The following is a 287,485-nucleotide window of genomic DNA, read 5'->3' as shown; positions in this document are numbered from 1 at the left end:
TGGTCTCATTCCTTTAATGTAGCTACCCAGAGTGCACCGCTCCGGAAATCAATGGTAGCCTAGGACCATGGACGCACACCACCGAATTAATGTGCCCTAGTGTGGACGCATAAAATCGATTTTATAATATCGGTTTTATAAAACCGGTTTTAGTAATTTCGATTTTATGCTGTAGTGTAGACGTAGCCTCACACTACACCGGTCAGGTAGGTTGCCAGGGCATTGAACATCTGTGTCTCTCTTCTCCATCCTAGCTCCCACCCAGGGATCTTACAGGCTGAATACCAATTGTAGGGTTGCTGAGAGCACAGGGCAAGCCTGCTCCCTGACCGTCACTTACACAGCACTCACCTCCTCTGCCCCACTGCCAAGAGGAATATATATGCTACCTAGGCATTTAGTTCAATGAGAGTTCTCCATACCTGTATCCAGATGCTCAGTTTGTACCTTAGTTCTTACATACTGCTTCTAACATCTTCCAAGTGCTAAGTAAGCTAATTCTTACATCCTTCATGATGAGCTCTGTGTGGCTTGGAAGCTTGTCTCTCTCTCACCAACAGAAGCTGGTCCACTAAACCAAGGGTTCTCAACCTTTTTCTTGCTGAGGCCTCCTCCTAACATGCTATAAAAACTCCAGGGCCCAGCAGGGGTGGGGAGTGGGGACTCGGAGCTTTGGGCCAGGAGGGGACCCTGGGGCACAGGCATAGTTTGACTTCTATTTTGGTGTTGGGTGGGGGCAAAGGCTGATGGGGCTTGGGCCAGCTCCGTACAGCGGGCTCCAGGGAGTGAGTGCCACCTCCACCCCCCAACTCACCTCAGTAGGCCACCCAGCTGGTCTGGGTTGTGCAGGGCCATAACCAAAAAATATAACTCAAAGAGGGAACTCGGCTCAAAAAGTTTGAAAACCGTTCAGGGTGCAGGCAGGAAATACCCAGGGGCTGTGTGACGGCAGGGACATAGCTCAGGATGCAGGGAGGGGGAAGCTAGGGGCTGTGTGCAGGCAGGGGAGTAGCTCAGGGTGCAGGGAGGGAGTAGCTAGGGGCTATGTGCCAGGAAGGCACCCCCTGCAGTGGCTGCTCCTGGAATGGCTCTGCTGGACCAAGCCGGGTCCCTTGTCTGGGAAGCTCTTACCGGCTGCGTGAGCAGTTAGAGTGCTGGGAGCTGAGGAGCAGCTGCAACCCTGAGCACCAGCAGCAGATGAGGGAGTGCCACAGCTGCCCACTCCATGACACCATCAGCCAGAGGAGCAGCTGACCTGCACTGCCTGGCTCTGGCTTCCCACCCACAACCTGTCCAGAGAACTGGGCCTGAGGGGGGCTGGGGGAGAGGTGGAGGTGTGGGAGAGTGGAACTGCCCCTGGATTGCCCCACTCTGGGTAAGGGACTGCAGTTTGGGGGGCCCACACCCTTGTGCCTCCCCAAATCTGCCCATGGGCTGAGGGCTTCTGCCCACAGGGAGTGCTGGGGCTCCTGGCTTCAGCCCTGCTCCTCTCCTGTCTTCGGGGGGAAGAGCAGGCTTCAGCACTGCGCCGCTCCCAGCTTCAGCCCCACGGGGGAGAGGAGGTGCCAGGGCTCAGGGCACCTGGTTTCAACTGCAGGGCCCCATGGCCCTGCTGAAAGGGTTTGGGGTTCTGCGGACCCCCAGTTGAGAACTGCACTAAATAATATCATCTCACCCTCTTTGTCTCTAATCCCCCATGAGGGTGAGGGAATCATTACCCCCATTGTACAGATGGGGAAGCTGAGACAGAGAAAGTAAGAGAATTGAGAGGTGGGGGATTATTCACTAACCTTGTGTACCTTGTATCAAGTTCTAGGTCTTAGTCTTTATTTTCAAAGCACTCCATGACCTGTGTCCACAACATCTAAAAGATCATCTAAAATTCTGGGATGAAGACTGTGGTTGATATGCTTGTCTGGCACAGCGGACCTCTCTACAATAAGAGTAGAGCTCTTCTGTGCAGGAGACAGAATTCTCTCCTGGGCCAGTCCAGAACTGTGGCATGAACTCCCCAGGAGCTAAGGACCATCACAAACCTCATCACCTTTCACTCCAAGTGCAAGTTCTTTTCTGTGATCTTGCCTTCTCTCATATAAACACATAGCAACAGATGTGTGTGTATATATCTATAGCTATATATCTAAGAAGAAGACAACACACTCCTACAAGAAACTTCTCTACAGATTCCTCTCCCTCTGGGGAAAGGATGAGAGACTAAACAATGTGTGACAGATGTGTATTCAGGTGGCTTAATGCACTACTGGAAGGTGCTCAGATGCTACAGTGATGAGCATGGTATTAAAACCTATGCAGAATAGAAGAGTTTTCAGTTGCTCCGTTTCAGGCACATTGGGCCTACTGTTCACAAGTGTGGACTGTTACCAGCGAGCTCTGTCAGTGTGTACATGGAGAATAGATAAGGTGCCAGGAGATGGCACTCAAGAATATGTCACACAGCTCTTGTAAAAGCAATAAAACGTTGTGCACTGTAAATGGTTTCCTTTGTGCAGCTCTTTGTCAGCTCCTAACAGTGGGTACTCACAGTTCTCAGTGCTGACAACTCTCACAGGGTGATTGTTAATCTAGCAATTTCGGTGATGGTGGTTTGGTTTTTTCACCTGTCCCATGAAAACCTACTGAAGGGCCACCAACGCTCGAATTTTCCCTTATTAAAAATGGCCACCATCTCCTATTACTGCTAATGGGGCTGAAGCAAGTAAGATGGCTGCCATTTCCCTACAGTCTATCTGCATCGGGAGCGAGGCTGCCCATAATAAAGTTGGCTGCTACCTTCCGCTGTTTTTAGAGGTTGAAGCCATGTCCTCAGGCACTGTAGCTGTGCCACATCATGGTCCGGGGGCTAGACGGGACATGCCAGGAACTGTGAGGCGCAACAGCGACACTGTGAAAGGTGAGTGGGGAGCAGGGGATTGTGGAGGTAGGTGTGGGGGCTGCAAAGGATAGTGACGGGGCAGGAGATGGAGAGGGTAGAATGGCTGCTTCCCCAGCCTGGGGGTACTGGGAGAGGAGAGTGCCCTCCAAGCAGCCCCCGCACTGTTGCCAGCTCTCACGAATTGATCGTGCATCACGGATTTTGCCGCCTGCAGGAGGAGCTGTTGCAATGACACAAGAAGCAACTCTGGTCTCACCATTTGCAGGGCTGGGAATGAAGGCAGAGCTCTGTGCAAGAGCCTCTGGGCTAAGGACATGACAGCAACTCTGCCACTAAGCCCTCCCCTCAGATATGGTCCTAGAGCACAATGGAGGCCCTGGGGCAGTGGAGGAAGGAGTTGGGGAAAAGCTGTTGCTGGGCGCCAGGCGGAGAAGACCCACGGTAGTGGGGAGTCAAACAAGTGGTGCCATTTAGTCCCAGATAAAGAAGTGCCAGGGCAGCAGGAGGCAAAGAAATGTTGCTGAGGGGTCAATAAAACAATGCTAGGAAATACATGGCCTCCCTTACCTCAGGGATGAGGAGAGGTAAGTGAAGTCTCCATCTGGGCTCTCAAGGAGTGGTGTGCATTTCTGTGTGCATTAAAGGTTGACTTTTCAACCTGAAATTATAAAACACGCATTGGCAGAGGAATAGAGGGGAGTTAAAAAGTCTAAAGACAGACTAAAACCATTATTTTATTTTAAAAAAACCTGCATGATGGGGTGGGGGAGGTCTGATTCATTAATTTATCTCTTGAGGTTAGCAATATTGAGTTATTTTTGAAGTCAGTGGGAGCTGGGATCCTCAGCAAGTCTAAAAATTGGTCCCTTTGTGTTTGAGATTGGGCACACAAAAACAGACAAAATTTTTAGCCATTTTTGAAAAATTTTCTACATATGATTTGTTCAAGTCTATACAAGAACCCAGTGGCAGAGCCAGAATTAGAATTCAGAAGTTTACAGCACTCATTCCTGTGATCAGTACACTGTATGACGCAGCGATTATGCCTATGAATCCAAAATTGGTCTCTCTACTCCTGATCAAATCTTCTCTTTTTGTAGTTGATGATCTCTAGTACCTCACCTGGGATGATCCACCACTACCTTCAGTGTTGTTCCTTGTGTCATATTACAGATTGGGGCCTTGGATTATGAACTCTTGGGGGCAGGAACAGTTGTTATAGGCCAGTGATACTCAGACCTCACTGGTTTAGAAGCCAAATTAGTGATCAACGTTACCCAAAAGAGCTGCAGTAGTGTGAATTCATAGCTTTATTTACTGTAGCACTATATATTAATATTTTAAACAGTATGACAGGGAAACTGTTAAAAATTTTATATATGTATCCTCACAGCAAAATGACTGACCAAGTATTATTATTTTATCAATTACAATTGGTTAATAATAATATAGTGAAAGCATCCTGATTCATTAGTAACTTAGACTGGTTAATAATTAAGTTACACAGTGTTTTAATATTCTGTGTTGCAAAGAGCTGCAGGATACATATTAAAGAGCCACTTGCAGCTGGGAGCCTCAGTCTGAGTATCACTGTTATAGAGTATGTCTTCAGTGTAGAGTTAATTTGGGTTATCTACACTGGAGTTACGCTTCTCAAGTTAGCCTAACACAAGTTCGAGCAGCCACAGTGTAAAATAACACTTGAACCTCTGTATCTACATTAGTGCTGCACTCACTAGTGTGTGGCACTAAGACTAATAGGAGTATGTCCTGTGGTTCTTTGCACTACTGTAAGATGAGGCATGCTATACTTTCCCAGTGAATTGTGGGACAACTTGTCTGCCCTTTCTGGGTGCATAGAGGACACTGGGGAAAGGCATTAGAGGACTACCAGCATTCAAGTGGAGCTTGCCTTAATTCACACTGCAGAGTGGTCATATTAGCTCCTGAGGAGTTATGGTTAAGGCTGCGAGTTTGTCAAGGAAGTCACAGATTCCGTGACTTTCTGGGACCTCTGTGACTCCTGCAGCGGCCGGTGTGGCTGCTGGCCCAGGGGCTGCCTGGGCCAGACAAACTGGCTGTTGCTGGGACTGTCTTGGGCCACCGCACCCTCCTCCCCCAACAGCAGCAGGAGTTTGGGTGGGGGGGCTAAGAGCAGGGGATTGGGGCCCGGGAGGGGGCAAAGGCTCTGGGCAGTGTTTTACCTCGGGTGGGGGGCTCCCTGGAAGCAGTGATATCCCTTGGCTCCTACATGGAGGTGCAGGGGCTCTGCATGCTGCCTTCACCTCCAGGCACTGTCCCCTCAGCTCCCATTTGCCACGGTTCCTGGCCAATGGGAACTGCGGAGCCAGTGCTCAGGGCGGAGGCAGCGCACAGAGCTGCCTGGCCACGCCTCCGCCTAGGAGCTGAGGGATGTCGCCACTTCCAGGGAGCCATGGAGCTGGGTAGGGAGCCTGCCACTCCCCCTTCCACCCCCAGCACCAGTGGGCAGGGTGGATTTGATTTAAATCAAATTGATTTAAATCACTAGTCAGGAAGACTCGATTTAATCATGGATTTCTACATAAAAGTGCATTTTTGTTGGTTGTTATAACTTTAATGCATATTCTTCACATCTCAGAAATAGATGTATAGTGTGTACTTCTAAAAATGAAACTTACATTTTTAAACAGTGATTTATTCTGAAAACTTTAGTTTAGTTTTACAGCTATATCAGGAAATGAATGATTGTTTGGTTATTTCATTTACCAAAAGTAATTGAAGCAGATATTTATGAAGTCATTGGGAGGTCAACTATCTCCAATTAAACAGGTTAATCATTAATATTTGGAGGATTTTCTTGCCATGCTGTATTAGGAGGAGAGCATCACTAGACAGACATTTAAACTGTTTTATTTAACTAAATCAGCGTTATGTATTCTGGATGTTTTTTCTTCAACAGCAAACATAATATTTTAACAAAACAAGCATATGAATTTTTGAATTTAGTTAAACATTCAAGTTTCTTAAAATCAGGTTTGTTTTTGTTTTTAACTCAAATAGTTAAATGAATTTAAAAATAAATAAATAGATTGTGTCAGCCAGGTCAACATGAAAAACTTAAAATATTGGATTCTGCAGCTAACTCAGTCGTCTTCACCTTCATTTTCTTGTTTGTTCATAATCTGAAAAAGAAAAACAAGCTTTCGTGCTTTTTCAGGTCCCAAACAATTTCTCAATTTGGAATGAGTTAGTCCAAAGGAAGAAAATATTCTTTCTACATCCGCAGAAGAAACTAGTGCTGTTAAAAGTGAGATGATCACTTCAACAATTTCAGAATCCAAGTGCTTAAGTGACTTCCACTAGCTCACTGGTGTGACTTTAAAACATCATCAGCAAACATATGTTTCTTGAATGGTTCACCTTTAGCTCTGAAGTTTATTATAGCTGGCATTATGAAGGGATGATTGCTGGATGTCCATGTCATAGCCAACTCCTCTTCTTCCATGGTTAAGGTTTGACCCCAGTACCAAGGGTTGAGAATATTTGCAAGAAAATGTGCTGGAGATAGTGCTTGCCCCATTCATTTGTAATGCTTATAATTTAACTCTGTCATTGCATATTTCTCTTTTTAAGATCTCACTCAGTTCCTTCCAAATTTCAACAGCATCAGCAATAAAACAGCTATTTCCCTGCATTTTGTTCAAGGCTACAGAAATAGGCTTCAGGATACTCAGCATGTGCTCGACATTTCTCTTAAGCCCAATGTTGAGAACTTTGGCTGTGACAATGCCATCTATTTTTCTCACTATTTTGTTCACAAACTGTCATCAGATTAGGCCAGTTCTTGATATAATGCTCAAAACAGTCCACTACTGAGTTCTGTCGCACATCTTGTGGGAGAGTTAGCTTGGTTCCTCCCACTTTTTTCAGAGCAGCTGCTGCAAAGTGGTTGTTACGGAAGTATTTTGCAATTTCAACATTAGCCTTTATTTCTGGAACACTGAAGTTTTTGGCTAAGAGGTGAATCAAATGAGCAGTGCAACCCTATGTTGTTAGCTTGGGACTCTCTTCTAAATAATTTCTTCTCATCTTGGATACATTTGCAGCATTGTCTGTGACCAAGCTGCGTACTAGACATTTGAATTTTTTTCACAGTTAGTTTGTTATAGCTTTTACTGCTACTTCTTGTAAGTATTCTACTGTGTGTGCATTTCCTGATGTATCAGTTGTTTCTGTAAGGAAGACATTCCCTTCTTCTGTTGTCACACAAACACATACAACAGGATCATTGTGGACATTGTTTCACCCATCAAGACTCAAGTTAGCAATTTTACCCTCTAGACCTTTTGCACACTGCTCAGTTTCTCTTCCATATACTTTATCCAGCAATTTGCCTGCAACATCTGCTCTGTTGGATGGACAGTATTCTGGTCTTAATGACTGAACCATATCAGTGAAGTATGGGTTCTCAATCATATGGAAAGGAGAGTTTGTTGCACAACAAACCTGGCAATTCTTTCATCAATTACGTCTTTTTGTAATCTACTGGTTCTTATCACAGCTTATCTATAGTTGATGGAGATGTCTTTTTGTTTTTGCTAGAGGTGATATACTGTGACTGTGTGACATACATGATGTGACTGAAACACTATCATTGGCAGATAACTCTGAAACTAGAGAAAATGATGGTGATCTTGAAGATGGATAGTCTTCAGAATCTTGTATGTTGAGAATGGCTTCTCCTAAACAAAATAAGTCAATGCAGTTATTTAATTATTATTACCATACTGCTCATTTACTATTACTCATTGCATTCACTGACACTCAGTACTACTTTAAAGGTGAAATTGTAGAAGGAAGATCTGCCTATTTCAGCTATTTATATTTTATCACAATTGCATCTAAAATGATAGTACCATAGAGCAACAACTATATTTTTTGCTCAAATATGAATTCAAGAATAGTCCAGAAGACAGACAGGCAGTCCTTAAGAAAGAAGTAGAGTGTGAAATTAAGTATACCAACCTGAAGATTCAGCGTGTTCAGATATGTTCCTTTCATCATCTTCAACGCAGCTTCCTCCTGAGAAAGAGCACGTCTCATGATGTTGTTTCATTCAGGCAAACAGACCTTGCATTTCTTTGTTGCACTGTTTCCATTTTGCACGGATGCCTGTCTTACCCACAGGTTGAAGAACTTCATTAAAATATTCCCAAACTGGGTCTCTCTTACGGCCCAGGTTTTCCCTTTTAGTGAGAGAATGGTATGGTAGATCTCAAATCAATGAAGGCTACACTTAGAAAGACCTCAAGACTTCTGTTTGAGCAGCATATTCCAGTTTCACTTTTGTTTCTGCTGCCTGTCCCTCCCTTCCCACATTTATCTCCAGACTTCTTCTCCTTGTCCAGATTTATTCCGTCCCCAACAATCTTCTGTTCATTGAACTTTTTGAAACTTTGCCCTTTTACAGAGAGGTAAGGGATTGACTCTATGTACGCAAATTTGTAGAGGGACAACAAGGGTCAGGTCTGTTATTTCTCACCCCTAAATTTTATTTATTTATTTATTTATTTAAAAACATTTTTGCTGTTTAACAAGCATGTTATCTCTGGAGACACATCTACAGTTGGAGAACTGCAAAACTAAGCATCTCTGATGGTATCTTCTAGACTGAGCACTGAATCCCATTGGGTAGATAGAAAGATTAATCTATACAGGAGCCCCTGGAACCCGTAAAATTGGGTCCCTAATCCATGAACTATTGGAACTCGTTTACAAAACTTTCCTTTAAAATTACATAAATATATTGTCTCATATTGTAGAATTAGAATTTGTAATCTCTATTCCATGATGAGATATCTCTGAGCTATAATGTGTCTTAAAACTATCCTTAGATAGGTTTTTTCCCTCAAAAATCACTTTATCAAAAAATCCAGCTTAAATTAAAAAAAATCTGATTTTTTTTTTAAATCATTGATTTTTATCCATCCTGTCAGCGAGGGTCAAAGGCCGCGCATCGCTGCCGCCCCCCCTAGCACCTGTGGTGCCCCTTGCTCCCGCTTCCCCTTCACCCCGCGGCCCTCCCCCAAGATTTTAGTCAGGGATATATAGTGCAAGTCATGGAAAGGTCACAGGCAGTAAACAAAAATTCACGGCCCGTGACCTGTCCATGACTTTTTTACTAAAAATACCCGCGACTAAAACGTAGCCTTAGTGGTATGGTCACTCAAGCTGTAGCTTCTACCCAGATTGGCCAGGCAACTGGATTTAAAAGCACCATCACACTAAAGTCAAGGGTGGGGGTTGGGGTGTGTGCATGGGACTCAAGTTAATGGCAACATTAACTTGAGTTAAATTTTCAGTGAAGACAAGCCCTTATTCTGTGGTTTGAAAAGCATTATTTCCATTTTCAGTGCAGTATAATTAAAAATAACATTTCTGATCCTATTCACAAAATAAGATAATGGTAATATTTATGTTCCTATTCCCAACTCAGTCACAAAATAAAGTAACAGTGATATTCCTGTTGGATTTAAAACTTCTTGTGACCAGGTGTACCAGGCTTTCACAGCCCTCTGTTGGAAGCCCCTGACTGGCTGTTCCGTTGCATCCTGCCCTAGGAAACAGTCTTGAGAGGAAAAGAACAGCAAATATTCAACCTCCCAGCTTGCCTAGAAGAGTAGCCATTTTGGAAACCAGTGAGATTTGGTCCTCCAACAGCTAGAAGGACTGGGAGCCAGCAGCACCCAATCAAAGCCCACCAGACTAAAATAAAAGAAGCTGCCTATTATTAGCAAGTCAGTCTGTGGCCAGAGCCAGAGACGTGAGGAAGGATGTTCCCTAGACTGTTACTAAAGGGCCCTGATCTGGTCCCAGGCTATAATCAGCGGCAGGAATTCAGAGAGAATCCTGCTGACCCAATTCAGGAGAGGAAATTTAGCTGCAAAGGGTAAGAAACTGTTTTGTTTATAGTTGGCCCAGAATGGGAAGGGACTGTACCCTGGAAAGGTTTTGGACTATGTGATCTGGCCAGTGGGCTGAGCCACAGAAGACCTGCAGAAGTAGGCTGACGGCCTCCTGGGAGCACTGGGAGCTGAAGAGGGTAGTACTATGTCCGGATCCTAGGGGGTGCTCAAAGAGGTAAGTCCAACCCACCACACCTTAGTTTTAATATTATGAAATATATGCACTGTGTAATGTTACTTCTTCCTTGGCTAACTCCCTAAAAATTTCCATAAACGTTTTCTTTGATTTTATTTTCCAGTAGAAAAGAAGTTAGATAAATGGACACATCTATATTTCAGTGAGCAAAGCAGCAGAAACACTTTTTTACAAAGAGAACTTTCATCTTCTTGAAAGTATTAGAATTAGCAATGAAATCTTATAAAAGAAGATATTAAAATGACTTTTGCTAATAATTTTAACTAGGTTATTGCCATTTTGATAGTAACAAGAAAAGAATAAACTGTCTTATTAAATAGCGTTCCTGCCCTTATTCTCAGTGCATTGAATTTTGTGTCATCTTGTTCTGATTAAAGGTACAGTAGTTTCCTTTGAAAAGAGACATCACGTATCATATATCAGCATTGGAAAAGGTACTTCAAGACTGTACTGATACTAACAAGTTAGCCCTTTGTATTGTCAAATAGTGAATTGAGTTAATCTTTCAATGAGTTGCATTTACTTTAAACACATTAAAAGCATAATAAAGTTAGGAGGAACTTCTATGAAAAACATAATGGTTTTCAATGATATCATTATGGAAAAATCTGCAGATCCGTTACTCCTCAGTGATCTTGCTTCATCACCCAGTTTTCAATCTCTCTCAAAAATATAGCTATATCTGGTGCATTGTTTTTACACACACAAAAAAAGTCTCATGAAACCTCTGGACCCTCTAATGTCCTCAGATGCATTCTTGTATCGATTTGGCCAAAAGGCTGGTGACAAGAATGGCTGGTAAATCTGGGAGTAGAACTCTGTTCTAAAGTGGGCAGCCATGTGCTGTCACATACCTGATACTTTTATATGTAACACCAAAACTAGTCAACCAAAGCCTTAATTGATGCTTAACTTACAGGAGTGCCCTGACAAAACAAGACCAGCAGCAGTAATTTCACGTATTTAACTCAGTAATAAACTAATACATGTAGTAACAAAGACATTTTTAAGCCCTGTGTCTCTTTCATATAATGTAATCTCTAAGACTTCAATTACAAAGCAGAAACCTCAGACTTCCAAATCTATTGCTAGAGATCCAAAGGTTAGAGCAATAAGTGACCAGCATAGTCACTGCATTATCTGGTTAGTTTTATGGTTTTGCCATAGTATATGTGATGCTCTCCAGGGGCAGCCCTGTTGTGAGGATCCTCACCACTTCCTGCCCTTAGCGTCAAGGAATCTTGTCTCTGCTTGTTGTGGATTAGCTCTATAAAACCAACAGTCTCTGGCAACATAACCACTACCTTCCAGGCCTCTGCAGACCTCGCTCTCTCTGTACAGGTAGCAACAGGCACACATCAACACCCCCATACTCAGAGCATTCCTTGCAGTGTCCAGCCTCTTATCCACTGAACACTGATAGTATTACTAGGCCTGCTATACTCAAAAGAACACTAGACACCAACTTTTAATATTCAGCGCAGAACAGTACTTTGCTTAACACCATAGCACTCAGATATCGTTATAGTGAAAACAAGAATAAGTTTACTATCAAAAACTAGAAATTCAGGTGATAGAGTACACCGATATTGGAGGGGAAAATGGTTATATCAAACAAAACCATAACAAGAGACTAAGCTTAAGGGACAGGTTAAATTCCTTGTCTAAAAAAGTTTCTCACCCAAAATTCTCTTTAACACTTTTTCAACCAAGGCTGGCTGAGACCCAGCCATAGGTAGTGGGTACAATAGGCCAGGGAAAGCTCAGCCTTCCCTAGTGCAGCCACTACTGCGGAATGCGGGTTGCGTGTTTTTACTTAGTATTATGCAAGTTCTGGGGCATCTGAGGAGTTTACTAATGAACCCGGGAAGCTGAGTAGCAGATACTGCTTCCTCAGCCACCCTGGAACCTGCCTGGCACGTATAAAAAGCTCAGCATTCTTCCGCTGAGCATCTGGGGGTTTCAGGAGGGGGAGGCATGCCACATTTCTCATTCTCCAGCTGGGGCTGCTCAGGCTGGCCTGGAGCTGGGGTGACTCAGGTGGCAGGGGCTGTGTGCTCAGGTTGGCCAGCCTGTGTGTCGGCCCACCAGCGCTGCTGGGGCCGCTCGGGTCAGCCTGCTGGCGCAGCTGGGGAAAGGGGTTTGCAGTTCTGGCTAGCCCATGGGGGCTTCTCCAGTTGAGTGGGGGAAAGGGGGAGGAGGCTGCTCTCGCCATGGAGGGCAGGGCCTCATGTGGAAGGGGTGGGGCCAGGGGGTAGCCTCCCCAAAGGAGGCGTCCACCAGCTGCCCATGTCCCCAGCTTTCATTAATACAAACACGTTGTACATTTACTTTCTTTATATGGATACCCTGGTGTCTTCTTTCTGTTTTACAGATAACCTCAAAATTCATTGCCTTTACTCATAGACAGGATAACATCCCTCTGCACATGTCTGGTTTTTTCCTGTGTGCTCCTTTTCTGTTGATTTCATTTCCTTGTTTATATTTGACTTCGTATGCAAATAGGTATACATTGTGTTGGCTTACAATGCTTAATTTACATCAGGACAGAGATAAATGTTTATCTGAAATAACCTGTTTTTCACATTTGCTAGTGAGTAATACCTTGATACAGAGTTTAAGAATATATTTTCAGTATACAATTCATGCATACATTTCACAATGATCTTTATGAACCGTGTGTTCCCAGCTTTCATTTGAGACTTCAAATGGTGAACCAGAATCAGGATATTCTTGTAACCCCTTTGCCACGTTAAAGATTCTTGGGTCACAATCTGCTCAAATCCTTTCATGAATTTCTTCTTTTTTTTGGTTAATGTCACAACTTTAAGCATATTTAATATTTGCAAAAGATGCTGGAAAATGAAGCTTGCAGTTTATTCACAGACCACGAGTGTAGCACTACCTGCTTCCCTGCCAATGTATCTCAACACTGACCCAAAGAAATGAGAAGATACTTCAGTGGATATGGAGAATGGAGTTCTTTGCTAAGACTGACTACAATGGATTAGGCCCATAGTTAACGATAAGAGTTACCAGTGCTCAGATGCACTCAGTATCAGCCCTTACGGCAATTTTTGTGGTGTGGGATGCTGCATCCCACTACCAAACTTCTGAACCACTTGCTGACATCCCTACTACCTGTCTATACCCTTCTTTTGTACATTTGGCTACTGAGTTTTAGAGATCCTCGTAATTCAGTGGTTCTCAAACTTTTGTACTGGTGACCCCTTTCACATAGCAAGCCTCTGAGTGTGACCCCCCCCTTATAAATTAAAAACACTTTTTTATATATTTAATACCATTAATAATGCTGGATGCAAAGTGGAGTTTGGGGTGGAAGCTGCCTGCTTGCAACACCCATGTAGTAACTTTGCAACCCCCTGGGGGGTCCTGACCCCCAGTTTGAGAACCCCATCTTAATCTGTCTTGTACTAAGATTATATGCTTTGGCAAATATTGTTTATGGCTAGGTCTAACTGAATAACGTAAACAAGTCAATTTTGACTGTGTCCTAGTTCTACTTAGACTGTGCCAAGGGCTGTGATAATTTGTGCCTGGTGACCATGACCCCAAGGGGCCTTTTGGTCAGCCAGTAAGAGCCGGAAAACAGTGCCACTCTGGCCAGACCCTCTGTGTTCCCTGAACAGGGCAGCAAGTACTGTAGTAGTGGCACAGAGCCTTACACTGACTCTGCCATTCAGGGATTTCCCCCTGTGCATGAACAATTCCTGGGTTACTGGCTCCATCAGCTGGGGCCACACAAAAACGTCCTTTAGATCTGATTTTTTTTTTTTCCTGAAACAGCATGGAAAAAAAGTCTTAAATTTTGAGTGACACTGATGAAGCTGCGTGTGAGTTATAGTCAATTTAACATGTGTGGCTTCCAAAAAAAATACTTCTTTCTTGGTGGAGGACCTAACACTCAAAACCAGTTTGGATTTAGGATTTGAAACTTTGTGCCCTTTTTCTTAAAAGTTAGGGGATGTTAGGGTTGCCAGGTGTCCGTTTTTTTTCTTTTACCAGAATGTCTGGTTGAAAGGGGAAACTGGTAACATCAAGTCAGGTCAGCACAGCACAGCTGACCGGATACTAAAAGTCCAGTTACCTGCAGTGACTGGACTCCCCTGGGGGTCATTGGCTGCTGCTGGAGCCTAGAAGAATGGCTCTGCTTAGCAGCTGCTGCTCTTCCTACCCCCCAGCCTAACCGAGAACTGTCTGGCTCCCGGACCAGGCTCCAATGTAAGTACTGGCTGTGTGTGTGTGTGTGTGTGTAACATGTCTGCACGTGGCTGTGCCCTGATTTCCCCACCCCAGCTTCTCAATCTAGGGGCTAACTCTCTGCGTCAGCTCCTCCCAGCCCAGCTCTGCAGGCAGCAGGTGAATCCTGGGGCATGGGGGAGTGAGCAACGGAGGCAAGGGTGAAGAATGAGTGATGGGATGGGCAGAAACAGGGCTGGGGGCAGGGCTCAGAGGAAGAGGCAGGACAGGGTGGGGCCTCGGAGGAAGGAGTAGGGCACAGGTGTTTGGTTTTCAGGGATTTGAAAGTTGGCAACCCTAATGGATATGGTACTTTAAAATAAACTTGATCTGGAATTTAAAACATTGTTAAAGATTTTCCTACCAAGTGGTTAATTGCCAGCAGCTCCAGTGCCAAATTTAGTTATCCATGAATGTGTGATGAAAAGTACCACTTAAGTGACGAGCATGTCACCATAAACCTTCCTTGATGTTATCGTCCTTCAGCTCATGCACAACCTCTCTTCTCCTATTTACTCCCCAGCAAATGTAACCCTTTTTAGTACAATTCACTTTCACCCTAATTGAATTTAGGGCCTGATTCAAAGCCCATTGAAGTCATGGAAACGGTTCCATTGACCGCAATGGGCTTTTGATCAGGTGCTTATTCCCCAGCAGGTGTAAATTGAAAGTCACTCTGCAATGGGAACTTTAACAAAGGTGGCTTGGGAACTAAGAAGGTGCAGTTTCCTTTCTGGAAAGGCTCACCATTCCGCCAGTTTTTTCTGAGGAATTTCAGTGACGCATAGAATGTTGCAGTATGAAGTAATTTTACTATACAAATGGCTCTTCAGTCTTCATGGATGGCTAGATGGTTGTGCAAAAAGGATATTCGTACAACAAGATTATGTAGAAAATGAGTTGCTGTCATCTCTAGTACAAAATCTGACCACCCATAGTGAAGCAGTTAGGGCAAAATTTCAAAAAGTACTCTGCAGTCGCAATTGGGATCAGGTTTTCAAAACAACCCATCTCCCACTTAGTCACCTAAATAAGGGCCAGGCTCTCAGAAGCACGCAGCACCCCATGTACTGAGTTCTCTTGAAAATGTGACCACTAATTTTGATGTTTAAGTGAGCTCAGCTCCCATTTAGACATTTGCTCTCAGCATGGGTGCTGTTTTCTTTAAAAACTTGACCTCTCTGAAGAGTCATTCTCAGAACTCAGTGGAGCCTTGATTGATAGGATGTCACTAGTTTGACTGCCCCTGCATAAAAGTGCAGATGAAGCAAGCACTGTTTTTTGTTGCCTCCGGTGACACGCTGCAAAGGGCAGATGTAAATAAGGAGTATTTGAATGGAATTCACAACGTGTAGACTTTTTTTTAGATAATCAAAATATTTCTGCCTCTGTGTTGTATGCAGATATATTACTTATTAACTCTATTGTGTGCATCCGTTATCTTGCACCTGTTATTTGTTACATAAAAAAGCCTCGGAGGTGATCTTGCCAAATGACATGCTCTGGCCAGATAAAAAGTGTTAGCACTTCCTAGCAAGAAGTAAGTACACTAAAAAGTACAGGTGGATGCAAGTCTAGTGCACGTGCATTGGAGAATTTTCTTAGTCAGCAATATCTAACGGGGTGGCACATGTACCCTTCCTTTCTTCACATGCTTTGTGAGGGTATAAAGGGTTGAGCTGCCCCATCACACCAATTCCTTCTCACTGCCTGTGGCATATGTTGGAGCAACTCCCTTCAGGATTTACCTCTACTTTTAGTGTTACTTACTTAGGTCTATGGGATGCTGAGCGGGGTGTGGGGGTCAGGGAGAGAGAAATAATCCTTCCCTGCAGTTGCTGGCAGTACCAGCTTCTATGGTTGACCATGGCAAGCCCTGGGCTTTAAGAACTGCTTGTCCTGCAAGGCAGTCATGCCTCTGAACCACAGACAAGAGATCTGTTCTCCCTCAGTGAGGGGCATGTCCTGGAAAGTTGTGAAATCTGCAGATGCTTTTCAAAATGGACCGAGCACTCAAAGTAGAAGCACTCAAGAGCCTTTTTTCATGGAACAGGCAGTGAAGTTGGTCTCTGATCATGGTCTCTGGGCACCTGGATCCTCAGGAGCCCAGAAGCTGTCAGACTGCCCCAGCTTCAGTGTCAAACTACTGAAGAGTCACTCAGGCCTGCGGCTTCCTCATCTGGGAGGCCGAGACAAATTGGACTTAAAGCATAAGTCTTCAAAGGAGACGATCTGAAGATCCTCCTCTCTGGATCTGACTTTGGGGCTGCACAAGGCCACCAGGCTGTCAGACATTAAAGGTGCCTCAAAACTGAAGAGAAGTTCCTGAGCATTGGACCCCATGCAGCTGAGTGGCCCTAGCCACAATAGAGGCTCCATCTGTTGCTGCTGTGGCCATTTTAGCCACCTTGATAGCTGGGCAGTTGGAGAGACCACTGGCTAGCATGGTACCAGCAGAAGCCTGACTTCAGTATTGGCCATTCTATTGCCTTCTCCACTGGCTCTAGTGCAGTCACCTGAGCACCAATCTGCAGATGCTCCCAAGGCTGGCACCCATTCAACTACTGGAGCTGCTTACCCCGACGCTGTCCAGGTTCCTGGGCCTAGTGACTTTGTTGCTTCTACCTTCCAGTCAAGTTCCCCCTACACCTACAGGGCAAGCCCCACCCTTCCTGGAAGACTCTTCCCTCTTCTCTTCGGACTCCCAGGAAAGCCGTCAGCTGGCCCCAGTTCAGGTTCCAGCGCTTGACAGCATCAGCCTCGCCCGGGAGATAAGAGGCATATACCTGTGGCTGATGGCAGTGTGTAGTATTGACCCAGCCTGGTCCTGAGACCACTGGGACCAAACATCATGGGGTCTGATGTCATATGATCATGGCATGTGGAGCATTTAGGCCCCCATAACATCTCAGTACTACCCACAACTAGTTACTATACTGTACTTTTGGCATAGACTATCATCCCCACTCCAGCTACTGGACCTGTCCACATTGCATCTCTCAGACCAGAGCCAGGAGTAGGCTGCTCCAGTGCAACAGATCTAGAGTGAGGGACAGATGGTACCAGCTACAACCTCCTGTCCAGATGATGCCCTACTAACCACACCTTGGGGATGTCTTGCAATGTGAAAATGTTATTCCCTGGCTCCAGATCAGTCTCCTACCTCTTCTGAGAACTACAAAATGTTCCAAGTGCTCAGGAGATGCAGGATATACCACATAAATGCCTTGAAATCCTATGCTCATCAGTACTAGTGCATAGCATCATAAATCAACAAGGAGTTATAGGGCTTTAGTGGGTGCCAATGGCAGACACTGGTATCACTGGCACCAACGTCCAAATGAGCAGAGACACTGTACCAAATCCCAACTATTGGGCATGGACAGTTCTGGTTGCACCTGGTACTGGGATCTCTAGTGTTGATGGCAGCCAGCAAGAGAACCCATCAAGGCTGCCAGAGAGTGATCCCAAAGACAATGAGACAAAGTGCCTCTACCTGCTGGGCCAGAAATCTTACTTTGTTTTGAGTCTCCAGGTGAGGATCTCACACAACCAGGCACTCTTGGCAAAATACAACCATGTTGACGGGAGTGCTTTACAACCATTTATTGACAAACTGCCACTGGATTACAGGGATAATTTTCAGACTGTCTTGGTGGAAGGTCGTGTGGTGACCAAAATTGCAAAGCAGACGGCCTTGGACCTGGCACACATTGCCTCCATGGTGATGGCTACAGTGGTCACAATGTGCCACACCTCTTGACCTAGCATTGAAGTTACAAACAGCTACTCAGGACATGCTGGCAGAATGTTGCTTGATTTTTTTTTTTTAAATGAAAAGACTGAGGCAATGAGATCCTTCAGAGATTCTAGAGTCACTCTCTCATCTCAAGGATTGAGGTCTAAAGTGCTGCCTTAGAGAGATCCCTGTCAGCAATAGCCGTTCTTCCAGTATAGGCTGCCTGAGCCCCACAGGCAGAGGCCCGTTGAAGAAAGTCTGGGGGAAGGGTGTCTACCCCTCAAGTGCATTTACCAAGCAGAAGACTTGATTTGGTGCCCAAAGACACCATCCCTTTTATGTTGTGATTCTATCAACAAACAAGTTGTGGGCAGTCTGACCTAGTGGCTGGAGCAAGAGTCTGGCTTAACAGTTAGAGCCAAAGCCTCTGATTCAGCACCAGTCCCATCTGACAAAGGTCAGAGCTGGGAGGCAAAAACCTAAGCCTAAACCAAAGGGTTAACTGTAGTGTAGCTGAGAGTCTGAATGAGGCATGTGGTGTGTGGACAAAAGCAGGTAATGGCTGAGGCTGGGACTGGATCAGGGCTGGGGCAGAGGGTTGGGGTGTGTGTGTGGAGGGGGAAATGAGGGATCAGGGTTGGGGTGGGGTGAGAGCTCTAGCTGGGGGTGCAGCCTCTGAAGTGGGGATGAGGGATTTGGGGGTGCAGGCTTCCCTAGGCCTACAATGGGGAGAGAGGACTCCCTGCAACACTGTCTCCCTGCAGCAGCACCTGGGCTAGGGAGGAGAGGTGCCTCTCCCCCAGCTGTGGCAGCTCCAGGACTGGGGCCATAGGGTAGGTGCCTCTCCCCCGGCCTCTCCAGGGCTGGCGGAGGGGCGCTTCTCCCACTGCAGCCTGAGCGCCTGCTCTGCGCTTAATACGCTGCTGTGCAGCCATGTGGCTGCGCAGCTTAGAGGGAACTTAAGCCAGGGACTACTCAGAATCTCAAGTCTGGGCCAACACTGTCCATTCTTCAACTGTTTGGTGTGTTGTTAATGAGGATTTTTTTTCATTCACCATCAACCCTGTAGGGGTTAATTGGCTGCTGTACTCAGTGCAGAGACAGCAATTGCTTACCTGCTACCCAAGATCTCTGTGGGGCTTGAAAGCTTGTCTCTCTCACCAACAGAAGTTGGTCCAATAAAAGATATTACTTCACCACCCTGGTCTCTCTGCCTCTCACTGACAGATCACAGGGCCTGATTTATACTTTACATGCCCCTAGGCACAGCATCTTCAACACTCTTGCCCCCCTACCTACAGCTGACCTTTGTGTTATCTGCAAAAAATGAAACTTTTAACTTATAGGCATTCCTGGGCATATGCCTACTGTGTCTAATTGGAAATCCAGCCCTGAGTCTCTGCTCCCGCCTGCAGCCTCCACCCCTTTGCCCCACCATATGAGTGGGGTCCTGCTTCAGGCTGCTGGGTCTTACAGCGGCATGTAGATTTGTTACTCTGTATGCAAGGATCTGCTTCTGGCAACTTCAGGCACAGCTATCTGCAGTTCACCACCCAAAAAGACACTAGCTAGACCATGTTGTTTCTCTCCCCCGGCAGTCCTCCAGTTGCTAGACTGGTGGAGGGACCTGGGCAGTGTATGGAATGTGGTCCTTTACAGCTCTAGTTCACCCATAAGAATCAGACTTTAAGGTCAGAAGGGACCATCATGATCATCTAGTCTGACCTCCTGCATGTTGCAGGCCACAGAACCTCACCCACCCACTAATGTAATACCAGCTCCTCTCCCGTCACAAGAACTGTAGCATCCAATTTGTTCATGATCAATAATGCATCCATGTTCAGGTGAAGGGACTTATATGGGTGACTTCATGGCTTGGGTCCTGTGGTCTGTCACAGAGGGCCTTACACATCAATGTTCTAGAACTCAGGGCCATATACAGGGCATCTGAGCATTTGCAGCCAGTCAGACCTGGTAGTAGTCAAGATGGCAGGGAGATAGTCTTCTACCTAAACAGGCAGGAGGGGCCATTTGCTAGTCTTGTCCCTTGTGCCAGGAGGCCATCCAGCTTTGGGACTTTGCCATAGAGAACAACATGGACTGCTGACTAGGTAATCTCCTGGGGTGGGCAGTGTGAAGGCAGATGACCCGAGCAGGCACTTCTGAGACAATACAAGTGGATGATGCATGTGAGAGTCCTTTGGGACATCTTTCCAGTGATTTGGAGGGAGGTCGATTTCATCACAGGGGCCTTTCTCTGACAGCCGGAAGCAAGTGCTGCCACTTCTTTTTTGAGGAGGGAGCAAAGGGGCACAAACGTGGCTCTCTGATGGCTTTTTCCTCCCACAGATGGACAGACAGACTATGCATTCCCCTTCTGCCCACAGTGTTGCAGAAGATCGGGGGAGAAAGCCAGAATTATCCCCAAAGCCCTTTCATGACCAAAGCAAATGTGGTTGAGGGACTCTACAATCTTTCTCTAGTACCACCGATCTCTCTCTGCTCTTGATCTTCAACCTTCTAGTCCAGAATGGGGGCTTGGACTTGCACCTGAGCTCTCTCCACTTGACGGCGAGGATGCTCGCCGGTTGACACCAGCAGAGTTTATCTGTGCATGAGACATTCAGTGCATCCTTATTAGTGGCAGGAAGCTACTAGGTCCACCTTCTTCTAGACAAAGTTGGCAAGCTATGTGCAGCAGCACTGGATAATCCTCGATACATTCTGGAATACAGGAGGTCCTGGATTATCTATCTGTTGCAGCTGAAATGCTCTGACATCTCACTGAGCTCTCTCTGGGTTCACCTGGCCACCATTTTCCACAATCCACTCACCGACTGACAAATATTCAGTCTTCTCTCACCCCATGATAAAGAGGTTCCTGAAAAGCAGCTCAAGCTTATACCTGAGAGTCAGGGCCCCAGCCCCAGCACGAGACCTTAACCTGGCCCTCTCAAAACTGATGGCTATGAACCTATGACTAAATGCTCATTGCCCTACCTCTCCATGAAAGTGGTTTCTTCCTGTCAATCACATCTGTCAGGAGAGTTGGGGAGCTGCAGGCTTTGATGGCAGAGCCACTTTATACAGTCATTCATAGGGACAATATATCCAGAAGACCAGATTGCTTCTCCAGGTGGTGTCAAAATTTAACATCAACAAGGTCATCCATGTGCCTGTGTTACTGCCAAGTGTCACCCTACAGATCCAAGCAAAGGCTGCACATGCTAGATGTGTGTAGAGCCATATTGTTCTATCTAGACAGGACAAGACCCTTCTGGAAATCTCCCAGGCTTTTTCTGGCTGACACCGAGAGAGTTAAAGGACAAGCTGTGTGTATGCAAAGAATATCTAGCTGGATTGCCTAGTCATGTTACCGACTAGCAGGCAAGTAGCTGCCCATCAGTGAATGACTAGACCCACCAGGGTGCAGTCCACCTCCATGGCATGTCTAGCAAACCCGCCAATCCAGGATATTTGCAGACCCAGCAACCTTGTCATCTGTAGACATATTCATGAAGCACTATGTGCTGGTGGAAGCAGCCAGGGACAATGCAAGATTTGGAAGATCCCTGTTATAGTCCATATTTACGGAGACTTCTTGTACCTGTCCCCAGTGAGAATGACTGCTTGGGAGTCACTAGCTGTGGCATATGTATATGGACTAGCGCTCAACAAAGGGGGAAGAAAAAAGGTTATTTACCTGTATAGGAGTTAACGTTATTTGAGTCAAATATGTAGTTCCTATACATATTCCATGCCCATCCCCCATCCGCCTACTTTAGAGTTCTAATGTTGCAGGCTTGTGTGGTGCTGAAGAAACTGGCTGGCGTGGGCTCTGGATTTTATACCCTCATGAAGCTCTCAAGGAAAGGAAGGGTGTATGCACCCTCCCATTGGAGACTGCTGACTAGAAAACTGTCTAACATCTGCATGCTGGATGTGTGCTTACCCGCTGTGGAATATGTATACAGACTACCCCGTTCAAGAACATTAGTTACTGCACAGATAAGTTACCTCTTTCTTTTTCCCCTGGCCAGCAGAGTCAGGGTTTTTATGTTTCAAAATGTTGCCAACCTTTCTTATTTGTTCAGTTAGGCTGTAGAAACTTTTGTGAAGGAGTTGTAGGGAGGGAAATGAGACAAAACTGGCTGTGTGCAAGCTTATCTTTGGCAGTAAGGTGAAGAGTAGAGTGGGACCTAAACCAAAACCATGCCTGTGAATCCCCTCAAAAGCTTTCAGGAATTTCATATTCAGCTCTGAACTTTGCATGCCAAACCTAGCCCTAGTTGGGGATGGGGAATAGTGGGAGAGATTGTCCCATAAAGATTTGCCTTCGAGAACTGGGAGTGGACAAGAGTGCAACACCTGTTGGGGCAAAAATGTGTGTGGAGTCAGACTGCAGAGGCTTGTTTTGAGGAATCTGGGTGGGGAGGTTATCAGCAAAGAGCAATGGAGAATAAGTGGGCCTAGAAACTTGTCTTATTGTGGGATTTCTACATTTTCTAGTGCATACTGTTTTCAACTAGTAAGGGAAAGCACTAGCTAGTGATTAAAGCATGGGATGAGGAATTGGCATTTTGGGCGGTGGTGTGAGGAATAGGGGGAGGATTCTGTTCCCAGTTTTCTCATTGACTCACTGTGTGACCTTGGGCAAATCACTTAACCTCCTTGAACCTGTTTTTCCCATTTTTTTTAAGTGTAAATATGACTACATCCCTAACAGGAAATTGTGAGGCTTAATGTAAACTACTTTAAATCCTTTTAATGTGGTGTAGTAATATGAAGTATTATGTAATGTTGCAGAGGAAACAAAAAGGTAGAAGTTTGGGAGTGTGTATATAACTGACGAAAACATTCCAGTGTATCTGGAGAGCTGGGCAAATGGTAAGCATCTACACAGCTATGAAAAAGATGCAGAATTTATTGGTGGATGGGGTGTTTTGTGTTTTTTTCCAGGCCATCAGATCTTGGGAGCACTGCAGAGACAGCCTGTTTAGGCCTCCTGGGGAGGAAAGGTCATGTCATTCAGCAATGATTTACAGGCAACCTTCTTGAACTGTGAAGGGACCTCTTGCCAACTTTCCTTGCCTAAATGAAGGTTATCAAATTATGGGGTCTGGGATAGAGATTAAATGGGTGTGAAATATGGAGAGATCCCCCGCAGAGGAACTCTGGGAATAAACATGGTTGAGTTTTTTATATTAAGTATATTAAGTGTACATGTTAGATACATTTCCCTCAAGTGTGCCCCTGTGAATACGAGATCCCCAGTCACCTTACCATTCCACACACCCCAGTTTTTTGTTGATGCAGAACCTAATGCATTTTTAAAACATCCTCTTGAAAGACGTTGTCTTAAGATCCCAATCCTTAGTTCACTGAGCATTATAAATAATCTTCCTAATTTAAAGTAATTAAACAGTGAAAAGAATTACAGGGAAAACCAGATAACCAAATAGATGACCATACACTCTAAGAAACCTGGTGGGCAGTGAGGAGGAAATGCTGAAGTGAACAGTGACTTGTAGTGATTCTCTGGACACTATAACAGAGGCTCACACTGAATATATACCCCAAATAAAATAAAAAAAAATACAGTAAGAAGACCAAAAAATGCCACCATGGCTAAACAGTCAAAGAGACAGATACAAAAAGACATCTTTTAAAAATTGGAAGTCAAATCCTACTGAGGAAAATAGAAAGGAACATAAACTCTGGCAAGTCAAGTATAAACATGTGCTTAGGCAGGCCAAAAAAGAACTTGAACAGCAACCAGCAAAAGAAGGGCGGGGGGGTGGGGGGTTACAGTTTAGTTTTTGTAAGTACATCAGAATCAGGAAACCTGGCAGACAATCAATGGGGCTACTGGACAATCAAGATGCTAAAGGAGCACTGAAGGGAGACAAGGCCCTTGCAGAGAAGCTAAATTATTTGCCTCAGTCTTCACTGCAGAGGATGTGAGGGAGATTCCCACACCTGAGCCATTCTTTTAGGTGACATATTGAGGTGTCAGTAGAGGAGGTTTTGAAACACATTGATAAATTAAATATGTCACTAAGACCAATTGGTCTTCACTCAAGAGTTCTAAAGGAACTCAAATATGAAATTGCAGAACTACTAACTGTGGTATGTAAATAGTTTGTCAGCCACTGTACCACATGACGGGCAGATAGCTAATGTAATGCTGACGGATTTTAAAAGACTTTATTTTAAAAGGCTCCAGAAGCAATCCTGGTAATTACAGGCCAGTAAGCCTAACCAGGCAAATTGGTTGAAACTGTAGTAAGGAACAGAATTATCAGACACATAGATGAACAGATCTGTTGGGGGAAAAGTCAACATGAGTTTTGTAAAGGGAAATCATGCCTTGCCAATCTATTAGAATTCTTTGAGAGGGTCAACAAACATGATGATTCAGTGAATATAGCGTACTTGGACCTTGTCAAAGGCTTTCTGAAAGTTCCATAACAAAGGCCCTTAAGCAAAGTAGGCAGTCATGAGATAAGAAGGAAGGTCCTCTCATGGATCAGTAACTGGTTAAAAGACTGGAAACAAAGAGTAGGAATAAATGGTCAGTTTTCACAGTGAAGAGAGGTAAATAGTGAGGTTCCCCAAGGATATATACTGGGACTATTCATCTTAGAAAAGAGACAGCTAAGGGGAGAATATGATAAGAGTTCTATAAAATCATGAATGGTGTAGAGAAAGCAGTGGTGCAAATAGAGTTTTAACTCTTCTTGGTATGGTACCGACCCGCCCCCCCCCCCCCAAAAAAAATATTCTGTGACTAGAGCCCTGCGTGGATACAAATTTATACCCATGGATATGGATATCCACAAATAGAAATCAGTATCTACTGAACCACAGGGTTCTCCTGGGAGCCACAGTGGTGAAAGAAGCAGACTATGGGGCTGCCAGGCAGCCCCACACCAGCAGCTCCTCCAGCGCCGCTGTACCACCCCAAGCCCTGTCTTCCCAGCGGGGCTGTACAGACCCTAGACAGGAGACGCAACTGTGTGAGAGGGCTAGGGGCAGGGCTGGGGGTGATGCAGCCATGCCGGAGGAGCTGCCAGGTGGAGCCACCCAGTGACCCCACATTCTGCTCCTTTTACCACTGTGGTTCCTGGGAGAGCCCTGTAGTATTCAGCGGATACCGAATGTGTCTTTCCAGTACAGCATACCAGCAATAAACGTCTTAATGTTACAGCATACGAACACACCGGCTTACTTGCACCAGTGGGAGAAAGTGAATAGTGTTATTTACCCCTTACATAACACACCAACAGGGGGTCATCCAACAAAATTAATAGGCATCCGGTTTAAAACAAACATAAGAAGTACTTCTTCACACAACACATAGTCAAGCTGTGGAACTTGTTGTCAGGGAATGTTATGAGAGCCAAAAGTATAATTGGGTTCAAATAAAAATTAGGTAAATTCATGGAGGATAGGTCTATGAATGGCTATTTGCCAAGATGGTTAAGGAGGCAACCCCATCCTGTGGGTGTCCCTAAACCTCTGTCTGCCAGAAGCTGGGACTTGATAAGATAAATCATTGGATAAATTGCCTTGTTCTGCTCATTCCCTCTGAAGCATCTGACACTGGCCCGTCAGAAGTCCAGATATTGAGCTACATGGGCCTTTGGTCTGACCCAGTATGGCCATTCTAATGCTGAAACAAAAGAATTATTGAGAGTCCTGAAGGAGAATGGAGCTTTATTTTGGAAGATTGACAACTAAAAACCATCCTTTCTGCATCAATATGGCAAAGCTTCAGTTCTCTGAGGCAGGTCAATGTAAGTCAATGCTTGAACTGAAAACATTAAGCCAGGAAACTCCTCTTGTTGCCTCCCCCACCCCATATATATTGGCTCTTCCCTGCTCCCTTTTGAACAAAGGGAGCTAACTTATTTCCATGTTTTAATATCCAAACATTGATTCAATTTGCCATATGTTTAGCTCGGTACAATATAGTTCCTAACCAAAGAACTCGCCATTTAGCAGTCCTAGGGAAAGATAAAACAAGATGCCCAGTGTAAGGTGGATCATAATTATTTATCCTATGAAAAGTTATTTAGTATGCATATCCATAGCACTGGGAACATGTGGCTGTAGGGGCAAACTTTCCCATCTCCTATCTAAAGGAGGTAATGTCTTTTGGAACACCAGAAATGTTAAGGCTGACCTAATTTAGGAACTCTGTTTTAATTGGGAGACTATTATTTTGTGGTAGCAGCATGGTAGCTGTATTAGATAAAATTGGGGAGGCAAAATCAGAGATTTTATATGTGTGCGTAAAGTTTAGATAAAACTTTGATTGTTTTGAAATATCTCAGCATGAAAATCTGATGTTTTCATCAGGGAGCTTTTTCAGGTGCTAGTTTTGCATACTAACTCAAGCCAGTGCTTAAAATTTCATATTAAATATGGGTTCCATCCAGGGGCGGCTCCAGGCACCAGCACACCAAGCGCGTGCCTGGAGCGGCAAGCCATGGGGAGCACTGCCAGTCGCCGCGAGGGCAGCAGGCAGGTTGCCTTTGGCGGCATGCCTGCGGAGGGTCTGCTGGTCCTGCAGCTTCGGCGGACCTCCCGCAGGCATGCCGCCAAATCTGCGGGACCGGGGACTTCACGCAGGCAAGCCGCCGAAGGCAGCCTGCCAGCCGTGCTTGAGGCGGCAAAATATCTAGAGACACCCCTGGTTCCATCATCAATGAGGACTAGAGCCTTCAAAGATCCTGAGGATATTTTGTTTAGGAATAAGAATTACAAACATTTTGAAAAGAGAGTACTATACTCCCTGTTAACTAGTTAGTGTCTCTTTTAGACTGGGAACTCCAGAGAACTTGTTTCTCTCCCCACACAATGGTCAACCACTTCTCCCACTGAATCCTCCCCATCCCACCCCCACCATATCTTAAACTGTGACCTATATTACACTCCAGATGTGGTTGCATTGCAATGGAGGATGAAGAGCACTGTGGAGTTAATGTATTAGTTTATAAAGCGCTTTGACTTTCTTGAGATGAATGGTGCTGTAAATGATTTATATGCTGTAATTACAAAACAGCACTACCACTGTACAGACTCCAGTTTCAACCAACAAATATGGTAATCCACTCAGTCCAGTCTTACAATAGCAAGACCCCAGCCAATATCTAGCTAACTCCTAAGATAGCTCACATCACAGTGACAAGGCAATGGAACATCATGGTGTTGTGATGCAAAGTCATGAAATAGCAACTCAATATCATGTTCTAATTTGTTTTAATGACAACTCTGTCGTAGATTGAATGTTAACAAAACTGTCTTGTTATTTACACAGTTTGGGTTGTATTAAAAAATTGTGAGGATAGAGGTTATAAAACAAAGAAATGCCTGACTAGCACAAACTTCACTTCATTTTACTATGTGGAAAGAAAATTACTTTTTGTACACAAGAAGACATCTCTGTCTGGAAAGTTTGTGTGTATGCCTGCAGCTTTCAAGCTGCTCCAGTCAAAGTTTGAGTGTGAGGTTCTTTTTCAGCCAGACTTCAGACTGTGCTTTATACCAGTCTTTGTATCATTAAAATACTCTTTTATGTAAGCCTAACTGATGCAATTAAAAGAGCTACTCCTAACAGATGTGATGGAACTATAGCAACAGGAAAAAAGTCAGAGTGCCCAATCACATTTAGCAAAATAATATGAATTAAAGGCACTTTATCTTACAGAAAAAGACTCTTACTCAGGAGCAAGTACTTCAGCATATTATAACAAGGATGGCTCTAATGGTGTTCAAATAATTTTCAGACAAGCTACAATTCCTCAGTAGTAATTTCCAAAATGATGTGGACACGGAAGTATATTAAATATTTTTGTCAAAATCTCCCAGGTTGTCAGTATATGCAGTAATGTTAACTTCTCCTGTTTGCTGCATTTCAAGGCTTTGAACTTCCTCCCATGGAAGTCAATGGCAAAAATCCCCATCAGCATCAGTGGAAGCAGGATGAGACCTTACTCCAACATGGACTCTATCAAAGGTCCGAGTCCTCCAATCAGATCAGTGCAATCCAACTTTGAATCCATTTGGAGCTCCATTTACTTTAGCTGGACTTCATGTGGCTGTAAGTGGCTGCCCAGAGATCCAGTTGCAGGATCTAGTGCCAAAGGCACATCAGAGTGGTAAGATGGTAATAGATCTGCAGCTGCTTCCTACAGCAGAACAGGGCAGATCAAGTGCCTTGGAAGACTGTGCCAAACATTTTTATTGCAGTCTCCATTTCCATGTCCCCATCAAAATGGAGCACTGTAGCCAAACAGTGCAGTGTCTCTAAAGTGTTAAAGGACAATGACAGGTAGTTTACCAAATATTTAGCTGCTGGGTTAATGGGAGGGAGACAGCTGTGATTGTTTCAAACCCAATATTAGACATATGAACATATTTTTATTATTTTAATTAAAATAATTTTTGGCATTTCTGTGTAGTATTTGCGACTCACACATTGTATCATTGAGCCACCATAGAGTGACACCCTGAAATTGAAACTGATTAGACTTTTAATTTCTGTCTACAAGATGAAGTGGAAAAAGTGAATAAACAGTACACATGCCTGGGGAAGTAAACTTTAAAAAAACCCAAAACAAATACAAACAAACACAGTCTTAATACTTGCAGGTGTTGTTTAGTTACACTGCTGTGGACACTTGATTTGTTTTTAAATATTACTTATAACCTGCTGCTGCCCCTTTCAATGTTCAAGCTATATTTCCTCCAGGTTATTTCCAATGTCCTTGTAGTTTATCATCCTGTTTTGTAGTCCAAGACCTGTAACATGCAGCTTTCCTTCAGTAATAGTTCTGCAGCCCGGTATGTTTGTGTTCAGTCTACACATAAACCATTCACTTATTCCATTTCAAATACTCTGGGTCATTTTTAACTCTTTGACTTGTAATGCCACTAAGAGTTCAGCTTGTCCTCATAATGAGACAGCTTTGTGTGCTGTCTTTGCAAGTCTCGCAATTACATCTCTTTACACCACTTTAATTATTCAAGGACTCTGGCATTTGATTGATGATACTTTAAATTCAGGCATAGAGAAAGAAGCCCTTTCACTTTAAGTACATTTTATATAGCTCCTTTTTTGAGCTGTCAGTTTTTTCACAATAAATTCTTGACTCTGTCTCAGCCACAGTCATGATGTTTCCTAAAAACCCTAGGAGGCACTTAAAGGCCTTACCTACAGTAGGGTTTTTTGGAAAAAAAAACCTCAGTATTGTTAATGCTGCTTGTGACAGGTTCTCCCCGGGGTGCCACCTGGAACTGGGATACCATTGAGCCCTTTGACCCACCAACCAGGGCTCCCTCTCGCACTGTGCTGCTATAACAAGCTGCAAAGTCCTCCAGCCTGCACTTTCACCAGCATTCACACAGGTAGGGACATACCCAACTGTAGTTACATGCAGGCTCTCTAACCACCAGCTTCCTAGCCTAGGACCCCAGAGCAGTACTGTTCTGCTCTGGTCAAATCTGGCCAGTACATGAATGTAATACCTCTCCCTCAATGTTCCCTCAATGTGAAGAGAACATTGCACACTTGTGGTAACCAAGCAGAGATTTCCCCAAGCACTCCAGTCAAAGTTCATTGCTTTGGATTAAAATACAAAATAAGTTTATTAACTACAAAAGATAGATTTTAAGTGATAGCAAGCAGATCAAAGCAGGTTATCTAGCAAATAAACAAAAACACAACCTGAGCTTAATATACTAAATAGGGTGAGAATCTGCTATTCATATCCAATCTAATGATGGTACAGGCAGACTTGTAGATTCTTAAGGCACAAGTTACACTTGCTCTGGAGCTTGGAATTCCCAGGTGTTTACTGCGTAGGCTAGAAATCCCTTTAGCCTGGATCCAGCACTTCCCCCAATTCAGTCTTTGTTTCTCAGGTGTTTCCAGGTATCTTCTTGTGTGGGGAGTGAAGAAAACGATGATGATGCTCCCTGCCTTATATAGCATTAGCCTACAGCAGGCATCCTTTGTTTCAAAACTTGGTTCTCAGACCAGTTTGTGGAAAAATACTGACCTCCCAAGATGGAGTCCAGAGACGTGATCTGGTTACATGTCCCTGTAGAGTTAGAGCAGCCATTACTTACCAAAATGCCCACAGGAAGGTTAAGCTATTCCAGACCATTGTCTTTGCTGATGGGCCATTAGCCCTGTCTGGCTTCTTCATTGTTGTATCTGGAAAGCTAGCTGTTTTCCAGAGTAAGTCCATTTGAAATACAGATCCCTAGTCAATAGTCATAACTTCAGATACAAAAATGATACATGCATACAAATAGGATAATCATATTCAGAAAATCATAACTTTTTTCCAATGACACCACATATTACTTGTACAAAATGCATCATAATTATGTCATAATCATATAATATATATATATACATACACACAGAAAACATGAACAAATGGGTGTTGTCATACCCACTATAAAAAGAGTGATCAGTTAAGGTGAGCTATTTTCAGCAGGAGAAAAAAACCTTTTGTAGTGATAATCAGGATGGCCCATTTCCAACAGTTGACAAGAAGGTGTGAGTAACAGTAGGGAGAAAAGTAAGCATGGGGAAAAAGTTATATGTGTATATATATATCTCTTCCTACTGTATTTTCCACTGCATGCATCCGATGAAGTGGGCTTTAGCCCACAAAAGCTTATGCTCAAATAAATTTGTTAGTCTCTAATGTGCCACAAGTACTCCTCATTTTTTTGCTAATAATAATTGCTATTTCAGCTATGATAAAAGAGCTTTTCCTATAATTATGGATTTTTTTTATTATTCTTTGAAAATGTTCCTTGCCAGTCTCAGATGAAAGTGCAAACTATTAAGTCTCACGACATCCCTGTGAAGTAGGTATTATCACTTCTAATTTACAAATGAGGTAACTGAGGCAGAGAGTTAGGTAATCTGGGCAAAGTTACACACAAAGTCAGCAGCTGAGCCCAGAACAGAACCAAGAAGTCTTAACTTCCAATATCTGGCCCTAATAAGTGATAACACTCCCTTGTTGATAAGTTTAATAATAAAAGGGCCACTTATTTGGTATTCATAGTACATTATTGTTCTAAAAACTCATATACCAGATTTGAATGCCATGTATCTGCCACATGATCCTACTCATTTGTTTAAATGATTAATCAACTGTCATCTTCCAGATACTGCATTCTGAGACCTTGCTCATTTTGTAATGTGTGCATAATCAGTTTTCAAAGGGGCACAGTAGCTGAAAAGGAACTATTTTAAGATTAATGCAAAATTATGTCTTCAGTTGCAGTGTTTCCATAGGTATTGGTGACTCATTGGCTCTTGTCCATGTCTGTTGCACAAAGCATTTCAAGACCTCCCACCGCATTTATTCTCTCAGCAGAGGCCCAGTTGGCACAAAGTACTGGCATCTGATGTGCATGACCTGAGCAGAAGAGGAAATTTGTCAATAAATACTTGAAATCCAAGATAAACTTTTACATGTGGTTTTAAAAAAATCAGTTCTGAACATGCCAGTCAGGGACACCATAACACATTGATTGGCTTTGTTAGTACTATGGTATCTGAGGCTTCATGAAAATTTACCAGAATAAATTGCTTACCTTATTGATTAGCTTTCCTATATTAACTTCTCTTATTTGAACTTCCTGGAATCAAAGCACTTCTACCCTCACTGGCTATCAGTTCAAACACTTACAGCAACAATAATGGCATCACATATCTTTCAGTTCACTGCAGAAGGGGGAATTTGATTACAGAACCAGCTGTTCCTGGCTGGGAGTCACATTGTATCACTGTGTTAATGGCCAGTCCAACACTAATAATAATGGTGCACAAGTTCCAGTTTAAGATCTGATCCAAAGCGTATTGAAGTCATTGTGATTCTTTCCACTGAATTCAATGGCTTTGGACCAGGCCCTAAGTTTTGTACTTTGTTTTGTTAAGGCTCCGGAAAACTACAATATATGTTTTTCTAGGAATAAGCACTCCTCATCCCAACTGCTAACTAGTCATCTTTATCATCTTCTGCCTCTGATCATTGAGTCAGAGAAGATTTTGTTTCCCTTTCCTCAGAGTCAAGAGGATTCTATCTGGTTCCTCACAGATGGTCTTGCTCTTGAAGAAGGCAAAGAAATATATGCTCCAAGTATGCCCAAGAGCTGGTGTTAGTGTTTTCTCTCCCAGAATAAAGTGCAATTAATCATCAAAATGACAGGTCTCTTCTGCATTATCACCATGATGATTATTCCCAAACTCTACTGCAGCAGACTAAGTGACTTGATCTTCTCCCAGCGATGTTTGGCACTCATCATCTACGGGGGCTGTTCTAACTTTCACTAAAACCTTGGTACAGAATTCATGAGAGACATAAATAGCTTAGAATTGGGGCACATGACTTTGCAACCCAGGAAACTTGAAACCTTGGAAAGATTGAGGTGACTTGATACTGGATAGAGTCCTACATTTGAAATCCAAGCACATTTTTTTTCAAAATCTAATGCCCTTTAGCTTGGTTTGGAGCCAGTTATGCTACTTTCTTAAAGTTCAATAGTTTATTAATGAGACAAATTAGAGCTTATTAATTATTAGTATTTTAGGAAGAATGTCACTCGGTGAGCTAACAGGAAGCAACTGGTGAATAGGTAAGATTTAAAATGCCACAAAGATGTAATTTTGTGTGTTTGTAGAATCAGCAGCTGTGCAATGAACAGTGCTACTGGCTTTGGTCTTACTTAGACTGATGTTTATCACAATACCATTGCAAAAGGGCTTTTTAAAATATATATATAACCATGGCTAACCACACTGCAAAGGTTTGTTTCAATTTGACATTTCAAAAAGAGGCTTTGCTGCAACTCATCACTGCCTCATCACCATCTCTCAGTTACAGATTGTTAAAAACACAGTTAACTATGCTTGCTCTTTCAGGCATAGGGGCCCTCCTCATCCTCTCAAAGAAGTGTAAACAAATAGACAATGATTAAAGCATTAATTACATGAAAACAAAGGATGGAATCAGGAGATTGCGTCCTTAAAGGTGACCTGCAAAGGGAGGAAAAGAGGTCCTTTTACTGGGGCTGAGCCTGGAGTGCCTTTCCACCATTGTGTATCTAGTACATCTGCACTCACACCGACTCTGGGATGCCCATAGTCCTAGAATAGACACTGAAATTAGAAACAAGAATGCTATAGTTATTAACCCATCCATCCCTTGAAATACTTAGGAACATAATAAAAGTAACACTTGTTCAGTTTCAAATTCCAATGCTTTCAGGCCTCTTTCCACCTTGGATGATAAGGACATGTTACTAGAATGAGGCAGACTAGAGTCACCATAATAGAAAGGTTCTCAAACTTCAGCTTCAGAAAGAAAATTAGCAAGAAAGAGCTATTTCCTGGTCATACGTAGAGTTATGAATATGAACACTAGCCACAGGGAGAGAAGATGGAATGCTGAGACATAAGACAGGTTGAGGCAGGAGGACAGGGAAATTGTACTGGAAAAAGTCCAGCATAAGAAACAAATGTGAAAGGAGAACAAACAGTTTTGATGGAGGATGTTTTAATGAATACGTGGAGAGGGGGAATTACTGCCATGTTGACACGCAATCAGGCCCCTGCACCTCTGCCTATCCCTCCCGTCTGAAATTACATTTTAAAACCTAAACAGTACTACCTGTCAGACTTATTATGACAATTAAAATGTCATCAATCAAAGCACTCAAGAAAAATGAGGGTGGTGCATATTTTTATAATGTGAACAATCTGCAGTGAAGGGCTTCTTTTTCTGGCGTCATAGAAAGGGGGACAGAATTTCAGTTGTGTGTGAAGCATGGATGAGTACTACTACTTATATTTTCCAAGTCTGACCATGGATGATGATAAAAATTTCCTACAAAAGTTAAAAATATTATGCCCATTTTTCCTCCCTTATGATGTGTAAAGAAGGCTTGAAAGTTTTGTGGGTTTTTTTAGTTTTGAAATACACTTCTGTGCAGTGAGGGAGAACAAAAGACTGATTTCTGAAATGGACGAAACAGAAAATATGTCTTGGTTCAGACACTTAAACAGTGCAGGTGTTCCAGAGGCAACTGAATCCTCTATTTTGTTTGTTTTTTGTTTTGTTTAAAAGGTTGAGTGAATTGTAACAGATGACTGGTTTGGAGAACTCTAATCCAATGATTTCTGCTAGTAGAATTGCAAGACTCAGCTCTTTTCTGCGGTACGTACTGTTTTGATTATATGTGGTTCACTGTCATTTCATAATTTGGTTCCAGAAACTGCCAGAATATCTGGTGAATTAATGTTCCAGAACTCTAAAATATATCTCCTGACTTTAACGTCTGTTTTACTAAAAAGATGGAAAGACACTGCCTCAGCCCAAAAACTTATTTGAAAAACTTGGACATAAGTTATTGCCTTATACCTAGGGTAGGGGTGGCCAGTTTTAAATTTTTGAAATCAAAGTTGCAGAGACTTTTGCTCTTGCCAAAGTCCAAAAACAGTGAGCAGAAATGGAATGGACAATGTTTGTTGAGCCTGATGCTTGAATCTAAGATGAACAATATTCCATTTCCAAAAGAAGTACCTGAACTATGCAACTTTAGTCATTTCTTAGGCTTTGCACTTTGCAGGCTCTTAGTATTCTGAATATACAGAGGGTTTTTTCTAAATTTGTTATAGAGATTTGAAATCATTTGAATAGCTGTTACTTTTTTATTTTAAAAAATATTTAATTGCAACAGGATTATAAACTTAAACCTCCACCTATTTGTGTACTTTGGGCCTGATCCAAGTCCCATTGAAATCAATGGGAGTCTTTCAATTTATTTCAGTGGGCACTGGATCAGGATTTACAACATTAAGGCCTGATCCTGCAAACACATACTATCCAGCAAAGTACTTCCTACCATAAATAGTCCTGGTACTGAGTGGAGCACTGGATATTAAGGATATGTAGGTTCAGGACACTAATCTTTAGCCTTTAATGGGATCTTTTATTGAACCATTTACTGGCTTTAGCAGCTATATTCCACTGAGCTTAAACCAGTGGCTGACCCATGGGAGAAGATGCATTAAATGGAGGATCTAGGAGTACTTCCCAGGAGATTACCATGTAGCTATGCCAGTTTCTCTCTGCTGATGAATCATTGTTTTGTTTTATAAACTTGGTTGACTGACTATTTGAAGTAATTTTATACATATTTTTCCATAAAATTTGGGTTTGTTTTGATTTGTTTTTTGTATGGAGGAACATTCTATTTTCCAAAAGTTAGATAGAACTGCTTCACATTTTGTAACTGCATGCATTTTATTTAGAACTATTCTTTCTACTACTACTCAGTATTTCTAATAAGTAGATATATCTGTGTTCTCACTTACCATTTAAGAAGAATATCTGAGTAGTAGGGCCTCTCCGAAAGACACTACATATGAGAGCTCTTTATTAGAAGCTCAGTGCATTCATAGTAATTTGCAGATCTGTTTGTAGAAAGGTCACTGTTTCTGTGCACCATGGCTAGTCATACATTCTTCATAGTAAGGGCTGGTGTTACATGTACAGTATGTCATGCATAGCGCTAATGTTTCAGTTCTTGAAAATCAATAAATATAAAGTTTTGAAAATATGGGATGTCAGAGCCCCAGACTATTGTTTTTATTACATCTATATAGCACCCTAGATGTGCACATCATATTTTATAGCCATGGCCATACTATTAATGTGTCTCTGGGTATGCAGGAGTTCTAGTGGATGGTCTGCTTATTTCCACCACTAACCCTAATTTATAATCACACAACTATACACAATTTGGGGAGATAAGCCTGGTTTGTTTGCTTCAGTGATTTCTTCTGAGTCTTTTTCCCCCCTTAATAACATGAGAAGAAATTCTCCAACACAAATTACAAATTTAAATCTTTATAAGGGGGAGTCAGATCCAGGGCCAGCTTTTGTGGCCCATGAAACCCAAGACCAAGGGAATCTCTTCAACTTATAAGGGACTTCAATTTGCAGGACAACCACAACAAACATGGGATTGAAGTTTCTTTTCCTTCCACAAGGTTAGCCCTCAGACATTTGCGGAAAGGATTAAGGGGCAACCCATGTCCTCTCAGTGCCTGTCCAAGTAGCTCTCAACTGCATTAAGACTTGTTAATTTTGTCCAAGAAACATCTCCATGGACATATTAAGGCTCATCTCAGTGGAACTCAAGAGGTCTCTGCAGCCTGTCTGGGAAGCATCCTCATATCAGAGAGATGTAGAGCAGCAACATGGAGCTCAATACATACACTTATCTCTCATTATTCTCTTGTTCAAATGTCCAGATGAGATACTAACTTTGGTAGGGCAGCCTGTAATCTCTATTCATGTGGGATTCCTCTTGCTCACTTCCAGGCCAATGGGCAACTGCTAATGCCTACTAAGGTCCCACTCACTTAAACGAGCTTTGGAAAAAGTCCTACTGACTTAAATGAGCTTTGGGTTAGGGATTTAAGGCCTAATCCTGCACCACTGAAGTCGATGGGAATTTTGCTATTGACTTCAATGAGTGCGGATTCAAGCCCATAGACTTCAAGTCAGCAAGATTTCTAAGCGCATGCCTTACCTTAAACTTATGAATAGTCACATTTACTTCAATGGGACTCTGTACATGCTTAAGGACCTTGCTGACTTGGGTCAATAGAGCATTGATTGGCAAGAGCAGCAGGCCCATTTTGGGACAAGACCTTGTTCTCAGGCCTGTCTCCTTCCTGCCAAGGATTGTGTGGTTTGGGGAAAGGAGTGAGGAAAATCCACTGTCTTCATCCTTTCCTGATGATGGAAACAGGAAGTAAAAGGCAAGATTAGGGAGATGAGAGGACTGGAAAGAGAAACTAAGGGGAGCAGCTCAGGAAATGAGAGATCTCTACCCCAAGAAGTATCTTGCTGGGGACCTCCAATATATTACTTGCCCTTCTTAATTCTTCCTGGCGCCAGCTTTCAAACACAACAATATAAACCTTCTTAGGGCTTGTCTTCACTTGAAAATGTCATCATGTTAAAATGTATCTTAGTTAATTATGTTACATGACTTAACATAACATGGCACATAATGCAGACAAGAACTATCATGTTTAACACTGAGTTGGCTGGTCATAGCTAACCCTATGTGACTCAGCATACAATGCTAAACATGACAATATTTCACTATACTGAGTGGTTAACATTGTCTTAATTAACACATGTTCTAGCAGATTGTAATTTTCCTCTACAGACAAGCCCTGAGGGAGACTTTTTGTGTTTAATTTGTGTCTCACCTCTCTTTAATAGTGGTGATCTAAATACATGTGCTGTTTACCAACCACTTTCCTTCCCTTACCCATCTCGCAGCCAGTGTTTTGGAAGTGCAAAGGTATTTTAATTTGCTTTTCCTATATGCAGAGCTGAGTCTTGTTTTTTAAGTTTCTTTAATAACTTGCCAGTGATCTGAAAGTTAATGTAATATATTAAAATAACTGAGTGTATAGCTCTTAGGTTATTTTCCACCTTGTCAAATTACCCTTCTGTGATGGGGTGTCCACCACACACAAGGCCTGATGGGGTAAGTTAGGCCAATTACCCTTAGGCTGCACCTGGAGAAAACCTATGATGTGTTAGAGTCTAACTGCAGATGAAGTCCAGCTAGGGGGAGGAGCTGGACAGGATCTATAAAGAATAAATTTAAAATGACATTTGCAGTTGCACTGCCTGATACAAGGGGAAAGAGGAAGAAGCTGCAAGGAGAGAGCAGGGATCAATAAGGGCTGAGAGAGTAAAAATCCAGAGCTGCTGGGTTGAGGATTCCTGGATTGGAAACCGATGTAGAGGGCAAGCCTGGGTTCCCCCATCAGTCGCCAGAGAAGTAGCAGAGACCAGGGAGTGGGGAGTGGACTGCTTGGGACAGTTTGCCTCAAAGGCCTTGTGATACCCTGGAAGGGAGGAGAAATTAATGTGACTTAGCTAGAGGACTGAGCTATGAAGAGGACACTACTTCCACTCCTGATGCAGGAGAGGCCACGGCGTAACTGAAGGGAATGATGGACCGAGTAACTGCAGGAAGCAGCATCAGACGAGGCAGCAGAGCTAATTCCCCAGATGAGATACGGGAGATGCCACTGAGCAGTGAGTGGACCACCCAGTCACACCTTCATATGGCCGTTTTTTTAAAAGTTGATCTCATAATTCTGGAAGGGATAGTGCAGCCTAGAGAAATGTGTGTCCTAAAATACCAGACAGAGTTTACATAGGCACTTTGCAAACCTTAAATGCTATGCAAATTCTGTCAATCAAGTCACACATATTGGACAGACTCCTTCAAGCCAACTCCCAGCTGCAAGAACACATTTTTCAGCCATTGTTATGTGATAGTTTCTCTAAGCTTTTCTTTTACATGTAAGTTTTGTGTGCTTCCATAAGGGGGAAAAAATGCATACAAAAAAGCATTGATTATAGGTTACAGGAACAAGCACTCCGAATCAAGAAATGTCAAAAGTTACCCTGGCCTTAAGCAACAACAGTAATTCATTTATGTTGCAAATCTTGTATCTATATTATTAGTGTTTTTATTAAAAGCCAATTTTAATAAAACTCAGCACTATACAAGATACAAACAAAAACAGCCCTTGTCTCAATGAGTTTACAATCTAAGGCCTTGATCTTGCAATGTGCTATATGTGGGAATGTCCCAGACCCACATGGCACCCCCCCCATTAACTTCAATGAGTCTTCACATGCATGCAGAAGTCTGCCTAGTCAGAACTCATCGCAGGATTGGAGCCTAACATAGACTATTAATGGTGTAATATGTTAATTAATGTTTTATTAAATATAAACCATACGTGCAATGTGGCTGTGCCAACTTTCCTGAAACTTAGGCCTGGTCCACACCTAAAACTTAGGTCAACCTAGAGATGTTGCTCACGGCTGTGAAAACTTTTATGCCCTGTGTGATATAGTTAGAGTGACTTCAGCCCCTTTGTCCTCCTGGACATAGTAGCTAGGCTGATGGAGAATTCTTCTGTTGACTTAGCTACCACCTCTTGAGCTGGTGGATTTACTACAGCAATGGAAAAAACACTTCTGTCACTGTAGTAGGAGTCTGCTAGAGTAGTGTAGTTGCAACTGTGCCACTGTAACCCTTGTAGCATACATACCCTTAAGCTTAACTTTTAGATTTTCCATTCTGTTTAATTATTTATCTCACAGTGCAACATTGCATAAATGTGTTTTGGTTCTTTGGGGTTTTTTGCTTTTAATTTATTTGTTTTTAAAGTAAAAAATAAGAAAAAAGTCTGGGAGTTGTTGACTTGCCCAGTTTACTGGTCTTCTGGGATTCCAGGGCTTGAAGTTCTTTGGTCCTCAACTGTTCTTGGCTTCTGCATCTTACAAGTCAGCTGACATTGGAGGTTCTTTGAAGTAACAAGTACATATTTAATTAACTACACTCAATTATTTGTGCATGCCTTCAAAGTGCCACCATTGTTACATGAGTAGCTAACACCTTAATGCAGTGGTTCTCAACCTTTCCAGACTACTGTACCCCTTTCAGGAGTCTGATTTGTCTTGCTTACCCCAAGTTTCACCTCTCTTAAAAAGCCAGGCTTTGGCTTCAGCCCCACGTGGCAGGGCTCAGGCTTCAGCTTTCTGCCCTGGGCCCCAGCAAGTCTAATGCTGGCCCTGGCAACCCTATTAAAATGAACTTGCCCACAGTTTGAGAACTGTTGATATAGTATATAGAACAGTATAAATTCACTGTATGAAATTTTAGTTTCTACTGACTTTGCTAGTGCTTTTTATGTAACCTGTTGTAAAACTAGGCAAATATCTAGATGAGTTGATATACTTTCTGGAAGACTTTTGCATAACCCCATGGGTAAATGTACCGTGGTTGAGAACCAGTGCCTGAATGGAACTGTAACCAGGGGTCTGGAACCAGCCAGCCCTGTTTGGTTATTAGACCCTCCTAAGAAGGGGTCAGAGCATGTAAAGGGTTGAGAGGAGCTGCAGGAAGGACATGACTTCTGCAGCAGGTCCTGAAGGGAATAGTTGATTCTCCTTTCAGAACTGAGAGAGGCAAGGACTGAGGAAAGACAGAATGAGTGGAGGAACTGTTTTCTGGTTTGGGATATTTTGCCTAAATTTTATGTTTGGAGGAATAAAACTGGCCAGAGAGAGACTTGGGAGAGCCAGTGAGTCCTTCCTGGGAAGATGAGGAGATACAGCGTGAGTGAGGGGAAACTGAGGTTGCAGCTAGAGAGAAGCCAGACTAAGATAGATGGTGCTGTGACAAGAATGTCTTTGTCTGGGTGTGCTCAGTTCTGTTTTTTCAAAACTTTACAAACATGGCCTGGATTGTTCACCATTGCCTCCTTCCAGGTAGCCCCTGCCCCCCAAATTAAGAACATCTCTTAGTTGAATTCCATATTGTTTAAATGCTTTTAGGCCCTGATTGTACAATGAGCTCTCAGCAGAAGTGAGGCCATTGTGGTTACACACTACAGTGTAACTTAAACCAAACTGCACCTTTTAATTTACATCACTAACTGCCAGTATGCCTGCGTTCTTCAAAGCACTGCACAGTCCACAGAAAGAACACTTTACCACTTCCTGACTCAAAAGCAATACACCAAGGGACAGCATTTCCCACTTTTCTCAAACTTCTTGTCACCAATTGTAAAAGTGACAACAGAAACAGAGATTCTGATTCCCCTTTAATTTAAACTGGGTTTACACAGTTGTAACTCCATTAACATCTATGGAATTACTTTCAGTTTACACTAGTATAAATGAGAGGAAAATCAGGTTCAGAGTTAGCAACTACAGTGACAAATATCTTTGACCCAGATCCTTATACTGTAGGATCTACAGTGAAAGAGCAGCTTAGTCACCTGACAAAGAATTATGCTGAGTATTGGTAATACGTGATGTACACACTTACTATAGTCCACGCACGAACTGTGTTATGGCTTTTTCCAAGCATGAGATGTCTGTAGCTCTAGGCTGTAGACTTCTTAGAGCCCTTATGAAAATGAAGACAAAAAACTTCATGAAAAGTCTTTGCTAAATATACACCATGACTTACAAAATAGATAAGAGGAGAAGGAAGACTTAGGAAGGAAGGATGGAATATGAGAGCGAGGCACTGGTGTGGGGTAGAGTTAAGATTATAGGCATAATCTTAACTGTGTATTTCCATACTTCATAATGTGTAGGTGTTTGGGTTTTTTTAACCCTACCTTAATTTTGGGTAACTAGGTTTTCCACAGTGTAGGTTTGTATTTTTTACAGTAACATTACTTAAGGGTGTTTACAAAAAATAGTCTGTTCCTGTGCTCAATTTTAACTACACTTACTGGGGTTTTTCCTGAGAATTTCCTTAGGTTTTATAGAATGCCTTAAAATTGCTTAATGAGGAGTCCCTGCAAGCTGCCACAGATGGACTCTGCTTCTTTCTAAAAGACCTCCACCTACACTTGTGGTTTCCTCTCTCCTGCTCCTCAGAACAACGGCCTGATTCGCCTATCATTTACACCCATATAGCTCAGGTGACTTGATTTCATAGATTCACATATTTTAAACCAGAAGGGACCACTGTGATTTTATTGCCAAGGGGCTCTCAAACTGTGGCATGTGAGCTGCTTGGTGGAAGTGGTGCTCTGTAACTGTGGTCTGTCTCCTATAAAGGGTAGTGGTCAGGAGTGGATTTACCATGAAACAAACCATGCAGTGGCATGGGCCCCCGAACAACAGGGGGGCCCCCAAAATGCAGGACAAATATCTGACAACCTGCTCCTGAGTCCTGGCCGGCAGTGCAGCAGGGCTCAGGCAGACAGGCTCCCTGCGTGCCGTGGCCGGTGGCCCCACACCACTCCCAGAAGCAGCCAGCTACTGGCACTTTTATGCATGCCCCTGGCAGGGGGCTGGTGGAGGAGGCAGCTCTGCGTGCTGCCCCCTCCCTGGGCAGCACACAGAGACCCGCTACCCCCAAGGGGTGTGCAGAGACATGCCAGCAGCATGGCTAAGGCGGCTCCCTGCCCCCCTCTCTCCGCATTGCTCTCGGAAGCGGACGGCATGTCCCTGCGGCCCCTGCGTGTGTGCATGTCCAAGGTAAGCGCCACCCCCCTCCCACACCCTAACCCCCTGCCCCAGCCCAGAGCCTGCACCACACCCAAACTTCCTCCCAGAGCCCTCACCCCTCCTCCCAACCCCCTGCCCCAGCCCAGAGCCCGCACCCAGCCCCCAAATTTCCTCCCAGAGCTTACACCTCCTCCTGCACTTCAACCCCCTGCCCCAATCAAGGTACCTCACTTTATTTTTATTTACTTACCATTACTTATAATATAGGAGGAAGATGAAGAAAAAAAGAATGAATAATGGGGAGAGAGGGAAGATAATAGAATGTTCTTTTTATTGTCTGGGAGGTGGGGTAGGCCAAAAATGAAGCTGCACACAGGACCCCACTAACTCCAGATCCACCACTGGTAGTGGTGTCTTGGGCCAGCCAGCCAACCCACCCCTGTTCCATATGTAGATATGTGTAGACTGTGATCAAGTCACCCCTTAGAGAAGGATTGAAGGAACTCAGTCCAAGATTATAAGGCATGTGTTTTTTCAATCACTTCATTCTTGTGGCTCTTCTCTGAACCTTCTCCAATTTTTCAATATCCTTGTTGAATAGTGAATACCAGAACTGGACACGGTATTCCAGTAGCATTCACATCTCTGTCAAATACAGTGGTAATATAATTTTACTACTCCTACTTAGTATTCCCATTTATACATCCAGAGATCACATTAGCCCTTTTTGGCCACAGTGTTTCACAAGGAGCTCATGTTCAGCTGATTATCCTCTATGGTCCCCAAGTCTCTTTGATTCATTTCTTCCAGAATAAAGTCTCCCCCATCATGTAAGCAGCACCTGTGTTCTTTGTTCCTGGATGTATGACTTTACATTTGGATGTATTAAAATACACATTGTTTGGTAAACTGGGTGCAAGCAATCTAGATTTTTCTGTACCTATCTCTCCTCTTCATTATTTTCCATTCCCCTAGTCTTAGTGTCATCTCCATCTGAGCTTCCTATAACCAAACTCTGGATTCCCCTGTTCTTATGTGGCTTCCTCTCATATTCCTTTCAGCCTGGGCCCATCTATTCCTCTTTTCCCTATTGTTGTTTCTTACAACAATCAGTTATGATTGTATAGCTACAAATATGCAATGACGGGTACCCCGAAGTCACCTACTACAGGACAGGCCCAACCAGGAAAATAACAGAACACCACTGGCCATCACATACAGCCCCCAGCTAAAACGTCTCCAGCGCATCATCGACTATCTACAACTTATCCTGGAAAACGATCCCCCACTGTCACAGGCCTGGGGAGGCAGGCCAAAACTCGCTTACAGACGCCCCCACTACCGTGAAGCACATACTTACCAGCAACTACACACCACACAACAGAAACACTAATCCAGGAAACAATCCCTGTAACAAACCCTGTTGCCTTCTCTGACCCCATATCTACTTTAGCGACACCATCATAGGACCCAACCAGACCAGCTACACCATCAAAGGCTCGTTCACCTGCACATCTACTAATGTGATATATGCCATCATGTGCCAGCAATGCCTCTCTGCCTTGTACATTGGCCAAACCGGATAGTCTCTACGTAAAAGGATAAATGGACACAAATAAGACATCTGGAATGGTAACATACAAAAGCCAGCAGAACACTTCAATCTCCCTGGACACTCAATAACAGATTTAAAAGTAGCCATTCTTCAGCAAAAAAACGTCAAAAACAGACTTCAAAGACAGGGGCGGCTCTAGACATTTCGCCGGCCCAAGCACAGCGGCGTGCTGTGGGGGGCACTCTGCCGGTTGCCGGTCCCGTGGCTCTGGTGGACCCCTCTCAGGCGTGCCTGTGGCAGGTCCACCAGAGCCGTGGGACCAGCGGACCCTCCACAGGCATGCCACCGAAGGCAGCCTGCCCACCGCCCTCCCAGTGACCAGCAGAGCGCCCCCCATGGCTTGCCGCCCCAAGCACGCGCTTGGCGTGCTGGGGCCTGGAGCCGCCCCTGTTCAAAGAGAAACTGCTGAGCTACAATTCATTTGCAAACTTAACACCATCAGTTTGGGCTTGACTAGGGACTGAGAGTGGCTGGCTCACTACAAAAGCAATTTTCCCTCTCTTGGTATTCCCTCCTCATCAGTTATTAGGAGTGGACCACATCCACCCTGACTGAATTGGCCTTGTTAACACTGGTTCTCCACTTGTAAGGTAACTCCCTTCTCTTCATGTGTGAGTATATGTATTCCTTGGTCTGTAATTTTCACTCCATGCATGTGAAGAACTGGGTTTTTTACCCAAGAAAGCATAAGCCCAAATAAATCTGTTAGTCTTAAAGTGCCACCAGATTCCTCATTGTTTTTGTGGATACAGACTAACACAGCTACCCCTCTGATACTTAATTATGCAGTGGTCCAAGCAGACTTTTTAAAGTATATGGAAACCATTGTTAATAAGTAAGCAATTCCACCACTCCCAAAACTTGTCAAAAGCACCACATCTCTGCCAAAACAATGTAGCACTTTCCAAGTCATTTTGGAAATAGGACAAGCTAAAAAAAAAAAAAAAAAGAAGGAATGAACCCACAACTCAGGAAACTATCTGACAACTGAAATGCACTGGTAAACTCCTGTCCAATCCAATTATATCTCCCATATGCTTTGTCCAATTTGTCCCAAATGCTAGAAATGCTCCATTCTAAGCAAAGAGCCTACAGATGAAAGTTCAGGCAGATCAATTTGATTGTGGTGAAGTTAGAGTTGAGAAGCAAACTCTAGGGAGCTAAGTTCAGCCTAAATAACGTATCTATGCATGCAGTAGTGTCTGTACATAATATACCAACTTGCAACTTGATGCTGTGTCCCCTTATCTGTCAGACTCTTTATTAGCTGCGTTTTATTCCCCTTCCTTCGCTCTCTTTTTAGGCTCTTACTCAGCGTCCATCACCATGGACTCTGAGTGCTTCCTCACTTCTTTCAAATCTTTTCCCTCCCCTTTTTCCCCCTCTTCCCATCCTTGCATCTGTTCGCTCAATCTCTCCTCCTCTCTTCTTCCTTTATCTCGTCTTTTTGCAGTTTCTCTCTCCCTCCCTTCCGCTCCCCCCTTCTCTCTTTCTCTCCCTCTCCTTTTGTTGCCTGGGCTTGTTCCTAGCGCAGAGTTTCTCTGTGGCGCTGGGCCGGATCACGTGCGTTAGTGACAGCCTGTCCCGGCGCGGCCCCGAGCCCGGCTCTGCTCACATTGGTGGGGTCTGAACCGTAGCCCGGCCCCGGGGAGTCTGGAGGGGGAGCCGGGGCGGGGCCTGGGGCGGCCGGGGCCGATCAGCTGTTCGCTGGATTCTATAACAACAAAAGGTTCAGCAAGGAACCGAGTCGGACTGAGGCGGTTGCGGAAACAAGAGCCAGGATCTATCGCTGCCTCCCCTCATCTACCTCACTAGCCATTGCTGCCGTCCGCCCCCTCCTGTCTCTGGAAGGTGAGTAGCGGAGATTTGTATCCCGTTTGGAAGTGGCCCTGGCAGCTTGATAGTGCTACTCGGACCCTCCTCCCCCCCCCTCCGGACACAGCGGCCACCTCAGGTTCCCTCTGCCTAGACTGCGTCCTCGCTGGCGGCGGGGGTGTTGCGGTTTCGGGACTGGAGCGTTTTCCCCACGCCCAGTAACGTACCCCCGTGGCTCTGCCTATGTCCGGGAGGGAGCAGAGCGGTCAGTGTCACCGTTATACGTGGGTCTGACATGTATTTCTCCCCGCCTCCCCCGAGACTCCTAAAGTAGCGCCAGGTCCTGGGAAGGAGACTAGCTCGATAGAAACTTTATGAACCAGAAAAGATCTCCCGTGATTACAGGCGATCGGGACAATGGTCTGACTGCTCAAGGCGCTGAGCACCCGCAAACTCCCTTGAAGCCTACGGGAACTCGCAAGTGCTCAGCCCCTTTGAAAATAGAGGCGTGTGTCGTTTTTATGGGAGGGTCTTTCCCTATGGAGTGAGTATGAGCACAGGCCGCCCCTAAGCAGCGTAACAGCGGGGGTCCCTTTGCCTCTGGGGGGTGGGGGATGCGCACTGCCCCTGTACTTTGCGACTCGTCGTCGGGAGCAGTGGGTGTCCCTAAATGCCTCGGACAGAGAGCTGCGTTGTGCACTCCCCACCCGAGTGCGAAGGAGCGCCCAGCTCCCGGTACTTGCTGCCCCACTCTCTGCGCGGATTGGCCGCGCGCCTCCGCTCCCTCGCGGGGAGATTCCGCGTACGGTGGAGTTGGGGCGCAGGCGGGACCGCGCAGCGGGGCTGAATTCTGCCCCGAGGAGGTGGGAGCCCCAGCCTCGCTGGGGGCAGGCACCGATCCGCTTATTTGTTTGTTCCCTGAACTTCCTCTTCGCAGACGCCGAAGTAGCTGCGTTCCTAGTTTTACCCTTTTGTCTCTCGCCCCCCCCGGGAGGAGGAGTTCGGGGCGACCGGTCCGCCCAGAGGCTGGAGGGGTGTCAGGTTGCCTCCTCCTACCGGTGCGGGGCCTATTTGCTTGGTTGCGGAGGGAACTTCCCCCCGCCCCTGCTGCCAAGGCAGTGCTTGCTTGCGCGCTAGTCAGGTGTGACTAAAGCCAGCCATCCTGCAGGCACCGCCCTAGAAGAGGCGGGGCTCCGAGCAATCAAAACAAACCAGAGGATGTGACTCAGCCACAGGCGAGAGGGCAACGGATTGCCAGGTCAGGTCACCCAAACCCAGGGCTGGGTCCTTAGGGAAGGTGGCCAGAGACCCGGACAAAAACTCCCCTCAGAAGCAGCCCGGTCCCACCTTCCTCTTTGTTGTTGTTTGCCCCAAAACGAGCTCTTTGTGTCTGGAGAATTAATCTGCACCTGCTGGGGACTTTCCACCTGAAATCACAATCTTCTGTCAGGCATGACAGCTGGCACCCCTCCATTATGAGGTTTTAGTGAGGTAGCGGCTGTGGAAGCCAATTAACCATTAAAGCACAAAGATTACTTCTGCAAGTGTACTTGGACACGTTCAGCTCACTTAGGGGTGGACTGTTAGCCTCAGCCCAGAGGAACAGGCTTCATGTGAGCTTCCCCCTCTAAAGTGGAACTCTTCTCTGGGCTCCCCTCCTGCTTGGATGGTGAAGTGTAGTACGTTTCTTCCCTTTTTGTGGTACAGACTGCAGCCTGTCAGCTCTGTTGGCCAGTCCATATTGGGCAGAACCAGTGCTTTGTCTCCCCCTTTACTATCCAGTTGTTCACAGGTGATGTATGCATGTAAGTGTCAGGTGTGCAGTGCCTGCTCCCCACACAGCTACATGTGGAGATCTGATCTGGACATGGCTAATGAAGCCATGCAAGTGGGTAAGGGGTTGTAGGCCTTACTCCTCTGTGGCCACATAGCCAGAGCTACAATCCAGTACTTCATATTTTGCCTGCCTCCTCATTTTTATTAAATCCTTCTGTGAAGGATGAGGTGTCTTTTTGATAACATACATATTTTCAGCAAAAAGCAGTTCTGTGGTTTCTTAGACACTTCCTATAAGTCTATTCACGTCCTTGCTCTTGTAAGGAACAACAATAACTCCAACTGGAGGGATAGCTCAGTGGTTTGAGCATTGGCCAGCTAAACCCATGGTTGTGAGTTCAGTCTTTGAGGGGGCCATTTGGGGATTTGTCTTGTCCTGCTTTGAGCAGGGAGTTGGACTAGATGATCTCCTGAGGGTCCCTTCCAACCCTAATAATCTATGATTCTAACTGGACCTTTCTAATAACAGTATAGGCACTGAATGGACAAGTTCTCTTGATTTGCTTTTGAGAAAACGTGGAGACTTCCAGAAACCAGACTTGCAGTAGCTTCTCAAGAAGCTCGGTGTCTTATAAATTGCAAATATTTTGAAGTAGAGTAATCAGTTGATTATTTTACATATATACCTTTGTATCATCTACCTCTGAAAGCAGTTCAGAGGAACTTCCTTTTTAATATTCCACCAATATTCAGAATGCCAAACACATCTTGGAAACTGGATAACTGTTTCAGAGAGGCTGTTATGCCACCTACAGTAAGTTTGAGTTATTCAGAATCATACTTGTTTGCCTTATGCATCAAAGAACACTATAAAGTCTGCTAGGCCTAATCGTTGACCTGCCATGAAAATGGTGTTTCATTTTAAGCTTTCCTTTAAGAATCCATTTTATTTCTCTCCTGTTCTTCCCCTCTCAAAATAACAATAATTTTAAAAAACTTCCACACCTAGTATTTCCTTGGCTGAAAGTTTAAAAAGTAAAATTTGACTGAACAAACTGAAAACAGTACATAAATTAAGGTGGAGCTAGAAAACATGCATCACTTTTATTGACTCGTGGCGAAGTTTCAGTTTTTTCATTTGTAATATTTTCAGTCCAATACATGTTAAGCTATTGCATTCTCTAGAACTACAATGGATTTGATATGATTTTTACATTGGGACCAGTGTTGTGATCAGTAAATATTTGGGCTGACAGCCTTACCTTGTAGACATTCTTCTGTGTAGATATCGCTACTTGTAAGAAGCACAATACAGTCAACCTGACTGCAGATAAAATACCTAAGCAGTAACTACACTGTATGGTAGAAAATGAAGTTTACAAAATGGTGGCCACTTTGTTCAAGTCAATGCACTAAAAGCTGTTATGGTGGATGGAGAAACGCTTTGCCATAGTAAGAACATAAGAATGGTCCATCTAGCCCAGTTGCCTCTCTTCTGACAGTGGCCAGTGCCAGATGCTTCAGAAGGAATGAACAAAACAGGGCAATTATCAAGAGATCCATCCCTTGTCATCCAGTCCCTGCTTCTGGAAATTAGAGTCTTAGGGACACCCCAAGCATGGGGTTGCATCCCTGGCCATCTTAACCCATTGATGAACCTATCCTCCATGAACTTACCTAATTCTTTTTTTAACCTAGTTATACTTTTGGCCTTCACAACATCCTCTGGCAACAAGTTCTACAGCTTTAATGTTCATTATGTGAAGAAGTACTTCCTTTTGTTTGGTTTTTAAATCTGCTGCCTATTAATTTCCTTGGGTGACCTCTGGTTCTTATGTTATCTGACAGGATAAATACTTACTTTCGTAACACTAATCATGATTTTGTAGACCTTTATCATATCTCCCCCTTAGTCTTCTCTTTTTCCAAGATGAACAGTCCCAGTCTTTAATCTCTCCTTGTATGGAAACTGTTCTATATCCTAGTCATTTTTGTTGCTCTTCTCTGTACCTTTTCCAATTCTAATAGTCTTTTTTGAGATGAGGTGACCAGAATTCAAGGTGTGGGTGTACCATTTATTTAGTGGTGTTGTATCTATCTATCCCTTTCCTAATGATTCCTAACATTCTGTTAGCTTTTTTGACTGGTACTGCACATGAAATAGATGTTTTCAGAGAACTAGCCACTATGATTCCAAGATCTTTCTTGAGCAGTACTGGCTAATGTTACCTATACCTTTTTCAGTTTTGTTTAAAACTTGCTTTTTTGGAGCCTCCTGGTGGTTGTCAAGAGACCATTAAGCAATGACACTGTTAGTGGTTTTAGCATGGGGATAAAAGTTTAGGAACCAAGTTCTTACAGTCAAGAATTGACTAGACCTTATTTTGATGTCCTTTCACACACAACTCTCAGTCAACTACTATAATCACTATTATACTGCATAGCCTATCCAGTAAACACACTTACAGCTGCATAGCAAACCAAATAGCACCAACCTCAGTTTATGCTGCCCCCAGCTATATTTACAGGAACCATTGACACCTTAATTATCTAAGGTTACAATGGTCCTTGATTAATACTCTTATTTTTTCAGCCTCTGTCTGATATCCCATGTGCTGCAGAAGTACAGCAAATTGAGAGACACCAATAGTATTGGATCTCGATGTCAGAATGTAAACCAGTTCCTAGGTGGCTTAATAAACAGGAGAGACACTCCAGTGATAAACAGAAGTAACTAGCAAAGGTCTCTGTCTTTTTTTAATTTTCTGGTATCCAATGCAAAGGCATCTTTGGTCCAAGAGTTACACTACACTGATACAGAAACTTGGAGTTCATGTTCTGTAAACATAATCTCCCTTAACCAATATTTACTTGTTAGAAATTAAATTTATACACTTTGTTTTGCTGTGCTTTGAACAATTGTTCTGAATGCCTTCTCTAGTATAGTTTTATCTTTCACTCTCACAAGCTATCTGAATATAGAAATTCAAACCTTTTTATGTAAATGTGTATAATTTACCTAGTCTGTCATAAACCTAAGCTAATTCCAGGAAGAGAGGAGAGATTGTATAATTGATTCACTGTGTTTGCACACACGTTCTAATAATTCTCTTAATAGGTGGAAATAGAGCTAGAAGTGCTGAAAATAAATGACTGAAGTTTCAATACCTGAACATTACTGTTAAAGTGTAGCATTTTGACACCATCGTTTGAACTCTGTTAATAGTTCAAATATAGTGACTACAACAGGTGATCTCATGTGCCGCTGTGGTTATCCCAGGAACTTGGACTTTTTTTTTTTTTAATTATTTTTATTTATTGTTAAATGGCTAATGTTTTTTTCATCCTCAACCACAAAAATATAATATATTATATAAGTCCAGGCTGAAACAGATAGTCTCTTAAATATACATTTAGGGAAGTGTCTTCTGTTGAGAAATTAATGTTGCTTATCATGAAATGTAAGGAAGCAACTTTATTCTGAAATTGTGGTGGTGCAGCCAGTATTTGCATTAATTACGTAGAACCTCACAGAACACAGTAGTATTTAACTAATCACTATGAAAAGGATCCCACTTAATAACCACACACCTGTGAACCTGATTGTTTGTTTTCTTCTGTAATATGGTTAATGTTCAAGCAGAGCCCCTGAACTGCACAAGGATGGTGGTGTTCTTTGTGTATGCCTTCTCTGCTCAATACATCTCTGCTCAATACATATATTCTACATCAGTGGGACCCTGCAGAGGGCTCTCTGCAGGACTGGGGCATGTGCATAGGGTTACAATACTTTCCCCTCCCCCACAACATGGACTACTTAGGTAATACAGCTTCAGACTGTGTCACTTCTGTAGAGTCCTTCCTTCCTTCCCTCCCACCCCTTACTTACATAGAAGGAGGAAAGGTTCCCAGGGGAGGTTATAAGCGCTATTACTTATCTGGAGCCACTTTGGCCAGAAGATCCCAGGGGTTCTAGAGCACAGGGTCTCTGCATAGATAACCCTTGCCTCTCACCCATTCCTGCAGATCTGTGAGGATGGGGCCAGGAGCTATGCAGATCTTTGCATGTGAGGCAGAATCCAGATGGAGGGCTTTAGGCAACCCTGTGTAGAGAGCCTTGCTGGGTCTTTCCTCCATAAGACCTCTTCCTGTGGTTCAGCTTGTTGGCAGGGGATGCAATGGGCCAATGAAAAAGTGTAATACCACCTCATGGCAAATACTTTGAGTCATGTAGGCCAGTGTTTTTCAAAGTTCAAGTCACAACCCAGTACTCTAAGTAAGGCACTGGGTCGTCTTGCTAAGCACTCGGGAACCTTAGCAGCTCTGATCAGCACCAGAAGTCCCGTCGGTGGTGCTGCCCAGCTAAGACAGGCTACTGCCTACCTGTTCTGACACCACGCTGCGGGTCCAGCTTCTAGGCAGGGGAGCCAAAGGACTATGTGTGCTGCCCCTGCCCTGAGCACCAGCTCCGCACTCCCATTGGCCGGTTCCCAGCCAATGGTAGCTGGGAGGGGTGGTACGTGCGGGCAAAAGCAGCATGGAGCTGCTTGCGCGCCTCCACCTAGGAGCTGGACCTGCTGCTGGTTGCTTCCATGGCGCAGCAGGGTCTGCAGAGTCAGGACAGGTGGGAAGCCTCCCTCTGCACCCCGGCTGTGCAGCTGACTGGGAGCTGTCTGAGGTAAGTTGAAAACCACTGATGTAGGCCATTGCCCAAAACCTGCAGTCAAGAATTGGCCCTATCTGAGTACTTACTTGTTATTTACAAATAGATTTAATTGCTTTAGCATTAAGTCCACTCTTTTCTTCTTTGCAGGTTTTGTATAAACTGTTTACAAACCATGACTCTCCATGTTCCATACGTAAGCTGATAAAGCATCTATGCACTTTATTCTCATACCTCTGCCAGTTTGCTAGTATAAGTGTGAGCCCGTGTCTTGAATTTTTGGATACAAAGACTTACTAGCCACAGTCTCATTCTTGCCTTAGTAATGTTCCAGAGGCTGAATAATATGTTTGTGGGAGAGATCAATAACTTGTCCAGCCAAGAGCCAGAGTTCAGTGAAAAAGAAGATGATGAATGGATTCTGGTTGACTTTATAGGTAAGATGTCTGTTAAATATAACCTCTACAGCAGGAAGCAGGCAGTTATATTTATCATACTTCTGTATAAGGAAGCCAGTCGCTCCAAAGGAATTTTTAGCCTAAGCATAAATAACATGGATTTGTGTAAAACAATAAACCACAAAACATCTTGTGTAAGCTGACTAGGGAAACTGACATCAGTTTCCCAAGACTAATAAGTTCAGACCGTAGTAGAACTACTTGTACAGATAATATTTATCTGACACTGAGCAATCTCTGTTACACAATTCTATCACTTTCCTGGCAATACTCCTGATTTTTTTTATCTGACATGGGAAAGCGTTTCCTAATTACCTCCCTTTTATTCGTTTGTGTGTAAAATGCTTGTGTACATGCTGATGATAGACCTTTTTGTTTGTTTTCTCCCCTATTTGCTCCACATGAACTGGCTGATCTCCATCTCCTGCAATCACCTATCTGTGGTGACTTCATCTCAACTGTGGCATCTGGAACAATGGACAACCTCCACTAGACACTTGCACTAACTTTTCAACAGAAGAAGCAGACATCAGTGAAACATCAGCTGTTGACCACTCCCCAGTCTTTTCTTGTTTACCGACTTCCTTAGAGTGTTTGGCTGATGCCAGCGAGTCTTGCTTCATCCAGTTTGACTCATGTCCCATGGAGGAGAGCTGGTTTATTACCCCTCCCCCATGTTTTACTGCAGGTGGATTAACCACTATCAAGGTGGAAACCAGTCCTATGGAGAACCTTCTAATTGAACATCCCAGCATGTCTGTATATGCTGTCCATAATACCTGTCACAGTCTAAATGAGACTAGCTGTGGAGATGAGGAGTTTCATAATCCAAGTAGTCCAAGGTAAGTTTTTTTTATTTTTCTGTTAGCAATATGATGTAAATATATAGGCTATGAATTACTGCTGAGTGCAAAGGAATACAGTAAAATACCTGGTTACAACTTGCTTAGCCCAAATGCCTGAAGAATTAATTAGAAGCTTCAGTTTTAAGTGAATGAACAAAGCACAAATAACGCCAACATTTTAAGATAAGCTCATCATAGCTTTATGCCTGATTTTAAAACTCGTGTACGTGGTGGCCATTCAGTTTTGACATTGTAATTAATACTTTTGGGGCCTAATTATCCCATTAATTGTACATGCCATTCCTGTTAAAGTCAGATGAAGTTACTTGCACAATTGATACGATAGACTATTCTATCTAGGTGCTTCCTGGAAATGTAGGAGTGCAAGGGACCTCCAGAAGTCAACCAATCTAGCTCCCTGTGCTGAAGCAGGATCAAGAATACCTAGAACAGCCTTGAAAGGAGTTTGTCTAACATCTTCTTAAAAATCTCCAATAATGGGGATTTCACAACCTCTCTTGGAAACCTAGTCCAGTGCTTAACTATCCTTTATAGTTAGGAAACATTTCTAATATTGTCCTACCTTCAGCGGACATGTAGAACAACATGTCCTCACCCTCCTTACCTCCTCTTTATCGCTTTCCTCTCCTCTTTTTAACAGCCCTTAAAATATATGAAGATTGTTATCAAGTCTCCCCTCAGTCGTCTTTTCTCAAGACTAAACATGCCCAGTTTTTTCTCTTTTCCTCATAGAGCAGGATTTCTAAACCAGAAGAGAGCAATCAAAATGATAGAAGGTACTTGTGCCTACCCCTTTAAAGTGCCTGACAAACATTGTTTCAAGTATCAGAGGGGTAGCCGTATTGGTCTGGATCTGTAAAAGCAGCAAAGAGTCCTGTGGCACCTTATAGACTAACAGACGTACTGGAGCATGAGCTTTCATGGGTGAATACCCACTTCGTCAAAAGTATGTATTCACCCACGAAAGCTCATGCTCCAATACGTCTACGCTACGGGATTATTCCGATTTTACATAAACCAGTTTTGTAAAACAGATTATATAAAGTCGAGTGCACGCGGCCACACTAAGCACATTAATTCGGTGGTGTGCGTCCATGTACCGAGGCTAGCGTCGATTTCTGGAGCATTGCACTGTGGGTAGCTATTCCATAGCTATCCCATAGTTCCCGCAGTCTCCCCTGCCCCTTGGAATTCTGGGTTGAGATCCCAGCGCCTGATGGGGCAAAAATCATTGTCGCGGGTGGTTCTGGGTAAATGTCGTCAGTCGTTCCTTCCTCCGGGAAAGCAACGGCAGACAATCATTTCGCACCCTTTTTCCCTGGATTGCCTTGGCAGACGCCATAGCATGGCAACCATGGAGCCTGTTCAGCTTTTTTTTACTGTCACCATATGTGTACTGGATGCCACTGACCGAGGCGATACTGCAGCGCTACACAGCAGCATTCATTTGCTTTTGCATGATAGCAGCGATGGTTATCAGTTGTTCTGTACCATCTGCTGCCATTGTAAATTGGCAATGAGATGACGGCTATCTGTCGTTCTGTACCGTCTGCTGCTATCACGAGTGCCCCTGGCTGAGGTCGGCCAGGGGCGCAAAGGCAAAAATGGAAATGACTCCCTGAGTCAATCCCTCCTTTATGGTATCTAAATATAGAGTCAGTCCTGCCTAGAATATGGGGCAAGTGTAGTAGAGAACCAGTGTATTAGAGAACCAGAGAGCACAGCTGCTCCGTGTCAGATCCCACAGAAATGATGAGGTGCATGCCATTCACGGGGCTTGCCCCTGCAACAACTCCCCCCGTTGCTTCCCTCCTCCCCAACTTTCCTGGGCTACCGTGGCAGTGTCCCCCCACCCATTTGTGTCATGAAGTTGTGAAGAACACAGGAATAAGAAAGAGTGACATGTTAGTGAGATAATATGAGGGGGAGGCAGCCTCCAGCTGCTATGATAGTCCAGGCAGGACATTAAGCGGTGTAAGGGAGAGGAGCCCAGCATCCCGCTGCTATGACAGTCCAGCAGGACATTAAGTGGTGTGGGGGAGAGGAGCCCAGCATCCCACTGCTATGATAGTCCAGGCAGTACAGAATCTTTTCTTTACACATGAAAGGGAAGGGGCTGATTGAAGCTCAGCCCCCAGTTGCTATGATGAAGACGGTTACCAGCCGTTCTGTACCATCTACTGGGAATGACCAGGAATCATTCCTATTTTTACCCAGGCGCTCCCCCCGGCCAGCCTCACCTGAGGCCAGCCAGAGGTATTCAGCAGCTATCAAGCATATTGTATCGTCTGCCACCGGGGAGGGAAGAGGAGCGGATATTGCTCTTTACTGCTGCAGCATTGCGTCTACTAGTAGCATTCAGTACACATAGGGTGACATTAAAAAAAAGTCAAGAAACGATTTTTTCCCTTTTTCTTTCATGTGGGCGGGGGAGGGGGTACATTGATGAGGTATACCCTGAACCATGCCGGACAATGTGTTTGAACCTACAGGCATTAGGAGCTCAGCCAAAAATGCAAATACTTTTCGGAGACTGCTGTGGCCTGTGGGATAGCTGGAGTCCTCAGTCCCCCCTCCCTCCCTCCATGACCTTCCATTTGATTCTTTGGCTTTCCGTTACGCTTGTCACACAGCACTGTGTAGCCTGGAGATTTTTTTCAAACGCTTTGGCATTTCGTCTTCTGTAACGGAGCTCTGATAGAACAGATTTGTCTCCCCATACAGCGATCAGATCCAGTATCTCCCGTACGGTCCATGCTGGAGCTCTTTTTGGATTTGGGACTGCATCGCCACCCGTGCTGATCCGAGCTCCATGCTGGGCAAACAGGAAATACAATTCAAAAGTTCACGGGGCTTTTCCTGTTTACCTGGCCACTGCATCAGAGTTCAGATTGCTGTCCAGAGTGGTCACAGTGGTGCACTGTGGGGTACCACCCGAAGGCCAATACCGTCGATTTGCGGCCACACTAACCCTAATCCGATATGTAATACCGATTTTAGCGCTACTCCTCTCATTGGGGAGGAGTACAGAAACCGATTTAAAGAGCCCTTTATAGCGATATAAAGGGCCTCGTAGTGTGGACGGGTACAGCGTTAAATCGGTTTAACGCTGCTAAAATCAGTTTAAACGCGTAGTGTAGACCAGGCCTTAGTCTATAAGGGGCCACAGGACTCTTCGCTGCTCTCACAAACATTTATGATGTCCTCACAACCACCCTTTGAAGAGGGAGAAGTACTATCTCAATTGCAGAGACTGGGAACCCAAGGGGGAAAACACGTGTGATTTATCCAAGGTCAGGTCACAAGAAGTCTGAGGATATGCCTACATTACAATTAAAAAACCATGGCTGGCCTGTGCCAGTAGAATCAGGCTCATGGGGCTCAGGCTAAGGGGCTATTCAACTGCCATGTAGACGTTTGGGCTCAGCCCAAGCTCTGTGAATTGGGACGGCCACCAATAAACAATTTATTTTTCTCTTGTTAAAGTCAGAAATTATGCTTCCACTAGGATCTGAATTCTAAGGAGGTAACCATGCAGAATGACCACAGACTCAAACCTATCATGTAATATTTGCCTGGTAGCAAAAATACTTCATTTATGACCCCACACGTCTTTCCCATATGGTCAAGTTCTGAGAAATATTAACGTAATTTCTGGGGCCCTTGTTCAGAAGGATTGGACAAATTTTGCCTACTTCTAGTGTTCATCCTCTGTAATAAGAATGAACAAGGATCATCTTATGGTGAGTTTGGTTCTGTGTGTAGCAACGTGCAAGTAATTATCACTGACTTCAATGGCAGCATAGCTCCCATGCCTGTAGTTTCTTGGTTTGCAACACTTTAAAGAAAATGGGTGATTTTTTTTTCTTTTCTTGGTAAAGTGACCTAAGCCAGTGTCTAACAAGCATGGGGCTAATACTGAAAATCTGTGCTCTTGGTATCAAGGGCCTGTTTCTTTGGGAGATCCTGAGCACCATGGCTCTGGCTGAAGTCAGTGGGAGTCGTGGGTACGCAGCACCTCTGAAAATTGGGCTCTGAAGAAGTCTGTCACAACTGTAGGGTACCCTAATACCATGGCAATGGGCATAACACAATTAAAACGGAATAGACTAGTTTGTAAGAACCTACAGTCAGTAGCAGCAATGTAACAGAAATGGTTGCAAAATGGAGATGGTGAAATTTGAGTGAGAATTGTGTCATTCAAGAGTAGATGGATATTGAATTATTGTGATGGCTTTGTACAATTTAGGGATGCTGGTATAAGCCATTCCAGAAGTATATCTTGCATCTTTTTATAATGCAGCACTACTTAAATATATAATTAAATTAAAGGGCCAGATATTCACTTGGTGTAAATCAGCGTCATTCCTCTGAATTCAATGGAGCTGTGCATGCAGCTGAGGATGTGGCCCAAGTATCGCTGTTAAATACTAAGACTCTGTGAAATTAATGGGAATTAGGTGCCTAAATGCCTTTTGAGGATCTTGGCTAAATATTTTGTCCATAATTTCATGTACAAGGTAATTATTTTGGAGAACAAAATTGTAACTGTCTCACTCTAAAACATTAAAGTTGAGATGAATTACAGTAACTGAGAGAGAGAACTGTTCAACTAAGCTGACAATACAGTAAAATGTTGTCTTAAAGTCTCTAGTTGTTTAATGGTTGGCCATTTAACATTGTAGGGCCAGGAAAAGCTGCTTAAGGCACACTGGCACAGTAAGTACTACTGCTTTGGGACAGTACTCTTTTTTTGATTGGTCTGCTTTGTAAATAGACTCGTCTATCAAAACTGTACCAGTTTTAAAACTAACCTCTGTGTCAAGTTACTTAGTCAATTCTAATTCTTCTATAACAAGTAAAATATACTGCTAAGTATAGAATAGTGGCTTTTAAAAATGTTGATTATCAGTTAAGAATCTTTAGGGTTCCAGTCTTGCTAGCTTTTATGTGCAAACAGTGAAGTCACTGGGGGTACATATCCAGTGGAGAAAAACACCCACGTGAGTGTCAGAGCCCAGATCACCTGACTCCATCTCCCACTATGTTTACATTCCCCTTCCATCAGAAGCCCAGGCGAGGAGGGTGGGTGGCTGGGTCTCAAAGTGCATCAATAGCTCACTAATACAACATATGCTGTGGCTTATTGTTCTGGACAATATGAAATCCATGTATGTATTGGTGAGCTATTGATGCACTTCTGTGGCTGATGACACAAGTCAAAACCATGCTCAAGACACAATTAGTCTACTAATGCCTGATCTGTTATGGTTTTATTGTTGTAGTGCTTGTATTTGTGCTACCATAACTGTGCTTGTCCTAGAACTTCCCTTATTACTGTCTTCATTCAGAGTTTCAGCTCTGACGTTGCTTCTAAAAACGTTAATGCATCATGTGTAGCCAGTGGTAGTGCCATAGTTACAGGAGCCTACATGCAAAGTCAGTTGATCAGCATAAAAGGAAAGAATAAGAGCAGTTCCAGTGTGAAATGACTAGGGTGAGTGAAGGACAGAATGTCAACTTGGACATTATACTGACCGGCTCTTGTCTGTCGGTTTTAATAATCTGTAAAGGAAGGTAACTCTGGGATAGGCATTCAATGCATAATTCATCTTGGGGGCCCATATCCTTCAATCCATTCATTTTGTGCTGCTCTGCTGGCACAAAGTGAATATGTTTTGGCTTCAACTCTTTGCTGGTGGGAAGTCAAGGGAACCGGGGAGTCTGTTCCAGTGCCAGTTGTACATACTCTGCCAGCATGGAGGGCAGTAGGCAGACCAGGGTCATAGCAGGATGTTCTACTATACAGATTTTCCACAGGTATGAGGTTCTTCCACTACTGGAAACAGACATGCTAGAGCTGAATTTGTTATAACTGACTCCCTGAGGGCCCCATCCTCTGTGCCCTGAGCACAGGGAAGGCATGGGCTCCCAAACTTTGAGTCATCCAAAAAGGGTGGTGGTAAAGCTGCATACTACCACATCGTGTCCCATAAAAGTGTCTGCTATAGAGGTAATGTCACCACTATCATGCCACCTTGATGGGGAGGTTCATGGAAGTTGTTTTTAAAATTTGTATGGGCTCTGGAAAGCTCTTATGTTACAAAACTTATCACCACCCCCACCCTCAGGCTGTGGGGGTGGGAAGCAAGAGACATTTTACTGATATATTCTCTCACCCTTGCATAGGTTGGTGATGCCCCATACTGTGCGATGGGATGTCTCTACAGCAGTCTGACTTTGAGAGGCATTGAGGGAATCAAAGGGACAGGCTGAAGAAAGATCTTTAGTTACTCATGGCATTTCACACAGCTGATCTGACTTCAGTGGTGGCTTACCTAGTCTAACTTTCCAGGTCTTATGCATGATCATCATGTTTGGGTTGCCAGCCATGCAGGAAAATCCAAACAATCTTTTATTTAGTGCCCTTTATTTTCACACAGCCTAAACTATCCTGTGCAAGATGACCTTTAACCATAACATCTAGTAAATATTTACTAATTCTTCTGAGGATCGTGAAATACATGCTGCCTTCTGTATTTAATACATTTATATGGTCTTTTGGGTATTGTGCCATTAGTTCATGTATAATAGCAAGCTGGAAAGTGCATTATGCCCAAAGGATTAAATATTGAATCAGAAATACAAAAGGCAATATAGAACAGTCCTTTACAGAGAGAATGAGGGTAGAGGAAACAGACCTATTAACTCACTCCCTAAAACATGCTAAAGAACTACATCAAAAAACTTCATGCCTAGTGTGATGGGATAGGGTCAACTCCTGGAAGTGATTTGTGTAAACATCACTATTTAGGCTTGGCATATTTGGTTATTTTTAAATAACTTTGATGGATTATATCTCTTTATTTTTAAGCACTTTTTTGTTTTTATCTATTTAAATTCTCCCAGTTGTAGGAGATTATTAGGGGTGGAAGGGCCAGGCAGTGGGGATGTCAGACAATAATTTAATGGCATTACACACTGAGATCCAAAAAGTCAAAGCATTATAACCGTTAAAATACAAATTGTCAACATTACTTGTCAAAGTATACACAGTAAATATCCTGAAATCAAGCTCTTAAATTCTCCAAGCAGCATTTTTCTTACTTTACCTATTTGTACATTTCTATTGATAGAAATATTTTTTTGTGTGTATGCAGTGAAAATGATGTTTAGTGACATTTACTGATACAAAACTAATCCTTCCAAGCCTATCTGTATTCATTCAGCTAGAAGAAAATACATTCCCTTAATAAACTTACCTAGATCTCCAAGTGCTAGCTGAACTGTAACTAACATTTGTATGTTAAATTTTAGAATGGAAGCACGAAATGAAATGGGGCAGCATATTCATTGCTATGTTGCCACCCTCGCTGCTCACTCAAGTTTTCTGGAACAAACCAAGAGTTTTCGTCCGACCCAGTTGGTAAAAGAACATAATGAAAGACACCATCTCAACAGAAACAGTCTCCGTCGCCAAAATCTTACCAGGGATTGTCACTCTCGGCAAATCAAGCACAATGGATTGTTTGTTCACCAGCCTTGCCAGCGTCAGTATAATTACTGAAGGCTTTTGAGGTTTTAATCCTATCGGTTAATTGTTCTTAGCGTGCTTTTGTTTTAATGTATAGATAATGAAGGTGTGATCAATCTGAAGCTGATCATCAATCATTTTAATACAATCATGACTAGTGTTATATTAGTTTGAAACCACATTTACATATAGTGTATCACAAAATGCCTTGCTATAGGTCCTAAATGGTTATCTGAAATATTTCAGTGTTTTGGAAATATGTGTGAGTGTGGTTTTTAACTTTACTATGATGTTTGGATGGGTTTTTAAAGAAAATTCTAACGAAGATGGAACATGCATTCTTCAGTCATATGAAGTTATAAAATTATTGGGGTAAACCATACACTTCAATAACCAGTGCTTTTGACAACTTTGTATGTCTGTATATACTGTGTACACAGTGATATTCTAGCATAAGCATTAAAAGGCTATAGTTGCCAATGGATTTGAAGTAAATGTCACTAAACTCTTATTGAAATAAGGATAACTCTAGATTTAATCTAAACTAGATATTACCTACTTTCATTAAACAAACAGTTACTTCATATAAGCAGCAGAAGAGCGTAAAATGTCCACCTGATAATACTGGAATAAGATGTGGCATGAATGTTACAGGTATTGGAAAGGGACAAACTTCGTGCCTTCATAGGGAGTGAAATGAAAAGTAGACCTGTGGTTTATTAAATATAGACACTTAGCCCAAAGATTCCATCAGTATTTAGATCATGCTCTTTTTTCCTTTTCCACTTCTTCTTTTCTTTGGGGAGAGGATGCATCTAGTACACATCTCCCGGAACTTGATTTAGTTTATCTATAGTGTGTATTCAAGGCGAAAGGGCTAGACTGACGGTCTTCTGTAACAGGTCCATCCCATAGCTGAAACACCTTCTACAGAACCTATTCTAGTGGATGGTGAGTTCAGATGGGCTTCTGAGCTGCTGATTACTGCCTTGAATTGATCAATTCATTTCAAGTGATAGATTAGGAACGGCTCACAAACTACTGGCTGGAAAACCTATCTCTAGATGAGGTCTTGCACCCTTCCCAATTCTTTCCCAACAAGAGCATAAAGTTGAGGTGGCCATGCCTGGAAGTGCTGAAAGGCATAACGTTTTAAATACATTCTAAGACTACTGGTCTTCCAGTATTAAGCAGTGCTAGGAGAGTATATAAAAGTGGAGATTTAGGAGCTGCGTTAACAGTGGATATTTCATTGCTCATGTGGCATAAAAGCAGAAACATATCTAACTTGATGTTAATTTTATAGACTAGTAGTGGAGAGGGGAAAGTACAGAACATTAAACATTCTCTTTAAAAAGTTATTAAAATCTCGCATGATCTTCTGGAAGAAAGCATGCCTTGAAAGGCAAAGGCACCAAATTTGACAGTGCAGATACTTCCAGACAGCCACACTACAAAATCAACCATGATAGATCATTCTTGAAAATTTGAGTAAATCAAGGAACAGGGGGAGAATAGTCAAGCTTTACACTTCCTCTTTTGTTTCCAGTGCTTCATCTGTGATCACTGCTTTTCCTGCATTTGCTGCTAAGGCATATAAATGTTAGTCACGTTCAACTAAGTCTTCCAGCTGAAATCATGTGGAAAAGCATCAACACTATAAAATGTGTATATGGGTGGCTCTAATTTTTGTGATTTAGATGAAACCAATAATGCTTAAGAATTATTTCAGACCTATGAAATGTTCTTTGAAATATGGCCAAATGTTTCAGTTCTGCTGATACAAAAACCTAATGCCTTGTAGTAACCTTGCAGTATGAGTAGCACTACGTATAATAGATGCAGGCTGAACTCTTGGTGGAGAGTAATCTTCCTAATCCTGTAGCAAATAGCCTTCTGGTCCCCAATTCCCTTCAAATACTCTGTTTTTTCAGGTTTTATTTAACAGTTTAATTGCCACGTGTATCTATAAATGTAGCACTATCCACATTGCTTTTGTTTGTACTCCTGTCATCTTACTGGAGTATATTCCTAGAAATGCCGGGAGGTCCTCTAGTCTAGCCCCCTGCACTTAGGCTGGATCACATCTATCTAGATCACATCTATCTAGACCATCCCTGAAAGGTATTTAGTCTAACCTGTTCTTTAAAACTTCCAGTGATATAGAACATACGTTTTTTGCTTTGAATGATTATGTATGAGTCTAAGTGCTTAATGCCAATTCAGAATGTAGATGATGTTCTTACCTCTTCTTTTTTTAGTGATTCATATCCATATATATATACAACATTTTCCTCTGGGCTAGAAACTCTCACTTATTTATCCAAGAATAATTTTGTAGCTTCACCAATCTTGATTCCTAGAATCTCTCTCATTTGCTCACTGAGATCTTAATGTTGCTTCTGCTATCATTCATTTCAACTTTTCCTCTTTTTTTCATCTCCTCCCCTCCCCCCCAACACACACACACACTCTCTCTCTATCTCTCTCTCTCTCTCTCTCTCTCTTTCCAGCTCAGGAGACTCCTTGCTTTAATTTTTCTCTTCCTGAATAACTACTTTCCTTCAGCTTAAATTTCCCTAAAGTTAAATGAAGGAAGATGGCATCTCCACCTCCTTTTGAATTAAAAGGGTTTTGTAATTCTTTAGTGGGGGGTGGTGGGGAAGTGCATGGCTCCCAAGCATTATAATTGGAGCCTCCTTTTTTCAGTTGGCAAGTAAACGCAATTTTAGACTGCTCCTAAAAACTGGGAGATACTAATCCTTTTTTTATACTATATTGCTGGATAATTTTCTAGTGATGAAATCCTATATCTTTCAGGATATAAACTTTTTTGTTGCACAAAAGCTGTGCCTCTCAATTCTTAATATCGGAAACCATGCTATATTGTATGAGATAAAAGTATTGATAGATAGAGAACTCTATCAGTGACTTTTTTTTTTGTTAATTTTGTCTTGCATATTTATGTTACTAGTTCTGTTTTGTGCCTGGAGTTCTTGGGCAGTTTGTTGTTGTTGTTGTTCTCTAGTAGTGTGTGTGAGTTGTGTGGCTTTTTCTGTGGTTTTTGAACAGTAGTAAAACATATTGTTTCTTGTAAAAGTGGAGGCCTTGCACTGTCTCAGATGCTGATTCATTAATTTTGTTGAAACTGTGTTTCCGTATGTATCAGTCAATAGACAGTTGTGTTTTAAACAAACCTGTGCCTTCTAGGTTTAACTTGTACACAGCAAACTTGAAAATTCAAAAGGGACATTTCAGTTAAGATAAATACTGTACATCAGTCTATGCATATATGGCAGCTTCTTTCTGGAGCCACTTTCTCTACTTGTAGCTGTTCTTTTGATATCAAAGGTGGTCTGGCTCTTAGTTTGAATAGGCAGTTTGATACAAGCTGGACAACAGCAAAATACAGCACTTTGCCAAAAAGTAGCATTGCTTAAACAATGTGTAGTTATTAACACAACTTCCTGTATTTTGGTTCCATGGTGCATCTTGCACTTTATGAAGAAACATATGATCTTAACTATCAATAAAAATTGGCCTATTAAAGTGGCTTGTCTTGAGTGTTTTTTTCCATACTATAGTTAAATTCCAAATGTTTGAGCACTAATTTTTGGACACTGTCTATAAATACAATTATCACTACAAAATGACCTTCTGTAGTTCAAAATTCTCTCTGTTCTTGGGGTATAATAATAATGGGTTACATTGCTCTTCCAGTCAGCTGTGAAACAAATTGTGCTCTTAGGGTCCAGGAAGTGGGAATGGCAAAGGGTAAACAAAGTTCCAACTCTAACAATTGCAGGCTCAACTTCTTTTTGTATATTTTAGTGGCTACACTAGCCGCTCATGGCGATGTCAAGTCAGTACTAAATATCTGTGAGGATTCTACCTTTCCAATGATGCATGGCCCAGCCTTCCTTATAAGGGGCATCTGCCTCTAACTGTTTGCCAAATTACCATACAAAAGCCACAGAATCTTAGTCCAAGTGAGGATTCTGAGATACTGTTAAGTATTCAGGAAGGTATGGCCTGTACTAGGAAAATGGCTCATTGCTGCTGGATACAGTGAGCAATGGCCTTGTCTCTGCTAGCAAAATGTTCAAAAACTTCCCATTGGTTTAAATTAACCTACCAGACCAGAGTCTGGGAACTCTGGTCTAGACATCCCACTGGCTGCTGGCAGTTGCAAACACCATACCAGTTAGACTTGCTCCATATAGGACTAGCTGCTGCTGCTGTTCTTAATATTTGCTGAGTGTCTTCTGCTAATGTTAACGTCCATTGCATTGAACCCTAGTGGAGATGGGGCCGATGAGTGTCTCTTCTTGAAAATGGTTTAACTGCTGCTGTAGATAGCTTTCTCCCACTATAGCAAGCATCATCAAAACATTGTTCTTCTAGGTCCTTATTACACATAATGGTGCTAAAAGTCTTGTACTTCTGTCAGTTGCAATTTAAACCACTTTCAGTACCAGTAAGAAGAGTTTTGGGGAGATGGGCGGGGGGGAATTGCAACACTCATTGTCAGCAACGAGCTCCTTATGTGGATGGTAACATATAGCTGAACATTATGTATTATACATAATTCATGCCATATCACCTTGGGCTGTGCCTTAGCCAAATAATGTAGTCTTGAGGGCCCTGGAATGGGAGGAGACAATGTGCAGATACGAGTCAAACACTTCATTTGCAGAGGGGTTGTCTGGGAAGCAAAGGTAGAGGGTGTGCTTCCTCTACAGCAGTCTTCACTAGACTTTTATCTAGAGTTAATTGACTGTTTAACTCAAGGTATTTAAGACCTTTGTGAAAGCAACTGTGGACACTTTACAGGCTCACTGGGCCCCATAAGTGAGCACTAGCCTTTAGAACATAAGAACGGCCGTACGGGGTCAGACCAAAGGTCCATCTAGCCCAGTATCTGTCTACTGACAGTGGCCAATGCCAGGTGCCCCAGAGGAAGTGAATCTAACAGGCAATGATCAAGTGATCTCTCTCCTACCATCCATCGCCATCCTCTGACAAACAGAGGCTAGGGACACCATTCCTCACCCATCCTGGCTGATAGCCATTTATGGACTTAACCTCCATGAATTTATCCAGTTCTCCTTTAAACGCTGTTATAGTCCTAGCCTTCACAACCTCCTCAGGCAAGGAGTTCCACAAGTTGACTGTGCGCTGTGTGAAGAACAACTTCCTTTTATTTGTTTTAAACCTGCTGCCTATTAATTTCATTTGGTGACCCCTGTTCTTGTATTATGGGAATAAGGAAAAGTTATTTACTTATCCACTTTCTCAACATCACTCATGATTTTATATACCTCTATCATATCCCCCCTTAGTCTCCTCTTTTCCAAGCTGAAGAGACCTAGCCTCTTTAAGCTTTCCTCATATGGGACCCTCTCCAAACCCCTAATCATTTTAGTTGCCTTTTTCTGAACCTTTTCTAGTGCTATAATATCTTTTTTTGAGGTGAGAAGACCACATCTGTACACAGTATTCGAGATGGGGGCATACCATGGATTTATATAAGGGCAATAATATATTCTCAGTCTTATTCTCTATCCCCTTTTTAATGATTCCTAACATCCTGTTTGCTTTTTTGACCGCCTCTGCACACTGCGTGGACATCTTCAGAGAACTATCCATGATGACTCCAAGATCTTTTTCCTGACTCGTTGTAGCTAAATTAGCCCCCATCATATTGTATGTATAGTTGGGGTTATTTTTTCCAATGTGCATTACTTTACATTTATCCATATTAAATTTCATTTGCCATTTTGTTGCCCAATCACTTAGTTTTGTGAGATCTTTTTGAAGTTCTTCACAATCTGCTTTGGTCTTAACTATCTTGAGTAGTTTAGTATCATCTGCAGACTTTGCCACCTCACTGTTTACCCCTTTCTCCAGATCATTTATGAATAAATTGAATAGGATTGGTCTTAGGACTGCCCTTGGGGAACACCACTAGTTACCCCTCTCCATTCTGAGAATTTACCATTAATTCCTACCCTTTGTTCCCTGTCTTTTAACCAGTTCTCAATCCATGAAAGGACCTTCCCTTTTATCCCATGACGGCTTAATTTATGTAAGAGCCTTTGGTGAGGGACCTTGTCAAAGGCTTTCTGGAAATCTAAGTACACTGTGTCCACTGGATCCCCCTTGTCCATGTGTGTGTTTGACCCCTTCAAAGAACTCTAATAGATTAGCAAGACACTATTTCCCTTTAGAGAAACCATGTTGACTATTACTCAACAGTTTATGTTTTTCTATGTGTCTGACAATTTTATTCTTAAACTTTGTTTCGACTAATTTGCCCGGTACTGACATTAGACTTACCGGTCTGTAATTGCCGGGATCACCTCTAGAGCCCTTTTTAAATATTGGTGTTACATTAGCTAACTTCCAATCATTGGGTACCAAAGCCGATTTAAAGGACAGGTTACAAACCTTAGTTAATAATTCCGTAACTTCACATTTGAGTTCTTTCAGAACTCTTAGGTGAATGCCATCTGGTCCTGGTGACTTGTTAATGTTGAGTTTATCAATTAATTCCCAAACCTCCTCTAGTGACACTTTAATCTGTGACAGTTCCTCAGATTTGTCACCTACAAAAGCCAGCTCAGGTTTGGGAATCTCCCTAACATCCTCAGCTGTGAAGACTGAGGCAAAGAATCCATTTAGTTTCTCCACAATGACTTTATCATCTTTAAGCGCTCCTTTTGTATTTCGATCGTCAAGGGACCCCACTGGTTGTTTAGCAGGCTTCCTGCTTCTGATATACTTAAAAAACATTTTGTTATTACCTTTGGAGTTTTTGGCTAGCCGTAAACCTTGAGTTAACTGACAATCTGCTAATCCAATGGTAGAGTGACCTCATCTGCCTGTAAAATAGATTATCAATAAATTTCTGTATGTTAACACTTGAAAACAGTATTTATTCTACAGTACTTATTCACTGAAATCAATTATAAAAGTTCATTACATTATAGGGCTTCAAAGTTAATGTACATTTGAGTGTTGCTGCTCACTTGAGTCCTATCCTCACACACAATCCCTTGACTTGTGTTGGCATCTAATTTAGGTTACGCTCATGTTCGCTTTATGCTATACCCCCAATGGATCAGCCAGTCTATTAGCTGCTAACACCACTGCTCTGTAGCATGGAGCCAGGCTAGCTCTGTTTGAGGGCTGCTAGTCCTCCAATGCCTTCCCATAATTCCTCCTGGGTGCCCAGAAAGAAAAGACGAGTTCTCCCCAATTCCCTAAAGAAAAAAAAATTCTGCTCAGCTTACTGCAGTGGAAAGAATAATGGTAGGATCCACCCCAATGTGCCATACATGAATGAGCGCATCACCAGTGTGGACACAGCAGTGTGTTGTTATCACAGTGTGGCCACTTGCACTTGAGCTAAGTAAACACAAGGGAAGTAACTTGAATTAACTCTGTAGTGAAGACACTCACGGTTAATCTGTTCCCAGGGAAGACAGCAACCTCTGGAATTACGGGGTTTCCTTCACTTTTTTCTGGACTAGTGGTACTGGTCCCTGTCAGAGATGGGATCGTAACTAGCTAGATCACTGCTCTGACCCAATATGGTCATTCCTATGAACAGGTATGTGTTATCCTTTGTATTGTTCAATAAAGTGTAAACTTCAAAAAGCCCAGTTCTGTGACTTGACTGTATAATTCTTATGTATGAGATAAGTCAGTGGAGTGTTTTTTTTATTTTCCAAGTAACTCAAAAATGGTCAAACTGAATTTCCAGAAAAAAAAATCACCCCTTTGCTGAGAGTACAATGTTGAAGTTTTCATTTCCAAAGAAAAAAACATAGAGGGTTATGAGTTTATGAAAACATGGAGCTATATAATGAGGCCTGTCTACAGGGAAAGTTTCTTACCATTTATACAGGTATAATTATACACATGTAGTTAAACTGCTATAGCTATACTGGTGTAGCTCCTCAGGTAGACACTCACTCTGGAATAAGAGGGGTTTTTTTTTTTCTCCAGTTTGGCTTAAACCCCTTCCAAAGTAAACAGGAAAAAAACCCTCTTATACCAGAATGAAAGTGTCCATAATTGTATCTGTTTAAATTAACACCTCAGCTTATACCAGTATAACTTTTGTTTGTAGACAAAATAGCTATTGATATAGCTCTAGTCACCATGGTATCATTTTAATTACACCTCTTCAATGGTTAAAACTGTAATGGATCCCTAATAACTATATTTTCTGATTCAGCTGTGCAATGTAGGCTTTCTTACAGTGTCATTTTAGTGCATAGTCATAACCACAAGAAGCTGCCTACCTCCATTTTCATACTTCGTCAACCCATGACACATGCAAATGAGAGTCAAGGGGTGTGTGGGTGTGTGTGTGTGTGTAAAGAGAGAGAATGAGTCATTTCTATCATAGGAAAAGTCATGCTAGAACATGTTTTTTACACCATTGTCCCCTTGACATCCTTAAACCACAATTCAACCTTTCAGAATAGAGGAGACTGAACACAGGCTGAGAAATGTGAATAATAAAACTCAGTTTTGATAGTCTGCCAGTATGCTGATTAAGGGAAGGGCACCATCTCATCCTACCTCCATAAGGCCCTATATATAGTATACACTGGGCCTAAATGTGATAGTCACCTAGCCACATTATAGCAAGGATCAGGGCTACTGAGAAAATTCCCTTATTCTAGTGGCAAGATGGTTGAGGGCATGGTGTGAACTGGAGAGCTGCTCAACAACCCTCTTCCTAGCCCAACTGAGGGAAGCAACCAGCAGTTGGAGGGAAGTGGGGAGCTAGTTAACAACCCAGTCACCGTAAGAGATTGTGGGAGCAGAGATCGACTCAACAATCTGCTCAACCACAGTGAGGGAAGTGGCCACAGGGGCCTGTGGAGCGGAGAGCTTCTCAACAACTATGTTGTCCTATTGAGAGAAGCAGCCACAAGGACTGGCGTGCTGGTAGTAATCTTTTTTTCCAGTTCCATCACTGGCCCATACCACAGCTCTAGTGTTCCCTGAGCTTTTGTACAATGGTGCCAAACATGGTTATGATGTGCTGCGTTTGGTCTACGTTGAGCCCAGTCTATTCCAAGTCCACTTCCAAAAACGTTTCCATTGCTAACAATAGTTCAGTCCTACAAAAATTAAGCAACAATGAGAGTCCTAGTGCAGAGTGGGCAAGGACTGTTGCCAACAATTTAATCATTGTTTTACCTAAACCTGCTCAGATCAGGTCTTAACAACGTTGTTGTTAAAAGGCCTACAGCATCTAGTAGAGCCGAACCAGTGTTAGCAACGGGAAATTTTTGAAAAATGTCTTTTAAATATAAACAACGGATCACTAGCTACCAACAGCCTTTATAATAGTGTCAGTTACACCATGGGATTAGACCATGGGGTTAGAAACAATGGCAGTAACATCCCACGAAAGCCAGGGCTCAGTGATGCTCGAACTAGGGGTGTTGGGGCTGCAGCAACACCCCTTATCTTGAAGTGGTTTCCATTATATACAGGGTTTACAGTTTTGTTCATTGGCTCTCAGCAGGCCCCCTATAAAAATTGTTCCAACACCGCTGCAAGGCTGATGGTTTCTTTCTCCAATATATTTTGCATCATGTAATTGCTCTGGTGCCCTTAACGTAAGCGCACTGCATTGGAGTAAGCTGTGACTTACTCCAGTTTGAAATGCATAAGCTACTGGTACAGTGCCTCTATGCTAGAGGTTTGTATTGGTGTAAGTACACGGTGCAAAAATAAACCCGACCCAGTGTAGGAAGGGCCTCGGGCTCCCAGAATTACTAACACCAGTGGGACTTCTTTGACATTTTCCCTAGTTTAAACAGTAGGGTGACCAGACAGCAAGTGTGAAAAATCGGGATAGAGGGTGGGGGGTTATAGGTGCCTATATAAGAAAAAGACCCCAAAATCGGGACTGTCCCTATAAAATCAAGACATCTGGTCACTCTAAAACAGAGCTGGAGGTATTGTGAAAATCTCCCACTGTTGTTCAACAGTAGTGCAGTTCATGTGGAGGGAGTGCTAATACAGACTGGTCACAGGCAGTTTTATCACCCTATTGTCTAGAGTAGTGGGCAGAATGCCTAAGCTGGCTGTATTACAACTTCCATCATTGCTTCAACTGGAGGATCTGCACCAATGGCAATTTACAGTTATTAAACTGACTGCTCAACATTAAAAAAAAAACAACCATAGTTGTGTCTAGCATTGTTCTGCTTCCATTGCTGGCAAACACATACAAAAGTGTCTACTGTAGATATTCTCATTGTGGAAAGGGCCTACATTTAAACCCTTTGTTGCAATATTAGCATTAGCCTTTCTGAACTAGTATCAGTGACGCACCTGTTGTTCTTCTGAGGTTGCTGAATTATATAAAACACATTACTTGGGTGTTGTAAGGAACCTTACCAAAACATCTCAATGGCATGTGAATTCTGCCATCTAATTTTACTATTATCACTTACAATTTATCGTTAACCATTTAAATATTGCTCCTCTTCCAAAGCATAAACAGTAATAAAAATTGGAAAATATTCCTTAAGAACACATTTTCCTCCATTTAGCAAAACTGTGGCTTGTTATTGTGTGCTAATTGCAGTTCTGACGCTATCAGCGCCAAATCTGGTCCCTGATCATAAAGAAACATAAGATTTAATTTGTAAAATAGTTGCTTTCCTTCCCCCATCTTCTTTCCTTTGACAATCTCACAGTCTGATATTGCATTTTGTTGTATTTAGATTGTAAATTCCTTGGGACAATGCCTCTTTTTCTGTAAGGAATTGTGCACTGAACTGGCACTATGTAAATAATATTGAACATTCAGATGTTGAAAGTTTTATACATACACTAACTAATCCTCTACCATCTCTGGGAGGCAGGTAGCTGTACCCTTTTATTATGGATGGGGAACATGAGGCAGAGAGAGGATGTGGCTTGTCCAAGTTCACATAGCTCTGAATGGAATTCAGAACCCCTGACTCTCAGTCCTGGGCAGTACCACAAAACAACACTACCTCCTAAAACACGGTCTCCTCATTGTTACAGCCACACAAAGAGAAGTCCCAGCAGTAAGTATAATTAAAAATATGACTTCAGTGTAAAGGAAAATTCAGCTGACTGCCACAAGACTCAAATTTTTCCTATAATGGGTCTTCTCAGAGACCTCCTTTTGGGAGGGGGAAACAGAGCAGGTGGGCATCTTTGCTGGTTACCAGGGTTTCTGGCATGTGGAAGATGGGAGCTGGCCAGCTGCCACACACTTTGTGGATGAGGAGATGTCTCTGAAACCTGGGAAGAAAGAATAGAGGTAAGTCCACATTTAAAATGCTACAGTGGCACCGCTGTAGCTGCATCACTGTAACTCTTTAATGTAGATACTGCCTACACTGGTGGGAGGGTTTCATAATAATTCTTCTATTGACCTAGCTCTGTTTCAAGAGGGGGCTAGGTTGGTATAGCTTTGTCTCTCAGGGGTGTGGATTTTTTTCACCCCAAGAGGCATAGCTACATAATGGAAATTCCTAGTGTAGACTAGGCCTCAGAGTGGGCACACAAACCTCAACATATGCTACCTGCATTAAATTCATGCATATGAATAGCATATAACCATAATATTGCCACTGAGCACGTCTGAAAATGACCAAATTCCAGATTTAACTTTAAACTGTAACTGCAGAAATTAAATTTAATTTTTCAAAGCTGAAAGTCTGTTAGGCAGTAATTTACACATCACATAGAAACAGAGAAAGGGAGTGTGAGTATTTGGAATTCAGCTTTAACCACCACCCTCTGATAAGGGCCAGTTCAAGCAAATCCATTGGTTTCTGCATAGTAATTTGATTGCCCTCCAAGGTCCAGTGTGCAACATCCTCCACCCCATTTGATCCACACTCCTTTCCCATGCCAGCTGTGGGAGCAGAGGTGTAGACTTATAGGGGTGGGATAATAAGGAACCTGTCTAGAAGTGCTGCATGTGTCTGTGGAGTGAGTATGGGAAATAGTGGATGGGGACTTCCTATGTTAAAGGTGATGAGCGGAAACCTGTTTTGTGTCCCAGCCATATCCAAGATAAGGAGTAGGGAATGTAGAGAAATTCAGATTCCCTGGGGCTCAAATTATTATCACTGTCAAGCTTACAGCCAGCACTGACTATATCATACACCATGACACAGAGAAGTGTAGTCAATGAACATTAAACTAACTTCAACCTGCCTTTGTAGGAAAAAAAACCCCAAGAGACAAGGGTCCTCTACAGCTGATAACATTGTCTGAATCAGACTGGTCTCTCATCAGTCAGGAACCAGACCCATCTTGGTGTCATTCCCAGCTCAGAAGACCTAGGCTAGGGTGTTGGTAGTGACAAGAAACCCAGGCTAGAGCAAGTCTCTTAACCTCCAACTCACTTTCCCCATCTATGAAATGGAAATAGTATTCTACCTGCTTCATAGGGGTGATGTGGGAATTAGTTAGATATTTGTAAAATATTTTGATCATGAAAAGCATTCAGTATTTTATTTTTATGTTCCTATTTTCAGTGGCTTAGAACTTACTCCCAAAACTACTTCTTGAACTGAAATTCCTCATGCTTAGTCAAAGCTCAGAGGTGAATTTGTGCTAGAAAATGTGAAGAAAATCAGTCCTCTCCTTTCTGAATGTGAGACCATATGCAGAGTTAGATTAGGAGAGGGTTAATACACTATTATTAACAGGTGTTGCTCCTCAGTGTAGGGATTGCAGAGGAACTCTTTCAGGAGGGATATAGAAATGGGTGCCTTCCTAATAGGCTGAGGAGTAACTGAGAACAAGAAGGATATGGTTGTGGTTGGGGGAGCTATTAACTTTATTAGTACTGAAGGCAAAAGACCAGACTTTCAGTCACATAGAGACAAGGGTAAGACTGTCTGACAGAGCCATCTTCTTCCACTGTAATTGAGACTTGAAACAAAAGAAACTGGTTTTCCTCTAGGTTAGGACTACTGAGTCTTTCCATCATGAGTAAAGATCAAGGAATCCACATGTATCTATCTAGATAAAGAAGAAAGCTGATACTATTGAGAATCAAAGAAATATGGCTCTTTGGTTTGATTGCCACATTGTCTTTCATGTGTGAAGGCTGGCTGAACTAAAGCTAATGTGTTTAAAGGCAGTGTGCTTTGTCTACCATAGACTGTTAAAATGTATTAGTTGGCATGTTAACGTGCTAATATTATACAATCTTTGGCTAAATGAGGCCAATATCTGTCTGTGCCTACCCATAGAAAGCACATGGACTGAATGCTTATTTTAAAATGATCAGTAGTGAAATAGTTAATAATGGCATGTTATAGTCTCACTTCTAGTTTTCAAAATTAACTCCATTGGAATGAATAGTGGGAGTTCACATCTCACCTGGATTACTTGTAGGCTACTTACAGATGTGAACAGTAAACACCACATTGTTTTTTCTTTGATTTACATTTAGAGGCTTTCTTCTTAATCAGAAGGACTAGCAATGTAACTTGTCAAAAAGGAAAGTTTAGATCCTGTGGCAGTTTTGTAGAATTGTGAAAAACATTGGCCTTGGGTATCTATCACATACTACTGTAAGACATTGTTTATTGTGTTGTGGCCGTGGACAGAAATGTAGGCTTTATTGTATGAGACATTATGCACACAGAATTAAAAGACAGACCCTGCCCCAAAGAGCTTACTACATGTTGAAATAGTCTGTTTGCCAATGAAACTATTATAGCATCTCAACCTTTGATATAATATATTGCTTGTTATTGCGCTTTGAAATGACAAAGCAATAAAAAGACAGGAATAAAAAGTGCATATATTTGTACTTCCTGTCATCCCTTTAGGATATCAGAAAATTTGTGTGTAATTTTGTTATATGGTATTAAAAGGGGGTGAGAGAGAATGGAAGGAGGAGGAACATAAGTGTTTCAAGATGTGATGGGGAAGGAGACAACAATACATAACAAAGCAGTGCTTGAGGCCTTGTCTACACACACAGCTTGCACCATTTTAACCAAAGTTGTTTTTAAAAATTATTTATTGAAACCAGTATGTCCCCATGCAACACGCTTGAATAGGCTTATTGATGGTTTATACTGAATTAAGGTAAATTGAGATAAACCAGCTGTTTGCATTGGTTGAACTAAATCTATTTTAAAATGGATTAAAAAATGTTGAAAGTTTGCGTTTAGATAAGGCCTGAGACACAGAAGGTGAAAGAGAGGAGAAAAATAAAAATACTAGGGTAGAATCTTAAAAATTAATGTCCTCTTAAACTGTATATAAAGTTGAATATCTTTTCATTTTTGGGAGTTTTGTTTGCAGAAACTATAACCATTCAAGCTTTGTTCTTATAACTTACATTATCTCTCCAAAATCTCTGTGGAATTTAGACCTGAGAGCTCTTTTAAAAACACATCATTGTTTTGTGAAACATTTGGGAACTTTTACATTTTAAATGCCCACCATTCCTACTGTGTGACTTGGAAAAGTCTGTTTATATTCAAGAGATACTCTGAACTGAAAAAGCAGCAAAGAGTCCTGTGGAACCTTATATACTAACAGATGTATTGGAGCATCAGCTTTCATGGGTGAATACCCACTTTGTCGGATGCATGTAGTGGAAATTTCCAGGGAGAGGTATATATATGCAAGCAAGAAGCAGGTTAGAGATAACGAGGTTAGTTCAATCAGGGAGGATGAGGCCCTGTTCTAGCAGTTGAGGTGTGAAAACCAAGGGAGGAGAAACTGCTCTTGTAGTTGGCTAGCCATTCACAGTCTTTGTTTAATCCTGAGCTGATGGTGTCAAATTTTCAGATGAACTGAAGCTCAGCAGTTTCTCTTTGAAGTCTGGTCCTGAAGTTTTTTTGCTGCAGGATGGCTACCTTTAAATCTGCTATTGTGTGTCCAGGGAGATTGAAGTGTTCTCCTACAGGTTTTTGTATATTGCCATTCCTAATATCTAATTTGTGTCCTTTTATCCTTTTCAGTAGGGACTGTCCAGTTTGGCCGATGTACATAGCAGAGGGGCATTGCTGACATATGATGGCGTATATTACATTGGTGGACGTGCAGGTGAATGAACCAGTGATGGTGTGGCTGATCTGGTTAGGTCCTGTGATATGTCGCTGGTGTAGATATGTGGGCAGAGTTGGCATCAAGGTTTGTTGCATGGTTTGGTTCCGGAGTTAGTTACTATGGTGCAGTGTGCAGTTACTGGTGAGAATATGCTTCAGGTTGTTTGTGGGCAAGGACTGGCCTGCCACCCAAGGCCTGTGAAAGTGTAGGATCATTGTCCAGGATGGGTTGTAGATCCCTGATGATGCATTGGAGGGGTTTTAGCTGGTAACTGTATGTGATGGCCAATGGAGTTCTGTTTGTTTCTTTCTTGGGTTTGTCTTGCAGTAGGAGGCTTCTGGGTACACATCTGGCTCTGTTGATCTTTTTTCTTATTTCCTCGTGCTGGTATTGTAGTTTTGAGAATACTTGGTGGAGCTTTTATAGATGTTGGTCTCTGTCTGAGGGGTTGGAGCAGATGTGGTTGTACCTCAGTGCTTGGCTGTAGACAATGGATAGTGTGCTGTGCCCTGGGTGGAATCTGGAGGCATGAAGGTAGGTATAGTGGTCGGTAGGTTTTTGGTATAGGGTTACGTTAACACCACCCACAGGGAATCCTGTATTGTAACGGCAGGTCTACTGATTTGCTGTGCAGATCTGAGCAACTCAGCCTCAGTTTCCCCATTTATAGAGATCATAGTTTCCCTGCAGGAGTGTTATGGGAAGTAGTTCAAAGCACTATACAAACTATCAGGGCAAGCAGGGCCGTCCTTAGCCATAGGCAGAACAGGCAGCCGCCTAGGGCACCACTAGGTCTAGGGGCACCGCTCTGTGAGAGCCTGAACAGACGAGAAGCAGTGGAGCATGTAAGAGCAGGGCTGCTGGGTCCTAGAGAGAGCCGAATGCAGCACAGTCTGAGGGAGGGGATTGGCTGCTGGGGTCTCTGGGAAAGGGTGGGAGAAGGAAATCACCTGTGAGTGTGACTCTTTCCCCTGGCGTGAGGTGAGGCAGGCTCTGCGGCTCTGGCAGTATCCTTTGTTGTCCCCCATAATGTCAACTCTTCTCCCCTCTGCCCCACAGAGCATCCCCCCGTTTCTCCCTCCCCCCTCGTGGAGCACCCCTCTCTTCCCCCTCCTCTCCGTCAGGGCTAGGTTGGTGAGGTGCTGGGGGGGAGGGGAGGCTGGCTGGCTGCCTGCTGAGGAATGACCGTGAAAGTAATTCACTTCCTCGCAGGCAGCCAGGATTGGAATGGTCACAAAGGGCTGGGCTGGGCATAGCTAGAGAGCATGTGCAAAAAATCAGGACAGAGGGTTGGGGTAGGGTGAGCAGATGTCCCACTTTTATAGGGCCAGTCCCAGTTTTTGGGTCTCTTTCTTATATAGGTTCCTATTCCCTCCTCACCCCCAGTCCTGATTTTTCACACTTGCTGTCTCATCACCCTAGACAGGGGTAATTGGTGCCTATATAAGACAAAGCCCCAAATATCGGGACTGGCCCTATAAAATCAGGACATCTGGATCTGATCACCCTAGCTGGGGAGTGCGTCTCTCCCCTGGGCTGTCAGTGATCCATCTCATCTAGGGGGAGCTGCACAGGGCAGGATGAGCTGCCGTGGCTCCATGGGTGCCCCGTCCCTGAGATCAGATGCTGTGCTAACTTCACCATGGTCTGTTGGGCTGGCGGTGGTGCCCACTGGCGTGTGATCGAACCTGAGGGTTTGCTGCTGCTGTTGCCACTCTGCACCCCAAGAGGTGGATTTTGGGGTCCTGCAGTTTTCCCACCTATCTCCTCCTCTACTGCAGCTGTTGGACCAGCAGGCTGGGGGAGGGGTGAGCCAAGCATGAAAGCAGTACCGTGTTGCCATTTAAAGTGTCATTTAACAACTTTGTTTGCCAAAAATGCTTGCTAACAATCCTGAATTCAATTTCAATATTTTTTTTTAAAAATCAATATCTTAGCCAAAACCAGAAAATTAAATTGTTGACAATTATTTGTCACAAGTTTGGTATGGGGAAGGGAGTGGGCCAGTTTTCATCAGAGAAACAAAAAATGTTGACTGACTTTCCTATAGCCCTGTTACTGCTAAATAGAGCCCTCCAACAACTGTAATATGCTCATCTCGTTACTAATGTATAGAGCAGGCATCGGCAACCTATGGCACACATGCCAAAGGTGGCACGCGAGCAGATTTTTGATGGCACGCAGCGGCTGGCTGAGCAGCTCAGCCCACCACTGCTCTGGGGTTCCGGCTGCTGCCCCATTGGCACCGAGGGTCCCGGCCGCTGGCCCCACTCAGCACCCACTGCTGGCCTGGGGACTCACAAGGAACCCCAGGCTGGCAGTGGCTGAGCAGGCTGGCGGCTGAGACCCCGGCTGAGCCACTCAACCCACTGTCAGCCTGGGATTCCATTCACTCAGCTGGCAGTGGGACTAAATTCAATGAAATAGGAAAAAGAGAGCAACTAATGACAAAGTGCAAGAGCCTAGAGCAGTGGTCCCCAACCTTTTTTGTCTGGCGGGCACCAGATGAAGGACCGTGGTGGTGGACAAGCATCTGCCGATACGATGCTGAATTTCGGTGGCATTTTGGCAGATGCTCGTCCTCCGGCCAGTACGTGGGTGCACTGAGAGGCCCCTGCGGGCGCCGGGACACCTGCTGGCACCGCGTTGGGGACCCCTGACCTAAAGAGCCTCGTGAAGCATGGTGATCATTTTGATTTAAATGGACTTGAACTGTTCGAAAAATTGAGTTGTTGCCACATGCAAAATCGATGATGGACATTGTACAGTTTATTCATACCAGCAAACTTGTTGACATATATCCTAATGTGTACATTCCCACTCGTATTCTACTAATAATTCCTGTAACAGTAGAATCAGAATGGAATTTTTCAAAACTAAAGCTCATTAAAAACTATCTCTGCTCTACAATGAGTCAGGAACACTTGACTGGTCTTGGTATTCTTGCAATCGAACAAGACATCACTTTGTTTTTGTCATACGATGACATTATTACTGATTTTGCAGCCAAAAAAGCCAGAAAGATTGCTTTTAATTACAAACTAATCCTTGTTTCAATACCTCTTCATAGACATTTCCAATAAAATGTTGACAAATTAAAAAAAATATTATTTGCATCATTCTGTCAAATCAGAATTTTTTTCTATAGTGCTACTTCTTTAGGGCTAGTCCATCAGCATTACAGTGCGCTTCATTAAGTTAAACTGGTTTTAATAACATGCATGTGGCAAGTTTTCCAGTACTGTAAGCTTATGTTTGTGTTGCTAAGAGCAAGACAGGCACGGGGTCACCAGTTTAATAATCTCGCCTAGGGCACCATAAATCCTAAGGACGGCCCTGAGGGCAAGTGCTAAATATGAAGAATTTATTCACTATTGAGGCTGTAAGGAAGAAGTGTCTTATTTAAACTCAAATATCTGCAATGGTGACGCAGAGAGAACACCAGCTTCGTGCCATGCTATTATTATGTGTAGCTACGCAGTCACGCTGCCGGATTTTAAATTCACTGCTATGGGAGCGACGCCGCGCACAGCTCTGTGTTTACATTTTGCAGCCAGGTCCACGTTGTCGGCCCTTTCTCCCTCCCCATTGGCTCGAGGCTGCCGCTGGCTCCGCCCGGGGGTGGAGCTCCGCGCCAACCCGCGCTGGGCGGGGGCATGTGCAGGCCCTATGGGGAAGGAGGCGGGAGCTGACAGCTGTGCTGTGTCCCGCCGCACCCCCAGATCAGGAATCCCGGGCGCACTGTACGGGCTGGGCCGGAGGCGACGGGGATAGATGTAAGGAGTTCGGGGTGTTTGTGTGGGGAGCTGGGCGTGAGGGTGCCCTCACGTTGGGAGCTGCAGCAGCCTGGCATGTCCTGTGCTGGACTGGGGCATAGCAGAGTCGTATGTAAGTCGGAGCCTGTGTGGGGACATAGAAAACCGGAGATGAGGCTGCATATCCCTGCAGGGGTGAGGCTGCTGTGCCTTGCCCTGCCCCTGGAAGCAGCGAGCTGGGGTGCCCTGGGCCGTGCGGGGGGCAGGGAAGGCTGTCCAGGGGGTGCCCTGGCTGTGCTGGGGGCAGAGCACATGGGGGAAGGGAAGGCTGTCCAGTGTGTGCCCTGGCTGTGCTGGGGGCAGAGCACATGGGGGCAGGGAAGGCTGTCCAGTGTGTGCCCTGGCTGTGCTGGGGGCAGAGCACATGGGGGCAGGGAAGGCTGCCTAGCGTGTGTCCTGGCTGTGTTGGGGGCAGGGAAGGCTGTCCAGGGGGTGCCCTGGCTGTGCTGGGGGCAGAGTACATGGGGCAGGGAGGGCTGTCCAGTGGGTGCCCTGGCTGTGCTGGGGGCAGAGTACATGGGGCAGGGAACACTGTCCCGGGGGTGCCCTGGCTGTGCTTCGGGCAGAGCACATGGGGCAGGGAAGGCTGTCCAGTGGGTGCCCTGGCTGTGCTGGGGGCAGAGTACATGGGGCAGGGAACACTGTCCCGGGGGTGCCCTGGCTGTGCTGAGGGCAGAGCACATGGGGGCAGGGAAGGCTGTCCCGGGGGTGCCCTGGCTGTGCTGGGGGCAGAGCACATGGGGCAGGGAAGGCTGTCCAGTGGGTGCCCTGGCTGTGCTGAGGGCAGAGCACATGGGGGCAGGGAAGGCTGCCTAGCGTGTGTCCTGGCTGTGTTGGGGGCAGAGTACATGGGGCAGGGAGGGCTGTCCAGTGGGTGCCCTGGCTGTGCTGAGGGCAGAGCACATGGGGGCAGGGAAGGCTGCCTAGCGTGTGTCCTGGCTGTGTTGGGGGCAGAGTACATGGGGCAGGGAGGGCTGTCCAGTGGGTGCCCTGGCTGTGCTGGGGGCAGAGTACATGGGGCAGGGAACACTGTCCCGGGGGTGCCCTGGCTGTGCTGGGGGCAGAGCACATGGGGCAGGGAAGGCTGTCCAGTGGGTGCCCTGGCTGTGCTGAGGGCAGAGCACATGGGGGCAGGGAAGGCTGTCCCGGGGGTGCCCTGGCTGTGCTGGGGGCAGAGCACATGGGGGCAGGGAAGGCTGTCCCGGGGGTGCCCTGGCTGTGCTGGGGGCAGAGTACGTGGGGCAGGGAACACTGTCCCGGGGGTGCCCTGGCTGTGGTGGGGGCAGAGCACATGGGGCAGGGAAGGCTGTCCAGTGGGTGCCCTGGCTGTGCTGAGGGCAGAGCACATGGGGGCAGGGAAGGCTGTCCCGGGGGTGCCCTGGCTGTGGTGGGGGCAGAGCACATGGGGGCAGGGAAGGCTGTCCCGGGGGTGCCCTGGCTGTGGTGGGGGCAGAGCACATGGGGCAGGGAAGGCTGTCCAGTGAGGCTCATGGGGTGCATAGGACGGAGAGGGAGGGTGGGGGACTGCTGGAGAGTGCAGCAGCCTGGGGGTGCCCTGTGCTGCGTGGGGATGGGGGGGGGGGTCTGTGCACGCGTGGGGGTGAGTAGGGCCTGGGTGTTGCAGGGAGGGACGATGACGGGGGGTGATGAGCCGGGACAAGCGCATGCGCAGGGGAGAGCCCGGGCGGCAGTATATAGCGGCTTGGCGCCGGCGCCAGCTGAGCAGCACTGAGCCGGGCGGCAGCGGGTGAGGTGCGCCCGGGTGGAGGGTCTGGGGGTCGGGCTGGCGGGCAATGCATGAGGGGGTGTCCCTGAGCCTGGGGCGCGGCGAGGGGGACAGTTGGGGGGCGGGCGAGGCGCTGAGGCGCCTGTTGCACCCCCTCCTGCGGGCTGGAGGGCGGCGGCGCCCGGCTCTGGAGGGCCCGCTCCGGGCGATCGGTGGGGACTGGGCCCCGCGCGGTGGCGGGGCCGAGGCGGGCGGCGCGGCGGGATGTCTGCCCGGGCGCTGTTTTGGAGGGAGAGCGGCTGGGGAAAGTGTCCGGCGGGCGCCCCCATCCAGCTCCAGGGCGCCTCCTGCGAGCCCCTCTGGGCATGGGGGGCCCGGGGCTGCGCCCCCTCCGCGGGGTGAGGGGGTAGCGGCTGCAGCCCCCCTCCAGCTCCGGGGTGACCCCGTTCCGCGCTGGCCCCCGTTGGAGTGGGGGCCGGGGCGCCCGTGCCTGAGGTTTTGGAGGGAGACTGGCTCGGTGCAGGGAGGGAAGGGGGTGGGGAATCGGGCTGGGGCGGCTAATCCAGCCCCGGGCTGGCCCCATTATACCGCCCATAGAGGGCAGGGGGGTATGTGGGGGCTCCCTGGTTAACCCTGCCCGGGTGGGAGGGTGAGGGGCACCGCGGGGAGGGGGCTGCCTTTTTGGAGGGAGCTGGCCCCGCGCGGGAGGGGGAGGAAAGTGCCGGGGACCCATCCCCCCTGCCCTGTGACACGCGGGGGGATGGGTCCCCGGCAGGTCCCGGGGGTGGAGCGGGGCAGGCAGTACCAGGGGGACGCCCAGAGCCCAGCCCCAGGCCGCTGCCGCCTGCTCTTCCCCGCTCTCTAAATTGGCGCGGAACCGGCATTTCAGGGGCCGGAGAAACGCGCGGAGCCGGAGCAGCTCGCAGAGCCACAGAGGGCAGGGAGTCCTGGGGTCCCGGGTAGAGTCCGCTCAGAGCTGGGGTGGGGAGAGGCGTAGCAGCTCCGGGGTGCAGGGGACAGAAATAGCTCGGCGGAAGAGATGTCTGGCTGTACATGGGGTGGGTGGGTACACACAACTGCTGTGTGTGTGTTTTTAAATATGTTATTACACTGTGTATACATTAGATGTGTATATAATAAAAATAATATGGCAGCGCATATAAAATATATGGTATTTGCTTAATGTGGGTGTCTATTTATGTATAATAGACCAATATGCAACACCAACACTGACGGTGGGGAAGAAGAGGTGGCCAGGGATTAGTGTCCCCTCTCTGTCCTTGCACACCCTGAATTCCCTCTTCACCATCTAAATCAGAGGTTCTCAGACTGGGGTTTGGGACCCCTTAGGAGGTAGTGAAGTTATTACATGGGGTTGCGAGCTGTCAGCCTCTGCCTCAAACCCCACTTTGCCTCCAGCATTTATAATGGTGTTATAAATTAAAAACCCTTTTTTATATATTTAAGGGTGGGGTCACACTCAGAGGCTTGCTGTATGAAAGTGGTCACCAGTACAAAAGTTTGAGAACCACTGACCTAGACGAAGCATGCCCTTGATCCCCTGTACAAATGCAGTGAATTAAATTTGCTACTGGTGTACGTGAGCACATGTATTTTGGAAACCATGGATTTATGCCTAGTGGTGAACCTGGTTGTGCATATGTATAACCTACATTGTGCAATTATGTAGATATAAAATACATGCACATTGTGTATTTGTACATATGTGTACACATACTTCGCATTAGTAAAATATTTGTGCTCTGACGCCTACTGGTGTAAGAGCCAGTGCTTGAAATGTGCAGCACACAAATCTTGGTGTTAAATCTGAGTTAGGCTCCATAGTTGTCCTATTTTCTCCTCTTGTGTCTATGGACTAAGTTCTTGTTCTTTCCTCATTCCAGGAAGGGATTCTACACCCCAAGAAAGATGTCAAGACGCAGGTAATTTCTGTCAGCTTCATAAACCAAACTAACCTATGTCCATTTAACAGCAGCTGCTTTCTTCATGCTGTATGTTTTTCTCCTCTGCAGTAGTCGTTTGCAAGCCAAGCAGCAGCTGCTGCCGCCACTCCCATCTCCCTGTCAGGAAGAGTCTCCACAAGAGCTGCAGGCACCAGAGCCTCTCCAAACCAAGAAAAGGAGAGCCACAGAGGTGAGCAGGGGACTAATTCACCTGGAAATATGCAGGATTGGAAGGTTTGTTTTCTGTACCTGCCACTGTAGGGGAAACAGGGAAGAATTGTGGTGGTGGTCTCAGTAGAACCCATGATTAGGAAGTGGCGTAAGATAGTAGTGGTTTACTCTGCACACTGCTTTATATGCTCTTATGGTTGAAGAGCATTGATCAATTAATGTCTTTCTCAACAGGATATCAAGAAAGGAGACGATGAAAAAGTCATTAAAAGACATCAGTATGAGATTAAGGTAATGCATTCATGCATACAAAACAGATTGGAACTGGGGGGGGAGGAGTCCTCCCCCATTTTATATATACATTTTGCCGATGGAAGATGTAAGTAGAGTAGTGACGGGAAGCTACTACTTTACTGAAGTAGAGTATCATTGTTCAGGCACAGGACTTCTGGGTTGTATGCCCACCTCTGCCACAGGCCAAAGGCTTATCTATATGTGGAAAGTTATTCTTGAATGAGGTATGGTGTGGATGATGGGATTCATTCCAGGGCTTGTCTAACAAGAGTGTTACACTAGTTTAAAACCACAGCTTAAATTAAACCTATTTAGTTGAATGGGTGAAAAGGCTATGTGGGTACTCTTATTTCAGTTTAAACCAGGTTTATTTTGTTTTTCCTCAGGTCTCTTAGGAATTAGTTTAAAATGAACCGAGATAAGGCACTCTTAAACCAGTGAAAGCCCTCTTATTTTGGTTTAACTAAAGCAGATTAAAATAGCACTTTAACTACTGTAGACAAGACCTGACTATGACTTTGGGAAAAGTCAATGTTTTCTGGTTCTAAAAGAATGGGAATACTACTATGTCAAAGGAATGATCTGAAGCTAAACATGTTGATTGTGAAGTGTTCTGAGAACTGGAGATGGAAGGTGCTATATAGGTGTAAAAGTTACTTTATTAACTAGTTGCAATCAGAGTTCCATCTCACTAAATAGGTTTCTAGGTATGGGATGCATGTATTTTTCATATGCAGTATTCTGCAAAATAAACATGTCCTGGAATAGCTCTTCCTTCCTTCCTTGGAGCAGCTTAGTGGGCTACGACCAATCTCATCCCATTAGAAAGCACTTGCTGACAAACTGACCACACCTTCCTTTTTTTAGGGGATTTTGCTCACTTTAATCTGTTGCCTATATTCCATACAAATTTGATGTCACTTCACTTTCATTGGTTGGTTGAAACTTACCAATAACAGTGTTTATGCCTTCACATAACATAAGAATCGAGGGTCACCTGATGAACTTAATAGGCAGCAGGTTCAAAACAAACATAAGGAAGTACACACAGTGCACAGTCAACCTGTGGAACTCCATTGCTAGGGGATGTTGTGAAGGCCAATAGTATAACTGGATTTAAAAAAAAAAATAGATCCATCAGCGGCAGTTAGCCAAGATGGTCAGGGACACAACCCTATGCATTGGATGTTGCTGAGCCTCTGACTGCCAGAAGCTGGGACAAAATGATGGGATAGATTACTTGATAATTGCCCTGTTCTGTTAATTGACTTTGAAGCATCTGCCACTGGCTACCATCTGAAGATGGGATACTGGGCTAGATGGACCGTTGGTCTGTCCTACTGTGGCAGTTATGTTTTTAATTAAACAATCATGAAACAGAGTCATGAGATTCATTCCTGTTGTACAAATATCACTTTAAGGTTTTCTGCATAAATAATTTTATATGTCCCTTATTTTGGGTCTCCATTGTGTACCATTTTTGGTTCTTGGCAAGCTGAAAGGCTGTTGCTGCTTGACAGGTTGGTATCTAGCCCTGGAACTGTGTGGGTGGTTTGCCCCTTGAATAGTGAATTGAAGGTAATATATAGCTGTGTTTCCACTGAGGTGCTGTAGATAGTTCATGTCTGTCCTTTTCTCCTTATCTTCCCCAGATGAAAAGCAGATAGTGGAATTGGCTGCTGTGTTTCTCATGACATTTTAGGTACTCAAGAGAACATCGTAGTTCCACAAATAAATGAATTGATGGTTCAAGTATTGGATTAGTTTAGTTACACCTTGGTTGGTAAATCACAAGTTATTTACCTCCCAAAGGCCAGGTTCCTTTGATTTATCAGAATTATGTGCATGTAGTGGTTCCACCTTGACTAGGAAGCCATTCTTTTGTTTTCTGATCTTTCAATACCCGTATGTATATCCTGGAACACTTGAATAAACAGGCTCTTCATTCTGAAGAGTTTTTTTGAAATTACTTACAGCATTTTTAAGGATGCTGAAGCTAGATAGGTTACATGTACACAATAGAAGTTATTCAATTTCTTGATTTATTTTATTCTGTTACTACTTTAGTATATATCTCAAAAGCAAACTGGGCCGGTGAAGTCAGCACTTAAAACCATTTTTTTTTTTTTTTTGTTTATGCTGTAGAGTTGTTGGCCACCCACAATATCAGGAGGCATCTCCCCCTGCATAATTATTGAAACACCACACAAGGAAATGGCAGCTACTGACTTCTCCAGATTCAAGAAATACAGGTTCAGAAACCTCTTCATAAATCCATCACCTTTGCCTGAACTTAGGTAAGTTATCTACATATTATTCCAAATTATTGTACAACAAATTCTACATTATATTAATTTAACTGTGTCCAATAATGGGTTCATAACCAGAGACAAATGAAATCTTCATCCCATCCACTATAATCCCCCTCCCCTGGCTCCCTCACCTGACCACCCAAAAAATTCCCTTTTTTTTTTTTTTTTTTGAGGGGGAGCACACATGCAAAGAGGGTTACATTAACTCTTGTAATTGGAGCCATTCTTTATAGCTTAATATCAAATACCAATGTAAAATTCAGTCATTTGCAAATATTACGGTGTTCGGTTTGGGGATATGTGTGGGGGGTGTGTGGTGGTTTTTTAAAATGAACTGTATTCATGGCTATTTGGAACCAGACACTTGGAAAACATAGAGGCCAAAGCATTCTTAGCCTACGTTTTCTTTAGGGACTCTAAAGTATGTCTAATGTTTTGACCATGAGACAGTGTGTTACTCATTCTAGTGCCTTGGTGGCTAGCACAGTGCTATGCTGATAAAAGGCCTGGTTTTAGGCATAGCCCTGGTTTTTCCAGCCTGTGGGAAGCATTGTGGAGGCATCATATTCAGAGACACTGGTGAAGAGGAAGGGTCTCCTAATCATGGAAAAGAATTATAGTGTGGAGTAGATCTGCTAGAGAAATGATAGAAGCCCGGTGTATAAAGTCTAGAAAAATGTAGAGAATATATTGTATGGAGCAATCCTGCACTTCCCATGTGGATGGACTAGAACTAGATGACCTGATTGAAGAAACCTTCTTCAGTCTCCAATGTCTAAGGAATTCACCTAGATTGGGGAAGCATATTAGCTGGATACTTCTGCTAAAATGAAATGTTTGTTACATAAACTATCATGGTGTTTGAGTTACTACTCCACTGAGGTGAGTGAATAGGTTCCATTTTATTAGTTTATTTCACTCTCTAAAGAACAGAATGATGAGGTGAGTAGGACTTGGAAAATTTTAGCAGATGCCTAATAGCCCACAGTAGATATGAAAGATGATGGGTGGGTGATCTCTGTGAACCCTGGGGCAATGCTCTGGTGAGAAGCTGAACTCCTTTATGCTCCCCCTGCAGTTTCTGGAAAGGGTGCTAAGATTTCTTCCAGAGTTCTGTTCATGGACTCTTCCCTGTGGACTCCATGTTTCATATGTTTGTCTAATAAGTATCTGATAAACCCCCTTCAGCTGAGTACAGGAAAATCATTTTTCTCTTCTGCCCTTTCCAGAGTTGCCTAGCTGTTGTAAGAAGATGATGGAAAGGGGTCTCTGATACTTTAACCTCATTTTGGGATCCTATTCCCTTGAATACATCTGGCAAATAATTCTGCATCTTCTCTTATCTTTCATGAGCAGCTGAGTAAAATTGACATGGCCTTTTGCTTGGTACTATTCAGAATCCTGTGGGTAGCAGTGAAACTGACCCATCCTGTTAATCTGATTCTGTTGCTGCTTAGCAAGAAGTAGGAGCAGCAGCAGACACTGAAACTGATAGTATGAGTGAGGACTGATGAAAACAACAATGAAATCAATTAACATGTGATTCATGTTTTTGGAGCACTTTCTTAGGCTATGTTAATGCTTCAGTGTAGACACTTACTACAGCAATAGGAGGGGTTCTCCTATCACTGTGGTAATCCACCTTTGTGAGAGGCACTAGGTAGGTCGATGGAAAAATTCTTGACCTACTATCTACACCAGGGATTAGGTCAGCTTAACAGTCTCTCGAGGTGTGGATGCCAATATAACTTTTTCAGGGTAGACCAGCCATTAGTGACTACATGGTGAGATGTGTAGTTTAAAAAAAACAAAAACAAAAAACCAAACCCAAAACACTCCATAATAATGCAAAGTTAAAATGATACAAAAATGAAGGTATAAGCAGCCACTTACTCCAGTGAAAGCTTTCTACTGTCTAGTGCAGAGGTTCCCAAACTGTGGGACATGCCCCGTAGGGGGGCACAGAGGAATGTGGAGGGGCATGGCTGGGGCCCAGGCCAGCCCCCATGGGGGTGGGCAAGGAAGGAGCGCCACTCAGCTCTGTTCCTGGCCCTACGCGCATCACTGTCCACGGCTGGCCTCTTTCCATGACTTGGCAGAGTGTGGACAGAGGTTAGCGGGGGGGCAAGGAAAAAAAACTTGGATACCACTGCCCTAGTGGATTTTTCAAACCTTCAATGTGAGTAAATGAACTACTTCATTGTTAAAACTGTCTATTTTTTGTTAAGTTATGCTCATCAAAGTATGTTTCCAGTCCCTGGGAAAATGATGTAGGAAGGGAGAGAAGAATGAATTCTGAATACCAATAGTTTGGACTGGCTTGTAGCATTAAATCAGGTTGAAGATTTATTTTTGGGGTGTCTAAGTCATCTTTTATCTGATGACTTAGGAAGCTCAGGTTTCAAATTGATAAAATCTGAACTGTATGACCACATGGAGCGCAATTGCTTATTTCACCTCTCCAAGTGATAACGTGTGTGTGTGTACGTACTTGACCATTGGGTTATTAAGATAGACTCTAGGACTGGAAGGGACCTCGAGAGGTCATAGAGTCCAGTCCCCTGCCCTCATGGAATCCAAGATATATCTTGGGATTTCAGAACAAAGTATGCCTGTAGCTGTCTAACTTAAAAATATTTTTTTCTGATTGCGTATAAACAGATGAATATTGAAAAAAGCGACAAAGAGTCCTGTGGCACCTTTATAGACTAACAGAAGTATTGGAGCATAAGCTTTCATGGGTGAAAGCTTATGCTCCAATACTTCTGTTATAGTCTATAAGGTGCCACAGGACTCTTTGTCGCTTTTTACAGATCCAGACTAACACGGCTACCCCCTGAATGAATATTGAAAAATTAACTTAAGCATTTTATCTCTTTTTGTAAAGAGGTCTCAAAACTTCACATGACTTTATTCCATAGCTGGGGAAATTCCAAAGATGTCTGGCTCAATATTCTGAAGAAGGAGAACAAATATGCTCACTGCAAACATTTTACATCGCTACATTCTAACTTGCAACCACACATGAGATCAATACTCCTGGACTGGCTCTTGGAGGTATGTTTTGAGTTACTTTATATTGTGCTATGGCTGTAAAATAGATTGGTATAAAGGCAAAGAGTTTATGTAAAGTGCTAATATCTGTGGTCGTGTAGACATTAAATGATGAATATATTTTGAAACACAAAAGTTGACAATGCTGACCTCTAAAATAGAGCAGGGAGTAATATTCCTCATTTTTTGGCCCTTTTAACGCATCAGAATTGTGGGTAGAATGGGATGAGTGTTTGTTTGTCTTAAATAAGCTTTTTTTGATGAAAAATGCAGTTCTATAAACTCTTTGTAAATTTGACATGAATAGTTTTTACTGTTCACAAAATGGCCAGATAAGGTGGTGCTGGTGCTCCCCTCTATGACCTTTAGCCCAGTGGTTAAGGCACTCATCTGGGATGTGGGATAACAGGTTCAAATTCCAGTTCCAGAAGAGAACCTAAATGGACTTTTTTCTATTTGCCAGAAATTTGATTGTTCTAGCTGAACCAAATCCTCTCCTCCACCCCCCCGCGCGCAAAAAAAAAAAAAAAAAGGGAGGGGGGGAAGAGAAACCACAAAAAACAATCCGGCAGCTGAATTGAAAAATTATCTGCCCATCTCTAGTTGTGGAGAATCCTACTTCAGCATAGTTGTAAACTGAAATGGTTATAGCATGATTATATATGGGACCTTAATCACATCCCCCAAAGCTTGGGACTGTCTAATAGCTGAGTAGTTTTGGGGACATGGCTAAGGCCCTGTGTCTTGTACAGGAAAGATCAGTGTTTGTAGCTGTTTCTCCTGATGTTTATATTTAGTATTTCAAACACCACTCCGCTTTAAAACAAATTTGTGCATAAATGGGGGTGGGTCAAATTTTGCTCAAAAGATTTCACCAGTTTGCTTGTGCAGTGCCCTAAAGGGGCAATGGCTTCCTTCATAACAGTTCAAAACAGTTTGACGCTTTCCACATTGGCAGCCAAACCACATTCAAAACTATTTGAGATTGGATTTATTTGGAAATGGTTGGAGAACATAGCTCTTGTATTATAATACCTCTTGTTTTAGGGATGTCTAACTGTTGCCAGTAGTACAAAATTCTTGTCCCTGCTCCGCTGGCGGATCTGTGTGAGATTGTGAAACATGGTAAATTTCATGACCTCAGATGTGCTGCACATCAAATGTGGCCACCAATGCCTTATTTAAATTAGAACTCCAACCGTTGCTATCACCAATGGAACTAATAAATTTTAGGGGGAAAATGTACAGCCTGACTGTCATCAAAGTGATGCAAATCACATGATCTCACCACTTACTCCCAACATGTTAACGTATTCACCACCTCTGAATTTGGCTCACTGTTGTCTTCTGGAGATGTGGACAGCGCTGTTAGTGGGAGATGCTCTCCTGCTGACAAAGCTACCACCCCTTGTTGGGGGGTGGTTTTATTTTGTCGGCAGGAGAGCTCTCTTCTGCCAACAAAGAGTGGCTACACTGTGTGCCTTATAGTGACATGGCTTAGAGGCACAGCTGTGCCACTGTAAGCTGCACAGTGTAGACACAGCTTTGTGTCACTTACCTCCTGATATGTAACTTAACACCACACTGAGTGTCACTACTGAATTTGACACAGATAATGCTATAGGAATTCCATCCACTTGCTTCAGGATGGATTTATCTCCTACCTTTTTGTTTAAGGCCTTATCTAGCATAGGATGTAAAGGTATGATGTTAGATATTAGTTAGCTAAATAACACTTTTTACCCTAGTCTAGATAGACTAAACAGTATTTGATCCAACTGGTAATTTTTTTTTTTTCCCCAACATAAGAATGGGAAACCCACAAACCAGACCTTTTCAGGTTTTTAGCCCCTTCTTCTACTATGAAATAGCTAGTGACGTTGATATTTAAATTAAGTACTGACTTTGCACTCAGTTGAAACTAATTTGTAGGTGGAAGAGTTCATACCTCTTGAATTATTGTTTCAGGTGCTTTGAAGTTTAGTAATTTTTTTTTTTTTTTAAATCCGGCTTCTGTAAAATTTAATCTTAAGGGGGCAATGACTTACTTTAAATCTGCCTAAAGTTAAGAGGAGAAATGCAGAATCCTAAATAATCTTGAGTTTTGGTGGGATTAAAAAAGTTTCCCCTCTTCTACAATTTGTTTTAAAGCAAAAACAGGCATACAACTAACATCAGTTTATAGTTTCATCTTGTTTTAGTTTTAATTAAAACTGAAACTTGTGTATCATATTTTGAAAACTTGCTAGCAGGTTGTGCTTAACCCTGGGTGTTGGACAGATTTCCTCCCCTGCCCTCCCCCGAAAGCAAACCACAACAAACTAACACATTTGGAAACATGACTATCTTTGTTCACATTAAGGACAAAATTGTGTCTTACCATTAAAACAGATTTACTAACGCATTTTCCTAATTATAAATACATCACGCTGTACAACAGAAAACTGAACTAAGTTTTGTTTCTGTTTTTTGTCTTGTCGTAGGTATGTGAAGTATATATGCTTCACAGAGAAACCTTCTACCTAGCTCAAGATTTTTTTGATAGATTCATGTTGACACAAAAGAATATTAATAAAAATATGCTTCAGTTAATAGGAATTACCTCATTATTCATTGCCTCCAAACTTGAGGTAAGTATCTATATGCATGGTGTTTTTAGGGTGGGAATATCTGAACTGCTTCTTGAAGGGAAATTATCAACATAAAAAGAGATTCAGATAACTGTTAACCTGGTATTGTTACAAGTAACAACTGAGATCAGAGAAATTTTCTTTAACTTTATGCATCTTTTAGCCTTCTATGTGTAGTCAGTTTCTCTGTTTCCCCTGCATAATCCAAGAGTCCATCAGTTTCCTCTGTGGGCCTTCTACACAGCAGTAGGGGACAGAACCATTTCCCCCCTCCCCCCAAATACACAGAAATTGGCAGGTGGTCACAGGGACAGGTGTAGGACCTGAAACTACTGAACTGTTGCAATAAGCTAGATTTCAAATTGATGTTTCTTTAAACCTGGTTTTTAAAAAACAAAACTTTTTTTTTATACTGGTAAAAGCACTCTTGGTGGTATAAACTGCATCTACTAAGATTTGTTAATATAGCTATTGGTATATAGAATGTATCTTCAAGGAGTGATAGGGTAAATGATGTTTGAATTAAACAGAGTTGTTTCACTGGGGGTCTCAGAATTGTCTGAGCAGGTGAAAATCCTAGACTCTGAAGGTGACATAAGCAAGAAATAAATCTGTTCTGGCCAACATTACTCCCCTATCCATAAAATTGGTTCTAATAAAGTCCTATGATGGCCTGTGGAACACATAATGTCTTCTCTATTAATATTTAATGGTTTTTTCACTACTAGTTTCTAGCTCACATTTTGTGGACACTTACAGTATGAAAGGCTTATGCTATTTGTACTATCATAAGAAATAGCTGAAGTACAGCTGTTTCAACTGAGTTGATAAAATGGTTCTGTGTATAAATCTGAAAAGATTCACAGCTGTCTTCTGCAGCTCGTTTGCATTCTTGCAGGATACAAAAACCCTTCTGGTCTTGTTTTTTATTTTATTTTTTTTCTTTTTAAAGGAGATCTATGCTCCTAAACTACAAGAGTTTGCCTATGTCACAGATGGCGCTTGTAGCGAAGATGATATTATAAGAATGGAGCTCATTGTACTAAAGGTAATGTAACAGTCTTACTATTTTCATTAGCTGGTTGAGTGATAGCCCAGTAGAGCCTTTCATTTTAGCATCTTGTTATATTTAATGACTGCACTCTTGGTGTACTTCCCCCATCTGTAGGCAAAAAGTAGTACCTCACTTCTAACTTTCTGAAGAATTCAATTCTTCAATCTCCTAGATTGGCATTCACCCTTAGGGTGGAGGTCTCTATTAAGGGTCCCTCTTTGCCACCTAAATCCTACTTTTGTTTTCTGTAAAGAAAGGGTGCGCCCCCAAGAACTGTATGTAATGGAAGGTGGCGTGTGTGTGTGGTGTGTGATGTTTTTAAAAAAAACAAACCCCACCAATAGGCCTGGCTGGAGGACGGCAGGCTAGGAGTGGAGAGGAACTATTGAAATAGCCCATACAAATAGTCTAAAAGACTGAATTAGAACCTGTTGAGAAGATTTTGTTGAAACAATTTTTCACCAAATTCTAATTGTTCTGCACTACCATGTCACCTTTTGATGAAATTCTGTCAGAAACTAGGCAGATTTTGAAACCTGGTTGCCTGCCAGACTCAGCAGCACACCTCGCAGGCTGACTGGTAACCTGGAGTCCTGACCTATGGTTCCTCAGCAGCTAGCCAGGTGGACTGCCCTGCAGTTGGGACTTTAAGGGTCCCTGGCTTTGGGCTGTCTGCCAGGTGGAATGCCTCCATGCCAAGGTTCCCGGAAGAGTTGGGTGGAAAATGGTAATCCTTGTTCTGCTGAGAACCTAGAAATCCTCCAAAACTAAATTAATCTGTGCTAGGCTGCAGCTGCTGTAGCTCCAGTTCCAAGGCCATGGAACATCTTGAGAACGTATGTTTTGTCTCCCCAGCTCTTATGTGCATATCATGCATGAGGATCACTTGCTCAGTGTTTGTGAGGCATCTTTTGGAGAAGGTGGGGGAAAAAGGGTGGGAAAGATGTTCTGGCTGTTGAAATCTAGGCTTGTTCCAGCTCTATGTCTAAAAGTCAGAAGATATTATTTCCAGAGCATGTGTATTTGAAATCGCAGGGGATCCTGCATGTGATTCAGGCATGTAGGTGCATGATAAAAGGTCTGGCTGACCTAAGTGGAGATGAAAAGGGGACTGGGTAAGATTGTAGGGGTAGAGAACTTGGGTGGTGGTAGTAGGGTGTTTTTTTTGTTTTTTTTTAATTATATGGGGGGATTGAAAGAGGTGTTATGCACTTATATTATCTCATGTTTTTAATATCTGCAGGCTTTAAAATGGGAACTATGTCCAGTGACAATCATCTCCTGGCTCAATCTTTATCTCCAAGTGGATGCTTTGAAAGATGTTCCAAAAGTGCTGCTACCTCAGTATTCTCAGGAAAAATTCATTCAAATAGCACAGGTAGGTAGTTGTTTCAGTCAGTGCACACTACTTAACACGCTACCATTGGTGACCTAGGCAGAAGTGTATGCTGTAAAATAGATTTATAAAAATATCTTGCCTAATACTTAAAAGAACAAGGCAGAGTTGTATATGATAATATCTAAGTGGTTCCCTGAAGGTGGTGACCATTTTAATTAAAAAAATAGAAAGTGCAGTAAGGTCACTTGTTGTTCCAGAGATCTAAACCTCTAGGAGGAAAAATGTCCAACAGCACACACTTCTATCTTCCTCTCTCCCCCTCCTTGCTAAGCTTTTGTTAGTAGGGTTCCATTGTCCATAGGATGGTTTTATAGTCTAGATATGGAAGTGGGGCCAGCACTCATTAGGGAAACCATGCTATAACTGTTAGCAACAGCTGGCTCAGTACACTTGCCAGGAAGTCTTGATCCCAAGGTGGACAGGACTACAGTATTACACAAGGTAGTGTTTGATAGGTGGCAAAAGATTTAAAGGTGTGAATGGATGTTTTGTGTTAAGTTGCTTTACATAAACTTAAAAAAAAAATTTAAGGTGCATCCTCTATTTGGAAGAGAAAGAAAGAACTGTTTAGTATGAAAAAAACACTTGGAGCACTAAACCAATCTCTGTGCACACTTTTATCAGCCGTATAAGAAGCATAAGGGTTACTAGATGGAAATATGAACCAAGAACTTTTTTTTTTCTTGATTCAATTATTTCAGTTTCAAGATTGTATAGATTTATTATGGACACTTTCCATGTTCATGCTGGGTCATTTGAGATGGCTGTTAACTGTGAGGAGGCCAATCCCCAAAACAAAACACCAGTCTGGAGCTGTAGATTCTGTACAATCAAATTTAGAACAGAATAACAAACCAGTTTACTGAAGGTCCCTTAGACTTTAAGTTCTAATATTTTTGTGTGTGGAGGAAATAAATGATGCCTGTACAGTGTATCTCTTTTAGTGGTTTAGTCCTATGATGGGCCTGGGAGACTATCTCTTAAAAGAAACGTTGTAACCATTACTATTGTTTTCACAGCTTTTAGACCTATGTATTCTAGATGTCAGTTCTCTGGACTTCCAGTATAGGACACTGGCCGCTGCTGCACTCTGGCACTATACCTCAGCTGAGGTAGTTAAAAAAGCTTCAGGTAAGGTGGTCTATTACAATGACAGCGCTTAAGGGCTGGCTAAGTGGTTTCAATTCATTGCTATATCATCACTTTATTTAGGGGTAGGCAACTTATGGCACACGCGCCGAAGGCGGCACACGAGCTGATTTTCAGTGGCACTCTCACTGCCCGGGTCTTGGCCACCAGTCTGGGGGGCTCTGCATTTTAATTTAATTTTAAATGAAGCTTCTTAAACATTTTAAAAACCTTAATTACTTTACATACAACAATAGTTGACTTATATATTATAGACTTACAGAAAGACCTAAAAACGTTAAAATATTTTACTGGCCAACAAAACCTTAAATTAGAGTGAATAAATGAAGACTTGGCACACCACTTCTGAAAGGTAGCTGACCCCTGCCTTAAATGCTTAGAGCACTGCAAAACTTTCTAAAAATTGAACCTGAGGTCATTTAAAATTACCTTGCTTTTTAACAGCATGTTTTTTACTTAATTCACCCCTTGACCCCCTTCCCCCTTGATCAATTTAAAATAGATTCAGTTTTGGATCCATTTTATTTTTCAGATTCCTCATTCATTTGCACCCCATGCTATGTTAGGGTCACAACCACTAGAAGCACAAAATTGTTGTGCCTCTGAGGTGAAGTATCTGGAAATATAACTGAATATGTTGCTCCTGGTCTGCTGCTCTTTCTGTAGCTGCTGCTCTGTAAACTAAAAATTCAACAGCAATCATTATTAATTTATGATCTGGCTCCAGTAGCCTGTATCTAGTTCTTCCTGGGGAAGATGATTTGTTTATAACCAGTCATTCTTGACTGACAACAGCAGTCCAGGATAAAAACTTTTGTGGTTGTTCCTATCAAGCTGTCCTCTTGAGGCAAAGGATTCTGAAGTGGAGTGGCTGGACATAGCAGAAATAGGTTGATATGAAAGGATAAATGGTAATTTTAGGTAATGCTAAAAAGTTGGGGAGTTTTGGTGACTAAATCTTACATGAGTGTGTTATGCGGGTTTTATTTGTGTTGACTCCCACAAGATGGTATGCCTTTGTCAATAATGGGATTCATCTTCATGCAAGGGGATAACTTGAAAAATGTAGCAAGATTATTTTGATACAGTGATTGTCTGATTACTCCTATCTCTGTGCATGAGATTAATACAGTGATATTTATAGATAAAAGTGAATCAGAGGCTGCAGCACTGATACATCTGAGTATCTGGGTCTCAATTTGTTACTTTTGTAGTCTGCTGGCTACCACAAATGTTCCTTCCCCCTCTAAAATCAGATTTTTTTTTCCTGTCAGGCCAGCTGTAAAGTAAATGATGATAAAAATAAGTTTATAATTAGGTGTTCTAGGCCAGGAGCTCACCTTATTTTCTGCCGAGACCCTGGTTAGTCTCCATAGTAGCTTCATCTATCTTTATATAGAGGGGTAAGTTGGCACCTCTAATGTAAGGTACCAAACACTGGCAGATATTGAGGAAAGTGGAATACTACACTGCCTCACTTTTTGTCAAAATCCAGTAGAAAAATCTAAATACTTTCCCATTTTCTGCTACCCCTCTAATAAAAGAGCAAGAGCATGAAACTGATCAGATCTTGTACCTTCCCTGTGATGCTCTTTTATAAAGAGCTGCACAGAGCAGTGGCTCCTAGCATGTCCAGGGTTGCTGATTCCACATCTAGTCTATTACTGAAGGCAAGTTTGAGCCTTATGGGAGGGGTGGGGGGGATGTTTAGGAGTGTGATTATTGTTCATAAGCTAAATAAGGCAACGTGTCATAGCTGCTTTATTAAACACATGGCTTTTTGATAGCCATTAACTATGGTTTGGGCCTTGAGTAAAACTAAATGTTTATCTTAATTCACTGGGATTATAGGACAAAACTTTGTCTGCTATGTGATAGTACAGGATGCAAACAAGTAATTCGAGGTAGCTTTTGTTTAATCTAATTTTAAACCTGCAGCCAGTACTATATCAATAAAGATATGCACAAATCACAGGAAAGTGGAAACAGACTAATCTAACTTATCCTCTCATTTACCACGTTAGAATGTTCGGTAGAGGATGGCTACACAACTAAGGTTTAGCTGCACAATGCCTAAAGCTGATATTTTCTCCTTAGGTTTAGACTGGAACAGCATTTCAGAATGTGTAGAGTGGATGGATCCTTTTGTTAGGGTGGCAAGAAAAGCCCCTGTGAAAATGAAGAGTTTTAAGAAGGTTGCAGTGGAAGACAAACATAATATCCAAACCCACACAAACTACTTGGACATGCTGGTATGGCCTTACTTTAGTGTCTTTTGTCTGTATATCAAACACTGATTTGTATGATACCTAAGCTTAAAACGGGTGGAGAATAGTACAGTTCCTAAAGCTCTGTCCACATACTCATTCGTCTAGCTCAGTGGTTTTCAACATTTTTTCATTTGCAGACCCTTACATTTCAAATGGATGAGTGGCCCCCTTTGAAAAATCTTAGTTAATGGACTGCTAGAGGTCTGTAGACCACAGGTTGAAAAACACTGGTCTAGCTGACTAGAGGCAAGTACCATGGTTGTCTGACTCTTCTCCACCCCGCCCCCTTTCCCCCTGCCATCAAACCTTGCTTGTATCACTGTAACATAGGGAAAACATGCATGAGGTAGGTGAAGTACCTGGAAGATAAACAGCTAGTTACTTCACATCCATATATGTAGCAAGGGCTGCCAGGTGCTGGGGGAAGGATGACAGGTCAGGCTGTCTACACAAACATGGAGTACGTCAGCCCCTGCAAAAGGATGCTGAACTAGCAACAGGAAGACAACGGTAGGCTGCTGGGAGGCACAAAATAGCTAGGTGGGAGACAGTCATGGGCCCTAGCTATAATGTGGCACATTTCATTAAGAGATGTTGTATGGACAGGGCCTATACTATCTTGTCACTCTCCTGCAGGCTAAGTTGCTAACAATTATTTTTTTATTTATTTGAATACTATAGACAGTTCTGTTGATTTTACATGTCTTCAAACCCTTGACCCTGACAGGCCTAGCTGTGCCAGATGTCTCATTGATAAGAAACTATATCAGTAAAGTGCTATTTCAGTAATAGAGGTGTGTGCATGTGAGTGAAATTTACTGTACTACTACAATATGAAACTTAGCCAAATCCAGTATTCTAGTAAAATGGTCCTAGCACAGATTAAAGCACTCGTGCTTTGCCAACCACTTAAGGACATGGTGATGGTATATGTCTGTGTTTGCAGAAGGAAATGACTCCCATAATTGTAATCCCATTTTACTTGTACCTGAAGTGGTAAGAGTAGACACAGGTCATTGTATTCAAATTGTCAAAGTCTCTCAATGTAGATTGAGGTGCTCAAGCACTTGAAATACCTAAATTTATCTTCAATTCCTTCTCCTTTCTAATCCCATATTAAGAAGGTAAGGCTAAAAGACTACCTTAAAGAAATTCTAGTTAAACTAGATATTTAAACTGGGATATTTAAATATAGTAATTGTAGCACCTCACTGGAAGATAAAAGCCTTGAACTCAGCACAACCCTTATACAAAGAAGAAGTGAAATCCACTTTAACTTTTTTTTTTCCCCCCAATTTACATAGGATGAAGTGAATTGTGGAGTAGCTCTAACAGCACCAGGACAACTATCTCCAGGGTGTATAGGAGGAATAATAACACCCCCCAAAAGCACAGAGAAAAAGTGAAAGTATGGAAACCACTGACAAGGCAGATGCAATGAACACTCAGTGGTAGAAACTCCAAAGCAGGACACTGCTTCAGTACAGCACTAGCCTAAAGCAGAGACTCAATCTAATCCTTGAACACTTACTGCTATGCAGGATGTTGAGGCAGAAAAAGATATGTCAAACTGAATAATGGATAGCTTGGCCTGGTGCAGACTTAATTCTTAAGAATTATTACACAACACCCCATCCCTCCCTAGGTTATGCAGGGGGTTAGACTAGATCATTTGGTCCCTTCTGCTTTTAATCTCTGCTATAGTAGGAATATTAATTTAACCAATCTTTAAATTATGAATTATGGATTTTAAGAACTTGTTTTAAAACATTAATGAAGCAGAGCCATACACCAGTTTGTTGGATGGCAGGAGAAACAAAGCTATGTGGTGCTCCTTAAAGCAGCAGTGTGTACAAATTCCCCAATACCTTAGTGACTTTGGGGTATGGTCACTTTTTAAATCAGTTCAACCAAAACAAAAAGCTGTCACCTGTATCCATGCCAGTCATTCCTGGTTTGTGTGGTACTTGCAGTATAAAGTTGAAGGCCATGTTTGAGTTGGAAATTTAATTTGACTGCCTACCTTGATTTTGGTGCAAGGGGAATTACTATTGGAAGCCCAGATGAGCTTCTAAGGCCAAAATAGCATCTTTAGATTAAATCCTCAGTCTAGACAAGGCCTCACTAAAGTGACAGATTGCTGGGGGGGGAGGGCTACTGAAAAGGTGCTAACCTGATCTTGTTTTAAGTGCTAAGTTTGACCTCAGGTAAAAGTAATTTGCTGCTGAAGTAATTTAACTGGAAAAGTAATTGAAGGAAAAAATCTTCTTTTACATATTAAGATCTAGACATGGCCCCTTTTAAATGTAGAGCTCTTAGCAAGAGGCACACCTTGACTGCAAGAAGTCTACAGCCACTCCAAGTGGAAGCAGTACTTTAATAGCCTATACTGTGCAGGTATCAATGTTTAAAACAGCATTAACTACCACTCTATTCACTACCTCTACTCCTGCCATGAGTAGCTGCTCCAACAAGGAGCATCTTTTTGAACAATGTAGGAATTATATGCTTCAGGAGGGCAGAGTACAAAAATTTTATAGAACTCAAAGCAAGACTCTTGCTGGCACTGTGAGAGTAGTGCTTATTTTTGAGAACATCACAATACATAGTAGCCTCTCTAATGTACATAAACGCAGCATTCTCTACTAGTTAACTTAACTGACGCTTGAACTCATTGCTTCACATTGATTTTTTTAAAAAAGCATTACTTAAGTTCTTTTGTACAATTTTGTAAGATAATGGGTTTTAATATTTCATCTATTTTAAAAAGCCACACAATATGCTTGTAAATATGTATTGTATAAAAACTTCAAATACTCAACACAAGTTAAATAAAGTGAAATTTTCCACTCTACACCAGCATTTATAGGAACGTTTAAAAGTAAAGTTTTGCCATTGCTTGAAGAAATTTCTTTTTTCGTCTCTGTGCAGCAAGTTGCAATACTTCCTCTGGATTGCTAGCATTCAGCTCTGTCTGGCCAATAGCTTTAATCTTGAAGTACAAAAAACAAGAATTTTTGTAATACCAGTGAACAATAAGGTTATTAGTTACAAGACAGTTTCTGCCTTAGAGCAAGTATTTCACTTTATAAAGTGAAAGCTTATTCCAGAGTTCACATCAACATTCACCTTCATAGTTACAGTTGGGCTGTGGAGGACTGAGCAAAACTGTACAATGTAATTCAAAGCTAACAAATCCCTAGCACCACACCCCTCCCCTTCTTAACTTACTGCTATTTGTCTCTTGTCTGTCTCTCCTCTTTTATGATGGAGATCTGAACAAGAGTCAAGGAAAGAGTTCATATGTAATGTAGCAACACTACAAATCAGCCATGATCTAAATGCAAGACCCTTGCATAGTATTTCCTGAGAAATAACTGTTTGGTAATGGCTGAGCAAGTCATGGACACTAAACCTACTTTTCTACCCAATTCTAAGTTTGAGTCAGGTCAAAAGCTCTACACAGGCTGTGCCAGCAAGCAGTAGTAGTATAGATGCTCCTCCTTTCAACTCCAGCAGACCTAGACAACCTGCCCAAGGCAACAGGACTACTACACCTATTACTCCTGGGTGGGGACTGCATGACTGCAGAAAACAGGGAAGCAAAGGGAAGCCATGTGGGGGGCAACTATGGGTGCAGTGTTTTGGCAGGACTGCCCCCTCCAAACAGAGATGAAGCATGGGGGGGCACACCACACAGGGTTACATGCTGCTGTCTCTCCCCCACCCCTATTTCTGCAAGCACAGAGCTGCCCAACTTAAGGAGGCTGCATCTGGGCTCCAGCGACACTGTAGCTGAACAGCACCACATTGGTTCTAGGGCCAGTCGTGTTTCCATTCTGTGTCCTGGGAGTCTTCCTGTTCTCTGTGCAACAGAGTGACCACAGTCAGGCTAGGGGGTGAAGGGAGGAGTGAGAGGAAGAGGATGGAGAAGAAAAGAGCCCATCCTCTCAGCAACAGCTGGGGCTCCCCATCAAACCCTCACCTTGACAAACCCTACCCCTGTACACCTAGACCCCTGCAGCATCCCTGCACCCAGAACCCCACACTAAGCCCCTGTGCATCCAGACTGCCCCACACAGAAACACCTCACCCCCCCACCTAGTACAGAGGGGGCAGGTCCCAGGGAGCAGGCCCAGCCCTTGTACTGGGTCAGGGTCAGGTGCAGCCTTACTGCAGAGTCCCTGTAACCAGGGGAGCTGGGGGCCTCAGGGTGATCTCCCACCTCAATGCAGCCAGTGGCCTGTTATGCTATGCTAACATGCCACTGCCATGCTAGAGCCACATTTATTTACTGACAAAATTTGCAGAATTTTGCAAAATGTTAAAATATTGTATACATAAATTTTAAGCCCAAAATTGCCTTAGGAGTAATTTATTTACATCTAAGGGCTTGTCTACATCACAAAGTTGCAGCGCTGGTGAGGGGGTTACAGCGCTGCAACTTAGGAGGTGTACACATCTGCAGGGCATCACCAGCGCTGCAACTCCCTGTTTGCAGCGCTGGCCGTACTCCCGTTTTGTCTCGGGTGTAGAGGGTCCAGCGCTGGTGATCCAGCGCTGGTAATCAAGTGTAGACACTTACCAGCGCTTTTCTTGACCTCCGTGGAATAAGCAGGTATCCCAGCATACCTGAGGAAGCCTCTGGTAATCAAGCAGGTCTCCTTCCCCGGTTTGCTCTCGCGTTCCCTGAACCCCCGTGCAAGCAGGTCTCCTTCCCTGCGGTTTGCTCTCGCGTTCCCCGAACCCCCGAGCAAGCAGGTCTCCTTCCCTGCGGTTTGCAAGGTGGTTCGGGGAACGCGAGAGCAAACCGCGGCGAAGCTGGTCTCCTTCCCCGGTTTGCTCTCGCGTTCCCCGAACCCCCGTGCAAGCAGGTCTCCTTCCCTGCGGTTTGCAGGGTGGTTCGGGGAACGCGAGAGCAAACCGCGGCGAAGCTGGTCTCCTTCCCCGGTTTGCTCTCGCGTTCCCCGAACCCCCGTGCAAGCAGGTCTCCTTCCCTGCGGTTTGCAGGGTGGTTCGGGGAACGCGAGAGCAAACCGCGGCGAAGCTGGTCTCCTTCCCCGCTTTGCTCTCGCGTTCCCCGAACCCCCGTGCAAGCAGGTCTCCTTCCCTGCGATTTGCTCTCGCGTTCCCCGAACCCCGAGCAAGCAGGTCTCCTTCCCCGTGGTTTGCAGGGGGGTTCGGGGAACGCGAGAGCAAACCGCAGCGAAGCTGGTCTCCTTCCCCGGTTTGCTCTCGCGTTCCCCGAACCCCCCTTGAAGCCGCCCAACAGCGCTGCAGTGTGGCCACATCTAACACCACTTGCAGCGCTGGTTGCTGTAAATGCGGCCACTCTGCAGCGCTGGCCCTATACAGCTGTACTAATACAGCTGTAACAACCAGCGCTGCAAAATTGTAGATGTAGACATACCCTTAGTGTCTAGCATGAAACTTAAGAGCAACTCAACTGTCACTACACTTAAGCTTTGTGTTGGTTTTTCAACATGACCCCACAAAGCTGCTTTTTCTTTAAGTCTTTCTAATGAAAGGATACATGTCAAGTATTCCAAAATGGTAACATCCCAGATGTAGTCATAGTAAGAGTCCATAGCATCATGGCTGAAAGAGAATATCAATTAATTCATGGAATATATACATAATTTTAATTTTAAACATAAATATGTTTACCTGTTTTGTTCCTGCAGTGCCTTAAATGCTGTTTTATAGTCTATTTCTCTGAGAAACTGACATAAAATTGCTACCTGTAGGGAGAAAGACTAATTTATTTCCTTAAAACTTGTCTCTTTTCATCCTGAAATACTGGACAAATTTTTCTCCACTATGTGGGAAATTTAATAATTACATCTAGTTTTCACAGTAAATGGCTTCTCAGTAGTCTAAACTTAGTGTTTGCAGAATGAATCAAAATATCAGAGACAGACAGTAAATTAAACTTTATGAGTTAGCTTTGCTCCAATTAAGGGCTTAATACAGCCTTTCAAGCCAGAATAATACCAGCAGACTGCAGAGGGAACAGGAGGGAAAAGGACAGTCAGACCTGCTAACAATTCTCTATTTTTAGTCTTCTATTCCACCCCACCAGGATAATAGCTTGGAGTAACTCCAAGAGATATACTGATTAGGTGAAGCTTTAAAAAAAATATGCTTACAAGTCATTAAGTCCTCTGGGAAGGGTAAAAGGAACTCAGGGGATGGGGGGGAAGAGGAGGAGACAGAAGGTGACATGCCATTGGTCTTTTCAGAGTTGGTTAATCCTAACTTATTTTTCCAGTGGGTGGGTTCATTCTAGCTGACAGGTTTTTTTCTTTCAGCAAGAGGGATCCAAATATTTTTGGGTGCAGTCCTGTTAGAATTCCTGCTCAGCCCACTGATCTCTAGACTGCCCTGTGTGGTTATTAGGCTGAGCAGAGTCTGACCCCAGCCCTGGCAAAGATGTGCCCCCATAATACAAATCCCATTACATTCCCCAGCTGCTAGACTGGGCATGGGGAAGAGAAGAGATTGCAAGGAAATGAATATTTTAAGATTAAAAACATGAGAAGCTCAACTAATATACTGAGTAAGTGAGTTCAGATCTAAAATTTCATTGGCTGGTTCTGAAGCATTATCACAATATTTTGATTAGTTTCCCAACTCCGCCAGGGAATGTTTACATAAACAAACTTTGTTTTTAAAACCAGATTTTGTTAATTTTTCTCTTTTAAAGAGAGCTTGGACTTAAAATTGACTTTTTTTAAAAAGTCCTTATTTAAACTGGCACCTGAATACATGCTTACCTGGGTGTGGCAGTTGAGCAAAGAACAGCACTTTATCATTCTTTTTATTACCTATAGAGCACAAATTCACAAGACAATTACAACAGCTTCCAAAATGCTCATGCTTATATTAAGCACATTGTTAGCAACTTATCTGACCCAGTAAACAAATGGTAAATAATTGTACAGACATTCTTTTCTTTAAAGATAAATTGAAGCAGAGGTTATTTACCTGTAACTGGAGGTTCTTCAAGATGTGTAGTACCTGTCTGGTACCTCCTCTGAGTGATGGTCCCTATATAGATTCCAAATGTGGATGAGTAGCAAGCAGTGATGTGGTCAAAAGTGTTGGCTGTAGTACAGGTTGGCCTGCTGCTGCATCTGCTACTGCCCTGTGGGCGATGGCATCAGATGAAGGTATGTACAGAGTACCATGTTGCCAGGAGACATCAACGAGGCAGGATAACATAGCTGCTTGAGCCCAGGTAGAGTGCACCATGACAACATCAGGCGGCCTCATGTTGCTGAACGTGTAGCATTCACACGTGCACCCGGAGACCCATTTAGAAATGCATTGCAAGGAGAGGATGTGGCCCTTGCATCGTTTGACAATTGCTACAAAGAGTTGTGATGAGGCATGGAAGTCACAGGTTCATTACAGATAGAATGCCAGCGCACATCGGACGTCGAGGGAGTCTATTGGCAATGGAGGCAGGAGGTTTGGGGTAGAAAACTGGGAGGTGCATACACTGGTTGATGTGGAACTCAGACACCACCTTAGGGTGTAAACCCAAGGACACTGTCTTTGTGGAATATGGTGTATGGGGGGCTCAGGAATCATGGCCGCTTGTTCACTGACCCATCTAGCTGAGGTAATGACCACTAAGATTACTTTCAAGGAGAGATGTGAAAATGAGGATGATGCCATGGGTTTGAGAGGTGCTTTTGTGAGAGCGGTGAGAATGAAATTAAAGGTCCCATGAGAATGTGGGATTTTTGACTGGGTGGTGGAAGGTGTGGAGCAGGCCCCTTAGGAAGCAGACTATGGTAGGGTGTGTGATACAGAAATGCCAAACATTAGGGGGGAGGATAAACCACTGTTGTGATGCTGTCGGAGAGTAACTGGATGTGCTTGGTTTGGATAAGGAGGAGGAGGAATGTCACGCAGGCTGCTCTCAATTCCAGGATACTGATGTGCATATCCTGACCTCTTAAGGCATCCACACGCCTTGCACGTACGACAACCCAGGTGATCTCTCCAACCTGCCAGGGAGGCATCTGTTGTGATAGTGGCTCATGGTGTGGGAGGGATGAAGGGAGCATGGTGTGGGAGGGATGAAGGGAGCACCAATCAGGACCTCGGTTGGTTGGTCCACCAATGATGGATGCCAACGCCTGCCATAGGATCAGGACTTTGTTGTCTAGCTGGTCTGTGGTTGGTTGGTAGATGGAGAGGAGCCAGAGTTGCAAACAATGCATGTGGAGGCAAGTGTGCAGTGTCACTGAGGTACATACCATCATGTGGCCAAAAAGGGGGGAGAGAGTGGTGGAGGGTGGTCTGGAGCTTGCAGCAGGGGTCCGTGACTAGGGTTGTGAAGCAAGTCGTCGGAAGGAAGGCACATGCAGCAGCAGAATCCAGCCACACTCCAATGAAGGCAATGGTCTGGATAAGTATGAGGACCAATTTCCCTCGCTGATAAAAATGCCAAGAGAGGTGAGGTGAGGGTGTGGATGGCAAAGAGGAAAGTTTAGCAGCAATGCGTGACAAGGAGGCAGTTGTCCAGGTTAGGGAAGACGGAGTAGCCTAGATGGTATGTGTGCGCGTCTATGATGGTGAAGACTTGTGAAGCTCTCTCTATGCCAAAAGTCAGGACCCTGAATGGATAGAGGCCAGGTCCAACTCTGAATCAGAGAAACTTTTGATGGGTCAGGTGAATACTGATTTAGAAATAGGCAATTTTCATGTCGAGAGCTGCAAACCAGGCTCTGCACGAAACGGATGGGATGGGATGGGACAAACTGACATACAGAATTTGGCCTTTCAAATAAAAGTGTTGAGCACTCTGATGTCCAGAACAGGGTGATGCCCTCTGCCCTTCTTCTGGATGAAGAAGTCAAGGGAGTAGAACCCTAGTACACTGTAGGGAGGTGAGATCAGTTACATGGCACCTTTGAGGAGAAGAGCGTCAGCTTCCTGCTGGAAGGTGCTCCGATGGGAGGGATCTCCGGGGGACATCCGGGGTGAGGGTTTCAGTGTGGAAATGCCAGGAATTCCATGGAGTATTCATTGTGGATGATCTCCAATACCCAACTGTCTGTGTTGCTCTTGCCCCAATTGCAGGCAAATAGAACAAGGCAGCCCCCAAAGATGACAACATAGGGCGCTGCAGGAGAGAGTGGGGATTCTCTATATGCATATCAAAACTGGTGCTTGGCTGGCTGCTGAGGTGGTGGTTGTGGCAGAGGTGGAGTAGCATGGTATTTGGGATCCCTGTAGGCCACATAGTGCCTCCTTCTGACTATGATAATACAGTGAATAGGGGGCCTGAATGGCTGCTGTTGCTGTCTGCCTTTGGGAGCTGTAGTATAGCTGTCCAGAGACCAGAGGGTTGCACCACTGCTCGAGTAGCAAATGAGCAGGAAGCCATGTAAGTTGCACCCATGGAGTACAGAAGACCCACCTTAGCCACCAGATGGCCCTCATTAAGGAGTGCCCAAGAGTCCAGGTGCTGTAGGCAGCTGGCACACCAGTGCTGGGATTGGAGACGGCACTTGCACCAGCAGATTCTGTTTGTTTCTCCTTATGCTCCATCTGGGGAAGCTTAGGAGCTGAGGCACCCTCAGGGATTCCGACTCCAGCCATGTGGTGGTAAGAGGGGCCTATTATAACCTCATACGGGAGCATGAGGCGATGCATGGTGTGTGCAGGTCAACGGCCACTGCTATGAAATCTTCTGTCTCCGGTGCATAGCACACATGTGCATCCACATTTGGAATCTACATAGGGACCATCACTCGAAGAACTAATATTTTCCAGCAAGACACATTTACCTGCCATACCTTGATTTGTTTTACAAAGACTTTTTGAGTCCTTACAGAATGAAATTCCTGGCCCAGGGATGAGAGTTATACCTCAGAAGGTACACAGACCTAATCTCCAGTGGAGAGCAGGGAGACAATAGCCTTTGAACATGTATTATGGTCCAGCCATTGTCACCTCTCTTTACCTGCCTTCTCCCATCTATAACTAAAATTAACTACTTAGTTATGATCCCAAAACTCATGAACCCAGCTGCTTCCAGAGCTCCTTATCAGAAGGGGGTAGGGGCTATTCTTACACTTCCAAGGGGTCATGGCAAAGTACTGATCTCCTACTGTCAACAGCAATTGACACATGGTCCCCAACCACTCCCTAACATACTGCCCACAATCATTACAATGGTTTTCAGATGAATGAGAGAGAAATAGAGGAAGACCAGATCTAAGTCATATACAGTGATTTAATTTCACAAGAACATTCCATGACAATGACTGAAGACTAACGATCCTTCTCCATAAACAAGAATATCTGTCAAATTCTGACAAAAGAATTTCTGGCTCATCTTCCAGAGCAGTGTTTCTCAACCTTTTTTATACCAGGGAACGGCTTGCTGCCTTGCTTGAGGGAGATCTCAGGGACCAGCACCAGTCCACAGACTGGTTGTTGAGAAACATTGTTTTAGAGTACACCATGGAAGCCAGGGTGGATAAAAACTGATGATGTTTTTAGATCTATCTATAGCTACAGATTGAAAAAGTTTTTACTTAATCAGATTCTATTTGTAGTTTAATTAAATTTAATAAATTTATTTTTAAAATTGGTGACAACTATGCTGAAGCCTAAACTTCCTATAAGCTATTAAATATTATTTAAAAATATGCTGCATTAATATTTTGAATGAGTTAAAAGGTGCAGCTTTTTAATTACAGTGGAATCATGAGGGAACACCATATTTAACTTTTGTGATTAACTCCAGCTTTATAAATAGGGCCCTACCAAATTCGTGGCCATGAAAAACACTTCACAGACAATGATATCTGGTCCTGTGTGTGCTTTTACCTTATACTATACAGATTTCACAGAGGATACCAGTGTTTCTCAAATTGGGGGTCCTCACCCAAAAGGGAGTTGCAGAGGGATCAGGTGGTTATTTTAGGGGGGTTGCGGTATTGTCATCCTTACTTCTGCACTGCCTTCAGAGCTGGACAGCCAGACAGCAGCAGCTGTCGACTAAGAGCCCAGCTCTGCAGGCAGCAGCACAGAAGTACTTGTGGCAATACCATCCCATGCCATCCTTACTCCTGTGCTGCTGCTGGTGGTGGCTCTGCCTTCAGAGCTGGGCTTCTGGCCAGCAGCCACCACTCTCCAGCTGCCCAGCTCTGAAGGCCATGCTGTCACCAGCAGCGCAGAAGTAAGGGTAGCAGTACCACCCCCCATCCCTGCAATAACCTTCCAATCCTCCTCCCTCCACAACTTCTTTTTAGATCAGGACCCCCACAATTACAACACTGTGACATTTCAGATTTAAATAACTGAAAACATGACATTTACAATTTTAAGAATCCTCTGACCATGAAATTGACCAAAATGGATCATGAATTTGGTAGTGCCCTATTTATAAATATGTCAAAATGTCATATACTGCATTAAAAGTATATTATTTTCAGTCTTTACAATTAATAAAAACCCAGATGAGAGAGGGTGAGATCTAACAGGGACAGGGGAAGAGGGGGGCAGGTTTTCAAGGGCATTTATGCAACTAAAAATACAGATACGCACCCAGTGGAATTCTCAAGAGTGTCTAAGCAGTTTAAGCACCCAAGCTGTTTATGCACTTTTGAAAATTCAACTAGGTGGGTATCTCAGGCATCTGAATATCTTTGAAAATCTGTCCTATGGTAACCAGAAACAGTCAATCCACTAACTACAATTACAGATATAATTTTGTCATAGTGGTCACAGATACCTTGAATTTGAACGAAATCTTACAAATGGCTGTAAAAACAGATTTGATTAGGCTCCTAAACTGAGGGGTTGTGTGATCTGGAGCACGAGGTCACAGCACCACTCAGGTGTGGCCCATTCACTCCTCTGGAGATGGAGGGGCAGGGCAACCCCATGTGATTGGTCACGATGTGCGGAGTAGGGAGCCAGGCCCACCCCTGCAGGCCAGGAGCTGCCATTATGGGGTTAGAGTACTCCCACTATACTCTTGCATATGTTGATGTAGTGAAATAAAGTTACTTACCTTGTGCAGTAACTATAGTTCTTTGAAGTGTCCCCCCCATAGGTGCGCCACTTCAGGTGTGCATGTGCCTCTTGAGCCTTTGATAGCAGTGTCTGTTTGGTCCGTGCATGCGCTCTATGCAACCTCATGCTGTGCTTTCAGGGCTACACAGGGCTGCGTGGGCAAACTGCCCTGTCCCTTCCCTATCCGAACAACCAAAAAGAACAGTCCGAAGGAGAAGGGAAGCAGGGTTGGTGGCGGAGCACCGACAGGGACAAATATCTTGAAGGACAAGAGTTAACTGCACAAGGCGAGTAATCTTCTTCTTCTTCAAGTAGTGTCCCTCTGGGTGCTCCACTTCAGGTGACTTTCAAGTAGTATCCTCACATGGCGGAGGGAACTTTGGAATTGAGTCCAAGACTGAAGACAGTACTGCCGAACCAAGTGCCACATTAGCTCTGATGGCATGGACCAAGGCATAGTGTGTGCAGGGACTCGTCTACAGTTCCCAAGAAGAGCTTCTGACCATCAAATAGGAGTTCCTGAACCATATCCTGAACCTCTCTTGGGAATTCCAACAACTGGAACCATGACACCCTGGGCATGACAACTGCTGTCGCATCCAGTGTCCGTAGCATCCAAGGGCACCTAGGGAGGGATTCTGGCTAATAACTGACAGTCTTTAACTATGGCCCGGAAGTGCCCCAGTGGAAAATGTTCAGTAAAGGATGCAAACTTCTTGTAATTGATGTAGTCATACTTGGCCATGATGGCCTGATAGTTTACAATCTGAAAAAGACGGTTACTCACCTTTGTAACTGTTGTTCTTCGAGATGTGCTGCTCATATCCATTCCAGTTAGGTGTGCGCGCGCGCCGCGTGCATGTTCGTCAGAAGATTTTTACCCTCGCAACCCCCAGTTGGTCGGCTGGGTCGCGCCCTGGAGTGGTGCCGCCATAGCACCGGATATACACCCCTGCCGACCCGACCGCTCCTCAGTTCCTTCTTGCCGGTTACTCCGACAGTGGGGAAGGAGGACATGTTTGGAATGGATATGAGCAAAACATCTCGAAGAACAAACAGTTACAAAGGTGAGTAACCGTCTTTTCTTCTTCGAGTGCTTGCTCATATCCATTCCAGTTAGGTGATTTCCAAGCCTTACCTAGGCGGTGGGGTCGGAGTGAGATGTCGCAGAGTGTAATACTGCGGAGCCAAAGGCTGCATCATCTCTGGACTGCTGAACCAGGGCATAGTGAGAGGCGAAGGTATGCACCGAGGACCAGGTAGCTGCGCGACATATCTCGTGGATGGGCACGTGAGCCAGGAAAGCAGCAGATGAGGCTTGAGCCCTGGTAGAGTGTGCAGTGAGGTGGCTCGACGGAACGTGAGCCAAGTCGTAAGAGGTGCGGATGCACGATGTTACCCAGGATGAAATCCTCTGTGAGGAAAAGGGAAGGCCCTTCATATGCTCTGCCACCGCGACGAAGAGTTGGAGGGTTCTGCGGAAGGGCTTCGTCCGCTCAATATAAAAAGCGAGCGCTCTACGGACGTCTAGAGAATGCAACTGTTTTTCCCTGCGCGATGAATGTGGCTTTGGGAAGAAGACCAGAAGGAAGATCTCCTGGTTAACATGGAAGGCTGATACCACTTTGGGGAGAAAGGCCGGGTGTGGTCGCAACTGCACCTTGTTCTTGTGGAAGACAGTATAGGGAGGGTCCGCTATGAGAGCCCGGAGCTCAGAAACTCATCTTGCCAATGTGATGGCTACAAGGAAAGGGGTTTTCCAGGAGAGGTAGAGAAGAGAGCAAGCTGCTAGTGGCTCAGATGGAGCTGACATAAGTCTGGTAAGAACCAGACTGAGGTCCCAGGTTGGGGTGGGGTGGCGTACCTGGGGGTATAGGAGCTCCAAGTCCTTGAGGAATCGAGATACCATAGGATGTGAAAACACGGAGTGGCCATTCTCCCCTGGGTTGAAGGTAGAGATGGCTGCCAAGTGCACCCTCAAAGATGATACCGCTAGGACCTGTTGTTTAAGGGACCAGAGGTAGTCCAAGATGGTGGGGATGGGGATCTCGGTGGGAAGAACGTTGTGCTCTGCACACCAGCATGTGAAACGCTTCCACTTGGCTAGATACGTTGCTCTAGTAGAAGGTTTTCTGCTACTCAGGAGTACTTGTTGCACTGGGGTAGAGCAACGCAACTCAGACTGGGTCAACCACTCAGGAGCCATGCCGTGAGATGGAGGGACTGTAGGTCTGGGTGATGCAGTTTGCCGTGGTCCTGAGTTATCAGGTCCAGGTACAGAGGTAGTGGGATAGGGTCCGCTATTGACAGGTCTAGCAACATGGTGTACCAGTGCTGCCTGGGCCATGCTGGAACGATCATGATCAAGCGGGCTCTGTCTCTGTGTACTTTCAGCAGGACCTTGTGGACAAGCGGGAACGGTGGAAAGGCGTATAGCAGGTGAGTTGTCCACAGTATGAAGAAAGTGTCCGCTACTGAACCCTGTGAGAGGCCTTGAAAGAAACAGAACATCTGGCATTTCCTGTTCTCGAGGGACGCGAAGAGGGCTACATGGGGAAATCCTCACTTCCGGAAGACCGAAAGAACAACGTCCGGGCGAAGCGACCACTCGTGAGAAAGGAAGGATCTGTTGAGGCAATCCGCCAAAGTGTTCCGAACCCCCGGGGAGAAAGGACGCTATAAGGTCTATAGAGTGGGCTATGCAAAAGTCCCAGAGCTGTAAGACCTCGTGGCAAAGGGTCGAGGACCTTGTCCCGCCCTGTTTACATAGTACATGTGTGTCGATATTCACCGACAACACGACAGCCAACGACCTTGCAAGTGCTGTTGGAACGCCTGGCAAGCAAGGCGGACTGCTCTCAGCTCCCGGACATTGATGTGCAGGGCCAGTTCCTGAGATGACCAAAGGCTTTGAGTACGTAGATGCCAGAGATGAGCACCCCAGCCGACAGACGATGCGTAAGTCGTCAGGGACACAGAGGGCTGGGGCGGATGGAACGGCAGCCCTGCACACACCGGGGAGGGGGTCAGCCACCATTCGAGGGAGCCTTGGATGCTCGGGGGAATGGTGACAAATCATGTCTATGGCATCCCTGCCCGGTCGGTACACTGAGTTGAGCCATGATTGGAGGGGACGGAGGCGCAGTCTGGCGTATTTCGTCACAAACGTGCAGGCCGCCATGTGACCCAGGAGACCGAGGCAAGTGCGAACCGAAGTCAACGGAGCAGCTTGCAGACTCTGGATGATGGCCACCATTGCCTGGAACGGCGGCAGCGGTAAGCAGGCCCTGGCAAGGTTGGAGACCAGGGTGGCACCAATGAAGTCTATCCTCTCTGAGTGGGAATCAGAGTGGATTTTTCTGTATTGATCATTAGGCCTAGATGTAGGAAAAGGTCCTTGACAATGCCGATGTGATGGATCACCTGTGTCTCGGAGGTCCCTTGGATGAGCCAGTCGTCTAGATACGGAAACACATGTACCCGACGATGGCGGAGGTGAGCGGCGACTACAGCCATGCATTTTGTAAATACTCTTGGGGTCGCAGAAAAGCCAAACGGTAGGACCGCGAACTGAAAATGTTGGCAGTTGACTATGAATCGGAGGAACCTCCTGTGAGGTGGGTAGATGGCTATGTGAAAATACGCATCTTTCATGTCGAGGGCGGCATACCAGTCTCCAGGATCCAGGGATGGGATGATGGTCCCCAGGTATACCATACGGAACTTCAACTTTATCATGTATCAGAGGGGTAGCCGTGTTAGTCTGGATCTGTAAAAGCAGCAAAGAATCCTGTGGCACCTTATAGACTAACAGACGTTTTGGAGCATGAGCTTTCGTGGGTGAATACCCACTTCCTCAGATGCATGTAGTGGAAATTTCCAGGGGTAGGTAGGGGTGTGTGTGTGTGTGTGTGTGTGTGTGTGTGTGTGTGTGTGTGTGTGTGTGTGTGTGTGTAAAAGCAAGCTAGAGATAACGAGGTCAGTTCAGTCAGGGAGGATGAGGCCCTGTTCTAGCAGTTGAGGTGTGAAAACCAAGAGAGGAGAAACTGGTTCTGTAGTTGGCAAGCCATTCACAGTCTTTGTTCAATCCCGAGCTGATGGTGTCAAATTTGCAGATGAACTGAAGCTCAGCAGTTTCTCTTTGAAGTCTGGTCCTGAAGTTTTTTTGCTGCAGGATGGCCACCTTAAGGTCTGCTATAGTGTGGCCAGGGAGGTTGAAGTGCTCTCCTACAGGTTTTTGTATATTGCCATTCCATTGCCATGTATAGGTCTGTCTGTATTTGTGCAAGTTTCTTCATGAGGTTGATGGATTTCCACTCCATACGACTAAATGCAGTGCCTTGCATGGTGTCAAGTATCAGAGGGGTAGCTGTGTTAGTCTGGATCTGTAAAAGCAGCAAAGAATCCTATGGCACCTTATAGACTAACAGACGTTTTGGAGCATGAGCTTTCGTGGGTGAATACCCACTTCCTCAGATGCACGTAGTGGAAATTTCCAGGGGTAGGTATATATATGCTAGCAAGCAAGCTAGAGATAACGAGGTCAGTTCAATCAGGGAGGATCAGGGAGTCCAGCTTCCATCCCGGACACATCACACGATCCATTGTCTACAGCCAAGCACTGAGGTACAACCGCATCTGCTCTAACCCCTCAGACAGAGACCAACACCTACAAAATCTCCACCAAGCATTCTCAAAACTACAATACCCGCACAAGGAAATAAGGAAACAGATCAACAGAGCCAGACATGTACCCAGAAGCCTCCTTCTGCAAGACAAACCCAAGAAAGAAACCAACAGGACTCCACTGGCCATCACATACAGCCCCCAGCTAAAACCCCTCCAACGCATCATCAAGGATCTACAACCCATCCTGGACAATGATCCCACACTTTCACAGGCTTTGGGTGGCAGGCCAGTCCTTGCCCACAGACAACCTGCCAACCTGAAACATATTCTTACCAGTAACTGCACACCGCACCATAACAACTCTAGCTCAGGAACCAATCCATGCAACAAACCTCGATGCCAACTCTGCCCACATATCTACACCAGTGACACCATCACAGGACCTAACCAGATCAGCCACACCATCACTGGTTCATTCACCTGCACATCCACCAATGTAATATACGCCATCATATGCCAGCAATGCCCCTCTGCTATGTACATCAGCCAAACTGGACAGTCTCTACGGAAACGGATAAATGGACACAAATCAGACATTAGGAATGGCAATATACAAAAACCTGTGGGAGAGCACTTCAACCTCCCTGGCCACACTATAGCAGACCTTAAGGTGGCCATCCTGCAGCAAAAAAACTTCAGGACCAGACTTCAAAGAGAAACTGCTGAGCTTCAGTTCATCTGCAATTTGACACCATCAGCTCAGGATTGAACAAAGACTGTGAATGGCTTGCCAACTACAGAACCAGTTTCTCCTCTCTTGGTTTTCACACCTCAACTGCTAGAACAGGGCCTCATCCTCCCTGATTGAACTGACCTCGTTATCTCTAGCTTGCTTGCTAGCATATATATTCTGTGCAACATTCCTGAGGAGATCCTGGTGGGCCCTCGGGTCGATTGGTGGAGGGCCTACTGCCGACGTTCCGGCTACCGCCTCGTCAGGGGAGAAGGATAAGGAGAGACCTGGGACAAGCGGGTCAGTTGAGGGCTCCTCTTGGTGGACAGCCTCTGTCTCCCTTGGGATCTGGGAGTCCTGTGGCTGGACCGACACTTCCTCCGAAACAGGAGGAGGAGGGTGGCTAATAGTGGCCTCCGGCACCCGGTGTTCTGATGTGGCAGAGCGCGATGGGCCTGGATGTGTACCTTGGGCCTGATGATATGCCCAGGGTGTCCAGAACGCCCACTGTTGCGGTCCGTGATCCTGAGCCTGGGGCTCATGGAATTCTGCAGTGGGCACATCAGTGGCCTGGTCTACACTACGCGTTTAAACCGATTTTAGCAGCATTAAACCGATTTAACTTGTACCCGTCCACACTACGAGGCCCTTTATATTGATATAAAGGGCTCTTTAAATTGGTTTCTGTACTCCTCCCCGACGAGAGGAGTAGTGCTAAAATCGGTATTACATATCGGATTAGGGTTAGTGTGGCAGCAAATCGACAGTATTGGCCTCCAGGCGGTATCCCACAGTGCACCACTGTGACCACTCTGGACAGCAATCTCAGCTCGGATGCAGTGGCCAGGTAAACAGGAAAAGCCCTGTGAAATTTTGATTTTCATTTCCTGTTTGCCCAGCGCGGAGCTCTGATCAGCACGGGTGGCAATGCAGTCCCAAATCCAAAAAGAGCTCCAGCATGGACCGTACGGGAGATACTGGACCTGACCGCTGTATGGGGAGACAAATCTGTTCTATCAGAGCTCCGTTACAGAAAATGAAATGACAAAGCGTTTGAAAAAAAAATCTACAGGCTACACAGTGCTGCGACTCAAACGGACGCTCATGGAGGGAGGGAGGGGGTACTGAGGACTCCAGCTATCCCACAGTCCACAGCAGTCTCCGGAAAGTATTTGCATTCTTGGCTGAGCTCCCAAGGCCTGTAGGGTCAAACACATTGTCCAGCGTGGTTCAGGGAATAGCTTGTCAATTTACGCCCCCCCCCCCACGTGAAAGAAAAGGGAAAGAAATCGTTTCTTGACTTCTTTCAATGTCACCCTATGTCTACTGAATGCTGCTGGTAGATGCGATGCTGCAGCAGTGAAGAGTAGTATCTGCTCCTTTCCCCTCCCTCGTGGCAGACAGTGCAGTAGGACTGGTAACCGTCCTTCTTATGAACCCGTGAGTGCTCCTGGCTGGCTTCAGGTGAGGCTGGTCGGGGGCACCTGGGTGAAAATAAGAATGACTCCCACTCATTCCCAGTAGATGGTACAGAACGGCTGGTAACCGTCTTCATCATCGCAACTGGGGGCAGAGCTTCAATCAGGCCCCTCCCTTTCATGTGAAAAGAAAAGATTCTGTACTGCCTGGACTATCATAGCAGTGGGATGCTGGGCTCCTCTCCCTCACACTGCTTAATGTCCTGCCTGGACTATCATAGCACCAGGAGGCTGCCTCCCTCTCATTTTATGTCACTAAAAACTCAGTGTTTCTTATTCCTGCATTCTTTATTACTTCATCACACAAATGGGGGGGGGGGGGGGGACACTGCCACGGTAGCCCAGGAAGGTTGGGAGAGGAGGGAAGCAACAGGTGAAGTTGTTGCAGGGGCACCCCCTGTGAATGGCATGTAACTCATCATTTCTGCGGGATCTGACACAGAGCAGCTGTATTCTCTGATATACTGCTTCTCTAGTACATTTGCCCCATATTCTAGGCAGGACTGACTCTATTTTTAGAAACCATAAAGGAGGGATTGACTCGGAGAGTCATTCCCAGTTTTGCTTTTGCGCCCTCGGCCGATCTCAGCCAGGGGCACCCATGATAGCAGCAGACAGCACAGAAGTACAGATAACCGTTATCTCATTGCCAAATTACACTGGCAGCAGACGGTACAGAATGACTGGTAACCATCTCTGCTATCATGCAAAAGCAAATGAATGCTGCTGTGTACCGCTGGAGCATCGCCTCTGTCCGCGGCATCCAGTACACATACGGTGACTGTAAAAAAAAAAAAAGAAGCTGAACGGGCTCCATGGTTGCCGTGCTATGGCGGCTGCCAGGGCAATCCAGGGAAAAAGGGCGCGAAATGATTATCTGCCGTTGCTTTCCCGGAGAAAGGAATGACTGACGACATTTACCTAGAACCACCCGCGACAATGATTTTTGCCCCATCAGCCACTGGGCTCTCAACCCAGAATTCTAAGGGGCGGGGGAGACTGCGGGAACTATGGGATAGCTACCCACAGTGCAATGCTCTGGAAATCAACGCTAGCCTCGGACCATGGACGCACACTGCCGAATTAATGTGCTTAGTGTGGCCGCGTGCACTCGACTTTATACAATCTGTTTTATAAAACCGGTTTATGTAAAATCGGAATAATCCCATAGTGTAGATGTACCCAGTGTCTGTCTTAAGCATACGCACTGTCTGCCTGGGAAGACACGGAAGGGTGCCGGGACGGCCAGGGAGGAGCCGAGAAATCATGGTAAGGGTCCCTCTGTCTCGCCGTCGGTGATCTCCTGGGCACCGGGGATCGGTACCTGGAGCCATACTGGTGCCAAGAATGAGACCGGGACCTGCGACCGGCGCGGTGCCGGGAGGTCGACCTGGATCTCGAAGGTCTATGACGTGAACGGCTGCGAGAGTCTCGGTGCCGGGAGCTGGAGCGATACTAAGAGTACTGTGGAGGCCGAGACGATCTGTGCCGCGAGTACGACCGGTACCGGACAGGCGAGCGGTGCCAAGACTGCGAGCGGCGTCAGGATCGTGATCGTCTATAAGATTGCGAACGGCGCCGGGACCGGGATCGTGATCGGTGCTGGTCAGCTGGGCCGACTGATGGAGGTAATACCCACACTAGCGGTGCCGGGGGTTGAGGCAGGACAGACTCCGTCATGGCGATAAGGTCCCTGGCTGCGGAGAATGTCTCCGGTGTAGAGGGGACCGTAAGCTCAACGACAGGCCTCGGCGGGGAGCTCTCAGGGACCGGAGTCGACAGTACTGCAGAAGTCGGTGCTGCGGCAGGTGCCAGGTGGTCCGACCAAGGCTGCGTCTGCGGCGCCGAGGGCACAGAGGTAGTGGAGGACTTCGACCTCTTCTGCTTTCGGGAGAGAGATCGGTGCCGAGCAGGTCCCTGTGCCAGAGATGGCCGGTGTCGCGGTGTCTTCGCGGTGCTGGGACAGTTCGTTGCCGGAGGAGCGCTGCTAATAGAGTGCTCCGCGCTTGGTGCCAAGGACGGAGGGTTCAAAGCTGCCTCCATGAGGAGATTCTTTAGATGAAAGTCTCTCTCATTCTTTGTCCTCGGTTTAAATGCCTTGCAAATACAGCACTTATCTGTAATGTGCGATTCCCCAAGGCACTTTAGACACGAGTCGTGGGGATCGCTCGTGGGCATCGGTTTATGACAGGCCGAGCACGGTTTAAATCCCGGTGAACTGGTCATGGGCCCCGGCCCCGGGGAAAGGGCTAGTGCCCAAACCCCGCTGAACTATATACACTAACTAAGAACTATCGAACTAACTATAACTACAGATAAAATCAACGATATACAACAAGGTAGCAAAAAAACAAGGAGTAGCTAGGGAAGTGGAGGACAGCTAAGCCGCACTCCACTGTTCCAACGACCGACACGGGCGGTAACAAGGAACTGAGGAGCGGTCGGGTTGGCAGGGGTATATATCCGGCGCCATGGCAGTGCCACGCCAGGGGGGCGACCCAGCCGACCCACTGGGGGTTGCTAGGGTAAAAATCTTCCGACGAACATGCACGCGGCATGCGCACACCTAACTGGAATGGATATGAGCAAGCACTCAAAGAAGAACTGGATGGTTGCGGACAATTAGGCCTTCCATCCAAAAAAAGAGTAATCTTTTGTGGTCCTTGTCATAAGGAGTAGACTTGGAGTAATGCTGTCTACCCTGCTCATTTACAGCATCCCCAAGCAGGGATTTAGGCAGAGGCTGGGAGAACACAAATGCTGAGTCCTGGGGGAAATCATAATATTTATCTGCCCATTTACAAGTTGGTGGCAGGAGTTTGCCACACAGTATATATGCTGGATCCAAGAACACTTCATTAACAGGTAGCGCTACCCACTTGAGTGTCACAGACTGCAAGATGTTTAGGAACTTGTGATGTGATTCTTTAACCTCTTAAAAAGGTATCTGGAGGGTGTCAGCCATCTCTCTTTGCAAGGCCCTGGAAATGGAGACAATTGTCAGCTCCTGGTGGTGGTGGAGGCATGATTGTATTTTCCGGAGATGAAATAAGGGTTTGAGGGTAATCTCTTTGTCCACTCTAGCCTCCTGTTCCTCAAAAGTCTCCTTGTGTTGGGGGTTTGGTGGAGGAGACTGACACCCTAGTTTCCTGGAGCCTTCCCTGCACCCTCAGAGATCTTCCCCTTCTTAGGCAAGGCCTTAGTTGACGTCGAAGGGGTACATGATCTGTACGGAGACAGATGTATTTTAGGGATTGGGGGACGAACTCTGAAATGGATTGAAGGGCGTGCTCCATCATCAGCAGCTTCAGGTTGGTCTCCTGATTCTTCTGACCTCTAGATTTTATAGTCAGGCAAAAAAGTTACATTTTTGGGCAATATGGCACTCTCCCAAGCAACAGACACATTTAGATTGGCCTTCACTGATTGGGATAGCCTCCCAACAAGAGAGCCAGCATCTGAAACCTGGCGAGTCAGGCATGCCCAACCAGGCCAAATAAGCTCCCCAGAAAAAAGCTGGGGGAGACAAAGGTGAATAGGAAAAACTGAAACCTCTCAACTGTCCATCCAATTCTACACTAACACACACTGAACTACAGAACATTCTGAGGCACACAGCTCCCAACTCATCCAACACCCCCTCAACTCCTTGTCCCCTGACCACCCCCTACAGAGACCCCCCATCCTAACTGCCCCCCCCGGACCCTCCTTGCTCCCAGTCCCCTGACTGCCCTGACCCCTATCCACCCCCCCCACCCCCGACAGACCCTGGGACTCCCATGCCCCATCCAACCCTCTCTGCTCCCCAAGTGCCCCCTCCAAAGACCTCCGCCCCTAACCACTCACCCTCCCCATCCAACCCACCCTGTCCCCTGATTGCCCCCACCCCTTATCCAACCTCCCCAGCCCTGGACTCCTTACCATGAGGCTCCACACAGAGCAAGACATGCTGCTCTGTGGGAGCACACAGCCCTGCCCCTCAGAGCGCTGCACGCGGCAGTTGCAGAGCTCCGGTTGAGCGGGAAGCGTGTCTGCCTCCCCGCGGAGCCAAACGCTGCCCCGCAGGAGTGCACAGCCCCAACCCACAGAGTGCTGCGTGTGGCGGCAGGGCTCCAGGGGAGGGGATAAGGCGGGGGAAGGGCCGGCAGCTTGCTGCGCTTGGCCTGGTGCTGCGGACCGGAAGTGTGGACCCCTGGCTTGCCGTGACGGGAGAGTGGGGCCATTTACCCCCCGTGCGCACGGCTATGCTTCTGCTCCCTGCCCCTGCGGGGGGAGCAGAGGACAGCGGGCTGGGCAGGATTTTTTAGTGGCATGCTGGAGTCCCAGCAGGCTCCAGTGTGCCTTTAAAAACTGGCACGCGTGCCATAGGTTGCCGACCCCTGCTATATACCCTTGGAGCATAGCATAAAGTTGTACAAAGTGCATGTGTGGGACAAACATATAGTGCTAATAGAAAATCTCCTATCAAGGGCTCGAGAGACATATGTACCTGAAGTGGAGCACACATGGACATTACTCAAAGAAGAAACTGTTTTATTTGTTGAACTGTTACATGACTTATCGTTTTTCCCCTGCACCTTTGCTGTGAAATTTACTAAAAATGTCTACGCCAAAAATCAGTGTTAACTAAATTAATATTTCAGTTAAATCATTAAGTTTTAAATGCAAAATACATTTTGATAAGCTTTTTTTTCCTCTTATGCATCCAGCCACTTAAGGCAGTTTCATTTAACTAACAAATAAAATCTTACAATACTGTCTTTGTATATTTGAATTTCAGTTTCCATCCACACGTAGCTTGACAAAAATTCAGAGTTAAAAAAAACCAAAACCATCTAGTAAATAAGTGTCATTCACCATTTTCTATCATAATTAAAAAGTAAAAATTAAGAATCTCAATAAATGTATGCTAAAGTCTAAGTGGTTAAATAAATGTGTGTAGATAGTAAAACCTCCTCCTGATCAGCATAAAGTACCAAATTTAGTGTAAAGTCTGCATTTGGTTGCAAATTGACATGTTTTAATGGTTATAAAAAATCAGTGAGAACAAACTTTTCTTTACGAAAATCAAAAGTATGAATGGAACAAAAGATGAAAAATAATTATTTATATAACAATTAAGATCAATGTATCCTGATGGAAGCTATAATAATTTGCTAAATTTAAGAGAGCCCAGACTTAAATAGGCAAACATGGGGACTCTCTGTTGAGAGGCCAAGGCTCTGAGGCTATGTCTACACAGCAATTAAGCCTAGGGTTAGTGGGACTTGCATTTTAAAGCTAGGTCAGGGATTCTCAAAACTTCATTGCACCACGACCCCTTTCTGATAACAAAAATTACTACATGATTCCAGGAGGTGGTCGGAAGCCTGAGCCCACCCAAGCCCCACGGCTCAGGATGGAGGGGCCAAAGCAAAACCCTGAGCCCCACCACTTGGGGGTGGGGGGAAAGAGGATTGCTCAGTGGTTTGAGCATTGGCCTGCTAATCCCAGAGTTGTGAGTTCAATCCTTGAGGGGGCCATTTAGGGATCTGGGACAAAATCAGTACTTAGTGAAGGCAGGGGGCTGGACTCAATGACCTTTCAAAGTCCCTTCCAGTTCTACAAGATAGGATAGCTAGGCCAAAATTGAAGCCTAAGGGTTTCAGCCCCAGGCAGGGGACCTGTAACTTAAGCCTCACCACTGGTGGGCAGGGCTCGGGCTTCAGCTTTGGCCCTGGGTCCCAGCAAGTCTAAGCCAACTCTGGTAATCCCACTAAAACAGGGTTGTGACCTACTTTGGGGTCCCAACCCACAGTCTGAGAACCACTGACCTAGATTAAGGATTTTCTGACCCATGCTTGAACTAGGGTGCTGGCGTCCACATTGCAGTGCACAGACCCAAGTCAAAGTAACGCTGTCCTAGAGAGCTTAGTGTCCACACTCTAGCCCTCCAAATGTGTTGCACTGTGGGAAAAAAACTCTACTGCTCACCCTGTTTCCTGAGACAGCACTATTGATGGGACTCAATTGTGCAATTTATGTACTTATGGGCACTTAGCTCCTGGGATGGCTGGCTCAGTAGAATGTCTGCCATTTGAGAAGGCTTTATACTGAATTACCATCTAATCTGAGAATTGCGCTTTCCACCTCTAGATGGAGTCACACTGACAGGAAAACACCATGTGCATCTGTTCAGAGGATAATTAGGACACTCAGTTTCCAGGGCAGTCAAACTATTAAAATGAAACTTTTGCAATTCTTAAACTTTTAAAACGGTATGTCCAATGAAGGTATTTCTTTGCTTTTTTATTTTTCGTCTGTTTTGAAGTTTTATGTCAAACACAGGTTTCAGAGGAAAAACACACCCACCCACTCAGCTTGGTGAAGTGCATCCCCAGGGAAGGGCTAAAGGATCCCCAGGAGGCTATCAGAAAGTTTAGGGGTTGACTCCCATTTACCACTCTCACAGTACACGCGTTTGGGCACACCTGCACATGCAGCCCCAGGGAGCAGAGTGGGGACCAAGTGGCTCTCTGGCAGGGACGGGGAATGGCTTGGGTGTTGGGAGTCATCCCTCACATGGCTGTGCTGAGCTGGGAGCTTTGTCACTCTCATTCTCTGCAAGGAAGCTGCTTAGACTCCACTTGACTCTCTGTCCCCATATCTCCTTGGGGCTGCATGTGCAGGGGCACCAAGACAGCATGCACAAAAAAAATATGGCTGCACTTTTGAGACCAGGAAGCAGATCCCTTTGCAAAAAGCATCTTCTCATCCGTCTCCACTGAACACCCCACAGGCTCTCTGATAGCGTGCTTGCTGACTGGTGTTCAGCAGACACTGGGTTAATGCTGATCTGAGCTATTCCATTTGCAAAGGGAGGCATGGCTTCTGTTTGTAATACAGAGTGCAATAGACTGCACCACAGATTGTCGGAAGAGAAAGGATTAAATGAAGTTGCCCCACGGAACTTTGGGATACATCCAGAGGACTTCCGGGACCAGAGTCAAGCTGGGACTGTGTCCAATAGGGCTTGGACCCTAGGTTTGAGCTCTAGGTTAGGTTAGGCTTGAGCACAGACTACATTGCTGTGTAGACATACCATAAAACATTATTCCCAAAGGAGGTCAAGTTATAGTCCTACCCTCATCACCCTGAGGCAATGTTATAAGGAACCCTTGTTCACCACAGCATTCCCCAAAGAAAGTGTGACTTTGTGCTCAAAGACAGAAGCCTATGGTTATACTTAAAGTAGGTGAAGAAACTGCTCTCACTATTTATATAATCCATATCCACTGCTCATCCTTTACAGTAACAGGGTAGTTTAGAAATGCACAGATGTATAGTTAATTTAAAAATGTAATTACAAACTTTGTAAAAGGTTGATTAGTTTGCTAATGTATAATTGCATAAATATTCTGAGGATTCCACTCAGGTATATATAAATCCAACATCAGTTTGTGTGCTTTCCATAAATAGATTATATGCTCAATCTCTACAAGTTACTTAAAAAATGAGTAAGACACATCCACCCACCTGTGCATCAGCACAGTAGAAACCTATAGACTTTGAGTTTCAAGCAATGAAGGAAATATATTATGTTTATGTAATTTAAAATAGCTAAATATCTATACATTCACACACACTATATATTAACTTATGTGGTTAGATAAGGTCCACCCCGATTAGTGTACAGTTGTCTCATATCTACAAATCCAAAAGAGTGTTTCCACGGTGCCAAATATTTTAATAGCATAACTCACCTGGTCTGTGTATACATCAGGCGGTACCATCTTATTAAAGAAATCAGAGCATACTGCTCCTGCTTGAAGGTAATAATGAAGGGCTGCTGAATACTGATTTGTTGCTACAGCAGGGAGGAAAAGGTTAGAATAATCTCAAAAATCACAATGTAAACATTTGTAACAATTTAAAGTTCACTACAGTTTAATTCTACTTGAAGAATTACTCATCACCTAGGTATAAATGCATACTTGTCCATGGAGGTGGCAACACTGTAACCATTATTACACTTAGATTAATCAGTAAAGCTCATTGACAACTATGAAGCCCAGGGTTTTAAGCAAGTTTCTCTTAATTATTTTTCATATTTTAAAACATTTTCACTCTGATTAGTTGTGGAGAGCAAGTGGGACTTTTTAAAAATAGTTTAATTTGTACCATTCTGTTGCCCCATGGGGTTAATTTATTTGCCACATTGCTGCCTCACCCTGAATCAGTTCTCTGCCACACACACGGGTTTCCAACATGCATCATTTGTAATATCAGAGCACCAACAAACTGTCACAGCTGGACTGAAGACTGTTAGCAGGTGCTGCTGCAGATTTTTATTTCAAAACATTCGAGGCAACTGTCAAGGCTTCACAGAAGGTTAGTGATCTCAAAGGGGATTTACAGGATCCAGGATGGAAAGAACAGAGTCAAGTGGCAGCTCAGATACGGGGGTGACAAGAATAAGCAAATGGTGCTAGAAATCAGATTGCAGAGTTTGAACTCTGGCATCTTATCCATATTACAGAATGTTGACATTCCCAGTAACTGTGCAAGCACCTGAAATGTTTGTTCATACACCACTGTACTAATATTACACAGACGTTCCCAGTACACAAGCTCAAAAAAAATCTTATAAACGTCTCCCTACACTAATTCAGTTCAAACTATTGGACAGATGTGGAAAGAAATGGCAAATATTATCACTGAACTAATATATTTGATTTTCCCACTGCAGTCTCACAATGCTCCCATCCACTGCTCAGAACACTGGCTCCACCACAACTCGACGCTTATCTGAATGGTTCTGTGCTGGCACTCAACTATTTTATGGCTCTAACTGGTACTATTGGTATCAGTACCACCCCCTGTTCTTACTAGAACCAAGAGCAACTTCCTTACCTTTGGAAAAAGAATGCAGGTCACATGCTGCTATTTTGAAGTGGGGAGCCAAGGAAGCAATGCAGAGGCAGTAGCCACTGCACACAAGCCCCTCCTGGTACACTCAGATTTGTTTGAATCTCTTAACATCCACAGATTCATGGGACTGACAGGTGCCTTGTCATTCTGAGAGACTGTTCTCTCAAAACAAATTTGAATGAAACACTGCAAGTGGAAACTCAAATTTTCTAGCACCCATGTGGGCTTTTAGCCACAAATGGACGGTATCTGACCCACAAACTATCCAGGGAACATTTAATTCACCTTCAAAATGCAACAGGTTAGGGAGCAGGATTTATCATGTCTTGCCTATCTTGACCCTTACAATGAATTTGAGGAACAATGTCTAAACTGCTTAACTGGTTTTCCCTTACTATTTGATTTGCCAGCATGGACAGGGCTGAGCTGGGTTATTAGAATCTTACTTTTAAAAACTTTCCAGTTTAGGCAGGGAGTTACCACCTCTGAGCCCTACTCCAGCAAGGGTCTCATAACTACATTTCACTTTTTTTTGGATCACTGAATACAAATATTCACCTGATTCTACAGACTGGTATATAAATTAGAGTATTAGCATCTTAAATTTTTCCTTTAGCACTGAAGATTTGAAGTCACAACTACTTATTTCAGTTTTTAAAATAATGAGAAAGAACCCAAAGCCCCCATCCGGCAGGATGATTTACGTGACCACATGGAATCTCGCTGACTTTTACAATGCATGCTCTTCAAGATCTGCCCTTGTCAATCCATTTACATATTTGAGTCCAAAAACACTGCCATTTTTAAAAGCTCTGTGCTATTTAAGCTTTTACTGATTAATGATTAGTATAAGATATAACATAGCTTTCGCTCTTATGCAAAAAGATACATTAGGGTAAGTAACTCTTAAGACAGAGCACAGTGCATACAAGTGTGCGTGCGCGCACACACACACACGTTGGTTTCACTTACCAAAATAAATATCTGCCTGAATAATTAACCAGAAGTGGTTGTTTGAGTTTATAGTCAATGCATAACTGACCAGCTCTTTTACGGTAACAGCTACAGCTTCAAAATCCACTGACTGAAGGCTAAAGAAAGAGGCAGTTTTGTAATGTCAATCACTATAATGAAACAAACAAGCTCATTTCAGATCTACTTTAAGAATGAAGTCATTTTGCTAAAAAAAATTTAAATATCCCTCCCCCCAATAAGATTTACCACCATTAAGATTGTTACCCTATTTTATCTCCTGTATTGAGACCTTTCAAATACATCAACCACAGTTTCATAAAGTTTAGAATGGTATCAATGACTACATAAGACCTTGGGAAAGAGTGGTACCCTTGAAGTAAACTGCAAGCAATGGGGTCTCACTTTCAAGAACAGAGAAGTTACACTTCAAACCTGTGTTGGTCCAGATTCACTGCAGGACTTGCATAACAACCATCGAAACAGCAACCTCCAGTGGTAGAAAGCATGCAGGCATGCAATACTGATTGGGAAGTGAGTGATACCAGGAATTTAGCACATTAGTAGTTTCTCCTGGTGGAATATATAGACTCTCCACATTTAAAAAAAAAAGTTTTCCACTTTACAGCTGTCTTTTTGGAAACATTGGAAAAAACATCTTCTGATCTGGCTATCCAACAGCACTGCAATACTCATTAACTTGTTAGAAAAACAAGTTATGACCTGTGCAGTTATAAATAGGGGGTAATTTGGGTGGGGGCCAAATTGCATGATTTTCCTATCATATATATCCTTGGTGCACACTTGGGTGAGGGTTAGTCTCCTATTAAAAAGTGTTCATTTAAAGCAGAGGTCCCCAAGCTGTAGGGCATGCCCCCGAAAGGAGTGTGGTAGAACATTCTGGGGTGTGGGGCTGGGACCCAGGCCAGCCCCCACAGGAGGTGAGGAGGGAATGCCACCAAGCTCCACCCCAGCTCATGGCCCTACACCTGCCCCCAGCTGTGGCCCCACCCTTGGCTTCATTACCCTTGTCTGTGTCCCCCCCATCCCAGAGCTGCAGCCCCGATCCCAGCCCTGGGATGGAGGAGGGCATGCATGGAGGTAAGGGGGAATGCAAGGTAAAAATTTTAGGTACCACTGATTTAAAAACTCATCTCTGAAATTACTCAGTTCTCCCCTCAGGACTTTTCAGCTGTCTCAGGACCTTTGTCAGTTATCTCCTAAAAATAATTTACCACTTTAGAGAAGAATCCTGTTTTAAAATTTCCCAAGTGAACAAACCTGCCTGTACTATCTGGAGACATACCTTGTATCACTGCACCACACCCACCCATCTCTGACACTTTTCACCTGCCAGTGCAGAACAGTCCTACGCAAAATTTAGCTTCCACCAAAAAAGTGGGAAAAGGAAACTACCACCTGTGATAAGATCGGATTTGCTACAGGTTTAGGAATGAGTCTAGATGGCAGTAATACTGGGAGCATTAGTTCAGTGGCAGTAATACTGGAAGCACTAGTGCAGACCAGCTACAGGAGTTTTAAATCATTGTTTAGCCATTGTGTGCTTAGTCATTGTTAATACTGTAAGCTCTTTTATGGCAGGGACTATTGTGCACACCCAGCACAATAGGAGCCCTGATCCCCAATTGGGGCCTTTTAAGTGCTACTAGAATACAAATAATAATAAATACCTAACCTGGCTCAGAGCAGATCTACATAATATGTGGTTGACAGTGATGTGTATACTCAAGTGCTCCCACTGATGGAGCTACACTGGGAAATTGTAATGGGGAGGGTGGAGGAAGGGAAATGAGCTAGCCTTTTTTCCTCTTCCAAGAAGAGAGATGTTTTTACCACAGGATTTCGGGTGGGGATGTGCTGTTAGTTATTTATGCTGTAAAAAAACACACTTTTTGGTAGTGCAGATATAGCCCTAGTGTAGATAAGGTGCATGAGGTAATAAAACAAAGCTTAAATGCATCGAACTCCACGTTTGTTTTCAAGAGATAACATTACATACATAAGCACACACACCCTTTGCCACTGTTAACATTTTGGATAAATTAACACTTCATAACACGAACTTCTAGAGCTACTAAATAAGTAGTAATAAGGTAACAAATGAAAAACCACATTTGTACTTGCTCCTCTATCAGGGGCATCCATGTCTGTGAGCAAAGATCCATTGTAAGGCTACATCAGAATCCCACTTGAATGAATGCAACTATGCCTTCTAATAGAAAACTAGGTAACATTATAGCTGCAACTAGATACACTATACACATAAATAATTAGAAAACAGTATTTTATATTAGTAGGTATCTTACTTGGGAATAGTTGATGGCCAAATAGAAATATGCTCTGCTGCAATATCATTCACAATGTCTTCCTAAGAGGAGAAAGACATTAAAATAGGAGTTACCGAAGCAAATATGCAGTTCAAAAAAGGAAGGATAATGATGACACTGTACTGACCCGAACATTATGAAGCTTAACAAACAGGGATAATATTGTAGTCAAAACCAGTGGTTCCTATGATGGAAGAAGAAGAAAAAGAACAAGATTACACAATAGCCCATTTTCTCTCTCCTCCTCATCAGGGACAGCCAACACATATCAGTGTTATTTCTTCCAGGGCAGATGTATCCTTTAAGGGGTTTACAAGGACTTTTAAGTCTTTGTACAACTATTTTTATGCATGGAGATTAATCTAGGATAAGGAATAATGTGAATTTAAATCAGATTAACTATTCCTGATTAGCTCCATGTGTGGATGCTCTTATTCCAGAACAAGAGTGCCTTATTCTCTATTAGCTTAATCCATGTCCAAAATGAATTAAACTAATAGGGCATCCAGCACACGGAGCTGATCAGGAATAGCTCCCTGTGTAGACAAGCCCTAAAAGACAGTCCCTTAATAAACTACTCAGAAAGATGTTAAATTAGTGGTGCTTATTTTAGGCCACTGTGCATATTTATTCCCCCCCTGGCTTTAAAGTGAAATGGGTACTATAATACTCTACAAATTAAAAAAAAAACCAAAAACACATTACTTTCTGACTTGTGCATATGTTTCTTGCGATCCAAAACAGCAGCTGTCTGCCTGCCCGCCCTTATGGAAGTGTTTAGATTGGGGTGCATAAAATACAGTCCACATTAGACTTTAAGGTAATAGAGAAGGAGTCAGTTTGAACAGAAGAGAAAGAAAATTTCATCTGAATTCTTAATTGTAAACAAAGTCAGCTATGTCATCTTTAGGTGAATGTTGGTTTTATGGTTGTCGTCTATTTATTAAAGTTTATCTACCTCATTCTATGATCGTTAGCTTAATAAGATCTCTGCTATCAGAAGCTAGTGGAATTTTAAGCAAGCTATTTGGCAAACCATTGTTTGTATGATTAGACAAATTCCCAATTACATCATCTGCCATAAAAAAAAAAATTTACGTAATACTCAACATTTTCTGAAGTAACAGGCAACATGATCCATGAAATATTATACCAAGGGAAATAAAGCAACAGATGTTAAAGTCTGCAACATAAAACTTACCCGTAACTTTTTGATAAAAGAGAGTAATTCATTCCTAAATAAGAGATACATATTACATGTGTAAGGTATCAAACAGAATTGAAAGTGCATAGAAACATTTGTTCATCAGAAATAATACAGTGGTGGTCAAGCAAAACAGACTGTTGACCTACTGGAATATTCTTAATTTCAATTTTGCATATACATAGGGAGCATTAAGGAGGAATGCTCATCATTGTTCTTCATTAATTCCATTACTGATGTTGGACTGTTCCATTTTAAGTGTTACACCAAGAATAATATTTTTCAAATTAGTTTGTCCTTTGCTTTTATTTTAGCACAGTCCATTGCTTAATATAATAGGAGCATGAAGAAGCCTTGCAGACTGTGCACTCTATAGATGAAATAGTGCACAGCAAGCTGGAGTGTAAATCTACAGCACATAGTGTACCACACACTAACTTCCTATGTGGACCCCGCTGCTGTACACACAGCTCAAGTTGCAGGAGCAAACAGGACAAATGCAGGATGGCAGGACAGACCTTTAAAAGACTGTCCCCCAGCCAAAACTGGACTTATGGTCACCCTAGCCATAGAATTTCCCATAAATAATTCCTAGAGCACATCTTTTAGGAAAACATTCAATCTTGATTTAAAAACTGTTGAGTGATGAAGAATCCACAGCTTTTGGTAAATTGTTTTAACGGTTAATCTTTAAAGGTTAATCATTGCTATAAATTTACATCTTATTTCCAGTCTGAATTTGTCAGCTTCAACTTCCAGCCACTGGATCATGTTATACTTTTGTCAGCTAGACTGAAGAATCCACTATAAAATATCTGTTGCCCACGTAGGTACTTCTGACTGTAATCAAGTCACCCATTAACCTTCTCACTGTTAAGGCACTCAATCTATTTAGCTTAAGTCTATAATTATAATCACTAATGGCTGCTCTGAACTCCCCCCAATTTTTCAATTTTTCATATAGGGCACTTGTACCTAATGTGACCCTCTCCTAAATACTCTAAGAAGCTGCAGTGGAGATTGCTAACTGGCATGGACTTATTACTGAATGGTAATAAGCTGGGGACTTAGGGGACCAAGCTGAAACTCGGGGGGGGGGGGGAGGGGAGTATAAAGGAAGCTTAAAATGAGTATCACTACAAACTAATTATTTTAATTAGCTAAAGAATTTTGCTCAAGAAATTATTTCTTTAGAGGGGATCTAAAGAGAAAGGGAAGGAGTAAGAAGAGCTCACATGTGTGACAACTACTGACCAAGAGGAATGAGAAGGAACTGAGGGTCAGGGCAGCTTTGCCTGTTATACCATCGACTAGCAGCACAAGCGTGCAGAAAGCACATGCGCTGCCCTGATGAATTCCGCTATGTGAAAAAGTTCTCCAGCTCTGGTGTGCAGACACCTGAAGTGGAATGGACATATACAATCACGTGAAGAGAACTTTTAATGCACGGCAGTCAGGGCCACAAACATAATTCTACAGGCTGGGATCAAAGCAGTGAGCCAAAGACTAATAAGCAAAGATACACTGCAGCTGTTTTTATTGTATATGCAGTTGGTAATACTACTGCTGGACCTGGAAATTCTCACCATCACACATTTCAAACAAGAGATGGAGCCTTTACCATCAAATTCTAAACAGTTTTCCTATCAAGACAAGGTTATCACCTTTTATTGTTTGAACTAGAGGAGTTGTAACAGGTTCAATATTGCAGTGTACACCTAGGCCTTGGCTCCCTTTTGCTTCAGAAAATATGTAATCACAAGAACATAAAAAGCAAGCCTCTATACCCTCTCCTCCAGCCAATCACATAGTACTGAAAGACAAAGCAGCTTGGTTTTAGATGCATATTAACCAGATCAGCACAAGGATGGCTAAAGAACGTTCCATAAAGTTTTACTCTTAAACAAAGCCCCGCGAGATTTAGTACAGAGTGCTGGCCTGTGAAGACCAGAGATCTGGCATGTAACACATCACTGTAACCTTGGCAGAGGCCTGGAGACAACATTGGCTATAGACAAGCTGCAAATGGCTCTCAGTTGGACACAGTGTGGGTGCCTCTGGGTTAATCAAATAAAATTAGCAGAGGCTTATATATTAAAAGGTGAAATCTTGGGCCCACTGAAGTCATTAGGAATTTTTTTCATTGACTTCAGTGGAGTCAGGATTTCATCTTAAGTATTCAAAGGCCTTGTCCACTTTTGAGAATAGCCTTGATTTAACAATCAGTGTCACTATATCAATGCTGATGCCGACCGCTAAGGGTAAAGAGCAGAGCAGGTGGGATTTGCACTGAATGCTCTTTGGTAAAAATGCCCAGCCTGTTGTAGCTATGCCAGTTGCTGGCCACTGATTGCTGAAACAGGGTAATTCCTGAATGAAGACAAGGCCAAATTTAGAATTCAAAGATTGATTTTATTAAATAATTCATGGACACATACCTGTACATAATGCCTAATGTAGACTCTCTATGTTTTATTAAACTCACTCTGCCATCATTCCCTCGCTTGTGCTGGTTGGATACACTGCAGATCTGCACAACGACTTCCCAAAGGTCTTTAGCTGTCCGCCTACTTTCTTTGGGGCCTGGAAGTTCTTTGCATGTGGCAGCCAAAAGCTGCCCCAACTAAGCAAAACAAAACAGCAAAAATACAGTGGCTAGAGCTTCTTTGCATATTTACAAGGGATAAAAGGGATTATTGGTCTAAATAGGCTATTTCATACCACACTAGTAAGGATGACTACTCTTTGTGACACAGGTCATCTAACCAGGAGCTTGAGGCCTGCAACTAATTTTCATAAAAGGGAGCAAACTGCAGACATCTTTATTTTTAATATAAAGATGCAGCCTAGGGAAACCACAACAGGTCCAAGAAAACAATGCTACATTCTTGATCTAATTAGAATTCAGGTCACACTGCAAAACTAAGGGCAGCATTTATCTATACATTCTAGCAAGTAAAATATGAATATAAAGAAGTTTAAAAATATCAACAGTAACTGCAAAGCAGGCTGAATGGATCAGCAGAATTTTCACCACTAAAAACACAGTTTGCGTATTTTGCTTTAAGGTAATAATCTGGTATGTAATCATAATATTGCTACCAAAAAAACCAAATATTTTTGAAAAGTAGAACTCCAAAGTAATAGGTGTTTGAATGCCACTGTAATATTTAATATACAGTCAGTAATGAGTTGGAAACTGCAAACCACTGAAGTTTATTAGGAAAGTGAGAGCTCTATGAACACAATACACGTACAGCCCAATCTTTAATCCTTTTCACACCTAAACCTCCTACTGAAATAATTCATGTTCCTAATATAATTGAGGCAGCGGACCCATTCACAGCATTGTTTCAATATTCGGTATAGGTAGGTTACTCATTACTGTTTATGTCTCTCCTGTGCTAGATACGGATGAAACCAGATTGCTATCAGGTCAGTGGACAAAGGTGGTATAAGCCCCATCTCCTGTCTCAGTTACTCTTGTAGCACAGACAGAATCCAGAGACAAATCAACCTTATTTCTAGATATTACTGAATTTCAACTAACAGTGCTCAGTTTTGCTACACAGTATCTGGTTCGTTGGAAGATCTCTTCCCACTCATTACTGCAGTTAGAATGAAACTTGACAGAAACAATGAAGAATGACACATGCCTTCAGAAGTACTAGAACCTGGGGGGGGGGGGGGGGGGAGGGAGAGGAGGAGAAGAAAGAAAAAGAGGCATAGTACGGCATCTTGCCCCTTTCCGTCTGAACATCCATTACCTTCACATATGGATTAGTCTGAACCAGAAGTAAAGGAACTTGCATAGTTAAGTATTCATTCTCCCGCCAGTTTAACATGAAGGCAACACATTCCTCTGCTACAACTTGTCGAAGAGGAATATCTAGAAGAGATTTATAAAAAAACGTTGAGCTCATCAACTAATATTAGGTCATCAATTTTTTCCCCCATGAAACACTATCATTTATAAACATCACAAACAGCTGGGAAGATCTAGAAATAATTTCAATTAAGACCAGGAGTTGTGCGGTTAGGCCTACACTGTACCAAACATATATCCTCACATTAAAACATTTCAGCTTTTTATATTCTATAGTAGCAAACATGGTAGATGGATACAGAGGGGGCCTAATTTTTAAGAGGAAATGAGCATCAGCAGCTTCCATTAACTTATCTCGTAGCTGTAGGTATTCCATGCTTATGAAAAGCAGCACATAGCCTTTAGAAGATTGTAAACAGAAGTTGCAGTAACCAGCTTCCAAAACGGTATTTGTTAAAATACCAATGAACAATCATATATGTGAGAGAGAGAGAGAGAATGAATATGACTCTCCAGCCTGGTCATTAGGGCACTCTCTTGGAACTTGATTCTTCTTCATCCAAATCCCTGATCCAGTGTTTAATTATTTACATGAAGCAGAACATCTTCAACAGGAGGGACTAGGAGATCCACTCCAGAATCCCCCTATAGCCAGTGGTTATAGCACTCAGCTGGGAAGGGAGAGGCCAGGATTCAAACTCCTGCTTCAGAGTAGAGATTCAAATGTCAGATTAAAATGTCTGGAAACAATAACTTATTCAATCCAAAACAATGTGTTTTTTTGACTTGCTAAAAATTCCAAATGATTTCAGTGAGATAAGGTGGGTGAGGTAATATCTTTTATTGCACCAACTTCTGCTGGTGGGACACACAAGCTTTTGAGCTTACACAGGTCACCTGATAAAGAGCTGTGTAAGCTCAAAAGCTTGTCTCTCTCACCACCTACTGCCTCACTCATCTTGTGTCTCTAATATCCTGGGACCAAAATGGCTACAAACACACACAGCATGCAAAAATATCAGTTTCCGTTTGGGTCAAACCAATTTTTGCCTCTAAGTTGCCAGAGAACAAAAACCAGTTATTTGCCCAGCTCTATTTTAAAGAAATTAGCAAAAGTGCAGCCATGGACAGCTAGATCACTTCAAGATGCTAAAACTCACTAAGACAACTAAAATATATTTAATACTTTACTACTTTTTATTATTGTTCTTGGTTATAACCTAAGTACTGAAGGTCATAGAACCCTGAATTTTCTTGCTTTTGCAAATCTGTTACCACCTTCGCATTTCACTGTATCTTTCCTAAGAGATCAGTCAGCTACATTCTTACCAGGTACCCTCATTTCCAAATATCCTCGGACTCTGCTGATCAAATCAGGAGGAGGACGTTCTCCAGAAACCCCTGCTCCTGCTTCGTGAGTGTAAATGTCTAAGAGCAGCATCTCATTCAGCATGACCTGCCGCAGCTTTGGAGAAAACTCTGTCACAAGCTCCAGGCAAGCAGCAAAAAGCTGCTTTGCATGAACAAAATCCTGTAATTAAAGCACAGCATGTGTGAAAGCGACATCGCTACTTTGGTTGAATTACAATAGTAAGAAAAAAGTGTTGGAATATTGTTTTAACCCATTCTGGATTACTTCAAGCCTTGGCATCTATGTAATGGGAGTTGTGGGTTCTTGCTACCTTTCAGGATCAAGCCCTAATCTTTGAATAATGTAAGTAAATTTCAGATTGAGCCAATATACCACAGTAAATGTTATCAAATCCTCAAAGATGCAGGAGTTCTAGAATCCCAAATTCTTCAAGCTAAATAAAAAGGTTCAGAAATAAAACATACTATAAAATGAAAAGTCACAAGACTCAACACACATTCTGGAGTTTTCTAGTTATAAAATGGTTATAGTTTCATCTTATGTATAGTTCATTAACCAGGAACTGTGAGGCAAAGAAACAGGGTTTCACATGCTGAATATTCATTCAAAAAGTGTTAGGTAGTTGCAAGAAGTCTTTTCCAAATTTGGAAATGTTAGTGTATTAATCATTATGTGTCCTAAGCAAAAACTCCATCTTGCTGAAGAGTTGTAGGGCTAAAATAATTAAGTTCAGTATATACCCATTTTATCGGTGGGGAACTAAGGCACAGAGATGTTAAGTGACAAGCACAGGCTATAGGACAGGGGTGGGCAAACTTTTTGGCCTGAGGCCACATCGGGGTATGGAAATTGCATGGCAGGCCATGAATGCTCACGAAATTAACAATTTGGAGATATTCAAATACATTTTATTAAATAAAGATCATTTTTAGTAGAAATAAACATAAAACCTTCCTATTATAAATATACCATCCTAACACGTATTACGATAATTAAACCAAACTTACTCCCTTTCCATGCCCTCTTTGATTAACGTGAACAATGCAGCTGGCACTCCCTGGCCAACTACTCTTCATTTTATCCGCAACAATGGAAAATTAACACTACTAAAACAGCATAGTCACCTGAGCCAACAAATAGCAGGTATGTGAGGAGCATTTGGGTTGTGCAGCCGTAGTAACATGCGTGCCCTCATGTACACATTGGAGCACCGGTCAGGCAGAGCGGGGCAAGCCGACCCCACCAGGCAGGTGGAGCGGGGCAAGCTGCCAATCCCACTCCCAGGGACCGGACACAGCCTATGGGCTGTAGTTTGCCCACCCTGCTATAGGAAGTTTGTTGCAGAGTTGTAAATAGATTAAATGGCAAAAAAACCCAACCTTTATTAACACATAATCAGGGTTGCCCAGAGATAGCTACATCCTTCCAGAATACTGAATTTAGAAAAACTCAAGCTTCTGAAAACCTGGAAATATCAGATCCTGGTGTGCATGTGTGTGCGGGGATCCCCAGATCACATGTGGGGGTAGAGAGAAGGGTCAGACCTCTGAGATAAACAATCCCCATTCCCACCTACTCTCCAACTCCAACCACCCTCCCACTCCGTTCGCTTCCTCCGTAGGTTTAAGAAAATAGTTTCAGCACCTTCTGAATATTCTGTTGTAGTCAGACTACATTTCCCCAAGCCCTCCCACTCCCCACCCCCTTTGACAGAGGCAGTTTGGAAAATTGTGTGCTATTTTTAGTTCAGATTTCTGCCCTGGTTTGGAGCTGTACTCAGAGCCTCATGTGGTGCTCAGACTTGATGACTGTAGCATACCCTCAGAGGAACCCAGACACTGATGTATAAGTAGTTTTCTAAACAGATAGCTTCTCTCTGCACACTTGCTCAGTGTAATGCCTTAGGCATGTGGACTTCAGCGTGCATTACTGGAGAAGCAAACGTTTTCAAACATTTAAATCTGATTTCCCCCAAAGGGTTGATAGGTAACATGAACTCTGTCAGGGTAACCTTTGGGCATTCGATGATCTGAGTCCTGCTCTAATCTCTATCTGTGAGCAAAAAACATTGCCAAGATGTGTCAACTTTAAGAAAAGCTGTTTTTTCTCTAGAGGCTGTATTTTGGGAACAAACTCGTTGGTCAAGAGGCCTCCAAATCTGGATCAGTAACAATAGCCAGTGCCCCCAGGAGGCACATCACATTTTAAGGCAATATGTTTACTCATATGGATTTCAGAGCACTGAGAACAGCCAAGTTTTAAACACAAAGCTGGTCTTAACCTTAACAGCCCTGCTATAAACCTAGATCTCCTGACTCATGTTCTGTACTTCAAACCCTACTCTATGCTTTCACTTGTATGTTACAGAAGAATATACTTCATTTAGTTTATGTTCTTATTACAGCAAGAATACATCTGCTTTTATCAGTATGTACTAGGCTATTCCTACTGCACAGCAGTTTTTTCATAAGCAACTAAAGAATGGCAGAACATAGTCAAGTCTTATTGAAAAACAGGATATTTTTTATGGGAGAATGATCTGTATTATTAAACATCAAAACCATGAACTATTTATAAAAATATTTATATATAGTTTGCTCACCTTAATTGCACTGCAGTGTAACCCCTTTGCCATCAGGATATAGACCAAATCTCTAGTCAAGTTGTCTTTAATTCCGAGGATAACACTGCCATAAACATTTGGTACTTCCCACTAAGAGATAAATATATAAAATATTTGAAAGGGAACAGATTTTTTTTAACTGTTTTTACAGTGGTTTAACATTAGTGACCAGATTTAGTGAAATACTCAAAGAAAACAGCAGTTTCTCACGTTTCCAACTCTTCAACATATACATTTAAAATTCTTATTAACTGAATGTGAATACTACAGTTAAAAAACCCTCTTCAAATGTAAGTTTACACAGGGTTCATATGCAAATAAAAACACACTAGTTGCTCCACATAACAAAATACATAAATCCCTTGGTATCCTATTTTGTTGATGCTTTGAATATTTAATAGTCGAAAAGAAAAAAGTCTTTACTCAACTTAAAATGCAAGACAGCTTTTTTGCCAATTAATAGTACGTTACAATAATTTAAGTCAAAAAAGCAGAATGGCAGCATTTTTTAGGTATGGATTTTAAAATAAAAATAGAGACTTATTACAGACAGTTACATATTTAAAAACAATTTCTATCTAACTCAAGGAATCAACATATGCATACCAGAGAAAATTGTGCAATAATACTTTATACTTCTATAACTTTTAACAGAAAATATAGAATTCTTAGCTACATCATCATCCCCATTATATAGATGGGGAAAGAAACAGAAGTTAGCAAGTTATTTCAGGTGTCACAGAAGGTCAGAATAGAAGAAAAAAAATCAGAATCCAGGAGTCTAAACAGTCAATCCCTTCTCCAAATTACTACATCATATTCCCACAATGAAAGTTTATTGTATGCAACTACAGTAGAACCTCAGTTACAACCCACCTCAGGAATGGATGTTGTTCATAACTCTGAACAAAATGTCATGGTTATTCTTTCAAAAGTCTACAGCTGAACATTGATTTTATACAGCTTTGAAACTTTACTACGCAGAAGAAAAATGCTGTGGGTTTTTTTTTTGTTTTTTTTTTTTTTTAAGTAGTTTGTGTTTAACACAGTACAGTACTTGCTTCCCCTCTCCCCACCTCCTCAATCTCTGCTGCCGCCTGATTGTGTACTTCCGGTTCCACATGGAGATGCGTGGTTGACTGGTCAGTTTGTAACTCAGGTGCTCGTAACTTTGAGGTTCTACTGCACATAATCAGCTATACGAGAAATAATTTACCTTGCTAGAAATTGTCCAGAATTGGCGTTCTGAGGTCATGCCATGCAACTCAATTAAAATCTGGCGAATTCTCCAGGGATCCACTGATAATATAAGCTGATGTTCCAGCTGGCCAATATTGACACTTGCTGATGCTAGAACAGAAGATTGCTAGGTTTGTAGACATTTTTTTTTTTTTAATTTATAAGATATACCCATCACAGTACTTTGGTGAACAAGCAAGATTTAAAAAACAAAACAAAAACAAACAAAAACATAATACACTAGAGGATCACACACCTAGTTGCTTGTGTAGACCAAGTACACTGCCACACCAGGAGCTTCTTGCAACTCCTCCATTCTCCCCAACAAGCTTCCTGAATGCCAACCTTCCACCTCCTTGTATTTCTGGCACTTTCTGCAACCCAACCTACCCATGCCAGGGACTCTGTGTTCCAGTCACCCTTCCCTCTATAACCTGGGCTGTTCGCACTTCCGAGCATACCTCCAAGCCCACTGCCCCCCACTTTCTGTCTGAGAGATAAGCCATTATGTGTGTCACCATTTTTAAACGGTATTGGGAATATGAGTAGAGCCTAGAATGGGTATTGTCATGCTGGAAAATGTTAATGGTTGCCCTCAACTAGTTCTTGATCAACAGACAACTACAGAGGTGGCTGTTAACTGCTGGATCTGCAAACCAGATGCCAGGGGCACTGTGTCCTCCTTTTTCCCTTCTCTGCTTTCTAATTTGCGCACACACACACCCCTCCAAAAAAAAGAATAGGGTGCTGCCCAGAACATTCTCAAAAACTTTGGAATTGAATGCAGCATTCAAAAATTAATGTGTAACTAAGAAATGCCATCAAGTTGAGTGCAAGACCTTGCTTTGCTCAGCCAAAAATCCACTTATCAATGGCAACATAATTCACGTCTACTGAACTAACTGTAAGTAAGGCCACGATTTTGTCACAGAGGTCAAGGAATCCACAACTTCCAAAGACCTCAGTGACTTTAGCCCGTGGCTTGGAGCTGCATTGTCTTGCCTCCTCCCATGGGAAGCCAGGAGCTGCGGGGTACCGGCAATGGTAGGACCCCCACAGCCTCCAGCCACTGCAGTTGGCAGGGGATCCTGCAGCTCTGAGCCAGAGGTGGAGGGGGACCCCAGAGCTCCCAGCTGGACCTGTGCTGTCCAGCGGCTTCCCTTTTGTCATGGATACGTTTAGTAAAAAAGTCAGGGACAGGTCACAGGTGATAAAGTAGAAGCCTGTGACCTGTCCCTGACTTTTTTTACTAAAAATATCCATGACAAAAATCTTAGCCTTAAGTATAAGCATACTCTTTAAAAATTAACTGTGAAGAAGAGTAGGCCCTGCTGTAGGAAAAGGAACAAGTTCAGCAAGATAAGTCAGATTTAGCTCAAAACAGTTTTCACAAATCTGTGGTCCTCTTGGGCTCTAAAATCTACAATTAACAATTCTAGAGCAGAATATTGGGAATTAAGAAAAGGACAGATAATAAGCCAGAAAATATCATACTGCCTCTACATAAATCCATCCTGGTATGCTCACATATTGAATACTGTGTGCAGATGTGGTCATTGCATCTCAAAAGAGATATACTGGAATTGGAAAGTACAACAAAAGTGATTAGGGGTATGGAACAGCTGACATATGAGGACAGATTAAGAAGATTGGGACGTTTCAACTTGGAAAAGATGACTAAGTGGGGATATGACAGAGGTCTATAAAATCATGACCGGTGTGGAGAAAGTAAATAAGGAAGTGTTATTTACTCTTCATAACACAAGAACTAGGGATCACCAAATGAAATTAATAGGCAGGTTTAAAACAAGCAAAAGGAAGTATTTTTTCCATACACCACAAAGTCAAGCTATGGAACTCCTTGCCAGAGGATGTTGTGAGGGCCAAGGCTATAACAGGATTCAAAAAAGAACTAGATAAGTTCATGAAGAATAGGTCCATCAATGGCTATTAGCCAAGATAGATAGTGATCGTCTCCCTAGCCTCTGTTTGCCAAAAGCTGGGAATGGGCGAGAGGGGATGGCTCACTTGATGATTACCTGTGCTGTTCATTCCCTCTGGGGCACCTGTAATTGGCCCGTGTTAGAAGACGGGATACTGGGCTAGATGGACCCTTGGTCTGATCCAGTATGGCCATTCTTATGTTAGAGAAGAAATTGCCTGTGCCGTTACTATGTAGTACTTCATTGGGCATTTGGATGGTTTATCTGTTCTCAAGAGAAGAGTGACTACAGCAATCTTGACTGCCATATATAAAAAAGTGACACCGAAAAGGTTAGCTTTACAGAACTGATCTGCAGTTGGAAGGGGTTGTGCTCTTTCTTGGATTATAGCTGAGGTCAGCCAAGGAAGAACAAAGCAAGAACCAAACTAGACAATGCAGCCATCTGGAAGAAGATAACCTAACAGGCTCCAAAATAGCAAGACCAGGTAAAACAAAGTCCACCATAAAGCTTCACAAGCTAGAGGAGCAAAGGATAGGTTGGATTCCCCAGGATCACTACTGGCATTTACCACTGGTGATATTTAATGGCTGATCAGGAAAGAAAGTGCTTGCTTTCCAACTTTCTGAACGCTCCTATCTTCTTAAAATTGCAAGGGTCACGCACCTTCCCTGACCAGCCAACATGGGTGTTGATGAAGCATCCCCAGTGATCCATCAAGACTTGCATAACCACAGAAAAATAGTTCTGTTGTATTAATCTGCTGTAAGGTGGTCTGGTGCCAAAATAGGGATATGCGTGCTGTCTATTGCTCCAGTGCAGTTTGGGAACCCTACTGCTGCAAATCTACACACGATGCCCTTCAAGTTGCTGAGAGTCACAGTTCTGCATAGCAGGAGATGAGTAAATGGCCCGCCACCCTTGCATGATAACAGCCCCTGCAGAGGATTTTCCAGCTCCCACATGATTTCCCACTGACCAGTAGCAATCCAGCAATGGAAGTTTCCACTATGCAATTGCCACTCACTTCTCCACTGTCACTGCAGCTCTCATTTTAGTGGCCCTGCATTGGAGGGCTGGGGCAAGCTCAGCACAGATACAGAAATGTGGCCTTGCAAACCCGAAAGTTCTGCAGCCACTGCTTGTTATCCCAAATCTGCATTACGATGAAATCCAACCGGTCATGCTCATTTCTCAAGCCCAGAAATAGTGCTTCACCATCTAGAGCTGCTCTATAAACTTCACCAATAACCTTGCATTGGTTATCATTATGTTCTACAACAGTCTGTCCTTCACACACATCATCTTCTTATAGCTCTGCCAGTACAGAGGATTGTACATCCTGTGCTTGCAACACTTAGTACAATAGAGCAGAGTTGTGCAGGCTCCATGCTTCTACCAGAGATGGCAGACAGTGAGAATGCATTTAAGGATTTGTGAAAGGTATGGGATACAGATGACATTATGGGATGGGGACAGTTGCATGCTGGTTATTTGATCCCTTGCTCATACAGTCACCCCTGTGCAACTCATTTCTGCACTAATATGCACTGCCAAAACTTTCCTCAAAACAGCGCATTGGATGATGGTGGGTTTCTCACTAGGACACTTATCCATAGTGTACTGCACTGAGCATTAACACAAGCACTGCTGGTAAGTGCAGCAGCACTTATGCAAAAAGCCAAGTATGCACACGCACAAAATGATATATTAACTGTGGCGGCTTTATGCTGACATAACTTGCATTGACCAAAAAGTTTGTAGCATAGACATGTACTCAGACTTATCTTCCCTTGGTAGTTAAGAAGGGACAAACCCAATAACTAAATATAAAACACAATGCTGCAAGAGCTGAAATAATCTTGTATTTGAATCTGAGACTTAATTAGGCAAAAACGAGATTAAACCGATCTATTGAGAAAGCTCTCCAACTATCCACTCATCTTTAAAGTTACTTAAATATAATATAAAATAGAGCACTAATTTAAAATTTACTTTAGTTTTTCACTCAAGGATGGTGAAAAGGTTTAAAAAACAAAATCTAAAAAAAAAAAGAGTTTAAATGATATAGGCTTTGTCAGCACCAGAACAAGTTTGCTGGTATAGCTATACCAGTAAACCCTCCTAACCCAGATGTAGTACATATTGGCAAAAGCACTCTTTTGCCAGTATAGCTTACACCAATTCCCCAAATGAAATAAGCTATACCAGCAAAACGACTTCTTTACTGGTGTAACTGCATCTACAGTAGGTGAAGAAAAAAAAAAAAACCAGACCCTAAACTAACAGCTATCCCAGTAACAGTGTAGACCCATACAGTCATTGACTATAGACAGGAATAACAGTGTCTGAAGATTTTCTTTTTAAACATACATGAGAATATTACTGTCACTTTGGCCATGAAAAGAAATACTTAAAAGCATTTAGGAAACTTGCTGGGAAACAGACCTGGAATATCATAAAACGAAGTCACAGGTTTAGTGCATAGATTGATTCGAGGTGATCTTTTCCTCATTTGATCAATGAGCAGCTTCCGTTCATCATCTTTCAGTAAGGTTATGAACAGCTCATGAGAGGAAATCATGAAGACAAGCTGAAGATCTTCCAAACTCAAACACATATTCCTGCGTAAGTTAAAAGTTATCAGCAGGAAGGTTACTTTGAAGTAAAATAAAAATTTTTACTACTTACATATGACATTTCAAACAACTGTCTGTGATTATTAATAACAGTATAATTTCTGTCTGCAGATAAAAGATTTCAGTCATTTCCTTTTGTGGAAAGCATACTGATTCAATTATTTATTTAAAGGCTTTTTTTTGTCAGAGCAATATCCAGCTACAGTACAAATGTTAATAAATCTATCTCCACAACCTCCTGTAAGGAAGGTATTTTACTGATGGGGTAACTGAGACACAAAGTAACAGATTTGTCCAAGGTCACAAAGCTTGTAGCCATGGTGAATTACAAGAAAAATAACTGGATTTTTTCCCACTGTTATTTAAATTATAGTAAGTTTTTCTTTTTAAAAAATAAACATGTTTAAAATGAAATCTGAATTTAAAACAAAATATCTTAATGCCTAAACTTATTGATCTCTCAAAACAGCTACATAAAAAATAACTATGCTTTTGGTGGAATGTTGATAATCAATGGGACATGGTAATAACAAGGTAAAATATATATAAGAATGACAGTAGGTTGTGCTGGTGAGGGAGTGGAACTATGTGAAAGAAGACAGTCAAATATAGTAAAAATCTTGAATGACAAACAGTAACAGTTCTCTGGATAGAAATTCCATGCTTGAATAATAAGAGTACAGCAGTAGGAATATATTACCGGTCTCCTGACCAAAATGGTGGCGAGGATTATGAAACCTCAGAGAGATCAGGAGCTATGCAAATAGAAAATAAAATAATGGGGCATTTCAACTATCCCCATATGGACTGGGTACATGCCACTTCAGGATGGGATGCAGAGATAATTTTGAGACACCATTAGTGACTACCTCTTGGAGCAGCAAGTCCTAGAACCCACAAGGGGAAAGGCAATTCTTGATTTAGTCTTAAGTGGCACACAGGATGTGGTCCAAGAGGTGAATAAAGCTAAAAACTTTTCACTAACAGCAACCATAATGTAATTAAATTTAACATCCTTGTGGGGGCGCCAGGAGGGGGGATACCAAATAAGCCCACCACAATAGCATTTAACTTCAAAAACAGGAACACTACAAAAATGAGGAAGCTAGTTAAAAAAAGAAGTTAAAACAGTCACAAGAGCAAAATACCTGAAAGTGGCATAGAAGCTTTTTAAAGACACCGTAACAGAGGCTCAAGTTAAATGTACACTCTACACAAAAACAACCCTCTCCCCGAAAAAAAAAAACAGTAAGAGAAAATAAAAAAGAAAAGTGCCACCATGGCTGAACACAACAGCAAAACAATAAATGAGGAAGTTAGAGGCAAAAAGGCACCTTTTAAAAAACTGGAAATCAAATCCTGTATTTCAAATGTTTGCTCCTGTGGTAACACCCACAAGGTATTTAGCCTGCACATCTTAACAGGACTATTCAAGTTAAATGGCTCATCAAGGAACACAACTCACAATGGACCATGGGAGATGCTTATCTACACTTAATGGACTTTCATGTGATGGCCTCTGCTATGACTAAGCAAAATCATGCATGGACATGTGATTTACCCATGGAACTCCAATCATCTTGTTACCTGTAATTTTCCACAGTGAGAACAATGGGCTTCCCTTCACTTAGCAGAAGCTATAAAAAGCCCTGGAAACATATCCATTTTGCCTCTTTCCTGCTCAAACCTCTGGACTACAAACTTACACTAATGGGAGCATTCTAACCAAGGGACTGAGGACCTTCCAATGATTTGGAAGCAACCAGAGACTTGACTTAAGCCAGCAGTTTATTCCATCACTGCTACAAGCCTGATCCAAGAACTTTGCAATTACTGTATGTATTTGATTAACCAATTTTAACTCTTACCTTTCTTTCTTTTTATAAATAAACATTTAGATATTAGATACTAAAGGACTGGCAACAGCGTGATTATTGGGTAAGATCGGAGTTGTATATTGACCTGGCTGTGTGGCTAGAACTTTGAGATCAGAAGAACCCTTTTTTTTTGATGAAACTGGTTTTAAATAACCCCTCATCATTAAGTCTAGTGTCTGGGTGTTGAATCCAGGACTGGAATACCTAACGGGGTTGAATTTCTGACTTCTTGTTAGCCAGTGTGGTGAGACAGAAGTTTCCTTTTGTTGCTGGTTTGGTATATATCATGGAAGAATAACCACCAGTTTTGGGATGTGTCTGCCCTCTTTCCCCAGCAGCTTGTTCTGAATTTGGTATTCTCAGTTGGGAGGCAAAGTGACACAGGGGTCAACCAGTGAACTTGATAGGCTTCAGGTTTAAAACAAACAAAAGGAAGTTCTCCTTCATACAACACAGGTAACCTGTGGAACTCATTGCCAGAGAATGCGGTGGAGGCCAAAATTATAACTGGGTTCAAAAAAGAATTAGAGGATGTCATGGAGAGTAGGTCCATCAATGGCTATTAGCCAAGATGGTCAGGGATGCAATCCCATGTTCTGTGTCCCTAAGCCTCTGACTGCAAGATGATGGGACCGGATGACAGGCTATGGATTACTTGAAAATTGCCCTGTTCTGTCCATTGCCTCTGAAGCATCTGGCATTGGCCACTGTCAGAAGACAGGATGCTGGGCTAGATGAACCACTGGTCTGACATAGTATGGTCATTCTTTTGTTCTCATTAAACAGCCTTTGTCAAAGCTTTGAGCTAAAGGCTGCTTTTTATAAAAAAGAAAAACTGAACATCTAACTTCGGATGTCGAGCTTTATAAATATGGCACAGCAGGTCATATACTCTATTAAGAGACTGTTTTGTTTAATAAAAATAAAATTTATATATGTTTAATTAAATTCCAGTTACCATCCTAATGTGGCTTAAAACAAATCATGAGCAAAAAGTTAATTAGTAAACATGCATAATTCATTATTAATATTCTGAAAATATTAAGCTATATGTTTGCTTCAATAAATGTACAGTTATAGCATATGCTCCTAGATGGGAAACCAAATCCAGTGTAAAGGCTGTTTAGTTTTAAATCAACATGTTCTAATGGTTGTATCAACTAAGGAAAGCTGCATTCTCATTGGAAGATTACTGCAGTACTAATGGGAAAAAAGTTAATTAAAATCAGTTATTTAAATTGAGGCTACTTGGTGATTCAAGTCATGATTTCAATTACTGATTTAAATTGCTTTCATTCAAATCAATCCACCCTTCTTGTGGCAGAACCAGGAATGGAATCCAGTAATTCCTAATCAGGTGCATTTTCTGTAAGGTCTTGTCTATATTACAAATGTTTTGCCAATAGAACAATTCTGGTAGAGCCCTCAAGGAATGTCTACACAGGGATTAAAAAACAAACTGCGTCCGACTCGGGCTCTAGGGGCTCGGGCTCCAGAGTTGAAAAACTGCTGTGCAGATTTTGGGCTTGGGCTGGAGCCTGAATGTCTATACAGCAATTTTTAGCTCCACAGCCCAAGTCCTGTGAGTCTGAGTCAACTGAACCTGGGCCAGCTGTGGTCATGCTACAGGTCTTTTATCTCTGTGCAGACATACCCTTAATGTAGATTCAGCTTATGTGACAAAAGGAGTTTTTCCTGTTGGGTTAGTAATGCCACTAACGTTGACAGAAGCACTCTTATATTGGCATAGCTGCATCTACACTAGTTTTTTTTTGCCAGCATAGCTATGTTGGCTAGGGGCTTATTTTGTCCACCAAAATTAAATGCAGCACGTGTGTGCAAGGAGGTCAATCTCCTTTCTGAGCTAAGTGAAGGCCAAGATTATAACAGGGTTCAAAGAAGAACTAGATAGATAAATTCATGGAGGGTAGGTCCATCAATGGCTATTGGCCAGGATGGGCAGGGATTGTGTCCCTAGCCTCTGTTTGCCAGAAGCTGGGAACGGGTGACAGGATGGATCACTTGATGATTACCTGTTGTATTCATTCCCTCTGAAGCACCTGGCATTGACCACTATTGGAAAACAGGACACTGGGCTAGATGGACCTTTGGTCTGACCCAATATGGCTGTTCTTATGTAAGAATTGATTGTGATGTATGGAGTGCTACATGACTATTTCTGATTAATTATAAACAGGATTTTGAAAATTTAACCCATGGGGTGAGCCAGTAGTTGAGCACTTTCACAATGATCCAAGAGATGTTCCTTTGCTACAGTAGGAACTAAGGGTGTGCTGTGGATGGGCATCATGCTCAGGATCGGGGGAGGAAGCATCATGCATTTCTCTAAAGTGACCAGCCCCTATTCGTTATTCAGAAACATTCATCTATGAGTTCCAGATGAACCCACATCCAAGTATCCTTTGCCAGAAAGCATGGGACACAGGGTCTTGAGAGCAGAAGTGGGAAAACAGTGATGGGTGGATAAGACAACTTTGAAAGGTTTATACGGAATCCATGGGTTAAAAAAAAAAATTTTTTTTGCCCTTTTTGTCTAATTTTTTTACCTGCAAGATCATGAAACATTAACATACCAAGGCAGTATCTATACATTGCACAGTGAAAGTAGTCTAATGTCAGGTACTTACTTGAGAAAAGCTGCCATTTTTCTTTTCAAAGATTCTGAAGCATGTTCTAAGTTTATTGACCTTGAACAAACCTACAAAATTTAAGAATTAAATTATTAAGCATCACTAGGAATTCTGAATTTTCATTTGATTATATAGAGAGAGTGTTAAGAGTTATTTCCACAATTTTCTGTTCATGCTCTATTAGTAATCAACGTCACATAACATTCTCTCCCCCTATGGAAGGAGGCAATCATCTACTTTAGCCATTCTCCAAATATTGTTGATGTTACAGTGGGATCAGAAAGCCAGTCATTAACCCTGTATCCAAAAGGGGTTATTTTGATCGCCATGTGATTCATTACATCTGCCCTCTAATACTCAATTCCCTTCCTGAGTCTAAAGCTTGTGTCTGTAAGAGCCAAATGTGAAGATTACATCATCTATGCTGCTATCACCACCACAAAAGCAATAATCTAGCAAACTACAAAAGCAACTGCTATGTAACAATCAAGTCCACTTAACTGAATTAATGATAAAAGTGAAATATTTAGGTTAGCCAGTTCTCTACGTACAAAACCCCTGTGTATTCCATGTTAATAGAAACTTAAGTTACTTGCGGGGGGAAGGGGATGGTGGTGGTTTAAAGTAACTTTTCATGCTTAAATTTAATAATCAGCAATGTAATCATTTTATTACATCAGTTTGAAAAAGATAAAGTTGTTTGTCAAAAACACATTAATTTTCATTGCCAACTGGGCATAAAGACTGCTGCTGGATCAGTGGGGGCTGGTGCACAGTGCATTTTTATCTGGTTTTTGCTATAGGCGTCAGGTAAGAAGTTACTGCTCATGGCACAGGAAGTGGCTTATGTTAGCAGACAAACAGAGACCTGAGAATCAGCAGCAGAGTGATAAAGAGAAATGAAAGAGCATGAATTCAACTCAGGCACAGCTCACTACCTTCCAAGGGCTCCTATAGGTGCCACCCACAATTAAAGCCCACATGCACAATAGCTCAGGGAAGCTTCATTGGAAAAGTTGACTAGTCTCTGTGAGGAACTCAGAGGAGAGAGATTTTAAATGCTTTTGTTCAGCAGATCTGTTTTTCTAAACTTTATGCTGCTCTTACATAGACCAGAATTTTTGAAGAAAATGATCAGAGCAACTCAACTGAGTGGCTATCAGATTTTTCCCCATGTGTTTTCAAATGTGAGTGCTCCTTATAGGACTATCAAATTAAAGTAAGCTGGAAATACCATAAATCTTGGATTTCATCATCATTTACAGTTTTGTTTTAAACAGCACTTTTATTTTATGTTCCTGCGTCTTATTACACTGCCAGTATTGCTTATGAGGTTATTGATTGTTGCCCAGGAAACCTAGAACCACCTCAAAAAGCAGTTTTGCCAGGTGACTTTCATAGGTTTTATTGTAAAACTATAAGCTATTACTGATTTGAGAGCATGAGCAGTTTTAATTTTAGCTTAACCCAAAATATAATCTTAAAAAGTTGAGCTGTAAAGTTTAACCTGTACAAATACAGGGTTATACGCTGAATATAACAAAGTGTAAAGGTAAGAGGGGCATTTAATGTGATTAAAACAAAACCCTTCCGAGCTGCCCTGTCCGCAGGCGCCGCCCCTGCAGCTCCCATTGGCCGCAGTTTCTGACCAATGGGAGCTGCAAGGGAAGAGTGCAGAGCCCCTAGGCTGCCCCTGCATGTGGGAACAGGAGGGGGGACATGCTGCTGCTTCCAGGAGCCACAGAGTGGAGCAAGCCCCTGACCCCACTCCCCAGCAGGAGTTTGAGGGCCTAATTAAGACATCTGGAGGGCTAGATGCAGCCCCCAGTTTGGAAACCCTGTCCTAGATGCTCCCCTCTCTGGCTCCTGCAGGGGCACTGGGAAGAAACTTTTTAAACCTTCTTGGCCACTTCTGCTTCCCAATTTAGCTCCACTGAAGGATGGTGAGGAGAAAAACACAAACAAAACAAACAAAAAAAACCATGTCCTTGTCTGCTCCTTCCCTCCCCAGCTCAGTGAAGGGGTCTTGGAGGACCATCAACTTCCTTCCCCTGAATGCTCTTCTACTCCCCTCTCTGGCTCCTCTGGGATCTGTACATTTTCCAGGACAATTCTTCATAAAACTTAGAAATGATAAATATTTTTTACTAAAAGGAAAAACAGGGCAACATCTAATTAAACTTGGAAACTTCGGCAGCTTCTCTGCCACAGTATTTGGAGAAATGAGTACCTCTGTTCTCGAGTCAAAGAAGTGAGTCAACTATCACAGAAGTGGGATTGACTATATACTAAACGATCTGAAATGTACAAAGTAAGCTCAAAATTAGAGAAAAACATTTTCACCTCTAATTTTTCAGTTTTACAAATTTTAGGGTGTTACAAATAACAGAAGTAACACACAGACAGAAATTAGATTTTTCAGTTAACAGTCTCCTTTCAGTCTCAAGAATCACATCTTACCTCAAGGAGAAAGTCTATTTTCTCTTTGTTCGGTTTAAGAAATAGCTGATTAAACTGAATACCAATTGCTCGACCCTGCATTACATCACAAACAGTGTTGCATGTACAGATTCTGAAACAGATTTCATCTAGAGCATCATTCCTGCATGAAAACAAAAAATGCAGTAAGATTACAGACCTTGACAACAGCCATGCAGAGAGTGTCCAGACAGGATAACAGATAGCCACCAGCATTTTAAGCACCGTGTTGTCTAACATTGCTTGGAGCATGTCTACACGATAAGTGTTTAAAAATGATTATTCGTATTACAGCAGTGCCTCGGGGTCTCAGTCCTGGATCAGGGCCTCTCCCAGCATTCTTAAGAATGCTCATGTCTGCTCCAGTGCCATAGGCTTCAAATGGTTTGCCAGAACAGCTATGACTAGAGCAGCAGGTTTTGGGAAAGCTCTTAAAGGGCATTAAAAGCTTAGAGTTAAGTGAAAGATTTCACAGACATTTTCATGTCCATGTTACCCTTCTTTATAAGAAGTTCTGTCATTGTGTGACTGTAGTGAAATACATGCCTGAAGAATCATATCTATGCAGAATGTTCAGTTTCTCTCATCACAAGACTGACTTTCCTCCAATTAATTACTTGTGTCTGAATTCTTCAGACAGTTTCTGTGGAAAGCATTAACAATATAAAATTGTTATTTTATTTTCAAAGTAATAACATCAGTCAAGTTGACAGCAAGATCTCTGGGGGGAGGGAGTGACTTTTTGTTCTGCGTTCGTACATCTAACACAGCGGGGCTCTAGTCCATGACTGGTGCTCCTAGGCACTACTGTTATGCTGCTGCTAATGCTAACTACTCACCCCTGCTGCGCTTTCTGGAAAAGTTCTCTCAGCACAGACTGTCTGAACTGAACAGGTAAACTGAGAGTTATATTATCTTCAAGGAAAATCTTCACTAACTCCTAGAACACAAACAGATAAATACTGTATCAATTTCAAAAGGCATTTCTCTAATTAGACATTAACAGATGAGGCTATCGAATGCAACAGATCAAACTAAGTTGTTCCCACCACCCAACCTGCACCTAAATGAGAACTTGAAAAGCCTTTATGAACTGTTCATTAAACCTCACACCTTCTTTATGAAGTAGGTTTTATATCCCATTTACAGATCAGGAAACCAAAACAACAATTAAATTACTTCCCTAACGTCACACAATGTGTCATTAGAAAAGTTGGAAAGAGAAACAAGAAGTTGTGACTGCAACCTCTCTCTAATTCAGTGGTAGGCAACCTGCGGCCCGTCAGGGCAAGCCACTGGCAGGCCACCAGACTATTTGTTTACATTTGCATGGCCGCCCGCAGCTCCCAGTGGCCGGGAACAATGAACTTCGGCCACTGGGAGCTGCGAGTAGCTGTGCAAATGTAAACAAATGGCCTGGTGACCATGCCCTGATGGGCCACTTGCGGCCCATGAGCCGCAGGTTGCCCACCACTGTTCTAATTCCTAGGTAACAATGCCTCCATGGCATACTACAGTTACCCTGTGAAGTGGAAGTTACTCACCTTTTGCAATAACAATGGTTCTTCAAGATATCTCCCCCTGCAGGTGCTCCACGGTAGGTGTGCTTGCGTCCCTGAGCTGCTGATCCAAGAACTTTGGAGTAGTGTCTGTTAGGTCTGCACATACGCTCTCTCCTCTCATGCCCCGCCATGAGGCTTGTCAGCGCACAGTACCCCCCCCACCCCTAGTTCCTTCTCTACTGCAAAGAGATTGACAAGAACTCTGAAATAGAGGGGAGGAAGGTTGTCTTTGCTACTAACTAGCCCTCCTGAATAGTGGCCTTTAATTGGTCACGATGTGACACTGGCAGCTGTTCAATAAAATCATTCAGTTTTCAGTAATTTATATAATCATATTTCACCATGAGGGCTTGGCAGTTGGCAATACAGAATTGAAGTGTGGTTGAGGAGTACACCTTTCTTTTGAAAAGGTCCGGGCATGTGCAGTCCCTGTCACAGGGAGTGGACCCCATCTGGTGTCGATGGCCATGGGATGTGACGGTACTCACTATGATAGTCTTGGGTGGAGGGCGGCAGAAGAGGAATTCAGATTCCTTAGCTGGGATATATCTTTGTTCTCCCACTTGCAGGCAGGTGATACTGATACTGGAGTTTGCCAGATGGTTCTTGCCGGGTACAAGATGGCCTCATTAATAGGAAGAGCTGTATTTGAGGAAGAGGATGAATGGAGAATGTCTAGGAGAGGATGGTGAGTGTCTTCGACTTCCTCCAGAGTATTTGGAGAGTGTCTGCAATTCTCTTTGCCCAATCCTGGAAGAGATGAGAGCTGTCAGCCAAAGATGGTGGGGAAGGCATGACAGCTTTGTCCAGTCCAGGGAGGAGGATATGGTCCTCGAGGTTCCTCTATGATGTCTTCTGGGGGCGTCAAAGCTCTGGATGCTGAGGCCAAGGGGGTGCGCCTCAAGGGTTCATGGGTGAGGCTCAAAGTTCAAGAGACATGCTGGCAATATGGCACCCATGGATCCCAATATGGCCACTAGGGTGGCAGTAACAGAGCCCAGCAGTGGTGCCCATTGGCGGCTGTACCAGGATGATGATGGTGGGGCGATCTAAGGGTACACTGAATACCATACTGAGCCTGAGAAGAGTACTGACGCATCACCTCCTTTGGTCACTGTCTGAACTTTCGCTAGAGTGGGGGAGCATGCATGGCAGCAGGGATGATTCTTGTGCTAGGCAGAGGTTTGGTGTGGAGATCCTAGTACTGAGAAGCAGGGACTCCGGTTATGTCTGATACGCAGAGGTATCTGGAGTGGTGGAATTCTGCCAGTACTGACCAGCTCAGTGCTGAGGCGAGGTGCAGGGAATCTTACCTGTACCGGTCGCTCTGGTGCTGGATGAGGCATTAATGACGGTACCAATACAGACTCGTGTACTGCAAGTGGCCTTTTTAGCGGAGAGCTTACTTGTGTCCCTTGGTGCCAGCCACTCTGTGCCAGTGCCCATTAGGTCTGTGAGCATGTCAACAGTACCTGCTACTGTCAGTTTCTGAGAGCTATGGGTACCAGACTGGGACGATCTCGGTGCCGAAGATACAGAGGGGGATGGAGATCACTCATGGCTATCTTGGGGCTCACTATGGTTGCTTCCCACTCTCTTCTTTGATGAGCTGAAAAGGGTCAGCAGCTTGCTTCTTCGACTCACAGCCTTTAGCTATAGAGGGATTTGGGGATGACTCTTGTCTGCCAGGTGACTTGTGGCATGGCTACTGAGAGGGTCTGAGCACCACCTGCATGAAGATAATCTTGTCAGCGCTCTCTATCCCTATGTGACTGTGGCCTGAGTTGCTGACAGATACCACACTTCTGCTGGATGAGGCCTTCCCTGAGGCAGCGAACGCACTGGGAGTGCTTGTCTGCAACCAGGATTGTTTCCGTGCCAGTGAGGCACTTCTCGTAGACTGTGAACTAGGCATATCCCATAGGGTGAAGGGTCCCCAATGAGAAAAGCAAAGCAAGGGGGAAAATAAATAAAATTTAAAAAAAAAAAGAGGGGAAAAAAAAAAAGAGTAAAGAAAAGCCACAACTATACTAACTAACCACAGACATGCAAATAGAAAGTAATGATCTAGCCAGAGCAGTTGCGAAGGAAATGAGGTAGGTTAGCCCGTGCATTGAATAGCCTCATGGCAAGGCATGGAGAGAGACTGCACATGTGCGAGTCTAAGGGACACTGCTACCAAAAGTTCTCTGACCAGCAGCACAGGGACACAAGAATACCTACCGTGGAGCACCGTGGATACTACTTAAAGAAGAAATCTTAGATATGAACTCATTCAAGTTAAAAGGCTCCAAATTGCTTTTCCAGTACTTCACCTTATAGTTGCCACATCTCATACAGCAATGGATTTGACTATAAGGAGTTGACTGTTGTGATGTACTATTGGAAGATGATGTAAGAACTCCACAAGCTTGACAGTACCCAGCTAACCTCTTCTCATCTATGGTGCAATGAAGTGATGATGCACCAATCTGAAAAATAAGAACACATCGAATTTTAGCTACTTAGATTCTATGAATAATTATAGGCTTACTTCTGAGCAATGTTGAGCATTCACAACTTCTATTTTAATGAATTATCAATATTAAATAAAAGCAAAAGAATTTTTTTTAAAAAATCAGTTAATTTTTTTATTCACAATCATTTGATTTTTCACTGACGAAGCGGACAGAAATGCCAGTTTCATTATGATTTCATTTGGATTCATAGTGAGGCAGGAAAAATGTTTTTAAACAGTTGAAACATTTCTATCATCTTAGATTTTATGAAAGGTTGTTTTAGTAAAACTGAAAATTTGGTCCAAGTTGATCACTGTTAAGATACTAGTGACCATTTTAATTTCCCCCTTTTGCCTCCTCCCAAGGACTTTAGAAGAACTACAAAACTAAATTCAAATAAATAAACCCACATCCTAAAATGAATGGAATATTAAAGTTTTTAATTTAAAAAAATCAGAAGCAGGAAATGGAAAGAGTTATGGATTTCTACAGCAATGTTAACAACCACATTGCACATGTATCTCCTGTTCCTGTTTATTGTTCTTAAATATGTAGTTCAACATATTACTGTTAAATACCAAAGAACACAGAGTGTGCTGTACAGCCAAGGCATTACTACTGTGGAAATCTAAACTTTTGAATTTTCTGAATATTTTTAAACTAGTATAACTTTAGCACTGTATTAACACAACTCCTACATGTAAACATGAGCTCCCCCTTTTTTTTTTTTTTTTTTTAAATAAGCTTCCTCTAACTGAATGAGACAAACAGAAGGTGGTCAATAGAGACAAAGCTTCTGTTTAAAAACAGTCGTTGATGGAGTTTGTATCTTTAAAAAGAGGTCAAAATTTTACTACTACACCTCTATCCTGCTATAATGCGACCTGATATAACACAGGTTTGCATATAGCGCAGTAGCAGCTGGGCTCTGGTGGTGCTTTAAAGGATCCAGGGCTCTGGCTGTTGCTAGCCACTGCTATCCCAGGGCTGTGGCAGCAGACCTCACCAGTGATTTAAAGGGCTAGGGCTCCCTGCAGCAGCTGGAGCCCTAGGCCCTTTAAATCACCACTGCAGCCCTGCCACTGCTACCCCGATATAAAGGCGTTATATCGGGCTCCCCACGACTGCATTATATCGGGGTAGAGGTGCATCTGGAGTGCAACTGCAGTTTCAGTTGTTTTAAAGTGACAGAAGAGAAAAAATGAGTTAAACAGAACTTAAGTTCTAGTCTCAAGTCCGAAAAGATATCTGAAGAAAAAAAAATTGTGTTTTTTTTTTTGTTTGTTTATTTTAAGTTTGTGGTTTTTGCATGAGAACAGTTTTAGCTAATTCTGGACTGTAATGCAATGATTTAGTTGAGGGAGACAACGTCTAACAATGGCATCAACCACAAGTTCTTCTCTCAACTGCTGGAAATTCTATAACCTCAATCAACTTAAAGCAGGCTCATCTAAAGTAGATAATAACATTTTCCTCTTGTAAAAAGGTACATTTGCCAAGCAGATTTCTGGTAATAAAAGTAATATTAAATGGATATCAGCATATACAAGGCATGGTAAAATATGCTGAGAAATGCTATTCAGTTCAGCGCCTAAGACAATTTGTGGTCTTTTTCCAGGATTCCTTCATCTCAATTTATTTTGGTAAACAATCCAAACAAAACAAAAAACGCTTTACCTGAGATGGAAATTTTCTTAACAATTGCCTGTCATCTTCTCAACTACAGTAGGAAATATGCAACCCACCAAAACTTTCCTCAGAATATTTGATGCTTAAGTGAGAAAGTCCACAGGGAAATATTTTCTTGCATCACTGGCAAACACAATTAAGAAGTGTGGGATTCTTCCCAGTAAAGTTTTGGTTTTTGAAAAGTGGTTTTATAACACACACATTTACAATGGGAAATTTTTTATCTCAAGCAGAGAAGTCATCAGCAAGCACTGCCAACCCGAGATGCAGCTATAGTATTGCTGCGCACTGTGAAGTTATTTCAATCTACAGAACAATAGTTTTCCACTATAAGCTCAATGTTCAGTGAATATATACACCATACAAGATAGGCAATCAAACCAGAGAGATGACAACTGCTTTCTAAAAAAGGGAGAGTTTCAACACGTGAAGAACTTTATAGAAAACTAAAAGCAGCAAAGAGTCCTGTGGCACCTTACAGACTAACAGACGTATTGGAGCATGAGCTTTTGTGGGTGAATACCCACTTCCTCAGATGCATGTAGTGGAAATTTCCAGGGGCAGGTATATATATGCAAGCAAGAAGCAGGCTAGAGATAACGAGGTTAGTTCAATCAGCGAGGATGAGGCCCTCTTCTAGCAGTTGAGGTGTGAAAACCAAGGGAGGAGAAACTGCTTTTGTAGTTGGCAAGCCATTCACAGTCTTTGTGTAATCCTGAGCTGATGGTGTCAAATTTGCAGATGAACTGAAGCTCAGTAGTTTCTCTTTGAAGTCTGGTCCTGAAGTTTTTTTGCTGCAGGATGGCTACCTTTAAATCTGCTATTGTGTGTCCAGGGAGGTTGTAGTGTTCTCCTACAGGTGTTAATATATTGCTGTTCCTAATATCTGATTTGTGTTGTTAGGACTAACTGGAAATGTATCACAAAGCCAGTTATGCCAACCTGAATAAAGTCAGGCTAACAGAGGCTTCTGGGTAATTCATAAGTGGAAAACGCCCGGGAGTTGCCTGTCTCTGACAGAGTTAGGCATCCATGAGATAAAAGGAACGGCATTCCTGGCATGATACCAGATGTACTGTAGTAGGAACAATGGCAAAACTCCCTGTTTCTGTTCTCTGTTTCTTTCCGCTTACTTACCTGCGATTGTTCATTCTTGTTTGTAATAACTGTTTAGGCAGTATTATTTATCTTAATCAATTAGTTTTAAACATAATAAAGGTTTGGGTTTTAGTAATTAGTAAAAGGGGATTGGACTGCTAAATGAATAATTTGTGACGCGACGGAACTGTCTATAAAAATCATATGCTAGTTGTAAAGAAGCAAGCTGGTTCTTTTTGAAGACGAGCTTGCTCTTTGTTGTCGTGTGCACTCTTCAATAAAGAGCTTTTGTTCAGACTTTGCTGGTGTTGCCTGTCACTCTCGCGGTCAGACAACGAACCTTGCCATTATTGGGATACCAGGGTCCCCAACAGTGTCCATTTATCCTTTTCCGTAGGGACTGTCCAGTTTGGCCGATGTACGTAGAGCGGCATGGCTGGCATATATTACATTGGTGGATGTGCAGGTGAATGAACCGGTGATGGTGTGGCTGATCTGGTTAGGTCCTGTGATGGTGTTGCTGGTGTAGATATGTGGGCAGAGTTGGCATCGTGGTTTGTTGCATGGATTGGTTCCTGAGTTAGAGTTACTATGGTGCAGTGTGCCGTTACTGGTGAGAATATGCTTCAGATTGTCTGTGGGCAAGGACTGGCCTGCCACCCAAGGCCTGTGAAAGTGAGGGATCATTGTCCAGGATAGATTATAGATCCCTGATGATGCGTTGGAGGGGTTTTAGCTGGGGACTGTATGTGATGGCCAGGGGAGTCCTGTTGGTTTCTTTCTTGGGTTTGTCTTGCAGTAGGAGACTTCTGGGTACATGCCGGGCTCTGCTGATCTGTTTCCTTATTTCCTCGTGCGTGTATTGTAGTTTTGAGAATGCTTGGCGAAGATTTTGTAGGTGTTGGTCTGTCTGAGAGGTTGGAGCAGATGCGGTTGTACCTCAGTGCTTGGCTGTAGACAATGGATCACGTGGTGTGCCCGGGACGGAAGCTGGAGGTATGAAGGTAGGCATAGCGGTCGGTAGGTTTTCTGTATAGGGTGGTGTTAAAGTGACCATCACTTATTTGCACCATGGTGTCTAAGACCTCCCGTGAAGATTGGTCCAGGCTGAGGTTGATGGTGGGGTGGAAGCTGTTGAAATCGTGGTGGAATTTTTCCAGAGTCTCTTTCCCATGGGTCCAGATGATGAAGATGTCATCAATGTAGCATAGGTAGAGAAGGGGCGTGAGTGGACGAGAGCTGAGGAAACATTGTTCCAGGTCAGCCATAAAAATGTTGGCATATTGTGGGGCCATCATATGCCAGCAATGCCCCTCTGCTATGTATATCGGCCAAACTGGACAGTCCCTACTGAAAAGGATAAATGGACACAAATCAGATATTGGGAATGGTAATATACAAAAACCTGTAGAACACTTCAATCTCCCTGGAGATACAACAGCAGATTTAAAGGTAGCCATCCTGCAGCAAAAAAACTTCAGGACCAGACTTCAAAGAGAAACTGCTGAGCTTCAGTTCATCTGCAAATTTGACACCATCAGCTCAGGATTACACAAAGACTGTGAATGGCTAGCCAACTACAAAAGCAGTTTCCCCTCTCCCTTGGCTTTCACTGCTAGAAGAGGGCCTTGTCCTCCCTGATTGAACTAATCTCGTTATCTCTAGCCTGCTTCTTGCTTGCATATATATACCTGCCCCTGGAAATTTCCACTACATGCATCCAATGAAGTGGGTATTCACTCACGAAAGCTCATGCTCCAATATGTCTCTTAGTCTATAAGGTGCCACAGGACTCTTTGCTGCTTTTACAGATCCAGACTAACAAGGCTACCCTTCTGATATAAAACTAAGTGAGTTGTCTGTCAGATCTGCAGTTACACCTAAAAGAAACCATACTTGTCAAACCCTTCTTTGGAGCACACATACATGTTCATTTAGAAGAGATACCATCTAAAAGAAGTGTTCTTGTTTGATTTTTGAGCAAAACATGCCATAATCTTTCTATGGCTATCTTTATACATACAAGAACATTACACCGTAACTGGAAAGATGTCCAATCCTATATTTCATCCACTAACCAGATCACCAACATTTGGAATAGTAATCTCAGAAACCTCTACAAACACAAATTTGCCATATGCTAGTCAGTCATGTTCAAAACTGCATACATGTATAGAGGACTCAAGTGTATGAAGGGAAAGATACACCCCATGTTCATTACCATAGCATTTGAGTGTGTAAGAGCTAAAGGGGCTTACATACTATAAAACTGGTTTTATCCAACACAGATTTGAGACACTAGCGGCCAGTGGAAGCCCATTCATTCAACTTCAGGAAAACATGCCTCTGAAATTGCTGAAGCTTGAATTTAAGCACTGTGTTGGTGGAGTTTTTAGGTAATTCCTGAAAAAAATATTAATCTTTTAAACTATGTTTAGTATGCTGACTTTCAAGAAGATTCAGTTTCTAGACCTCTAATGTTTGGTCAAGATTACCTTTGAAATCAATTCCTTTGTTCTAAAAAACTTCTCCTTGGCATTTTCATAAACAACTGCATTTGTGGAGCCTTGCTGGAAGTAGACTGCACCCAAATCATAACAGACCTGCAACAATCATTACTTGATATTAAACAGTAAGTTAAGTTAAAAATTAATAAACATTTTAAAGTAAGTGTTTCAGGTTGATATTTTTATACGTATTTTATACTCTCACTTCTCCTTCTATTTAACCTGTGGATATGTTGTATAAGTTTTCCTATATCCTTCATTTGTTTTTTGTCTTTTTATACTGCATGCTCGTCAGAGCAGGAAACGTAGCTTGTGTTTGTACAGCCTGTGCATTTCTGTAGAAAAACAGCATGATTCTATTTAGGGCTGTCAAGCAATTAAAAAATTGTGATTAATTGTGCTGTTAAAAAAATAATTGAATACCATTTAAATATTTTTTGATGTTTTCTACGTTTTCAAATGTATTGATTTCAATTACAACACAGAATACAAAGTGTACATTACTCTTTATATTTGATTATAAATATTTGCACTGTAAAAAAACAGTGTTTCAATTCACCTAATACAAGTACTATAGTGCAATCTCTATCATGAAAGTTGAACTTATAAATGTACAATTATTTAAAAAAAAAAACTTGCATTCAAAAACAAAACAATGTAAAACTTTAGAGCCTACAAGTCCATTCAGTCCTACCTGTTGTTCAGCCAATTGCTCAGAAAAACAAGTTTGTTTACATTTGCAGGAGATAACGCTGCCCGCTTCTTGTTTACAATGTCACCTGAAAGTGAGAACAGGCGTTTGCATGGCACTGTTGTAGCCAGCGTCACAAGATATTTATGCATCAGATGCGCTAAAGATTCATATGTCCCTTCATGCTTCAATCACCATTCCAGAGGACATGCATCCATACTGATGACGGGTTCTGCTCAATAATGATCCAAAGCAGTGCTGACCGACGCCTGTTCATTTTCATCATCTGAGTCAGATGCCACCAGCAGAAGGCCGATTTTCTTTGTTGGTGGTTTGGGTTCTGTCGTTTCCACATCAGAGTATTGCTCTTTTAAGACTTCTGAAAGCATGCTCCAAACCTCATCCCTCTCAGATTTTGTCAGGTACTTCAGATTCTTAAAAATTGAGTCAAGTGCTGTAGCTATTTTTAGAAAGCACACATTGGTACCTTCTTTGCGTTTTGTTGAATCTGCTGTGAAAGTGTTAAAATGAACAACATGCTGAGTCATCATCTGAGACTGCTATAACATAAAATATATGGCAGAATGCAGGTAAAACAGAGCAGGAGACATACAATTCTCCCCCCAAGTTGTTCAGTCACAAATTTAATTAATGCTTTTTTTTTTTTTTAAAACAATCATCATGAGCATACACACGTCCTCTGGAATGGCGGCTGAAGCATGGAGGGGCATATAAATGTCTAGCATATCTGGGATGTAAATACCTTGCAATACCAGCGACAGAAGTGCCATGTGAACGCCTGTTCTCACTTTCAGGTGACATTGTAAATAAAAAGAGGGCAGCATTAATCTCCTGTAAATGTAAACAAACTTGTTTGTCTGAATGATTGGCTGAACAAGAGGTAGGACTGAGTGGACTTGTAGGTTCTAAAGTTTTACATTGTTTTGTTTTTGAGTGCAGCTATGTAACAAAAAACAAAAACAAAAAACTACAACGTAAGTTGCACTTTCATGATAAAGAGACTGCACTACCATACTTGTGTGTGGTGAATTGAAAAATACTCTCGTTTATTGTTCTTACAGTGCAAATATATGTAATAAAAATAAATACAAAATTAGCATTGTACATTTTGTATTCTGTGTTGTAACAGAAATCAATATATTTGAAAATGTAGAAAAACCGCCAAAATATTTATTTAATTTCAGTTGGCATTCTATTGTTTACCATGCAATTAAAACTGCAATTAACTGTGATTAATTATTTAAATAGAGATTAATTTTGAGTTAATCATGTGAGTTAACTGCAATTAAGTGACAGCCCTAACTGTATTATAACTTTCCATGTCAACATCAAGTCTCACGTTTACTCCTTCTCTTTTCTCTGAAAGAAAAAAAAAAGGGGGGGGGCTGTGAGGGAAAGCATGAACAGTAGGTCTACAATTCTGAAACAGCTTTAATGTATTTTAAAAAACTGAAGCAACAAATTATCTTATTTGAACTTTTTGTCCCTCAATCCAAAATCGTAGAACGTTCTAATTTAAACTGTAACAACACTACAATTACTTTCTCTAGAGAAAAAAAAGGAATACAAAAAGTTGCAAGCTTTTAGTTTAGTACTCAATGTACCTGGCACTGCATTTCCTCAGTACTGATTTTCAATCCAGCTGTGGAACTCTCCGTTTCTCCATTCACCATACCAGGCTCCATGGCTAATAAATCCAGAGTTCTTATAGTGTGGACATAAAGATCTTTGTTTAATTTAAGTGCTGCTTCTAGCACCAGGATGGAATCAGCAGCCTGCTCTTTCAGCTAAAATAATTTAAGTGCATTTTAAAAATCAAGGTTTTTCTTTTTGCTCAAGTTTAACTTCACATATTGAAAACAAAAACCATACTCCTTACCTGTATTACAGATATCCTAGTATTAACATTTCAACTGTAAAAGTCTAATGTAGCATCTGATCCTGCATTTCTTGTGCATCCAAAATTCCCACACAAGTCAATGAGAGTTTTTGGCACTCACTGAATGCAGGGTTGGATCCTTACTTTTCACTGTCTATGACATTTTTATATTTTGTTCACTTTGTACAGTAGAAAAACTTGTCAATTTCTTTCTGTCAGCTTGACTTCCTGATTTTAGTCAGTTTCCAGTGTATTAGCAAGTTACAGTAGTTGGGTTGTAGACACCTCATCTGAATGTTTCACTTATTAAAAATGAACTGTTTCCATTTGAATTAAAAAAAAAAAAAAAGGGCAAAAAATTGCCTTTTTTGGTCCTAAATTCTGAGGTATCTTATTTTTACAAATATCAATTTTTGGCAAATTTTCACATAGGATCTTTTTCAGAATAAGGTTTCCTGAAGAATTAAAATATAGTGAGACTTATCAGAAGGCTTAAATAGGACAGGAGAATTATTTTAATTTCCTGTTCAAAATTATTTATATTTGCAGCACTGGATACGTAATTATATCAGTAAATAAAAACCTTGCAATTTGTCTAAGAGGCATTGTAGAAATTGGCTTTTTAAAAGCATTTTCCCATATCCGAAAAAAGCCATGAAAAATGTTGGAAAAAAAAAACCACAGAAGAAATCAGTTCAACATAGTAATGCAAAGTTTTCATTTTCTTTTAAAAAAGTTTCCATAGCAATAAATTCAACTGTCAACTACCACAAATGTGGAGTGTATTCTTCCTAGCCTACTCCCCACAAAAAATAGAACACATCATGCACCACTGGACTTACAGCTGAGAGCTAGACATATGAAGTGTGTGAGTGATGAATTCTAAAAGAGAACCCACAGCTTGAAGTAGGTACACGTATCTATTTTCCTTTTTGCTGCCATTCAATTTCAAAGCATAAGCATTTGGTCCTGTAATTATCACTCTCACATGACTACACCTCCCTCTATGTCTACTCTATTTGTGTGAGCACAAAAAGACTCCCATAAAGAACTTTTCATGACACAAAGTTTCTTTTTACATTATCCAGAGATCAGTATCCATTATAAAAGTAGTTGAATAACAAAACAGAGATACACAAATAAGTGAAAAAGCTTATTAACCAACATATCTTGTACAAGTTAAAGTACTCGGATGTAAAATATATATATATACACACATACATACATATATATATATACACACATACATACATACATATATACACACATACATATATACACACACACACACACACACACACACACACACACTAATATATATATATACACACACGTTACATTGCACCTCTAGTAGTTAAACCCTTTGGTACACTCACATCTGTCTGAAATCTAAACAAAAATAAAGGAAAAACACTCACCACTTTTAAAATATTTTCTGCAAGTTCCTTTTCCTGCTGTATCTGATTCATTCTGAAGGAAAAGAAAATATTTTTAGATGGCAAGTCACAATCCTAATCATAGGACAAACCAACAACTATGTTAATAAGAAGTGTAGCCCAATCCCATAAACACCTACAGTACTTTTGGGCTTCACAATTAATAAACATACTTTTGCAGGAACTGACAAGTGGTTATTTTAGAATTACTGGATATTTTAAAACTGATTTCTCCATAGAGAATCTTCCCATTAAATGACCAGTTTAGTGTCAGAGACAGACATAGGAGGTTTTAAAAAAATATATATATATATAAAATGAGGATCTCTCTCAAATACATGGGCAAAGTATGCTACGCCTCTAAAGTTAGCGTCTATCCTCTGTTTTACAAAATAAATAACTGCTTTTCATAAACAGACTTCCTGACTATAAAGCTGACCGTATTTTGGCAATGCAATTTACAGAGATTTACAGTGTAAAAAAAGTCAATCCAAGGGGCAGTTTAAAAAAAAACCTCTATATATTTTGCTCAAAACAATGTGGATTTTTATATTTAAGTATACAAAATGTCTAATGAAATAACCTGCTAGCTAATGAAGAAAACAAGCTTTATTCTTGCAGATTAGTAATCCAATAGTTCAGTGGATTCTCAGTCTGACAGTCTGGAACAATATGACCTGACTCATTTAACCAGCCTGGTATAATAAAGCCAGAGACTTAAAAATTTACCAAACACAGACTAGACTGAGGCCTAAGCCTACTAGTCAGAGTGAAAAACACCTGCCTCCCTTTTCTCTATGATTTTTCAAGTTCTGTCAGGCTACACAGATCACATAAATATATTTTTAAGCTTTATTCTGAATACATTCATTTTACATTTTTTCAAGAGTACATTAATTCCTAATTTTAATCTTCTATAGGCTATTAACGTGCCATAGCCTATAGAAGATTAAAATTCTTCATCGTCAAACTGAAAATTCAGGTTCTGAACTATATGACGCTCAATACATGTTATGTCAATAACATTCCGAAGAATATTTGCTGACTTACACACTTAACTGAGGTGGACCAGGTTTCACTTGTTTTACAGGAAAACTACTTTGGACAATGGTCCGAATGGCCCTATGGGGGGGGAAAAAGTGAAAACAAAAATTTAAGCACAGAATTGTTTGTTATTCACATTAACACGTGATATGCAGAGCACAATGCATGCTAAAAATACCCCTCAATTTAGAAAACCTGACAACTTGTACACATTCTCTGCATAGGGTATTTAAGACATATAATTCAGTAGCCAACACACTAAAAACATTTATGTTCAATATTCTGTTACATAACAGCATATTTTCTTTCTAAGGCCTCTTCAGACCCATCCACTTGTTGCACTCATCCAGGTGACTTCAAAACTATAAAAGAGCAGAACATTAACAATGCTATACATTTAGTTTGAGATTTATAGGGTCATGTTGAGTTTGCACACCTCTTATCTAAGTACAGAAAAGTAAACAGATTAAATTTAAACTGTTAGCAAGCTAAAACGTGTACTTTCGTGCATGCACGTACACCCACTCCCACCAACACTCATTAAGGACAGAAGTTGAACACTTCTCTGAACAGCCTAATTTAGAACCAATATTAAATTTAAATAGGATTAATTAACATTTCTTTCTGTATTTGACCTATGAAAATTGCTCGAAGGAGAGAGTTAGTTTACCATCTATTGTAGAGGAGTATAGCCATTGCAGTGGTTGGAGGTAAACTGGATAGGTCCACATCTACATGTTTAGTTCCTGGAGGAACTTTGCTAATGCATAGTAGTTCATTCAGCAACATATTCAGTACAGGAACAGACAAACTAAAACACAAGAAAAAGAGGATTGTACATTTCACATAGAAGTCTTACTTCTAGTATGTTGATAAGACAGAACTAGTCAGTGCAGGGCATATTACTTAAATTGATCCATAATTACCCAGGAAAGTAAGAGTAATTTGCTCCTCTATAATAGTGACTCCCACTCATGGATAAGTTCTTCCTCCCAAACCAGGGTCAGATCCTGCTTCCACAAAGTAAATGACAAAACTCTTACTGAGAGTAGGAGTGGACCCCTATAACAAGAAGCAACTATGTGCTACTTCTATTTGCCTCATATGAGTTGTGCACACTACCACACAATGGTTTAAGACTGGGGGCTAGAGTGGCACATACTCCATAATAAGTTTGAACACTAACACAGGTGATGGGCATTAGTACAATCACGGTCTTACTCTGATAAAACAGTATAGTTCCACTGAAAAGACAGGAAAGCCCCACTCTAGGATTCTGAAGTTCAGTGCTATGCAACTGAAAATACCGTGGTTACTAATTCAGATTTCTCTGTAAGAGAAGCATTTGAAGTTCAAGTAAATGACTGGCTTACGTACCCTAAGACTTCAGAAAAATACTACTACATAATACACAGTAACATTCGTGAGAGCCCCAAAGCAACCAATTCCACATGCACATTTAGTAACTACAGCTGGATTCTGAAACATTTGGATTTTTAGTCCTCAACAAATAACAGACTGATCTATATGTTGTCATGCTATACAATATTGAAAGTCATGCCAATTAATCTACTCTGAGTATGAGAGGTCCAAGAATCTTGTCTATCTGGGCAAAAATGGGACCCACGATTCACCTTGGATGAAGCTGTAATGCAGACTGGGATCAGAGTATGCCAGCGGTTCTCAAAGTTCATTGCACCATAACCCCATTCTGACAACAAAAATTACTATATGACCCCAGGATGGAAAACGGAAGCCTGAGTCTGCCCGAGCCCCACTGCCCCAGTGGTGGGGTTCGGGCTTCAGCATCAGGCCCCAGCAAGTCTAACGCCAGCCCTAGAGACCCATTAAAATGGGGTCATGACCCACTTTGGAGTCCTGACCCAATATGAGAAGCCCTGGAGAATGCCACTGAAATCTCTTTAAATGCAGCTGTGTAACCTAACATAGGCAGTTGAAACCCTAAGGTATGGGTCCTGATTACGAAGCCTTAGGACAATCAGACCCACAGTTATTCATGAATCAGTTAATAGGATGAGGGATCATATTTTAGTCTCTCCCTATTAGGGAGAAATTTTAAATTAAGACAGGACCAGTTCAGAGGGACAAAGTGAGTCTATGAAGTCCTGCATCAGCTCAAGATTGTGGGGCATTAAGGAGACAATTTTCAAAACTGGCCTCTATTTTTTGTGAATTTGAACTCTTGATAAATTGAGTGCAAAAAAACCACATGAATTAATTACAAACACAAAGGTGTGCCCGCAAAACTGGAGACCCAGTTTGAAAGTCAAGCCCATAGGAAAGCATTGATTGTTCATCAGTAAATTAAAAATACATTTTTGCAGTAAAAGTATTATAGCTCATATATTATTGTGGGTTTTGTATCTAATCATGACCATAAAGATTATGATTAAAGTGCTACATAAATGCAGAGACTTATAGGGGAGAACCTCATAGCACTTTTACAGATGTTAATTAAGCTTTACAACACTCCAGCAGTACAAATAAATACTATATCCCACAAATGAGGAAACTGAGTAACAGAAATTAAAAAAAGCTGGAAATTTAGAACCAAAGACACTAACTCATAGGCCCCTGCTCTGCTCCTTATACCACATTATCTGAAAATGTGGAATACACAAGGAAGCACAGCTTATAAAAATTCAAACATCAGAGTTTGCTGAGAAAGGAGAATAACTTGTTTATGAATACCCCATCCCACCCATATAAAAATTTGTTTGAAGGCAGTCATATGGTCCAATATGCTTATAAAGATAGCAAGCTTCTTTATGTCTTCATGAAAATTATGCTTTCTTTATACCACTTCAGAAAAATCAATTACTCCTACAAGACAGAAAATTAGGTGAATTTTTAGTTTTCTAATGAACCTACTTGAAACCAATGTTTGCTTTTTTTTGGCACCCAAGCTTTAAAATAAGCTTTGTAAAGCTTACAATCCAACATTAAACAAATGTAATAAACAGTGAGAAGGTGGAGAAGGACAAAGGTTACAACAATAAGAGCATACATTTACTTAGGTTAAGAATGTGAACATCTTATAAGGTTTGCTGTGTTTCTTTTTAAAATTACTATTATTGCTACTACTACTACTACTACTACTACTAATTCCCTTGTGGGAGTTGCAACATCCCTGTTTATGGCCTGGCTTCCTTACATCATCAAGAGCAGGGGATCGCAAACTCTTTTACTGGTGACCTCTTTCAGACAGCAAGCCTCTGAGTGCGACCGCTCCCCCAGTAAATTAAACACTTTTTAATATATTTAACACTATTATAAATGCTGGAGGCAAGCAAGATTTGGGGTGGAGGTTGACAGCTTGTGACCTCCCATATAATAAGCTCACAACCCCCTGAGAGGTCCCGACCCCCAGTTTGAGAACACCTAATCAAGAGTCTATTTTACCTACTTATAAACAGATGGAACTATCATAGTTGACTGAACTGTTAAATTCCTTCTCCTACTCCACGCCAAAAAGTTTCTTTTCAAATGTCTCAGTCGGAATACAGAATAGGATCCATTTCCAACTTGTTAAAAAACAGAACTTCGGCCACATTGTAATTTAACATTTTCAACCTGAAATGTATAAGCAATACCTTTTCTCTAGTATATCCAAATCCCACTTTAAGTGTGCAGCAACTTTAAGAGCAAGAAGTTTTAAAATACGGTTTCTCTTGTTATCAGGCGGAGGCTGGACCTGGTTCTGCTCATTCACTGATGGCTTAGAAGCCTGCTCTAAAAATTGGACAATCAACTGAACAGGTGGAGGATCTATAAACAGGAAAAAAACAAAAACGCCACACATTTTAAACTTCATTTTTAGGCACAGAAACAAAACGTCATATTGAAACAAAATTACAACCATGAATATTGAGCAGAAAATGTTCTTGGCATTTATACTAGCATCTTTCTTGCTTGACAGAGATTCTAACCTCAAAGAACATCATGAGTTTTTACACTGCATTTTGCCAGATTCTTAATAAAATAAACTTAGGTCAAATTATGATTTTATCATGGCACCCAAATATTTTTTGTTTTTATTTTCACTGTTGTACACTATTGTTACTAAATCTCAATCACCAACAACCATAAGAGAAAGCATTCCCATATTAAATGGGTCTTGAGCACATTAACTATTAGCTGAGAGTAAAGAATCTGGCAAATAGAAAGGTTAAAACCTGATTTTGAGCAGGGCTCAATGTAAGAAATTAACAATGGCCATACTGGGTTAGACCACTGGTCCATCGAGCCCAGTATCCTGTTTTCCGACAGTGGCCAATACCAAATAGTTTAAAGGGAATGAACAGAACAGGACAATTGTCAAGTGATCCGCCCCGTCATCCAGTCCCTGCTTCTGGTAGTCAGAGGCTTATGGACACCCAGAGCAAGTAGTTGCATCCCAGGGCATCTTGGCTAATAGCTACTGATGGACCTATCCCCCCATGAATTTATCTAGTTCTTTTTTGAACCAATTATAATTTTTGCCTTCACGACATCTCCTGGCAACAAGTTCCACAGGTTGGCTGTGTGTTGTATGAAGAAGTACTTCCTTTCGTTTGCTTTAAACCCACTGCCTATTCATTTCAATTTCTTAAAGGTCTTCAATAAAATGACTAATTGTTGTAGACTGACAATAATAGTTTAGAATAATAGTAACAATAAATGTTTCAGTCTTCTTCAGAGACCTCTCAGGATCTTTTCCAGTACAGCCTCACTGGAATTAACATCCCGAGAAAATAGACTTTTCCCTCATGGATAACTTCAAATTTGGTTGGAAATAATCTGTTTCCACTTCTGCTTTTCCACATGGTATTTAGAGGTATGCAATTTTGTTTTTTTTAGAATTGTCAATTAATTGCAGTTAAGGCATGCAATTAACACTTTTTTTAAAAAATGAGAGTTAATCGCAAACCTCTGGAGATGAGACTCCAGCAGCAGGGCAGGGAGGCAGACACCGGCTGGGTGAAGGGGGCCACTACCCATGGCATCATGCTCAAGGGGGCACAGCTGCATGTCGGGGCAGGGGCGCCCCTCCTTCTGCCACCCTGCTCCAGCCTCCTCTCCCTCAGCGGAGCCATCCTGGCCAAGCTGTTCTGAACAGGGAGCCTTCCTTCTGTCTGCTGCGCAGAGGAAATGCAAAGGGGCTGAAGTTAAGCTCACCCTTCTCCCTGACCCCAGGTCAACAGAAACCAGGTACACAAGTAGGGGTAGGAGGACATCCTATCTGTTGAGGATGGCTCAGGAATGAGCGCTGCTGGCTGAAAAAGAATTCGTGCTCCTGAGTACTTTGCTTAAAGAGACAGCACTTCCTGCACACACACACACCAAACCAAAAATATTAGCAAAAATATTTACATAAATGGTATTCTATTATTGTTTAACAATGCGATTAATCACAACTTTTTTAAATCTCTCAATTATTTTTTTTTAATTGTTTGACAGTCCTAATTCTGTGCTATACAGTTCAAGTCAGGGGAAAGCAGTATTGAACTGATCACTAATCTTTCCTACAGCTTTGACTGCTTTTAGTATTCAAAGATTAGAACTATTAACTTTTTCCTGTATTTTACAAAATACAGGTGAACACTGCTACCTTAGACATCAAAAATTGTGGATTAATACTAGGAGATCTAAATTAAAAATGTAGATTGGGCCTGTCATATTTAGTCTTTTGTGAAGATAATGGGACTTCAGCCATGGCCAGGGCCTTTGGTGCTACAAGAATACAAATAAATGACAGTTTCACTTTGTAATTTTAGTCAGATTCTCACTTGACTAAGGTAAAATTTTCATGGTTAATAACAGTATCTCAGAAGTCCTGATTCTAAACAGACAAGGCTACGCTTGCACAGTTCATTTAGAAAGGCATGCAACTTGATTTCTTGAAACTAAGATTGAGTTAAAAGAAATTTCAGGTACAAACCTGCCTAAATCCCTCTGACAATTTTTGTGGTTTTACAAAAAAAATGCTTGTTCTATTGCTGTGTGAAAGGACCAAACAAAAAGGAAAACTGTGAAATGAAGTATCGTTAAATGAAACATTAAACAAAAAAATAGAAAACCTTGTAATTTATGCTGTCTACACTGGCACTTTCGTTGCTACAACCTTTGTTGCTGAGGGGGTGTGAAAAAACATCCTCCTGAATGACAAACGTTTTAGTGACGAAGAGAGCCGACATGGACAGCACTTCGTTGGCGGGAACCACGCTTCCATCAATGAAGCTACCGCTCCTTGTGGGAGGTGGTTTTATTTTGGCACCAGGAGCTCTCTCTCCTAGTGATAAAGAGTGACCACACAGCACACTTTACAACGGCACAGCTGCAGCAGCACAGCTCCACCACTGTAAGGTGTGTTGTGCAGACATAGCTTTAGGTGTTAGAATATTGGGTAATAAATTTTAGAACTGCAGTTTTGGTTATTCTTTTAAAACTTTTTTCATTACCACAAGTCAGTTTGCATTGAAGATTTATTTTCTCAGTTATGCTCATTTATATGTTAATATTATTTAGTAACTGCATAAAACACCACAGCTGTGCACACTTCTTTAGATAGATATTTGCAGACTTAATGACTAACTCATGTGGACTGCAAAGGTCTTGATCCTTAATATATTTACTATGTGACACAGACCCTTCTTATTATGAGTTATCCCACTGTAGTCATTGGCAGTAAGCATTACATCCTGTAACATTTGCAAGATCTGTCCCTAAGGCCACATCCAGACTAGGTATTAAAATCGATTTTAGATACGCAACTTCAGCTACGGGAATAACGTAGCTGAAGTCGAATTTCTAAAATCGAGGTACTCACCCGTCTGGACGGCGCGGCATCGATGTCCGCGGCTCTCCGTGTCGATTCAGGAACTCCGTTCGGGTTGATGGAGTTCCGGAATCGATGTAAGCGCGCTCGGGGATCGATACATCGCGTCCAGACTAGACGCGATATATCGAGCCCCAAGCAATCGATTTTAACCCGCCGATGCTGCGGGTTAGTCTGGACGTGCGCATAGTGGTGAACGACAAACATATTGCTAGAGAAATACCATCAGGCAAGGGGGTGGACGGAAGGGCAGGGGAGAGATAGGACTGAATAAAAGGTGGTTATGTGGTAGGTAGGCTAAGGTTCACAATATGAATTTTTCTTACCACCATTTTCACTACCTGGGTTATCTGAGAGACTGCAGGACAGGGATTGGCAACCTTTGGCACGCAGCCGGTCAGGGAAATCCGCTGGCAGGCCGGGCCAGTTTGTTGACCTGCAGCCAATCGCAGCTCTCACTGGTCGCGGTTCACTGTTCCAGGCCAATGGAGACTGTGGGAAGCAGCGCGGGCCGAGGGATGTGCTGGCCGCCACTTCTCGCAGCCCGCATTGGCCTGGAACAGCGAACTGCAGCCAGTGGGAACTGTGATCGGCCGAACCTGTGGATGCTGCAGGTAAACAAACCGCCCCAGCCTGCCAGTGGATTTCCCTGACAGGCCATGTGCCAAAAGTTGCCAATCCCTGCTGTAGGAAAAGGTGGGCTTTAAGGAGGAATCTGACAAAGACAAATAGCACAGCACATGAAAGATATTCCTGATGTAAGAAAAGTAAAGTATGTAAGTGCTTGAGAAAGACAAATAAAAGAAGCATGGAGAAAAGCAATGAGCAGAAAACAGAGCCTGAATACAAGTGTAGTAGCAGGTGACCAACAAGATGTAAACAGAGGCAGTGCTATGGAAGGCTTTAAAACAGGCCTGCACAACTTGCAAAGTGGCGAGGGCCATATTACTCCAAAGAAAACAGCTGAGGGCCGAAACACCGCCCCCCCCCGTGACACCAAAACATCCCCCCCAAAACACACACCCCGCCCCAGCACCACCTGCCCTGTGGAAACAAACCCTCCTTCCCCAGTGCTGCTTTGTCGAAACAGCTGTCGGCTGAAGGGGCGGGTGGAAGGGGGGGGAAAACAGCGTGCACAGGGTGACCAGATCACAACAGTAAAATAGGGCCTGTCTCCTCCATCACACTCCTCTTCAACCCCCCAGGGGTCACTATATTACTGCACAGAGCAGTACCAAAAATTAAAATACTGAAAATGGATGCCCCTCTCCAGCTACCGACTTGCCTCCTCACCCCCCTTCCCAAGTATAAAGCCTTACCGCCACTGGCCCCCCAGCTCATCATCCACCCCCATGAAATAAGGGGTGGGGAAAAGAGGGATAGTTTGAAGAGATTTTCTGGAGCTATGAACTAAGCTGGGGAGGGGAAAGGGGCAGTGTGACAGGACTGGATGTCTGGATGTGACTGTCCAACACAAAAACACAGGGAGCCGGGGTGTGGGGAGGGCTGTGTGATAAGGGCCAGGAAGGGGGAAGGTCCCTGGCCCAGGGAAGGGGGCAGCAGTCGGGGCAGGGCAGGTGCAACCCACACGTCTTCCCCAGGGATTTCCTGGCTGCCCATAGACAATTCAACCCCCACTCGATCACTACGGAGGCCGCCCTGGGACCAACCAGCACAGTAGCAGCTCTGCCCCCAACTGAAGGGGGGGGTGGGGTGTCTCGGCCCAGTCCCTCCCCCCGAGCTGCGGCTCGAGCCCAGGCCGGGCATCCCTCCCCTCGCTCGGCACTTCCCGCCTCAGCAGGCCCCAGAAGTGACATGCCAAGGGAGAGGGGGGGAGAGTGGGAGACGGAGACACGTGTGGTTCTGGCTGTCAGGTTGGTTGGAGTGCAGCATGTGCGGGGCTGTGAGGTCCCCCCCAGGTAGGGGGTGAACCCAGCAGCCCCACCCAGCTGCTTGCCTGCGGGCTGCACAGTGAGCCCACACAGGCCACATGTTGTGCAGGTCTGCTTTAAAATGCAAGGATGAAAAATATGATTTTGTGTGTGACAGCATATTACAGTGATGTCTTCAGAGCAGCAATATTTTAATAAATAACAAAAGAACATAATACTTTTTTCAGGTTTCAGCAAATATAAACCGTGTCCAAAACTATTTTCTACCTATACAGCATACGCAGCTAGTCTTATGAGGTCAACTGCTACCTCTGGAAGTATTTTATGTCCTTTTGCCTCCTGCAGCTGAGCTCATGCCAACCATTGGGTCATAAGACTGCCACTGATTGTGATTCAACTGGATAGGCAATCCTATATCCTGAAAGCCTTGCTGGCAGTCATCCCAAAATTGATCTAGGATCAACACACTGTCTCCTCCTAAACATGCCTTATAACAGGCAGTCTTCTTGCAGTACTTTACCCTTATTTATCATTTGTTCAATACTTTGAACATGTCTGGCACTTTACAAAACTAAACTAGTAGCAGGGACTGTGTCAAACACTTACAGTGTAAATACAGACAAAATGAGACGTCGGACAAAATGAGACATCGGACAACATAGGAAAGGGATGGAAAGACAAAGGTTACAAACGCACTTGCGGTGGTTAGTTCATGCACTTTCACACTGAGATGAAGGGATGGACAGGCTTGAGAGAATGAGGCAGGCTGTAAAAAGGAAGCCAAGAAATGGTGGAGGCTGGATGCAGTCATAGGAGCAACAGAACGTAAGAACGGCCATACTAGGTCAGACCAATGGTCCACATAGCCCAGCATCCTCTCTTTGACCGTGGCCAGTGCCTGGTGAACAGAACAGGGCAATTATCAAGTGATCCATCTCCTGTTGTCAAGTCCCAGGTTCTGGCAGTCAGAGGCTAGGGACACCTGGACATGCCATTCATGGACCTAACCCTGAACTTAGCCAACTCTTTTTTGAGCCCAGTTACAGCTTTGGCCTTCACAACATCCCCTGGCCCGGGCTCCACGGGTGGACTCTGCATTATGGGAAACGCTTCCTTGTGTTTCTTGTAAACTCACCACCTATAAATTTCTGGCTCCTTAACATACAAGTCTAGCGGTTCAAACATGACGCCAGACCATCAGCCTGGAGAGCGAAGCCAGCCGAGTAGCTAAGTTCAGAGGCCCTGAGCCTGAGGCCGGACCAGCCACCTCGTCGCCTTTCTCTAGGCGGCGCGTCACAGCTGGGCACGAGCCGCAGCTCGCTCGCTCCCACGCGCCGCTGGTCCCTCGCAGCGAGTCGGGGGCGGGCCCGCGAGCCCAACGGCCGCCGCCGTCACTGCACGTGAGGCACCGAGCGTAGGCCGCCCGGCCTCAGACCGACCCCGCAGCGCCCGCAAGGCACTAACCAGGGCAGGGCTTCTTCAGGTGCGTCTCCAGCAGCGCCTCCTCCAGCAGGAACTCGAACCAGGAGGTCTGCGGCGGGGTGCAAGGCCGGCTGGAAGTGGCCGCTTCCCGGTCAGCGGCTTCGGCGCTCATAGCGGTAGCTCGGCTCTGCTCTGCCCCGCGGCGGCTCGCTGAGCCCCAGCACCGCTCGGCGAGTAGGTACTGCGGGGGGGGGGGGCGAACTCCCCCGTTCGTGGTCTCCGCTCGGCGAGTAGGTACTGCGGGGGGGCGAACTCCCCCGTTCGTGGTCTCCGCTCGGCGAGTAGGTACTGCGGGGGGGGGGCGAACTCCCCCGTTCGTGGTGTCCCCTTTGCCCTCAGCGACCCCGGGCCACACCCATCAGGCTCCCGAATCCCTCACTGGCTGCCCCCCCACGGCCGAAGGAGCCCCACGCCCCAAGATGGCCGCCGCGGAGGGGGGAGGCTCCGCCCCATTCAGCCTTTGTGGCCACTCAGAGAGCGGTTGGGCCTCGGCCGTTGGCTCCGTCCCCGTTAGGGCGGGTCTACACTACAGCAGAGGTCCCCTCTCTGAGATCGATCCACCGGCGATCGATTTAGCGTTCCTGTCACGTTATTCTTCCACCAGTCGCTTTCGAGCCCTCGGGCTTGGGTGGGAGAACAGAGGCAGGGCCGTAGGTCAGCAACCAGAAACTGCAAATGCAGAGGGCGCGTGTATTAGCATAGCAAAGGAGCTGGGGCACTGGGTAATGAATGGCATTGGAAATGTCAGTGCAGCTGAGAGCAAGCAGCTCTCCAGCTAGTTCACCTTACCTACAGCCCTGCTTTTGTGAGCGCTTGGCAGAAAGGCAGCAGTAGGGTGCAGAGGGTGACTCTGTCAAAGCATATGGACAATAAGCCAAACGTATTTATTACGTGTAGTACATTAGTACTATTCGCCCGCTAAAAGCAGGGTGCCATTTTGGGGCTAGGTACATAGCCTGAACTCTGTAAGCTCTTGCAGAAGAGGCTATTTAAATAAACAAAACAAAGAGTGGGAGAGGAAATGGGAGGTGAGACAACTGGCTCAAAGTCACACAGCAGGGTAGTGACAGACCAGCGAATAGAACCCTGCTCTCCTAAAGCCTCATCTAGTGCCTTATGCACCACGCCATGGTAAGACCATTTTTTAGGACTTTACCCTCTCTGTTTCCTATAATGAGCAGCCACACAATTTCAGAAGCATTATTTTAATCTGAGCATTTTACTTTCTGTATCAAAAGATTTTATTAATATGTGGAGATACACCTAGCTCAGAGAACTGGAAGGGACCCCACAAGGTTATTGAGTCCAGCCCCCTGCCTTCACTAGCAGGACCAAGTACCAATTTTGCCCCAGATCCCTAAGTAGCCCCCTCAAGGATTAGCTTGCTAAAACCAGGGTGGTATGTATGGTCAATGCTCAAACCACTGAACTATCCTGAATTGGTGCTTGATGCTAATGTAAAACTATTCACTGTTCCTCTCACTCATCGGTCAGACCTCAAGAATGTGGATGCAAAGGAGGAAGCTTTTCATGGGCCATAGTGATGTTTATAAAATCAAATGCACTTTTCCATTCCATAACCTCCAGCTTTGTTTGTACCAGATGAGTGGAGCAGTTCAAATTGATTTAAAAAATTGATCTAGCCAAATCCATGCAAACTCCTAACGTAAGGGCATTGAAACTGTTATGACCTTTGCTTATATTAATTTAGCAGTACATTATTATTTCCTCATCTAAAAAATTTACCCTTTGTAACACTTTTAAACATTAAAGAATTATGGAACCTTTCACAGGAGTGAAATGTTAGCTCCCAGGACCTGGCAATATTCCAATATTTTCAGTGGTAGGTACCGTTGCCAACTTCTAATTGAAGAAAACTAAACATCCTTGCCCTGTCCCGCTTACTCCCTTCCCTCCATCCCCTCTCTCCATCGCTCAGTCTCCCCCACCCTCTCACTTGCTCATTTTCACTAGGTAGGGATTTAGGGTGCGGGCTCTGGCTGGGGGTGCAGACTCCTGGGTGGGGCCAGGGATGAGGGGTTTGGGGTGTAGGAAGGGGCTGTGGGCTGGGGCAAAGGGATTCAGGGTTGGGGTGCAGGAGGGGGTTCAGAGTTAGGGCAGGGGGTTGGGGCACAAAAGGGGGCTTGGGGTGCAGGCTCTGGGCGATGCTGACCTCAGGCGGCTCCTGGGAAGCAGTGGTATGTCCCTGCGACTCCTAGGCAGAGGGGTGACCAGAGAGCTCCACACACTGCCTGCAGGTGATTCCGCTGCAGCTCCCATTGGCTGCAGTTCCATTGGCCCATGGAAGCTGTGGAGCCAGCACTAGGGTGGCGTCTGCAAGTGGGGGCAGCACGCTGAGCCCCCCTAGCCACTCCTCTGCCTATGAGCCAGAGGGGCATGCTGGCCGCTTCCCAGGTGCTGTGCAGAGGCAGGCATGGAGCGTGCCTGCCCAGCTGGCACTACAGCCAATAGAACTTTTAGCAGCACGGTCAGCTGTGCTGACCAGAGCCACCAGGATCCCTTTTCAAGCAGGCATTCTGTTAAGGTTGCCAGCAGGCTGTTTTTTAGGAGGTGAGCAAGTCCTATCTTATCAAGTTCTCATGTCATTTATATAGAAATATGTAAATACCTCATATTAAAGAATGCTAGAGTTGCAAAGTCTTAATTAGGAAATGCCAGAATTAAGGTTTCCCCTGCAAATTTAATTAGGGCCCTTGTGCATATATATTATTCTACAGTCTAATGACATGGTTGCATACCATTGTTTCCCTTATGATCCCTTATTCAATATCCAGGATGAATGGTGCTTGTTGAATGAATTTGGGTTATACAGTTGTCATAAACAGATAGTCAAGGGTTAATGTCTCTTTTACCTGTAAAGGGTTAAGAAGCTCAGTAAACCTGGCTGACACCTGACCAGAGGACCAATAGGGGGACAAGATACTTTCAAATCTTGGTGGAAGGAAGTCTTTGTGCTCTTTGTTTTGAGTGTTGTTCGCTCTTGGGACTAACAGGGACCAGACCTATATCCAGGCTCTCCAAATCTTTGTGAATCAGTCTTTCATGTTTCAAAATTGTAATAGCCAGGCAAGGTGGATTAAACTGATGTTTGTTTTTCTTAACTTGTGAATGTTTCTTTTTGCTGGATGGATTTTTACCTCTGTTTGCTGTAACTTTGAATCTAAGGCTGGGGGGCGGGTCCCTCTGGTCTATATGAATCTGAGTACCCTGTAAAGCGTTTTCCATCCTGATTTTACAGAGATAATTTTTACCTTTTCTTTCTTTAATTAAAAGCTTTCTTTTTAAGAATCTGATTGATTTTCCTTGTTTTAAGATCCAAGGGGATTGGGTCTGAACTCACCAGGGATTGGGGGTAGGGAGAAGGAGCGGGGATGGTTAATTCCTCCTTGTTTTAAGATCCAAGGAGTTTCAATCTGTGTTCACCAGGGAATTGGTGAAGCCTCTCAAGGCAGCCCAGGGAGGGGAAAGTTGGGGGTGGGAGGGAACAGGGAGTGTGCCAGACACTGAATTTCTGCCTGGTGGCAGCATACCAGATCTAAGCTTAATTACTAGCTTAGAAGTGTTCATGCAGGTCCCCACATTTGCACTCTAAAGTTCAAAGTGGGGAAAGAAACCTTGACAACAGTGAAGAAGTGTTGTCTACTCTATAGGATCCCTACTTCATTCGTTGCAGAAGATGGAAGTGTGTAGTGAATGAGTGAGAGGTTGCAGGAAGAGAAAAGATGGTCTCATAGTTAAGATAGAGAACAGGATTCTATCCCTGCCTCTGCCACAGAGTTCCTCTGTGATGCTGGGAAAGTTGCTAAACCAAAATTTTCACACAGATAGCCATAAACTGTGTATTCATTTTCTGGATGCCCAGTGAGAGGCTCGGGGACTGGATTTGCAAGAACTGAGTACTAACACCTGCAGTTGAAGTCAATTGAAGCTGAGCTTCAAACATACAAAGTGCTATATACTACTACTCTGAGAAACCAGGCCCAGATGTCTCACATTTAGCAAAACACGGATCCTGCAGGGGGGCAAAATGTAATGAGACCTCTTACTAATCACACAAGGAATCAGTGTTAAGGTTCCTAAGTAGCCTGAGCTGTAAATTCCTGATCTTGCCACTTTAAGCTCTTGTAAAATAGATTTTGTATGCAATTTCTTATGGTTTTTTTTAAATCCATTATTTTCAGCTATTTGCTAGACAGCTGAATATTATCTGCTAGCAGTAGAAATGTGCTGTACTCTGCTATATATGAACTAATGAGACACAAGGCCCTTCTTCCTTTTATACACATCTTCCTTCCATATGCACAGGGGTGGGCAAACTTTTTGGGCCGAGGGCCACATCTGGGTGGGGAAATTGTATGCAGGGCTGGGGCAGGGGGTTGTTGTGTAGGAGAGAGCACAGGGTGGGAGAGAGGGTGTGGTGTGCAGGAAGGGGCTCAGGGCAGGGGGTTGGGGTGCAGCAGGGAGCTCAGGGCAGGGGGCTGGGGTGCAGGAGAAGTGTGGGGTGTACGAGGGGGCTCAGGGCAGGGAGTTGGGGGGTGGGGTGCAGGAGGGGTTTGGGCTCCAGCCCAACACCGCTTATCTCAAGTGGCTCCAGGGTGGCAGCAGTGCACACCGGGGCCAGGGCAGGCTCCATGAATCCCTGCCCTGTCCCCAGCCCCACGCCCCTCCAGAAAGCACTGTGGCCCCTGGGGGAGAGGGATCAGAGGGCTCTGCGTCTGCTGCCCTTGCCGCGCCTCTGGGTACCTCCCCAAAGCTCCCATTGGCCACAGTTTCCTGTTCCCAGCCAATGGGAGCTGCTGGGGGCAGTACCTGGAGGCAAGGGCAACACATGGAGCCCCCTGCCTGGGGGCCGCAGGGATATGATGCCGGTTGCACCGTGGGTTGGATCCAAAGCCCTGAGGGGCCAGATCCAGCCCGCGGACCGTAGTTTGCCCACCCCTGGTCTAGCACATGGAAGAAAGCCGCACAGTCCAGTGCTTTCACCATAAGACCCTTCTCTCCAGTGGACCCTACCTATTGTTCCTTTGCACCTTCACTGATCCTAGGAAAAAATATACTGCTAGCTATCTATAAACTTTCCTAAGCTATGCATGCACGTGTAGAACCGGTAAAACACTGGCAGACTTTAGTTGCATTATAAAATACAGTCCAGATGGAGGACAGGTAATGCAGACTACTCCCCTACACCCTGGAGTCAGTAGTACACTGAACACCTCAAATTCATCTCTTCCTTACTGAAGACATAATGCATCAATACGATAATCCTGAAAATCTTTACTGAACTTCAAATACAAAAGAGTGATAGGAGGCATACAAATTTATATACAATATCTATAGTATAATTTAACTGAATGTATTCAGTACAAGACTCAAGAAGCAGATAGCCTTACTGAAATTTTGAGGTTCAGTAACTTTCATTTATAGCACAACATGTGCTTCAGAAGTATAAAATAGCTATTACAATTACTAGTTTCTTACAAAAAGGTAATACATTTATATTTTAGTAAGTAGGGAGAAACCTTCATTATGCCAAACATGACAATACATTGTATGGTTGCCATGATCAATGACTTTGCATGAACAAGTCAATATCTGTCTATCATAAAGGAACGAGTCATGGTTTGAGTTGCTATCCTGTTTTATCTACTGCATAGTATCTATCTGATAAATATCAACATTTTAAGTATGGTTTATATGAAGTATTTCATTGTACTAATTAAGTACATTTTTTACTCAGTTGACAGATTTTTTCAGCGAAGTGTGTCTCAGAATATTTGTATTAGAACAATTACTGTATTTCTCAAAACCTCCCTTATTTTAAATAGAGTATAGTAACTCCTCAATCAGCTGTCTTGCAGCGTTCAGGAGGCAGGGGAAGCCTGTGCGCTGAGTCTTCGCCCCTCCCCCCTGCCCGCAAAACGCTGCAAGCCAGCTGATTGCTGTGGGCAGGAGTGGGGGGAGGAGGCACTGATCCACAAGGTGTGCTGGTGAGCAGGAGGCGCTGTGGGGAGGAGGGGGCATAGGGAGGCTGCCAGCTGTGGAGAAAGCAGGCAGCCAAACAACGTAAGAGTGGAGCATTGCACAACTTTTAATGAGCATGTTCCCTAACTGATCAGCATCGTAACAACGAAATAACGTTAACCGGGATGATTTAAAGTGAGGAGTTACTGTATTCTCTCTGTAGCTCCACTTCTCATAGATCAAGCATGAAAGTCAGGCACAGTGATGGAAGGTCTAATTTTAAAGCAGTATTTTATTGCTATACATCACATTTACATAGAATTGGCTAGACTAAAAATCAGGCTTCATGTATAGTGTTGTGGTATTAAATAATGAAAAATGAGTATAAAATAATTTAATATATAGTTAACAGCTTTAAAGCATTTTACAAACACTAACTGATCCTCACACATCAAACCTAGGAAGTGGGTATGGTCCCCAGTTTACGGAGAGAAACTGCTTAATGTGACTTGCCCCCTACCACTGGAGCTAGTGTCAAAGCCAGGATTAAAACTCAGGAGTTCCTGACACTGATCTCGTGCTCAAATCACCACTTCTCTCAAGAGGCTTATGGTGGCAGCTCACTTTAGCTATTACATTCCATTAGAGAGAGTGTGAGTGTGAGTGAGTGTGTGTGTGTGTGTAAGGGGAAGTTGGAAGATAAACAACTTACCTAGTACGTTGTTTCTAAACCTTGTGACACGTCTTCCCTAAGGGCTTGTCTACGCTACTGCACGGGGTCAATTGAAGATACGCAACTTCAGCTACGTGAATAGCATAGCTGAAGTTGACATACTTAAGATCTACTTATCACGGTGTCTTCGCTGCGGTAAGTCGACAGCTGATGCTCTCCCGTTGACTCCACTTACACTTCTCATTCTGGTGGAGTACCGAAGTCGACGGGAGAGCACTCAGTGGACCCCCGCTGCATTGATCGCTGTCCGCTGATCCGGTGGGTAGTGTAGACAAGCCCTGAGTGCGTGATCAACAATGTAGCAATGTAACATGTATAACTCCATTTTGCAAACCAGTGACGTGTTTATACACTATACGGAAGGACATTCTGATCTTCTTTCTGCTATCCCCAAGTGTTTACTTTGCTTGATCCCATCCCCAAAGGCCTTAAATTAAAGGTCTGGACAATGTTTATAAGGGTGTGTGTGCGAGGGGAGAGAAAGGAAATAAGAGAAGTGGACAACTATCAACAAAAGAAAAAGAAAAAAATCAAGAAAAATAATGTTTTATATTTAACATCTATAATTATAGTTGTGATTTTACAGTCCAAAATGTTTGCAATTTTATAATAATCTCCCCACCAGTAAGTATCAACTTGTTCGTAATCACACTAAGACCAAGAAGAAAATAACTGAAGTATTTGCATACAGGATGTTTGTAATAACTCACTTTGGCCTACACAAAATAAAGCTATGTGTGTGCTATGCTATTCAAAGTATTCAAAAAAATTCACACATTAAAAAAAACCTTTACATTTCTAACTTTAACTATCTATTTATACAGTACATACAAAAAGATTTTGTATTCAGAGTGTCACATAAGGGAAAGGTGAGTGATTCATATGAAATGCCTGACTCAATAAATAAGTTATTTAACTAATTAGAAACATTTTAGCATCTTATACAAAACACTAAGTAGAGTTCATATCACAGCAATGTGTTGGGTTCCCATCTCTCCATTTACAAGTGTTCATTTGAAAGCGCATAGAGTTCTTTAAGCTTGTCAAACTTTGATCCCCACTCATGGAGGTCATTATAGTTTAGATCTTCATCACCACTGGAGGAGTCTAAGGAACTAAGGCTCCCTGCCAGAGAGCACTGCCCCTCTAAGCAGTAAAAGTGAACAGTGTCTGCTGGAAGACTACGTAGATCATTGTCTGCGTCGTATATTATTTGAGACACATATTCCTTGAAGTCTGAAATACTGGTGACTGCAGAATTTGAGTCTCTTTGATGTGAGTGTTTTGTAAATGGGTCTCTCTCTGGACAAAAATGTGTCTTGAAGTGTGGAGCAGTGGTTTCTGAGGAGAATTGGGGGATGCTTTGCAGGGGTTTCTTTAATTCGTCTATATCATAAGCAGTCTGAAACACATTAATTAATGCAAACATTAAAGAGATATGTACAACACAAAGCAAATGCCCTAAACAGCAAGCAACAGGCTTTTTTAAACTCACAAATGAAGCAGAGTATGGGAGGTCTTCACAGACTGAAGAAAAGAGAGAATCTGAAAAGGGATGACACCTTCAGATTAGACAAAATCTCTGTGAATACTGACAGTCTTTGGCCACAAACAAAAATCCACCATGTTCCATGCAAATTCAGAAAAGTGGAAGGTAGATACGGCTGTAAATGGAACCTCCACTCCAAAGTCATTATGTCACCAGCGTGTCAAGTCATAATGAAAAAAGTTAAAACTTTTCCAACCCCCCAGACAATATTTACCCTGGGCCAGTATCTGGGATACCTATAATCACCATTTCCCTTTTCAAAAGTGAAGTATTTAAATAGAGTAAAGATTTTTAGAGTTACAAGATGGCTGAGGTAATTTCTTTTATTGGACCAACTTCTGTTGGTAAAAGACACAAGCATGACAGCAAGCCCTACAAGCCGAGGATGGTTTTGATGGACTATCCCCACCTGGTCCTTCACCGCTTGTAAGGATGGTGGCTGTGAGGGATGGCTTCGAAGAAGGAGGTAAGAACAAAAATAAGGGCTTGTCTACATAGGGATAAAGCCTAGAATAGCTATTCTGCATTAGCTCATGTGGACACTCTTATTCCACACTAAAGGTACATCTACACTGCAGCTGAGAGATGCAATTCCTAGCTCAGAGAGAGGTACACACACTAGTTATGCTCAAAATAGCAAGCTAAAAATAGGAGTGTAGCTGTGGTGGCATGGGTGGCAGCTCAGGCTGGCCATCTGAACATGTACCTAGGATCTTGGACGGGGTTGTACTCTGGGGGATAGTCTGAGCTGCTGCCCATGCTGCCATGGCGATACTACTATTTTTAGTGCATTAGCTCAAGCAAAAACTTCCAAAATGTATTAACCTAAACTACACAAAGCACTCCTCAGGCTTGTCTGCAAGCTGAGGCGTGAATCGACAATGCACTAGCCTGCCATGCATTAACTGACTGTGTGGACCTGTGATTGCACTAGAAGTTCCACAGTGCTCTAACAGCAAGAGATTAAAGAGCCCTATAGAACTTTCAGTGCATGGAAGCAGGCCAGCAGTGCAGACAAGCTGTTAGTGTAGAATAAGTGTGTCCACTTGGGGAGTTAGTGTGGAATAGCTAATCCAGGCTTTAAATTCATCCCCTAGTAATTTCTCACTATCTTCCCTGCAATTTCCCCATGTAGACAAGCCCTAAGGTAACTTCAGGAATCCACAAGAAGCCTACAGAGGGCTGCTTGGGAAACTTGTATGCCCCACTGATCTATACACCTGAATGAACTGATCTATTTGAGCCAAAGAAATATTTTTCCTCTTTTAAAACATTAAGTGACTTGGATAGGGTCCAGCTAAGTGAGAGTTAAAAAGCAAGCTGAGCACATTTGTTATAACTCTTCTCAGACACTATTATAGAGAAGTCATAGCAAATGGAGTTTGAAAAGTTACAAAGTAAGAGTGAAGTACTGGTAATTACTCCCATGACACTTTTGCCTACATAAATTCCTTGCTGTTGCTGTATTGGGTAATGTTCATCTGTGTGTGAGAAACAAATTTCCTTATGTCCCCTTCTTTTTCACAAGTTCTTACACTAAGTGCAAGGTGCTTTAATACACAACAGCTTGCCTCCAGGAGATTCAGATCTATTACAAGACATGTCATTAGAGAAAAACTTTGGGGATGGTGGCGGGGTCAGGGAAGAAGAGGATTATGTGAGCAAGATCATCTGGGTGCTTTAGTTAGTCACACATACCTCTTGAAAAGTTCCATGCATTTTTTTGAAATTTTGTTTTTTTATTTTCTCAACATACTGTTTCTTTGACAGGAAGGTGAGAGCCATTTGGGTCTGGATTGCTGTGTGTTTAAAATATTGTCAAGATGCTGTACCATACCTGGTCATGTTCTCCCCCTCCTTCCTCATTATAATTGAAGACATTTTCTCTAACGTTCTCCCAGCTTTCATGCTCTTCAGGAATGTGATAAACTCCTCCTTTCCGAAACCCTGATCTCCCCCACTGACTCCACACTGTATAAGAGACTAACAGAGCTGGAACAAACAGATGCATATATGTTTATTATGTGGCCTCTACCTTCCTGTGAAATGTATTCACATTTGAAAACAACCTGAGAAAAATTATTATTTAATAGCCACATTCCCAGGTAAGAAATGCATTGTTTAAGCCTCAGTATCCAATTAAACATAAGTACACTCTCCAGGAAGGTAATGAATAATTTATACGTTACATCAGAAACTTCATTAAAAGAGTATTTTACTTACCTACAGGAATCCATTAGGACATTTAAATAGAAGGCATTTTGGCCATTCTCTGGCCTTTCACCAATCCTGAGTAAATAAGATACCCAAAGTAAGTAAAACACTGTTTTAATGAAGATAACAAATGTAATATAATCATTTGAGTCATTACTTTTCTGACCTATGTACACTTTTAATAGTTAATACAGGGAATTGAAAATTTTATTAGGAGAGAGAAGCTAAGCAATAGTTTATAATAAAATTTAGATTTTGTAGCACTTTTCATAGTCCTAAATACTATGGTTATCCATGAATCTTCTTTAAAAGAAATGCCATTAGAGCATCAGTTTATACCTGAACTCGAACCAGAAGCAGGGAGAAGGGACAGGAAGGAAGGACGTGCTTGTTGGGATGCAGCACTGGATAAGAGCCCAAATCCTAGAACTTTAACCTTTGGCCATGGATACAGTCAGGAAAAATAAAAAATACAACTCTCTCCTTGTCCCTTTCTAAATGAGTGACATGGAAGTGACAATAGAGCATGGAAATGTGATAGCCACATAAAGCGACCAGCAAATTTAGGATTTTAATCACTAGGTGCCAGGGAATGAGAGAGTGATGAGATATAACATGAAAGACTGGGGGGGGGGAAGAGGGAGGGAGGAGAGAGAGAGAGAGAGACAAACCGCCAACAAGGAGGACCAAGAGTGATGTGGTCCTATGACCACACTAAACAGAACATTATACATGGAATCTGAGCTCATTTCACATAAGTCAATCAGGATCTACTCAGACATTTCTGTCCCAAAATGCAGTCGTGGGAGGCATCATTTAAATGTTATTTTCAAGGTTTATTCTCCAGTAATACATCAGCTGCTTTGTACTGACAGAGTTTTGGGGTAACAGTTTGAGCCTGAAATAGGATGCCTCTCCCAGGATATGTCTACACTGCAGTAAAGAACACCCACAGCTGACTTGGGCTTGCAGGGCTCAGGCTATGGGGTTATAGATGTCCAGGCTTGGGCTGGAGCCTGGACTTTTCAACCCTGTGAGAAGATAGCATCCCTGAGCTTGAACATCTGCACAGCCGTTTTATAGCCCAGCATCATGAGCCCTGCAAGCCCAAGTCAGCAGACACAGGCCAGCTGCAGGTGTGTAATTACAGTGTAGACATACCCCATGATCCTGGCTGGGGCAGACACAGGTTCCTTCCCCTCCTGTTTAAAAGAGAGCCTGCCACTATTTTCCTAACTTCTCCTGCAAAAAGCACACAAGGAGCCAAACATTTTTGTGCTTATACCCACCAGTCCAGATACTGAACAACCCCCACCAACTTCAACATATTGACAGCAATGTAAATGAGCACACACTTTGACAACAATCTGGACTAGAGCTGGTCAAGAGTTTTTCTAATGACTGTTATTTTTATTTATTTATTTATTGGTCAGAAAATGCCAATTTGTCAAAACGGTAGCAGTTTTGAATCAGATCAGGAAGAAACCTGGGTTTCCCACATCCCCAATCAGTGTCCTAATCTATTAGCTATTCTGGGTTTGGTGTGGGTCTCTTCCTCCACCCTCTTACCCCCCCAAAAAATGTCAGAAGGCTTCAGTTTTGCCTCACTGTGGAAAAGGAAAATATTTTCAATTTCAACATTTTTCATAGGATAGGAAAACCATTTCCCACCAAGCCCTGGCTAATATAGGTTGAACATACAACCATGTATGAATAATAGAATCAAAGATCAACTAATCTGTATTGAAAGTATATATAAAATATATACAACTTTTATAATGATTGTCTCTCTTTCTGACCCACTCCTTGTACATTGCTTGTCTGCTTACATTGCAAACTCTTTAGGGAAGGGTCTGTGCCTTCCTATGAATGTGAACAGTGCCTACCACATTGTAAGTGCTCCTGGAATACTAATGTGACGATAACAACATGGGAATTTGCGGCAGTTGAGGCTTGGAGGTGAAATAGCTGCACATGTAGTCTTGGGTGCCCCAGGGGAAGCTTTAGAGGGGGGTGGAAGTGAATGGAGGGGGAATCTAGTTTTACTTGAACCAGTCCTGAAGCCAGTGAACTGCAATAATGTGATAATGACTTTCAGTTGTTACTATCCTAAGATGGATTTGAACTGGTGACTCATAGCAGAAATAAAAGGCGCTCTCTCATAAGTGGCAGTGTCCTTGTTTCAATGGTGTAACACACAGTGTGAGAATAAATTAAAAATATTTGCTTTCCTACCTAGAAAGACTAAGAGGCACATGCTGATTGCCAAGATTGAGCCAGAGCTGAGTCCAACTGGTTTTCCTGCTTTCACCTGGCTGATTTCACACCACTTTCCTTTATAGCCATCAGGACACTGGCAGACAAATTTGTCTTGGGAATGTGCCACACAGGTACCCCCATTCCTACAGTTCCAGAGTCCACAGGGTGTAGAGGTGCAGTGTTTAAGCCCTGTAAGATTATCCGTCACTTCTACTTTGCCAGTTGGGCACCTGAATGATGAAACCAAAAGAGTATTTTGGGTGATAGCGGTGACAGGAAGAGCATGCTGCTTTGTAAACGCTATGCAGTGAAAATTGTTCAGTAACTCCAGTTTGCTACTTACACATGTTTCTAAAACCAATAATAAAAGCTTTTAAAGAAAATAAAAACGAAGAAGCGCTCATGCCACATCACTACTATGAAATAGCTGTGAACTGAATGGATGTTCTAGGTATTGCTATGTAAACAGAAACTCCAGGTGTCCCCCTACTTTGCTTCATAAGTCCTGCCTGCAGCATTGCCACAATGCCCAGAGAACAAGAAAATACACAAGAGATACCCCTGGTTCCTCAAAGAACTCTACTTCTTCCCCAAAGAGGGGGAACAGTCTGCTTCAAAACATGACCAGCCCTAGCTGGAGAAGCAGGAAAGGTTCTTTCCCTCCACACACATTCGGAACCAGAGGGAGAATCTGGTAGCCCACACTGACATCCAGAGAAAAAGGATGAGCAAGTTTGTGGCAGGGCTGGATACAGGCTTTGTTCTGGTTATTTGAACATTTTGGAAGGAGGATCCTCCAGGGTCACCCAGAGGAGGGGACAAGTGGGGCAATTTGCCCTGGGCCCCACAGGGGCCCCCATGAGAGTTTTTCGGGGCCCCTGGAGCGAGGTCCTTCACTTGCTCCGGGGGCCCTGGAAAACTCTAGTGGGGCCCGGGCCCCCGGAGCTTCTTTCGCTCCGGGTCTTCAGCAGCGGGGAGTCCTTCTGCTCCAGGGCGGAAGGACCCTCCCCTGCCGCCAAATTACCGCTGAAGCGGGACCCACCACCAAAGTACTGGGTCTTTTGCGGTAATTCGGCGGCAGGGGACCCCCGCCGCAGGTCTTCAGGGCACTTCAGCGGCGGGTCCCGGAGTGGAAGGACCCCCCTGCCGCCAAATTACCGCTGAAGCGGGACCCACCACCAAAGTACTGGGTCTTCTGCGGTAATTCGGCGGCAGGGGACCCCCGCCGCAGGTCTTCGGGGCACTTCAGCGGTGGGTCCCGGAGTGGAAGGTCCCCCGCCGCTGAATTACCACTGAAGCGGAGGCCCTCTGCCGCCAAAGACCCCAGGACACCCTGAATCCTCTGGGCAGCTCTGGGATCCTCATCCCCATCCCGGGACTGGTCCCTCTGGGGACATAATCTGCCAGTAGCATGGAACAGGCTTGGTGCCCCTGTATTCCTCATCTTCCAACATGAAATTGGAAAGATAGTGGAGGGGTAAAACTCCTGTAAGAACACAAATCCTCATGGAAAGCCGGGAAGTCAGAAAGCATGCCAGACTCCTTGCCATGTGGTTCCCAGGTAAGTATATGTGAGAGAACCCTGGAGCCTTCCCTTTAGAAGTAGATTGGATAGTGGCAATCTGCAGGGCTTTATGTAGAAAGAGAGAGGGTCCCAAATGATCATGGCCCACTCCCACAGGAAAAACAAAAGCTAAGTGTACCTGCATTCATGCCTTCTCCACAAGTCTACACAATGGAAAGGACTGTGACAGGGCTGACTGCGGCAAGCATTGGAATGACAGCCAATGGTGATGCCTTGCTGCTTCAGAATGAAGCTGAACTCTGTGCTTTTGTCATCCCCAAGAAGAGGCTGACCATTCAGCTGGACATCACGCATGCAACCTACATGAGCAGAAAAGCACAAAGACAGAGACATACAGTGTTCCTCATAAACCCTCTCAAAGCACACTGCATTGCAAAGTTCTTTAAATATCTTTGAGGACTTGTATCATTATCAAAATGATCACTGTTTGCATGCAAAATAGTCTGATCACAGGATAAGAGTTAAGTAATGCAAACACTATTTTACTAGTGGTCAAGATTCCTTCTGACATGTGCGCCTGTGTTCTTGCTGGCTGGCCCTGCACAGCATTATAGCGCTCCTGCAGCAGAGCTCAGACTTGAAGCTGTGAAGCAGGTGGTTTGATTGGGGCTTTCCTTGCCCAACCTGCTGCAGGCTGAGTAAGGAGCATGAGGGGAACCCAGATGCAAGTGACTGCTTTCTACTTTGCCCAAAACTTGACAGAGAGAGCTCCACCTCCATCCAGCCCAGCCATGGGGGTAGGGGTAGTGAAGTTCTGTGCAGAACCTCCCACCTCACACCCTGCAGTAAATATTCTAATATTGATCCTCCCCTCCCCTCTGGCTGGGGGGAAAGAGGTTGGGACAATCTCAGTGTTGTTCTCCTCCCTTCAGGCCCACAGAGCAGGGATTGGAACTCCACTAATTCTTGCTTTATTCTGCCAACATCTACAGTGGGAAATATCAAAAATCCAATTTACCTCAGTACTAGGGCATTATTTGGCAAACTGAGGGCAAGGCAGTAGTTCTGAATTTCCAGCCAGAGGCCAGATCCTGCATTCCAAGGCCACTCCAACCTACGCAGATATGTCTATGTGGGGCCTGGAGTCTCATTATTCCCTAACATGCCATTTCCATGGTTCATCTGTCACCTACCTTGGAAATCACTCTCTGAGTGGTTAGGAACGTGGTTTCCTAGCACAATGCTTGCCAAATCCATTTCGAACCATCTGTTCGCACCCATAAAGGAGGTCACTTCACGATCCCCTCCGCCATTATTAACACGCAAGGTAAACTCATTGTTATAGCGTTCCATAGTCAGCAGAACCCACTGGCCGTTGTCTATGCGTAATGTGCTCAGTCTCAGACGCTGCTCCTTGTCCCCCAAATTGAAATTAACACCAAAATGTCCATCAACCACCTACAGGAACACAGGGGAACAGACTTTTAATAATGTTCATACTTATACCAAAAATACATGTCCAAACATCAGAACATAAGCCACAAATTGTAATAAGAGTGTTCTCTGCATGGCCAAGCAGCACTGCGCTAGCTGCATTTATTTCTAAGGAAAGACAGAACTTCCATGAATGAGAATCGTTACTCAAAGGGGCAAAGCCCTGCCCTTATTCCTCTGAGGAACAGGCACCTTTAAATATTCAGAAGATGCTTCTTTTTGATCATTGTGCAGTGGCACAAGTTAACGCCACTGACAGAACAGCATTTGGATTGTTTACCTCCAATCTGATGTATCTACTCCCGTCTGCTGATGCCATGCTGAGAAGGGTGCCGAAGGAAACACGGGTGCGTACCATGAGCTGGACCTGGGTAACGTGGGCACTAAGAAAACTTTTCAGTTCATAATGAATCCAACTGTTCCTTCCAAAGGCCCACTCCAGAAGAACTAAACATAACACATGGAAAATATAAATGTAACATCCTAATATTTGGCACTCACACAGACCTTAACTTTTATACACACACAGAGCTCTGAAGAGATAAACTAACCCTCAATATAAGGATTTTAGTTCAAAAGAAACTCTGGCCAAAGTGCTTGGGATGCTGTGGAACACAAAGCAACACAGCTACACAGACTCTGGTCTCTCTCTCAAAAGTTAGAGCAGATAAAAATAGCAAGTACGGGAATACAGGAACTAGAGAGGGCATTATAGCACACAAAAAGCCAAAAAAGAGATCTAAAGACCAATTTTGAAACTTAAAAGCATCAGTGGGGTTTTTATTTTGTTTTAAAGCATGGAGAGAGACAAGAGCGGATGTCAGGGAGACGAGTTTCATGTTGCAAAATTTGCCACAGCGAAGGCCCAAGTAGTGGGTGAGGTGGGAGGCAATGGTAGAATCCCTAATATACGGCTGTATCACAGCACAGAACCAAGGCAAGGCATAGGGAGGTGGTATCACATACAGCCAGGATTTACATCTTTGAAAAGGTTATTAAAAACTAATCTGGTACCTTTTAGCCTGCCACTGTTCTCACAGCAGTGAAAGGTTCCCCCAAAAGCTATCTTGTGTGAGAATGGCTACTTTCTATTATATTCTTGGGTAGCTTTGTGATAATGGATTATTGCTGTTTGTGTTCTGGCACATCTGTGAAGGAGTCTGTGAATCAATGTGGCTGCACTTGTGAGCTGCTAGATCATATTCCCTAGTTTGTCTATGAGAATGTCAATGTGGGTCTGTGGTGAAAGCCTTACTGAAAAGATATATCACTTCTACTCCTTCCCCTCATCTACTAGGCCAGTAATCGCGCCAAAGAAGGGAATATAGTTGATTTGTCATAATTTGTTCTTAACAAATTCATATTGCTATTATCTATCACCTTATTATGCATTAGGTGCTTACAAATGGATTGCTTAATAATTTGTTCCAGTATCTTTCCAGGTATCAAAGTTGGACTGACTGATCTATAATTCCCCAGATCCTCTTTGTTTCCGATTTTAAAGATAGGTGCTATGTTTGCTGTATGAATGGGGAATGTTGGAATAGGTGGAGGGAGGATTGGGAGATACAGAGAACCCCTAGTGGGGGATAGGGTTGGAGGACTGTGGTATGGGGATAAAAGGGGAAATACAGCCCCTGGCATTTTGGGGCAAATGGGGAATCCTGGTCTGGGGCACACAGTGCTGACGCCATGGATGTCTGAGGGGAAATGGGAACCAGGGTGCACACAGATTCACGGATATGGGAGAAGAATGGGGGGAACTGGTACAAGAAGAGGAGGAGATGGGAGGCAGACAGACACCTGGCAGGAAAGAGACTGGGGGGATTGCAGGGAATCCCTGAACTAGAGGAGGATGGGAGTGTGGCACACAGAGAGCTTGGGCTCTGGGGTGGGTGGGAAATGGAGGAATGCAAGGAGCCCCTGAAGTGTGCAATAAGCTCATCCTACACAAGCTATTAACGGTGCGACCCCCATTATATTTTCCCATGGACCTAGCAGAGAAAGCACAGCACAATTACTCTCTACAGTAGCTGTGGTTCTTCAAGATGTGCTGCCAACAGCAATTCCACTCCATGTGCACTCCCCAAGCTCATGAGATCGGATTCTTTTGAATAGCATTATCTGTTGGGGCTGAACTGGTGGCCCCAGCCATCTTGTCCCTTCCCACAGCTGAGTGCACAGGAGACAGTGGCTGAAACCCACTCTCAGTTCCTTTACCAATGAGAACCTCACAAGAACAGAGCTCTGATTAGCAACTCAGTGGGAGCGTGAGTCGTGGCACCTGTGTGGACAACATCCTGAAGAGCCACAGTTATTGGAGAGCAGTGACCATTCTTTCTTCAAGTGATTGTCCACATAGATTCCATTCTTGGTAACTAACTTGGACTTTCTACAGATCACATGGGAAGTGTGGCAGCGCAGGGGGATTGAACCTGTATCTCCAAGATAGTGACTTAACCCTTTGTCATCCTTCCTCTTGCCTACAGCCATCAAGGATGCTGAAAGGTGCAGTATTAACTGCACTTTGTTTTAGAACAACAATCAGAAACTTGAAACAAATGGGGGCATGAGCCACAGAGAAACTGCAAATCCTCCCATCTCATTCCCAGTCAGATGTTGCTCACAGAATGAAACCACAAAAGAGGTAAATGAAGTCCTACAAAGACCCTCATTGTGACACTTCCTTTGTGCAACATAAGTACTTCAATATCTACAAGTCCAAACCTTTCACAGAGCAAGGCATTGCATTACTTAGCCACTGGCTCCAACCAACTGCTATCAAATTAAACAAATTCTGTACCATGGTATATCTGTTGCCTATTCCCAAAGATTCCCATGATTCATTTCTCCCCAAGACTAACTGTACCTTTTGTACATTTTGATCCAGCGTATCCAGGGTAACAGCCACAATTAAAAGAGCCCCATTCACCAATGCACTTGCCATGAATACCACAGGAGAGGACCCCAGCTCTGTGACACATTTCATCAGTCATAGTACAGCCTGGCACACTGTTTAAGGACTCTGCAGGATGCTCCAAATCATAGACCTAGAAAAGGAGGGGGAAACCACCTTAGGCAGCTGCAGTTAAAAATATTGCCCCAAAGAACGATTGCCTCGTACCTTGCTGTCAATGCTGACACTCGTACCTTGCTGTCAATGATGACATTCCGTATACAGCCAACAAACCCCTTGAAGTGCTTTTGTGAATTACGGTATGGCAAGGCCTTCTTAACTCCACCCAGCTGTAAGGGTTGATGAACGTTGAGGAACCTGCCGGCATTTGAGGAGGAGGGGAAAAAAGGGAAGAAAAGTAGCAGTTAACCTAGATTAACAGTAACTTGGTGTTTTTCCTTTTCTTCCTTCATTCTTTTGTGGTTGTGTTATCTGTTTTGTTTTTACCTCTCATTTCCTGGAGTCTCTTCTGAAACTTCGCAGGCAGACGGATCCATCTGGGAGATTTCCTTACGGATTCCATCGTCATCTTTAACTGAAACATTTACGCAGTGGTCAAGAATCAGCTGCACTTTCTAGAATGGAAAATGCATTACATTAAAGATCAAATTGTTTTTTAATTGCAGATTTTACACCACCTACACAAACAGGCCAGTGCCATTAACAAGTTAAAATGCAGGAAAACTGTATTAACATAATAATGAGTTTTTACCTGCGGAGTTCATAGGTGGGTAATTATACATTAGCATTCCTATTCTATAGATGAAGAACCAGACACAGAAGTTTTGATTCTCCTCTGTGCCCAAACAGAACTGTGGGTACCAGGGCGGGCTCTACTCTTTTTGCCGCCCCAAGCAGCGCGCCGAATTGCCGCTGCTGACGGCGGGGGCAGTCCATGTGCCGTTAGGGAGGCACGCGTGTTTCCGCGGCGGCGGCAATTCGGCAGCAGCTTCTGTCTTCAACCGGAAGAAAGAAGCTGCGTTGCCGCGGACAGCTGAACAAAGAAGCTGCCTCCGAATTGCCGCCACCGCAGAAACGCGCGTGCCACCCTAACAGCACATGGACTGCCCCCACCGTCTGTGGCGGCAATTCAGCACGCTGCTTGGGGGAAAAAACACAGGGACTGCCGCCCCTTGCAGATTGCCGCCCCAAGCACCTGCTTGGAATGCTGGTGCCTGGAGCCAGCCCTGGTGGGTACAATGAAAAGCAGAGGCTGATCAAGACTCCAGGAGTTTCAGCTACCTGGTCACTGGTCCCTCCCCCTCCCTCTCCGTCTCCCTCTCCCCTTCTCAGGTTCCAGGACAGACAGTGGAGTTACCTCCACCAGTTTCAGATCAGCAGAGATTACCCTTGCACAGAAGAAATTCTTCAATACAATCTCCAGTCTCTTTAGCCTCACTTTACTCCATGTAAGTGGCATAATTTAAATTGGTGGACCAGAGTCCAGCCCAGAGCAATGAAGGAATTTGCCGCAGGTCACTCTAACAAGTCAGGAATGGAATATGACTAATCAGATTACCCCAGCCCTGTGGTACAATCATTAGGCAATGTTGCCTCCCTGACAAAGAGGATGGGAGACAAATCTGAAAGTCTGTAATGCTGCTGAAGCTGCTGCCATGGCCATTGGGGGTGGGATAGGGGACACAAAAATATCTAGTCAGACACTATATTAAAAGCAGGAATCTTATCTTCAAATGATATTCAGATAGAAGAACCAAAGGTTTTACAGGGTTGTTTTTATACTTGCCTTTCCATCACTTATAATTTTTATATTATGCCAGCGGCGATCTGCAACATTAACTTTCTGAGACAACTGCAGGAAGAGTACCCCAGAGCCATGACTCAGAGTCAGGGATGGGACGCTGTCAGAGAGCTCTGGAAAAGAAACAGTTATTGAATAAGCCTTCTCCTGTCCAAAAGTCAACCACATATGTATTAAAATCCACATGAACTAAAAACTACCAACTCAATTTCAGTTTAAGGAGTTTATTAGTGTGAATGACATGCAGATTAGCGCTGTCCCAGATATCATGAGTCTTTTTAAACTGCATTTTTTCACTAGTATTAAAACCACTTAGCCTGCAGGGAAGGAATAACAGTACATAGAATGAACTTGAAGTGCTGGTAAATTGTTTTGAATGCTCCTCATTTGCCAAGAACATTTATTTTTTTTTCTTTTTTAAGAGAGAAAGTACACAACAGTAAATAAAAACCTGAGTTGTACATGCATGCATGCATGAACTCACGCAGACAATGAATCTGTTAAAGCTTTTAACCTAAAGCAATGAAGTCTTCCACTTCTCCAGGATGACCATGTGCTAAGGGTCCATTGTACAACAGAAGGCCATCAGTCACGTCAGTAATAAACTCCAACGAGATACGGCTCTCAAAGCAAGGCTTGATGGGAGGGAACCAGGCATAACCATGCCCTCTGAAGGTACGTTTTGTTTGCTGGCAGTCAGGCCCATCAAAAGTTGCAGGGCATTTACAGCTTCAAGAGTAAAGAAAAACTTTAATTTGTTTTTTCTCCAAGCTGAAAACTCAGAATATAACCCTTAAGGAAATGATCCTTAATATACAGCACAAATTATGCTAACTCACACTAATGAGTGGGGGCCCCCTGCAGATCACCACATGGAGAACAAACAGGTGAATAATCACAATCAAAGCTTATGCATCAAACTGTACTTAGTTCATTTATTTTTACAAGCTGTTTAGTTTTAAGTAATACTGCACATTATGTACATAAAGGATTTTTTGTGAAAAAATAGTTAAGCCACTGTAATATATAAGTTTCAGAGTGGTAGCCATGTTAGTGTGTATCAGCAAAAAGAACGCGGAGTACTTGTGGCACCTTAGAGACTAACAAATTTATTTGAGCATAAACTTTCGTGGGCTAAAACCCACTTCATCTGATGAAGTACTCCTCGTAATATATAAGGCCTCGCAATACCCTTCTGCTATTAACTGTTTAATATCACACAGAGGGCGAGAGAGAGGATTTCTTGCTGGTTATCAGATTTGTGGATTATTGTGAATATATTAGTATAGTACCTCAAATGTGCTGGATGCTATACACACAGGATGAGAATCCCTTCTCTCAAGAGCTTACAGTCGAAACAGGAAAAACAGATGAATGAAGCAGGGAAAGGGATACAACTTACAAGCCACTAGGGTGATGGCAAGCTCACTGTTTTGAAATATTTAATTATATCTGTTTTATTTATATTTACAAAAACATAGATGTGAGAAGCTTTTTTCCATGGAGGCTCAAGAGATTTTAATGGGAATAAGGTATGGTAGGAATACAGATTGTGGGAAGGATTGTTAATGGGAAAGAAGGATAATGGAAGAGAGGAAGATTGGGCACCAGTTGTACTATTCAGTTCCTATACACTACAGTACCTGAAGAGACAGGTGGGGAAAAGGGCAAATCCCTACAAATGACAATAAAGGAAATGTGTGTGGGGGAATCTATTCATAGGCCAAGTCTCTAAAGTGAGTGAATGATAATGGCAGGAGGCTGTGAAAAGACTGTGTTCCTCTGTAGCAAGACTGTTCCATGTTTAATACATTTGAGCAGCATATTGGAATTGGATGTGGGCTTTACCATGGACAGGGTCTCTGCAAGTTCAGTTAAATACCTTGATTTGCACTGTCACCTCCTGCAAGAACTATTGGGCAGTTGCTGCTGCCTTTCCACCGCAGAGATAGTTAAGTGTAAGTGAGGGGTGATGTAAATCTGCACACACACTTCGGGATCAAGGTATGTGTGTGTATTACTCTTTCCTCACTTCCATGTTTGACAATATGCTGGGTATTAAAGATTAGTCATTAAAAATACAAAAACATGGAAAGTGAGGGGTTTGTGCCTGCGGGAAGAGTTTGTGAGTAACATGCTGTGGTACTGTTTGAAGTGACTGACTAATAGATTGCACAAACTTCAGCTTCTCATACCTCCAAGTTAAGGGAGGCCAGTGCACCTTTCATGCTTTCTGCTTTTTGAGGATTATGATCCTAAGAAGCCATCAACAAGGTGAGAAATCTGTTGGCATGAACAAAATCAAGTACATCCAGCCAGATCTGCCTTTTGAGAAGTGATGAATGTTGATTTGCTTCTCTGAGCCCCTTTCTCACCCATTTTGAGTCGGAAGAAGTTCTGAGCAGCATGAAAAGTTTTACTAACCTGTAGCCCAAGTCAGTGTCTATACACGTGCCACCATTGAGACATGGGTTTGTCCGGTATGAGGAGCAGAAAAGGTGCTGGCTTTCTCTAGCTGCACAGGTGCATTGGGCACTATTCAAGATCGTCACGGACGCCAGTGAGACACTTCCAGCAGTAGTTATTGTGGGGACATGACTATAATTGTACTTGCTGACACATCCAGTGCTATGAGTGCAGTTCGCAGTCACACACCCATCTATGCCAATCTGGGTGATGCTTATATCCAAGATGATTTCCAGCTGGAGAAGAAAGTTAGTTTTATTAATCTGCCTCTTCCTGTGGGAAGAAGCTTAATGTTGAAGACAGTGTGAGAATCACAGCCCCGAGAAATCAAAATCTTATTTATCCACAGAACAGGTAGAGCCTGAGCAGTAGCAGTGAGAGTGTCCCTGCCAGTGCACCATTAACCTGCCTACAGACCTCACCCACTATCCATAAAAGGGTAGCTCCATCGTAGTATCCATTCAGTCCTCTGCCTCCTTACTGGGACTGTTTTAACTTGAACTGACTGAGAATTTATTAAATAATTTGTGAAGAATTTCACTTTTTTTTTTTTGAGCTGAGTAATTTTATTTCAGCTTTTATAACAAAAGATCCCAAATACTTGCTCTCTCTCTTTGTGACCTGGACACTTGCTCTCTAAAATCAGACTGAGATTAAATAGTTGTAAAGGACAACAACAGTAAATAGACATGATCCTGACGGCAAGAGGATCCAGTCCATGTTGCATTGCCAAAGCGCATCCTCCCAACGCAGCAAGTCACTTAGCTGCTTATTAGATTTTATTTGCAGGAGTGTGTTTTGGTGTGTTTAATTTTCAGCTCACATTTTTTTCTGACGGGAAAAGGTTATTTTATCACTCTGCTTTCTTACTGTAGAAAGATGGATCTTTTGACTGAGCAATTTTGTGAGTTCTAATTACTGAACATTTCAATACATGGGCCGAGGAAATAAAGCAAAACATCAAGAACCATGTGCACAAAAAAACCCAACCATATGCATCAGTTATGGAGGATTTCATAGTCTCTGTAGAAGATATGTGTTCTAAAACACATACTCCTAAAGGAAGTACAGTATTCCAAGGGCAAAATAGTCAAATTTGGGTGCCTAAAGTTATGCAACTAAATGAGTGGCTTGACAATCCGAGGCACTGAACACCCTCAGCTCCCATCAAAATCTGCCACTCTGAAAATTAGCTCATAGTATTTGGATGCCTAAATATGGATTATGGGTCTGAACTTTAAGCATCTATATCTGAAACTTTTGGCCAAACTAATAAAGAAATATTTTGCTCAGTAAAGTCAAATATTGCAATATACAATCTTTCCCTCTCTCAGAAAATCAATGATTCTGTGCAAACATTTCTACTAGATTATAGATGCAAGTTTTTAATTAACTCAATGAGTTGAAAGCCACATACTCGTGCTTTGGACACTGCCACGTTGCCGTTAAGTTTTTCTGCTTTATAATATGGTGGTCCAGAAACTGTAAACCAAACATCAACCACTCGGGTTTGACCTGGGGTGTTCAAGACACTGAAAATGTGGACATTTTCGAGTTGAGCTGGTATGATTTCTGAAAGTAGTTTCTTCATTTGGTTGTATTTACTTTCTCTCTCAGAAGACTGAGATATAAAATCCTCTGCGGTGATATCTGTAACAAATAATTTAAAAAATAATACACTCATCTTTGAGATTGAGCAGAATCATATGACGTTCAATTATAATGAGAGCAGCAGAGACCAGAATAGTTAAGTTTGCATATCTGATTCTATTCTTGTGGCACTGAGAGACTTTTCACCTTTGGGCTCTGAAATTTTTCATACTGGTTTCTGCTCAATGGTTTGCACGGTGGGGCTTATTTATTCAGTCATTACATTTATTTTATTTCTCTTTAAATCAGGAATACCTTTAGAAGGATTTTTTTTTACTAGAGTTGTTCAAACAAATTCTATTTGTAATATAAATACATAGTTGCATTGTCAGTGTGGAACTTGTGGATCTTATCTTTGTTTTACCCTAGAATGCAGCATTTATTGCAGTGTCTTCTAACCCTCCTTTATGTATTAGGGGAAAAAAAAAACCAGAGCATGTGTACATTTTTCAGATCTCTACTTAGAGGAATATTAAGCATATCCAACACAGATATCTAATAATTAAGCAGACACTAATAAGAGTTCAGAGTTACACAGCACTAACATAAAGGGGCATAAAAAAATACATTTTTTACCATTTATTCGTATAGACCCAGCATTACGGATGGCATCATCTTTGATTTCCTTCACAACCACCTTTACTGTCGAGATCACATCTGGCCAGATTCCATCAGTAACTTTCACTCTTACATTGTAAATTCCTGTTGGGGTACCCTCTTTAATACTCAGCAAACCTGAGTTATGATTGAGGATAAAGTACCTGCAACAGAAATTATGTGAAAGGAAAAGGCAAAGAATAAGCTCTATTCAATCAGGTCAAGACCAGATTTTGTGGAGAATTCCCCTGGTGTAAAGCTGACAAGCATAACAGATCTACCCCCTCACCTCAGGTGAAAAGAGAGCGAGGAGCCAGGGTATAGCAGAACTCTGTTACACTTATCCTCCATTGGCCTAAGGCCTCTAGAAACTCCAAAACTGTGGCATAAACTAAAGCAGGACTCCAAGTTGCTCTAACTCTGTCTGGTGCTGGGTGGCACAGAGTTGGGGAGCCATCTCCTTTCCAGTGCTTCTAAACAGAGCTCAGATACAGTGCAGAATTGAGCCCTTAGTGTGTACACAAGGCCATAGTCAAAGATCTGCATATTCTATAGCAAAGTTGACCTAAATTCTATAGCAAGATGCCTGGTTCGGCAGCAGCTTCATTAAAATAAAAAAAAAATTATGCTACCTCCTAGCTGCTAGCAGACTACCACCCTGAGGGTGTGCTGCACACTCTCAAATAATATGTAGTATCATGGCCTGCCTCTGTTTACCTTTCCCTGTGGATCAAAGATCTCGTTGGTCCTTGCACGAAGGACTTTGCACTATGTCACTAGACTGATGTAGCCGTATGAATGCAAACCCCTAGTATAGATGCACTGGTATAAAAAAGGTGACTTGCAGCAGTGCAGCTCCCCTCTGCCAAAACAGCCAAGTTGCACTGTTGCAAGTCACCTCTGTTCTGCACTGGTGCAAACCCCATCAATCTAGCTACACAGGTGCAAAAGCTCCCAGTGTAGACAGAACCTCAAAAACTAAGTGGGGGCACCAAAACACCACTTCTCCAGGGGTGGAGAGGGTATTAGGGAACTATATTTATGCTGGGGACCAATGGCACTGGCAGGGACTATGGGATGGCATTCCAACTCGTTAGTCAGGTGTCTGTGCATAGTACAGGGTTCTTGACGGAGTGGGATCCCAAGCTGTCACGAAGGCCAAAGATAACCACTGCTAGTGAAACGTCCCAATCTAGCAGTTGTACCTCATTTCTGGCAATATTCAATTATCCCTGAAATTATTACACTGTCCCCTTTCCCTCACCCAAATCCCACACTGCAGCCACAATCCTTCTGAAAAAGGATGAAGGAATCCCAAGCCACCTCTGAATATACCAATGCAACTCCTTAATTGGCTAGTGAGGCTTCTGGTTGCCTGTGGAGTGATTAAAGGCACTCTGCTTGTCAGGGGATGCACATTTCACCTCAGAAATTGCTGGCCTAGGCAGCAGCTGACTGGGGAGCAAACTGGATCTGCTCATATGACTGTGTATAATGTGGCTTCCTCTGTAGGAGAGGGGTTTGGAGATCGTGTGCACACAAATTAGAGTGCACACAATACACTCTGGCACGTGAGTTCTCAGAGAAAGTTTAAATATTTTCTTTTTTTTGAAAATTTGTCATCTTTTTGGTCAGGTCATTATTTTCTCTTTAAAATACCTTGATGCTTTTTCTTCAAATTGATAGGTCTTGTGATCCCAGTCATCGTGGTCTGGTGCGTGAACTTGGCCCAGTACAGTTGTGGGTAAGATACCTATCATAATTAAACATATGAATGACATAACTAAAAGGTATCTGACATTTATACACACATATATAAACAAATATGCAATTATAATTTCGCTGGCTCTCCTTAACTCTAAAATCTTTGTCAGTACTTGGGATGGAATTAAAGGCAGCTCTGTAATGATTTATGAATACTGTATGTTGGCCTGGTTATTGGGGTGTTTTCTATATGAGGCTATTGGTTTAACTCAGGCTGTCCAGAAAAACAGGCAGGCAAGAAAAGAAGGGCTTAGGATAAGCTCTCTCTGAACCATTAGCTTTGATGACTCTGCTTGTCTCCAGTCAGCCTGCAAAACTGGTTTGGATCAGAACAGGAAAAGGCCCGCTGTGAACACAGAAGTTTAAAAGAACTGGATTAAAAAGGATACTCAAGAATGAGGCATTAATTGAGACAGAAACCCGGTGAAGAAGTTAGGCCGGCCTAGGTTACCATCAGGGGATGGTAAGACAGAAGGAAATGTAGAATGTTTTAAAAATCTTGTTTTCTCTTAAAGTGTTACTACTGCTAATACTTGTGCTTGAAGAAGGCTGTTCTGTCCCTGAATACCAGAGGAAGAACCACAGGTGTCTGAACTCAGATGGGCTTGGGGGATAAGAATGGTGGATACACTGGATACTATACCCCAGTGGGAGCACTGTACAATTGAGCCCTGAGATAAGTAAAGACCCAGAGCCCGACACTTGAAGTGATGTACTCAGAGAAACCAGAAAGGAGCCAGAGGTGCAGCTAGCCCTGTAACTGTAACAGTAGTTATTTGATAAATATATTTTGCAATAGCCATTATATAGGACATAAAATTATATACTGATGTTAAACCCCTGCAGTACCTGAACACAACAAGCAACATGAAATACAAAGCCTTCCTTACTTTATCATGTGTCACAACCTCAATGTATGTACGTCTTTTCTATTTAAATAGACTTAAGACAAAAAAGCCCCTCAGTTAAGTTCACAGGAGATGATAAAACAGAGCAATTCATCTTATGAAGTACAGCAAAGTGGTGTCCAAAATTTACTGTAATTAAGTTTGAGGAATACAATATTCCATCATTTCAGTCCAAGAACAGACCCTTGAGGACTGCCAGCAATGACCAAGGCCTTTTGTGCAATTAGCACCACACAAAAATTTCACTCTGTACATCAAACTAAACCTTATAACAAGCACACACCAAGTATAATAGCTGTCCAATACACTGGCGCTGTCTATATATAACCATCTTAGAACATATCATCATGTCAGCTCTACTACAGTATACCTAGGAAGTAGGGATGTCAAGTGATTAAAAAAAATTAATCACGATTAATTGCACTGTTAAACAATAATAGAATACCATTTATTTAAATATTTTTGGATGTTTTCTACATTTTCAAATAAATTGATTTCAATTACAACACAATACAAAGTGTACAGTGCTCACTTTATACACCTCTACCCCAATATAACATGACCCGATATAACAAGAATTCAGATATAACATGGCAAAGCAGCACTCAGGGGGGGCGGGGTTGCACGCTCCAGCAGATCAAAGCAAGTTCAATATAACGCAGTTTCACCTATAACATCATTATATCAGGGTAGACGTGTACTTATTTTTGATTACAACTGTTGGCATTGTAAAAAGACAAAAAAAAGTATTTTTCAATTCACCCAATACAAGTACTGTAATACAATCTCCATCATGAAAGTTGAACTTACAAATATAGAATTATGTACAAAAATACTGCATTCAAAAATAAAACAATGTAAAATTTTAGAGCTTGCAAGTCCACTCAGTCCTACTTGTTCAGCCAGTCACTCAGACAAATAAGTTTATTGACATTTTCAGGAGATAATGCTGCCCGCATCTTGTTTACAATGTCACCTGAAAGTGAGAACAGGCATTCACATGGCACTGTTGTAGCCCACGTTGCAAGATATTTACGTGCCAGATGCACATGCCTCAACTACCATTCCAGAGGACATGTGTCCATGTTGATGACGGGTTCTGCTTGAAAACCATCCACAGCAGTGCGGACTGACACATGTTCATTTTCATTATCTGAGTCAGATGCCACCAGCAGAAAGTTGATTTTCTTTGGCAGTTCGGGTTCTGTAGTTTCCACACTGAAGTCTTGCTCTTTTAAGACTTCTGAAAGCATGCTCCACACCTCGTTCCTCTTACATTTTGGAAGGCACTTCAGATTCTTAAATCTTGGGTTGAGTGCTGTAGCTATCTTTACAAATCTCACATTGATACTTTCTTAGCATTTTGTCAAATCTGCAGTGAAAGTGTTCTTAAAATATACAACAACATGTGCAGGGTCACCATCCGAGACTGCTGTAACATGAAATATATAGCAGAATGCGGGTAAAACAGAGCTGGGGACGTACAATTCTCCCCCGCGGAGTTCAGTCACAAATTTAATTAATGCATTATTTTTTTAAAGAGCATCGTCAGCGTGGAAGCATGTCCTCTGGAATGGTGGCCAAAGCATGAAGGGGCATAAGTATGTTCCAACCAATTTCCAAATACCAGCGTCCCCCTATACTCTGTATGTTGCCCCCAATGATCAATGCTGACGCTTCAAACTCTTTGTACCATCTTTATTTAAATATTCTCTAATAAACTTTTATATCTAGCACGTATATACCTTGCAATGCTGGCTACAAGAGTGCCATGCAAATGCCTGTTCTTTCTTACTGGTGACATTGTAAATAAGAAGAGGACAGTATTATCTTCTGTAAATGTAAACAAACTTGTTTGTCTTAGCAATTGGCTGAACAAGAAGTAGGACTGAGTGGACTTGTAGCCTCTGAAGTTTTAAAAACAAAACAATTTAAGTGCAGTTATGTAACCAAAAAAAAAAAAATCTACATTTGTAAGTTGCACTTTCAGGACGAAGATTACACTACAGTACTTGTATGAGGTAAACTGAAAAATACTATTTCTTCTGTTTATAATTTTTACAGTGCAAATATCTGTAATCAAAATATACACTTTGATTTCAGTTACAACACAGAATAAAAGATATATATGGAAATGTAGAAAAACATCCAAAATATTTAATACATTTAAATTGGTAGTCTCTTGTTTAACAGTGTGATTAAAACTGCAATTGTGATTAATTTTTTTGAGTTAATCGTGTGAGTTAACTGCGATTAATTGACAGTGCTACTAGGAAGTGAAGTCAAATTCCTCCTGATAAGAAACACTAGTTTGAGGGAATGCCATGTCACCAGAGGCAGAAAATGGGATCAAGGGAGGAGTAGTGGTTTGACACCACACAGATGCAAGCCCCACAGTTACAATATAACTTATTTATATAGTTTACTCTCCTTTGAGGCTTATGTAAGGACACTGTGGACTGCAAGAGATCATCAAGGATTGGGGAGCTGAGGGTCAGGGAAGGTGCCCTGCCTCATGATGGCTGCAATGAGCAAGGGAGGGCACAAAAAGCAGCAGCCATTGAAGATTTTTTTGTTTCCATTTTTGGGCCGTTCAAAGTTTGCATGAACTTTTCAGAGGGTACAGATGGTTCATATTCGGGTTCACATTTAAAACACTGATAGACAACATGCCAGATTAGTTTAACCTCACATTTCAAGCAATCTTTCGGGGTATTTGACTTGAATCCAGATCACAGCCCCCGACAACATTATTAAATGAACAACATCAGTATAAAATAAGTCAAGCTATTTTGTAATTAAAGGGAAACAAAACAGCATCTGAAAACCATTTACTTAAATTTTATAGAAGTGTACATAAGATAGAAGCCAATTACCCTCCTTCAGCTCCAAATTCAATCTCCTCCACACACCAACTGACTCCATCCCCTGGGAACAGACCTTACGCACCAAGTTTCAGTTCTAAATCAGAGCTGCACAGCTGCATTCCCCACCAAAATACTAATGCATCACAGAAAGCAGCTCTTGTGGAATAGGACAGATCTCTCCAAATTGCATGCCTGCTGCTCATGGTCTGAGTATAGCCTAGTGAAATAAGCTCCAAATCAATTACCATCATAGCAGTAGATGAGGCATTCCATGTAGCCAGCAGAATGAGGATGATCATTTCGGTCCCCAATATTAACAGTTAACGTGTTGGTGGAGCTCATAGGAGGAATCCCGCTGTCAGTAATCAGAATGGGCAGGTAAAACACCTTGTGTACTTCTCTGTCAAAAGTATGCAGCGCAGTGAGCAGTGCACTTCCATTGCTGAAATCCTGCAAGTTAAAGTAAGTTACGCTGCCAAAATTGCTAAGTAAGTGAAAGGAGAAAGGCCCTCCATTAGCAGCAGTGTCTCTATCTCTAGCGTATAACAAAGTAGAAGTCTCGTTCATTTGGACAATTTGTGGCGAAGCAGTGTTTTCCCAGACGACAGGGTTATACGGGGCCTCAAACTCTGGCCCATTGTCATTCACATCCTGCAGAGTCACAAGAACAGTGGCACTGCCAGTCAGACGAGGTTGTCCCATATCAGTGGCAATGACCACAAGGTGGTGCTGTGTCACAGTCTCATGATCCAGCAATCCTGCAACTACAACCCAACCATCATTACCCACCGAGAACTGTCCACTTGGGTCAGACCTGTTTATCAGGCGATACAAAAACCTTCCATTCAGCCCTGAATCTAAATCAACAGCAGAAACCTGTACAACTCTAGTGCCGAGAGGCACATCTTCAGCCAGAGCCATCACTTCATAGAATGGGGGATAAAACACAGGGGCATGGTCATTGGAATCCTCCACATAGATAACACAGTGAGCAATGTTGAAGAAATCGGTGTCTTCAGCTTTCACGGTCAGGTTAAACACCCTCTCATGAGGTTTCTCAAAGTCTAGGTGTTTCCGCAACCGAATAGCCCCACGTTTGTTGATTTTATCTGTCTCTATGGAGAATTTACAATCATCATCCCCATCAAGGATGCTGAATGTCACCACAGCATTTTCTCCTTCATCTCTGTCCGTAGCAGATACCATTGTGATCTCAGTGTTGATACTTGCATTTTCAGAAACAAAAGCCGTATACATCTTCCGTGTAAAGACTGGAGCATGGTCATTTATATCAGACACCAAAATGGTGGCGGTGCCTGTCCCAGTGAGTCCACCTCCATCCCTTCCTTCAACCACCACCAGATACTTATTTTCCTTCTCCCGGTCCAAGGATCCGAGCACAGTACAGATGGTGCCCGTAACTGGGTTGATTGAAAACAAGTTGAGGTTGATTTCATTTTGGACATTTTGAATAATTCTATAAGTTAATACTGCATTCTTCCCAGCTTTGGGGTCATCGAGGTCTATGGCATTCATTTCCATTACAGTGGTGTCTGCTGGGGAATCTTCAGGAACCTGCCCCACAAAGCAGCCCTCTGACATGCAAAGGAAAAGAGGTGGGTTGTCATTCACATCTCTGACCTCTATGATTACATCTGCAAAGCCAGTTAATCCCTCTCCATTTTCGTCTGTAGCAAGGACAAGAAAGCGCCACGTGGATCGCTTTTCACGGTCTAGCTTTTTGTTTGCATAGATCTCTCCTGTGTACTCGTTGATGCAGAACTCACTATTGGCCCCAGGTCCATGTAAAGAGTAGCAAAGTGCACTCTGGTCAGCTTCTTGATCAGGGTCAGTTGCAGAAACCTAGAACAAATCACAGGAGGGGTGAGAGAGAGAGAACTGGAAATTCATTGTACTTCTACTGCAAGCTGCAGTACTATGGAGGCCTACTAAAGAACGTGCCCCTATATGTTAACAGTTAAGGGTAAGCATCAGTTGGCTTGAGCCATCTGGGTCTTTCTGCAAAGGTTATAGCTGGGCTGGAGAAACAAGCTGATTGTGTTTAGGGAGACTAATGCATTCTGCGTGCTAGTGCCTTTGGAAAGAGGGGGGAAAATATGCAGGAAAAGTTAAGTGGAAGTGATAGTAAATCAACTGAACAAGTATTTGCAATGAGATCCAGTGGAATTTGAACTAGAGAAGCAAATAGAAATTGGTTCATAGGCGCAGACAGGAGGGGTTAGAAACTGGGCAGGATTTGGGTCTTGTCTTCCTTATACTCCTCTGATGGGGAAATCACCATCTATATTCCTTAGCACTTCCATAGTGTCTTCCCACCCAGAGATCTCAAAGAACCTTACAAATATTGATGAACATCCCAGTAAAGTAGGTATGTACCCCCATTTTACAGATATGGAAATGAAGTCAGAGACAAGAGTAAATGATTTTCCCAAGGTCACAAAGGAAGCCTGTGACAGTTGAGAAGAGAAAGCTGATCTTCTGACTTTCAGTCCCATGTCTCAACCACAAGTCTATCTTTCCTTTGCACTTTTCTTACCATGGGTCAGTAGGTTTGTTTACATTTATACTGGCCAGTAACTAAGTTTATTATCCAATTCCAGCCACCACATATTTTTGTTTAATCTATTCTATAAAAAGAGTGTAAATAGCTGGAAAACATAGAAGACAGAAAGATACCAGAATCTTACAAATTCCAGGTGTCAAGGTTCCCCCTCTTCCGACAAGTTCTGGCTCCCAGTAACTGATGTAACTGTCAAGCTGAATAAAAATTTAATTTACTATTAAATACCCCCCCCCCCACCTCTCTGCTTCATGCAAACTGATTTACCTTTAGAACCAGAACAGGCAGATCTGTAAGTTCCTCCAAGACACTGGCATGGTACTCATTGTTAGTGAACACTGGAGATTCATCGTTCTTATTGATTACACTGATGGCAACGAGTGTGTGATTCTCCCACTTCCCATCAGAGGCTACAATCCGGAGCTCATAACGCTGCTCTTGTTCATAGTCCAGACACTCAGTAATGAAGATGGTTCCCAGTTCGGGTTCAACATCAAAAGCTCCTTTCACATTTCCTGATGTAATCTGATACCTCAGTTTGGCATTTGCACCTGTATGAAACAGCAAATGTTTACTTACTGCTAGTACTGAATTCCACACCATACCTCTCAAAGCACTCAGTAAAGCTGCAGCAGACATTTATTAACGGGATGCGTAGTTTGACTTTGACACAATAGGCCAAAGTTTTCAAGAGACAAGCACTTGTATTATGCCTTAACAAAAAAGTAATCATGAGTGATGTGGAGAAAGTACGTAAGGAAAAGTTATTTACTTATTCCCATAATACAAGAACTAGGGGCCACCAAATGAAATTAATGGGCAGCAGGTTTAAAACAAATAAAAGGAAGTTCTTCACACAGCGCACAGTCAACTTGTGGAACTCCTTACCTGAGGAGGCTGTGAGGTCTAGGACTATAGCAGCGATTAAAAGAGAACTGGATAAATTCATGGAGGTTAAGTCCATTAATGGCTATCAGCCAGGATGGGTAAGGTATGGTGTCCCTAATCTCTGTGTGTCAGAGGGTGGGGGTGGATGGCAGGAGAGAGATCACTTGGATCATTACCTGTTCGGTTCACTCCCTCTAGGGCACCTGGCATTGGCCACTGTTGGTAGACAGGATACTGGGCTAGATGGACCATTGGTCTGACCCAGTACAGCTGTTCTTATGTTATGTTCTCATGTTCTTAAGTAACTGTAGTCAGAAACGTGTATGTGAAAGTGCGAGTAAGACAGAGAGAAACAAATAACTGCAGAGTTCTGTGTTTGTAAGCACAGTTATATGTACAAGCATAGTTTGCAAGTAGAAGTTAGGCAACGCTTTTGTTGATTAATTTTAGCCCTACCGGTCTAATGTGTATTCATTTCCTGATACTGGAAAGAATGCAGTGTTATTAAAGACCAGAAGCTATTTCTGTTTAATAGTTTCCCCTGCCCTCCCCCCTCCCCGATGTTAAAGCCAAACATCTGTTGTTGCTACACTCTCATTTTTATTTTTAACCACCAGGTGGTGCTAAAATCTCAAAAGAACAGCAAGGTTTCAAAAGACCATTTGGTTTCAAAATATATTCCATCAATATGATCCTAGTTATTTTCTTTTGCATTGTTCAAAATGTTTGGAAACATGGGAAAGTGATAAGCTATTGTTCTTTGAAAAGGAAAAAAGGAAGAAACATGATAAGATGCTAGATACATTGAAGCGGTTTTGGTTGTTAGAATCAAGTTCACTCCACTTGGCACAGGGGCAAAGAATCATTTTCTATACAGAATACATAAGCTCTTAATAGAGGAGGGGAAACCTTTTCAACCTTTTAATTTATTCTGAAATGTCTTACCCATATATTACTGAAGTGACATGAGCAGCAATTGATAGGAGTCAAAAAACAAACAAAAACCCTGCTGTATTTCAGATGTTTGAACATGAAAGAGTTAGGTCCCAGTTGTAACCCACCTATCAAAGTGACTAAAGTTGTTTTTTTGAAAATTCTCAACTCCAGCAGTATGCTCCATGCTCTCTCCTTTCTACTCCACCAACCAGACTAAGAGGGGCATTTAGCACACCACTACTGAAGAGAAGAATTGTGAGGATTTAAATGTCTGTTGTTCTAAAATAAAAGGATCACCAGCATATTGTTATTCTACGAAGTGGAAACTTGAGTAAATTACTAAGAGTTCTTGACACGTTTACGCCAGAGAGATTCTTCTCCTCTCCAAACTATTGAAAGCTATTTAAAGTGTCTCCTTAATACAATCAATTACCAGATTAAAACAGAAAATCATTGGCTCACAAGAGAAACCATTATTATAGTTGATGCTGCATCACTCAAAAGCACTGAAAAATATAGGAGAAGTATGTTTACACACCTTCATCTTCATCATTTGCTGTTACTGTCACAATAGCATATCCAACTTCCTTGTCCTCCTCTATACTGATTTCATATACTGGGTGAGGGAAAGCTGGAGCATTGTCATTGACATCACTGACAAAAATCTTCACATATGCTGTATCTGAAAGGAGACATAAAATGAAAATTTAGATTACAGAGACCAGAGATAAAGTTACTTGTAGGATGGCCTAACCTATCCCTGAAGAAGAGCTCTGTGCAAGCTCGAAGGCTTGTCTCTCTCACCCATAAAAGTTGGTCCAATAAAAGATATTACCTCACCCATCTTGATTGTGTAACCTACCCTGACATTCCACGAAAAACTACACTTCTACCAATGGCAGTCTTACCTGGTATATAAACCATTATGTTTACCTGTGTTGGGCTGTCCATAAACACCAGGTCGAGCAGACTCTGCAGAATCCTGAGACTGAACTTCAATCAAATAAGAGCCTTTCTTCTCTCTGTCAAAAGATGCTTTGGTGGAAATAATTCCTGTCTCAGGATCAATGGTGAAGAACTGGTAATCTTCACTAAAGTCTTTCAATATTGAATATTGAACCTGAAGTTCAGAAATTTTATGTGAGGTTCCATGCATACCATTTCATGTGAGTGCTGTGTCCCCATCCTTCCTCAGCCCTTTCAAACTCTTTGCAAAATAATATTTGAAAAGGCTCTTATTTGAACAGACTGTCTTGAGGCCTTCTCTCAGTCTGAATACAAAGTTAGAATGCTTATATAAAATAACCCCTGATGTTCCTGGTAATATATAATTAGGACTTGTCAAAAAATTTCCATCAAAGTTGTTCTGAAGGAAAACTGAGCTTAGATTAAATCACATATTGCACAGAAACTTTGAAAACCAAAAACTTTTCAGCTGAAAATTTTCAGTTCTATGACAAAAAGTAAATTTTTTTCAAAGGAAAAATCCCCACACATTTCCCCACCAGTTCTATAGACAATATTTGCTACACAGTTTTTCAGTAACAACTTATGGTAGGTTAACAAGTTACAACAGGGTAACATGTTGAGAGTCAAAGTTCTCTCACAAGAGCCACTCTGTAGATTTTGAGGCAAAGGGTAATGAATGAGGCAGAAAAGGGAGAGCAGCACTTCACAATGCTGCTTGTCAGTTTACATTTGATCACTACAACAGAGCTGGCCAAAGAGCCACTCATGAGTTAAACATGAACAAAAAAGTTAAAAAATGAAGCCTGCAGCTACCCTGACAATTAATATGTTGGGGGCAGCCCACAGAGAGCACAAATAGCAGGATGCAGTGCTTCATCATGTCTCCAGTTCAAGTTGGGTCACTATGTGACATTACCTAGAGTCTCCTCCTGTCTGAGATGGAGCAGACCACATGCATCCTACCTACCCACCTATCTGTGGTACTTGTATGGTCCGTATCACTGTAATATCTGCCTGCCTCTTAATCTTTACTATCTTTATCCTCACAAAACCCGTTAGGTAGGGCAGTGCTATTATCACTACAATCAGCTGGGGAACTGAGGTACAGAGAGACTGTGACTTGCCTGAGGTCATGCAGGAAGCCAGTGGTATAATAGAGACTGATCCCAGATCTCCCATGCTAGTGCCCTAACCACTGGAACACCCTTCCTCTCCTTTTTATTTTATTTTATTTTTTTTACAAATCAGAAGCAGCTCTTAATAGTTAGGTAAAATTTAGCCAACCGGCTCAAAGAGGAAGGGAGAGGTGCCTGTGGCTCATTATTGTCCCATCTGCTACTTGTCTTTTCTCACTGTTTAATGCGTCAATGCTATTTAACAGATTAATATTGCTGAGAGAAAAAGAGTATGTAATAAGTTAAACCTCTCCATGTGGCCCAGAATCCAAGTCAGTTGCTAAAACCTGGGCAACAGATGTGCTAATAGCTGCTTCTTCAGGTACAGACACCTTGTAGGTAGAAGATGTGAAGAATGGAACATTATCATTGACATCTGCAGAGAGAGGAATTAAGACATAACGAGAGGAGGTTAAAATCTTAAAACTGTACCTTTTAAAAAACAAAATTAGCAGACTGCTTTGAAAAACTATCACAGAGTTCCTGCTAACATCCAGTCCTGTTTTCTACCTTCCCATTCTCAAGGCAGATGGCAGAAGCTCTTTTAATTAGAGTGATTGTGAGGTTTCTGGAAGATGTGATGCTGTGATTTCAGGTATTATGCAAGACACCGATTAACCTAATAACCTATTAACTTACTGATGCCAGAAGCTGGTATTCGTTGGCCCTGGTCCTGGCAAAGACTTACATACCTACTGAATAGCATTCAAGATTACCTACTGAAACCAATGGAACTGTTCAGATATCTAAATTTAAGATGGGACTAATGTCTGATAACGCAGACCTCCACCAAAATAAACTGGTTTTTACTTCACCCCTTTTGTTATTTTGATGAAAGCTTGTGTGCAGACCTGCCCTTGTCTTTGCAGGATCAGAGCCTTGGGGACCACTCCAGTGTCAGTAACTGCAGTTACGAACTGTCATTAGTTTAAAGAGATACTGGTCAACTTGAAATCCAGTCATTTTCAAAATACGGATTAAAAGTAGCTTCAGGTGCTACATTTGCACTGGACTCTTCCTCTGTTAATTTTTGCAGTTTTACAACCACATTTTTTTATTCTAAAAAACTTCTTTCCCCTGTTGCTGTGTGAAAGGCCAAAGAGAGGAGCTGACTAAAGTCAATTGATGAAACTGAAGCTACACCAAGTACTGTAAAACACAAAAAACAAATTAAAAACAGACAGGATTTTGCTAAATGTGTTCTATTCTAAATATTACTTGTAACAATAGTAGGTAAAACAGAGAAATGCAATTTTAAACATCTCTCAATGAATGAGACTGACAAATTCTTAGGGCCTGATCTTGGAAACACACGTTAAAAACTTTACAATTCTGAGACGGTCCCATTGATTTCAACATGTGCAAGTGCTTGTAGGATCAGGGCCTTACTGTGTTTGTTGGTATTACAGGCTTGCTTTATAACCCAGTTTTCCTGTATTCCTAACTCTCCATTGTGACAGACTATTTTTCACGTGTTATTTCAACAAACACGATCAATATACTTTCACAGTTTTAGTAAATGCATTCACTCATTGTTGAGTTGAGAGACTGGGGAATACAATCTCTCTCTCTGTGCATATAATGTGTGTGTATTTTTTGCATATGCACATATAAAAAGTGACTCATATTTTGTAAGTCAAGGCTTCCGGTAGCTAATTCCCACTTAAAAGTGCTTTAACTTGCATTCCCTTCCCACACCCCAAAATGAGTCTATTGTATAGAATTTTATGTTACTGGAAAATCATTTTTGTTCCTGGCCAAAATGAAGTTGCCATTAAACTGAGTTACAACACTGTTAATAGGACCATGGAACAATGTTACTAATGAATATTGATTTTGTGGTAGTTTGATTGTAATCTCTTTGGAGCAGAGAATGTTTTCATTTCAAAAAACATTCTCTGTTCCAAAGAGAGAGAGAGAGAGCGAGAGAGTGTGTGTGTGCGTGCGCATGTGTGTGGTGCCTAGCACAATAGGGCCCTGATCCTCGCTGTAGGTACAGGCCATTTCACAAATAAATAACAGTAGTTTTCATGTTGGTGTATTATGGACGAGCTCCATAGATTAACACGCTTTTCACTATGCAATTATGGTAGTGAAATCAGTAAAGATGAACGTTTTCATATCTTTTTCTGATGGCCCTGATGTAGAGAGGCAGAGTGGCCTCCCACTGACCCACAGGGGGAGGGACCACTGCTAACCAACTACACGTGTGTATGTAATACAAACTAACGAGGGACAAACAAGTAACATTTAATTTTAATCATTTGTGAAATTATATAGTAGGGTCTCTTTTCCTTAAAAGTGCAAAGGTATTTGGGTCTTTTTTTAAATTGGACAATTAACAATTATTAGGTACGCATTTTCGCTGTCCTGTTCCAAGAGTTAATCAATTCAGTAATTCCCAAATATCCCGAATATATAAAATACTTCCAATACTACTCTCTTATCTCACTAGAATTGGGACACTTCCTGGGCCATTTCTGGCATTAGGATTCCTTTATTATTATGCTTACATCGCACTGTATTATTTTTTAGTGCAGATATTTCTATATGAAGTGTATGTTTTTAAAATACCACATCCCACTTGTTAAATCACACTTTGTGGTATCTTCAGGTGAAAAGGCTATTTCTACTACTGCACAATGTCTCAAAATTCAAAGGAAATTTTATGCTGTTAAGTCCAGGCTTCATTCCATAATTTCTAGTACTGATATTTTAGAAATACTCTGAGTGCCCTTCTAAAATTACCTGTTCTAGTTACAGTAGTTCAGTGTTACTTACCTGTTATATTAATATAGACAGTGGTGAACGAAGCTAAAGGAATCATTGCTACGTTTTGTGCCCTGACTCTCAGAGTGAAAAACTTGGTTGTCTCAAAGTCAAGTGGTTCAGAGACTAGTAGAGAAGCAGATCCATCCACTCTGTTTGGCTTCAGGTAGAAACGAATAGGCATGTTAGTCTCTGGAACTTGACCCTCCTCCAGGTTATATGTAACCCTGGGATCACCAAGGGAGGATGTGGCTTTGACAGTCTGAAGAGAAAAAAAGTCACTGTATTTGTTTATGAAGTGCATGATTCTGAGTATTAAGATGTCCATTTGGGGGGTTGAGGTTGTGCATGGATGATGAGACAGACAGTTTGCCTTCATTCTGGAGATTTGTCTAATTTTTGTACTGCTTTTGCTGTGGTTCCAAGTTGTAATCAATATTAAATTTCCCTGCTCTGTAAATATGGCAATGGGTATGAACACCACCTTCAGGTAAAAGGAAATTTTTTCCCCAAAAGACATCCAACGGGGGATTACTATGAGGATCTCACTTTTCAGCAAGCTGTGCTGAGCCTGGCTGGGTAAAACAAACTTTTTCCAAGTGCTTGGATCTCATGCCTGGGAGATGAAGAGGAACTGTAGGAATCAATTAATAATTACAGAAAGGACTGCCTGGATTGAAGCAAATCAGTGTGTCCAGTTTAAAAACATGTTTGACTAAGAAAAACAAAAAATATACATTTCATCCTCTGCTGAAATACAGCAGAGCTACTCCATCACTAAAACAGCACTTGTAGATGGCACTGAAAATTGCAGGGAGAACTCAGAATGGAATCACTGAAGCTGGAATTTGGTCAGGACACCAGAATTAACACCTCAAGTTTTGTGAAAAATGCTCTAGAATTTTTAATATGGGCTAAGTCTCAGATTAGCAATGCATCCGAAAGATGCTCCCTCCAGGAGCACCCCTTGCTGGGGCACTGGTTTTACAAAGTAATAGAGAAGAGTGCTGCCTTCTGAGTCACGACATCTCCTGCAGCTTCTAGAATTTCCTTGGAGATATCCTATGTAAAGCTAAAAGCGCATAGCTTGTGAAATCTGATAGGATCACAGCGCAAGGTAGTAAAGGCATGTATATCCTTCTATATACACACACAGGACAGAAGGAAGGGAGAGGGGACTATTCCAGAGAGAGAAGGAGGTTCCCTTATAGCATACCATTATGTTGGTGTCACGAATGGTGTTCTCTGGGATTGTAGCCCAGTACCCGCTCTGTTCCCAATGTGGTGGCTGATTGAGTATGTTAGTAATAGTTACAGTCAGCTCCACCGTGCTGCTTCTGTTGCCTCCATCTGTTGCTACAATATACTGGCTGATTCGAGTTGTCTACAAAGTAGTTTTAACAAAAAGTTTAAGGAACTCTAAAAACTAATTTGCACAAATCAACAGATTGAGATTAACTTTCTGCCACATATTCCATGGGAAGAAAGCTGTGTTACATTCTGTATGACAAGAATCCTGTTACCTGGGAGATCAGATGGTTCACATACACCCAGCCGGTGCTGGGGTTGATTTGGAAGTATTCTGGCTGTTGCTGTAACATGGAATATACAATGGCAGCATTCACACCTTGGTCATCATCATGAGCTGCAGCACGGAGGAAACTTGTGCCCACTGGCGCGTCTTCACGGAGGAAGTCTTTTTAAAAAGGATGAGACATTTATTCTCAGCAGGCCTCATTCTCATGTATAATGGCAATATTCCTGGATCTGGCAATTCTAGAAGTGAAGGGGACACTTACGATTCTCAGCTCCAGGTCAGTGCTAAGATCACAGAACAGTGTGGCAGTATTTCCGGTTTACAGATCACTACTGCACAATCACATTGGCATCTGAGCTGTGAAACAGCCTAAAAGACCTACCTATATTTGTATGTGAACAGGGTTAGTCCTTCCTTTATACGAAGTGAACCAGTACTCCAGAGAAGTTGGTTTCACGTTAAACTAGAACAGGGATCAGCAACCTTTGGCATGCGGCCCACCAAGGTCAGCACCCTGGTGGGCCAGGCCAGTTTGTTTACCTGCCACGTCTGCAGGTTTGGCTGATAGTGGTGCCCACTGGCTGTGGTTCGCTGCTCCAGGCCAATGGAGGCGGCGGGAAGCAGCGTGGGCCGAGGGATTTGCTGGCCACCGCTTCCTGCCACCCCCATTGGCCTGGAACAGCAAACTGTGGTCAGTGGGAGACACGACTGGCCAAACCTGCGGACGTGGCAGGTAAACAAACCAGCCCAGCCCATCAGGGCCACATGCCAAAGGTTGCCGATCCCTGAACTAGAACTACCATCACTTTGTAAGTCAATACAATGCGTAAAATATCAGGGGTGTTTGTTCATCTAAAATAAATGTTGTTTTGATTATGCAGCTTTTAAATTATTGCAACATAAAAATATTTAAGTTTTCTCTGGGGTTTTCCCTACTGTATTATGTACTGTTATGAAAGCTGTTAAGTGAAGCACGTTTGTTGTTTCCTATTCTCATCTAAGTCACTTTCTTTGCCCACCAAAGTGTGACTGCCAAAGAATAAATGGCCTAGTCATGCCATTCTTACAAGTAGAAATATGTCCGGAAGTGGTTTGCTGTTACTGAAATAAAATAATAACAATGGAATTTATTACTAGTAAATACTGCAAGAGATTCTCAATTGTCCTGCAATAGATTTTATGTTCTGAGAATAGTATCCTGTTAAAATACATTGTACCAAAAGGTTCAAGCTGAATTGGAAATGCATTGTACCATGTGTTCCTGTTTGCGATAAGCACTTCTGTAACAATTACTAGGATGTAACTATTATATACAGTTAAACATTTGAGTACAGCCCCTTCCAGACATGTATGGATAATTAACAGTAATGAATTGTTTAAACCAAAGTATCTGAATAAGACCATAGTATATGAGAATAGAGCACCAGCAGTTACCAGTAACATTAGAAACCCATGACTAATTACATTTGATTTTGTTATAAAGAGAAGACAGTATTTTTAATTCCATGACGTACAAAACATTGATTGCTTATAGACAGATACTAGAACACAGTCAGAGCAGCCCCATGGCTCTGTTAGGAGAACAGTTTCCCAATCCTGAAGAAGTGCTTTTTGCTAGCTGGCTCCCCATATGAGGAAGGGAACAGGAAGCTTCCCAATCACCCATAAGCATCAGCATTATATTGAACTCAGAATTCAACCTCAGTTTTAGTGCTCATGAAAGACAGATACTGGTAGCACTGAATGAACAGTATGGTTGAAGGCACTGAGTCAGGCTCACCTTCAAACAAATATAACCCTCTCCTCCATCAAGACTTCCCTGTTCTGTTGTATAAAACTCTTACGTCACTGTTAGGACTTCTGTCCCATCATTCATTCTAAACTGAGTGGTGTGGTGTCATGCTTGCAAAGTCCACTCGTAGACAGGGAACATAGATACTGCTATATCAGACTGGACCAGTGCACCATATACACCAGCATCAAGTCACTACTCTAAGAATTATTTGGGGAAGGTCTATGGCCTACAGGTGGTCAGACTAGATGATTCCAAAGTCAGAAAGCACCACTGTAATCTGAGACTCTGACAGTGGCCAGTACAGATGATCCAGAGGAAGGTGTATGAAACCATGAAGTGGACAGCTATGGAAGAGCCTAACTTTCTCCCTAACCTCCTCCAAGGCTGGTTGATGCTGCGAAGCGTAATGGGTTATACCAGTTCTAGAACTCTTTGTTTCTTTCCCCTTTATTGACATATACGCTCATTCACCTCCAGTCCTTTTTTGAATCCTGCTAAACTCTTGGCCTCAATGATATACTCATGGCAATGATTTTTACAGGTTTTTTTTTTTAAACACAAAACTAAAGTATTTCCTTTTTATCAGAGATAAATTTGCTGCCTTTCAGTTTCATGGAATGTCCCCTTGTTTTTGTATTATGAAAGAGTGAAATAGCAGTGTCTCAATTTATCCCATTCATTGCTTTTTAACCCTTTATTATGCCCTTCTTCTATGGCTTCTCTCTAAACAGAACACTCCTAAGTCTTTTCACTCTCTCCTTCAGGTGCAAGTTTATCCATACTTCTAATAATTCAATGCTCATTTGAAATTCCTCCTTATCCTTTTCCCATTTCCACTGTATCTGTTTTGTCATATGGATACCAGAACTGAACATTGCATGCCAAGTGAAGGTGTACTATTAATTTAAATAATGACATTAAACTATATCCAGCATTTTCTATCCCATTCCTTATCCAAGTTAACATTTTTTTTCCAACTGCTGCAGCACAATAAATAGGGACTTATTTAGAGTTGTCCAAAAATACACACATCTCCTGACTTCCTTAAAAGCCAGATTCAAACTCATTTCTGCAATTTAAAAGCATTAGACCACTAAAGCTAATCATGTTAATGTTTTATAGAAATATGTTCTTTATATGTAATTATATGAGTGGTCTTTAAGCAAATTTAATAGACTGGAGTTTGGATGAAGCCCAAGTTCACAAACAGATATTACTCTTGTCCTACTCATGGTTCAATTTCTCATGATAGAAACAGTGAACAGAACTAACATACATTTCTGTGCTTTTCTAAGCTTCTCACTTTTACATTTTGTAAATATGTCCAAGTACCTAAATGACGATTTCTGTAGCCACAGACATGATTTTCTTGAACCTTTTAGCCTGTGCACAGCTGAGATGTTGAATTTATTTGCAGGGACCAAGGGGACAGTTATATAGCAATCTGATAATTTTGTGAAGACAAGCAACGGGAGTTAACTTCAGCTACGGTAACAGATGCCTGAATATAACAATGTAAAACTCTTACCAATCAAAGACATAAGAAATGTATAATTTCTCTCTATGCAACGCTTTCAAAACTGAAGCTAAATACATTATAGTAAATTAGATCCATATACTCTTATTTCAATGAAGAATTTTTCATTCCTAGGCAATTGGTTTGAATCCAGGCCAGGACCGTAGTGACCAAGAATGACTGTTATCCAGCGAGTTTAGTGGCCCATGAGCATTATTAGAGTCAGTCCAGTTCCTAGTGGAACAGATGTCTGCACCACAAAAAAAGATTATCTCACCATGTTACTGTTTTGGCAAATCCCTTCCAGATCACAAAAGAAACACAGCTGCCTGTGATCTGCCTGTCCTCAGGAGCCATATTGGTGACCAATTAGGTAACATTCACACATACCAAATTCACTACTTCTATGAGCAGGTTACTCATAACTGTTCAGTCTGGAGACTCTGGCACCTTCCTTCCGAGGATCTGGTGCTGGCCAGTGTCAGATACAAGGTAGGGGATTAGATAGACCATTAAGTCTGATACAGTATGGCAGTTCCCATGCTCCTCCTTTGAAATAATGTGTCCTCTTGAGTTTTGCTGGAATTGGGATTTATGAAAACCTCAAATGTAGTCATATTTTAATTGCTTGCATTCACATCTAATTCAAGCCACATGTGACAATTTTGACAGCCTCCTAATCCCTATTCCTCACATCAGAACAAGCACAGAAATTGCGACAACTGGCTGTCTATGTTCAAAAGATTCAGTATTGCAAGTTGAGATTAGGGTGCACTAGCAGGTCTGGAAAAGTTTGCACTGCACATGCCTGCATCATGCATAGCTCAAAAAAACCACCCAACACATCACCACCGCCACACACACTCCTTTTCCTAAAGCATCTTGGCCAACACATTTAAATTAAGTGTTACTTAAAAACCTGTTTCTACTAGGTACTGACAAGTTTACACATTTTTAAAAAGTGTTAAATGATTGTGCCCTACTGTTTGCCACAGCTAGCTAATAGGTGTTAAAATACAACGTACCCTCCCTGTCCACTCTAGAGATTTCAAAAGGGTTTAACACCTTTAGTTAAACAAAACCACCTTTTATCCTAGCCTAGACAAGGCCTTTCACGAGCCCCTTCAATTTCCACAAAGTTTGTTTTCACACTAAGTTGGTTTCTAGACAGATTACAGGCTCTTTGGAGTCTCATCTTCCCTATTACTTTAGGGTAAAAGGCAGGGCCGGCTCCAGGCCCCAGCAAGCCAAGCACATGCTTGGGGTGGCATGCCGCGGGGGGCGCTCTGCCAGTTGCCGGGAGGGCGGCAGGCGGATCCGGTGGACCTCCTGCAGGTGTGCCTGTGGAGGGTCCGCTGGTCCCGTGGCTCCGATGGAGCTTCCACAGGCACACCTGCAGGAGGTCCACCGGAGCCACGGGACCGGCGAGCGGCAGAGCGCCCCCCCCGCAGCGTGCCGCCGTGCTTGGGGTGGCGAAATGGCTAGAGCCGGCCCTGGTAAAAAGAGTCCCAGAAATAAGGTTCTGGTCTAGGAATATAAACTCATTCTGCCAACCTATCTTGCTGTCCCATATATTTGAATGTAATCCTTCAGAGAAACACATGGCAGACATATTCCTACTGAGCACAAAAACAGGTCAACCTGAACCATGTAGCATTGTTCCGGTCACATAGTGAATAAGGCCACCCAAAAATCCATCACTTTTAAGAGAGATGCAGTCACCAGCATTAAGACTTATTTTCACAGATAGCTGTATTTCAAAAAGAACTCAATCTGTCAACTACATTCATGCTCCTGTGTGATGTTAGGACAGAGGGTGTGTGGTTAAATCACTCACATTGGTAGCGACTGTTCTCAAACTTGGGGTCATTGTCATTGACATCAGCAATGAAGATGGTGATTTGACAAACACCAATCAATGGCTCCTGAGCTTGATCTGTAGCTGTAACAGAGAGCATACACTCTCTCAGTTTCTCTCGGTCAAAGCTCTGAGTAGCAGTGATGATTCCTAGAAACAGAAACACCTTATGTGTGTTATACATACAATGCCACCACTAAGCCAGCAAAACCACACCAGGCATCACTCACACAGTAGGTAGTAGAACTGGACATGCCAGGTCCACACTGCTCAGTTTACCTGCACCACCACTGTGCAAAGTACTGATTAAACATGACTAATTTAAGGTTCCCTGTTTCTGCCACTCCTCGCAGTCACCAGCTTGCACTAACTGTGCCACTACTGTCAACAGCCAGCACCTTTCAGATTGGCCACTTGGACAGAGAGCTTCAGGATAGATACCTTTTACCCCACTTCCCTCTCCCAACCCAAGAAACATCCATGGAGGTTACTTCAATGACAACATAAGTCACAGTATTTCAAAGACAGCTAAGAGAAATATCAATGCACAGCAAATGTAAGTGATATAACTAAAATCATCTTTAGTTTAAGATCCAGGTAACAGCCTCATGAAATAGGTTAAAATAGAGTACAATATTGCAGTTATGGTTATGTTTGTCAAAGACACACTTCCATCCAAGAATGCAAGTCTCACTCTCTGCTAACTGCTTCTTTCTTGGCATTTCAGTTTTGTCAGTTAACCTGTACCTTCTGCCCTTTCCCATCTCAGGCTTTGGTGTCTCTGTTATATAGTTGGGTCACAAATATTTAGGTGTGAGCAAAGGTGAAAGTAAGCTGGTACAGTCCAGTATGGCGTACCGGCAAGAGCTGGTATGCCGTGCTGGACTGGACCGGCTTCCCCAGGCTGGCAATTTAAAGGGCCCAGGACTCCCTGCAGTGGCTAGAGCCCCAGGTCCTTTGAATCGCTGCCCAAGCCCCACTTCCAGAGCCCTGGGCTAGCGGGGCAGGGCTCTGCCGATGATTTAAAGGGCCTGGGGATCCAGGCCACCACTACCACAGCGGCGCCCTGGGGAACTTAAATCCTGATTTAAAGGGCCCAGGTATTTAAAAGCCCCGCCTCTTCTGATTGAGGCCACGCCTCTTCTGGTTGAGGTCAAGCCCCCTGCGCAGGACTCCGGCATACCAGTAAGTCCTTAAATTACTTTCACCCCTGGGTGTTTACATCCTGAATTACCATTCTATACTGACGGCATCTTTTGTATTTATATAGGGACAATATTTTTCTAGTCCAACACTCGTGGCAGTGTTTACCACCATCTCCTTCTGCCGGTATAACCACTGTATTTGTAGTATTTTAAAACTGAAGTCTGGACTTCCAATCTATATTTGTCAGACATTAACCAGTTCAAAGAGTTGTTAGCTCACATCAAAGGGATGAATATACACTCAGCTAGAACTGTACATCCGTTCATGCTTCCTCCTCTGCCAACTACAGTCTATTTATATTTCTATAGTGAGATTTGTCCCAAGGTAAAGCTAATGTTTCAGAATAGTTTTATACCCCAGTAAATTGGGGTTTCTGTTTTTCCTTGCTGACTTGTCAGTTAAGTCAGTGTAGGCTTACACCCACATATTCTAGATTATTTTACTATTTACCACATCAAATACAATTTGTTTTGGATGTTAAAGATTAGCCAAAGATTACCATATTTTACATCATGCCTATAGCATTTAAAAAAATTAGTATGATTTCTCAATAATTTTAGTAGGATTCTGCTGTGTTCAGACTAAAGGTAAGTCTTCAGTTTCCTCAGCATTCACTTCAGACTGTTTGATGTTGGCTCAGTCCTGGAAACATGGTTCTCCACATGGCTATAGCAATTCCCTGTTCATATACCAGAGAAGCATGCACCCAAATGCACTGCAATTCTGCCTTAATGTAACAGGTGTAGGGCCACTTACCAGTATCTGGATCAATACTGAAGCCTGGTGAAGCTCCATCTCTGTGCATAAGCCCATATTTTACTTCTCCATTAAGTCCCAGGTCTGCATCATAGGCTTCCACCTGCAAGACGTAGGTGCCTGGGGGCTGGTTTTCTAGAATCCAGGTGCTGTCGCTGTAGTCAGTGCACTACAAATATAACAAACAGTTATTACACAGAGAACTATAGAAATTAGCTATGAAATGTTCCAGTGTGTTTGCAGTACACAGTTGAGAAGAGTGTGAAAGAAAACATGCTTCAATTACTTAGTGCCTTAGAGAAGTCAAAAAGCTTTCCTGAAAAGGAATCTTTTCCAATTTAAATACTGAAGACTGCAGAAAACTGGGAGTATATTCCACTGTAGAGGATCTACCATACTTGCATATATAATTCCTTAAAATCAACATCTACTGCAAGCAAAGAAGACACTGCTATATCCCCCCCCTTAAAGATGGCAGTATGATCCCCAAGATGATGATACATACGGAGGAAAAGGTTTACAGACAAATAGCTTACCTTTCTGAAGACAGGCTTGTTGTTATTAATGTCATTAATTCCTACAATAACCACTGCAAAGCTGCTCAGAGGGGCAGGTCCCCCAGAGGCATTGTCATCTATTGCTGTGATGTTTAATATATATCGAGGTCCTTTCAGTTTGGGCACAGGATTCCTGCGCAGTTTAATGATGCCTAGATTTTGGAAGATAAAGTGCAATTTTACTGATAATGTAAACAAAAATGTCATATTTCTATATCGCTATATTTTGGGGTGTGCTTGGATGGGGTTAGTCCTCTTCGACTGTAAACTCCTTGAGCCAGAGACCCAAGTCTTCCTGTGGTTTTCTATAATACCTAGCCCAACAGGGAACTTATTCTAATTTATGAAAAGCATAAAATGCCTGTATGAATGTGGTTCTGTTTTGCTTTTTTCATAATTATGTATTGAATTACTATATGAATTATTTTCAACATGGACACAAAGCCGAGCTACCATAGGTTCAAACAGTAAGGTAATGTTTTAAAATTTTTCCTTTTTCCTACCTTTCTGGCCATCCAGTTCAAAGTTGCCGTCTTCATTACCTCCAGCAATCTGGTATAACACTCCATCTCCATCAGGATCTTTCGCATGTACGGCAGCCACTAAGGTACTGGGACCAGCATCTTCCGAGAGGAATGTTTTGTAACTGATGCAAAGATAAACAACCAAAGCACATTTACTATCAGGATAGCTATTAATCCCATTAATAAACTGCCAGTGGTCTGAACTCTCACTGTGAACGTGATATAGTTTACCTTTGGGCATCCACAGTCTAACCAGTTAAAGACTAGAGCCTTTGAATATCTAAATAATTAGTTTTGGTTTGAAGTGTGCACTGTTTGCTTGTGATCCTGCAATTTTGTGCATACCTCTAAGGACCATTTGGAAAGTAACAAAAAACTAGACTCTACACTACACGGCACACACAGTTCTCCACCTGGGGTGGCGGGGGGGAGACAAGAAAAAGAACAAACTTCACGTGACTGATGGTAGTAAAGTCTCAATACAATAATTCAAGGGTGGCCAACCTGTGGCTCTTCAGAAGTTGATATGCGGCTCCTTGTACAGGCACAGACTCCAGGGTTGGAGCTAAAGGTGCCAACTTTCCAGTGTGCCCAGGGGGTGCTCACTGCTCAACCCCTGGCTCTGCCACACGCCCTGCCCCACTCCACCCCTTCCCACCCCCACTCCACCCCTTCCCTTCCCCTGAGCCTGCCATGCCCTTGCTCCTCCCTCTCCTCCTCCCAGCCTCCTGCATGCCAAGAAACAGCTGATCGGGAGGTGTGAGGAGTGAGGGGGAGGCACTGATCAGTGGGGCTGCCGATGGGCGGGAGGCGCTGGGAGCTGGGAGGGAGGGGAGGAAGCTGATAGGGGGCTGCTGACATATTACTGTAGCTCTTTGGCAATGTACATTGGTAAATTCTGGCTCCTTCTCAGGCTCAGGTTGGCCACCACTGCAATAATGGATCCCAGAATACCCAAAAGTGAACTGCCGTGATGAGGGTGGTATAAAGAGCCTATATATAGAATGGGAATATAGATCTTCAATGTATAAAATGTTAACACATTTAGTACTTTCTCATAAATGGCTGTATTCTAAGCTTATGACAAGCCTGGAATTACTTTAAGTCACAGCCGCGGAGACTGTCGGAAGCCTGCATCCCGAGAAAGGGGAAAAGAACCATGGGCAGGAGTTGCAGGCCAAACTGGATGAGCAAGCAACTCAGAGAGGGGATTAGACAAAAGCAGAAAGCTTACAGGGAGTGGAAGGAAGGCAGGATCAGTAAAGAAAGCTACCTTGCTGAGGTCAGAACATGTAGGGATAAAGTGAGGAAGGCTAAAAGCCGCATTGAACTGGAACTTGCAAAGGGAATCAAAACCAATAGTAAAAGGTTCTACAGCCACATAAATAAGAAGAAAACAAAGAAAGAAGAAGTGGGGCCGCTATACACTGAGGATGGAATGGGGGTTAAGGATAACCTAGGCATGGCCCAACATCTAAACAAGTACTTTGCCTCGGTTTTTAATGAGACTAGTGAGGAACCTTGCGATGATGGAGGGATGATAAACGGGAATGTGGATATGGAAGTGGATATTACTGCAACTGAGGTAGAGGCCGTACTTGAACAGCTCGATGGGTCGAAGTCGGAGGGCCCGGACAATCTCCACCCGAGGATATTAAAGGAACTGGCGCGTGAAATTGCGAGCCCGTTAGCGAGAATTTTTAAGCAATCGATAATCTCGGGTGTTGTGCCGTATGACTGGAGGATTGCTAATGTAGTTCCTATTTTTAAGAAAGGGAAAAAGAGTGATCCGGGTAATTATAGGCCTGTTAGCTTGACGTCTGTAGTATGTAAGGTCTTGGAAAAAATTTTAAGAGAGAAAGTAGTTAAGGACATAGAGGTCAATGGTAATTGGGACGAATTGCAACACGGATTTACTAAAGGTAGATCGTGCCAAACCAATCTGATCTCCTTCTTTGAGAAGGTGACGGATTACTTAGATAAAGGAAATGCGGTAGATATAATTTACCTAGATTTCAGTAAGGCGTTCGACACGGTTCCGCACGGGGAGCTGTTAGTTAAATTGGAAAAGCTGGGAGTGAATATGAAAGTTGTAAGGTGGATAAGGAACTGGTTAAAGGGGAGACTCCAGAGGGTCGTATTGAAAGGTGAACTGTCGGACTGGAAGGAGGTCACCAGTGGAGTCCCTCAAGGATCGGTTTTGGGACCGATCTTATTTAACCTTTTTATTACTGACCTTGGCACAAAGAGCGGGAATGTGCTAATAAAGTTCGCGGATGACACGAAGCTTGGGGGGTATTGCTAACACGAAGAAGGACAGGGATACTATTCAAGAAGATCTGAACCACCTTGTAAACTGGAGTAATAGAAATAGGATGAAATACAATAGTGAAAAGTGCAAGGTCATGCATTTAGGAATTAATAATAAGAATTTTGGATATACGTTGGGGGCGCATCAGTTGGAAGCGACGGAGGAAGAGAAGGACCTTGGGGTACTGGTTGATAGCAGGATGACTATGAGTCGCCAATGTGATACGGCTGTTAAAAAAGCAAATGCGATTTTGGGATGCATCAGGCGGGGTATTTCCTGCAAGGATAAGGAGGTGTTAGTACCATTGTATACGGCGTTGGTGAGACCCCATCTGGAATACTGTGTGCAGTTCTGGTGTCCCATGTTCAAGAAGGATGAATTCAAACTGGAACAGGTTCAGAGACGGGCTACGAGGATGATCCGAGGAATGGAAAAACTGCCTTATGAAAGGAGACTCAAAGAGCTTGGCTTGTTTAGCCTGGCCAAAAGAAGGCTGAGGGGGGATATGCTCGCCCTATATAAATATATCAAGGGGGTTAACGTTAGGGAGGGAGAGGAATTATTTAAGTTTAGTACTAATGTAGCCACGAGGACGAATGGGTATAAACTGGATATTAGGAAGTTTAGACTTGGAATTAGACGAAGGTTTCTGACCATTAGGGGAGTGAAGTTCTGGAATAGCCTTCCGAGGGAAGTAGTAGGGGCAAAAGACTTTCCTGGCTTTAAGACAAAGCTTGATAAGTATATGGAGGGGATGTTATGATAGGATCGTTAATTTGGGCAATTGATCTTGAATTACCACCAGACAGGTCTGCTCAATGGTCTGCGGGGAGATGTTGCATGCGATGGGTACTGAGTTGCTGCAGAGAACTCCTTCTTGGGTGCTGGCTGGTGACTCTTGCCCACATGCTCAGGGTTTAGCTGATCGCCATATTTGGGGTCGGGAAGGAATTTTCCTCCAGGGCGGATTGGCAGGTGCCCTGGAGGTTTTTCGCCTTCCCCTGCAGCGTGGGGCACGGGTCGCTTGCTGGTGGTGTCTCTGCAGCTTGAGGTCTTCAAACCATTTTTGAGGATTTCAATAACTCGGTCCTGGGATAGGGGTTGTATAAAATTGGATGGGTGGGGTTCTGTGGCCTGCCTTGTGCAGGAGGTCAGACTAGATGATCAGATTGGTCCCTTCTGACCTATGAGTCTATGAGTCTATGAGTCTATTACAGAGGGAAAAATGCATTTTAACTAAACAGAATCTAATGAAGGTTATTTACTATGCACTCTTTTTTGACACTTGTTTTGATCAAGCATTTCATACCCACCATCATCTTCCAGCTCAGGTGTTTAGAGGACCAGTCATCGTAAGACCAAGGCACCCACACATACAAAAATATTCCCCTAGAAGTTAGATCTTTCAGTCATTCCACTAAATGCAGCCTAATTATGTTATTTCTGTATGTAACAATGGATCTAAGGATCCAGTGTGCTATGTCACAATTACTGTGTGTATGTCTTACAATCTAGGACCTTACAGTCCAATCCCTTACACATTCATGTAAGTTATTCCACCGACTTCACTGGTAGTGGAGAGTGCTCAGAACATAAGTAGATGCTTATTAACTGGCAGGATATGCCCCTTAAGCAAAGTGTAATCAGGATTATTATTACGAATTGCATCACAGAAAACTATCCAGGGTTTAAACTCTGCTTACCCAGATTGAGAGAACACAGGTGCCTCATCATTCACATTAGTCATTCTGATTCGCACTGATGCAGTTCCTGTCCGAGGATGGTGGCCTTTGTCCACAGCTATGACCACAAACTCATACATATGGTTTGCTCGCTCAAAGTTCAGCTGCTGGTGAGAACTGATGACCCCTTCAGGCGTGATGGAAAAGTCAGTGCTTTGAATGAAGTAGGTGATCTCAGCATTGGAGCCAGAGTCACAGTCTGTCGCAAGAACTAAAAAAAATAAAAAAATTTTGACTGATCCCAGAGACATGAGTTTGCCATGGAAGAATGTTCCACAATGCATCATGACATTGTTTATATAAGTAGTTAACACTGGCAATTACCACAAATATCACCCATAAATAGTGTCTCTGTTGTGATGGGGACAACAAATCCCATGCAAAACACAGAGGCACAAAGGGATTAAGAACCCTCTCTGCCTGCAGACAGCAAAATCAAACCTGCCCCAGCTCATTTGTGAGAAATGTCAATTATGGAGAGAGGCCCATCGCTGCTGTAGCTAATGAGGGCAAGCCAAAGTATAAAGAGGGAGAAACAGGAAGTAAGGGGACAGAAAAGCTTGGGACTTCAATAGGGCAACAATTCTCTGCATGAGGAGCTAGGTCCAGGCTGCCTCCAAGACAGCCTCCTTGGAGCACAAAGAAAGGCGCTGTAGATGAGTCTTGAGGGCCATGGGCTTTTTGACTCATTTCTGTTATGTTTGTGGAGTCAGCTTTTTTTTTAAATTTGATTTAAGCAATCGCTGTTGGGTCAAGGACCAAGTCAAGCTGCTCAGATTAGGGCTTTGTTAATCACTGTTGACATTTCTTTCATTCCCCCCCTCCCCCTGGGGATGCCTTTCAAATGTAATTAGCTACATGATAACTAATATTCTTTTTAATTACCTGCTGCTTCAAGGTACAAGGAGGACTCTTTGTGCACCTTAGAAACTAACACATTTATTTGGGCATAAGCTTTCGTGGGCCAGAACTCACTTCATCAGATACATGGAGTGGAAAATACAGGAGCAGGTATAAACACATGAAAGGATGGGAGTTGCCTTATCAAGTGTGAGGCCAGTCTAATGAGACAATTCAATTAACAGTAGGATACTAAGGGAGGAAAAATAACTTTTGAAGTGGTAATGAGAATAGCCTATTTCAGACAGTTGACAAGAAGGCGTGAGTAAGGGTAGGGGGAAATTAGTATTGGGGAAATTTGGTTTAGGTATTGAAATGACCCAGCCACTCCCAGTCTTTTTTCAGGCCCAATCTGATGGTGACCACTTTGCAAATTAATTCCAGTTCTGTAGGTACAAGGAGTGATTAAATGTTCTTCTCCAGTAAATGTTTATTCACAGTACTCAGTGCCCCATCTGTTCAGAGGCAGGTAAGTCAATATAACAGAGAGCTAGAGTTTACACTGTTGTACCAAAAGTGATCTTAAAAAATTAGCGCTGTCTCTTAGGTGCTATGCTGTTTTTCTCACCAAATGAAGAGGCTTCACCTCACATCAACACTTAGCTGGCATCAATTTAAACCAACTCATGAATTCAGTTGGTAGATCTGGAGGGCTTTCATCTCAAAATTAAACACTTCTTCAGAATACCAAAATGTGATGATGCAGATGCACTCTGACAGAGCAAGCAGCATGCATATGTAATGTTTAAACTAACAGATGGAAACTATTGCTTTATTTGAAATGAAAACATGGAATAAGTATTGAAGGAACAATGATTAATAACAGACCTATTTACTCAAAATATAAAAGGGAAAAAATAAAAGACATTAAAGTGAACAGTGAAAGCCTGTGAAATGCTAAGGTATAGCAGGCAGAAATATATTTTCCCTATATACCTTTTTGTAAGTTATTAGGTCCATATAACTCCATTTCACTTAAAAAGGACACTATTGTAGCTTCTAACATTTAGATTTTTAAAATTTTATTAAGAGATTTTTTTAAAACCATATTGTGAATATAAATGTTTTCATTACATTAAATCTAACCCCCCAGCTTAACAGATAAACAATTTCCTGCAACATTATGAATTCAAATATATTATAACTATAAGGAAGACTGAAATAAAAGTGGCTTAAAACTGTACAAAATACACTATTCTGTATTAATTCAAACAATTCCAGAGGTGAAAGTAAGCTGGTCTGGTCTGGTATGGCATACGGGTAAGAGCCAGTATGCCATGCTGGACCGGATCAGCTTTCCCAGGTTGGCGATTTAAAGGGCCCGGGGCTTTAAAGGCCCCGCCTCTTCCAGTTGAGGCCACGCCTCTTCTGGTTGAGGCCATGCCCCCTGTGCAGGACTCTGGAGTACCGGTAAATCCATTAAGTTACTGTCACCCTTGAACAATTCATTCAGATTTAATCTATGATGTTATTTGTAACATAAGTATATGACATTTAGGCTGATAACATCCTTGCAATTATGATGCTATTTTGGTACATAGATATTTTCTATAGCTCTAATCTTTCAACAGCTGACATTTCTATTTCACTTTCATCTTCTTGTGCACTCCAAGTTTATATTCAAAGTAACAACATATGCATCTCTAAGACACACAATGTGGAACGATAAACCACATGCATAGCAATATATACTGCACATGCTTTTGAAAAGTTTGTTCCTTCACCACATTTTAATTTGACTACACCATAGTAAAACCTACTTTACAAAACCTGTGAATGCCATGTGTACTGACAAACCACAGCACCTGCCTGTTTGAAGAGATTTTGGCCTCTCCATACCAGAGTGTGAAACAGAAAAATAACTGTAATTGATTAAAGACAAGAGATGGCCAAATTAAATCAGCGTCACTAATGGTGTGTGATCCTAGATTGATGTGCAGTCAGTTGCAAGAGGTCCCCATGCAAGGAAGGGTTTCATATGTCCGGGAGGGCGTGCTGCAGAAGCGAAAGAGATGCTGACGGTATATTTTATTTTACTTGCTGCCACTCTGTTAAAGACAGACAATGACATTCTTTCCCTGCCTACAGGGCATCAGGCCTCACCTCCAGGCATCAGGGAGGTGAGCTATTCCTTCCCTGAGTATATGTCAGGGCTTGGCTACACTGGAGAGTTGCAGCGCTGCAACTGAATCACCGTCCACACTTGCGAGGCACATACAGCGCTGTATCTCCCTGGCTACAGCGCTGGTTGTACTCCACTTCGACGAGTGGAATAAAGACTATAGCACAGCTGATGCAGTGCTGCCTGGCCAGTGTGGCCACCAAAAGCGCTGTTATTGGCCTCCAGAAGTATTCGGAGGTATCCCAGAATGCCTGTTCTAGCCACTCTGCTCATCAGTTCGACCTCGAGTGCCCTGGCCTCAAGTGACCAACCATCAGACCCGCCCTTTAAATTCCCTGGGAATTTTAAAAATCCCCTTCCTGTTTGCTCAGCCAGATGTGGAGTGCAATCAGTGAATATTTCCAGGTGACCATGCCTCCACATGGCAAACGAGCCACAGCATGGAGCAATGGCGAGTTGCTGGACCTCATCAGTGTTTGTGGGGAGAAAGCTGTGCAGTCTGGAGCTGCGCTCCAGCCGTAGGAATTACGATACCTATGAGCAGATATCAAGGGTCATGATGGAAAGGGGCCATGACCGGGACATGCAGGGTTAAAGTGAAGGAGCTGCGGAGTGCCTAGTGCAAAGCCCGCAAGGGAAACCATCGCTCCAGTGCTGCCCCCATGACTTGCCATTTCTACAAAGAGCTGGACACGATACTTGGGGTGATCCCACCTCCACTCCGAGGACCACTATGGACACTTCAGAGCGGGGGGAGGAGGAAGTGGAGGAGGAGGAGGTAAGCGAGAGTGAGGGTACTGGGGTGGGGGGAGACATCCCAGAGTCCCTGGAGGCATGCAGCCAGGAGCTCTTCTCAAGCCAGGAGGAAGGTAGCCAGTTGCAGCAGCCGGTACTTGGTGGAGGACAAACAGAGGAGTGGGTCCCCGGTAAGAGACTTTTATTTTCAAGATGGAAATTTTTCGGGAGAGGAGGGAGGGTTAGGGCTGCATGCATGCATGCCTAGATGCGGAATAGCACATTGATGTGGTCTATCACGTTGCAGTAATCGGCCTTGGTAATCTTTTCAAAAGTCTAAACCAGAGCGTGAGCAATGCGCTTGTGCAGGTTTATTGGGAGAGCCACTGTGGTCCTTGTCCCAGTCAGACTAATGCATACTCGCCACTGTGCCATGAGGGGTAGGGGGAACATTGCTGCACACAGGCAAGCTGCATAGGGGCCAGGGTGGAATCCGCATTGCGGTAGAAGACCCTCCCGTACTTCCCAGGTGACTTGCAGCAGCGAGATATCTTCCAGGATAAACTCCTGTGGAAAACGTTGGGATAGTGTTCAGTGTAGGTGCCCCCTGAAGCTGTTTGCTTTCCCCAACGCACAGAAACCCCAGTACAGCCCTGAACCAACCATTCCCCCTTCCCAGGTGACCCACAGCAGCGAGATCTTCCAGGATAAACTCCTGAGGAAACTGTTGTGATAGTGTTTAGTGTAGGTGCCCCCTGCAGCTGTTTGCTTTCCCCAACACACAAACCCCAGTAAAGCCATGAAACAACCAGTCCTCCTTACTCACCATTTCAGCTCCCGTGGGTTACGTGCGCTTTCATTGGGATGGGAAAATTATGCTATTGTAAAGACTGTTAATGTGCCCTGCTTCAGTGCAGGGGAATTACTCTGTCTGGTATAAACAATGCTGCCTCTGTTAAGTGTTGCATTTTGCCTTTACAGATGCAACCTTGAGATCTCGGCTGTCCGTGTTATCACCAGCTGAGAGACTACAAAACCTCCGGAAGAGGCCGTGAAAAAGCAAAGGGGACATACTGCAAGAAGTGATACACCAATCTCTCACAGAGAATCAAAAAGCGCAGGAGTGGAGGGAGAGGGAAAGCAGGATCCACAAGGAAAACGCAGCGCAAAGGAAGCAATGTGTGGAGCGGCTGATAAGCATCCTGGAGTGCCAAGCGGACTCTTTCCAGGCGCTTGTAGCCATGCAGGCGGAGCACTACTGCCACCACCCCCACCACCACCCTTGTCCCAAAGCTCTTTCCTTGTGCCCCCATGTTAGCTCCACACCCCCTTCCCCAGCATCCGAGTTCTTACCATCACCAGCTGCCTCTAACACCTGCACGTTCACCAACCAGCCCTGACAACTACGACCCTTACCCTCTGCACTCAACTCCCCTCACCATGCAGTATAGGCATCCTGAAGTGCAGCAGTCATTGCACAGCACTCCAGACAGGACATATGCAAACCTGTGATTGTACAGCTCCTCACCCCACCCCCTTGTCCTTTCAGATTCCAAAAAAGTTGTGGGTCTTCAACAAATGAATTTTTGGCTTTGAAAACAGTCTTTATTATTGCAGAAAGTTAAAGATACCTTAGTCTAGGAAAGAAACAGGCACTGCAAATCAGCTTAGGAAACACAGATTCCTACTAACATTGTAACCACTGCACTTCACTCCCATGCAAGGCAGCAAACATTACTGTTGGTTTTCAGCCTCAAATTCCTTCCTCAAGGCATCCCTAATCCTTGCAGCCCTGTGCTGGGCCTCCCTAGTAGCCCTGCTCTCTGGCTGTGCAAATTCAGCATCCAGGCGTTGAACCTCAGAGGTCCATGCTTGACTGAATCTTTCACCCTTCCCTTCACAAATATTATGGAGGGTACAGCACGCAGATATAACCACGGTGATGCTGCTTTCCCCCAAGTCCAGCTTTCCATACAGAGATGGCCAGTGCCCCTTTAAACGGCCAGAAGCACACTCCACAGTCATTCGGCACCAGCTTAGACTGTAGTTGAACCATTCCTTGCTGCTGTCAAGGCTCCCTGTGTACGGTTTCATGGGTTCTCCAAGGATCACAGTTGGCATTTCAACGTCCCCTACTGTGATCTTCCGGTCTCGGAAAAAAGTCCCGGCCTGCAGCTTCCTGAAGAGGCCAGTGTTCCGAAAGATGCATGCATCATGCACCTTTCCGGGCCAGCCTGCGTTAATGTCAATGAAATGTCCATGGTGATCTACAAGCGCCTGGAGAACCACAGAGAAATACCTCTTCCAATTAACGTACTCGGATGCTAGGTGAGGTGGTGCCAGAATAGGAATGTGTGTCCCATCTATCGCCACTCCACAGTTAGGGAAACCCATTTGTGCAAAGCCAGCCACAATGTCCTGCACGTTCCCCAGAGTCACGGTTCTTCTTAGCTGGATGCGATTAATGGCCCTGCAAACTTGCATCAACACGATTCCAACGGTCGACTTTCCCACTCCAAACTGGTACCCGACCGATCGGTAGCTGTCTGGAGTTGCCAGCTTCCAGATTGCAATAGCCACCCGCTTCTCCACTGGCAGGGCAGCTCTCAATCTCGTGTCCTTGCACCGCAGGGTGGGGGCGAGCTCCTCACACAGTCCCATGAAAGTGGCTTTTCTCATCTGAAAATTCTGCAGCCACTGCTCATCATCTCAGACTTGCACGACGATGTAATCCCACCAGTTAGTGCTTGTTTCCCAAGCCCAAAAGCGGCGTTTCATGGTGCTGAGCATGTCTGTGAATGCCACAAGCAATTTCGTGTCGTACGCATTACGCGACTTGCTATCATCATCAGACTCCTCACTGTCACTTTGGATCTTAAGGAATAGCTCAACTGCCAAACGTGATGTGCTGGTGAGACTCGTCAGCATACTCCTCAGCAATTCGGGCTCCATTTCCTGCAGACCAAAACGGAACACAGAATCGCGCTGCATTGAAACCATGCAAAGATGGCGCCAAGTGTGGATGGAAACACAGAGACTGCTGGGATGTCAAGCAATGCATCACAGGGCGTTGGGATAGAAACCAGAATGACCCACCCCCTCCGCCCCCTTCCCACAACCCACGGCGCCAGAATGGGAAGAGGTGCTCTGTGGGATAGCTGCCCATAATGCACCACTCCCAACACCACTGCAAATGCTGCAAATGTGGCCACACTGCAGTGCTGGTAGCTGTCAGTGTGACCACACTGCAGCGCTTTCCCTACACAGCTGTACAAAGACAGCTGTAACTCCCAGGGCTGTACAGCTGCAAGTACAGCCAAACCCTAAGAGGCTTAGCCTGCTGATGTCCCTGAGTCCCTGCATTGATACTTTATATAGGGTGCTGGGCACGAAACAGTCAGCCTGCAGGAAACTACAACTAGTAGAGAATGCCACAGCTCGCCTTCTCAGCCACACAAGTTACCATGAGTACAGAAAATGTGTCCTTCTCTCGCTACACCATTTCCCCATGGAATATTGCTTCAAGTTCAAGATCTCAGTCCTCCTCTTCAAGGCATTCAATGGTCTAGGCTCAAGATACCTAGAAGGTCATCTCAAGCTCTGGGAGAAGGTCAACAGTTCTGCTCCTCTGGAACAATGCATCTACTGCAAAGGAGATATCTGTGTAGGAGACAGATTTCTCAGGGGGTCATCTGTCCATGACTATGGCTTGAACTCCTGCAGAATATAAGAACTACACTCAGACCTCACCACCTTCCATTTCCAAGTGCAGGACACACTTCTTCAGCCTGACTTAAAAAGAAAGAGATGCCACATAGCACGTTATACACACAATAAAAATCCACACACAGTATTCCCTCTTGAGAGAAAAAGAAGAAGAAAAAACCATATGACAGATGTTGGTCACATCCTTTAATGCACTTTTGGAAGGTACTCAGATACCATGCTGATGGGCACGGTAAACACTTGAACTGATCAGATTATGTAGACCACAATCACAAGTTAATTCTTGTGAGAAGATGGAATAAGAGGTAGTAGAGAAATTATCACCTTGCAACAGAGATGTGCCAACTGGGATGATTTCAGGAATGTTGTCACAGCTGTAAATGGAGTGCTGGAATTCTGGAGAGCAGTCATTGTCATCAGTGATATGAACTATGACCTGCGTGGGACAGGAGGCAGAAGAAAAGATTAAACAGAAAATGATAGATGTCTGCTGAAGAGAGGCCTACCAGGACTGACCTGCTGCTTTCCAGAAATGAAATGTGTGAGAGCACTGATGTACTGGCTCTGGTTAGCCTTGTTAGTTTTTACCCTTTCACTCATATCTGATCACTCAATGCATTTACTTTTACAATTTACTTCATTTCCATTTTAAAATAATGTTCATTGGGCACTAAAATTTCTCAATATGATGTAGCATTGCAAAATATTTGCTATGAAATATGCAAACCTCAAAATCAGAAGGTTTTTCACATTTTATACTTTACCAACTTAGTCCAATTTCAGGCAAGGTATTCCCCTTTCTGCCTTTTAAAAAAATCAAAATCAGGATCACATGACTGGAAGCATCCTATTTTCATTAAAAAAATGTAATTTTTTTTAAAAACTCAAAATCTAAAATTTTGGCTCAAAAATCAATTCTTACATCTTAATGCATGAAATGTTATGTTTCAATCTGAAACCAGCATTACAGAAAAAGCCTTGACTTTTGAGTCACAAATGGATCAGGAAAAATTATAGCTACTTTGTCATATTTTTGCTATTTTTGCTCAGCACATTGTACTTCATAATGCATCACAGTCATACATCTCTCAGTCTGAGTATCTAGGTACTTATTGCACCTATTACTGTAATATCTCTATGCTGCCCTCAGACATTATCGAACTTGTTCCCACAACACCTCTGTGAGTAAGAAAGCAGCAAACCCATTTTTTCTGAACAAATTATGTTTTTAAAATTAAGGCAAAGATAAAATATTCCTTGGCCAATGTCACACAGGAAGTATTTTGCAGACCCAGAAACTGAACCCATATCTGATTCTCAGTCCACTGCCTTGACAATAAAACCATCCTCCCTCCCAATCTACAAGCAGCTTTGTGTTGTTATTTAGATTGTCAGTGTGGGTATGTCTACACTATGGGATTATTCCAATTTTACAGAAACCGGTTTTGTAAAACAGATTGTATAAAGTCAAGTGCACGCGGCCACACTAAGCACATTAATTCGGTGGTGTACGTCTATGTACCGAGGCTAGCGTCGATTTAAAGAGCTTTGCACTGTGGGTAGCTATCCCATAGTTCCCACAGTCTCCCCTGCCCATTGTAATTCTAGGTTGAGATCACAATGCATGATGGAGCAAAAACAGTGTCGCGGGTGATTCTGGGTAAATGTCGTCACTCAATCCTTCCTCCGTGAAAGCAACGGCAGACAATCATTTCGCGCCCTTTTTCTCTGGATTGCCCTGGCAGACGCCATAGCATGGTAACCATGGAGCCTGTTTTGCCTTTTGTCACTGTCACCGTATGTGTACTGGATGCTGCTGACAGACACGGTACTGCAGTGCTAAACAGCAGCATTCATTTGCCTTTGCAAGGTAGCAGAGACTGTTATCAGCCCTATTGCACTGTCTGCTGCTTTGGAAATTGGCGATGATGGTTGCCAGTCATATTGTACTGTCTGCTGCTGTCATGGGTGCTCCTGGCTGGCCTCGCTGAGGTTGGCTGGGGCGCATGGACAAAAATGGGAATGACTCCCCGGGGTCATTCTCTTCTTTATGTTTTGTCTAAAAATAGAGTCAGTTCTGCCTAGAATATGGGGCAAGTCTACTAGAGAAGCAGAGAGCACAGCCGCTCCGGGTCAGAGCCCCAGAGATCCCGCAGAAATGATGAGCTGCATGCCATTCTAGGGGGTGCCCCTGCAATAACCCCACCTCTTGCTTCCCTCCTCCCATACCCCTCCTGGGCTACCGTGGCAGTGTCCCCCCACTTGTGTGATGAAGTAATAAAGAATGCAGGAATAAGAAACAATGACTTTTCAGTGAGATAAAATGAGGTGGAGGCAGCCTCCAGCTGCTATGATATTCCAGGCAGGACATCTCCATTACTCATTAAAGGGTGGGGGGGAGAGGAGCACAGCCTCCTGCTGCTACGATAGTCCAGAATCTCCATTAGATATGAAAGGGGGGAGGGGGAGAGGAGCTCAGCCTCCAGCTGCTATGATGAGGACAGTTACCAGCCCTATTGCACCATCTGCCAGGACTGAATCTCCAGGACACAAAGCTTAAAGAAGGGAATGACCGGGAGTCATTCCTATTTTTGCCCAGGCGCCCCCAGCCGACCTCACCGAGGCCAGCCAGGAGCACTCACAGGATGATGATGAGGACGGCTATCAGTCATATTGTACCGTACAGTCTGCCACCAGAAGGGAGGGGAGAGGATGCTGCTGTTTAGCACAATGGTGCACTGTGGGATACTGCCCGGAGGCCAATATCGTCGAATTGCAGCCACACTAACCCTAACCCAACATGACAATACCGATTTCAGCGCTACTCCCCTCGTCGGGAAGGAGTACAAAAATCGGTTTTAAGAGCCCTTTATATAGATATAAAGGGCTTTTTTCTGTGGACAGGTACAGGGTTAAATCGGTTTAATGCTGCTAAATTCGGTATAAACGCGTAGTGTAGACCAGGCCTGTATGTAATGAGATCACTAAATACAATCTTGATGGAGGAAATAGCTACTATAGTGAGGTGATTCATTATATTCATGCAAAGCCAAGTACTTCATTGTACCTCAGTTACACTGCTAAGTCCGCTGTCAGCTTCCACTGCTTTCACAAGAAAGTGATAGAGATGGTGTTCGCTCTCATAATCCACAGTATGGGTCAAACTGAGCACTCCACTCTTCTGGCTCAGGCTGAAAAGGCCACTGGGGTTCATCAGCAGAGTGTAAGAAAGAGGCCGGCTCTGGAAGGAAACAGCCTCCACAACTGCTACTCTGTGAAGAACAATAGCATAGTCATTAGCCAACTTGTTACAGTCTGTTTCACTAGGAGAGTCAGAGAAAGTAGAGACAGAAGGCAGATTACGCCACATAGCCCAGTTGCAGAAAAGTGCAGGACTGGCCCCTGCAAATATCTAATACTTCATCTTGTCTACATTCAAAATGACTCTTGTAGAAGGGACTCTGCCACTCCCCTGAGGACACTATTCCACATTATATCAGATCTTGGGTAACAATTTGCCTTTTCTTCATTTCAACCCATTATTCCCAATCACCTGACTATACATTTACTCCTTCCTTGGTATTTACACCCTTCAAATCCTTGCAGACCATTAAGTTTTCTTCCTTCGTGATCATGAAGCTAAACTACATATATTTCTTTTAATCTTTCTTCAGAAGCTGGGATTGAAAACATCTTAACCAGACACTTACCAGACAGAAGTAGATATGGAAGACAAAGGGGAAAGGCCCCACCAGTTAGGTCCAGGACAATGACCTGGTGAGAAACCCTTCCCCTGCTTCCATAGTTGCTGGGAAGGAGAAAGGGGCTGGGATTTCTACCAGGTACTGTCACTGTCTTGTTTGGGCCTCCACTGTAGATATCAGCCTCTGGCTAGTATGTTCCATTTTATTTGAAGAGCTATCCCCTTCTAATCCGCAGTACAGGAGAGGAATTGTGTACGTTCATGATCAGAGCCTCTGAAGAGGTAGCAGGTAGGCCTCCATCACTTTACTGCTTCTTCAGCCTATTTTCTCCTCCCCTGCAACTAACTCCAGCATCTGCCTCTTCTGATACTCAAATCTTTGCAGTTCCATGCTGATCAGAGGCTTCTGAATAGCAGTAATAACACTCACCAGTCTTGTCAGTGTCACCCCACTGCTGCTTGGCAAAGCTACTCTGTAGTAGCAGCTGCAGCAGCAGTGAAGCCAGCCTTACCTGAATCTGTTTACATTAGGGCTGTCAAGAGATTAAACAAATTAATCACAACTAATTGCACTGTTAAACAATAGAATACCATTTATTTAAATATTTTTGGATGTTTTCTATATTTTCAAATATATTGATTTCAGTTTCAACACATATACAAAATGCATAGTGCTCATTTTATATTTATTTTTTATTATAAATATTTGCACTGTAAAAAAAAGTAGTATTTTTCAATTCACTTAATACAAGTACTGTAGTGCAATCTCTTTCTCATGACAGTTGAACTTACAAATGTAGAATTATGCACAAAAAATAACTGCATTCAAAAATAAAATACTATAAAATTTTAGAGCCTACAAGTCCACTCAGTCCTACTTCTTGTTCAGCCAATCGCTCAGACAAACAAGTTTGTTTACATGTACTGGAAACAATGCTGCCTGCTTCTTGTTTACAATGTCACCTGAAAGTAAAGACAGATGTTCGCATGGCACTTTGTAGCTGGCATTGCAAGATATTTACGTGCCAGATGCAATAAAGATTCATACGTCCCTTCATGCTTCAACCACCATTCCTGAGGGCATGCTTCCAGGCTGATGATGCTTGTTAAAAAAAATCATGATGACCCAGCACGTTGTTCGTTTTAAGAACACTCACTGCAGATTTGACAAAATGCATAGAACGTATTAATGTGAGCTTTCTTAAGATAGTTACAGCACTCAACCCAAGGTTTAAGAATCTGAGGTGTGGCTTTCAGAAGTTTTAAAAGAGCAACTCTCCGATGCAGAAACTACAGAACCCAAACAACCAAAAAAGAAAATCAACCTTCTACTCATAGCATCTGACTCAGATGATGAAAATGAACATGCACCAGTCTGCACTGCTTTGGATCATTATTGAACAGACTTGTCATCAGCATGGAAACGTGTCCTCTGGAATGGTGGTTGAAGCATGAAGGGACATATGAATCTTTAGCGCTTCTGGAACATAAATATCTTGCAACACCAGCTACAACAGTGCCATGTGAATGCCTGTTCTCACTTTCAGGTGACACTGTAAATAAGAAGTGGGCAGCATTATCTCCCGCAGATGTAAACAAACTTGTTTGTCTGAGTGATTGACTAAACAAGAAGTAGGACTGAGTGGACTTGTAGGCTCTAAAGTTTAACATTGTTTCCTTTTTGAGTGCAGTTACATAACAAAAAAAAATCTACATTTGTAAATTGCACTTTTACGATAAAGAGATTGCACTACAGTATTTGTATAAGGTGAATTGAAAAATACTATTTCTTTTATTATTTTTACAGTGCAGATATTTGTAATAAAGATAATACAAAGTGAGCACTGTACACTTTGTATTCTGTGTTGTAACTGAAATCAGTATATTTGAAAATGTAGGAAAACATCCAAAATATTTAATAAATTTCAATTGGTATTCTATTGTTTAACAGTGTGATTAAAACTGCGAATAATCACCATTCTTTTTTTGAGTTAATCACGTGAGTTAACTGCAATTAATCGACAGCACTAGTTTACACTGAATACGTTTGGAAGATTTTCTTCACAATCTAGAAAAATGAGCCCCCCTCCCCACACACACTTTACCTGGCAACTTGAAATCTAGTCTATTAAAAAATAGTTGAGTACTTTTGGTATTTATTTATTTAGATTTAAAATAGAAGACTCCTATATAAGGCTCCAGGCACTAACATCATGAATCACTACAATCCCAGCAGCACCGATCATTTTAGCAGGAACTTAGCCAACCAGCCACATACAGAAATTCCTTCTCATCCCTTCATCACTATAAAGAGGCATACCTTCAGCTTCCTCTATAAACCCTATAAAACCAACAGCTTTTTCTATGCCTGCCTCTAAGTCTCCTTGCCAATTTTTATGGCTTTACACACACATTTTAAAAATCTTTTCCTCTCCTTATTGTGGAGTGAAAAACCCATATAGACGCAGGACACCAACTGACTATACTGGGGCTGTGTGCAAAGCAAGAACATTGGAAAAATAGAAAGTATTTCTCTCTAATGTCTTTGTCACAGTAATCTTATGTGCCACTTGTAATAGTAAAAATAAAGGTAGATAGAAGTTAATGGTCTCCCTTTAAATTTTACCAAGTGGTCCCATGCTTGCTTGTTATTAGCGAGTGGTGCTTTGAAGAGCTGCTCATGAATCAAATCTCCCAGCCTTTTTAATTTTGTTGTCTCCTCTAAGTTCACTTCAATCAATCAGCCTACAGATTTCTGGTGTCAAGGTACCCAGAACTAAAAGGATCTGAAGAGGACATCAACACAAACAGAGGCTTTGGTTGGTGTGTTTTTTAAATGTAAACCTCCACTAAGAGAAGATTAAATACAATTAAATTAACTTATCATTGGCCACACTGCTAGAGATAATTTTCATTACTATTCTGTCAGCTACAGAACACTGTAAATTTACACGAACCCACAGAGGCATCATAACAAAATAGGTACTGTCATAGGATGTTTCCTTTTCAAAGAACTGTGCAAACAAGAATCCTTACAATCTCTGAGACAGAGGTAAGCAAAAAGAAAAAAAAAATCCTCATTCCAATAAATGCAGCATTTGAAAACAATAAATAGGGACCACTTGGCAAGTACCATAGGCATAACCTGTTAATTTTCACTGAAATCCATTTAGTTTGGAGAAACTGTTTGGAGGCACAGAACATGGAGAAAAAGAAACATTTTAATAGAAGTTAAGGAACTTCTCTCCTAAAGGGAGACGTTTGGCATGCGTGCATTTTACAGTAAGGGGTGGAAGATGGAAGGCATTTCAGAGATGTAGTGATTTGTACTAGCCAAATCAGTGCCAAGGCTGGGATTTTAATCCCCTACTTCCTGTTCCCAGTCTAGTGCTCAGTCCACTGTGCTACGCTGCTCCTCCATTTGAACGAGTCACATTTTCCTTCTGAACTGCAGTACAGGAATATCAATTCAAGTATAGCCCTATGAACAAACAACACTGGTTGCAAAGGAGTCACTACGTGGTGCCCCACAAAGTTTCTCTCCAAGTACTGGACCCTGGCTTTCTTCCACTTACTTTTCTCCTGCTGGAGTACTTTCAGGGACAAACACACTGTAGGACACGTTAGTAAACTGAGGAAGTCTGGAACCAACCAGGATGGAGATGGAGGCATAAGGACTTTTGTTGCCATATTCATCATTGGCCTGCACTGTGACCATGTATTCCTTATTCCAAGTTAAAGGCAAACCGGTTGTCATTATAATACCTGTATCCACATCAACTTCAAATCGCTCTTCGCCACCTATTAATAGATGTACAAAAACCATTCTAGTAGAGGCATCACAGTAAGAACATTCATTTGCATCTTCATTACCTTTCAACTTCGGCTTTGAACCCCTCATTTTTCTCTACACATTCTCCCTTTAAAAAAAAAATTCTTTATTTTACCCCTTGTCCATACTGTGCATTGTGAGATAGACAGTATACATATGTTCTATATGGACAACGGACTTTGTGTCAAGTGCCAATTACCCAATATTGTGCACTAAGACAAAACACCCAGGACGCAACTCTAGCTCTAAAGCTAGCTGTTTTGTGCCCTCACTCAGCAGCCTTCAGGCTTAATGCACTACAGAGCTATATTAGGACACGTGCTCATTATCTAACCCTAACAATAAGTATGGGACACCGCATATTGGTATGCTGTCATTGCAGCTCTCAAGGTCAGTTCTGCACAGATCTCAAAAAAAAGTAGCCTTCCCCATCCTGAAATTCTCTTGCCACTGCTGGTCAGCCCCCATCTGCAAAACAATCCTTTCCCCACCAATCCACGGTGGCTTCCCAGACCCCCCAAAAAAGGCATTGAATGCTGTGTCGGTAATCCAGCTCAGGAAACCCCTCCCCGAAGAACACTACACCCTTAGTTCATAGCAAACCACAGCCGTGTGTTCAGACAATGTGAACTGAGAATGCAACAGGCATCCCATGTGCATGCTGAACAGTGTGAGCCCTGGAATTGTTTTCACTATGAACTGTGGGAAGTCAAGTTGGTTGAATTTTATTTTTTTTAAATCCCATGTTTCCACTCTCTCTGCCACACACTTCCTTTCCAGGCGGGCTTCTGTCATTTTCTAATTTCTTCTCTGCCAACGTGGACCCAGCAATGCTCCATGCACGAGGACAACTGCTTGGGCTGTATTACAGCAGTCAAAGTTGGATGAATTTGGCATTGGACTTTGCATGTTGCACCATCGAGCAGATGATGTGGAAGCAGAAGAATATTCTACAGCAGCAGCAGCTCCTCTGGCAGCCGGAGAGCACTCAGAAGAGATGGCAGATGGACGAGGAGCAAGAGGACAATGATCCAAGCTGGATCACCTATACAGCGTTTATCGTCATTTCTGGACCTGAGAAGCCAGCATGGACTGGTGGGAGAGGATTGTTCTGCAGATTGGAGCTGAGTAGCAATGGCGACAGAATTTCAGGATGGGGAGGGCTAACTTTTTTGAGATCGGTGCAGAACTGACCTTGGAGCTTCAATGACAGTGTAGCAACATGTGGTACTCCATACTTCTGGAGAAACAAGAATGCCATGCCACCCGAGTACTACTGGACTGTAGCCAACCAATTTTGCATGGGGTGATCAACTGTTGGCAACATTCTCAAGCAGGTCTGCTATGTCATTGATAAAGTGCTATCTAACAAGCTCCTAAAGCTGGGTAATGCTCTGGAGACTGTTGATGGCTTTGCACGCATACAGTTCACAAACTGTATTGGGGCAATTGATAGAACACAGGTGCCTACAATTCATCCCCCACTAGAGCACAAAATTTATTCAAACAAAAAGGGGTATTTCTTTTTGGTGGGAGATTTACGGATATAAATGCAGCGTAGTCTGGAAGGGTCTAAGATTCTGAGATCTTTTAGCACTCAGTTCCGTATAGATTAATGGAGAAATGAATGTTTGCTCCCAGGACCACTGTAGATATTAATGGTGTGGAGGTAGTTTGATTATTGTGGAAGAATTGTCTTATCCTGTTATGCCCTGACTAATGAAGCCATACAGAGGCCACTTGGACAGCAGGAAGGAACACTTTAACTATCACCCGAGCAGTTCCATCATAGCAGTTGAGTGTGCATTTGGCCGTTTAAAGGCAGATGGCACTCTTTATGGAACAGGTTGGAAGCAGCCAGAAAAAAAGATGTTTGGACCATTCACTGCCTGTTGTGGTCTGCACAATATTTGAGAGAGCAAGGGAGAAAGCCTTAACAATGGGTAGGAAGCTGAGGTTCAGTGACTTGCTTGGTGGTTCAAGCAGCCAGCCAGGTTTCCCTTAGAAAATGCTGACACTCAGGGGAATATTGTCAGGGACGCCTATTGTTCATATTTTAAGTCTCCTGCCTGAACATGTGCAGTTGTTAGCTCATGGGGGAGGGGGAACTGTTGAGATAGATACATTTCAAGCATTGGAGTGTAGCGTACGAGTGGCGGAAGTGGAATGCTCTCTATGTACTTCTGAAAACCCCTAAGTATTATTTCAGCTTTATTTAAAGGATTTTCATAATTAGGTGCAATAAGGACTCATAATGGATTGACTAAAATGGTTTTTATTATGAAAGAACAGAACCAAAAATACAGTTTTTATTGAACTAATGGAAAAAAATATGTTTTTGTATTTGAAAATACATTTAACTAAACAGTCTACTAATAAACAAATCTTTAATTAAAGCAACAGTGCAGACAAAACTGAAAGAGCACCAGTACAAATGGTGCAAACACAACTAGGGGGGCGGTTGGTTGCCTTACAGTGACAGGTGAGTATAAGCCAGCCCTTTGCCTCTTTTGCTTGCATGGGCACTATCGTTAAGCGCTGTGGGTCAGAATTTTCAGGGGCACTGCTGGACTCAAGAAAGTGCTGGGCTCCCAGGAGCCAGTATTCTCAATGCCCGAGGTTGTTTTGAGAGGGGGATGGCCACTGGTAGCACCACTGCAAGGGTATGGTGGGGAGGACTTGCTGCTCGTCCCAGTACACAGTATTGCCCAGGTTGCAAAGGACATGGATGGATCCTGAATTCGGGGACTGCAGGGCCTGCTGGCCTAACAGGAGCTGTTTTGGAGAACATTCTGGTTCAGGATAGCATCCATGAGTTGCCTATGCCTCTCCTCTGTCTTTTTCTATGCTCTTCTTGGCCATGGCAATGCTGTCCTTGGCCACTGCCATAATCTCCCAGGAGAGCTGCATTTCCTTCTCCCTCTGGGTCCGCACCTACAGCCTCCACCTCTTTCCCAGAGAAAAACCAGACTCATCTCTCTGCCAAAAGCTCAACAAACATCTTGTCCTGAGTCTTCCTTTTACTTCCCCTTCAAGAGGCCAACCTCTCAGCAGTACATAGAGGCCCTGTCCTTGATGCTCTGGTTGTTGCAGGTGCTGTGGCTGTAGGAGCGTCTGGCCGAAAGAGCTTCCTGAACCAAAGCTTCTCCCCAGGTGGTAATGAAATCCAGGGTCTCAGCATGACTCAGTGCAACTGTGCAAGGCATGTTGTATGGTTTCAGGAGTGCTATCACAGCTACACTGCAAGAATGATATACCAGGATCCAGGAGCAAATGGGCAAAATGTGGCTCTGTGCCAGCTTTTAAAAGGTGGGGAGGTATTGTCCTGGGAATTTGATACAGGAGCATGGGAGGGCACACAGGTAAATGAACAGGTCAGTAACAGTCAACCTGCAAAGCACTATGGGATAATCACTGGAAGCACACAAGAAGTGGCATATAGCAATTGTGTGCACACACACAATAGACCAAACTAATTCCATTTGAAGCAAACCCAGTCTGCTTTGCAAGAGGACTTCCGAGTCTGTGATAAATATGTAGTGATGGATCAGGTGTATGCAGACATTTTCAAACTAGATTAACTTGATTTGATCTGGTTTATACTACCCCCGTAGACAAGCCCTTAGTAGCATAGGCCAGACCTTAGCCTGATTCTGGTCACTTTGTATGGGAGTAACCAATTCCCTTAAACTCATGTACTGGTTTAATTTACACCACTTTACTCATCATCTCTGACCTTCACCCAGTATGTCTAAACAAGGCTATTCTATTGAAATCTTATTAATTAAATGAAAAATTGGAAATTGCTAAAATAAAAATCTCATAGTCATGCAGATTAATCAGCTGATTCAGAAAGGATTTACCTGCAATAAGTGCATAAGTTATCCCAACACTGGAGTTTTCATTGTTATTGTAATGGGCCACAAGCTGGTAGATCAGAGTGCCTTTCCGAGCATCAGGATCAACACGTGCCAAATAGGGGTATGGGTACATACCCCAGGATAGAAGATCCTCTTCTGGGGCAATAATTGTCACATGACACAAATACCAGTCATTGTCTGCAAACACATTACATTTAAACAAAATCAGAAGTCAGACCTAAGACAATTTCACAAATTTTAACCAGACATTTAAAATCATCTAATCTGATTTACCGGTGAAAGACGGAAGAGTGCCTACTGTGTACATCCTAACAAACTGACAAACACTCTGGCAAAAAAATCCACATCTCTGCTGACAGTTTGGTGTTATTAAGTGTAATTAATAAAAAGAAACTAATAATTTAACTAAACATATGTAAATAATCACATTATACCAGATACCTAGAGTTATAGCTACATCACGGAAAGAGCTGTATTCTTCTACTTAAATGGAAAATACTTGGACCAAGGTGCTAAGATAACTGATCCCACAAAAAAGTTTTATGTTTCACCTGCGATTCTAGACTAACCAGTGGGAGAACACAACAGGACAATTATGCAAGCAAGGTGTAATTATTTTACAGTGCCTGAAAGGGTGCTGGGAATTCCAAAGGAGAGACAAAGATGAGCTCCCAGCTCTGATCAAATTACAATCTAGATTTCAGACAGGACACCTAGTGAGAAAACAAAGAGGGAGACAAGAGAGGAAGGACATAAGCAGGAACCTGCAGCTATTTGGGTAATGCATTTATACATAACTACATTTACCATCTTGTTAGATTGTTTCTTGCTGGCTTCATAACAACATCCAAGGGGATGCTAGGGTTGCAGACAGGCTTCTTAAAGACGTTTTCCACAAGTACCAACAAATATATTTATGTTTCCAATCAGGTCTTAATACTAAACTTTAAAACAAAAAAGCAAATCAAATGGAATATACAAAAGAAAGCTCAGTTGTGAGAAATGAAACAAAACAGAATAAAGAAGGTGTATAAAGTTGAAACTCATGTTGTCTCCAAGGTAGCATAGTGCACTGATGGTATGTTTGTAAGGACTACATGATTGTCAGTGGAATATGCATCTGGATTTTTCTATAGTTGTCTCTCAGGAGTCTTTGAGCTGTAACTTACATGATGCCACATTTTACACACAGTTGTAGAAGGCAGCATCACATCAACAAAATCAGTTTCCATGCCAAAAGTTGGTATGGGAACTCCAAACTCCTTTTAAATATAAGCCTGAGATCCAGAGTACTAAAAATCTCATTATAGGTCTACAAAATTATGATGAATTCTCTTATTTTGCTGATTTTCTTTCTCAAGTTTTCAGTGAATTTAGTGCCAATGCAATGTGAAAGATTTACAACCCGGCACAGTCAAGTCCTCAGTTTATCCACAGAACAGATGCACTGCAAGCAGCAGCATAAATTTCCTTGGGCTTTACTGCCAACAGGCCTAACACTCGTATTCTGTAAAAGCAGCAAAGACTCCTATGGCACCTTATAGACTAACAGACGTTTTGGAGCATGAGCTTTCGTGGGTGAATACCCACTTCGTCAGATGCATGTCGTATTCTGGAGAGGCAACCTCCACACCCACTCAATCCTTTGTCTCAGCATGCCCAGGATTCCTGTTCACCAGCAGACACCATTCCAGGAGATCAACTCATTTCATACAGGCCATTTAACAGCCAGAGGATAATGACTCTCATAATCACTAGCAATCTGGGCTGGATTTGATTTGCAAAGTTACCTCCTCTCTTGTACCACCAACATTTGCTGATTACCTTTTTCACTAAGAGGGATGCTGCCAGACCAAGTTAGGGTTAAAATCCAGGTTTTATAAAAACTGAGCTTTTATAATGCCAATAATTTTCACACTTGCCAAGGACAACCCCCTACCAACACAGTCACTGGCTTTTTCCTTTGCCTGGGGGTGCTCAACCCCCGCTCTGCCCCAGGCCCCACCCCTACCCCGCCTCTTCCCTCCCAGTTCCAACCCCTCCCTCCAACCATGCCACATCCCTGCTCCTCCCCACTTCCTCTAGTACCTCCTGCACACCACGGAACAGCTGATTGGAGCGGGGCGGGAAGTGCTGGGAGGGATGGGGAGGAGTTGATCAGCAGGGATGCTGTGGGATGGGAGGCACTGGGGATGCGGTGGGGGGGAAGAGCTGGATGCCAGTGGGTGCTAAGTACTGCTAATTTTTTTCTGTGGGTGCTCCAGCCCTGGAGCACCCACAGAGTCGGCACTTATGCCTACCAAACAAAAACACAAATAGTAAGGAGTAATCTGTCCCAGTAAGATTTTGGTCTAGGAATTTTTAGATAGCTACATTTAGGAGCACATACTCTTTTGGTGTTAAATGTAGTGTTGCCACCTCTGAGGTACAAAAACCCAGGACATCCAGGATGCTACTGAGCCCATAAAACTGGACAGCTGGCAGTGAGCACCCTTACAGATTTCCCAGGATAGCTGCTTCAAAAATGGGACAATCCTGGGAAAGCCGGGAGAGGTGGCAACCCTAGTTAAACACTAAGAGTGAAATCCTTGCCCCAGTGAAGTCAATGGCAAATCTCCTATTGAGTACGACGGTTTCAGGTTTTCACCTCAAAACTGCAGATGTATAGGTCAGCCAAAAGACAGATACACAAAAAAGACAGGGATTTGTTTCACTGAGTTCAACACCATGGGCCAGGAGATCATTCATGTAACTCAGTTAGGTGTGTCCCTGGATCGCTGCGTAAGTGCAGTGCCCTTCAGAGGCCTGCAGCTTGACATTAGCATCACAGTGTGAGGGACAACCCAGGCTGGTGGGTTTAGAGGGTACAATGGTCCCACAGTCCAGGTTGCACTCTGGAGACCTTGTCATAACATGTAAACACAAACTTCAAAGAGCAATGAGAGGTACACTTAGGGGCATCCGAGAGGCTTTCTAAAAACGGGAGTGGATTTAACACACATACACATCACAGCAGATCTGCTCAATTTATAATGTTCCCAGTTGTTCCTTAAGATTCAGAGTTCACAGAGCTGCCCTTCAGAGCCCTGTAATCACTTAGAGTTAGAGACTCATTTTTTGCCTCCTGTTACACTTACACAGATATCACCGCAGTATTAGCAGAACTCAAATGAATATATATGAATGTTCTTAGGATTTTGTGTTTTTTTCCCCACACTTCACTTTAAGATGAAAATCTGACAAGCAAGGTGGATTGCCCATGTTTGAAAGAGAAGGCAGCACAAATGGGGAAGGAGAAGTGTTGCAGGAAAGGAGGGGAGGACTGGTGAAGACAATAAATCTCAGTTATCAGGTTTTCTCGTCTAGACACTGCAACAGTTATATTTTTAGTATTTGAAGGGAGAGGAGAACAATTCTCCATTTGACATTAAACAAAGATTAAATAAGCCAACTTGCAAAAGCGATTGAACTAAAAGCCTGAGCAATCTATATACACCGTCACAGACATGCCAAATCTAGCATGGAGTGAATGGTAGAGGTTGATATGAAGGTAAGAGGTGGGTGTTTGGACTTGCTCCTGCGTAAGAGAATAATTTAGAACTGTCTTCAGAGGCAAATAGGGGGCTAGTCAAGTAGTGACTGTTTTACCCCATCACATGGAATAAGTTGCCTGGAAGCAGCACTGTGGCCCCTGAAAGTTAGAGAACAGGGATTTGTACACTGAGGACTATGCCTCTCAATTATTTATGGAATAGTAGTGAGAAATTCAAAGAAAACATTTTTGAAAGTCACTATTATGGATATGCAGCAGCTACTTTACCCAACATTTGATTGTGCTCTAAGGATTTAACTTCAGTGAAAGAAAAACAGTTTCACCGAGTAGATATATTTTTTGCCATTGATGCATTACAGTTGGTCCACTGTCAGAAATGCAAAAGCATTAACTGATCAAGACGCTTAATCAATACTGTGCAATATTTTGTTCCACTGACAACCCACCATATCAAAATGGTTTTACCCACTGATGTTACAGTTCTTCCATTCTGTCAATACTAATCATCAAAAACATTTCATAGAACCAAGCTAAAATGTCTGCAAAACAATACCACTGACAGCATACAGCATCTTGTCAATGTACAATACATTTTTAAGAGACTAATGGCATGATGAACCTAAGAAAGGAAATTTAGGGGATGATTTCTCTTTCCACTTACACCTGTATATCTCCAATCGTCAGTGGAGTTACTCCCCGTATACACCAGACGGGGAGGCGGGAGAGGGAGGTGATGTGCAAGAGGTGCTCCAGTGCATCCCTGCTGACAGGATTGCAAAGAAGAACTAAAGTAAAGGTAACTCTTAATTTTGTGGAATCACTGAGTAGTTAGCATTTTGTGACAACAAAAACAATGAAAAATTGCAATGACATCTATGCATTAAAAATACACTACAGGTCTGCCTCATCTTACGCTGGGGTTACGTTCCACAATCAGCGCATAAAGCGAAAATCGCGTATAGTCAAAATCACATTGAGTGTAATGGTGGGTACAATCGTCCGCACTACAGAAACAGTAGTTAAATTGTTATTTTTTTCTTTTTTGTTGTTTTTTTCTTGTTTTTGCTGACAGCGTAAAGCTGAAATTGGGCATGTTAAATGTGCCTAAGATGCGACAGACCTGTATCTTTTAAACTGCTAAGGCTAAACATACTTCAGCAAGTCAATGAAGACACTTTCTGCGTCACTGAACAATTCCATGCACCCATCCTAAGTGACAGTCCAAAAGAAAAACCTGGTCAGGAGTTTCTTCTCTGCTCTGCCCTGCCAGGACTACAGCCTTCTCCCTCACCACTCCCCTCTCCTCCCCAACAACACCTTATGCTTGCAGGGACTGGGTGTAACTGTAACCATCTCTGTGGCAATGCAGGCAGCCCTCTGCAGCTCTGCTACCAGGGTCCTGCTTACTCACTCCCATTACAGATGGGTTGCAGAGGGCTCCCTGCGCTACTACTTTAGCCCTTTCAGCAGCAGGGTGGCTTCCTCTGCTGTTGGAGGCTCGTCCTCTGCCTACCTCTCCTGGCCAGGAGTGTCATGGTATATTTCCCCAATCTGAACCTTAGAGTCCAAGAGTTGGGGTACCAGCATGAATTCCTCTAAGCTTAATTACCAGCTTAGATCTGATAAGCTGCCACCAATCAGGAATTCCAGTGCCTGATACACTCTGGTCCCCCCAAAACCTTCCCTGGGGACCCCCAAGACCAAGATTCCTTGAGTCTCACAATAAAGGGGAATAAACCATTTCCCTTCCCCCTCCTCCCCTCCAGGTGTTCCCTCCCTGGGCTCCTGGAGAGATATACAGATTCAAGCTCCGTGAATCTAAACAAAGGGATTTCCCCTTCTCCTTTCTTCCTCCCAGATCTTTCCCGCCCTGGGTACACTAGGAGATCACCGTGATTCAAACTTCTTGAATCACCACACAGAGAGGAATGATACCTTTCCCCCCTCCTCTTTTCCCTTCACCCAGAGGCAATACAGATTTAAACTCCGTGAATCTAAAACAAAGAGGAAATTCACTTTTCCCTTCTCCCCCCTGCTCTTTCCCCTTTCCCCACCAATTCTCTGGTGTACAAAGACTCAGTTCCTTTGAGCCTTAACTAGAAGAAAAAAATCAGACAGGTCTTAAAGCAAAGCTTTTAATAAAAAGAAAGAAAAAAGGTAAAAGTTTATCTCTGCAATTTAGATGGTAAAAAGTTACAGGGTCTTTCAGCTTATAGAAACTAGAAAGAAGCCTCCCCCCCCAGCAAAATACAATTTAAAATACTTCCAGATTTGCAAATACAGAAACAATCAGAAGACTATAACCGCCTTTCTTACTAAATTACTCACTATAAAAGACTGTAGCAGGGAGATTGGCAAGAAATCTAGTCCCTTCCAGGACCCAGAGAGAACAAAGCAAAACCCAAAAAACACAAACAAAGGCTTCCCTCCACCGAGATTTGAAAGTATCTTGTCTCCTGATTGGTCCCCTGGTCATGTGTTTGGTTCCCTGTTTGTTAACCCTTTACAGGTGAAAGAGACGTTAACCCTTAACTATCTGTTTATGACAAGGAGACTCTGCTCTATTATCCACACCCCTTCCTTGGTGCCTAGCATGAGATACAAGCCCTTTGCAGCATGTCTCTCATGCTGGAGGCCAAGGAAGGGATTCAGAAAATGCAGAGGTTCAGATAATAGGGTTTTGGATAAATGGGAGTATACTGTATATAAAAAGTGTTTGTTATGGAGCTATCGTAAATGATGATGTTAAAAATAAAAGATTGCTACTGTGATGCAGTAGGGACTGTCTGTGTGGGGAGTGGGAGAGCAGGGGAGGACTTTAGGAGATGGACGATGCCAGAGCCTGTAACCTGAGCTAGGTAAGAGAGGGGAAAGGTCAACACCTTTGCCCGGGAAGGGGACAAAGGAAGGGAGTGGCAGGAGGGAAGCAGTTTGAGTTTGGGCTTGGGGCTGTGTGGGCGGAATTCAGGGTATCCTAGCTAGGATCCAAGCACCCTGAAAGCCCAGAAGGACTCGGTGGAGGGGTCCTGACTGTGCCTGCAAGCTCTGCTGTAACCTGTGTTCCTGTGTCCAATAAACCTTCTGTTTTACTGGCTGGCTGAGAGTCACTGTGGGTCCCAGGAAGAGGGGTGCAGGGCCGGACTCCCCCACACTCCGTGACAACTGGTGGCAGCGGCGGGAGATACTGCACCCCGTGGACGGCGCTTCCTGCAGTAAGTGACTGGGGAGCAGTAAAACGAAGGGGTGGTTAACCCCTGGGAGTGTGTGCCCAGTGAGAAGGACTTTGCAGTAACAGGGTCCCCCGGGGGATTGCAGCGAGCGGTCCCAGGGGCGGAGGAGTCTGCAGCTCGACCCTGGCAGAGAGGGGGTGACCTCAAGAAGGGCTGGTGCACTAGGGGTCCCCCTGGAAACCGTGGGGAGCGGCGAGCACCCCGGCCTGTGAGTGGTCAGCAGGAAGATGTATGCCAAGCGGCGCAAGTGCGACCTGCTGGAGCTGTGCAAGCAGAGGGGGCTGCACCCAGGGAGACGCACCAAGGACCAGCTGATTGCCCAGCTGGAGCAGGGAGACCGCATGAATGAACGGAGCCCTGTCTCTGAGGGAAGCAGCCAAGCAGATGCAGCGCAGGCACCAGTGTCTGTCCCCGCTGGGAGTGGTCAGCCGGCGGACGAGGGCTTCCCGAGACCCCCCCTTCCTAGGCGTAGAGGAAGGGCGGGGAGGAGCCCAGTGTATACCGAGGGCACCGTGACACCCCCGGCCAGCAGGGAAGCCTCACGGCGAAGCTCACCCCCCAGCAGGGGATCCTCCCGGCGACGCTCGGCATCCGTGGAGCGGATGCGGCTGGAATATGAAAGGGAGCTGAGACGGGAGGAGCTCGAGTTAAAGAGGCGAGAGCTGGAGGAGAAGGCGAAACAGCGTGAACATGAGGAGAACCAGCGTAAACATGAGGAGAACCAGCGCCAGCGTGAGTGGGAGGAGAAGGAGAAACAGCGTAAACATGAGCTGGACCTGGCCCGGCTGAGGAGCAGTGAGGCTCCGGCTGCGGTGAGTGAGGGGGGACCCAAGCCTACAAAGAGCTTTGATAAGCACTTGCTACCCCGGCGTAAGGAGGGGGAGGACATAGATACCTTCCTGACGGCCTTTGAGAATGCCTGCGAGCTGCACAGGGTTGACCCTGCAGACAGGATCGCAGTTCTCACCCCCTTACTGGACTCCACAGCCGTGGAGGTGTACAGCCGACTGAAAGGGGTGGAGGCAGGGGACTACGAACTGTTCAAACAGGCCCTGCTCCGCGAGTTTGGGCTGACTCCTGAGATGTACCGGAAAAAGTTCCGGAGCCAGCGTAAAACCCGTGAGGTCACATACCTACAACTGGTCAACCGGGCGCAGGGGTATGCCCGCAAGTGGACAGCTGGGGCCCAAACTAAAGAGGACCTGCTTGACCTATTCATACTGGAGCACCTGTACGAGCAGTGCCCGTCCGACCTGAGGCTGTGGTTGATGGACCAGAAGCCGGAGAACCCGCAGCATGCAGGCCAGCTGGCCGACCAATTTGTGGACAGTTGGGCAGGGGATGGCAGGGAGGAGTCTCGAAGGAGCAGGCCTGCCTCAACGCAGAGAGAGAGTCAACATGGGACCTCCCAAAGGGGGCCTATGGAGAACCCCCCCAAAAGGGGAACATCCAGCGGCAGGTCCCTCCGACCCACTCAAGGGGACCCACGAGATATGGGCTGCTATCGCTGTGGCCAACGAGGTCACATACGGGCCCAGTGCCCCAAGCTCAGGGACAGACCAAGCAGACCCAACCCGCAGAGGGTGGACTGGGTAAAAACCCAATCGGAGGAGGGGCTACATTCCCAGGAAAGGGGGGTTGGCAACATACCACCTATGGATGCTCCCGGTTCCGGGTTTTTGGTTTACCGGGTGGGCGCGGGGCTGCCCCTCCGGAAAGAGTGCATTGTTTCCCTGGAAGTGGATGGGAGGAAGGTCACTGGGTACTGGGACACGGGCGCAGAGGTGACGCTGGCCCGGCCCGAGGTGGTGGCCTCAGATCGGATGGTGCCCGACACCTACCTGACCCTGATGGGCGTGGGCGGGACCCCATTCAAGGTACCCGTGGCAAGGGTACACCTGAAATGGGGGGCCAAGGAGGGCCCCAAAGATGTGGGGGTACACCAATATTTGCCCACTGACGTGTTAATGGGAGGGGACCTTGAGGACTGGCCTAGTAACACCCAGAGTGCCCTGGTCGTGACTCGTAGTCAGAGTTGGCAAATGGCACTGCACCCCGAAAACGGGGAAGGTACTCGACCTGAGGTGCAGGACCCTAACTCAGGGAGCGGGGAACGCCCAGGGGCACGGTGCAGAGAGGCTGCGGCCTCAGACCCAGCCAGCAAGAGAGAGCCGGTCCCCATTCCTGTCCCAGCTGCTGAGTTCCAGGCCGAGTTGCAGAAAGATCCCTCCTTGCGGAAGCACAGGGACCGGGCTGACCTTAGTGCGGTACAGACCATGAGGAGAGGTTGCAAGGAGAGGTTCCTGTGGGAGAAGGGGTTCCTGTACCGAGAATGGGCTCCCCCAGGGGAAGTAGAGTCATGGGGGATCAGGAGGCAGCTGGTGGTTCCCCAGAAGTTCCGTCACAAGCTGTTGTACCTGGCCCATGACATCCCTCTCGCAGGGCACCAGGGAATCCGGCGCACCAGGCAGAGGCTGCTACAGAACTTTTACTGGCCTGGGGTCTTTACCCATGTCCGACAGTACTGCCAATCCTGTGACCCCTGCCAGAGGGTGGGGAAGGCCCGGGACAAGGGGAAAGCGGCTTTGAGGCCTTTACCCATCATAGAAGAACCTTTCCAGAAGGTGGCCATGGACATAGTGGGACCTCTCAGCAAGATGACCCGGTCAGGGAAGAAATACATCCTGGTGGTGGTGGATTTTGCCACTCGCTACCCCGAGGCGGTGGCCTTGTCCTCTATCGAAGCAGACACAGTGGCAGATGCGCTGCTGACAATTTTCAGCCGGGTGGGGTTCCCCAAGGAGGTCTTAACGGACCAGGGGTCCAACTTCATGTCGGCCCTGCTCCGGTCCTTATGGCAGAAATGTGGGGTCCAGCACAACTGGGCCTCAGCGTATCACCCCCAGTCCAACGGGCTGGTAGAAAGGTTCAACGGGACGCTGAAGATGATGCTAAAAACATTTATGAACCAGCATCCGCAAGATTGGGACAAGTACTTACCTCACCTGCTGTTTGCGTACAGGGAGGTACCCCAGGAATCTACCGGGTTTTCACCTTTCGAACTGTTGTATGGAAGGCGGGTGAGGGGGCCCCTAGACCTGATGAGGGACGAATGGGAGGGGAAGGCCTCTCCCGAGGGAGAGTCAGTGGTGGAGTATGTCCTGACCTTCCGGGAAAGACTGGCCGAGCTCATGGGCCTGGCCAGGGAGAATCTGGCCCGAGCCCAGAGGAGGCAGAAGGTCTGGTATGACCGCACGGCACGGGCCCGTGCCTTCGCCACCGGGGATCAGGTGATGGTTCTTATCCCCGTGAGGAGAAACAAACTCCAGGCCGCCTGGGAAGGGCCCTTCAAGGTTATCAAGCAACTGAATGAGGTAAACTATGTGGTGGAGCTGTCAAACCGGGCACATCACCGTCGGGTGTACCATGTGAACATGATGAAACCATACTATGACAGGGGGAATGTGGTGTTGGCCGTGTGTGGACATTGGGAGGGGCAGGGAGATGACCCCTTAGTGGATCTATTCCCTGGGACAAAAGCTGGTTCCCCCCTGGAGGCGATTCCCCTCTCTGAGCAACTGACCCCGGGCCAGCACGCTGAGATCAGAGGGGTGCTGCATCTGTACCGACAGCTGTTTTCCAACCAGCCTGGACGCACTAATTTGACTGTCCACCGGGTGGAGACGGGGTCACACCCCCCTATAAGATGCTCCCCTTTTCGGGTCACTGGTAAAACTGCCCAGGATCTTGAAAGAGAGGTCAGGGACATGCTGGCTTTGGGGGTGATCCAGCCGTCTTCCAGCCCTTGGGCCTCGCCAGTAGTGCTGGTTCCCAAGAAGGATGGGTCAATCCGGTTCTGTGTGGACTATCGAAAGCTCAATGCCATCACTGTATCTGATGCCTACCCTATGCCCAGGCCTGACGAGCTCCTAGACAAGCTGGGAGGTGCACGGTACCTCACCACTATGGATCTTACCAAAGGCTACTGGCAAGTGCCGCTGGATGCAGATGCCAGGCTGAAATTGGCCTTTATCACCCCTCTGGGGCTCTATGAGTTTTTGACCCTGCCCTTCGGCCTCAAGGGAGCGCCGGCCACCTTCCAGCGCCTTGTGGATCAGCTACTGAGGGGGATGGAGAGTTTTGCCGTGGCGTATATTGACGACATCTGCGTCTTCAGCCAGACCTGGGAGGTCCACGTGTCCCAGGTTAAACAAGTCCTGGACCGACTCCGAAAGGCTGGGTTAACAGTAAAGGCTGAGAAGTGCAAGGTGGGGATGGCTGAAGTATCTTACCTGGGCCATTGGGTGGGGAGCGGCTGCCTGAAGCCGGAACCAGCCAAGGTGGAGGTGATCAGAGACTGGCCTGCTCCCCAAACCAAAAAGCAGGTCCAGGCCTTTATTGGGATGGCGGGGTACTATCGAAGGTTCGTGCCCCACTTCAGTGCCACAGCCGGCCCCATCACTGAACTGTGCAAAAAGGGGAAGCCAGACAAGGTGATCTGGACTGAGCAGTGCCAGGAGGCTTTCCGGGCGCTGAAGGAGGCTCTGGTTAGCGACCCAGTTCTGGCAAACCCAGATTTTGACAAACCCTTTATGGTGTTCACCGATGCCTCAGACACGGGACTGGGGGCGGTGTTAATGCAGGAGGATGAAAAGGGGGAGAGACACCCCATCGTGTACCTGAGTAAGAAGCTGCTACCCCGGGAACAAAGCTACGCGGCCATCGAGAAGGAATGCCTGGCCATGGTGTGGGCCCTTAAGAAGCTAGAGCCATATCTCTTTGGGCGACACTTCACCGTGTACACCGACCACTCTCCCCTGACCTGGCTGCACCAGATGAAAGGAGCCAACGCCAAGCTCCTGAGGTGGAGCCTGCTCCTGCAGGACTATGACATGGACGTGGTCCATGTGAAGGGAAGTGCCAACCTGACAGCGGATGCGTTGTCCCGGAGAGGGGACCCTGAACTTCCCCAGGTCACTGGGCAGAGTGACCCCGCTCAGTTCAGTCTCGAAGGGGGGAGAGATGTGATGCAGTAGGGACTGTCTGTGTGGGGAGTGGGAGAGCAGGGGAGGACTTTAGGAGATGGACGATGCCAGAGCCTGTAACCTGAGCTAGGTAAGAGAGGGGAAAGGTCAACACCTTTGCCCGGGAAAGGGACAAAGGAAGGGAGTGGCAGGAGGGAAGCAGTTTGAGTTTGGGCTTGGGGCTGTGTGGGCGGAATTCAGGGTATCCTAGCTAGGATCCAAGCACCCTGAAAGCCCAGAAGGACTCGGTGGAGGGGTCCTGACTGTGCCTGCAAGCTCTGCTGTAACCTGTGTTCCTGTGTCCAATAAACCTTCTGTTTTACTGGCTGGCTGAGAGTCACTGTGGGTCCCAGGAAGAGGGGTGCAGGGCCGGACTCCCCCACACTCCGTGACAGCTACATCCCATGTGATTTATCAGACTGACTTTAGAAACTCAATCAGTGCTTTCCTTCCCCAAAAACATACTGAAAACACAAAAGGTTATTGTGTTTGGGGAGAAAAAATTAAAAAATAAAAAATTTAACACTGGTCAGAATTACTAGTTCATTTATTCAGGGCTGGGATACCTTTAGTCTCCAAAAGCTCTCAATAGTCTCCATCACCAGGACCAGATGGTATTCACCCAAGAGTTCTGAAGGAACTCAAATATGAAATTGAAAGAACTACTAACTGTAGTTTGTAACCTATCATTTAAATCAGCTTCTGTACCAAATGACTGGAGGATAGCTAATGTGATGTCAATTTTTAAAGAGGGCTCCAGAAGTGATCCCGGCAATTACAGGCCAGTAAGCCTGATTTCAGTACCAGGCAAACTGACTGAAATTATAGTAAAGAACAAAACTGTCAGAAACATAGATTAACACAATTTGTTGGGGAAGAGTCAACATGGTTTTTGTTAAAGGAAAATCATGCCTCACCAATCTACTAGAATTCTTTGAGGGGGTCAACAAACCTGTGGACAAGGGGGATCCAGTGGATATAGCATACTTAGATTTTCAGAAAGCCTTTGATAAGGTCCCTCACCAAAGGCTCTTAAGCAAAGTAAGCAGTCATGGGGTAAGAGGTAAGATCCTCTCATGGATCAGTAACTGGTTAAAAGATAGGAAACAAAGGATAGGAATAAATGGTCGGTTTTCAGAATGGAGAGAGGTAAATAGTGGTATCCCCTAGGGGTCTGTACTGGGACCAGTCGTATTCAACTTATTTATAAATGATCCGGAAAAAGGGATAAACAGTGAGGTGGCAAAATTTGCAATGATACAAAACTGCTCAAGATAGTTAAGTGCCAGGCAGACTGCGAAGAGCTACAAAAGGGTCTCTCCAAATTGGGTGACCAGGCAACAAAATGGCAGATGAAATTCAGTGTTAATAAATGCAAAGTAATGGACATTGGAAAACATAATCTCAACAGATAAAATGATGGGGTCTAAATCAGCAGTTACTACTCAAGAAAGATCTTGAAGTCATTGCAGACAGTTCTCTGAAAACATTCACTCAACGTGCACCAGCAGTCAAAAAAGTGAACAGAATGTTAGGAATCATTAAGAAAGGGATAGATAAGAAGACAGGAAATATATATATATCGCCCCTATATAAATCCATGGTAGGCGCACATGTTGAATACTACATGTAGATGTGGTTGCCCCATCTCAAAAAAGATATATTGGAATTGGAAAAGGTTGAGAAAACGGCAACAAAAATTATTAAGGATCTGGAATGGCTTCTGTATGAGGAGAAATTAATAAGACTGGGACTTTTCATCTTGGAAAAGGGATACGAAAGGGGGATATGATTGAGGTCTATAAAATCATGACTGGTATGGAGAAAATAAATAAGGAAGTGTTATTTACTTCTCATAACACAAGAGCCAGGAGTCACCATATTAAATTAATAGGCAGCAGATTTAAAACAAACAGAAGGAAGTACTTCTTCACATAACTCCTTGCCAGAGAATGCTGTGATGACCAAGACTATAACAGGATTAAAAAAAGATGTAGATAAATTCATGGAGGATAAGTCCATCAATGGCTATTATGGGCAGGGATGGCGTCCCTAGCCTCTGTTTGCCAGAAGCTGGGAATGGGAGACAGGCGATGGATCACTTGATGATTACTTCTTATGTTCATTCCCTCTGGGGCACCTGGCATTGGCCACTGTTGGAAGACAGGATACTGAGCTAGATGAACCTTTGGTCTGACCCAGTATGGCTGTGCTTATGTTCTTATCTTAGAGCCAGCTTCTTCCAGGAAACAATTGACTTCCTAAACAAACTCTGGAACATTAACCACCTCCCTCAGAATAACATCCTTACCACTATGGATGTCACCTCCTTATACACCAAAATCTCTAGTTTTTTGTCATTTCAAGTACCTTGAAAGAAGTTCATGTAAAAAAACCTCAGGCTTGTCCTGGTAAAACTGGGGCATATGTTCCTGAACAACAGGTATGAAACAAGCACAAATGTGGAACTAAGACATAATGGGCATGATCAGTATCAAGTTGTATATGTACATTTCTACTAAGTTTTGGAAAAAGTTATATAGTGTTTTTCCATTTTTATAACCCATAATTGTTCAACAGCTATGAATGACAGATTCCCATGGGTGCAAAAAGGATGCCTTCAAAATCTCCAATATTAAAATTAAGTATTTTAAATTTAAAACATTACCACAGCTGTTTTAATGCAACAAAGATCTGATGTGATAATGTGAGCATGTGAATTCCCCTCTAACAGTTTTTTCCACTTCAGTCACTAATGGCATGTCCAAATTTGTGCAACATGCCTCATGTGCACAAATATGATGCACTAATAATTCATGGATAACCAAAGGCAAGTGTGCAGATACCTCTTGCTAATACCACTGTTATCAATCAATCTTATGTATCATCAGTGCTGCATCACAAGTCTAGGTAATGTAAGTGTCTGGTAGATCACCCTGAATAATAACATACACAAAAGCATTATGGTTACTAGATCAGCAGCCTCCAGAACAGCGGCAGTATATTGGCTGCTGGATTATGTCGTATGTGATAAAAAGGCAGAATTGCTATCCTACTCTTTGTAACAGTTCTCATCTTCCACAATGAATTTCAAAAGAGGGCTGTTTCCCTCCCTCCCCTTATTTGTCTATCTTGTTGATAACCTGATAAGCTTTCCCAAACCAGATGTCTGTTGTATTCTGTGTACCCTGTTTCCCCAAACCAGATGTCTGTTGTATTCTGTGTACCCTATTTACTCTGTCTAAAATCCAGTGAACAAGCCAGATGTGAAACAAAGATTTGCTGAAAGAACAGGAGTACTTGTGGCGCCTTAGAGACTAACAAATTTATTTCAGCATAAGCTTTTGTAGCATCTGAAGAAAACACAGCTTTGGTAGCATGAAAAAGATTTATTTTATGCTGCTGAGAAACTGATCACACATTAGCTTTGGGGAACCCTAATTTTAACTAGAAGATATGCATGGGAGCGCAGTGAGACATACAAAACTTGTTTTTTCTGTTTTACAGTGGTTTTATCTACTTCACTGAAACATGGAAGCATATACAGCCTCAATGTAAACACAGTTATACTTACAATTCACTCATTGTTCTGCTGATATCAACTATCAACAACAAAGTACTGCCCTTAGTAGCTTCCATTGATGACTACAGAAATTTTGTGCAAGTATGGATGGCATCAGATGCCCCCAAAGACTACAGGAGACTCTTGAATACAAACAAATCTTTGCCACCAGGCCACTCACTAAGAGTCTATTAAAAAAGGTTGTTAAATTTAACTTTCATCATACAATGTCCAAGATGCACTGGCCTCTCCTAACAGCTTGTGCAAAAACCCTCAAGATTGTGGAGCTATAATACTAGTCAAGAATAATTACTGCGTTTATGTAACAGTAAAGAGTAGGGCTGTTGATTAATCGCAGTTAACTCATGCAATTAACTCAAAAAAATTAATCGTGATTAATCGCATTGTTAAACAATAGAATGCCGATTAAAATTTTTTAAATATTTTGGATGTTTTTCTGCATTTTCAAATACACTGATATCTATTACAACTGTGACAGACCCAGGCCAGTGGGGTACAGGAGTCTGGTAGAGGGCAAATATACTGGTCACTGGTGAGTAATTTTCTGTTCCCTGAGTGACCAGAGCAGAGGCTGCACGAGAGTAATCAGGAACCTGCTAGAACCAATTCAGGCAGACAAGCTGATTAGAACACCTGCCACCAATCAAGGCAGGCTAATCAGGGCACCTGGGTTTAAAAAGGAGCTCACTCCAGTCAGGGAGGGGGGAGCCAGAGGAGAGGAAGTGTGTGTGAGGAGCTGGGAGCAACAAGCACAAGGAGCTGGGAGTGAGAGGGTGTGCTGCTGGAGGACTGAGGAGTACAAGTGTTATCAGACACCAGGAGGAAGATCCTGTGGTGAGGATAAAGAAGGTGTTTGGAGGAGGCCATGGGGAAGTAGCCCAGGGAGGTGTAGCTGTCATGCAGCTGTTACAGGAGGTACTATAGACTGCTGCAATCCACAGGGCCCTGGGCAGGAACCCGGAGTAGAGGGCGGGCCCAGGTTCCCCCTAAACCTCTCAACTCCTGATCAGACACAGGAGGAGTTGACCCAGACTGTGGGTAAGATCACTGAAGCCTGGTCTACAGTATGTGTTTAAACCGAATTTAGCAGCGTTAAACCTATTTAACCCTGCACCCGTCCACACAATGAGGCCCTTTATATCGATATAAAGGGCTCTTTAAACCGGTTTCTGTACTCTTCCCTGATGAGAGGAGTAGCGCTGAAATCGGTATTGCCATGTTGGATTAGGGTTAATGTGGCCGCAAATCAACGGTATTGGCCTCCGGGATGTATCCCACAGTGCACCATTGTGACCGCTCTGGAAAGCAATCTGAACTAGGATGCACTGGCCAGGTAGACAGGAAAAGCCCCGCGAACTTTTGAATTTCATTTCCTGTTTGCCCAGCATGGAGGGCTGATCAGCACGGGTGGCGATGCAGTCCCAAATCCAAAAAGAGCTCCAGCATGGACCATACGGGAGATACTGGATCTGATCGCTGTATGGGGAGACAAATCTGTTCTATCAGAGCTCCGTTCCAGAAGACGAAATGACAAAGCATTTGAAAAAAATCTCCAGGTTATGATACAGAGTCCACAGCACAGTGCTGTGTGACAAGCGTAATGGAAAGCCAAAGAATGAAATGGACGCTCATGGAGGAAGGGAGGGGGTACTGAAGACTCCAGCTATCCCACAGTCCCCGCAATCTTCAAAAAGCATTTGCATTCCTGGCTGAGCTCCCAAAGCCTGAAGGGTCAAAAACATTTTCCCGGGTGTTTCAGGGTATATGTCGTCAATTTACACCCTTCCCCCCTCCCTGAAATAAAAGGGGAAAAAATGTTTCTTGCCTTTTTTCAATGTCACCCTGTCTACTGCATGCTGCTGGTAGACGGGGTGCTGCAGCACTGAACACCAGCATCCCCTTCCTGGTGGATAGCAGTCATATTGTACTGTCTGCCATCGTCATCATCAGCCCGTGAGTGCTCCTGGCTGGCCTCGGTGAGGTCGGCCGGGGGCACCTGCGTAAAAATGGGAATGACTCCCGGTCATTCCTGGCAGATGGTACAGAACGGCTGGTAACCGTCCTCATCATAGCAACTGGAGGCTGAGCTCTATCAGCCCCCTCTTTCATGTCTAAAGAAAAGATTCTGTACTGCCTGGACTATCATAGCAGCTGGAGGCTGCCTCCCCCTCATTTTATCTCACTAAAAAGTCAGTGTTTCTTATTCCTGCACTCTTTATTACTTCATCACACAACTGGGGGGACACTGCCACGGAAGCCCAGGAGGTTTGGGGGAGGAGGGAATGCAATGGGTGGGGTTGTTGCAGGGGTACCCCCTAGAATGGCACGCAGCTCATCATTTCTGCGGGATCTCTGGGGCTCTGACCCGGAGTGGCTGTGCTCTCTGGTTATCTAGTAAACTTGCCCCATATTCTAGACAGGACTGACTCTATTTTTAGACAAAATATAAAGAAGGGAATGACCCCGGGGAGTCATTCCCATTTTTGTCCATGCACCCCCGGCCAACCTCAGCGAGGCCAGCCAGGAGCACCCATGACAGCAGCAGACAGTACAATATGACTGGTAACCGTCATTGCCAATTTCCAAAGCAGCAGACGGTGCAGTAGGGCTGGTAACCATCTCTGCTACCTTGTAAAGGCAAATGAATGCTGCTGTGTAGCACTGCAGCACCGCATCTGTCAGCAGCATCCAGTACACATACGGTGACAGTGACAAAAGGCAAAACGGGCTCCATGATTGCTATGCTATGGCGTCTGCTAGGGCAATCCAGGGAAAAAGGGCGTGAAATGATTGTCTGCCTTTGCTTTCATGGAGGAAGTATTGAGCGACGACATTTACCCAGAATCACCCACGACACTGTTTTGGCCCCATCATGCATTGGGATCTCAACCCAGAATTCCAATGGGTGGAGGAGACTGCGAGAACTATGGGATAGCTATGGGATAGCTACCGACAGTGCAAAGCTCCAGAAATCGGTACATGGACGCACACTGCCGAATTAATGCGCTTAGTGTGGCGGTGTGCACTCGACTTTATACAATCTGTTTTACAAAACCAGTTTATGTAAAATTGGAACAATCCCATACTGTAGACATACTCTGAGGTGAGCAAGTCTACCAATAAGCACAGGACCCACCAAGGTAGAGGAGGAACTTTGCCACACAACACAGAATACAAGTGTACAGTGCTCACTTAATATTTTTATTACAAATATTTGCACTATAAAAATGATAAACGAATAGTATTTTTCAGTTCACCTCATACAAGCACTGTAATGCAATCTCTTCATCGGGAAAGTATAACTTACAAACAGAGATTTTTTTTAGTTATATAACTGCACTTAAAAATAAAACAAATGTAAAACTTTAGAGCCTACAAGTCCACTCAGTCCCACTTCTTTTTCAGCCAATTGCTAAGACAAACAAGTTTGTTTACGTTTATAGGAAATACTACTGCCTGCTTCTTATTTACCATGTCACCTGAAAGTGAGAACAGGCATTCGCATGGCACTTTTTGTTGTAAAGTATTTACGTGCCAGATATGCTAAACATTCATATACCCCTTCATGCTTCAGCTACCATTCCAGAGGACATACTTCCATGCTGATGATGCTTGTTAAAAAAATAATGCACTAATTAAATTTGTGACTGAACTCCTTGGGGGAGAATTGTATTAATTCTGTTCTGTATTACCTGCATTTTATGTTATACCAGCCTCTGATGATGACCCAACATGTGTTCATTTTAAGAACACTTTCACAGCAGATTTGACAAAACACAAAGAAGGTACTGATGTGAGATTTCTAAGAATAGCTACAGCACTCGATCCGAGGTTTAAGAATATGAAGTGCCATCCAAAATCTGAGAGGGAGGAGGTGTGGCTTTCAGAAATCTTAAAAGAGCAACATTCCAAAGCGGAAACTACAGAACCCAAACCATTAAAAAAGAAAATCAATCTTCTGCTCGTGGCATCTGACTCAGATAATGAAAATGAACATGCACCGGTCTTCACTGCTTTGGATCGTTATTGAACAGACCTGTCATCAGCATGGACACGTCCTCTGGAATGGTGGTTGAAACATGAAGGGACACATGAATCTTTAGCACATCTGGCGCGTAAATATCTTGCAACACCAGCTACAACAGTGCCATGAGAACACGTCACTTTCAGGTGACGTGAACAAGAAGTGGGCAGTATTATCTTCTGCAAATAGTAATCAAACTTGTTTGTCTGAGTGATTGGCTGAACAAGAAGTAGGACTGAGTGGACTTGTATGCACTAAAGTTTTACATTGTTTTATTTTTGAATGCAGTTATTTTTTGTACATAATTCTAACATTTTTAAGTTCAACTTCGATAAAGAGATTGCATTGTAAAAAAGAAATACTATTTTTCAAATCACCTAATACAAGTAGGGATAGCTCAGTGGTTTAAAGCATTGGCCTGCTAAACCCTGTGTTGTAAGTTATCATAACCTTAGTCCCAGATTTGGACCTTATCATCCAAAATATGGGGGTTAGCATGAAAACCTCCAAGCTTAGTTACCAGCTTGGACCTGGTACTTGCTGCCACCACCCAAAAATTTAGAGTGTTTTGGGGCACTCTGGTCCCCCTGAAAAACCTTCCCTGGGGACCCCAAGACCCAAATCCCTTGAGTCTCACAACCAAGGGAAATAATCCTTTTTCCCTTCCCCCCTCCAGGTGCTCCTGGAGAGATACACAGACACAAGCTCTGTGAATCCAAACAGAGTGATTCCCCTTCTCTGTTTCCAGTCCTGGAAACAAAAAGTACTTTCCTATTCCCCCAGAGGGAATGCAAAATCAGGCTAGCAAATCCAACACACAGATCTCCCCGATTTCTTCCTCCCACCAATTCCCTGGTGAGTACAGACTCAATTTCCCTGAAGTAAAGAAAACTCCAACCGGTCTTAAAAGAAAGCTTTATATAAAAAGAAAGAAAAATACATACAAATGGGCTCTCTGTATTAAGATGATATAATACAGGGTCAATTGCTTAAAAGAATATTGAATAAACAGCCTTATTCAAAAAGAATACAAATCAAAGCACTCCAGCACTTATATTCATGCAAATACCAAAGAAAAGAAACCATAGAACTTACTATCTGATCTCTTTGTCCTTACACTTAGAAACAGAAGACTAGAAAGTAGAAACTGCTTCTCCAAAGCTCAGAGAAAGCAGGCAGGCAGACAAAAGACTCAGACACAAACTTCCCTCCACCCAGAGTTGAAAAAATCCGGTTTCCTGATTGGTCCTCTGGTCAGGTGCTTCAGGTGAAAGAGACATTAACCCTTAGCTATCTGTTTATGACATAAGTAAACCCCAACTACACATACAATATGATGGGGGCTAATTTAGCTACGAGTTAGGAAAAAGATCTTGGAGTCATCATGGACAATTCTCTGAAGATGTCCACGCAGAGTGCAGAGGTGGTCAAAAAAGCAAACAGGATGTTAGGAATCATTAAAAAGGGGATAGAGAATAAGACTAAGAATATATTATTGCCCTTATATAAATCTATGGTACGCCCACATCTCGAATACTGTGTACAGATGTGGTCTCCTCACCTCAAAAAAGATATACTGGCACTAGAAAAGGTTCAGAAAAGGGCAACTAAAATGATTAGGGGTTTGGAGAGGGTCCCATATGAGGAAAGATTAAAGAGGCTAGGACTCTTCATCTTGGAAAAGAGGAGATTAAGGAAGGATATGAAAGAGGTATATAAAATCATGAGTGATGTGGAGAAGTGGATAAGGAAAAGTTATTTACTTATTCCCATAAGGTAAGGTCCCATGGGAATCAAGACTGAGGGGAAAAACAACTGAGGAGAGTTAGTAGTTTTTCAAAGGGACACTATTAAGGGCCCAAAAGCAAGCTATTCCGATGGGTAGGAAAGATAGAAAATGTGGCAAAAGACCACCTTGGCTTAACCACGAGATCTTGCATGACCTACAAAATAAAAAGGAGTCATATAAAAAATGGAAACTAGGTCAGATTACCAAGGATGAATATAGGCAAACAACACAGGAATGCAGGGGCAAGATTAGAAAGGCAAAGGCACAAAATGAGCTCAAACTAGCTATGGGAATAAAGGGAAACAAGAAGACTTTTTATCAATACGTTAGAAGCAAGAGGAAGACCAAGGACACGGTAGGCCCACTGCTCAGTGAGGAGGGAGAAACAGTAACAGGAAACTTGGAAATGGCAGAAATGCTTAACGACTTCTTTGTTTTGGTCTTCACTGAGAAGTCTGAAGGAATGTCTAACATAGTGAATGCTTATGGGAAGGGGGTAGGTTTAGAAGATAAAATAAAAAAAGAGCAAGTTAAAAATCACTTAGAAAAGTTAGATGCCTGCAAGTCACCAGGGCCTGATGAAATGCATCCTAGAATACTCAAGGAGTTAATAGAGGAGGTATCTGAGCCTCTAGCTATTATCTTTGGAAAGTCATGGGAGATGGGAGAGATTCCAGAAGACTGGAAAAGGGCAAATATAGTGCCCATCTATAAAAAGGGAAATAAAAACAACCCTGGAAACTACAGACCAGTTAGTTTAACTTCTGTGCCAGGGAAGATAATGGAGCAAGTAATTAAAGAAATCATCTGCAAACACTTGGAAGGTGGTAAGGTGATAGGGAATAGCCAGCATGGATTTGTAAAGAACAAATCGTGTTAAACCAATCTGATAGCTTTCTTTGATAGGATAACGAGCCTTGTGGATAAGGGAGAAGCGGTGGATGTGGTATACCTAGACTTTAGTAAGGCATTTGATACGGTCTCGCATGATATCCTTATCGATAAACTAGGCAAATACAATTTAGATGGGGCTACTATAAGGTGAGTGCATAACTGGCTGGATAACCGTACTCAGAGAGTAGTTATTAATGGCTCCCAATCCTGCTGGAAAGGTATAACAAGTGGGGTTCCGCAGGGGTCTGTTTTGGGACCAGCTCTGTTCAATACCTTCATCAACGACTTAGATGTTGGCATAGAAAGTACGCTTATTAAGTTTGCGGACGATACCAAACTGGGAGGGATTGCAACTGCTTTGGAGGACAGGGTCAAAATTCAAAATGATCTAGACAAATTGGAGAAATGGTCTAAGGTAAACCGGATGAAGTTCAATAAAGACAAATGCAAAGTGCTCCACTTAGGAAGGAACAATCAGTTTCACACATACAGAATGGGAAGAGACTGTCTAGGAAGGAGTATGGCAGAAAGAGATTTAGGGGTCATAGTGGACCACAAGCTAAATATGAGTCAACAGTGTGATACTGTTGCATAAAAAGCAAACTTGATTCTGGGATGCATTAACAGGTGTGTCGTAAACAAGACACGAGAAGACATTCTTCCGCTCTACTCTGCGCTGGTTAGGCCTCAACTGGAGTATTGTGTCCAGTTTTGGGCACCACATTTCAAGAAAGATGTGGAGAAATTGGAGAGGGTCCAGAGAAGAGCAACAAGAATGATTAAAGGTCTTGAGAATATGACCTATGAAGGAAGGCTGAAAGAATTGGGTTTATTTAGTTTGGAAAAGAGGAGACTGAGAGGGGACATGATAGCAGTTTTCAGGTATCTAAAAGGGTGTCATCAGGAGGAGGGAGAAAACTTGTTCACCTTAGCCTCTAATGATAGAACAAGAAGCAATGGGCTTAAACTGCAGCAAGGGAGATTTAGGTTGCACATTAGGAAAAAGTTCCTAACTGTCAGGGTAGTTAAACACTGGAATAAATTGCCTAGGGAGGTTGTGGAATCTCCATCTCTGGAGATATTTAAGAGTAGGTTAGATAAATGTCTATCAGGGATGGCCTAGACAGTATTTGGTCCTGCCATGAGGGCAGGGGACTGGACTCAATGACCTCTTGAGGTCCCTTCCAGTCCTAGAGTCTATGAATCTATAATACAAGAACTAGGGGTCACCAAATGAAATTAATAGGCAGCAGGTTTAAAACAAATCAAAGGAAGTTCTTCTTCATGCAGTGCACAATCAACTTGTGGAACTCCTTACCTGAGGAGGTTGTGAAGGCTAGGACTATAACAGTGTTTAAAAGAGAACTGGATAAATTCATGGTGGTGAAGTCCATAAATGGCTATTAGCCAGGATGGGTAAGGAATGGTATCCTTAGCCTCTGTTTGTCAGAGGATGGAGATGGATGGCAGGAGAGAGATCACTTGATCATTGCCTGTTAGGTTCACTCTCTCTGGGGCACCTGGCATTGGCCACTGTCAGTAGACAGATACTGGGCTAGATGGACCTTTGGTCTGACCTTATATGGCTGTTCTTATGTTATGTTCTTAATCCTTGTGGGGGCCATTTAGAGGTCTGTGGAGTGCTCCTGCTTTGAGCAGGGGGTTGGACTAGATGACCTCCTGAGGTCCCTTCCAACCCTGACATTCTATGAATCTGAAAGTACTGTAGTGCAAATATTTGTAATAATAAATATAAAATGAGTACTTTGTATTCTGTATTGTAATTGAAATCAATATATTTGAAAATGTAGAAAACATCAAAAAATTCAAATAAATGGTATTTTATTATTGTTTAATTGCATCATTAATCATGATTCATTTTTTAATCATGTGATTAATCATGATTTTTTTTTTAATCACTTGACAGCCCCAGTAAAGAGTTATTTTTTAACCTATATTGCTGCTGTAATCCTATTGAACCTCAGACATTAAGAAAGATTGTGCTGTGCCAGTACTTGGATAGGAGATCAACAAAAAAAACCAAATGTCTACTGCTGAAGTAGGGTTTGGTTGTCAGGTGTCCAGTTTTTTAAAGTTCGGTCAAAAGCGGACCTGTACAGTGTCTGGTCAGAAGCACTGACTGGACACCAAAAGTCTGGTTACTGCCCACAGAGGCGATGGAATGAGGGGAGGGGAGCAAGGCAGAGCCCACTGCAGTGTGTGACACCGCAGCAGGACACTTGCAGAGAGCTGGGGGCAGCAGCGCTGTGAGTCAGGTGGGTGCCAATCCATGCCGCTGAAATGTTTGGATCATGTCCTATTTTCCACTCTCCTCTCTGGAGCTGTAACCTGAGCCAGGGATCGCATGTGGCACCAGCTCCCACTTCACCTCCTTCCCCGTGCCGCTCAGATGGGGGCTCAGCCAGGCCTGGCACAGAATTGTCGGGGAGCAGCTCTTTTAAAGCTCAGGCCATTCAGCTCCTTGCAGCGCCTGGCCTCTCACACAAAGCATGGGGAGGGATGGACATTTCCCTCAGCCTGAGTTGCCCAGACAACACCCCCGCCCAACTGCTGCCTGGAAATGCCACCACCAGCCTATCCCAGGGTGTGGGACTGGGGGCAGCAGGTCATCAACCCCCTAGGGTGACCAGATGTCGCAATTTTATAGGGACAGTCCCAGCATTTGGGGCTTTTTCTTATATAGCCATCTAGTGCCCCCCATCCCCGTCCTGATTTTTCACACTTGCTGTCTGGTCTCCCTACACACCAGTCCCTTTTCAGCCAGGGCTGACTCCTATCTGCATCTCATGGGCAGGCTCCGCATGAGCTCCCAGCCCCGCTCTGCAGGTAAGTCCTGGGTGGCGGGGGGGAGTAGCGAGCGAGTGAGTGCGGGGAAGCCAGCAAGCAGTGGGGCTATAGCATCGAATTTTAATAAATTAGAAAGTTGGCAACCCTATGCTGAAGTGATGTTTAGTACTAAAATGTGAAACATGGAAAACTGTGCCCAAGCTTCTAGGACCAAGTTTTCAAGATCAGGGATCCAAGGTCCATATGCAAGTGAGCACAAGTATGTTCCTATAGATTTTATGCATTGTCGCAGTTAGTCATACAAATCAGGTCTTTGCACATGCCAGTAACTACTAGTAGCCTACATGTCCATTAGCTTGGGCAGATTTAAATACAACTGGGCATAAACTTTTAGCTTCCAGTTTTGTAAATGTGTAATTCAGTCTCCATCCAGATATACTGAAACTGAATTCTGAATTCAGATGTGAAGTGCAGCCTTGGAATATCACAAATGGTGTGCATATGCATATCGGCCAGTTTTACAAGATCTGTGGTAATCCACTCCTGCCTGTGTGTAATAAAATAAACTTAAATCCACAAAGTACATACACACAGTAAACTTTCCCGGAGTAGGAAGGCATCCATGGCATTCATGACGTTGTTTAAAAATTGTCCCCTAGGTTTAACATTTTGGGGCATATTTCAAAACTTGGATCAGGCTTTGCAGATTACTTCATACTCTGTTAGAACAATGAAAAATTTGAGCTATGAAGTCACAGGCTCCAAAGAGTTGATTTAACATGCCAGACATTAAGAATAAAGGGGAAAATGAACTATCCTAAGGATCTTCTTTTGCTTCTCTTTTTTCAACCTTCTTTGACAGAGACGCTATTTAAACACCAAAACAGAGGTCCTTGCATACTGCATACAGTACTATGCAACAACTTTCCACCACATAAAGACTCATCATTTTCACCCCAAAATTAATCTTATTTTTCTGCTTTTCTCTCATCAAGGGTCTCGGAAGCAGTGAACAGCCCAGTAACTAACCATGTGGTAAAAGCAGTCTAGCCCATAATTCTTTACAATGAGCCTCTTCCAAAGATATATACACGCAGGGTAACACAATCTTAATCCTGAGACTTGCTGCTCCTTCTAATGAGCTGTGGCTATTACAGTGATTTCATGGTTTAAGTGGACCAAGCCCCTCTGTAGGCACCTGAATTAGAGGGCACGGCCCTGCTATGCACATATGCTTTGAATTAGTCTGGTACTGGGAGAAGAAAGGATTGTTGTGACCTTTGATCTGGCTTGCCAGGTTGGGTTTCTGATTCTGGAATTAGGTTTATTTTGTTCTAGAATCTCAAGGGAGAAAATAAAGAATCTTTAAGTGTGCACAAATGGTTCTATATCTCAATGTGAAATCATAGCCACTTACAAGCAACAAGCATTCTGTATATGTATTAAGATCTGTACTCCATGGATCATAGGCTTTTAACAAAAAATGCCATCAGAAGAGCTATTAGGAAAAATAAAAAAAGAAAGAAAATGGGGTTAACTAAAATTTTTAAAATATGCAGTCTAAGCTGTTTTCTCAGGAATTTCAACTCCAAGTTAATCCTTTTTAAACCAAGGCTTATTTCCAGGAAGAGTCCTAAAGGCTGAGTGCTTATCACATTGTGCCAATCCGGCACTCTACATACAAAAAACCCCTCCCTGACCCTGCTGCTTCATGTCACAGTCTCCTCAATCAGACTGAAAATCAATTTTATTTGCGAATTTTCCATTTGAATTCAATAATATTTGAAAAGGACAGCATGAGAGAGATTCATGTCAATTCAAGTTGAACAACTCTAAGTATTTTATACATTTCAATAATAAACTAACTGCTGGTTCTCTATTCCATTTTGATGCTTTGAAATATCCCAGGTTTGAGGGACACTAAACTCAAGCTGCACTTCTGAGATCTTGTGGTCATACTGCTATTTGAAGAGACTCTTCTTTCAATATCATCTATTCTATCTCCTTGGTCTCAATCCCTGGAGCTTGTTTCAAGACTGGAGCATCCTGCACCAACTGCAGAGTGAACTAGAAGACCAAATGCCTCTTACCTCAGTTTCTGATTTTATACTGTGTAGGTTGTTCTTAGGATATTAGTTTATGTATCAGAGGGGTAGCCACATTAGTCTGGATCTGTAAAAAGCAACAAAGAGTCCTGTGGCACCTTTAAGACTAACAGATGCATTGGAGCATGAGCTTTCATGGGTGAATACCCACTTCGTCAGACACATGTGAAGTTTATGTAGTATCGTTGAAGGTGAGATTTCAGAAACATGTAAGTAGCTCAGAAACACAAACCCCACTGAAAGTTAATGGAACTTGTGCTCCTAAGCCACTTAAGGGTGGGATTTTTAAAAGCACCTAATATCTGGAAGCTTATTTGTGTCAAAATAGAATTGTGTTTTGGACACTAAGTGTAAAGGCACATTTCATTTTCTTCCACTTTTTAAAGCATGATACACTGAAAGCAACAATATAAATCTCTGGAGATTGTGGGTCAGTGTGTAAATTCAGCTACACCTTAGTTATTGTCTCTTCATGTCAGGAGCTTATGACCGGATTTTCAGAGCGGTTGAACACACACATGGGATCTGCAAGTATACAGCATCCCTAGGAAAACAGGACAGTAGCTCATTTAATCTTCACATACAAATCTTGATTGTAAACTCTGAGGAAGAGACAACACTCACCTTTATGCCTGTACACTGCCTTACACAATTGGGCCCTAACTCTGGTCAAGGTTTCTGGATGCTACCATAATATAAAAAACTGAAGAGAGCCAGACACTGTACTTCTCAATTTTCATTCTAACAATGGACATTTCCTTTTCCCAAGTAAACAAGACAACTCATAAGCACTGTACATAATTTATATTGAATGTATAGACTGTAAATTCTGTGGAGTAGGCACCATCTTTTTGTTCTGTGTTTTGCAGTGCATTGCACAATGGGGTCCTATGCTGACAAAACCTAGTGCAGGGGTAGGCAACCTACGGTACGGGTGCCGAAGGCGGCATGTGAGCTGATTTTCAGTGGCACTCACACTGCCCAGGTCCTGGCCACTGGTCTGGGGGGCTATGCATTTTAATTTAGTTTTAAATGAAGCTTCTTAAGCATTTTAAAAACCTTATTTACTTTACATACAACAACAGCTTAGTTATATATATATATATATATATAGAAAGAGATCTTCTAAAAATGTTAAATGTATTACTGGCACGCGAAACCTTAAATTAGAGTGAATAAATGAAGACTCGGCACAGCACTTCTGAAAGGTTGCCGACCCCTGACCTAGTGCATGACTATGGCTCCTAGGAGCTACTCCAACAGTTAGGAATCACATTAATCTTGTTGGATACTGGACTCTTGCAACTCATTTCAGTGACCTAACTGAATGAAATATGTATTTTCTGTTTCTAGGATTCTGGTATCAAAGAGTGCTAAATTAATCAAAAATAAAGCAGATCAGAAAAAATGGAGGCAGAATTTTTAATCAGTCCATTTTTCTCTCTAAAATATTAAAACGTAAAAGCAAACATGTCAGTGGTAAAGCAGCACATGTGAAAATGTCTATTTCCCTTTGTAACGGCTACATAATGGATGAAAGAGTAAGTAAGGGTCTGTTAATTTTGTGTTTAAATTAATAATGTAAAAGGTAGTAAGGCTTGATATGTTTTTCATAAAATTGATTAACATGTCAGCCTTTAGAAAGGCATAATTATATTTAACTGGGTAAAGGGAAAAAAACAGAAAAATATTACTTGTTCACTGTTACACATCTCACCAAAATCTCTACATAAAATATTGCTGTTCAAAACTGCTAAAATATTTAATGATCTACACCTGACAAGTGATTTAAAAAGTGAGAGGCCTGAGTTAGTGATCATCCAAAATTAAGACAGAGTTCTACCTTAATTTAAAAAGCATCCCAGGGAAGGATTATACAAATGACCTTGTCCTACTTGATTATTGAATTTATTTCACCCTCTGACTCGTCTGTTGTCAATACATTCTCAGGGCATAGAACATGGTAGAAAAGCACTATTTTTAAGAGTACCACATTAGAGATCACAACTGTATGAGAAATTCTATCTGTTAGACACTTATTCGCTTTAAAACAGACTTGGCCTACTCTTAAATTAGCATTTCTGTCAATGTAGTTAAATTCTGTTAACAGCATTCTAGGAGGTGGAGTTTTTTGGTCTGTGTAAGAACACCTTCTTTCAGTATAAGCTGTGTTTACAGTAGGGGGCTATGCCAGCATATGCTCTATAGTGTAGATATAGCCACAGTCTCTTTAAAAAATGAAGAGACATTTATGCTAGAGTAAATGGTATTTCTCCATTGAACTGAGTTGCACAGGTATATATGAACAGTTATCTGTCTGGAGGCTATTTGATTCTCAGTACACACACAGTTGTCTGATAAACAAGTGCCCACGTTTAACATGTTTGCATTTGCTTGTAATTTTTGCATCATGTGTCATATCTCCAAGTCATCAGTCTGCAAAAAAAAAATTTCCAAAATCTGTAAACATCTCATTGTAGGAAAAAGTCATGAGCAACTGTCATCCTGGCAAATGACTAGTGAACTAAAGTGACATACAATTGGGACAATTACTTAGACATAGTAGCCCATGTGCAATTTGGAGAATGGAAATATTTTAGTTTGCTTTGACTGTTTCATGACCCAATTTATATAACAGCAGACTCCTTCATATTTTGACTCACCTTTATTTTTAGTTTCTACTATTTAAAGGGATTTAAAATGTTGTATTCCCTCCCTTTCCAGTATCACATCTATTTCCACTAACATTAATGGGCTTCATGTATGCGATTAGTGAAACTTGAGACTCAAGTTTTTAATCAGTTCACTTTTTGTGCTATGGTTCCATATGAATAATACTAGACACAGTGCTTCTTATCAAATTTAGCAAACCGTGTGCCACAGTTTTGGCAGTTTTTAAAAATATTTTTATCTGATGTTCGTTTTATGGATTATTTTTAAGAACCACGGGTCAGAATTAACACATAATTGAACTTCCCTCAGAAATACTTTGTTTTCAAATTACTCTATGCTCTTTCCCCAGCAGACCCGTCACCATATGCTCACTGCCCCTGATTCATTATAGTGCTCATGAGCCTGATTTGGAAAGAGGCGGAAAATCCTAGGACATTCAGAAGACCATTTAAAAATCCGCAATGTTTTCCTATCAGAGTCAAAAGCAACAGATTGCAACAGGCACACATTCTGAGTGTGCAGCCAGGCACATCTTATACAGGCTCACATCGATGTCATACTGCACAGCATCTATGGTAGGGGGTTTTGAGCGCAACACGTTTCAGGAGATTTGAAGCAGAGCTACCCCACAACAGCATCCGCAGTATAAAACCGGTACTTCCCAGGTTATGGGGAACTGGCGCTGTCTGCAGCGCGCACCAGACGCTGGCTTGCCGGCACCACACGTTGGCGCGCATTCAGACCCAAAGGAACGCGGCGACACGGCAGGGCCACCGATACTATTAGGGCAGCACCGGGGGCCGGCAGTTCTAATGCAGTTAATCACACTCACCCAGTTTCCCACTCCCTCCGCCCCAGCCGGCCGGGAGAGGGCACTGGGTCCCCTCGGTTCTGTGCAGGACCCGCGGAGCCGCCCCCACCCGTTAGCCCGAGAGCGCCGCAGCCTTTAGCGGAGCAGCCGCGACCCTGGGCACCCCGACCGGCCGGCTCAGCGGGGAGAGGCGGCAGTACCGCCTGGGCTGGGAGCAGGGCAAGTGGGGCCCCCGGCTCCCGCACCCAGCGCCGCCATCAGCGGCCCCCGCCTTCCCGCTCCGCACAGCACCAGCCTTACCTTGCCCGCCCCGCCGGTGCACTCTCACCAGCGCCTCGGCGCGCCCGCCCCGGGGCAGCTCCCGGCTCAGGTGGAGGCTGCCTGACGCCCGCTCCAGCTCCACGGGGGCGGCGGGAGAAGCCAGCTCGAACCAGCTGCCGGCCTCCTGGTAGCGGGTGTCTGGCACGGTGAATATGGGGTCCCCGAGCCGCGCCCCGGCCGGGACCCGCGCCGTGTAGGAGATGAAGCCGGAGCCCAGCGGCTGCTCCGGGGGCAGGAGCGAGCGGGCCCTGCGGGCGCCCTCTCTCCGCACCGTCAGCTGCAGCCGCCGCGCCGGGCTCCGCAGAGGCCGGGGCAGCCCGTGGTCCTGCGCCGAGACCCAAAGGCTGAGCCTGCGGCGCCCCAGCAGGGAGCCCACCGTGAGCACCTGCCCGCTGCGGGGCACCACGAAGAGCAGGCGGCTGCCGGCGCCGGCCGGCCACGAGCGGTAGGTGAGCAGCGCGTTGACTCCCTCGTCCCCGTCCAGGGCGCGTAGCCGGGCCACCTCGCTGCCCAGCGGCGCCAGCTCGGCCACCTCCAAGGGCGGCCCGGCTGGGATGCGGGGCCGGTGATCGTTCCGGTCCAGCACCCGGACCTGCAGCAGCGCCCGCCGGGAGGAGCGCCGCAGGGACAGGGTGTACCGCGGCCGGGCTTCCCGATCCAGGCACTGGGCCGTCCGCAGTAGCAGCAGCAGCCCCGGCCCCAGGTGCAAGGAGAAGCGAGAGGCGCCGGCCCCGTCCAGCGCCCACTCCCCCCGCGGCTCCCCCGGGCTCAGCAGCCGCCGCAGCGGCACCCGCAGCCCCTGCACTGGTGTCCCCGCCGGGCTGTTCTCCGGCACCTGCCCGTAGAAGCGGAGCAGGCGAGAAGTGGCGCTAGCCCGGGGCCCTGCCGCCCTGCAGAGGAGCTGGCGGCCGCCCCCGGCCAGGAGCAGCAGGGCGAGCAGCGGCCAGGCGTGGCAGCGGCCCCACTCCGAGTACATCCCCCTCCGGTAGCGGTGCGGAGCCGCTCGCAAGGCAGGGAGCATCAGCGGGCAGGGGAAGCTATGGCACCGGCTCCAGGCGCGGAGCAGACCGGCACCCAGCCGCACCGACTGCACGTGGAGCGCCTGCTCCGCCCCCTGCCCAGCGACCAATCAGGAATAGGGGTGGGGCTGGTGGTCTCAGACCGAGCGACCCTTGCCCTGTGCTAGGGCAGCCAGTCCGCCCCTTCCCCGCCCTTTATTTACAACATGGACCCAGAAAGTCCCGACAAGTCTAGCGAATCTGGTAACCGGAGAGTTGTCTGACTCAAACCTCCTTGCTTAGGTGCTTTCGGTGTAATGAATCAACAGCAGCAATGGTCTCAGTCTACAGCAAAGAAAATTTAGATCGTTTAAAAACAGGCAAGGGAATAAGTTGCATAACTGGACAGTGAAATCACCTTCTTGCTAGAGGGTAGGAGCTAGCCTTAGCAGGCAACTGACAGGAATGATTTAGGGATAATGAAGCAAGTTCCATCAGTTTATTTAGCATTTACCTTTCATTATTCCAAAGGTATATTTCCAAATGTTATAATTGTGAAATATATTTTCTAAATGGAAATATAGCACCGAAACCAGACCTCCTTAAACAATAGCTCTAAGAGAGGCGGGCTTGGTTATTAACTCCACAGATAGTTAAGTCGTTATTATTAGGCAACATTAACTATTTCACTGCTGTTCATGGTTAGCAGGAACTCTGCTAAACTGGGATTGTGAGTGCTCCCAAGTACCACCATTTCCGCTCCCTTTCCTCCGCAAAGGCTGCAATTCTGCAACTCGTTCCACAAAGACCACCTGTGCACAATGCATTGCAGCATCAGTTTCTCCATCTCAGAATATTCTAATATGACCCAAACTGTGATGATTGAAATAGCTATATGTGTATTACTGTTATGTGAACACATTGCTCCTTGGCAAAGCATTGTTTTCTGAATGAGGATGGAATACTGGGGACATTAGTTGTTGTGGTTAAAATCTGTAGCTAATTTACTTATACCAAGGTGCGGGGGGGAAGCGAGGGAATCATCAAAAGTAGCACAAAAGAGCATTTCTATAACTGGCTACTGGCCATTCAAGTATTGCCTAGAATAACCAGAAGCTGTTTCTGATGTATTGTAGGTAAGGGAAGAAGATTTATATAATTCCTGCTGGAACAAAGGGAACAATGCTGCAGTAAGTAGCAGATGAAAGGTACTTTACATCACAAGTTGTTTGCAATCTAGAGAGTAAGAAATATATGTTGGAAAAAATCAGCAGCAAGGTTTTTCATATTTTACAGAGGAGATTTTTACAAGTTTCAAACAGTATACATTAGAAGTGTTCCCAGGAAAATTATACACTAGTCTAATCCATTTCATCCTGCTGTACGCAAGAAGTGATTTAACAAACAAGGGGGTTTAAATAAAACTTTTGAAAATTTTACCATATAAAAGTCAACAAATACTTATTACTAAAAAAAAGAATAATTAGCCTCATTTTCAATGAGAGTTTTGCTTTATTGATATGATCCTGCAGTCTGTACTCATAGGAGTAATCCTGAAGTCAAGAGGTCGGTTCGTGTAATGGAAGCAGGATTAGACCCTATAGCCTTTATCCTTCAGCCACACATGTTTAATTTTATGAGTAGTCCCACTGAGTTCAGTACTGCTTTAGAGTATTCTGTTCCCAAATCCTTGTACTATTTAAATGAAGTTCTCCCACCTGCTCCTTTGTGTCTCCAGCAGAAATAGACAAGAGTTTGATACTTTTTCCTAGTGCACAGAAGAGTGAAAGTTGCTTTCCCAGTGAGCTAACCTTAAGTAAAGCATGTGTCCATGAATTTATATGAAAAGATTTTTAAAAAAATTAGTGAAAGAAATAGAGGAGAACAGAAGGGGTTCAGTGAGGCCTTGGAACATAAGAATAGTTTTAAGAATTTACCTGAAAGGAATATAATAGCCAGGTAGTAATTTCTATATAGTAGGTAAGGAACTCACAATGTATATACATGTGTGACGGGGAGTGCATACCAAGCACTGGACAAGAGAGTGTTAGTCCCACACTATGGGGTGCGGAAGTCCCGCCCCTCAGACCATGCTGGGCATGCTCCAACTGCTGCCTCAGTATAAAAGGAAGCATCCCAGTTCTTTGTAGGCTGACTGCTAGTGAGGAAAGACCTTTGGTGGAGGAGGTTTCAGCTGAAGAGCTGTCACAAGCCTTGCTTGTGTCTAGGAGCTGAAGATTCTGAGAGTAAGACCAGAGGTCTGTGGACAATGGAGCTCCAGGGACTCATCTGTGCTGTGGAGCTCAGAGACCCCAATGACCCATGGACTGCAGCTTTTGGAAACGTGGTAGGAAGTGGCCCAGGGAGGGTGAGCAAGTGATATCTTCCACCTGAGTGAGGTCAGAGTGTTTTGGTGGGACTCCATGGTGACCCAGTGGTGGACCACTCTGCCATTGTTAGGGCCCTGGGTTGGGCCTGGTGGAGTTGCCTGGTGCCCCCTACCTGAGTTGCTGTCCCCCCCCTTGTTGTGGCCCCTGGGTACTAGCCATTAGGCTGCACTGCCTTGTACCTGAAGCCTGTTATATTGACTCTGGCTGCTAGACCATGTTGCTTTCAGCCTAAAGACTGCAACCATGGTGGTATCACAACCCTGCCATGCCCCTAAGGAGGACAAGGTGTGCATACCACGTGACAAGCTGCCACTGCAATTTAATGACCTGAATAAGAGCCTCTGTGTAGCTTTTTTTACCAACAGAAGTTAATCACAAAATTATCAATGATGGAAAAAGAATGCTAACTGTAGCTGTTGTGACTGGAAGTAGTGAAGGATTAATTCTTACTACTTTCATCCCAGTAAAAATACAAAGATTGGGTCAAGCCCCTAGTGGTGATAAAAAATCTAAATCAAATCTTCATTCATTATATGACATTCTACTCTGTGCCCTTATGAGCTGGAGTTCACCCAAGCCAAAGTGGCAAGGGTGCAACCCATCTGAAATGTGAATAAGAGTCCACATGTGGAGCTCCTTGGTCTGAGAGAGAAGAAAATATGCACAACATCTCTCTAGCACTGAGAAGCTAGACCTCATTTGTCAACATGTACTGCCAGTGATCTAAATTTAGACATCTATTTCCTCCCTGATGTTCACACGTCATTCCCATTGATGGAATTTACATGCACATGAGGGAGAGAACAAACCCCCTAGGCTACATAATAGCCCAATGGCTTCTTTTACTTAACAGACAAAGGCATCTGATTGCACAAATGTACATGAGGACTGGTTTTTGTCCTCCCCAGCAAGGGATAAAAATCTCACACTAATAGAGAAAAGAGATACCAATATAAGTAGGGCACATTTGACCAGAAGTGCTATGAATAAATGTTTCTGAATGTGTCTGGAAGCTGCTTTTGTCAGCCAGAAGCTTCAGTCAAATTGTTAAAAAATTTGGCACCCCGCATTCTCCATTACCCCTTGTCTCTTCCAAACTACTTGTGTAAAGCTTCCATAACTCTCATATGAAGCTTCAATAATTCTGAAACAGAGAAGGTTGAAAGGAGAACCAAACACCAATTTGTTTCACAATAGAGGCTAAGTGACCAAAGAAGTCCAACACATCACATTCAACAATACAATTGAGTCTAAAGGCATACTTGGCCAGATCCTCAGTGTAAATCAATGGAACTCCACTGACTTTAATGGAACTCCACTGATTTACACCAGCTAAGGATCTGGCCCAATAGGAACACTTCTAAAAACTCTAATTCTGTCCTATAAAGGGCTTGCAACCCCTCCCAGCTTGGTGTCATCTGGGAATTTTATAAGTATATTCTCCACTCCATCAACCAAGTCATCAAGGAAATTGATAGTAGCAACCCGGAACTGACCCTTGCAGGAACCCACTATACACACCTTCCCAGTTTGACAGCAAACAATTTAACTACTCTGACTATGGTCTTTCAATGAGTTGTGCACCCATCTTATAAAAGGTTCATCTAGACTGCATTTCCTTAGTTTATGAGACTGTCACGTGGGACTGTGTAAAAAAACCTTACTAAAATCAAGCTGTATCCTGTCTATTGCTTCTCCCCATCCACAAGGTTAGGAATCCTGTCAAAGAAGAAACTTCTGATTGGTTTGGCATGATTTGTTCTTGACAAATCCATGCTGACTGTTCCTTATTTTATCCTTTAAGTCACAGTCTATGAAGCAGCCCTTCCATGCAGAGCAGCATGGCCTAGTGGCCAGAGTCTATAGCATTGAGACACCCCCTATGGGGTGTGGCAGCCCCAGTAAGGGGGCCTGGGCCCACCTGACTCCACCAGGCCCCAACCCAGGACCCTAACAGTGGTGTAGCAGCTTGCCACTGACTTAGTGGGTGGGGGGGCGGGTACCAAAACACTGAGTTTCCCTGGGCAGGAGGTACCACTCTGTCATCCTCCCTGGGTCACTTCCTACCAGAGTCTGTGCTGGGGTTTCCCATGAAGTGTCGGGTCCTCTGTGTTCGGCAGGGCTGGTCATTTCCAGGGGTTCCTCCAGTCGCCGGGGTACAGGCCGGCTGTGGATGGCTTCAATTCCCAGTGCAGTCAGAGACTGTGGCTGGCCCCCTGCAGGTGCTTCCCAGGCAGATGCTTCCTCTGCAGCCTCCAGCCCAGAATGAGCTGGGCTCCCTCCCTTTATACTACTAGAGCACTTGGAGGATGCCCAGTCTTGCCAGGGTGGTGGGACTTCCACTGTCAATACCATCGGCTCAACCCTGTCTGGGCTAGTGCGGGGTAAGCAGACCCCATCACACCCTTTTTAAAGGTAGGTACAGTAGATCCTCAGATGTGAACACCAGAGTTACAAACTCACTGGTCAACTGCACACATGGGTATAGTTTGGGAGAGTCAGGGAGGCATTGTCCCCCCCCACCAAGGTGTGGGGAACACACAAGGTCATATGCCGCTGCTCCCTCTCTTTTCTTCTAGTGCCAAACTGCCCAGGTCTTGCTCTGCTCAGCCTGCCCAGGGGGGTGGGGAAGGGAAGGAGTGCTCTGTCATTCCCAACCTGTACCTCCCCCCATCCCAGCACATTTCCAGGGGACAGAGCCCCTTCTCCTGCTGGGTGACATAGGGTGCCCACTCCAGCTTGTTGCCTCTGCAGCTGGACACCACCTCATGGGTCCCAGTGCTGGTCATCTTCCTCTTCTATATGGGCTGGGCACCCTGCATGGCCACCATCCTGTTTCCTGTACAACTGTGAGGACTCATGGTGGAGCAAGGCAAGGGGGAGCAGGGTGTGGCTGGGGAAATGCGGGATGGATTAGGTGAATTGGGTGGGGGATAGGAATAGGGAACAGTGGGGAGGTAGGGGCAGATGGCAGTGGGGAGTAAAGTTTCAAAGCTTTAAGTAAATGTTCAGTTGTAAACTTTTAGAAAGAACCATCATAACACTTTGTTCAGCGTTACAAACATTTCAGAGTTATGAACAACCTTCATTCCCCAGCTGTCTGTAACTCTGAGGTTCTACTGTACTATGTTTGCCCTTCTCCAGTCCTCTGGGACCCCACTCGTCCTCCAGGAGTTCTCAAAAAAAAATGGCTCCAAGATTTCTTTACCTAGTTCCTTAAGTAGCCTAGGATGAATTTCATCAGGACCTGCCCGACTTGATTACATCTAATTTAGCTAAATAGTCTTTAAACTGTTCTTTCCCTATTTTCGCTTGTTCTTCCCTCCTTGTTGTTAATATTAATTGTGCTGCATATCTGGTCACCATTCACTAAAAAGGTTAAGGCTGAAGCAAAGTAAGCATTAAAGATCTCAGCCTTCTTGAGGTTATCAGTTATTAGCTCTCCTTCCCCACTAAATAGAGACCTACTGTCATAAATAGATGGTTAAGAATTAATGTCTCTTTTACCTGTAAAGGGTTAAGAAGCTCAGTGAACCTGGCTGACACCTGACCAGAGGACCAATGGGGGGACAAGATACTTTCAAATCTTGGTGGAGGGAAATCTTTGTTTGTGGTGTTTGTGTTTTGTTCGTTGATCGCTCTTGGGGCTAAGAGGGACCAGACGTACACCCAGACTTTCCCAATTCTTCTGAATCAGTCTTTCATGTTTCAAAATTGTAAGTATAGCTAGGCAAGGTGGATTAGTCTTATGTTTGTTTTCTTAACTTGTAAATGTGTCTTTTGCTGGAAGGATTTTTATCTCTGTTTGCTGTAACTTTGAATCTCAGGCTAGAGGGGGGGAGTCCCTCTAGGCTATATGAATCTGAGTACCCTGTAAGCATTTTCCATCCTGATTTTATAGAGATAATTTTTACCTTTTCTTTCTTTAATTAAAAGCTTTCTTTTAAAGAACCTGATTGATTTTTCCTTGTTTTGGAATCCAAGGGATTGAATCTAAACTCACCAGGGATTGTTGGGGGGGGGGGGAAAGGAAGGGAATGGTTAATTCCTCTTTGTTTTAAGATCCAAGGAGTTTGGATCTGTGTAGCTTCCCAAGGCAACCCAGAGAGGGGAAAGTCGGGGGGGGGGGGAAGGAGGGGGGATGGTTTATTTCTCCTTGTTTTAAGACCCAAGGGGTTTGGGTCTTGGGTTCCCCAGGAAAGGTTTTGGGGGAACAGGAAGTATGCCAAACACTATATTTTTGGCTGGTGGCAGCGTACCAAATTTAAGCTAGTAATTAAGCTTAAAAGTGATCATGCAAGTCCCCACTTTTTGGACACTAAAGTTCAAAGTGGGGAAAAAACCTTGACACCTACACTTTCCTTTCTTTAAATATATTAGGAACAAGAGAAACTTTTTTACTGTCTTATGTCCCTTGCTAGGTATAACTCATTTTGTGACTTAGTTCTTCTGATTCTATCCCTACATGCTTGTGCTATTATTTTGTACCCCTCCTTCTGAGCAACTGATCCATGTTTTCACTTCTTGTAGGATTCCTTTCTGAGTGTAGATTGTTAAATAGCTCCTGATAGAACCACACTGGCCTCTTACTGTTCTCAATATCTTTCCTTTGCATTGGGATAGTCTGCAGAAGTGCCTTTAATAGGGTCTCTTTGAGACATTATCAGCTCTCCTGAACTACTTTTTCCCTTAAATGTTCTTCCCATGGGACCTTACCTACTGTGACATTGCACTCTATATGATTTTATGAAAATATGCTAATGTAACTAGAATATGCTTCATGCAAAAGGTGTCTTGTAAGGTATCATTACAAAGCTTATAATCTACTGAGTGTGACCATCCTATTTGTATCTGAAACTAGAAATATGAAATATAACTGAGGGCCTATTGTAATTATGCAAAGTATGGGCCATTAATGGTGGTTTGGAATCTTGACTCCTATTAACCAGGACAATTGCCTGCAGATGGCTCTGTTTTACCTCTAAGTCTTCCTGTATACGTGTGTGCTAGCAAGTGGGTAATGTCTTACAGTGACATGTGATCATGTCACCTGAACTGGAATCCATCTTTACCTGGTGCTTTTCCATTGAGAAGGGGAGGGTGGGA

General features: G+C 43.5%; 4 protein-coding genes across 9 annotated transcripts; 2 read left to right on the top strand and 2 right to left on the bottom strand.

Annotated features, from left to right (window-relative positions):
* Window positions 1–45,459: 45,459 nt before the first annotated feature.
* On the top strand, window positions 45,460–61,009 carry TP53INP1 (tumor protein p53 inducible nuclear protein 1). 4 transcript variants are annotated; one of them, XM_050941338.1, is made up of 5 exons: window positions 45,532–45,626; window positions 52,180–52,225; window positions 52,353–52,466; window positions 52,981–53,329; window positions 60,671–61,009. In XM_050941338.1, exons 3-5 carry the CDS (start codon window positions 52,355–52,357, stop codon window positions 60,918–60,920), a joined length of 711 nt encoding a protein of 236 aa, XP_050797295.1. In that variant the 5' UTR covers window positions 45,532–45,626; window positions 52,180–52,225; window positions 52,353–52,354; the 3' UTR covers window positions 60,921–61,009. The 4 variants fall into 4 exon arrangements, with proteins under 4 accessions (XP_050797297.1, XP_050797295.1, XP_050797296.1 ...); XM_050941339.1 differs by adding an exon at window positions 58,039–58,072 and having other exon boundaries at window positions 52,180–52,466; window positions 60,671–60,771; XM_050941340.1 differs by lacking the exon at window positions 52,180–52,225 and having other exon boundaries at window positions 45,460–45,626.
* A 22,403-nt stretch (window positions 61,010–83,412) lies between these two features.
* Window positions 83,413–99,840, top strand: CCNE2 (cyclin E2). The gene is made up of 11 exons (XM_050941073.1): window positions 83,413–83,473; window positions 83,564–83,684; window positions 83,900–83,956; window positions 86,105–86,256; window positions 89,193–89,328; window positions 91,809–91,955; window positions 92,908–93,003; window positions 94,253–94,387; window positions 95,428–95,539; window positions 97,655–97,809; window positions 99,132–99,840. The coding sequence occupies exons 1-11, from the start codon at window positions 83,460–83,462 to the stop codon at window positions 99,231–99,233; spliced, it is 1,227 nt and encodes a 408-aa protein (XP_050797030.1). The 5' UTR covers window positions 83,413–83,459; the 3' UTR covers window positions 99,234–99,840.
* Window positions 99,841–100,607: 767 nt separating this feature from the next.
* INTS8 (integrator complex subunit 8) lies at window positions 100,608–175,800 on the bottom strand. 3 transcript variants are annotated; one of them, XM_050940699.1, is made up of 27 exons: window positions 175,414–175,796; window positions 168,834–169,008; window positions 165,890–166,030; window positions 165,226–165,297; window positions 164,158–164,209; window positions 162,465–162,647; window positions 160,137–160,244; window positions 154,672–154,827; window positions 151,634–151,734; window positions 150,777–150,918; window positions 148,314–148,384; window positions 143,598–143,773; window positions 139,184–139,317; window positions 137,947–138,057; window positions 135,302–135,503; window positions 133,914–134,035; window positions 132,585–132,769; window positions 130,144–130,177; window positions 129,070–129,126; window positions 128,922–128,983; window positions 126,595–126,713; window positions 124,455–124,558; window positions 104,604–104,654; window positions 103,495–103,568; window positions 103,361–103,425; window positions 101,059–101,102; window positions 100,608–100,819 (listed from the first exon to the last, which is right to left on the bottom strand). In XM_050940699.1, the coding sequence occupies exons 1-27, from the start codon at window positions 175,541–175,543 to the stop codon at window positions 100,703–100,705; spliced, it is 2,988 nt and encodes a 995-aa protein (XP_050796656.1). In that variant the 5' UTR covers window positions 175,544–175,796; the 3' UTR covers window positions 100,608–100,702. The 3 variants fall into 3 exon arrangements, 2 of the variants coding, with proteins under 2 accessions (XP_050796656.1, XP_050796657.1); XR_007772614.1 differs by lacking the exons at window positions 100,608–100,819; window positions 103,495–103,568 and having other exon boundaries at window positions 101,084–101,102; window positions 175,414–175,800; XM_050940700.1 differs by lacking the exons at window positions 100,608–100,819; window positions 101,059–101,102; window positions 103,495–103,568; window positions 104,604–104,654 and having other exon boundaries at window positions 175,414–175,800.
* A 7,155-nt stretch (window positions 175,801–182,955) lies between these two features.
* On the bottom strand, window positions 182,956–248,303 carry LOC127045068 (neural-cadherin-like). The gene is made up of 32 exons (XM_050940486.1): window positions 248,159–248,303; window positions 244,039–244,264; window positions 239,828–240,032; window positions 237,085–237,196; window positions 229,239–229,488; window positions 225,204–225,346; window positions 224,680–224,852; window positions 224,144–224,312; window positions 222,161–222,331; window positions 216,999–217,171; window positions 216,692–216,859; window positions 215,488–215,737; window positions 212,955–213,082; window positions 211,496–211,682; window positions 211,101–211,244; window positions 209,006–209,289; window positions 206,403–208,020; window positions 202,278–202,371; window positions 200,598–200,782; window positions 199,789–200,021; window positions 198,330–198,607; window positions 196,420–196,634; window positions 195,891–196,018; window positions 194,591–194,718; window positions 194,338–194,461; window positions 194,057–194,237; window positions 191,468–191,634; window positions 190,887–191,151; window positions 189,872–190,052; window positions 188,145–188,398; window positions 185,533–185,687; window positions 182,956–183,548 (listed from the first exon to the last, which is right to left on the bottom strand). The coding sequence occupies exons 1-32, from the start codon at window positions 248,286–248,288 to the stop codon at window positions 183,147–183,149; spliced, it is 7,521 nt and encodes a 2,506-aa protein (XP_050796443.1). The 5' UTR covers window positions 248,289–248,303; the 3' UTR covers window positions 182,956–183,146.
* Between the last annotated feature and the right edge of the window lie 39,182 nt (window positions 248,304–287,485).

This window comes from Gopherus flavomarginatus, chromosome 2 (assembly GCF_025201925.1).
Source record: "Gopherus flavomarginatus isolate rGopFla2 chromosome 2, rGopFla2.mat.asm, whole genome shotgun sequence".
NCBI lineage: Eukaryota > Metazoa > Chordata > Testudines > Testudinidae > Gopherus > Gopherus flavomarginatus.
Note: the sequence above shows the minus strand (reverse complement) of the source record. Positions and strands in the feature narration are given on the sequence as shown.

What these genes read in the sequence shown, in the direction of transcription:
- TP53INP1 (XM_050941340.1), top strand. Translation starts at nt 52,355, where the DNA reads ATGTTCCAGAGGCTGAATAATATGTTTGTGGGAGAGATCAATAACTTG. An exon ending in GATTCTGGTTGACTTTATAG is followed by an intron (nt 52,467 to 52,980) that starts GTAAGATGTCTG and finishes AACCTCCACTAG; the next exon opens with ACACTTGCACTAACTTTTCA. An exon ending in CATAATCCAAGTAGTCCAAG is followed by an intron (nt 53,330 to 60,670) that starts GTAAGTTTTTTT and finishes GTTAAATTTTAG; the next exon opens with AATGGAAGCACGAAATGAAA.
- CCNE2 (XM_050941073.1), top strand. An exon ending in TCCTGGACTGGCTCTTGGAG is followed by an intron (nt 89,329 to 91,808) that starts GTATGTTTTGAG and finishes GTCTTGTCGTAG; the next exon opens with GTATGTGAAGTATATATGCT. An exon ending in TGGAGCTCATTGTACTAAAG is followed by an intron (nt 93,004 to 94,252) that starts GTAATGTAACAG and finishes TAATATCTGCAG; the next exon opens with GCTTTAAAATGGGAACTATG.
- INTS8 (XM_050940699.1), bottom strand. Translation starts at nt 175,543, where the DNA reads ATGAGCGCCGAAGCCGCTGACCGGGAAGCGGCCACTTCCAGCCGGCCT. An exon ending in TACACTGCAGTGCAATTAAG is followed by an intron (nt 135,504 to 137,946) that starts GTGAGCAAACTA and finishes CTTTAATTACAG; the next exon opens with GATTTTGTTCATGCAAAGCA. An exon ending in TCAGGCAGATATTTATTTTG is followed by an intron (nt 124,559 to 126,594) that starts GTAAGTGAAACC and finishes TCCCTGCTGTAG; the next exon opens with CAACAAATCAGTATTCAGCA.
- LOC127045068 (XM_050940486.1), bottom strand. Translation starts at nt 248,288, where the DNA reads ATGTACCCATACCCCTATTTGGCACGTGTTGATCCTGATGCTCGGAAA. An exon ending in AGCAAATGATGAAGATGAAG is followed by an intron (nt 209,290 to 211,100) that starts GTGTGTAAACAT and finishes TGTTTCATACAG; the next exon opens with GTGCAAATGCCAAACTGAGG. An exon ending in GGAAGACTTCATTGCTTTAG is followed by an intron (nt 196,019 to 196,419) that starts GTTAAAAGCTTT and finishes TTTCTTTTCCAG; the next exon opens with AGCTCTCTGACAGCGTCCCA.